Consider the following 281,244-nt stretch of genomic DNA (forward strand, 5'->3'; position numbering starts at 1 on the left):
TAGATTGAATCGATCTTTGATCTGAACTTTAAATAATTACAATGATATATTTTAATTTTAATGATTTATATTAGATAGATGATCTTATTCATTAAATGGGAACCGTGCAGCAAGGACCCCGGGCATCACAACCTCAAAATCCTACTACCATCAAATTGAGAAGCTTTTTTTTGCCCTTTAATGAACTAAAATATTTGAATCTCCCTGTCTTCCTGGTAGAAATATTACTCTAATTTGATGCATCAAAGTCTAAATTTCTTCGACGATCTAACAAGTTTTCACGAGGTCAGAATCTTCATGGTTTAACAATCTCGTCACTTCTCTCTGAGTCAGTTTCGAGGTGATCTAATATTAAATGAAAATAATAATGTTATGTTGGTTGAATGAAAGCATTTTATATGTCATCCGGCAGATATTAAGCAAGAGTTTGAAAGCAAATAACATTGGAAATTATATTTAAAAACAGTTTTTCATTTCTTAAAATAAAATAGTAATTTCATTGGCTATATAATCTTTTTCTTTAAAAGGATTTCGTTTGTGTTTTTGTTAAATTTTCCTTTCATATTTATTTATTTAATATTTAAAAAAATATAACTTCATTCAAATATGCTATATTTAAAATTACTTGAAACAATAAATAAATGAAAATATAAAAATAAAGATATTACTATTTCATAACTTTTTTAAAATTGAAAAATATTAAATCTTCAATATAATAAGGTCCTAAAAGTATAAAATAAAATTTGAAAAATACATCAAATCAACCTCTTAATTTCCCTTCTAAGTTACTTTAAAAAAAAAAAACAAGAAAAAAATTCTTCCAAGTTGATATGCACGGACAAATCCTTTAATATTTGATTTGATGCATCACAATACCTTTCACATCTCTCTCCATTTTTTCTCAATTATTTGAAAAATATCTCCTATACCATATAGTGTTCAATGGGATAATTCAATAATTATCAATATCGTATTCTATGGTGTTCTATGGTCAATTAGCAAAAGATGAAACACCTTCATTTTCTAAAAAAATAAGAAAAAAGGGAGGAAAAATAGAACACGAATGATCAACATGGAAACACCAAACACAAAAGAAAATGAAATTTTAAAAAATATGAAAAGAGGAAAAGATGATATAATTTAGAGATGGGGAGTCTTTTACTCATTTTTGGATTATCTAATTTTCTTGCCATTCGAAAGGTGGACCAAAAGAAAAACTGAAATTATCGTGAGTGTGAGATATATTATTTTGAAGACTTTAATTTAATTTTAAAAAATATCATATCTCAAAGAGAAAAATATATATTTTTAGAGTATTAATCAATTTTACAATAGTATTTGACGGGAGTTTTTTATGGTTGGCCAACGTAATGGGATGCAATTGCCTCCTGGTGCGTGGGTTCATATCATTCTTGTTGGGAAAAATATGTCAAATTTGCAATTCAGCCAATTCTTATTACAAAGTCTAACTAACATTTTTTTCCCTTCCTAGGTTACGAGTAAATCATAGTTAAAATAAATGCAATAAAGGAAATATGTGGAAATAAATAACATATGGATTTATACCGATTCATTCCAAGTTTGGACTATGTCCAGTCTTCTACGATGTACCGGATTTTACTATAATTGAAAATATTACAATGAACTTCAAAGACACTCTACGGAACTTTCTTTAAATGTTTCAAAAATAGCAATCTAGATTCTAAGCACTACAATAATAGATACTTAAGGAATACAAATAGTGAAACATCTCATTGAGACATGAGAATAGGTTGTCGTCAACGCACTGCAACTCGAGAAACTTGTTCTCTACTCTCTGCCCCAACAAAATTCTGCCACGCAAAAACCTAAAACCGTGAAAGTCAACTACTTAAATCATCGTTACAGTGCCATGACGCTATTTGATGCAAAAAAAACGTGTATCTGTATAGTGCCGTGATGCTGCCTCCTCAACCAAGATGGCGATCCTCTTCAACTCTCTTCATTCTTGCTTCGTCCCGATCCGTTCCAACATTGTTTTGGCTCCATATTTCAAACCGCTCGAATCTTTTTTAAAGGAGAATAATTTTATTCATTATTATAAAAAAAAAGGGCGAATAGAGCCAAGAGAATGCGAATCGTTTGGTTGCAGGAACGGGGGAAGAAGACGCTCCCGTAATAGAAACACACAAACTGAAAGGAAACCACTGGCTGTGGCCTCCGATTCCCTTTTCTCACAGATTACGTTTCCCCCAAACGAGTGGGTCTCCTACGCCCATTTATCTCCCTCCCTCTCTTCTAAATTTGTATTAATCGGAAACGACAATCGCCGATCACTCCACAATTGGTAACACCCAGCGAATTGGATTGGGATAGATTACGACACGTCGGAACACAACTCTCTCTCTCTTACTGCGCCCATGGCGCTGATTCTGAACACCGCCACCACCACTTTCGACCTTGGACGGCGCCATCATCCAATGGCTAACCGCCAACCCCGATTTTTTTTATTCCTTTTACTGACGTGGCATTATTATCCTACTTAATATTTATTGTTCACCTCTAATTATATTTATGGGGCCAGCCTCAGGGTGGACTTCATCAATTTCCTCTCTGTTTTCTACAACACCAAAACCAACTATCAAAATCAATATTATTTGATGAACCAGCTATGAATATGATAATGCAGTATCAAAACTTAATAATTCTTTTAATCTACTGAATGAAAGTGCCATTTTTGTTTTGTTTGTCTGTTTATTTAATAATCAGAAATTAGTTATTGGACTTCCATATGTCCATCCTCCCCGTTCTGTTATTCAAAGTCAAATATTTAACATACAATGGCCTTTTGCCAAACCTCTCATTAATGCCTCTGCTTAGCTGATTTCCAATACAAGGGATACACACATGGAATTTGGAATTAATATTATTATTGCATATTTTTCTTCCATTTGGCAAAAAGTTATATGCTGTATTTAAATTGAATAGTTGTGTCTATCCCCACTGATTTTAACTGGGTAGAATCATGAAAATTTGAATCCAATTTGACTACTACTTTGAAAAGAGAGAGAAGTAAAGGTGGTAGAAGTAGCAAAATTCACCAGTTGTTGGAAAAAGGGGACGAATTAGAGCAGGGGGGGAGTAAGTTTTTGAAGGCATTAAAAAATTGGAACATTCTTGGCTATTTATTGGGGCTCCCTCTGGTTGCGCCTCATGCCGCAAACACATCCACATTAGACACCCATTCCTTATAATACCCCAAACACAGCTCTACAATCACAACTACAAGAGAATTTTGACAAACAGAGCTTTTTAGCCTCTGTCTGTACTCTCAACTGTACGTCAACAAAACTCAGCTGCACTTCACTTCTAAGTTCTAACAAAACAATTTCCACATTACAACGCCTACTTTAGCTACCTCTTCTTCTCATTCTTCTTCTTCTTCGTGATGTGTCAATCGGACTCGCATTCTGGCCTCCTCCCCCCGCCATCGCCGTCGCCCCCGCCGCAACTCAACCTCTTTCTCGACCTTTTGTCATTGCCCGGGGCATTCCTCGAACACCCAAAACATGACCTCCCCCACAAACACTCCCCGCTCTTGTTCCCTTCCTCCGCCATTGAAGTCATCGCGGAAGCCAAGTCTCTGTTCTCTCTGGCCTTCCCTATTGCTCTGGCCGCCCTCATTCTCTACTCCCGCTCCATTCTGTCCATGATTTTTCTCGGGTATTTGGGCGATATGGAACTCGCGGCTGGCTCCTTGGCCATCGCCTTCGCCAACATCACGGGCTACTCTGTTTTATCAGGCCTGGCTCTGGGAATGGAGCCCCTCTGTTCCCAAGCCTTCGGAGCCCACCGTCCGAAGCTCCTCTCCTTGACCCTTCACCGCGCCGTCATCTTCCTCCTGGTTTCCTCCATCCCCATTTCCCTTCTCTGGCTCAACATCTCCCCAATCCTCGTCTTCCTCCACCAAGACCCAAACATCGCCAAATTAGCCCACACTTACTTAATCTTCTCCCTCCCTGATTTACTCTCCAATTCCTTCATCCACCCAATCCGCATTTACCTTCGCGCACAGGGCGTCACCCACCCCATCACTCTCGCTTCCCTCGTCGGCTCCTTCTTCCATCTCCCCATTAATTTCCTCCTCGTCTCCCACTTCCGCCTCGGCATCGCCGGAGTCGCCGCCGCCGCCGCCGCCACTAATTTCGTGGTCCTGATTTTTCTAATCTCGTACGTCTTGATTTCGGGAATCGCCGGGCCCACGTGGAGCCGGCCGAGCCGCGAGTGCCTGAGCGGGTGGGGCCCGCTGCTGAAGCTGGCCGCGCCCAGCTGCGTCTCGGTGTGCTTGGAGTGGTGGTGGTACGAGATCATGATTATTCTGTGCGGGCTTTTGGCCAACCCGAAAGCCAGCGTGGCGTCGATGGGCGTGCTGATCCAAACGACGTCGTTGATCTACATCTTCCCGTCGTCGCTCGGGTTCGCCGTGTCCACACGTGTGGGAAACGAACTCGGCGCGAATCGTCCCGCCAGGGCCAAATTATCCGCTGTGGTCGCCGTCTTTATAGCTGTCCTGATGGGCCTATCAGCGACTACCTTCGCAGTCGCAATGAGGAACACGTGGGCCCGCCTCTTCACCTACGACCTCCAAATCCTACGCCTCACGTCCCTCGCCCTCCCCATCCTAGGGCTGTGCGAGATCGGTAACTGCCCGCAGACGGTGGCCTGCGGCGTCCTCCGAGGCACCGCCCGCCCCTCCACGGCCGCCCGTATAAATCTCGGCGCGTTCTATCTGGTGGGCATGCCCGTGGCGGTTGGGCTCGGACTTTTCCTCGGAGTCGGGTTTTCGGGTCTTTGGCTGGGCCTGCTGTCGGCCCAAGTAAGCTGCGCGGGGCTGATGCTGTACGTAATCGGGAGCACCGATTGGGATTTACAAGCGGAGAGGTCGAAGGAGCTCACATCCGGATCCGGCGTCGTTTTGGACACGGCCACCGACGAAGACGTCGGAGAAAACGCTCCTCTGACTTCTGTAGTGGTGACATCAGTTCACCAACAAGCAGAGAGCAGAGAAACAAACCCCAACACCCAAAATTAAATTTTTTTGAAAAAATAACCAAAAAAGAAAAGAAAAAAAAACTTTATTTTTTCTATCCCCACGCCCAGCCGGTCCCTAAGTTTGTTTGGTTGTGAATTGTGATATTAATTATTTAATAACACTATATTTGTTATTACTTCACTTGGGTTGGTAAAATCGTGTGACATAATTCGTAAATGACCCATTTTTTGTAAGTTAGGGAAACGAGAGGCAAAGATTGAAATGGTGTGGCATATGGAGACAGAGATGTTGGGGGAAGGAGTGGTCATTTTCGCGGTAGAGAATATGACGGGTTTGCATTAAAGAGTATTGGAAATTAAAGTGCAAAAGAGAAGACGACACGTCGTCTGAGACCATCACATCATGATCACTTCATTGTGGAAAGAAACCAATTGATTAAATTTGCAGTGCAGAGGCAATACATTGGTTGGATTTCATGTTGGTTTTGGAACGTACTGGCCGCTCCCTACTTGGTCTGCTTTCTCACTCTTATCTTCTGCACTCATCGGTCCCACTAAATATCTACTCTATCTCCCATTTTCTTTTTCAACACTTCAATTCATCAACCAATTCAGACACAACATATAAATTCAACTTAAAATTTAAGTGTTTGTCTCCCCACTTTCAAAAAAAAGTTACAATACTATACTTTTCACTTGCTGTAAACCTTTCAGCAATACATTTTCAGCCATTATTAGTAAATGTTTATGTTGGTTCGCGGGACATAACTTGAAACGACATGACAATTAATGTAGGAGTTTGTCGCGAGTGTCTTACAAATTTTATCCTAGTATTCTTCCTATATTGCAAGAGAGCTATTGGCTTCTTTATTATTGTCTACCTAGTTTTGTCTTTGTTTCCTCGTTTTAAAAACGATAGTTTCTTTTACATTTCCTCTCTTTTCAAATGTAATCCATACAAACTTCCACGTTAATTATCACGTTAATATCAGATTCTGCCACATCAAATATCTATTCAAAATACTAATTTATGTTTGCTTAAAGAATATTTTTGAAACATTAATGAAAAAGATCAAGATTAAAGGAGTAGTATTGAAATATACTTTTGAAACACATGTCAAGCGTTAAGTGGTATGTTTTGTCCTACAAATAGGTTACTAAACCTTAAATCTTGTGCAAATTCTATTTACTAAGTTTTTTAACTTTCAATTTTGTGGCGGATGGATTCTACACTTACGAAACACTATTTAAAGTTCAAAAACCCGTTGATTACGCTCACGAAATTACTGAAAAAAATGACTTAGAGAAATTACTTGTAAATTTAAATTTAATTACTGGAATCTTTGTCCTAAGGTGACATGTCGTTTTGCCTCTGCTTCATACTCCATATACATGGTGTACCACGGCCTTAAAGTTGCACATCATTCTGCAGTTGTGTTTTTTGTCGACTGTGGTGGTGATCATAATTTGTTGGGGTACCTATGTCTGCCTTTAAGAAGCACCACTCAATCATATATACATATTTTGCAGATCAAAAACTGCATGCACGAGCGATATATACATATATATCAGCCTTTTCTTTCCATTTTTTTCTGTCATTTTCTGTAATTTTCTTCTCTTCTTTTGCCTACTATTCTTTCAAATGGGCCGATCTAAATTCAAATCAATCTTCCTGGTTTGCGATGTAATATAACAGTTGTCTAAATATAATATTTGACTAGTAATTAAATCAGATAAAGAGGTAACTTTTATATCCTTCAAAAATAATAATAATAAAGAACTTCAATTTTTGAATGGTGATTCAGACCGATTCGACAGTTACCAACCACCAAAATGTTTTCATGAAAAATAATTTAGTGGCAAATGACTGCCTTCAAAAAATTCCATACAGAAAAAGATAGGCTCAAAGTTCTGACCTTTCTTCATTATTGTATAAACAAATAATCTCTCTCTCTCTCTTTCTCTCTCATTTTCCAATATCACATTCTCTCTCATCTTATATCTTCAGCCCAGCTGTATATTTTACTTCTACCAGAATTAATGTTGCATGATATAATATGATATCCAGTGTAATTAGGGTTTCTTTGTAACTTTTATATAAATATATTAGACCTTGGTGAATCATAAATTTTGGCTAATTAACACGTGTCACGTTATAAATTTAAAATTATATTTATGACCAATTACAAATTTACACGTGTAAATTACTTTTAAAATCGACAAATCAAATTATGCCACTTATGTGTCTTTCATCCGAGGATAAGTTTCATAAAAAAAATCGATAAACTAATTAAGCCCTGGAGAATAAGTTTCATAAAAAAAAAAAAACCGAAAGGCATCTAGAAGAGGCGAGATTCAGAGTCAAGAGAATTCATAACCTTCTATAAACATTCGGAAGAAAGAATGCAGAAGACTCAGAAAGCATAAGAACAGTCTGCAAATACTCGAAGAATCGAAAACTACAAGACTTAAAAAATTGAATGGTTTCTTCGTCATCAATAAGCCAAAGATCTTCAACAAACTATAGGCCAATGACTTCGAAGACTCTTCATCATGCTGCAAATAGAAAACTTCATCAAGCTACAAAGCTGAAGATTTCATCAAGCTACAAGTCGAAGAATTCGTCAAATTACAAACCGAAGACTTCATTAAATTACTAGTCGAAGAACTTCATCAAGCTATAAAACGAATACTTCAATCAAGCTATAAAACGAATACTTCAATCAAGCTACAAGTCGAAGACCTCAAAGATATCCTAGAAGATCGAAGGCACCAATTTTTGTCATACGAGAACAAAGCCCATGAACTCTCAAATCAAGTTTATATTCGAAAGAAAGCATCAAATGATTACATATTATAGATTGTAGTACTTATATATAAATACAAATACAAATTCACTTATTTCGAGTTCCTCCCGACTAAAATTCCTCTTGAAGAGACATTACCAAAAATAGGTAACATATGTGGATATAATTGGATCCCAATCACTCGACACAAAAAAAAATTATTATTATTTATACTTCTTCATATTTGACTTTATTTATCTTGACATGTCTCAATGAACTCAACTAAGAGCTATTCTTAGCTTCTACATAAATTGGTGTTGACTTTTATTTCACTTGGCTACTTTCATCTCATTTTTCTTTTATTAATTGTTTAATATATTGATGGAAAAATGTCAACTTCTAATCAATTGGTACTCTGCATGTCAAGTTATGAGCTTTTTTTTTTCTAATATAGAAATATTTGCTTTTTTTGTAAATTATTCGAAATAATAATGACAAATCAACGAAAGAGGATCTAACTTTGTTAAATATCATTAATATATATAAAACAAATATTTTGACTGTTTCCACTTGTCAACCATCTAGAAGTCTTTGTTTAATTTGATTGGCAAAAATGTGTCAAAATCAAATCATCTTTAATTAACACACAACACGCAACATGTTGCTAATATATACAAGAAAATTCTTAATTTTTTTATTTAATTACTTCTTTAATTAAATATTATGGTAAAAAATGGATTTCTAGAAATTGTTGAGATACTGCATAAACTAATATATGACTAAAAATAATGGAATTTATATTGATTAAATCGTTATTTGGAATAAATTGGACGCAACCTTTTATTGATCAATCACATAATGCATATTCATTTCTTGCATTTTCAAATACAATTTGAAGAAATGGAAGCAGATTTATATAAAAAAGGAATATAAATAAAAAAAACAGAAAGGCATGCCCATTACGACAGATTATCATCATCTGAGCACGATGGGAATCTAATGGTTAATATCATTATTATTATTAGTTTCACAAAAATAAAGTTTTCAGTTTCCATTATGCACCTCAATTAAGATTTATATAGTACAATTGACTAATACTAATACTAATAAATACACGTCTCCTTTAATTAATGTCAACTAATACAAAAAGGAGAGGAAAAAAGAAAAAAAAAACAGAGGATGCTGTGTCATGTTACAAGATACTATTAATAAATAATAATGTCAACTTTAATTAAAAATATGAAGGTAAAGGGGTCAAATTTATCAAGGCGGCATCATCTTCATATCATATCCAAATAAAAACCCTTCAAATTTATTAAGGTCAAATTTCTTAGTAATGTTTATGTGGCGAATTAACAATGATATTTGTTTTTTTGCTTAAACTCCTAGGAATTGTCAAAATGGAATAAAATTTGGCACATAAGATATATATAAATTCAACCATATTCTAGAAGATTAGTTTTCTTTGGGGAAACTGTCGATTTGTTATGTTTTATTTTGGAACACTTCAACGTAGTGCGTGCGTTTGTTTCGTAGATCGTGGCCGTTAATATTATAATAAAATCAAAGGGTGTTATGTTTTTGGTCTTTTAGTTTTTAAAATTTGTTTAAAATTTTTCTTTTTAAAGTTTTATAGTGTATTTTGAAATATTCTAATAAATCTAAGGAACTAGAAGAGAAGGCCATAGTTTTTTAAATTTTGACTTGGATTTAAAGTCACATTTTAAAAAGATTATAAATAAACAAGTCTACTTTTTAAAAATGAAATGGTATTAAGTTTTAGATTTTTTGTATTTTATAGGTTTGGTGTAGGTGGCAATTTGAGTATTTGAAATTTTAAAACGAACGACCAAAATATTTTCAATCCAACATGTAGGGGTGGGGAATCGAATTCACAACATCTATATATCTTTGTTATCTTAGTTGGAGATATATGCCAATTACCATTGAGATATGCTAGCTTGAAAAGTTTAAGTGAACGGGTTGAGTAAATTTAATTTATTTATATAAATGCTCAACAAATCTACTCATCATAATCACGTTGTGTCATCACCAAGTTGTTTCTCATTGGATCTGGAAGTTCTAGATTTAAAGAACACCCGTCCATCTACTACAAGAAATGTTCCTCATCTAGATCACAATAAGGCAATTGTCGTTTTGAACGAGGAACGAGCTCAGGGACTTAATCGCCGAATCTAATCAACCTCAGTGACCATTTAAAATTATTCTTTAAATCTCGGTGATCAAGAATATTCCTTTTAAAACTTCGGGGACGACCAAAAGGGTATTTTACCAATTTTAAAATTATTTTCAACTGTTAAGAATATTGAAAAATATCATGCCTACAGCGGTACAGTTTTGTCTAGAAAGATGGATTGCTTGGTCCAACACGGGCCACATTTGGGCCTTGGTTGAAACAGGCCAATAGCCTAGTAACAGTTACTAATGGGGATACGGCTCAAAGCCCACTATACTAGGCCCAACAAAAGCGGTGTATATATTGCAGTTTAACAGAAAAGCAGACCACACGAAAATTTCCGTTGCAATTAAATCATATGAATAGGTAAAGAGATAGAAGTAGACCATGTTTGAGTTTGGAATCTGACATTTTTGTAACTATTTATTTATTTATCTATTTTCTTAGTACAACGTGTGAGAGTGAAGATTCAAAAACTCATGCTAAAAGATTGTTGCATTGACCCGTTGAACTAAACTCAGATTGGTTCATGGACAATTTCTTAAAGCTTTTATTAGAGGTAGAAAATACCATTTAACATTATTTATTATTGTTATTATTATTATTAGCGAGACATTATATTGATGAGGAATGAGAAAGTGAAAGAAAGAATATATTTGAAAGATTGGAATGGAAGTTGGCGACAAAAGAATGGGCATAAAATTTCAAAGGGGCAGTACAAATTGAAATGATTTCTCGTACTTGGCCGCCCATCCATCTCTCTGCAAATTTCATCATCACATATATCCTTCTACATACAAAACTCAAAAACTTCACCAAAACAACAACAATCAAACTTTTGATTCAATTTGGTATTGAAATTTCTCTTTTCCCCATTTGAAGTTTGAACCCATAAAGAGTGTGCAAGAAGAATGAGGCCTAAGGACACCCTTCTGGGGCAACCTACTCATTAGTTGAAAATTGAAATGCTCATTTAATTTAGCTTTGCTGAAATGGGGATAAAAAAGCAGCCTTTTTTAATGCAATAAGGTCCATTAAAAGGAGGGCCTGAGGGATGTAGATGTTGATGATGGGGTTTTAAGTGAGACGAAAATTGAGTTCTTGCTCAAATTAGAAGCTACGTGTTCCCAAAATTTCACCGAGGACAGCCTGGATAATCATGTCTCTAATTTCAATTTGGTATTCTAACATTTGCATATAAACTAACACCTTTTCTTTCATACTAATATAGCTCCTCCGTTGGTAGAGTTCCACATCTTGCAATTCGATCGTTACAATTACGGGTTGGATGCCTAATTGTCCAAGCGGTAATGATAGTATCTTGTACATGGACTGGTAGCTCACTTTTTCTAAGTAATGGGGAAGATGACCGAAACATATCATTAAAAGACTATACTGAGACAAAGATGAGCTATCAAGAACGTAGAGGAGGTAGGATGGGTAGTTGTCAAATCTAGTATGGATCGTACATAGATGATAGTTGGAGTTGGAGGCTCTCTTAGGGTTCCCTCATCTGGGATCCTTAGGGAAGAGGATCAATTTGGCCCTTGCGAGCAGCTTGATGCACTATCTCTCTTTTAACTCTCTAAGAGAAATGCAGCAAAATGAAGGAAAATTCCTGAACCAGCCCCATCGTTTCCATCCCATAGGAACTACGAGATTCCCCAAGGATGCCTTTGGTATATTCCAGGGTTCGCAGATCGACCATAGAACCATGTTCAATAAGTGGAATGCATTTAGTTGTCTGCTCTCCATTTGGACAGTAAGGGTTGGAGAAGGACAATCACTCATTCTTAAGACCAACATTCTTAAAATCAAAGATGCGGACAAAAAATGGGGAAAAACTCTCCATTCTTGATTTTACTGTGGATGAATTCTCTGAAACCATATCAGTTAATGTTACGATTCGAATAACTACATTACATATGTGGAAGGAAGATGCGATACACTAATGAGAGTAAAAGTGTTTTAATTATCTATTGTCTTTTCTTTTATCCTTCCTAAAAAAATCAAATTCAAATGTAAGGTAGTAGTGCGAAAATATTGAAGTGAACAAAATCTAAAACAATCTAATAATCGTCCTTGAATGATAAGGTTGGTGACCAGACAGAGTTAGACAATATATTTCCAAAGAAAATGCGTACATTTTCTTCCAGAGGCCACTGTTGTTAAATAGATAGAACTTAAAATATTAAATTATAAATTTATGAACTTTCAAAGGAAACAAATTTTAAACTTTAAAAAACGATGATAGGTCTTTAAATTTTTAATTCATCAAATTTTATTAGTTCAGTACTTTGACAGTGTATTGACTGTACTATTTAAAGAATATGTGGCTGTGAAATAAAATTGAATACTCCCGATAAAATTGATTTTGTCTAAAATTATGGTGGATTTAAAATTGAGATGGATTCTAGGTAAATTTTTTGAAATTTGAGCAAGTAGATTAGTGAAGGAAATTAGGGGTGAATTTAGGGCACATCCTCAAAAGCTTAGGGCTAGGTAATTGGTGAAAGGAAATTAAAAGTGAGCTTTAAGGGAGAAAAAATTCAAGACAGTGAGAAAGAAAAAAAGTAAGGTAACCAAAACAAAATTGAAAATTGGGGGGAGAGAAGTAGAAATAAAGGCGAAGGAAGTAAATCGTTTACTATAACAAATATTTTCCACCGTAAAACTTACTGAACATAAAATTAAAAAAAAAAAATTAAGAATTTGTTGGACACAATTTTAAAAGTTAAAAAAATCTCCTAAACACACCGACGAAAGTTGAAGAACTAAGTTTATAATTTTATTATTTCTTATTTGCGTAGAAGTTTCATTAGACGCTTCAAAATTAAACTATATGTTGAAAAATACACAATTTTCTATATTTATTAACTAAAATTATAATTTAAGGCATAAGAGGTAGGCAGAGAGATCATAAATTCCATTGGTAACCTTAACTAAAATATGATTTACAAACAAAAAAGAGGAAGAAGAAGGGTGAATTTAAAAAGATTCCCATTCCCAAAAATTGATAATAAATGTGATTTTGACACATAAAATGATAGAAAATGAAGAAACAACGTGGTTGTGTGTGAAAACATTGACTAATAAAGGGTACGGTTAATGAGGGAAGAAAGAAAATTGCATAATAATAATAATAGCGGTGTTTCCAATGAGAGCCATCAATTCAAAACCCAACATTATTCTCTATTACTTCTCCGAAGTCCAAACCAAACAACATAGTTTCCCGTGAAACATACGAATGAGAAGGAAAAAGAATTTATTGATATTTATTTACTTATTTATTTTGGACGTAATAATATATTAATTGAAAAAAAAGGGGGGGTTTTGAAAACGATGTAATTGAAATGACAAGGCTCTGGATAAAGTACATTCTTATTATCATCTTTAAACTGTCTTTTACAGTCTGCACACAAAAGAGGGCAAGGGATTGGGAAACGCCTCTTCTAAAAAATATACCAACCAATTTCACCAATTATTTATTTTACCCCAAATAACTATGCTTATTACAATTACTACACTGTTAAAAGTTTTAATTTGATCCCTCCACCTTTGAAACTTATTAAAATTGTTGTAATTAAACCCTTAAATATTCTTTGATTATATGATTTTTCTAATTAAGCTCAAAATTTTTACATCAACTTTTTGTTTTTTTAATTGAATGTTTGGCTCAGCATTGTCTGAAAACTTTTTTTTAAGGGAAGAAACCAAAAATTTTGATGGTTGATATTTTTGTTTTCAAACTTTTATGGAATTAAAAAAAACATAGGTTAAATTGGCTTGCCTATTTTAAATTATTGAAGGTTTTAATTGTAACCATGCATTAAGTACAATATATTTTTTTAGCTTCACCATTACTCTCCTTTAACAAATTTATTTACTTATAAATTACATCTCTTAAAAAATGTTTGTTATTTATTTATATATATATTTTTATGATGTAGTCTACTTTGGTAAGTTTAGCATGAAAAAAAAAAAGTTAACTAGTGAAATTCTTAAAATTGTGTTTATTTAGTCTAGAGTACTGAAATTAGACCCACGGGTACACGAAGTGGGTGTAGAGTTTTAGAGATATTTTTCTTAGGAAAAATCTCAAGCCTCATTAACTCGACACTAATCTACGTAGCATGCTTCCATTACCGATATAATCTTTGGAATAATAGTATGTAAACTTTTTTTTTAATAACACTTTCAAAATTACCGATATAATCTTCGGAATAATAGTATGTAAACTTTTTTTTAATAATACTTTCAAAATTATCCGTCAGGTAAACAAAATTTTCTAAATGTGAACTGTGAAGGGGAAGATTGGACACTATTGCACCACAATAAATTTTCCCACCTAATCCATGATTAACATATGACATATATCTATTTCAAAAGGAAAAGGAACAACACATTGGAAAAGAAAAACGTTTTTACTTTAAACAAATACGCAAATTTTAAAAATTCTATATTTTAATTTCTGAAATTTTGGCTAAAATAAAACAAAAAAAAAAACTTTTTTTTTTCAAAGTGGGAGAGGATAGCGCTTTTGACGCGAGCAACTTTTTGAAATAATCTATTAAGCACTTATTTTTAAAAATAATAAACATTAACCATTATACTTTTATTTTGAGATGGAGACCAACAAAAGTTCAAAAATACTTTTTTTTCTATTTTTCTTTCGTAAAGATATTTAAAAATACATTTTAAATGTCGAGAAAGAGTGTAGACTTAAACTCACCATCTTTTAACTTGAGATATATATCTTGACCAATTGAATTACATTTGGATGGATCAAGAAAAACTAAACTATTTCAAATATGTTAATATTGTAAAAATTTATAAAAACAATAATTAGAGAAATAGTAATTAGGAATTATGTATGTGCACGGACAGGACGGGAATAGAGAAGGCCTTCCTGTCCTCATCTACGTCCCTATTTAATTTCTCATCCCCGCAAAATTTCCAACGAATTTTTTGCGGGGATTCTGGCTAAGATTTTCCACATGAAATTCACGAGGATTGGGTTGCCTGCACAAAAATTTTCCTAATTTAGTTTTAAAAATTATTTATCAATTAAATATTTTCTAAATAAATTTATAATTAATTGCTTAATTTTCAATGACAAATTAATTTTATTATATGGTCTATATATATATTAAAAAAAAGTGAGGTAGGTTAGATAATGGAGAATGGGGACAGAAAACATATTTCTCACTCACATTTTCATTTATGTGATGAGAAAAAAAATACTTTTTTATCTCCCACCTCGTGGGGAATTTAAACGTGAATTTCCCGTCTCGTTTATGCAAGTCCTCTTAGAATCCATCCTCGTGAAAAGATGGACATCTCTAGTAATGATGTATTTAAATTAAGACTACTACGTGTAGATTGAAAGTTCGAATCTCCATCTGATTTGATTAAAAAATACTTAATTGGGCCTGAAGGCAAATGAATACATACATACGTAAACAACTTTGATCATTGGGTTGGAAAATCGAATTTGGATTTTATATTGTATGGCTGTAAATTAAAAAGTGGAACATTAAAAAAGAAAAAAAAAAAAGAGTTATCGAAAAGGGTGGGGTTGGAAAAGGAGGAATAAAAGAAAAACATACGAAAATGGAGGAAATTCACAAGACGACACCTCCCTCTCACTCTCAAGGCTTTGTCTTTGTAATTTTTCCTTTACAACGGCACGTCGCTCCATAAAGCGCAGAGAGAGAGAGAGAGAGAGAGAGAGAGAGAGAGAGAGAGAGAGAGAGAGAGAGAGATTTTACTGCCAAATCCATTGTTCTTTCGCTTTTAATACAAAAAAGCCCTCTGAAATTATTTCATATCGGACCAGACCAAGCCAAAATTCAACCCCATTTTCTAGTAAATTAATTTCTTAAATATTCACAATCTGATTCTTACATGTGTTTCCTTTACTTTCAAATCCGAATTACTGTTTGGATTTTCTACATCATCTCACTCACACTTGTCTTCCAAACTCAGATATTATATTCCCCTACCGTTACCATTTTCAAATATTAAGAAAACAAACCCACAAATATTCCCCTCGAGGTGTTCAATTTTGTTGGAAATATATATATATATATTAGAAACAAACAAAGATAATTTTCCCACAAATGTAAGCCTTTTTCTAATCTGCAGTATAACATGGCAAAGATCTTGATTTTTTCTAACACTCAACTCTCACTCTGCTCTACAGTTTTCTCCCGTGGTTTGTTTCTTTTTTTTTTTTATAGTCCACTCTGTTTTTGCTCTTCCTCTGTCCCCAAAACTCTCTTTCTTTGTGAGAGAAAATGGGGAGGGCGTCGAGGTGGCTCAAGAACTTGTTCGGGATTAAGAAAGAGAAAGCACCCACCAGAGAAAATTCCGTCGCCGGCGTCAGGAAAGAGAAGAATCCCACTTCCAATTTCGCCGGAAACTCCGAACTCTGCAACAATCCGGCCACAATCCCGCCGAATTTGTCGGCGGCCGAGGCCGCTTGGCTGAAGTCCTTTTACTCGGAAACAGAGAAGGAGCAGAGCAAACATGCGATTGCGGTGGCTGCAGCCACCGCGGCCGCCGCCGATGCCGCAGTTGCCGCAGCGCAAGCCGCCGTGGCGGTGGTCCGGCTCACCAGCCACGGCAGAGGCACTATGTTCGTCGGCGGCGGCCGGGAAAGATGGGCTTCTGTGAAGATTCAGACTTGTTTCAGAGGGTATCTGGTGAGTGAGTGATTTAATTTCTCCAATTCGCGAGTCTTTTTTGTGACAAAATTTCTTTAACATTTGGTGGGCGATTTTGGAGTTCTTAATTTAGGCCAGGAAAGCTCTGCGAGCTCTTAAAGGATTGGTGAAATTACAGGCCCTTGTGAGAGGGTATTTAGTTCGAAAACAGGCTACAGCAACTCTTCACAGTATGCAAGCTTTAATCAGAGCTCAAGCCACGGTTCGATCTCAGAGAAATCGCAGACTTGTAAACGACGAAATTATTAATAACAGACCTGAATTCCGAGCCCGGAAATCCACGGTGAACACCCAATTTTCAGATTCTGAAACTTCCACCAAACCTTTCGAATTCGTCGATTAAAATTCGACCCTTTTAATGTTGTGTTTTTTCTTTTCTTTTTTCAGGAGAGATTTGATGACACTAAAAGCGAACACACAGCTTCAGTACACAGCAGAAGGCTCTCTGCTACTTTAGACACAGCATTTACCGCGCTCGAAGAAAGCCCCAAAATCGTGGAAATGGACACCGGCCGGCCCAAGTCGTGGTCTCGCCGGACGAACACGTCGGCATCGGAATTGGGGGACGACCCATTTCACCAGGCGCTCTCCTCTCCACTCCCTTGCCGGACGCCGTCGCGTCTACAGATCCCAGATTGCCGGAATTTCCAGGATTCCGATTGGGGTCTCGCCGGCGACGAATGTCGATTGATCTCCACGGCGCAGAGCACTCCACGATTCATCAGCTCTGGCGGATCCAACGGTGTGGTGACGCCGGCGAAGAGTATGTGTGCGGACAATTTCTTCAGAGGGTACCTAAATTTCCCGAACTACATGGCGAATACGCAGTCGTTTAAGGCGAAATTGAGGTCCCACAGCGCTCCGAAACAGAGGCCGGAGCCGGGAACGAAGAAGAGGCTTTCGCTGAACGAATTGATGGAATCTCGGAGCAGCCTCAGCGGCGTTCGGATGCAGAGGTCGTGTTCTCAAGTTCAAGAAGCCATTAATTTCAAGAACGCAGTGATGAGCAAACTGGACAGGCCCTCAGAATGCCAATTGCAGAGAAGATTATGAAATTCCAAATTCCAAATTCCTCTCATTCCCAGTGTTTTCTTTTTCTCCTTTCTTTAATCGGAACTGTAATTTACATCATTGAATCAAGTGGAATGCAACTGATTAGATTAGATTAGATTAGATTCAATGGGCAAGCTTGTGTCTTTATCTTTCCCCTTTTCAAGTTCTTGAGATTCCTGCGACACCCATGTCTTGATTTTGTTAAAGAAGCAGAAAAACCAGAGGGGGGCTGAGCCAAAATGACGAAAAAGGCAAAAGCGGGACAGTCAAATCGAATCTGAGTTCGATTTTGGGGCAATTATTTGAGCAAAATTGGCGCGGAGGCTGATAATGATTAGGGTTTAGATTGAGAAAGAGGACGAACAAACAAGCAACACCAAGAGAATCTTCACTCCCAAAGATCACCAGACCAAAGAAAATCAGAAAAAACTTTTTTTCTTCTTCTTTTTGGGTTGAATATTTCGTAAGGCGTGAAGAAAGGGGAGATTTCAAACTCTACGGTGCCACTATCTTTGGATTTGGAATTGGGCAGCTCATTCATTTATATGTTTTATATTTGACTCTTCTGTTTCCTGGTTTTCATGAATTGGACCTCATAAAACCTGGGTTACCAAATATTAGTTTATAGTAGAACTTGTCCACTCAAATTGCTCAGTTGAAATGCACTAGGAATACAGAAGTGAAGAGCTTGCTGGAGTTTTTGGTATAAAGATTTAAGATTTGATGAATCAGAAGCTGTAATGAAAACTAACTTCATTATTTATGAATTGAATACCATAGATGTGAGGAAGAGGGAGGGAAAGAGTGAAAAGATGGGGCTGCCCAAACAGACCAAATCAGAGTTGGCAGTGTCAAATAAAACAAATTTCTGGAGAACTGGGAGCTGGAAATGGCTTCCATCTTCCCCGTGGTAGCCCCCACTTTCCTTTTTTTTTTTTTCAATTTTAATTTTACGTTTCTCATCTTCAACTTTCAAATGCGTATCACTCCAACGTATGTTGAATTATTTCGCCTACCACTGTTCAAAAAGCCAAAAGAAAATAATAAAAAAAAAAGTAAATAATCAACGTAATCTAAATTGGGGTTCGACTTAAATGAGTTTGTTGAATTTGTAAGGAGTGTCGATAAAGTTCCACATTTGTTAGAAAAGCAGGAGATCATTACTATATATGTAAGGATAAACATCTCTATTGATATGAGACATTTTGAGTTAAACCGAAAACAAAGTGGATAATGTCTTATCATTGTGCCTGTGGTCTTGAAATTATATAACAATGGAAACACCACCCTAGTTACCATCTCTATATCTGGTTTACTTGTAAGTTTTAAGCGTTGTCTTATAAACTATTTTTGGGCAACCCTCTCAACAACTAAGAGATCCATTTGACAAACACAGGGACTAGTTGAAGTAATGAGCATCACAATGGTTAATATAAAATACATTTTTTGTCTCTAAATTTTGAAGGTAGCTTTTTATTTAGTCCCTAAGTTTCAAAAAGTGACACTTTGGACTCTGACATTTAGAAAATAATTCTAAAAGATCCCTGGTGTAAACATTTCGTTAGTGACACTAACGGAATGCCGATGTGGCATTTATTAGTTTGATGAGGTATTTTGGATGAAATTCAAAACAAAACGGATAATATCTTATCATTGTGCCGTTGGTTAATACTTAATATCGTAATCGATTGAACTATATTTAAGTTTGAGCGGATAAATGTAGATAAAAAGAGTGAGAGAATGCAGTGGGGAAGGGTAGGTCCAGTGGGCCTGTGTTTCATGTTGAGACCCAATGAGAGGATGGGATGAAGGGATTTGTTTGGTTCTTCCATTTCAACTTCTCTTCCACAACATTTGGGCCAAGTTTAATATTTTATGGTGCAGCTCCTCTTTCAAGGTTGGAGGAAAAATAAATTCAAAAATACCTAAAACATTATAAATTAAATGATTTGTTTTACCTTTTATTTAAATATAAATCCTTATCCTACTTTGAAATGTTCTACTGAGTGTCTAGAAAAGAAAGAAAAGAAAAAACCATAGAAAAATTACTTGTTGAAAATTCTGAAATTTGTGAGGGCAGCACCAATTTGTCCAATTTGTCTTCTGTCTCTTCCTCAAACATTCAGATGCTCTCTCCAACAGGGTCAGACCACACCCATTTCTTTATGTTTCTTTTAATAATTTAACTTTTTGGGGGAGAGGCCATACCAAAGCTAATATTTGTAATTATCAAATTTCTAGGTAATCTTACAATTAAAAGATTAAGGCATTGGTGGACAGAGATTTTTTTTTATTATTATTATGTTTTTTATTTTGGCATATGTGAATGATGTTGACATCGGATCCAAGCTTGAGGTGACTTAACCGTGGTACTCGTATGGGTTGCGCTGTTGTGTCTAACACACTCTTATACTTAAATTAGTATTAGATTGAGGTGATTTTGAGTTGAGAGGGGTGATATTGTATATCTGAACGGGGGAGTTCAGATATTTAAATAGGACTCTAGGTACAATTCTACCATCTAGTAGTTTTGTACCTAGGTTTATGTAATATCTTGTAATTCTAGAAACATGTTAGCCAGATACCCATATGTTGTACATTGTACATTGTATTTAGAGATGAAGATGCACTAGTTTGATATATGTACACTGGCATGACTCAAGATAGGAGAGACTCCAAGACATTCTAATTGAGATGGGACATACCTCGCCTACGTAGTCGTGAGCTCCACTTTTTGCGCCAAGGTGCACCCGACCTTTATGGGTCGAGACGAGCTCCACATTAGTACCATATAATTGGATGAACACATTGATGATAATTATTCACTCGTAACCTAAAGTTTTCAAATCAAAATTTATTTCTTTTTATTATTAACAATAGTTAGTTAATAAATCTTTTTAAAGTTATTTTTCACTTAAATTATTCTCAAAACAATCATTAAATTTGAAAAGAATATTCAAATATTCTTCAAATGAGCAAAAAGATCTTTTTCTTTAAAAAAAAGAAAAAAGACTTCATAATTCATAAATATTATCACATATCTAACCAAAAACCTAAAAGTTGTAGGTAGATTCTATAATGAAGTGAGAGTACAAAGTTTCGGGTGTGGGCAAAAACGTCACTTTACTAACTTAAATACATGACAAAAAATTAATAATAAAAAAAAGAGAGAGAAAAAACAAAAAGACAATAATATATGATAAATGCATATATAATATTGTGAATATAATTTTATAGATTTATGAATAAAGTGAAATGATTTAAATACATAGGTAGCCGCTAACCCCATATGGTATTCCAATTTTCTCTAAATGATAAGTAAAATTCTCCCAAATGTGTATAAGAAAAAGAAAAAAAGGTTTATATTTTGATCCATTCAGAGCCATCAATGAAGCTAAGGGAAATAAAAGGCTTGGCCTCTTCATCAGTCAGCTCTCTGGACCATGAAACTCTGCCTGCATAGCTTGCTCCCTCTCCTGTACATTTGTATTGCCCATAAAACACAGTCCTGCCCCAAAAATCAATACCAATAATCAATTTCTAAATTACCCAAAACGCCACCGCCCAAAACCACCATCTCATGGCGGCGCCGCCGGCGGTGGTGGGTCACTCCCTGCTCTGTTTCTGCCGCCCTCACTGCATAAAATATTCATCTACTAAAACTAAAAAGTTTGCTCTGTTTTTCTTTATTTTTTTAGTTGCAGTGTTTTGTTTGGTGCATTCCACGTAGATTCGCTCTTTCTTCTCCGTGAGTTGGCTCTGAAACTGCTGACACTTTTTTCTTTCTCTTTTGAGTTTATCTAAATCGATAACTTTTTTGGATTGAGCGGTGATGTATTCATTTTATTAGCGGATTTATGTTATGGAAAATTACAAAAGCAGAAGAGATAGAGGGAGAGAAAAGGGTACATTTCGCGGTTGGGATCGCCCCAGTTGTACCAGCCTTTGGGAATGATGATGTTGTCCATATACGTATAAGCGAAGACGACCCTTGAGAAGGGGCCCCAAGCCCGGCCGAGGTAGAGCGCACCAGAGCCCGTGACCTTACAGTTTACGAATGAGAAACCTGTGTCCTCCAGCAGGCTGCTCCTCCCCTGCGCTGTCAACGCCCCTGTGTACTGCGCTATTGCGTGCACGTGACACCCCTACCACAACACAAACACCCCATCAAATCAAAATCATCAATTTCACCGTTTCAATTTTCCCATTACCACAGCCTTTAGTTTTACCTCGAACAGAGACAGCCCATTCCCGAATATGAAATCCACGGACCCTTCGATGTAGCAATCTTTGTAATAATGCCGACCCAGATGGTCGTACAGCGTGTCCTGAGCCCCGAGGAATTTGCAGCCGAAGAACGCCGCCGTGTCGGCGGATATTCGGAACGCCACCGCCTGCTTCCCGATTGCCCCTGGCGCCGGCACTGGGGTTGTGTTCTGCAGAGGGAGAAATTGAGGGATTTGTAGCATATGAAATTGAGGGGTTTTGGGGGGTTTAAAGTTTAATTACCTTGAAGGTGATGTTCTTGGCTATGAAGTAAGGGGAATTTACTGCGAATGTGGCGGAGTTGTAGGTCCCCATTGGCTGCCCCTTTGGGCCAGGCGTCTGTGCTGTGTCCCCCCATTGAACGATCGTTTTGTCTGCTCCTGCGCCTTCGATTGTTATGAATGATTTCAGCGGTGGTATGTTCACTTTTTCCCTGTGAAATTAAGCCCGGTTGAGAAACAAAATTCATGTCTACGGAGATCGAAAACAGTAGGAAAACGACACGAGAAAAGGGAACAAACAGAAAAGCAGAGTTGAAAACAGAGTCCCATCACAGTCCAAGTATTAGCCATAGCACTCACGTGTAAACACCTGCATGAACCTTGATCACGACTCTGACCAAATTGATGAAGGGGAGCGAATCCACGGCGTCTTGGATGGACGTGAAGTCGCCGGCGGCGGGATTCTTAGCCACGTGGAGCGTGTAAGAAGGGAAAATCTTGTTCTTGGCCGTCCGGAAAACAGAGTGCTTGAGGGTCCCCACGAATTTGACCCACTTCATGAATTGCTGTTCTGAGAATTGGGTGTTGGTCGAATTCTTCGGAAGAGCACTCCGGACCTCGTTCCGGGGCCTGATCCCCTTGGTGTGGCAGTGGCTCTGCGTGACACTCAAACTCAGACTCAGCAAAAGCAGAAGGAGAAGGGGCTGAAGTCTTGACATTTCAGATGAAGAATTTGGAAGGTGGAAGTGGAAGTGGAAGAGGGAATATAATTTGGAATTGTTATGGAAAAGGAAAACTGGAAATGGGTTTATATACAACACAGATCAGAGATTACAGAAACAGAGTAGAGGCAGCTTAATTGGAGAAATGTATTAGGTGGAAAGTGAAGGGTAATTAGAGAATGAGAATCAATGGAGTTAAAGGTCACGGGTGCTTCCACTGACATCCAAGTAGAGAGAGAGAGAGAGAGAGAGTGAATGTAAGCCACAGCCAGAAGCAGAGGCAGAAGACAGAGAAGTTCAACTTTTGGGTTATAAAAATGTGGGCTTTGTGGGTCAGTGGCAAAGAAAATTGAACAGTTGTTGTTGTTTGTTTGGAGTTTGGAGTTGCCCGTGAATGTTCTCTCTCTTTTCTTTTCGTCTTTCTCTCATTGTTTCTTAATATTTGTTTCTCTTCCAACAACCTTAGTGGTGGGCTCTTTAGTAAACTCACACCCATATTCTCTTTTTGGCCAAAATTGTGTCTTTAGACTTTACACTTTGAGCTTTGTTTTAAGCCTTCAACAATAAAAATATGTCTATTTAGTATTGTGTCTAATAAAATTTTAATCTTTGTATCTCCTAAGTCAATTAGACATAGAATGGAAAGTTGGTAGATTTATTAGATGTTTTGTAAAGTTCAAGAGCCTAATAGAAATTTATTAAACACATTTAAATTTTAGGGACTTATTATAGGCTTCTTAAAATTTAGGCACCTATTAGAAATTAAATTTATAATTTAACTTCATATTTACACAATTTCTCCCATTATTTTTATTTTCTATTTTTAAGCAAGATGTAGAACTTGTATAAGGTGAATGGAAAAGTCAATCAACATAGTAAATCAGAAAGGGAGAAAAATGGTTTTTTTTTATTTATTTTTATTTACAAGGGAAGATTAAAATGGCTAGAATATGACTTGAAGATAAAATAATGATTATTTAATACAGCTTAATAAGATTAAGTATCAAATTTTGTAATTCTGACTTGTGCACTTGTTTTTCCATCCATTATTTTATCAAAGAAAAAAAGAATAAAAAAAAGTACCAACCTCTGCATGACTTCCTTTTAACTAGATTATCCCATTTAACATGTATACATGAAAAGTTAATGAGCCTATTAAAAATAATTTTAAATGTAGCAACTAAATATAACACAATGTTAAAAATTCAAGTATCCATTAAAAAGATTAAGTGTTTTAGACTAAATAATCATATTTTTCAGAGATGAAAAAAAAAACTATTGATTTTTTTTAAATAGTTTTTTTAATTACATAAATTAAATATACATCATTTTAAAAGTTGACCAACTTATTAACAATTAAATAGATATTGTTATCAAAGTATAAGAACCGAAATTTATACTTTGATGGAGAATAAAATGGTTGTTTCCATTCGATCAATCAAACACGAGTCCAACCATATCGCTCATGTGCTAGCACGAACTCAATTTGGAGGGAGAGATTTCACAGGTTTGGGATTTATCTCTTTAATGTTATCTATTTTTCGTTTCGAAATGAAGAAAAGGAAAATCAAACTTACAATTTAATCTAAAATTTACATGTGACAGTATTAGTATTGGGTGCTGAGTTTGATCCAAAGCTGTGGGCATTACTGGATTAGGCTCTTCATTAGAACAACTTTTAAAAAAAAGTTAGTTAAATAAGCTAATTGGGCTGCCTAGAAGTATGCAGTTTCGTTATTAAATTAAATGCATACAGAATTATTGTTCTCTGATTTACCTGTTTTCAACAAATGAAACCTGCCATTTAAACTTTTAGGTGAAGTATCACATGGCAGTGATGTCAAGATTATTCTTTTTCAATTTGTAGTTTTCACTTTAGAATCAGTAATAATTATTCAACTTCAATTAATAATCGAAAAATATGTCTTAACCAGTTGAGTTATGTCAAAATATCAAAGACTCTATAGTCTAATTCATGTTTGTTTAAATATTATTTTAGTCTATGTACTTTTATTTTTTGTTCATGTATGTTATGAGTATCTATTTTGATCCTTATACTTTTAACTTTTATCTATTTTGGTCTCCATGCTTCCGAAATATTTATCTCGGTCCATGTAATTTTAAAAAGTGGTCTTTTTGGTTCTTTCTTTTATTTTTTAGATCACAATTTCAACACGACACTCTATTCCATAAATTTATTTAAATGCAGTCAGTGGTTTGTATTAAAGGATTTAATTGTGTATAGAATTTGAAAGAAGATACTAAGATTCTTTACTTCATGTTGAATAGAAATAAATGAAACCGAAACTCCTAAATATAACAAGAAATTTTCAAATTTCAACTTTAAAGGAGATTTCTTTTCTCCCATTAATCTCTATTAGTTTAACCACAATCATAATTTACTAACACACAAAGTTTCACTCTCATGTGACTGAGTAGATCCGATACCATATAACATTGGGAGACGTTTTTTGTTCCTGGAGAAAACAAAACAAATAGGAGATTTTACAATCTCCAACCCAAATTTGTCAAAAAATTTAGTGCATCTGCTTTGCTTTTACCAAGTAGGCCAACAAGGTCATTGAAATCATTGGATCAGAAATTAAGGAGAAAAAGAAACACAAAAAGAGAGAGAAAAATGAAACTAGAGGACACCAAAAAAGAAGCACTCTGTTATAAAGGAAGGCAAAAAACAGAGAGATAAGTTGTGGGATGGGACAAAGCATTCTTACCCAAATGGGATGAACTCAAAAAACATGTTGTGAATATAAAAACATAGAGATAAGATTACCATTTGGGTATGGGAATGACATTATCATCTGCAACTTTTCTTCTTTTTCTCATTAGTTACCATAAAAATAAAAAATATATATATATAAGGTTCAAATAGAATAAAGAAATTTATTTAAAATGAAGAACGCTCCTAAAACATGCATATAACAAAAAAAAAACACCATATGCTTCATAAAAGAGACACACTAGAACAACTCTAGTCATTTACAGTAATAAGTCCAAAGCACACTCTACCAATGATAACTAGAATAAATGTTAGCGCTCTAAGTAGTAGTATGAACATAAACAAAAGTTCTAAAAAAAATATGAAATAATAGAGCTGAACAAAAAGGAGCTCATGAATTTTGAAATTAAAGTCATTTTCAAATATAAAAAATAGAGTCGGCCCAAAATTTATTATTGTTATTATTATTATTATTTATTTTTGTTTACATCAATGCATATTTTTAACCAAAAAAGAAAAGAACAAACTTGTTAAGTTGTCGTAATCATGAAATGTTGGATTGTATGACTAGAAGAAAGTACCTAACTTACACACTACACTACCTTGGCTCCACCTTGAAGATGGCTCTGAAAAAGCACCAAAAACACAGTCACTTTCTTCTTTAATGGCTGAAACTGAAACTGAGACCGAAAGATCACCTTTTTCTCCTTCTTCTTCTTCCAAATAATTTCACAATTCAGACCACAATCGATTCTGGGTCACAGCTTTTCCGGCAAAACCACTAACCCAAATCCCCAAAACCAACTGAACAGACCTCCATTACTCCATGTTCAGAACCGCCGCCGCCGTTCTAACGATCGCCGCTTTCTCCTTCCTTCTCTATTCTTCGCCGTCAAAATCCTCCTACCACTCCCTCTTTATCTCTCTCGCCGACAATGTATCAACATCAAACCACCTTTATACCCTTACCCGTCGCCCCCACGTCGCCGGCTCCGAAGCCAACGCCGAGGCGGCGAATTACGTCTTCTCCATTTTCACTTCCTCTAAAATCGTATCCCGCATGGCCTCTTACGAGGTTCTATTGACATACCCACAATCGCGTTCGTTGACCCTAACTCCTCCGCCGCCGGAAGAACCAATCGTATTCGACCTCCGTCAAGAGATTTACGACGGCGATCCTTATGCGGATGTTGCAAACGAAGTAATACCCACATTCCACGCCTACGCGAAATCTGGCACCGTCGTCGGACCCGTCGTCTACGTGAACTACGGACGGCCGGAGGACTATGGGGTTCTCAAAGAAATGGGAATCAACGCGACGGGGAATATTGTACTTGCCAGATATGGGGAAATCTTCAGAGGGGATATTGTGCGGAACGCGCACGAGGCAGGGGCAATTGGAGCTTTGGTGTACACTGATAAGAAGGACTACGGCAGCGAGCGGTGGTTTCCGGATAGCAAGTGGATGCCCCCCACCGGAGTTCAGGTGGGAACGTTGTACAGCGGGCAAGGCGATCCTTCTACTCCTGGGTGGGCGAGTTCCGGCGAGTGTGAGAGGCTATCACAAGATGACATAGAGAAGAGGGGCGATGTTCCATTGATTCCTTCGCTGCCGATATCCGCCACAGACGGGGAGGCAATTCTGAGGACGATCGGCGGGCAGGTTGCCGGTGAAGATTGGCAGGGAAGAGAGGATGCTCCACTCTATAGAATTGGACCAGGACCTGGAATTGTCAATCTTAGTTACTCTGTAAGTTAGTGGTTCACTTCAGAGGGCACACTTTCATCTTCTTTGTTTCAAGCTGTTTATAGGGTCTATAGGCTTTTTAAGATGTGATAGAACTAGATGATGATATTGGGCCTTATTTCCAGGGAGAGAAAGTTATAAGGACAATTCAGAATGTCATTGGTCTGATTGAAGGAGAAGAAGAGCCTGATAGGTACCAACAGAAATTCTAGAATTAAAGCTGTCTTAGTGAACATGAACACTTCCTGAAACTTAAAAGTTATAAGAGATAATAGAATCTGATTATTGGGATTCAGTTCTGTGTTGTAAATTTGTCCAGACTTGTCCTTCTGGGTAACCATCGGGATGCATGGACATATGGGGCTGTTGATCCAAACAGTGGCACAGCAGTACTGCTAGAGGTAATTTCCATTTGTTCGGCCAATCTTTTTCAGCTAGATGGTGAGTATTAAGATCTCAGTATGAATATGATTACTAAGTAGGTTGCAGAACGCCTGCGGAAGCTGCAGGAGAAAGGATGGAAACCACGGCGGACAATTGTGTTCTGCAATTGGGATGCTGAAGAATACGGCTTGGTCTCTCTCACTTTCACTCTGTACATGTGTGTGTGCATCTGTTAATATGAAACTTATTGATCTTTACGGTATTATAGGTAGGTTCGACCGAGTGGGTCGAAGAGAACAGAGAGTTACTGGCTTCGAGGGCCGTAGCTTACATAAATGTTGACAGTGCAGTATATGAACCAGGAGGATTTGCTGCCTCTGCAACCCCACAGCTTGATGAGCTGCTCAAACAAGCTTCTCAAGTGGTATGGTCACTTCACCTTATACTGCATACTGTACTCTTCAGTCTTAGGTAGAAAGTAATTATGTGATTATACAAAAATTAACGTTCTTCTCATATCAACCTTATTCTATCTGATTCTCAAGGTTCCTGATCCTGACAACTCATCACAGACTGTCTATGATTCGTGGTTCGCCACCAGTAATTCCAAGGTAAAGAATCTTTCAAGAGCAGTCTTGCCACTTTAATGTGATGAGATTGCGAAACTGGCTCTGAAACTCATGATAGAATGTCTCTTTTGATCTCTTTTAACTGAAACCTTGTAGATTAAGATTGGAAGACTAGGAAGCGGACAATCAGATTTTGCAACTTTTCTGCAACATGCTGGTATTCCTGCAGTGGACATGTCATTTGGAGAAGGTAGGGAGGAAAAAGAACTTCTGTCTTCCCTTCAAATGTTACCTTAACTGAGGGAAGTGTGAATTTAGTACCAATCAGCAGATAATATCATAATTCAACTATAATAGTTTAAGACTAACCTGCCTACTTCAAGGAAATACTATACTAGATCGTCTTTTTCATGCCTAAGAGCGTCGATGGTCGTGGGTCTCAAGTATGGGTATTACAATGGACTAGAATTTTGAATATTTTTTATAATACAAGCAGTGTAAAGCAACATTGAAATGCGTTAAAAATACAACTTCCTATTATAAATGTCATATCTGAGGATGCTATGGGCTGGTTTTGTAGAATTTTACAGTGGATCTTGACTATTTTGACTTCAGGATACCCGGTTTATCACTCGATGTATGATGACTTTGTATGGATGAAAAAATACGGTGACCCACTCTTCCAAAGACATGTTGCAGGTCTGACAGCTCCTCATAACTGTGTTATAAACTAACCTATCTGTTTTTTCAAAACATTACCATATCAGAACTAAGACATTTATTAGAAATAATGAATTTTATGAGCAGTTGCAAGTATTTGGGGTCTCGTAGTTCTTCGGCTAGCAGATGAGGAGTTCTTGCCTTTCGATTATCTTTCTTATGCAAATGAGCTTCAGGTAGTTGAACATTTGAAAGGTTAATCATACAGCATATAGATTCCTGATGGAAATGTTCTAAATTATCTTGGAATAGAATTATGCAGAGGACTTGAGAGATGTCATCAGAGATAGAGAAATTGACCTCACTCCCTTGTTCAAGGCCATCAAGGAGTTTGAGAAAGCAGCTACCAAAATCAAAGACCAGATGAAGGTACTTTTATAAATCATTTGTAGATTCAAGTATGCACTCCAAATTATGTCACATAATTTGAAAATATGTTGTTTCTGGATTCTGAAAGGCATTAAAGGGAATCAAAAGATGGCTACCACAAATGTGGAAGAGAAGCTTCGCAGAGGTACGAGAACTCAACGACAGACTGATAATGGCAGAACGAGCATTTACAGATGATGATGGTCTATTTGGAAGATCATGGTATAAGCATTTGGTAAGCTTCCTCTCGGACAGGAATCTCTGTCAAAATCATTTCCATTCATAAATCAAGGGAAGCCTAAAGAATCTTAGCACGTTCAAAAAGATCAAATTGACCAATTTGGTTTTTCGGTATTACACAGATCTATGGGCCATCAAAGCACGATGATTACGGATCGGTATCCTTTCCCGGGATTTACGACACAATAGACGAGGCAGAACATAACAACAGTGCAAAGGCATGGCAGTTTGTACAACACCAAGTATGGAGAGTGGCTAGAGTTATCAGACATGCTTCATTAGTCCTAAATGGAGAGCTTACTTGAATTTGTACATTATGTTAATCACCACATTCCTCTTATAAATAAATCAAAATCCATAATCAAGAAACTAGCTAAAGACTGAAAGCACCAATAGACATGATATGAAATAAAACGTCACTGTTTCACTCTCTTTTAAATGATTACTGTTTTAGCATAATTGAGAATATTTACAGTGTGATAATTTTTATCTTTTTGCTGAAAGAAGTATAAACAGCAGGGGAGGATTTGAGCCATAATGGAATCTTTAGACTTCAAACATTAATAGTTTGTTCCTAAGAGAGACACTGATGATCATCACTTACTCAGCGTTTAGGGAAGCCTTTTTTTTTTCTTTAGAACTATTTTAAAATGCTATGGTTGCTGATTGGGAGATATGTATATAGTAAGATTATTGTTTTGTGCCCTCAAATTACTACAGCGGTGAAAACAAGCTAAAAGAAAATAACTTTTGAAAAAAAAATTAAATCCAGGAGTCTCAGAAGACAATCAGGAAGAAGAAGAAAGAGGGAGGGAGGGAAGAAAAAAACTGATGTAAAGCTATTAAATTTCCATCAGACATTTTTACTTTTACGTAAAAAGGGACTAAATATGAAAAATATATATTAACAAAATATAATAAAAAAAATAACTTAATCAAAATTGTAAAAGGCCTTTTTTTCCCTCAATATTTATGATTTTTTAAGAAATATTTATGACATCATAATTTTCATAGAAATCAGCATTTTCATCGACATCGTTACTTAAAACTTTTACACGTTTTTAAAATAATTAAAAAATTACAAATTCCAGCCCACACCTCGCATTAGTTTGTGTAGTCAAAGTTTATTTCTCCTATAGGACAATTTATTCCTCAAAAGTCGTTCAAAAACAAAAGCCATTAGACGTCAAAATATTCTTGTAGCGAGTGAGTGGCTCAAAATTCCAGAACTTGTTAAAAGGGTAAGATTCACTGCACTAACAATGAATTTAAACAATTGATATTACCTTTTATATTTTCTTTATGCTTAAACTGCAGATGCTATACAAAGAAGAAAAAGTGTATAATTTACTATATGCAAAAGGGACAATAAAACTCGCATATCTAGCTAAGAACTGAACATTTTAGCCTAAGAACATATGCAATTTATATTAGCAATGACCCTAAGTATGTACAGCAGATCGTAGAGTTTACTTGTCTTGTCTACTTCCAAACTTTAATGGCTCCATCCCTACTGCCTGATAACAACAGCCTCTGGTTCAACTTCACAGAAGCCAGAGACAAAATGGAGTCCCGATGGCAACCAGCAGAATCAGTTGCAGCAGCAGCAAGAACAGCCTTAGTCGTCAACTTTGTCGATAGTGGTCGTCTCCTAGTCTCCTGTTCGACACAAAATAGAAAACAATTACAGCATAAGAACTATAATTTGCATATAGTGTTTGCAGGAACTTAGAGAACAGCTAAAAACATGCAAAAGCATCTGTAAATGGAGCTCCAAGCTACTGAAAAACAAGACTATGTAAAGAAAATCTCTGTACGATGCTTTGATTTTGGTTCTGAAGGAGAAAACAATTCAATCAAACTAGCTTGAGGTTACTACCCGGAATATCCCTGATCAGAAGGCCATAAATTCCTCCAATTTAACCCTCATTTCCCTCCGACTCATCCATCCATGAGCCATAAACAATATCCAATTCCAAACGATCGTGCAGACATAACCCTACAATCACATCTATGATAGAACCCAAAATCAAGGATTTCTAGCTAATTTCAGTCACAAGAGAAGTGAAGGTGCAGAGATTCTTATCAAGTAAATAGCTGCTCGCCTAATCATTGATCCCCTCCCACCAATGACATTCCTCTGTCCCTCTCCCCACTCCACCTATGGTTTCCAGTTATTTCTCTAACTCATTCCCCTTTTGAACTACCCCTGCTTTTCCTTATCTGGTGTAGGTTTAACCTTGTCAGAGTCTATTCGTTGACCTATTACCTTCCCAGCAATCGTAAGACAGCAAAAAAATTTTGCTGTTAGGAAAATGGTTAGCAGTTTACACCCCCACGTTTGCTTAAAATAAGTTTAGCAAATATCAAAATTTCTGCTGCACCTAATTACAGCTTTAATTGATTTAATACAGGGGGGATGGAAACTTGGAACAAACACAAGCAAATACAATGGCAGCAGGATAAAGCAAAATGAAAATTTTTTGACTGGCTTTTCAAGAAAATTAAATCGTACGCTATTGGGATATATTCACAGAATAATCAAACAATCTAATCACCGAACTTTTGAGGCCAGTACAGAGATTGAACAAGAGAAGTTTGTTCCTCGAACATAACTTTGTAGGTATGAATATCGCACCACAAATTTTGAGGTAAGATCCAAGAAAAGCAAAAATACCTGCACAACTTGCACACCAAAACTAGATCTTGTCTCATAGAAATCGTCATTTCCAATTCCCTTCAAGTTTGGCCCACAGACGGAGTAAGTTCTGTCAGGACTGCAACAACAAAAAAAAAGGAGTGAATAAACTTCTCCATAACAAAGCAAATGAGAAAGGAAGTAAAACGAAAACCTGTAATGGTCCCATCGACGTATTCTCAAGTCAGTACCCCCAGTCAACAAATCACCGCCAGGTAAGGGAAGCAATGAGCGAATACCAGGAAGTCGAGGGGGAGGTTCATTCAATTCATCAACTTTGTACTTTGGATTAACATTGCGTCTTAGATCTTGTATAGGGTTTCCCTTACTTGATGGTCTAGCCAGGGCAGAAGGCAGGTCAGAGATTTCAGTTTCATTGTCATAACTTGCCACCCTCAATACCTATCCAAAAAAAAAAAGGTTAAACAATTTAAACGAACGATATTATGTTAAATTTAACAATACCATCCAATTATTGAAGATCTTGAACATTCAATATTAATCATCAATTTCTCATCAAACCTTTAAAGTTGTTATAGTAAAGATATTTATGTTCAATTGTATGTAAAGTAGAAGTATCACCTGTAAGACTTAGATAATAGAATATTTTAACCAAGAAAATGTAATGCTAAAAAATGAACTAAAAAGATGATGTGTATAATTTCTTGTTTAGATTATTTAAGTGTTTTATGTCCAATTCATTACACGTATATAAAACATTTTACACAGAAATTCACTATGTGTAAATTTCAGTCGTACAAAAATCAGATATAATTTCCATTCAACAGAAAGTAAGGACATTTGAAGATTTAGGAACTGCATGCTGTCTAAAATTTAGAATGCTCTAATATTTTTTTTTTATAAGGAATAGCACTTTCATTGAGATAAATGAATAAAATCTCAATGAATAAAGATTACAATAAGAGATAAATGAATAAAAGACTACAATAAGAGATAAATGAATAAAAGACTACAATAAGAGGGCATACAAAAAAAACAGCCCAGCAGAAGGAAACCTCTAAAGAAACGGGCTCCAATCCAAAAGTATGGCTCCTAACTAATAATTACAAAAAGCCTTAGTGACAGATCCCCATAGAGAAGTGTTAAATCTAATAAGATCCCACACATAATCCACAAATCTCTCCACTCCCCTAAAATTCTATTGTTTCTCTCCTGCCAAATACCCCATAGAGTAGGCAGAAAACACACTTGCCAAATAAAATGACCTTTGTCTCGAAACGGGGGAATAACAATACTTCCTCCATTATCGCCCTACAATCTCTAGAACGAGCCCAAACAATCCCAAAACATCTAAAGAAACGAAGCCATAACTCCTGCGCGAACTGACAAGACCACAACAAATGATCAAGATCCTCCGTAGCATTCCTACACAGAACACACCACTGCGGACCCAAACAAAGGGAGGACATCCAAGATATTAACTTTTCCAAGTAAGACTTGCCACCCAAAGAACTTCTTTGGAATTTTAATCTTCCAAAGCGAGGTGAACCAAGGGGTCAACAGGGACGGGGAAGAAGAATAGGAAGACGAGGAGTTCAGGACATGGAGAAAGGAGCTACAAGAAAACCTATCAAAGGATTGGGGTCCACACCCTCACATCATCCCTCCCAACAAATAAGGAAACTCTAGACAGCTGATCCAGTAATTCGGAAACCTCTGACGATTCCCGATCAGTCAAGGAACGGGTGAGCCCCAAAGAGATGGAAAAACCCTCTTCTCCATAACTTAAAACCTCGGCCACTGAAAGGAGTTTCTTATCAGATAGAAAGTAGATCCGAGGGAAAGCAAGACACAAGGGTTTGTCGCCTATCCAAGTATCCTCCCAGAAGTACGTATTAAGACCTTCCCCTACAAAGACACGTAAAGAATGAGAGAAAACAGGGAAACCCAAAGCAATAGCCTTCTAGGGATTGTAGTTGCTAACTCTAGCCCCACCTGCCTGAACCCAACCACACGGATGAAGCCCATACTTACTCACTATAATCTTTCGCCAGAAGGCATTAAGTTCGTGGAAGAACCGCCATAACCATTTAGCCAAGAAAGCCTCGTTTCTAATCCTCAAGTTCCCAATGCCCAGCTCTCCCTCCCCTTCAGAGGCTTAGAAACCTCTTTCCAGTTAACAAGATGAGCCCCACCCCTTCCTCCACACCTTCCCAAGAAAATCCCACATTAATTTCTCTAGCCCTTCACTCACAGTCATTGGGATTCTGAAGAGGGACAAAAAGTAGCTCGGAATGCCTCTGAGAACAGACTGAATTAAAGTGAGTCTCCCTCCTTTAGAGAAAAAAAGCTTCTTCCAACAGACTGAATTAAAGTGAGTCTCCCTCCTTTAGAGAAAAAAACCTTCTTCCAACTAGAGAGGCGCTTCTGAAACTTTTCCAATACCGACGCCCAAAAGGTAGCAGACTTTGGATTGTGACCTAACAAAAGACCAAGATAAGAGGTCGAAACTTACCAACTTCACACCCTACGAGAGTCGCCCACTCACTGACCTTGACGTCCTCACAATTAATTCCCAATAACAAACTCTTGCTCCTATTAATCTTCAAACCTGAAATGGCCTTGAAGAAACCGAGAAGGCAATTAAGGTTTTTAAATGCATTAGGATTGCCGGAACAGAAAAGGATGGTATCATCAACAAACTGAAGGTGAGAGAGACGGATTTTCTCCCTACCCACTTCAAAAGCTTCCAAAGCCCATTTCTCCACTCCAACAGAGATTAGTCTACTCAAGATATCCACCACCAGAATAAACGGGAAAGGGGACAAAGGATCACCTTGCCTGAGGCCTCTTGAGGCTAGGATTTTCCCCCTAGGTCTCCCATTCACCAAAATAGAGAAATTCACCGACCTAATGCAATTCCAAATCCACCCTCTCCATTTGTAACCAAAACCTTTCTTCCACGAAACCTTATCCAAAAAATCTCAATCTACATGATCATAGGCCTTTTCAAAATCAATCTTAAAAATCACACCCTCTTTTTTGCTCTTTCTATAATCCTCAGTCACCTCATTGACAATCAACACCTGATCCAAAATTTGTCTCCCTGCAATAAAAGCCCTTTGCATCTCTGAAATGGTAGTCGGCATAACCTTTCTAACCTGTCTGGCAAGTATTTTATAAAGGCTTGTAACCAGACTGATGGGTCTAAACTTCACTGCATTAACCTTCTTCGGAATGGAGACACACATACGTTTCATTCATAAAAGCATCAATCACCCCTCTTTCATGGAACTCCCGAAACACTTTCATCAAGTCCTCCTTAACTCCATCCCAGTTATCCTAAAAGAATCGCCATAGTGAAACCATCCGGGCCAGGGGACTTATCTCTATCAAAGCCAAACACAACCCTACGAACTTCTTCTAATGAGAAGGGAGCTTCAAGGTTTTCTTTCTCTACCACCGAAATGGGGATCCAATCCAAACCTTCCAAGAAAGGCCTGGAACACAGCGTCGGGGAGTATAAGTTCTTAAAGAACAAAATCACTTCCTCCTCAATTTTCAGATCCTCACGCAGCACCTCCCCAGACTCATTAACTAAGGAAGAAATAACATTCTTACTTCTTCTCCCATTAGCCAAACTATGGAAAAACCTGGAATTACAATCACCTTCTTTAGCCCATTTGAACTTAGCTTTTTGTCTCCAACTTTGATCCTCCTTACGAAGAATCTCACCAAACAGACCCTTCAACCTACACATTTCCACAAAATGCTCCGGCGAAAGATTACCATCCACTTCCAGAAAATCAAGGACCTTAAGCTTCTCAATAATCTTCACCTTTTCCACCCTAATATCTCCAAACGTCTCACCATTCCAAACTTTTAGGGAAGCTTTAAGTGCTCTTAGCTTCTTCATGAAACGGAAACCTTCCCATTTTCCTTGAACTTGCATTCCACCACCCTGGAAAAGAAGCTTTGAACGAAGGGTGAGAAAGCCACATATTTTCGAACCTAAAAAGGCAAGGCCCTCATTTCAAAACTCCTGAAACTAAACTCACAGGCCAATGATCAGAAGTTATCCTGGGGCCCAAAGACTGCATCACATTCACAAAGCTATCTAACCATCCCTTCGACAAAAGGAATCTATCCAGCCTGCAACCAATCCCTTGCCGAGACCACGTAAACCTCCCATTCACCAGGGGAGGGTCCACTGATCTGCAATCCTCAATAAGCTCATTAAAATCCTTCATAGACCTTAGAAATCTCCCAGCCGAGGATTTCTCAGAAGGAAATCTGACGACGTTAAAGTCTCCTGCTAAACACCAACGCTCTTCACAGAGACCAAAAAGGCTACCAATCTCTTCCCAAAAGACCTTACGACCTTTAGAAGATAGCGGGCCATAAACCCCAAAAAGCCAGCCTACCCCCACCAATGGGAAATCAAAGGCAAACGAAAGGGAATACGAGCCCCTCACCTCCTCCACAAACTTGAGAATCTTACTATTCCACAGCATAAGAATCCCTCTCGAAGCCCCCGAAGACCCTAACCCTGCACATTCCACATGCCAGAGGTTCCACACGCTTTTAACAAAATCTCTACAATAACTTTCCTTTTTCGTTTCTACCAAAATCAATAAATCGGGACATTCTAACCGGAGAAGCTCATTGACCAATCTTCTCTTCTCCTTACCCCCCAAAGCCCTCACATTCCAAGCCACCACCTTCATTGGACACCTTATTACCCCTGGCTTCTGAAGAAGCCGCCTTTCTATCATAATTGATCGAACACATCAGATTTTTCAACTCCCTCTTTCCTTTCGTAACCGAACCTGTCCCTAGTTTTCCACACAACTTCCTTCCCTTAGGAGGCACACCTACCAAAGCAGGATTTGGCTCCTCCATAGGAACAATCTGAAGACCCACACTTGAAAGGAGGAGTACCACCCAAACCACTCACTGAGAAGACGGGACTGGAAGTTGGAGGAGGAAGAGGCGTCATCAGGAACCCGACGCTTAAGTAGGTTTGAAGCAAAACAGTTATGACCTTTCTCCATTCTACTAATGTCAACAGCCAAAGGATTTAGATCCGGTAAAGGTTCACCCGAACAGCAAGGGACGGGCTCAGCAGTAACTAAATTACAACCCACCCCCAAAAGGCTATTGGAACAAGGGGGTAAAGAAGAAACACAAGACGAAAGACCCCCCACCCTTGTAGAAGAAGTAGCCTGAACTCCCGAGACACCACCTGCCACTCCCCCCCCCCCCCCCCCCCCAACTCGGAAGGCAAAGAACCCTCCCCGACAACTTCTTGGCAGACTCGGAAGATTAAGAAATAATGAAGAAGAAGAAGCACTAACCTGGGCTTCCTTACCTGGGGGGTCTTTTGCAAGAGCCGAGAGAGACGACTTTGTAGGAATATCTAACGAACCACCAACAAGCTTTGGTCTAGATGGAGAAGACTGCCCACCGTCCGTCTCAACTTCCTCCACACTGAAAAAATTGCCAATCAGCCCCTCCAACCCAAAATCGCACGAATTTCTCAGCACCGGCGACGACAAGGAGTCATCCTCCGAAAGACTTGCTAAAGAACGATCCAGCGACGACAATGAAAGCCCATGTTCGAACTGAGGAGAAAAGGAACCAGGGTCTTCCAGCTCTACGCGACAAACCAAACCTTCTCCCTTTCCTACCGGACTTCCACCCATTTCCACTGGCCCATCTTCCCCCATAAACAACGGTCCTTCTCTGTCTTTAACTTCTAACCCAAAAATAATAGAAGGATTCTCTCCACTTAAAAGGAGACTTGCATAACCCAGCTCTCCCTTCAGGCCCAAATGGATAAGAGAGGCCCAAAGACTCCAAGGGCCTTTTACCTTTAATAGCCAAATCCACCTCTGACGCCCTACCTTCACAATTTGAAACAATACCCAAATCGGCAAAAAGAGGAAGAGGCGAAGGAGCTGCCACGTCGCTCTCAATCCTCCTCTCGAAGTCTGTGCTACGGGCACACACGTTCTCCCGTAACCTCCCCGAGTCTTCTTCTCCGACGACGTCCACCGAAAACGCCGGCAAGAAACTAACATAGTACTTCACGTTTTCGCACATAAGAAAGGCGCCTTTTGGAGTGAACCCGTTCTCTTTTCCAGCAACCTTAACCCAAACGTCTTCGTCCCACGAACAGCCGAGCAAAATCCCCTCATTCTGATTTTCAAGGCCTCCGCAAAGTGAAGCGAGCTTTCTAGCAATTTCCAAGGTGTGAAGATAAGGAGGGATATCCCGAAGTTTTACCCACCCTTTGCTGAACTCTTGACATCTCTTCTCCGACACGATAACAGCACTCTACGGGAGAAAGCTTATCTCACAATCTTCGATCGAGCCTCGACCAAACTGTCTCATCTTCGAAAGTTTCACATTATCCTCACACAGAAACACCGCCAAGTTACAACAAAAAATATTAAGATGAACATTTCCGCTAACGAATTTCTTGACAGCACGCTCGATTTTAACCCAAGTGTCGGCCGCTCTTTCCCTGACCACCAACAAATACTTTGAGGTATCAAACAAGAAAGGGATATCTTCATCCAAAGAATCCAACGAACCGGCCTCCATCTTCCTACCCAAGACCGCTTGTGCAAACGAAGTGTTTTCTCTACAAACACTACTTAGAACTCCAACCTTACCCCCCCCCCCCCCCCCCCCCCGCTTTCTAATAGGACTGTTTTGAAAAAGAAACAAGCCCACCGAGTCTCTGAACGACCTCCAACCCTGACCTTCCCCACCTTCTGGGACGATCAACGTCGAGCGTTCCCCTTTTCTCTTCTCCAACACTATCACACAACATCTTCCTCTTGTGTTTTTTACCAGTTGGACCTAGATAAAGCCTACCGAAGAGTTCCACCTCCTGAAAAAACGTTCCACTTTCACCTTAGCCCCAATCGCCTCGAAACAATCTCGAACCCACGCTACGAGACCCAACAAGAGACTCAAAACCGACGTTCTCCCCCTGCTACCTTCCTCTATCACCACTTCCTTGCCATTCCCAGTTAAACGGAACGAGAAAATTTTCTTCTCCACCTTCACCAAGAAAGGAGAACCGCCACCGACACTTATGACCAAGCTTATTATGAGTGTGAATACCGTCTCTATTCAAAATGATCAAGAGTAAAATGCTCTCATATATACAAACTAGAACTTATAAAGAATGGTGGACAACGTGAATCACATTTTATCTTTATATGCTTCATTAAAGAAATCAATTAATGAAGTGCAGGCAAACATGCATCCATGTTGAACACAAGAATTAGATAAATTATTTTCAGGACGATCAAAGCTAAATGTATAACTTCACGCACTTAGAAGTTCCAAATAAATTGATGACATGTGCAATTGTGTGTTTAGCATAGGAATAAGTTTGAATAACTTCTTTATTCCTAATACAGATGTCAAGAGGCCTACAAGAGAAACTCGGATAACCTCATTTTTAATGTTCCATGATCCATCCAACAAAACGATTGCTCTAATCTTCTTTTTTTTCTTTGGGGGGGGGGGGGGGGTTGTTAATATTGCATCTAGCAAGTAATGAATAAAAGAAATAACCATGCACCTGGTGACAGCTCCAATTCTCTGCATTCCAGAGAGAAACTTCATTACAGCCAGCAGAGACATAAATGAGGGGCCTTGCAGCAGTAGCTACAGAAGTATTTGGAGGATGCACAAAAAGGCACATCCTTTCGATGGGGCACAGAACTGAATATTGCCATGAGTTCACAGGTACAAGGAACCTAAGATCCCAAAGTGTCAGCACACCCGTAGAAGATCCAGAGACAAACCAATTTCCACAAGGGCCTGCCAAAAGAGATGACACATAACCCTCCTCAGGAGTTGTTTTTAATGTAAAGACATTGACATTTGTTCTAGTGTCCCACAAATGTATTCCACAATTCTGGCTGCTATACATAACCATCTGACTGGTATCAATAGAGTAATTCAGCATACTAAGTATTGCACCTTCTCTGATGTCCTTCTTCTTAATATCAGCAATACCTGAACACTTTTCAGCAACATTGCCCATACCTTTGGAGAAATAATCAACTGAAAACATATGAATGAAACCATCACAAGAACCAACAACAACTTGAGCAGACCCTCGGAGCATAGCGGCACACAGTGCTCGGCTTCCCTCCAGATGATAAGTTAGCCTTGACCTAAATGAGATGTCTTTCTCTAGCTTTCTGGAATCCCATACCTTTACAGTGGAATCTTCGGATGCACTAACAAAAAAGCTATGATCAGTTGAAACAGAAATGTCATTAACAGCAGAACGATGCTCCTGCAAGTGTGCAACCAGAACACCACGGGGTCTCCAACCAGAATCTGCAACTGATGATGCTCTTGTAAAAGATGGTGATACTGTCAAATCATTAGATGAGGGAGCATCTTCTGTCATTGAAGAACTTCCTTTGAGTGTACTTGATGATCCAATCTCCTGAAATTTGCTACTTATATAGGACGCCTGATCATTTTCTCTGCCATCTGGCTCATGAACCACTCTGTAGAACTGTTTAGAGCCACTACCGATGCATAACGAGCCTGAAACAAGCTTAGGTGCTGGAGCTGAGCTAGCCAAATTAAATGATTTATTTACAGGGTCCATCCAAGGTATGGACGATGAATCCAATTCTAAAGAGTTCAATTCTAATGGAGAATCAGAAGCCACAGAATGAAATCCTGTTTCCCGCTTGTCCAAACTGAAGGAGTACAAAGGAATGCCTTCTGAAGTTTTATCAGGCATGAAACTACTGATGCCACTAACTTGTGGTGAGATAAAGCCTGAGAGTTGTAACTTCTCCGAGAATACTGGATCACTAACTTCAGCTTTGCTCAAGACATTGGATGCAGTGGTTTTAATCCCTCTCGACTTTTCTTCACCATCATCAGCATCATTTAGCTCTGGCGGGTGGAATAAACCATCAGCAGGGTCTTGACCATCAGAGCTTTGTTGTTTGCTAGACCAGTTCTTCATTAAATTTAATTCTCCCATTCCTTTTTTGAGTAAATCTATACTTTCCCAATTTATGGACTGAGGTGATGAGTTGTACCATATCTTCCTTTGCCTTTCCAGCATGTCTGAGCTCCTGGCATTTTCAAGAACTTCGTAATATGACTCTCTGGAGATTGGAGGCTTCAAGCAACAAAGTAGGGCTTTCTCAGAAGCTAAAGATGTTGGTTGTCTGCGAAGGAAGGGCCGTATAACTGGAGCAAGAAAAACGTAGGAATCAACTGCACCTAACCTCTCACTGCTAGCAGCAATAAAAGTAGCAGCCGACCTTCTTACCCATTTACTAGGATAACATAATAATGGAAAAGCATGCTCGATCATTTCGAGCAATATCCTCTTCCTCAAGAAACCTCTCTTACACAAAATAGCTAAGCAATCCAGTCCATTAACGATGACAGCCTCTACAGTATCATTTAAGGACTGTTCAATATATGGTAAAAGATATTCCTCCACACTCCTTTCGCCAACAAAGAAGCAAACATACACTATTTGCCCATAAAATACTGCTCTCAGTTGCTCATCTCGATCATTTAAAAAGGCAGGAAGGATAGGTAAGAGAAAATCATTACTCTGTCTCTGGCCAAAAAAACAGCAAAGATTGCCAATGTCCTTTAGGAGTGCTCTCCGGATGCTGGGAGTTTGCTTTGGACCCATAACAAGTTCTTGAACAACCTCTGCGATAGACTTTCTCAGTTGAGCAAGCTGGACATCACCATGTAGCTTCCCAAGTTGTCCAGATGTCTCACTGCTCGGAGCTGATGGCTTCTGTGGTATGCTTAATTTATCAAGGACCCCTGCCTCACTCAAGCTTATAGAGTGAATCAAGAATCCATAAGCAGTAAGTGCCAGCTTTGCAATATTGCTGGCATAACAGATCCTCACACTTTCCTCTGGATCATCAGGAATCATTGAAAGCATTGGAAGAATATACTCAGGAAATATTTTTGCATCACTTGGTGGAAAATCTCGTACTAAAGGCAAAATGTCACATAAAGTCTCAAGTGCGGCACAACGAGCAATTGCTGCAGAATCTGAAAGCATGGCAATAACATAGGGGAGCACTCGCTGTAAGCGATCTTCATCATCAATGTACAAAGCAGAAGACCTCAGCAGGAGTATAGCTGCCCTCCTCAAGTGTGGTAACTTGACATTGCGTATGCAGGAACAAAGCAGGCTGGCAATAAGAACCATGCCTTCACATCTCATGCTATCTTCAGGTAATGGTAAGAAAGGCATGCCAAATGTATCAGATTGACTATCATAGTTGGACATCAAAGAACTCAAATTGTTCATGGTAATCTTCTTCAGAAAAGGATGGTCATTTCTCCTGAATGCATTGGAGACACTTTGGAACAGCTCACCAGGAGACTGACCTCCACAAGTAGAAATATTTTGGGTGGCTGCATCATCCAGTGGCTGTTCAGGACCAGAACGATAATTATTCTGTTTTACATCCCTGAACAGAGTATCAACATCACCGAAAAGTTCAAATTGATCACCTGGTAGTCCTTTTTCTATGCTCTCTCTCTTTGCCAGATCTTCGTTTTGTTTTGCATTCATTTCTTGTGACCATCCACTCATGGTATTTGTGGGTGAGTCTATTTCAGTACTAGTCAACCCACTAGACCTACAACTTGTCATTAGCTCAAGAATCTTGGGAAAAACTTTCTGGCACAATGCAACCTGCAAGGTGGTGATGAATGTGTTATAAAAGATAACCAAAAAACAAATATTCAAATGCTGTATGATGAAGTATTACCCTTGTATCAGAGTGTAGAGGATTCCAACAGCAATAGAAGTTATGCAGAAATGAAGAGAAATATATGGGGAACACAACGTTTGAATAATCCTGCAGATAATTTTCAGCAGAAAGACGTGACTCTGGTTCCAGCTGGATCATATGAAGTATCATTTTGCGGATTCCAGAATCTGGGATCTGCACAATATGTACTTTACAAATTAAGAGAGAAATATCATTGAGTTCAAATAGAAAATGTCAAACATGAGGCCTCTTCTTCAGTGGCAATAGTTGTTATAACATATAACTTAGGACATATACATAAAAATGTACAACAATTCACAGCCCAATGTTACTTTGACACAAATAAAGGAAAAATGAGAAGGATTTCAACTTCCAATATTTAAGGTAACAGCAAGCATGACATACAGATTATCTGAACACGATCTTTTTTTAGAATAAAAAACAATTTCATTGATGAATGAAATTACAAAAGTGAACATCTTATTAATATTTAAAAAGGAAAGATCCATCTACATGAAAAGTCGGACCAGGATTGGTAAACTAGAACATATATGAATAAAAAGTTACCTTTTCAAGATGTTGGCTCGGATCATATTGTCCTCTACGATAAGCTAGAAGCTGAGAGAGTTCAAATAACGGTTGCCCCTCCAGAAAAAGCTCTGCAATTACACAGCTGAAACATATTGGGAGAACTTTAGTCCTTCTAAGGAAAGAATTAAAGATCATTCTCATTTCCATTAATCAATGAAAAATGATAGAAACATCCATCATTTTTCACGCAACAAAAGAAAATGAAGTTTATTCATTGCTATGTATGTTGTTTGCCGAGAGAATTTGAAAATAACTCTATTTCCTCTTTTTATCTTTACATTTGATAGTTTTTGAGCATGCATCTTGACATGGAAAATTCCATACATTGATACGCACGAAATTACTAAAAATGAAATCACTGGCAATAGACTAAAAAGCTAATACTAAAGATCACTCACCCTACAGCAAATATGTCCATAGATGGCCTTAAAGGTGCATCGTGAGCAACCTGCAACTCGCCTCCATTCTCATAAAATCTCTGAAGGTTGGGAAAGGATTGGAAACCGAAGACAAAATATTGTTAAATCTAAATACATAATTTGACTACAAGTTATTATACAGCCTTTTTTACAATGAAAATTAAAAGGGAACAACCACGCAAGAACTGCCCACAAGGATCCACAAGGCAGCATGAGAAAGCAGATAACAGAAGAGAGGTCAACATCTCAAGGTGTTAATGACGCTAAATTTCATAATGTTAGTTTATAATTTAAAGGAAACAGAGAAATGCAACCTAACAAGAAATAGAAAACACAAGACGCGTTTATTTGCTCAAATAATATAAAATTTGGCAGAACAGACGTTACTAGTAGGGTTGCAACTAGTAGGGTTGCAAGTGCGTATCGTTCTTAAGACACATACAACTAGTGTTCATAATTTCAAACACAGCACGAAAATTGGAAACCTTCATTATCTGCATTGGATAAATATTATATCGGAAAGCAACTTCTCAGATAATAAAATGACTCCAGAGGATGGTGCAATATGGAAGTCTTGAAAATTTCATATTCTACATTAAATGATGATGTGGTACATATCATTAAGTTTTCACGTATTGAACATACTTGCATAGGTTTTTTAAATTGTTTATTTATTACCAATTCTTCAAAATTATACATTAACTTCTTCAACTTCTTGTCAAACTTGGACCTACAATGCATCAGCCTATTGAAGGTCCACAAATAAGACCAAAACTACAATAGAATTGAACTATGTAATAGAAAAATACTACACCGTTTCATTTTCTTTAAAGATGCCTGTGTTCCAAAAACATGATTATGGAGGTAGAGGAATATATCATAAAATAAGATACATTTGAATAAACTTGTGGAGAAACTTTTCTAATTTCATCCCCACCATCTTTATCTCACTTTTCTTCCTTTCTCAAACTCTCTTTTCTTCATGTAGCAATACCGTTACTTTAATTCTCTACATGCTTTAGCAGTTATCTTAGCTCCACATGTCATAGAAGTGACTTTATAAAAGAATAAAATGGGTCCAAGAACTAAACCTCGGGTGCAAGATAACAGAGTCGTCTTCCACCAGTGTCAAAGAAGAATGAAAAATCCGAAGGGTCATCATAAGGAATGTAAGTGGGTTTGAATGACGCAAAGTCAGCAAGGTAGAGCCAATTCCAGGAGGTAACGAGCACATTCTCACACTTAATATCACCTACATAGATGCAAAAGAAGAAAATAAACCACCCAGTTGCAGTGATATCCAGAAAATAGCACGTATCATCCACACTACTGAGCTAACCATGACAAATTCCTTTCTCATGACTCTGTTTGACCGCAAGAAGTAACTGCAATCAACGAGAAAAATAAAGGAATGAGGGAAAATACACATTATTTTTTATTAAAGAAAACATACGCAATCTATATTTTCAATTAGAAGGAAAAAAGTAAAAATATGACCTGAAATGCTAGCCATTTCTTCTCAATGAGACTGAGGAAAGGTCGGGTACTTAAACGATCATGCAAATTGTTGAAGAAGTATTGCCTCAATAGATAGGCTGCCTTATCCGTTTCTTGCCAGAACTGCACATAACATTTCAAGAAGCATAAGACAAATCCAAACAGTAACGGTTTAACAAGCAAGCCCCCACACCCCAACTAACTACGACAACTCCATGTCTTTTCACAGCCTCCTCAACCCATACAGCTCTATTTGTATCATTCGCTGACACGAGAACACTAAAAACCTTCCGTCCGTCTGAAACAAGATAGTGGGTAACAGTCATCCCCACCACTACGGACTCCAGGAGCCTCTTTTGTAATAACATCTTCATCCAAAAAACATTAAGTCCTTACTCCGATGGTAATCCCAAAAATTTAAGCTACTATGCAAACCATGCTGAACTCGGCAGCACGATAAAATTAAGCTAAGCTTATATCTAGCAAGGCAAAATAGCCAATTTCACAAGCAGTTACAGTAAAACTCGGACCCCCAACCATGAAAAATCCATTAATTTTCAGAGGGTTCTGGAAAACGATACAAACGGAAGTAAATTCCAAGACAATGTAAGAAGTGGGGTATTGAATAAACCTGGAATGGCCAAACGTGAGGGTGGTTAAGGGCACGGAAAATCTCTTTGATCTGAGAGAGACGGCGCTCGTACTCTTTGAGATCGATGAAGTCGCCTCGCTTGAAGTAGACCTTAACGAGGACTAAGCCCTCGTCGTGCTTGCAGAGAATTGACTTGAAGAACCGGCCTCGCCCTAGAACCTCTTTCAAGACAAGATTGTAGCTGGAAGGAAGGTCGTGAAGGTAGTACTCCGAGGCGGAGACCTGGGTTGTGCGCGCAATCTTGTTGCCCATTCTATTGCCTGAAATTGTCGCCGGATTTTCTCATCGGGATTGCTTCTGCGTGCTTCCGAAGTCTCTGAAGATGAGACGACGGTGCACTGTAACTGATTTTGTACCACTTTCGCGGGGCAGGCTTTGAAATTCTTCACCCGGAATTTGTTAAGATACGTTTGCGTGCTTCATCATGATCGGAGTTTTTGGCTGCCGCAAAACTTAGTTTTGGGATTTCCCCATCTCCAGTTAGGGGTGACACATCCGTTTTTTCCCTCATTTTTTCCCCTTCTCTCTGGTTTATTGTTCCGAGAACTGAACCAATATCTTCGATTCGGGAGAAATTACTGAACCGTTTGGTCCGTTTTATCCGACTCGGTTCTTGTCATTTGGGTGGGTGCATCATTGACAAAGGGAAGCGAATGACGGGTGGCACAGGACGACGATCCGAGAGGAACTTGATATCTGTTGGTTCTCGATGGGAATCGTTAGCAAACATTTATGGATAATTTTATGGTATAGAGAACTAAGTGGGACTCGAGGACGTAGATGACTCACCAATCTCGCACACTTCGTGAACGTAAATTCCACCTCCAAAAATCATATTTTCATTGAATTTTGACTATTGATTGTTAAATAATCATAAACTCATATGATAAGTTCTTCCTACAATAAAGTCGTCGCTGACTCTACTCATTATATTGATCTCATGTGTTAGTCATATTTTTTCCTCTTTTTCCATAGTCACGAGTCACTGTTCCTACAACAAAGTTGAGAAAAAGAAAGAGAACAAAGTCTAAACTTTATTTTCCTAAAAGGAATTAAATGGGCATGAGGCACAGACCGAGTAATTTAAACAGTATTGGGGAACCGAGCATTATTGGTTTGGTTTGGCTTTTAGTCTTTAATTAAACCGATCCAGTTTGAAATGCGAAAGCAAATCGGTCTTCATTTACGGTTCGAACGGTTTCTGAACACCCGTGTTTTCGCAATCTGTGCCCCGGACTAAACCGGACGGCAATTTGGACCGCCAAATCGGCTCTTCTCAGTTTCGTAAATTGCAAGGCAGAATTTCCATAATTTGTCTTGAATATATATATATATATATATATATATATATATATATATATATATATTTTATCCACTTAAAACTAATCATTTCCATAATTTGTCTTGAATATATATGTGTGTATTTTATCACTTAAAACTAATCAAATATTTCTGATAGTAACAAATAAGAATGTGTTTCGTTCGTGATTTTAAAAAAGGAATTCAATAATTATATATTTTTAAATGTTTTCAGTGCTCGGAATAAATTTATAAATTAAATCTTAATTTAAAAAATAATTTGATGTATACCCATCATACATTTGTAAACAATGGTTGCTAACTAAAATAGTTTAATATTAAATAATATTAAATAATTTATCTATCCAACATATATTTACTAAATTAATCTTAGGAAAATCGAGAATAAAAATATAATTTAAAAACATATTTCAAATGGCTATACAATCTATATTTATATCTATACTATATTAAAAATGAAAAATATTGAAAAATATTTTTAGACTATTATACCCTTCCTTTAATTATAAATTTACAAAACATGCCATAGAAAATTAATGGTAAATAAATAAATTATCAATAATAAATATTTACTTAATTATCCATCCTGACAATTAAGTGGAATCCAAAAAGTTGGAACATGCAAGCTTAATTATTTTTACTGATAATAATAAATAATAGAATTTCAAAAGTGGTAGAATTCTAAAAGTTTTTTAACTTTTTCATCTAATACCTATGGGCATTTTCTTCCACCATTTTCTAGCAATACTCAAACTACATTTTTTTTCATTATTTTTATTACTTCCTCATTTTCTTACTTTCAAAATATCTATAATCTTGAAAGCAACTCATACATGATACGTTCAAGTCAGAACGAAATTTATATATTGAAGTTGTATCTTGATTGGTAAGTTTGTTTGGTTATAATTTTACTTTGACGAAATTAAATAATGATGTTTGTCTAATAAGATCAATATATCTTCAAGATGTACGTATTGATTTGATTTAACTTTTTTTTAGTTTTGTTACTATTTTTTTATTTTTGTTATTTTATAATTGCTATATCATTATTATTATGTATCTGTTGAATATTTTTTATAATTAGTATTATTATGTTATTTTATTTATAATTTGTGTGCATATATTATAAGAAATTTAGCATATTTATTAGAAATTGGAATTTATCATTTTATAATATTTTTTAATTTATAAATTTACCAAAACGTGTCATAGAAAAATAGTGGTAAATAGTAAATTAATTAATAAATTATGAATAATAAATATCAACCATTTCTTTTTTTTACTAAATCTCAATATGTCGTCTATTAAATAAACGATCATCATTATAGATATGATTTAGGAGACTACTTTATTAGGGATTTATTGGATTTATTACTTGATAACTGTTATGTTAGGTGGTTAGCATTTAGCAAATAGTGAGTATGGAAGTTAGTGTATTTTTCTTTGAGAGTTCTCTGAATGATTATTTGTCCACCTTTGCCAACTGTCTGACGATTTATTCTTCTATTTAACTCATACTTTTTTTTTCTTATTATGCAACAAATCATTTTTAAAATAATTATTATAATATTATGTTTACTTTTTTTGTACTTTTAAAAATATATTATAAAAAGTGATCATCGGATCCTTTAGTTATTTTTACTTTATTTATATTTCATCATAACGATAGTGTGATATTTAATCAAAGGTTTATGTGTATAAATTTTGCAAATCTAGATAAGATGCCATAAAGGAACTAAAATGAATAATATATAGGTCAAAATGAAAATATATTAAGTTTGCTAGAAAAAAAATTAATATATTAAGTAACAGAAAAAAGTAAAACAAATAAAATGAAGTTCTTTGGAGGTGATTTCTCAACATGCATGACGGCCTAGTTCGAAATCCCTCCCCACAAGACTGTCTGAAGTCTGGTAGGAAAGTTCACCTCAAAAAATAGATACCCCTACTCAAGTCGGAACTTAGCGGCAATCAGTTTGCAACTTTGTTTAAATAATGAGAAGGGGAGTGGGACCATTGAAAATGTTAACCAAACCAGCTTATATGTTTTGGGCCGAATAACTTACACCACAGATCCAAATGCTTATACACAACGCCCATAACTTGGTTGAACGGAAGTCAGACCGTGTTCCCCAAGTATAATAAAATCGTTTGATCAAAAATGGAATTCCTTCGTCGCCAAGCCTCCCAGATCCAAACCCACAGAGCGTAACTCTCACGAAACGCGATTCTCTATTATTTTCTTTATAACCATTACAAATCTTCCGTTCTGTCACAGCACAATCAGATCCAAACAAACCGAAATAAGCAGAGAATGAAACAGAATACTTGCAACATCAATTAGTGATCGTGTAATCAAAGACGAAAGTCGATTTGCAGATTTCTGAGGTATACGTACACGATTTCCCTCTGTTTTCATTTTTCTTCCACTCAAACACACGATCTAGCCACAAAATGAAACGCAGATCGACATTGCAATATCATTAAGCTGTACAAGCGTGATTTTATTGAAATAGAAAACCACGGATTACCGTCCATCAAGAATATTTACAAATCTCAGACTCGAAGTCGCAAATACGCCGTCGTGCGTTCTCAAACCGCCACCGCCTCTTTCGGATCTTCGAAGTTAGGGTCCTTCGCGTCCATAACTTCAGTCTGGAAGCCGATCTCGGCCGGAGAGTAACCGTCTCCCGCCCAGGTGAACTTGCCGCCGTGGCCTCCTTTCTTCGGCGATCCGCTCATCCCCGTGGCCGATTTCCGATCCTTCCTCGCGTCGGATTTTCCGCTTGGCTTGGAGCTCCTTTCTGACTTCTTCATCTCCTTATTGCCGCCGATTCCTTCCGTCTCTCTCAGCTAATAGTTGTGAGTGAGGATCGGAGTGAGGATCGGAGTGAGGTACGGCTTTATTTATATGGTTGTGAGTGAGATCCTCGCAATCTGTGGGTGTGCGTGTACGTGGTGCGCTCTGATTTGACGATTTCGGATGGATAAGAACGCCATGGTTTGCGGTAGAAAAATTCCTCTACTCGCAAGCGTGTGCTGCGATCCGTAGAACCGGATGACTTGACAGAAGTACAGTTCTAGCCCTTGATATTTATTCAGTGGTTTTATTACAAATTTACCCTCTCATATTTATTTAATTATTAAATTGCAAATTTAGCCTCTGATATTTATTTAATGTTTAAATTACAAATCTATGCCCTCGATTTCTAAATCATATCTATGGAGGGGCCTCGACATTTGTTTAATAGATTATTGAGCTCTAAAATATCTAATAAATTTTTTAAATTTTCAAAGTATAATAAATTATTGACTTATTACATACTTTGTAAGATTTATGAACTCAATTGACACAATATTGAAAGTCAAATTCTTATTTAAAAAAGAAGAATAATATTAGGATATTATTACACATAAAATTCAACTTTGTTTTCAATTTGATGGTTATATTTTTTTTATTTTTTTTTTTACACAATTATACTTATAGACTTATTTGTTCCCCGCATTTTGCTTTCAAATACGTTTTTAAGATCGGTTGTCCTAAAATTTTAGTTTTTTAGTATAACATCTTGAGGATATAGATGATCAAACCTCCAATATTTAGGGAATTAATACGTGCTAAACTATGTTCAGGTTTGCTAAAATTATAGTGAGGAGACTTATGTTAGGTTGGATTTTTCTTTTTTCTTTTTCTTTTTATAAATGTGGCTAATATTTAAATTTATTTGAAATGTTTTATTAATGCTAGTCCAAAATCAATTAAAAAAATAAAACTTTAAAAATTATTGTGCTCATTTCGTTTTTTCAACCAAGTCCTCTTTATACGGTAGAACTACTTATGTATATGGTTAAAGGTACATGCAGTTATTGGACAAATACCATTTTTAAACGGTATTCCTAGTCTAGCACAAGAGTGGTCACAACTATATCAACCTAAATGTCTTAAATTTAAATCTTAATATTTTCATAATTTTTTTACATTAGCATTATTTTGAAAATAAAATAAAAATTTGACAATATTAAAAAAAACTCATATTATGTTTTTCTAGTACAAATCAAATAGCTTAGAATTTTTAAGGGATTTTAAGTGTTGACGAATTTCAAATAAATTTAATTGTTTCTAATTAAATCAAATATAATAATTTGAATACTGCTTGATTTCAAAGGGTGTATTTACAAAAAAAAATTCTTATAATTAGATTGATCTGATTTTACAAAATTTCATAGATTTTTAAAGTGAATTATTATTTATGTTGTCATATTTGATTTTCTAATTAATAAATTACCGTTAAAAATCTATATTGATAAACCTTTCAAATTATTTTCTCATTCCAAAAAGATAAATAACTTAAAATTATTTTAAAACCTTTTATCTATTGGGTGGATAAAATTTTGAAATATTATTTTTGGAATAAGTTAATATTAGATTTGAAAATATTTTAAAAAGAAGTAAAAAAAAAAAAAAAAACTATCATGTGATTGTGAACTGTGGAACATAAAAAATGGAAATAAATCATTTGTCTAAAATAAAGAAAGAAAATAAGAAAATCCGTGGCAATTCCGCCTCCCTCCAGCGACCAAAGCGTTGAACTGGGATTGGGCTTTAGAATCCGAACTGCTCATCGAACAGATAGATTCATTTAAAAAAGAAAAAAAGGGAAAGAGAGAAATCTTTCTCAGCCCTAATACGCAGAGGAACATAGCGCAGTGGAATAGAAACGTAGAATAGCGGGCGGGGGGAATTACATATATATATATTAGATAGCAATGTTAGCGCTGTTACTAGCCCCAGTTTCGCCCGCTCCGCTGCTCTCTTTCAATCGATTCCCTCATATTTCTCCTCCCTCTTGCATTCCAGCTGCTGGTAAGCTCTCAGATTTCTCAGCTGCGTCATTTCTCATGGCGCCTGTTATTTAGTGATTTGTTAGTTTTTTTCGCTTTCTGTTTGATGCATAGCTCTCTCTCGACCTTAGAAGATGAAAATGGCGGGATGGAGGGTTGCTAAACACTCCAACTGCACTTGGATTCTGTGCTGCTTTTTTTTTTTTTTTACTGCGATTGATTTGCGTCTTTGATGGTTTACAAGTTCAATTTCAAGTCTTACATGTTTCCTTTTTCGTACTTGTAGTAATTCTTATTCTCAATCTGAAACTAGACAGACATACTCAGGGCGGCCTCTAGGCGACTCATTTCTGCCACGAAGACGGCTCAATCGGTATCAACAATGGCAACTGTAAGTTATATGGAGTATTTTGTTGCTTAGCTTCCTTCCGTATCTATCTAGTTTATTACAAGTAAGTTTGAGTTGTTTCTGAGACTAAATATGGACGTTCTGGCTCAGGATGATGAGAACGTGGGTAATATCAAGCGACAGTTAGCTAAAATATTTGAAGTATCCCTCAGAGCGACGGTCGCTGAGGAGACAGATGTTGAGCCTTTGGTGGCTGCTTGTACTGGAAAATTTGGCGACTATCAGTGGTATGAATCGTATGATATACGAGTTACTGAAACTCTAGTGAAAGATATTGTTAATTAGATTACTGTTGCTAAGTTGAGGTTTCTTATTTGGCGAAGCAATAATGCGATGGGCCTCTGGTCTAAAATAAAAGGAAAAGGAACTCCGTTCAGGGGCCCTCCTTCGGTTGGACAGGTATTTACGGTTTACTTTTCTGTGTTTCTATTTTTCATGAAGATTTCCTTTGATATTGGATCTATAGGATCATTATTTTTTATCATTTAGATAATAGAGAATTTGACAGAACTGCTCTCTCGATTTCTAGGCCATCATGAAAAACCTTCCTCCATCCGAAATTATAGAATCAAGTTCAGTGGCAGGCCCTGGTTTCGTGAATGTCGTGGTATCCAAGAATTGGATTGCTAAGGTAATGTCATTTTCTTGAAAATATTAGTTGGAATAACTCATATCCAGTGTTGTTGTTCTCTGTATAAAAAAACGTGATTTTTTATTTTACCTTTTTCTGATAAAAAACAAAGAGATATTCAAAAAATGAGGAAAGACAACCTAAGGGCTGGGTAGATAGAACCCCCGCCCAGAGAACTAAAAATTAACTATAAAAAACGTGGTTTATAATTTAGTTGTTAATTCTCCACGGTCTATAAAAAATGTACCACTTCGTTATAGTTGATGGATCTATGCGTGTTTAAAGTATGCTTATTATGCATTTTCTGCTGCAGACCATACAAAAAATGCTAATTGATGGTATTGAAACTTGGGCACCCCGGCTTCCAATTAAAAGAGCAGTAGTTGATTTCTCCTCGCCAAATATAGCAAAAGAAATGCATGTTGGCCACTTAAGATCTACGATCATTGGAGACACTCTAGCCCGAATGCTTGAATTTTCACATGTTGATGTTCTTCGAAGGAACCATGTTGGTGATTGGGGAACACAGGTACATCTTTGTCTTTTTCAGTGCCTTAAAACAGTTCCGTTTTCCAAGGATCTGATGTTAATTTATGGTGTTCCGTGTTGCGATGGAAAAGTGGCTTTTTCATGAACTGCTCGACCTGTTACTCTTTTGAAGTGTACAAGAAGACTGATTTTAATTTATAGTTTGCTGCTTTTGCCCCAGTCCTTTTTTTTCCATGTCCAGTCTACCTTCAAAATCAGTAGTCTTAATTTTGAGTCAGTAATCATAAAATGTTGCAAATGTCTAGATTCGCTAATCCTGATTACTGCCTCAAGCTTGTTTAAATGCCTATTTAGTTTTTAAGTATTTGAAACGATAAGAAACTTCCATAGAAAAGCAATGTGTCACAACGTATTCATCTTTTGCTTCGTGTTTGCAGTTTGGCATGTTGATCGAATTCCTTTTTGAAAGCTTTCCTAACTGGGAAGATGTTACTGAAACAGCTGTTGGAGATCTTCAGGTAAGGAGGGACATTTTAGAAGCTCCTTTGGTTATTAACATGTTTACCTTTTACAGTATACTGACAGAAGTTCCTTTATTGTAATTAAGAAGTTCAAATACTTTGGGTCTTACATAATGGACTTCACTCTTACGTGATACAAATGTGTTCCAATAAATTCAAAAAATGGATATAGAACTTAGTAGTGCCTATCTGCAATATCAAGTGGAGCTAACAAACTGTTATTTGGAATTTTGATTTAATAGACATTCTACAAGGCATCAAAGCAGAGATTTGATAGCGATGCTGCATTTAAGGAGAGGGCACAACAGGCAGTGGTTCTTCTTCAGGTGATTTTTCCGTGGCCAATATATACATACTTCCCTCCCTTATTCAATACTAATTTAATACTTTGGACCCTAAATCCTCAATCTTAAAACTGTCTTGAAATTTCTTTCAGTTGTCATTTACACGTTAATTTTATTTGTTCTCATAATTTTCCACAAGATGACATTGATTGCAAATTTTTTTTCTTCATGTTATTTTATTCATTATTATTTCTATTTCGTATAAATATGAAAAAATAAATAATAAATTAACAAAAGAAAGTTTGGGGTTTAACATGTGATGGAAGCGTTGAGAAGATTTTTTTCTTTTTTGTTGTTCGTGAGTGTTTGGGCCCACTTATGTTCAACTCGATTAATCTCACTGAAGAACTAAATGACCTTCCAACATTTCATTATCAAGATGTAGGATTTTAATATCTTTGACAGGTAGCCACCATGAGATTTAAGATTATTCCCCTAAAGTCTCTTTTACTTATGTGTTGTAATTGGGAGAGTAAAAAGTAGTTTACCCATAAATTTATTATTTAGTTTTTTGCAGCTCATTTATGATTTAAAGATTCCCTGCAACGGCATGATGGGGAATAGCAATCATTTGGAAGTTTCCTCTTATCTGATTTCTGTTCAAATACTCTTATTTTTATTTATTATTTATTTTTTTGCAGGGTGGGGAAGCTAAATATCGTAAGGCTTGGGCACAAATATGTGAAATCAGCAGGAGTGAATTTAATAGGGTGTATGAACGCCTCGGAGTTCAGTTAGAGGAGAAGGTACATTTTAGCTTTTCTTTATACTTAATACTTGGATTTTATGCTTAGGTAACTTTTTACTCCTAGTCTGCTGGTTTTTCTCGTCTCTTTCCTCTACTTACTTGTGTTGGGATTGGGTAATTCTTCCTTTTAATGTCAGAATCATGTTATATTGTTGTGCTGGCTTTTGATTTGTTGAGTTGAGGCTGAAATTTGTGATTGAATGAATGCCTAATCTAATAAGGTTTAATTGTATTTACCACCATATTTATTAGTTGGAAGTTGATTTATGGTTAATGACATCCACTATCAAACAGCATCAGCTTCTTGGACACGTTGAAGATCTTCTGTCCTATTGAGTATTGCCTTGTTCTTGGGGATGTTTATTTGCACTTTGCAGAGTCGTGAATCTGGCTCTTTTAATTTTAATATTGGTCTTAAGTACTGCCAACGATTCATTCTCAGTTCTCATTTGGTTAAGGTCTTTCTATCTCTGTCAGGGAGAGAGCTTTTACAACCCGTACATTCCTAATGTCTTAAAAGAATTGACTGATAAGGGCTTAGTGGAGGAAAGCCAGGGTGCTCGTGTAATCTTTATTGAAGGAATAAATATTCCTCTTATTGTAGTGAAGAGTGATGGTGGTTTCAATTATGCTTCAACTGATCTTGCAGCCCTCTGGTCAGTTTTTCTCTTCCTCAGATGCTTTTGAGCGGAATTATAGTCACTGGTTATGCATGATCATGACCCATCAATATTGTGTGCATTTTTGGACTCCATATGATTGATTGCATGACTTTCAAATTATGTGGAGCTGAAATATTCTATTTTGTGGTTTTGCTTGCACCAAACAGGTATCGTCTTAATGAAGAGAAAGCTGAATGGATTATATATGTCACTGATGTTGGTCAGCAGCAGCACTTTCACATGGTATTTCGGGTATGTGTCTTGAGCAATTCCTGCTCTGACATGATTTATTATCCTCGCATGTTTTTTCCATAAGTGGTTATTCTAGACTAGGTGGCTGGTCCTCTAAATTTTATTTAGCAATTATTTAATGGACTTGTTGTTGGCCTACATTTCCTCTCTTGTGTTTGCACATTGATTAATAATTACTTTAGACCTGGTCATCACTAATCTACTGAATTTTAGCTAACAATTCTTTCATGGATTGGTTATTGTATTAAATCGGTGAAGTGGATGCTTAAATTGGAAGTGCTTATGGCTCTGTTTCAGGCTTGTAAACGTGCCGGCTGGCTTCCACTTGAGGACAATAAGCATCCCAAAGCAACCCACGTCGGTTTTGGTTTGGTTCTTGGTGAAGATGGCAAGCGTTTTCGAACTCGCAATACTGAAGTGGTTCGTTTAGTCGATTTGCTTGATGAAGCCAAGAACCGTAGTAAAACTGCACTCATTGAAAGGGGTAATAATAATATTGATTATCAAGAACACTGTTTTTTATTTCATTGAAAAAAATTGTACACCTTGCTGCTTTAGACATTGTAAGATTCTGTGAAAGCAAAAGTGTTCAGTTTTTTTTGGTCGAAAATTTTTACAGTCAAACTTGCACATCTTATTATGTAGTTTGATTTTTTTGATATAAGATTTTTTTTGTTTTTTGACTTTTGTTAATCTACTGTAGAGAAAGCTGCACAATGGACTGAGGAGGAACTTGAACAAATTGCTGAAGCTGTTGGTTATGGTGCTGTTAAGTAAGTTACTGTTTTCATTACTGGCTAATCCTTTTTATTCCTCTTGCATGAATCCTAGAGGTTATACAGGATGCACCTTCCGATGAAAAGCCTCAATAAAGAAGTACTATTAATTGGTACCATCGGAGATGATTATCGTTGTCAAATAACAAATGGATCATGTATCTGTAGAGTTATGTAGTATTCCTAGCTCATAGGAGGACATAGGTTTTTAATAGGGCTGTGTCGTATATCTAACAACTAACTGTCATAGTGTAGCTATTCTATATTCAGGGATCATGACTAATTTTCTGGATCATTATCGTAAAGTTTGGATTTCACTACAGACTGAAGTATGTTAGAATTTCTTGATCTTCCCGTATTACCTGTAATTGAGTGGCTATTGACAATTTAGTCAAATTCACTTGATGTTACCTGGACCCATTGTGAAGAAAGAATCTCTGCAGCTTAAAGTTGCATGGAATCTTCTGATTTATGAATTTGAATGATGAAATGCCTGAAACCATACCTCTATCATTCAATTTTAGGAAGAAAGTTGTGGCTCGTCTGTTATGATAATTAAGTCTCCAACATTTCGACTGACGTCTGCTGCTTCTGTATTTTACCATTTTGTGGGATGTATCGTCAGTTTGGAATGATAAGATTTTTGGGAATTGTTTGGGAGCTACGAGAGAGATTATGACTTTATATAGCTTTGGAGCTTGGGCTGTCCTACATAGAATTAGCTTTTTCCATTTGTTTTACTTAAAGCTGTTGCTGTTCTATAATCTCCCTAACCATGGGCTCAGGTTGGGCCCTCTTTGTCTTCCTTCTTTTCTACGTGTCTTCCTGTCAATAAGTATTCTTATTATTTTAAAATTTTTGTCGCTCTTCGTGCAAATGTCCAGAATCGCTAATTAAGTCTATGTTCCCAAATTGTCTTCGCAGATATGCTGACCTCAAGAACAACAGGCTGACCAACTATACCTTTAATTTTGATCAGATGCTCAATGATAAGGTGCACTTTCTCATCTGGTTCTAAGCATAACGCATGATATACAGAAAACCAAGTCAAGAAGCTAAATGTAGTTTTATAAACATCCACCTCTACTGCCTATGAAAAAAAAAAAATCTCTATCGTCCACTCTCCTTACACACCCAAACTTGGTGATGAATAGGGCAATACTGCTGTGTATTTGCTGTATGCCCATGCTCGTATCTGTTCAATCATCAGGAAATCTGGTAAAAACATAGAGGAGTTGAAAAAAGTAAGTTTTCTTCCTAATTCCAGAACTAGTTCTATTCAGTTGGTCAGAGAAGCTCGTTTGCATTTATTTCTAAACTAGTCTACCACTATTTGATAGACGGGAACAATTGTGTTGGAGCACGAGGACGAGCGTGTCTTGGGGCTTCATTTGTTACAATTTGCTGAGGTAAAAAAAAACATAAATTTGAACTGGGTGACTCTGCCTTTACGTCTCAACCATTTTATATTTGGTACAATTTATTTCGTGTAATCACTTTTCTTCCCTTATCTCTACTTTAGGTTGTCGAGGAAGCTTGCACGAATCTATTGCCGAATGTGTTGTGTGAATACCTATACAACTTATCGGAAATATTTACGAAAAAATTCTACTCCAATTGCCAGGTATAGCATACTTCTCGAGACCAATATCTCATTCTTCATATAAAAAAAAAAAACATTATCCTCCCACTAGTTCATGTCGGATAATTTTTAAATCACTAGCTCTTGTCGGCTAATTATGCCTTGTTTATCAACTCATTACCTCTAGTGATCTAGAATTTAAAGTTCTCTTTGTCGATCATTTTGTTTGTTTATGCCATTTACATCAAGACGTTCTTCCACTTTTCCCATCCTATGCTATTAGCTGGAAAATGCTCATCAAATTTGTACCTTAAAAGTAACTAGATGCCGCCGACGTCTTCTTGCAAAAAGTTAAAAACAACTTTATTAATGTTGACGACTATGATGTATGAAAAAATTCGGGGTACATGTATCAATCAAATGAATTTCATAAGGATGGGGCTCATCAATTATGATGAAACAATTCATTGCATTGATCAAATCCAATATCAATAAACCATTTTACCTATACTCACTAGATAAATCCAATTTTTCTTTCCTGAATGAGCCACTATGTGGATAAGATATATTTATGTACATATCTTATTATAATTTATAATAATTATATACACTATACTCATCTGTCAGGTGGTTGGATCGGCTGAAGAAACCAGTAGACTCCTGCTTTGTGAAGCCACAGGCACAGTGATGAGGAAATGCTTCCATCTCCTCGGAATAGTACCTGTTTACAAGATATAACCTCCAAACAGTGAAATTTGCAGTGATTTGCGTCACTTCATTCTTCTTCACCATACTAATTAATTGCCTTGGTTTGCCGTTTTTGCAGAGGGAAAAAAGAAAAAGAAAAGAAAAAGTAGAATTCATACAGATTAAGTTTGGTTTAAGCTTAATCCTTTAATTAAATATTCTATTGTCCGTGTGAAGGTTATGCCTACTTTACTTCTCAGATTAGTCTCTCTAGTTTACTCTTCCCCCAATGTAATTTGCTTTGCCAAGTTGGTTGAATCGCTCAGAATTAGACAGCATTGAATCAAAGTGTTCTTGGGAGTGGAAGATTTGTAACTCACAGAGTCCAACTGCGTACTACTTTTGATTTGTTATTTTTAGGATTATTATGTATATGAACTAAGTTATTTCCTTCAATTTAATCTGTCAGATTTGATAGTAGATTATATGAGTATATATTTAGAGTTCGTTTGGTAAGGTTTTCGTTTATGTTTCTTTTTTTTTTTAATAAATAAAAAGAGAATTGAATGGCTTTCAACATTAAAAATGATAAAACAAAATCTTCATTTTTTGAACAAATTGAAAATAAAAAACAAAAAATTTGGTTTCGTTATTTTAAAAAATTTTATATAATTTTGAGATTGTTTAAAAAATCTAAATAGTTTGTCAATGATAAATAAGAAATAGGAAGATGGTCACTCTAAAATGATACTAATCTAACCCCTTTCTTTCTACTTTTTAATTAAAATAATAGGTAAAACTTGACTTTACTAATATGGCCAAGTCTTCACGTAATTTACTAAAATGTCTCATTATGGGCATTGGTTTCCCATATATTTAAACAACTCTCTGGTTTCAACGACAGAAACGTATTCTTAAAATGATAATTTAGTTGAACTAATTACTATTTATGGAATTGGTTATGGCAAGCCAAAAACTAATTCGATGTAACTAACCATTTAGCAAATTTAAGCACGTAAATATGGAAAGAAAATGATCAAGAATTGCAAAAGCTTTGATTAAGAGACTCACATGAAAAAAGGAATAACGTACAACTGGAGGTTAAAACTACAGGTTATGTCACAAAATTGAATAAAAAAGTGGGAAAATTAAGATGGGCTTGAATGAAAATTATCGAGTTTAATAAGGGTGTTAACTGTTAAGCAAATAATTAATCAGTTCCCATTGACAGAAATTGCAGACCTAGAACCAGAGAGCAAACTAGTTTTCCGTCTTGATCTTGAAGCTTTCTTGGCTATGGTGGCCCTTGGAATTATGGATTTATGTGCATCAAAACCTCCTCCAAAACTCTTACATGATTTCATCTTCTTTCTAATTGGAGACACCCTCTTAGCCAAATCCTCTAATCTCACCACACTTGCTAGAGATGTAAAGGACTCTGATTTCCCATCATAATACTTAGAAAGCCCTCTCCTGAAACAAATAAAACACAACAAAAAACCTCATTGGTTAGTAAAATTTAATTTCAATCAAAATGTGTATCAAAAGAAAAAATTAATCAAAAGGGTTTGTTTGGAATATCCCATTACTTACTTCATAGGAAGATGGGCCATCAGCTCTGATAATTCATAAAAAGGCCCATTAGAAGAAGAGGAAGATAATGAAGAATTTGAGGTTGGAGACAGGACATCTTCTTCTACCATGTCCAATGAAGAAGATGCATCAGAAATTTCAGAACTGAACTCCATGGAAGACTCCATTGATGCTTCAAAATCTTCTTCCATGATCGCTCTGCAACAACCATTCTGAGATCCAGGCTGATTTTCTTGCAATTTTCCCATGTGAATCAATTTATGAAGAAGAAGAAGAAGAAGAAGAAGAAGAAGAAAATTGGGGCAGAGGAGAGAAAAGAAATGAACTTTTTTGAAGTCTCTCTTTTATAGACTTTGAATAGAATATGGTGTACGATCTTCCAATTGTGCAGTATGTTTCAAGAAGCTATTTATCTATGTAGAAAAAGAGAGCATGGTTTCATATTTAAATGTTAAATTATAATAATTGATTTCTTTTTGGTTTTATCATGAGAGAGAGTTGGATAATATTCCTTTTTTTTTGGGGGGGGGGGGGGGGGGGGGGTTTGCTTTATCCAAAAACCTTTGTCATCAATTATCATCTTTTTTATATGATAAATTAAAGATAAAAATATATGGGGTCTGAATTATTTTGCTTTTTCCCATATTACTAGGAAAGAAGATAAGGTCTAAAGGTTGGAAAACATATCCACAAGTCACTGAATTATCATCCCTCTCTTCTCTCTCTATCATTGTCAAATATATGTATGAGATTGAGAATTGAAATTTGAGGTCAACATCTACCTTACTTTTGCTTCATAAAGCCATGACATTATTCCTATACTTTTATGTTCATGTATCATGAACCTTCCGTTGAGGAAGGATTGATTAAAAGATTAAAAAGGAGAAAAAAAAACGCTATTCTTTTGATGTTTAGAATTCTTTCTATGATATCTTCTTGTATCTACAAAGATTTTCTTATCCGAGTTTCAATGAAAAAGCGATGTAACGGTTAGACGAGGATAATAACAAAAATATTCTATTGGATGAAAGATGAAATCTTTTGTACTGTGTATATGTATTCTTTATGTGTTAATAATAAATGAAATATGAGATAAAGTATTTTGGTGTACGAAAAACGGATCTGAATTTGGTTTAAATTTTGAAACTACACACCATTAAAAAGATGTTGCTGTGACATGATGAAATGTTATTTGGTAATTTTTTTATTAGAAAATAATCAATAATTACTATTTGTAATTAAGTAATTGTTTTGTTCGCACATCTCTCATAAATGGAAAATCTTATGCCGTGGAAAGGGGATGAAGTAATTTATTGGTTATTTTCTTTTAAGATTGGTATAAGATACTCATAATCTACTGTGATTCAAAACTCATACTTCAATTTTTCCACTCAAAGTGAACAATGTTATGAAAACGATTGGTCCATTTTTTTTCCTTTTTCCTTTTTGAAATTGGTTGTGATTCGTCGAAATCACAATGTTTAGCATGTATACGGCAAAGGAATACAAATCCAACATTCAAAGTATACCGACAATATTTAGCACACGAGAAACTCAAGAGAAAATGAAATTGTAATTGGTAAGAAACGGAAGACTTCTATAATTTTAGAAAAAGATGGACAAAGAAAATAGTAATGAAAATTTTGAATAAAAACTTAAATTTTGAAGGAAGCTCTTCTGTCAGCTTTTCAGAAAAATTTAAAGAAATTAAGATAAATAAAAATCTTATTTTTGACGTAATTAAAAGTACTTAGGAGATCTTCTATTCAAACTCTTCGTATTTAAAAATTATTGATAAATACCTTTAAAAAGAAGTAAAAAAATTATAAATATTTTTATCAAGAAGCACATGAAAAGCAGTTTTGGGATGGTATAGATTCAAAGTGTGGTGGAGGAGATAAAGAAGAGAAGTAGAGTTTGGCACAAGTCACGATGTATGGAGCGATGGCTACTACAAACGGCCAAGGCCACTCCATCAATTTCTGTTTTCTAATCCTCCCTGTCCTTATCTTTGTTCTTATCCATCTTGTCGGGGAATTTCGGCCCACCAGGCCCATTTAAATGTAATGGGCACTCAGTAAGCCAGCCCACTGACAATTTCACTTGGGCTGTTGAATATGAACCAATTGGGCTCCGTGTTACATCAGGTTCAGTTCTTTTGGGATTACGTGAAGACTTTGATCGATTCCGTTGATGGTTTTCTTTCTTTCTCCTCCAACTAAGTCACGTCATCAGGTGGAGATTCTACGATTTATTTTAATCAACTCTTTAGAATTAATATTGTTGATGCTAGATGACATGTTTGCATGAGTATGATATGAATGTTTTGTCGTTCGGGATTAATATATGTGTGACAGAATCTAACATTAATGTGGTGTTTGATAAAATACACTAAAAAACTTAAGTTATAACTCAAGTTAGAAAGTAGAAGTAATGAACTAGAGGTTTATGTAAGAGATTGTGTGCATTTATTTGAGAAGGGTTTGACTCCATCTTGTATAAGAGGAGAACGTTGGAAAGCATGTTCAAATTGGCATAGAATAAGAGGATCTTTAGCTGGTCATAGGAATATATTAATAGTAGAATTGTCATTCTGCGGAATGTGAGCGGATATTTCGCGAGCAAATTCTGTCCAAGTAAGAGTCAAGCTAAGCTAAGCAGCTTAACTCAGCTCTTCCACCAATTACGATAGCATAATCGCACTTCCCTCATGTATGAGTGGATATTTCGTGACAAAACTCTACCCCAAGTAAGAGTTAAGCTGAAGTGAGTACTATTTGGCCAACACGGGCCTTTCCTCCTTAACTCGTTAAGGCAAGCTTCATCCAAGCCTTCGTATCCTATCAAAAGTGGTGCACATGTTAAAATATCTAATATTTTCACCTTATGATATAAAAATTAAATAAACTAATTTCATATAAATATAATTTTAAAAAATCTCAATATATACATATATAGTGACTACTTCAAATATTGTCATTTTTTTTATATGAGTTATACCGTAGTATTAGATCAAATATACCTTAGATTTCATTGATGGGTAAGTCTGAAATTTTAAAATATTTAGTAAAATATCTAGAGTTACATAATCATAAACCTTGAAAACAGAAGAAACGAGTTTTTTCCTTTCTAGAAAAAAAGAAAAAAACAAATCTTGAAACGGGACCGTTCGAGTGGCATGTAGTGAAACGAAACAGCATAATATATAAGTAGTGGAAAACAGACATGCTTGGCACCGGAATCGAGGATTCCCAATAAACAAAAATTCATAATTTCCTCTGAGGTCCGGTCCTGAATGCTGACACACTCCTTAGTAGTCCTTCCCCTGAGCCTCCGACAGTGCCATTTTTAAGCTAATTTTCCTCTGGTTTAACCCTTAACCATAATCTCGAGCTCTGTTAATTTTCTTTTATAGTGAAAGCGTGGCTTTTTAGACACCCAAAAGGAGCCGTTGCTGTACCAAACGAGAACGTTAAGAATCCCTCATTCTCAATTTCGCAGCAGAAACCGCAGCCGCGGGAGATTGAGAGAAAAGGGTGTAGCTTTCAGAAGACAAGGGAGGAGGAAAATGGGGGGAGGAGCTGAATTCAACCTCATTTTTGGGTTTTCACTGTTCCTTATACTTTTGGGTTCGTAGCTCTCTGTCTACCATTTCGTTTTGGGATCACATTCTACTTTACTTTCAGCAGTTTTTTCCGCTTTCCCTTGTTGGATCTTCCATTTCATAGGCCATTGTCGCCAATTTGTAACAACAGTCATTCTTTATCTGTTAATATGTTGAGGGTACTTTCTCCATTGGAGTTCTTCACTGTATAATCTCATTTTCCTTGTTTTTCTTTTAGTTCTTTCAATGTAGTAGAGCTTTTGTGACTGCTAGGATCAATAACAATCAGTTTGCTGACCCTTTAGAGTTTGGCATTTTTAAGAGTTCAGATTTGAACTTGTCTTAGTTGGTAAAGGTTATTTGCTTACTAGTAAGCTTCCCCCTTTTGATCTTGTCTTCAAAAGAACTATCTTCTCTAGCCAAATTGAACTAAGCTAATTTCTGTTCAACCTGTTTAGCAAGATATTTGTATGCTAAGACTGATTGAATAGAGAGTAAAAGATTAGGAGCTCATTTAAAGTGCAATGTGAGATAACTTGCACTTCGGCTTCCATATGAACAAAGTGAAGAAAGATTGAATTGAAACCTTTCGGCCGAGAGTGGGCTTTCGACCGTAGTTCAGTGTTTTGTGCGTGTTTTTCCATTGTAGGATTCACCATTGTCTTTTTTTTGGTTGCAGGCCATTGCCAGGGAAGTAATGTTGGAGTTTGCTATGGAAGAAACGCAGACGACCTCCCGACGCCTAATAAAGTGGCTCAGCTGGTCCAACTTCATAACATCAAATATCTTAGGCTTTATGATTCGAATATTCAGGTTCTCAAGGCCTTTGCCAACACTGGTGTTGAACTTATGATTGGGATTCCCAATTCGGATTTGTTGCCGTTTTCTCAGTTCCAATCTAATGTAGACACTTGGCTGAAGAATAGCATTCTTCCTTACTACCCCGCTGCAAAAATAACGTACATTACAGTCGGTGCCGAGGTTACTGAGAGCCCCAACAATGTGTCTGCCCTGGTGGTGCCTGCCATGAATAATGTACTCACTGGTCTCAAAAAGGCAGGTTTGCACAAGAAGATTAAAGTTTCTAGCACTCATTCTCTCGGAGTTTTGTCTCGGTCGTTTCCTCCCTCGGCTGGGGCTTTTAGTAGTAATTATGCATTTTTCTTGAAACCATTGTTGGAGTTTCTTGCTGAGAACCAGTCTCCCTTTATGATCAATATTTACCCTTATTATGCTTACAGAGAATCCCCTAGTAATGTGTCCTTGGACTATGCTCTTTTCGAGTCATCATCTGAAGTTATCGATCCAAACACCGGTCTGCTTTACACAAACATGTTTGATGCACAGATCGATGCTCTTTATTTTGCACTGATGGCCCTAAATTTTAGAACAATTAGAGTGATGGTCACGGAAACAGGTTGGCCATCCAAAGGGTCCCCAAAGGAGACAGCTGCAACTCCCGACAATGCTCAGACTTACAACACGAATCTTATCCACCATGTTATCAATAACACAGGCACCCCTGCAAGGCCAGGAGAGGAACTAGATGTGTATATCTTCTCTCTGTTCAATGAAAACAGGAAGCCGGGGTTGGACTCCGAAAGGAACTGGGGGTTATTCTATCCAGACCAGACCAGCGTCTACAACTTGGATTTTGCAGGAAGGGGTGCGGTGGACATGACTACACAGGCAAATGTTACCGGTTCTAATGGAACTGCCTGGTGCATTGCTTCGAGCAAGGCTTCCGATATGGACTTACAAAACGCGTTGGATTGGGCCTGTGGTCCGGGGAATGTCGATTGCACAGCCATTCAGCCGAGCCAGCCCTGTTTCGAGCCGGATACCCTCGTCTCTCATGCATCTTATGCATTTAACAGCTATTTCCAGCAGAATGGAGCTACTGATGTTGCTTGCGGATTTGGAGGGAATGGAGTTAAAGTTGACAAGGACCCAAGTAAGTTTTAGAGATAAACTCAGGTTTTTCTTGATGGTCTTTACGAGCAACCATATTTCCACAGCATGATTAATATATATCAGTGTTATATATCTGTTCTGCATCACTTTATATGCATAGTTTATGTTTTCGAAATCTTTGTTTTATGTTGTAACTATGAATTTAGCCACCTAATGCGTTTCTACTTCATTGTGATTAAATTTAGATTGTAGTATAACCCATGAATGCAAATCAATTCAATGTACAATCCCAAACACGATAATTGTTGTTTTATGGTCTCAACTAAGCTAATGTCTGGCTGGAGACGAAAATGTTGATACACTTAGCTGCTCGGTCCGGTTCAAACAAGCCTTCTTAAACTCGAATTTGTATTTGATTTTGCAGGCTATGATAACTGCTTGTACGAGACTACTGGGTAAGTTTCGGTTTCGGGTTTTATTTTTGAATTGAATTTCAGCGAACTTGATTGGAGTCCATAAATTTTGGTTTCAGTTTCTGACGTGTTCTTGGATTTTGCTGTTCTTTTGAATGGGTTATGCAGGAAGAACAAGACGATGCCTTCTAGCAATACAACAGCAATATCCTCAACATCTTCGTCGTCTTCTTCTACAGGAATTGAAGCTTCTGCGGGTCTACTAATGTTGGCTTTCATATCATATTTTTTGAAATTTTCTTGATGATGATGATGGGGGTTGAGCCAAATTTTCTGAAAAGAAAAATCCCAGATTTTGCTGCTACGAAGACATATTGGCTGGCTGGCTCTACCATTTTCCTTATTTTGTAATTGATTGGGAGGAATTGCAAATGATGTAACTAATTTGTACAACGCTCTGGAATCAGTCGGTGGTTGAGAATGGTATTAGAAAAATATTATTCATTTTTTAAAGCATAATTTGATTTTTTATTTTTATTTTTATATCTCCACGTCAATGTCATCAAATTGGTTAGCTCATTAATGCCGGAATAAAACATGTTTGAAAAGTAATTTATTATTATTAATTTTATTTTTAACTGGGAGTCTTATTTTATTTTTATAGACTTACGGAATTTTGTATAGAATATCTATATCAATACAAAAATTAGTAAATTTCTATCATTATTATGATATTCCACATAAATTATTTGTATTTTGTTAACCACATGAAACTTTTTCGTAGATTCCACTGTTAAAAAAAACGACATTTGAATGTAGGAGACATAAATTTTTTTTAGTATTAAACTCATTGAATGAAATACAAAGCAATTGGTAAACTTTATTTAGACTTATGAAATTTTGTATAGAATATCTATATCAAAACAAAACTTTGTAAATTTCTACCATTATTATTCCACAGAAGAAATTATTTGTATTTTTTTAACAACATTGAACTTTTTCATAAATTTCACCGTTAAAAAAAAAAAAGACATTTGAACTTGGGAGACAAAAACTTTTTGGTATTAAAAATAGTCTTTCTAATTAAGTTGCCAGTTTGAAAAGTGGATTTGATCTAATTAAAGTGCATGAGAACTTGATCTAAAAAATCATCCCAAAATCATTCTTAGCGTACCTAAGTGTGATCAGTGATCTTGCATTGTTGCTATCAGATTTCTTCTAATTTTGACTAAAATTTGTTTAAACAAATTTCTCAAATTTTAATCCAAAAACCCATGTCACCAACAGGGTTTCTATTTTCTCTACTGAAGTCGATAAACATATACTATTTATTCAGGGCTGCACAGAGAAAATTAGAGAGTCTAAACATAAAACAATATTTAAAACCCCTTAATCTCTAGTATTTCTAATCAGAAGAATTGGCCAAACTCGAGCACCTGCTGATTACTATTCATGAAATAAATGTAACATTCGTAAACACAAGGGCACCATTCATGAAATTAAACGAATATTCGCTTGCGATAAATCTTTCCGAACCGAACCGAACCGAACCTATCCCCCTCTCTTCATGTTGTTAGCAGGCACAATCTGAAAACTTCCAGTGTTGGAAATTTCTTTCTTACACAGAAGCAGGTTTAGTCATTAAGCCGATAAGCCCTCCCTCTGAAAGCTCCACTCGTACCCCTATCATCGGTAGGCTGCGCACGTTGAACTGGTGGAGCTCCAATCCTCCACCTTGAGACTAACCTATGACTGTAGAAATTGTTAAAGAAATGCTAGAAAAAACAAGACATAAACAATGCAAAAAACTACACAGATGGGTGAACATTGAACAATGGAAAAGTAAAGATAATCTGATGAATAACTGATTATATGCCACTGTGTAATTGACTTCTTTCTTTAGTTGGTGGGGAAGGAGACCGACATTCATCATACATTTTTTTTTTAAAAAACAGAGAAATAGACAAGAATAAGGCAGAATAAAGGTGCATAGAATCCATCTAATGATAATCTCAAATTGAGAAACCAAGGAAAATCTGTCATTAAAAAACCAAAAGAAGAAGGATACACCCAAAATGGAGTTCTTAATATGTTCTTTCCGCCAGCTAGTGGATGTAACACGGTCAAGAAGTAATACAGATGCCCTGCGAGGATTCCAAGTAGATCAGGTACAAGAGGTGAACCAAAAATGACATCAAGCGCTAGCATGGCCCATGGCAGATAAAATGCCTGCACAAGAAGCATTACATTGGTGTTGCAGATACCAGAAACTGAGAGACATTATCCTAGGGTGAAAAAGGTTCAATTTGGGCAAAACCTAAATCAATGCCGTTGGCCATACCTTAAGAGTCACGAGGCCATATAAGTTGATCTGTGCATTTGGAAATTCTCTACTCCAGACATAGAGAAGCATAAACACAAGTGATATCCCTAAGAATGGCGACCAGAAGATTGGGATAGCGGAAAGTACCTATTCAAGAGGAAGCATCCAAAAAAATATATAATTTCACATGTCGGCAAAAATATTCTACCTAAAATAAAGATTCAACAAGTCTCTTAGATGGGAGTATTTCAAAATTCCCAGAGGCACAGAGATACGAAAGAGTCAAAGCTGTCAGAAAATCTTCATCTACTAGTTGCTCAATGAAATATATTAAACATTATAAAAAATAATGACACGAAATACAGAACTTTTCAGGTGGCAACATTGTACTAACTAATGATTTTTTACTCAAACTGATGATATGCTTCATGAAACTGCAAATGAACGAGTACCAGCAAAATAATTGGAGCAAGGAAAAAAAAACATTTTAAAGTCCAGTTGCCTTTTCACACGATCTTTTCCGCAAACATTATTGTCGCGATTGAAACCACTGCAAAATCTACTATTTTTACAAATAGATAAAACTGAGAAGAACCACTGCAACTAAATGAATGATTTAATAAAGATCCTCACACACACCAATAATGTCAAGGCTCCAAATATCATCATCCACAGAAAATCTGCTGTTCGCCTTTGAAATGGTCCATTCTCAAGTTGAACCCCATATCTTGCTCTGTAAAGGCACAACCATGAAACTATTAGTGCATCATAGACCTTCTTGAGAGTTTGAACACAAAGCCTCCACTTTTCATGAAATAGTACTGCCAGTAGTTCATGCAAAAATTTGATCACACATGAAAACTTACATCATTAGCAAACGAATTCCAAAATTGATAGAAAATTTTCCAAGGAATAAGAAGTTTGTGAATAGCCTCCATACCTGAAAATAAAGGTGAACTTGTATAAATAAATTGTAATTGGAAAGAAAACGTTGGAATTCATATTAAAGAATTAGTGCACAGGGATAGGCATCAATCTCCAGGGATCATCATTTAAGAGTATTCAGTGCAAAGAATGTTCTAATTCATGACAACTTGACAGCAGTCACAGCACAGTCATTTTCACTGAATGATCAGATACTATTATACCTAAATTTCATAAATATAAGGAATTCAAACCACCAAAAGAAAAGAAATAAAGGGCCAAACTTACACCGTTCTCTCAATTTGTACAGAACCACTTTTCTTGCTTAATTAAGAAAAAAGATATGACAATTTCCTAGATAAAAAATGATAATTTCTTTTGGCAACTATGGATGAAAAACAATAATTGCTAATTCTTTTCTCCTTAGAATTTAAAATCCACAGCATAGGTTATAACTGGTTTCTGCACAGATTTTCCTAACTTGGGTTCCATGTAAAAATCCTTGTCCTTGTGTCTCTCCCCTTTCACTATTTTTACTTGCCTTGTTCTTGTGTTCTCCCCTTCACTATTTTTACTTGACTTGCCCTTGTGTTTCTCCCCTTTATTGTGTTGACTACATCTCCACACTCGGGCTACTTACACATTAAATTGGGTGCAACGATATCTCAATTTAAATAAAAAGTTCAAGGATGATGAAAACAGTAACTAGGATGAAGAGGAGCTCTTGAAGACACCATAACATTGAACTGGTAAACTAAGTTATGGTGGTCAAATTTCATTATCAGAATCTACTTAAAATAGTTCTAAATCTAATTCCAACCCTCTTGTTCGGAAATGGGCTTTCTAAAATTAAAATTTTTTGTAAGCTCCTTACTTTAGAAGTGTACAGAACAAGTATGGAAGGAAATATAAGCATTGGGGAGAGGAGATTTTACACAGTCTCAATTAATCTGATGGGATGATTGCCTTACCCTACAAAATTTTGACATAAAATTTTTTGTGTAAAATATCCTAAAAATCATGACCTTTTAGGAAAGCAAGGCAAGTTTCATAGATATGGAGAAAATTACAAAACTATCCAATACCAAAAGTTCCTAACAGAACAAGAACCCCTATTGGAGCTTACAAAAAAAAACCCACACCAATTACAATTAGATTAGTATTAGTTATATGATGAGCATAGACTACGTAGTTGCTAAAGTGATCCAAGGCTCGAAACATGTCCTCAAAAGTTACTGAAAGATGTTTACCATATTCCTTTCAACAATTTGACTAATAATATATTCCTGATCTGTCTAAATTCCTTGAGCTAAAATGAGATAAAATAAAAAAAGATTTTACACAATTTAGCTGAAAAAAATACTTTTTACCAAACTAAAAATAAACTGTAGACCCTACGAAAAGGAAAAGGAAACTTGTGTGCCATTTCGAAAATTTTAAACTAGGAGATTTTGATTATTTTCCAAAAAGTCAACCAAACAGGAAATTCTTAATTTCAGAGATTTCCATACCACTCATAGGTATTAAATTTTATACCCCTTGGAAAGAAAAAGAATGATTGGGAACAATGTGGAACAAACAGAATAAAAGCCCAAATTAAAGTAAGAGTTATCAGATGTTAAACAAAAATTATACAGACAAAAAGAAGCACTATCCTGACAATTAAAGTCAATACCTGAAAATGCTTGAATACGAGTCCGTGGATCAACGCAATATGGACGGGACCGTATAAGCCAAGTTGAAAGGCTGTAGTAGCCAGAAGGCACAGGGTTCCATATCCCTTACTTATAGGTGGAAGAGAGTTGTAATATCTGAATCGTGATTAAAAAACAAAAAATGGTCAGGATATAGATTAAAATCAGAGTAAAGAATAAAAGCAGACATTGAGCGTGAAAAAAAAAAGCAAGACGAGGCATAATTTCAAAACGGAACAGACCAATATAAAGCTAACAAAATTGAAGCATCGAAGAACAGAAAAACAAAATACAAAATTCGTAGATTGAAATTTAAACAGGAAAATGAATGGAGAAGCAGTAATACTCGGCAGGAGAAGACATTGTAGACGCAGAAATCAAAAAATCGAAGTAACTCCGGATATGGAGATCTCTCACTTAAGAAATTTCACCGCTTGGAGACGAACAAAACTTAGCAAACAAGAAATCAGAGGTAGGATAGGGGCGTTGGGGAAGAAAAAAATTAATCCAAATAAACCCAGAATGTTCCTCTTCCCAAGTTCCTTCCCTCTGGCACGTGCGGATTACTGGGCTGGGTAAAATGCACCGAGTTGGGTCCATATTAAGATATGGACTAGGCCCAAACAATCCTCCCTTTCTGATCCAAACTTTTTTTTTTTTTAATTTACGGGAAAAGGTTTTATTTTTTTCTCTCTCTTAATACGAAAACAACGAGTGACACGAAAAATTTACTTCTATCTTAACAAATAAGCTATACATAGGTTTGTCTTTAGGTAAAATAGTTTCTATCTAGGATTATAATATGATATTATTAAATATAGTTAGAAGTATAGAGACTCCATCCAACATTTTACAAATACTAAAATTAATTAAAATTGAAAGGAAAAGAACCAAAATAAACTAAAACTAAAATTAGAGACCAAAATAGTAAAATAACAGCAATTATCAAAACAACTACAATCATATAATTGACAGCCATCTAGTAAGTTTAATATCATAAATCAATAATGTTTTCCTTGAAGTGTCCTTAAATATAGGCGGCAAAACTGGGACTCCAATTAAAAAATTATATATATATATTAGCAGCCACATGCAAACGTACCCCGATCCCAATCATATCGTATTACTGCCAGGCCTATGGGTGGTGGGGCCAGGGAGGTGCCACGTGGGCACGTTATCGTGAATAGAAGTACGTGTGTCGTTGGTAAGTGAAGTGGGCCTATGGGTTGATTTTGGATCTGGACGTGGTTTCTGCATGTGGGCTGTCGCTCTCTGGGCCGCACCTAATCTGGTCCAATCTCTTTCGTCTTAATTTATTTTATTTCTCATTATCTAACTTCCCATAATAAAACTGTATATAAGTAATTGTCATACCTTAATTATTAAATTACTTTTTTTTTAAACAACATGTTAGGTGTGGAATCGAACTCACAACCTCTTAGTTGGAGACATATATCAATTACCGCTGAACTATACTCGCTTTGACAATTATTCAATTACCTTTGATATATATTATACTCATGTAATTATGTATCATTCGATTCGAACATAGTTTAATAGATAAAACATCTATTACTTATCTAAAAGTCGATAGTTTGATCACTATATTACATATGGATTAATTTACGGCTACGTGATTAATGATGTACTTATTAATCTTTTTTTTTTCTTTTACAACCGAATATTTAGAGGATGATTTTGAACCCACCATCTTTAAAGTTTGAAATATATATGTTTCAACGAGACTTATTTATCTAAGACCTGAAATCATGAGAGATTTTTAAGGTAATTTCACTATTTTAACTTATCTCCTGATATATTTATTATTGTGAAATTAAAGAAAAAACTTATTATCCCCTACTTATCAAGCATTTGCTCTGAAATTTTTGTCATGCTTGGGTTTTTTTGTCCCTACCAGCTTTTTTTTTAATTTCGAATTTAAAGAAAAAGACAAAATTGTTTATTTTCATATTATTTTAGATATGTTACATTACATAATATATCTAAGAATCTAAGATTGCAGTTGAAATCCCATTTCTGCCCCCTGCAGAGAGGAATATTACTAGGTGGTTCTAGGCTATTAGTACATTCTACGGGGGCACATATGTCAGAAATGTCACATTGGACAGTTCTAGAACTGGGAAGATTTATTTTTAATAACAGCAAATTGATGCAGTATTATCTATTTCTAATGATGTGTATTTTTTGAGATAAACGTAAAAGATTTTCTGGTAGTTTGATCCGACTTTTAAAACATCTAATAATTGAAAAACTTAAATGAATTTCTAATCAAGTTTGGGAAAAAAGTATAGACAAGCTTTCTCGTGTTTCTGATAATTTAACCTCTATATGCGACTTGATTTTGTTTTTTTCTAGGACAAGGATGAGATTTCTTCCCCTAACAATTATTTTATATACTTAAATATCATTGTTTGAATTTAAAGTAATTGATCGAAATGTCACCCAATTTTATATTTTATATAATACTGATGGATTGGATAAATTTAATTTATTTACTAACCAAATAAGAACTGACATAAAATTTGGTTCGGCCGCAGCGTTCAAGATCAATCTACTTCGCGAACAAGAACAATTTAAAATGTGATCAACTACATCATTCCCATTATTGGAAAATATCCGATCTGTTCTACGCCAACCACCACAAATCAAAATCGCCGGATCGGAGAATCAATTAACTCCATTAATAAATTAGAGTCAAATTAGCCAAAACACCATTAATCACTGTTAAAAATCAAAATCAACGACAAACCCATCCCTCTCATGGCGGCGACGAACTGAGCTCAGTCTCCGGCGTTTCCGCCAGCGTCCCACAAATCAGAGGCTTCACAACAGAAGGAATTCTGAAGCAATTCAAGCTCCCCCCAGGAATCACAGAGCACTCCGGATGAGGCCTCTGCATGTCCCTCCCAGAAACGCAATTTCCCGAGAAATCAAATCCCAGATTCCCAAGAAAGTGACGCGAACACTCCCCGCTGATCCCAGAAAAGAAATTGAAAGAAACCGTCAGATTCACGAGCCTCTTCAGCGAACAAACCAAATCCGGGAGAACCCCAGAGAGCCTGTTGTGCGCCAAATTCAGAATCTGAATTTCCCTCAAACAGGACAGCGTCTCCGGCAAATGACCCATCAACGAATTGAAACTCACATCCAGAACTTCCATTTCCGAGAAAAGCCCGATCCCCTCCGGAATACACCCCGTCAATTGGTTGTTCAGAAACAGAATTTCTCGAAGCGTGGAACCCACGAGCCCGAACCCAGTTGGGATGCTCCCGCTCAGTTTGTTATTCGCCAAATTGATCACAGAAGCAGGGGAATTCCCCAAATTCCGCGGGAGCTCGCCGTCGAAATGGTTGTTGTTGAGGAAAATCGCGTCGAGTTTCTTGTTGAAGAGATCTTCGGGGATGGGGCCGTGGAAATCGTTGAATCTGAGGTCTAAATACACGAGATTCGGGATGTATAATGTGGGAGTGGGGAAAGGGCCTGAGAGGAGATTGTTGCTGAGGTCCAATTCTTGGAGAGACGACATTTCTGCGAAGGAATCGGGGACGGCGCCGGAGAATCGGTTGCTGTTGAGGTGGAGGAGAGTGATTTCGGTGAGGAAAGAGAGCTGGCTGACGAGAGTACCTGAGAGATTGGCGTGATTGAGGTCGATTCCGGCGACAATGTCGACGGCGGACGACGTCGTTTCGTCCTCGACTTGTGCGCAGAAAACCCCTTTGTAAGAACACACGTTGGGTCCGACCCAGCTGGTTAAAATCCCTAGTGGGTCGTCGGTAATGGCGGATTTCCAGGCCTGGAGTGCGGTGTAAGCTCTGTTCAGCCTCGGGACCGGAGACCCAGATGGGATTCCGCCGATCCAGACACTGCCGGCGCCGTCGCCGATGGTGACGCCGACTCCGATTCCGCCATTGACGTCGACTCCGAAGCTTCCAGTTGCAGGAGGATTCGCGAGGAGGAAGAAGAAGATGAGAGAAGTGAAGAAGTTGCTCATTTGTTTTTGGTTTATTTGATTCGGGGAGTGGTCGAGAGGTTTTATTTGTCAAAATTAGGTAGCGGCCTCGGGGAGAGTAGCCATGGAAGTGAATTTCGCATAAACAGCTCTTTTTTTAAAAAAATATTTTTTAAATTCCATCTTCAATTATTAATCTTGTTTGTTTTAATTTGACTGATCATCTCGTGAACCATCTTGTTTTGGTTTTATAGGGGGCTATATCTTATTCTTATTTACGTTGGTCTAACCTAAGATCTACAATAATGATTACTCTTTTTCTTTTCTTTTCAACTTTACCCTGTTGGTAGATGTAAGTACAATAATTTTGTATATATATATAAATAGGAAAAATAGTTGTATAATGAGATGGTTTTTTAAATCTTTATAAAATGAAAACAGTTAAAATTCCTTCAATAAGATATTGCTTTACTATTTTTATAAATATTTAAAATAGCATGAAGAACTTAAAAAAATATATATGAATATAATTTAGTGAAATTGTATTGGGTAGCTAAACTTTTATACATATTTACAAAAATGTCAATCACTTTTGTATTTTGCAAATATGGCAAAATATTTGAATTTTTATTCTCGAAATTTTTATTATTTCAGTTTTACCCTGATATACATCTGATGTATATTTGATATACGTCCGATTGATGTATATTTGATATACTTCCGATATATGTCTGATATACTTCCAATCTACGTCTGATGTACATCTAATGTATCTCTGATATATATCAAATGTACATATCATACATTTAATATACATTTGATGTATCTCTAATTTATGATATACTAAATATATTTATAATGATATACCTATGTATATCTTATTTGATATATATCCAAAGTATCTTTAATGTATATCAATGTCATATTAAATATATTTGTAACTGATATCTGATATACATCCGTAGATATCAATAGATCACAGATGTATCAATGTTAGATATCAGTAGATATAATTGTTATATCAATAGTAAATTAGATACGTATTAAGGTGAGAGAAGTTGAAGTTGGGCCTGGGCATGGCTACAAGATCCGAAAACTTGAAGAGAGCCCAAAACAGAGTCCTCGAAGATCCCAGTTCATGTGCAGTACAGACACGACAAAAGCCAAGGCCATAATTTCACTAAATCTCCGACACGACAGCAAAATCACCACAGAACCGAAATTGGACAGATTATATAAATGGGATTTTTTTCATTTTAATTCACTGTTTGTAAAAAAGAAAAAAGAAAAAAAAAGAAAAAAAAAGAAAAAGGGAAAAAGAAAAAGATTATCGAGCTGTTAAATGAATATGGTTGCTCCACGATAATGGGGGAATAGGATAGGAGCCAAATATCTTCAATTATTGTTTCAGCCGTATCGCGCGCCACGGCCGTCTCGAGAAATAAAGCCTCACATTTTAAATGAACAGTTTGCGTATTCTCACGCATTTTGGGTAATGAATCAATAATTTCTTCACTCGTTTTCCCGGCACCTACTCTTCTCTATACTTTGTTCTCACTTGCCATTCAATTCCTTCCGTTTCTGTTTTATTATTTTATTTTCTCTCCTAACTATATTGTGTATTATTGTTCATCAGGTTTAATTCACGTTAGATATCCTATAGATGATTAAATTTATTATAATAATTCATCAACTTTAGTTTATAGATTTATTGGTGATTTGATTATGTCCAATACGATATCAGAACAGAAGGTCCTGTATTCGAACTCCTTCGTAGCTCAAACACACCAAGGACGAGGAGGAAATGTTCGTGTATTTGATAAAGTGGAGCTCAGCTTGACTCCGACGTGGGGGCACTCTGTCTGCCATTCGATGGGAGGTCAATTTGAGCTGTAAGAGAGGATCTCCCAATTGCCTATGGAAAATTCGTGGAATGACAACTACATTGTTGCAAGGCAGAGCCACACTTCCTGATGTCTCCCTTATTAATTTAAGGTTCACAATATACATGGTCGAGTATCACACCAATGCAAGATTTTGTTTCCAAATTAACAATGGAGTCTATTTAGAAATTATGTCTGATGTGTCAAGCGAGCTAGAATCATGCATTAAATAAATATATTAAATAGACATCGCTGGGTGATGCTATTCTTAAATACACCATTTTGATCATGAAAAAAGTAGGAGATTATGAGGAAAATTGCTCCTCAAAAGACCAATTTAAACCTAGCTCGGTAAATAAATAACAATTACTTTTCTTAAAGTTAAAAGTTCAATCTTACACCTCCATATTTGATGTCCTCTACAAAAGATTAGATTTTAAAATTTTCTCTCTAAAGTTACATTCCATGCATGCATATAACGAAAGTTTTATCCCGTTTAACAAAAAATTTATAACTTCAACACTTATTTTGACTGTCTAAAAGCATTTGCAACGTGTTAAACATTACATTATTGAATTTACATGAGCTTAAACCCAATAATTTTTAGTATATAATGCATAATGAGTTAGCTATATCACGGCGTAGGATGATACACACAACACCTAGTACCCATATGATAGACTATGGAAATAATTATTAGATATTTGATAGAGTTATTTAAATACTAATTTCACGTGTTATTTTATTTTTCATATATTTATTTTTTCTATCCTATTGAAAGTGTCTTCTCCAGTTTGGTCTTGAGCAAAAAAAAAATCTATTTAAAATTTTACATTTCTATTAAAAGAGTAAATACAACGTCAGATATATGGTGATTCTTAAATTTGATCACAGTTAATAAGCCCATGTGAATGAGACATTATTGTTTCTTTTTTTTCCCCTCAAACAAGATGGATTAATTAGCTAGGACACTCTGGAAATAAGCAATAAAAGAATTGGGGCTCACAAGAATATAAATGAACAAGAAAATGATATGCCTCAGCACCCAACAAGAAGTCAATAACCAATTAATGAGAATAATTGTGTTATTTTGAGAGTAAATATAGTCTATTGTGTCGGTAAAATTCTATCACCAGAGTTTAACTTTATATTTAATTCTTAGAGTGCATTCACATTCTCAATTTTGGGATCCGAGTGTTTAATTTGACTATTTATTCAAATTGAATTTGTTATCGTTTGACTGCTAAAGCAAGCATATTCGATGATAATTGATATATATCTCCAATTAAAACGTTGTGAGTTCGACCTCAGACCGACCCGTACAGATTTTACTCAACAAAAAAGGATGTGCTGCAGTTGGACTCACTTGATCAAATAAAGTTGTTTGATGAAAAGATTTTTGTTTGTTTTGATGGTAAGTGGGCAACAAGAACTAGAAGAGAAGTCAAAGGACAGCTGGATCATTATAATATAATCACTAATCGGTGAGGAAATGGAAGTGACAGACAGGTTCCCTGCCCATTGCGTACGTCACAAGTTTCCAAATCGGGTCGTTCATCTTGGGCCGGTCCGGGCTTGCCTTGTGGACTGAGATTCTGCCATTGGGCTTCTCAACACCCGCCTTCCCCTGTCTTTTTAAAATTACTTATTTAGCCTTATTTAGAAAGAAAGGAAAAAAACAAAAAACTAAACAAAAAGTTTAAGCTAATTACAAAACTAAACCATATCATAATCCATGAATAACACATTAATTTCTTTTTGGAAAGTGTGTATTTAACTAGGTACCAACCATCTCCTATAAAAAAAAGATTATTATCATCAACCCATACTATACTATTAGAAAGGATAGGTTTGAAACTCAAACCAGATACCAGACCCTCTCATCTTGCACGACGTTTGAACGTTTCGAAGATGAGGAAGAATTAGCCAACGAACTAAAAACTATAGCCAGTTAGCAACTCTAATTTGGGAAGATAATTTTGCCGGCAGAAGACTCTGGTGCTAGCCGGAAAAACTTCATTTTTGTTGATAGATGATCCACTGACAACCATCGATAGAATATCCACTGAATGATAAGTGCGATTACCATAATTGCAGGACATTTCCTAATGCTCTCTTTCAAAAGTAGTGTCTCACACCTTTTCAAACGTACACAATCTTTTTGCATTCAAATAACCTTGATTGCACACCAATGTCCACAACTTTTACTTCGAAGTATACGTGGTCGAGAGGGCATGCACCACACCAGTACAAGATTCTACTTATGGGTAATTGCTACTTAAATTCATGTCACAATCCACTACCTTGAATCGTTTGTTGGCATATGTATAGCCTCAGCCCCAATGCTACACCAAGCATAAATAATATCAAATTGACTATTTATACTTCATTAAACCGAATAATAATATATTATTTTTACATTTCACACGTTAAGATGGAAGCATAATATTTATATAATCACATAAATTCAATCTCCACAAAACCCACTCTTATATCATATATTAACCTTAACACATTGTAAATCTTCAAATGAAATATAAATTTCACAAATAAATGTAATTTCTATAACGCCCATTTACCCCCATAAAGCTAAACTAGCCAACGCCAATAGCACTGTGCATTAATTCTGTAAGTTAAAGTTGGTCTGAGTGGCCATGGCAACCTTTTTTGGGTTCCAATCAGACATAACATTCCCTTATCCATTCCATGTTTTCAAAACAGGCACTTCCAATTCTGCACATATTAATATATATATATGAATTTATATTAAGTTTGCTCAGAAGATGTACACTGTCCGAGTCCGACCACATTAAAGTACACTAATTATTGGAGGTTACGTACGAGAAGATTTAAGGATTAATTTTAAAAAAAGAAAAAAGAAAAAAGGAAAATTGGTGATTGGTGTGGTAATTTCCGGCACTTTTTCCATTAAAAAGTTTATTCTTGTCCTCTCCTTCTTTATTCCTCCACCATTTACACTTTAGAAGCTAAGCTACCACATGAAATTGCTCACCTTCTTCCTTTTTCTTTTACTTAGCTCGATTTCAGCTTTGTTTTGTGCATGTTTCCATTTGATCTTTATGGGAAAATAATATCTGCCTCTTAAATTTTACAAGTTTATTTTAATTAAGTTTGGCATAGTTTAAAATTCCATTTCCATAGAGTATAATTTTATGCAACATGCACGGTACCCGTTTCGCAGTTTACAATGGTAAGAAAAACATATAAGAGACTGTTATATATATTTGTATGGATAAGACAATGTCTTTAATAATTGTGTTTTAGGATTCTATTCTTTTTTTTTTTCTAGGAAAATTTAAACTTATTTATTGAAATTAGATTGCAAGATAAAAGAATAATTATGTTGGTCAACAACAATGTTTTAAAATAATCGTTAAGGAAAAAGACATTGGTCAAGAGATTCTTCTAAATATTTTAAAGTCCTCTTTTTTGTTGAAAATTTCAAATAATTAAATGTAATAAGTTAGTTCAAGAAAGCTTCAGAAAAAATTATAAAAACTTTCAAATATCCTATACTGTTTTTTAATACATCAGATATAATGATGGAGTATCGAACCTCCGACCGTAGAAGAATAAACAAGGTGCTTTAACCGTTGAGTCATATTCACATTTAGTATTTATATATAAAATTTGAGGGGAGGAGTGTACAATTATTCAAATCTCATCAACATATATATATATATATAATCCCATCTTTATAACTTTATCTTTCAAAAGAGAGACACTAAATGGAGACAAAAATTAAAATATAACAAGGAAAAAGGATGCTAATATTATTCTCTTTATCCTAGCTAGCTCCACTTTAATTTATTCTCCATTGTTACAAATTTAAATTTCCTCAATAAGGGGCTCATAACTAGAATATAATATTTACCCATATTCTTTCCTTTTAGGGTCACCTAAAAAAATACTATTTACTTTTTAAAAATTGTTTTGTAACCTGAGTCAAACTTTAAAAATTAAAAAGAAAAGCAATTTTATAAATCTTCTTTTTCTGTTATTAAAATTCAACCACAAAGATTTTAAGGTTATATTTAAAAAACCTAGAAACTAAAACATACAATTTATTAAATAAGAACCATTGGACTGTTCCCCCCCAAATTTAGGTTTTTAATTTGAAAAAAATCAAACTTGTTTTACCCACAATATTTTTTATTTTGTTCTTCATATATTTAACAATAGGTTTAAATACCAACTCATTTTCTTTATTTAACTTAAAAGAGTTTTTTTTTCTTATTTTTTTGGACGTGTCCATTTTGGTTATTTTACTTTCAACTTTAGTTCATTTTAGTTTTGGTACTTTCAAACGACCACTTTGATCTATAATTTATCTATATACTTTTAAAAGGTAACCATTTCAATATCTTCATTTTTTTCAATCAGTATCTTAGCACGATACTCACTCACTAAATTTCTTGAATTGTAGTAATAAATTAGTAATAATTTCTTTTATTGTGTATAAAATGTTGTAAAATTTTGCAAATAATAACAAAAATAGACGTTTTTAAAGTATAAGTATTAAAATGAACCAAAATTGGAAGTACAAAAACAAATTGAACGTTTTAAAACTAGATAATCTAAAAAATGAACCAAAATCAAAAGTACAAGGACCAAATTAGCATTTAAACCTTAATAACATTATCGTTAAATTTGTAACAAATTTTGAAAAAATGTAAATAAAATTATGGTTTTTAAACTTGTCTACAATTTTAAAGACAATTTAGAAAATATATTACATATAAAACTTCTTCTTTATTAACAAAATATTAACAGCTAAGACATCCACCAACCTTTTCAAAAAGTTAAATGTCAAATTCTCACCCCACAATTCTAATGTTATATTCTAAAAGCAAAACATTAGAACAAATCAAAATCAATATAAAAAGTTTCTGAACAATCTTACTTTTTTGAGTTCGGGCAGAGGTTAGAACCCATGCAAAGGAACTAAATAATCTCAATTTATTATATAAAAAAAAGAGACAAAAACAAAACCAAAATTTTAAGCATATGCAGTGATCATTGCGATAAAGTAGCTGTATGAGCCAACAAAATGAGAATGTTTTTTCTGCAATATAATTTTTTTTCCTGATCCAAATTTAACTCAATTAGTTAAAATACCTATTTTTACCAAATAAACGTGGTTTGAATATCCATCTCTAAATTTAACAACTTTCAGAACTTAAAAAGAAAAGAACAAGAGAGAGTGAGCCACCAGTATACAAATATATATAGATATAATTTTTTCGTTTAAGAGAAAAAATAAACCAATAAAGAGAATAGCAATAAAGATGGTGTGTAATCATATGAGTGACAACTTTAATTTCATGTAGCTATTCATGTATGTATGTGTATATATAAATATTATAATATATAATATATGCATAGTTTTACTTTCTCTCTCTTCTCTCTCTTATTCCATTCCCTCCCCTCTCTCTCCCTCTCCTATTTTTTCCCCTTTTTTTACTCTCTTGTGTGAAAGGATGATCAATATATATCCAATAGGGAGTGGAAGGAGAGAGCCGGGTTTGTCAGGATCCGAGAAGGGGGAAACGGGGCGATCCATGGGTTTTCGGTGGTTTTTTCCTTTGGCCCACGAGAAGAAATATATAAATAAATTCAGAGGTGGGGTTCGAAGTACCAATGATGAGGACGATGATTATGATATATCTGGTTTTCGGACTATCCGTGCCCGTGGATATTCGGGTTGTCTGGGTCTGGCCAGAACGAAGAATACTTCATCCATTCTGTCTCGCGGCTATTCATGGATGATTCCTGCTAAAAAAACCCACTTCTTTGTCAATGCAACTCAACACAATATTTGTATTAAAAAAAAAACTCAGCACAATATTCAAAATATACATCAAATTTTTTAACCATTAAACACAAAAGAAAGACAAAATTTTACATTCTAATATGTTAATTCTGAAAATTTAGGCTACTTTAAGTTTTATTCTACTGTATTCTAGTTCTTGTACGTAGGGATTTAATCTATTTTAGTTACGTAGTTTTAATTTTTTATACTAGTTGTGACTCAAATCTTTGAGACTATTTTTTAGGAGATTAAATCTGACCATTTAAAAATATAGAAACTAAAATATAAGAAAATTCTAGTCTATTTATTTGATACGACATATTTTTATTATTTAAAAAATTTTAGTGATTCAGTTTTTCATTAAATTCTTTTAAAATATGAAAAATACTTAGCTCAAAGAGCAAATCTTGCCAACCTCAAAAACTGACAATTTATTGTTCTTCAAAAAAAAATTTATGCTTTTACATTTATGTCTCTTGGTTGTTAAAGATTCCATGCTGGCAACCTAATATTAGGTAAGCTAGGTAAACAAGTATTTTCCTAAAAATATTCCAATAAAAATGCGCGACACTAGAGAGTCACAAAACTCCTCCTCATAGGCAAGTAGAGCTCGAAATAGTATTTATACCTAAAAAAGAGATGGTAGACGAAAGAGGAAAAGAAAAACTGAAGAAGAAAAAGTAGTAGAAGTTAACTCCAATTCCTTCCTTTTTCCTTTTTCTTTTCTTTCGGTTCTTTTAACACCTTTTTCTTTCAAGGTTCTTGTATGATAAACAAAAGAAAGAGAAGAAAAAAAAATGGTGGGGTTCATGGAATTCAGAGTCAAAAAGTAATAGAAAAAAGAGAGAGAAATGATATTGACAGTGGACTCACAGGTAGAGGTTGTTTGATGGAAGAATTAGAAGAAGTGCAGCCCATGATGAGTTCTTCCAAGCCTGACGCCGACCTTGCTCCCAATTTATGATGCTCAGCTTCAGCTGCTTCCTGCTTTTTAATTTCCCATTCCACGCAGTCAAATTTCCAAAACACAGACAATGAAATGATAATAATCATCGTCTTATAATAATCATATTCTGACAAGACACAACACTGCCCTTTCAATCTCAATGTTTGTTCTTTTGCTGCCTTTTTACCTAACACCTACATAGCTAGAGCTTCTTCTACCCACATAATTATTTCCCTTGCCAAACTCTTACTCAAACCCCTTTCTATCTCATCATCACTCATTTTTACTTTTCACTTTTGTTTTTAACTCTTGGCTTCTAACCCCATAATTACCAAAGCTTTTGTTTGGGTGTGCATGAGATTAGTAAGAATGAGTTAATTAAGTATCTTTGATCCATTTGGAACATTTTGGAGCGGTGGAAGCCAAATTAGAGATTTTTCTATAAAAGAAAAATTAGTTTTTACTTTCAACTTATTTAGTTATTGTATTTTCAAAATTGTCATCGTACTGGTTCTTGTACTTTTAATAGACCACCAATTTGGTCCTTGTTTGTAGATTTTCATACAAATTTTATACACAATTGAAACATTTTCATACAAATTTATGGCTACATTATTTCAAGAAATTTAGTAAATGCTAAAATATTAACTAAAAAAAGAGATAAAAATGATAATAATAGAACTATTTCTCTTAATTGAAGTTTCTTCTCCTAGTTCTCCTAGTCTCCTTCTTTTGTATGTTTCTCACCTACCCTTAACGAAATAATACCTCTTTTTTTAAAAAAAGAAAAAAGAAAAAAATACAGGACTAAATTAATTGGTTTTTAAACCTATAGTTTTTAACCTAAGAAAGTTCATGCATTTTAAATATGTCCAAGTTTTGAAGTGTTTAATTGTAATATAGGGTTAGTTTCTAATTTTCAAATTGATCATCTAATATTTCAGTGCCACCACCGTGGGGTTTTCTTTTGTTTAGTTTCTTCCCTAATATCCTTTTAAAAGAAGAAGGTAGTTGACCACAAAGTGATCGAATTTCCCTTTATCTTTTTATTATTCTTCTTTTTAACATGTTAACGCAAAAAGCTGTTCAAACCAACCATACATCTTACAAAGCTATTATTTCCAACTCCATGTATATGACCACATAACTGAAAACCTTCCAAATTCAATCTTTTTCGAGAAACCCACAGAAACCCCTCATGCAAAATCTAAAATTTCTCTTCTTTTAACATACAAAAGAACCAAAACCCCATTGGAAAACACAGAAGAATTATGAACAAATATATATTAAAAAAAAAGTACCTGAAAGTGTTGTTCGTTGTGGATGATGATCCGAGAATGATGGTCATGGTATGAATCGACGATGGAGGTGTGGTGGAGAAGAGGAGGAGGAGGAGGAGAGATGATGGTGGAGATTTGGTGGGTGACGTGGAAGCCTGTGGTTGGTAGGTGATGGTGAACAACTGAATGACGGTGATGGTCGTGGGCCACCATCAGGCTCTGATGATGATGATGCTGGTGATCCAATTCCACACCTGCTGCTGCTGCTCTACTGCTCTGCTCTCGCATCTCAAATTCAGCGTTGCTACTGCATGCGCCTGTCCCTGTTGGAGCCTTCGCCATTTTTCTTTCTGTTGAAGCCTCCTCCATCCCCATCTGCGACAAAACGGACTAAAATAAACAAAAGTTGAAGTTGAAAAAATAGTCACGGGAACGGTAGGAAGAAAAATGGAGAAATAAAATCGTAAAAAGTTTTAATTCATTCGCTAAATATTTGCTAATTTTAATAAGGATAAGACTTGGTTTTTATTGGTAAGTAAATATCTCTTGCTCGGAGAAACGACAATTAAAAAAATGAATACACAAAGGAAGAGAGAGAAAATAGAATAAATAGTTGTCGGAAGAGACACCATTTCATTGAAAAAGTATGTGAGAATCATACTAAGAAGTGACTACGTTAAAGTACTTCAATTAAGAAAAATGGTAGAAATACTGTAATTACAAAAAATATTGAATTTAGTTGTTAATTTTTTGACGGTGGTAAGTAGGAAGATATCTACATATAGATAAACACTTAAATTTTATCATTTTTACTAATTATATCAGGTCGAGTAAGTTTACCATCGCCACATCTAACATTTACTGTAACAAAAAGATAGAATTTGAAAATGTTAAAAATATGGGATTTAATTGAAACTTTTTGAAACAAGGGTAACTAACATATATTTGTAGCCTAATTTTGGCAATGTAGGTTATTTCATGAGTGAAGAATAATGAACGAAGTGAAAAAAATTGATGGAAGAATTGGGTATATAAACTAACCTCATCAAAGCTTGTTCTGAAAGGAGCAAATCCAAAATGGTCAGATTTGAGGTGGTGTTGAATATCCAACGAACTAAAGCTGGAAATTGAGGCTCCAACGCCGCCGGCCGGCGACAAAATCTCGTCCGTCGGAGCACTCGCCGTAGTACTCTCCCGTCTCCCCATATTAGGAACCTCGAAACTTCCCTCCGCCGCTGCGACGCTTCTCTCCGACCAGTTGCACTGTCGGGGCTGCGTCTGGTAAAATATCTTAGACACTACCAATTCTCCTTCCTTCTCCTCCTCATGCTGCCCCAAATGGTACTGGTGCATCACCCAGTTGGTTTTTTCGGGTTTTCGGTTTTTTCCAAAGTTCGTGTACAAGACTAGGATTTTCTTGCACCCCTTTTGCTTCCCGTTCGCCATCACCGGCCTCGTTTTCCCCGTCTTGTGCCACCGCGTTTCGCCGCCCTGCAAGTCACATTCCGTCTGGATCTTCCTTCGTTTTCGCGTCCCGGTCGTGTAAGCCTTCGATGGCCTATGGAAAAAATGCCTGCTCAATCCATCCCTCGAAACTCCTGATTCAATGCATACACAAATCATTCAAAAGAGGCCGAAACAACATGACCACACAGTATCGTCCTTTGATTTCGCACTGTTAATGACGGCCACGTTGAATAGTTTTTTTTCGTAAACAAAAAATAACCAAATAAATCTCCCAAAAATCAAAGTTAGGTTGACTTAGGTGCAACCAAACTGTCTTCTACCTGAAAACCTAACTACATTGAATAATGAAACCAAAAAAAAAAAAAAACAAGACAAAATAATAGAGAGAGAAATAAGAGACCAGGAAGTTTCTCAGGATGGGTATAGCAAATTCCATCTTCTCCTTCAATCGTGGGAATGAACTCATCAATCAACGGATGAGATTTCATGTCTTTGGCCTTAACTTTTGCTTCCAGGTGTTCGATCAATTCTTGATCTGTCGGATCAAATTTCACTCCTGCTGGTAGACCTACCCAATCCTGCAACCAACCAAAAAAAAACCCCCCTTTTCAAATTAAACCTAACAAAAATATAAACAATTTCTGGGTTCTTTTAATCAATCCTTTATGAACATGATCAATCAAATAATTCAGATGAACAAAAAAAAAAAAATCAGTACCGGCCTTCCTTCAAGCTTGTGTCCACAGCCAGGGCAGTGTTTAGATCCACACATCTGATGCTGTTCAAGCTTCGCATCTATTATGGAATCAGAGCCACTGATTGAACCAAATTTTGAACTATTTCTCATCTCTATCTTCTCTCTCTACACCACTTCTCGTTCATATCATGAAACAACTCCACCACCAACGACACCGTTTCACAGCAACAACAACAAAAAAAAAAGGCCCCAAAATCTTCAGTTGCTTTAACTGAAACAAGACAGAATTGAAGGAAGCCCAAAAAAAAGAAAAAAAAAAGAAGAAGAAAAAGGGGAGATTGTGCTCTTAATTCAACCTACGCACCGCACCGACCCCTTTAATCCTTTGCTGAATTAAAACAAAGGACAATTTTGTTCTTACAACAGCCGTTTTATTCAATAAAAAAAAAAACCCTTCAATTTGGGTTTTTTCTTTTCTCTCTCTCTCTCCACACCCTTTTCTTTGAGAGCCTTGACTACAAAAGCAAAAAAGGAAAGAAACGGCCTTCACACAGCTGTTGCTAAATTGCTATACCATATACTTATGGATATTATAATTTATATTCATATACTCGTAGCTCGTATAAGGTAAAGTATTTAATGTTTAAGTATTATTATATTGTAAAGCACACAACTTTATGGGTTGAACGAGCTAATTTTAATATCAGGACACAGAAACAAGGGATTTAAATGAAACCCCATATTAAATTGAAGCACTCTAAAGTAAATAGAATATACATACATGGCGCTTTAATAAAAAGTTATTCGAATTAAGACGTTGGGTGGGAAAAATGAATCAAAATCTAATGTAAACTATATACGAAGTGGAAAAAAAACATGAAATTGGGAATTAAAGATGGGAACTTTATTGTGTTTTCTCAATTATTTTTAGAGGGAGGAGAAGTTTTCATCTGTTGATGGGGTTTTGAGCTGTGGCCATGATGCCTTTTGGCCATGAATGATGAGAGAGAGAGAAGAAGAAGAGGAGAGAGAGAGAGATTGCTTGATAAGAAAGGGAAATGAGGAGTAGAGAGTGTAGTACTGGAATATGGACCACCACCAAGAGTTGTAATTAGAGCTGACTTAAAAACCCTAAAAAATTTTAAAGGGTCTACGGAGGGGAAACTTGGTCCACAAGCAGAGTGACCATTCAAGAAGCTGTTTTTATTTATTTTTTTAGGGTTGTGTTTGGTTTTCCAAATTAAGAGGGGTTGGATGTGTATAAACCCGAGCAGTTGTATTCTCTGTAATCAGAATAGCGAGTCTTTGGACCACTTATTTCTCCATTGTCCTTACTCTGCATCTGTATGAGAGTGTTTGCCTGACTTCTTCAATATCTCCATGGCGGTTTCTTACTAGAGTTGAAATTTCATTTCGGAATTTATCAACATATCTATTGAAATTTTTCCAATAGTAGAAATGTGCTATGGTGCAATGATTTTAGCTCTATTATTTTTTTGGTTCATTTGGTTGGAGAGAAACAATCGTCGCTTCTAAGAAGCTTTCAGATGCTTCAAAATTACTGCTAATTTCACTTGGTTTTCAAATTCGACGTTCTTTTGTAATTATAGTGCTTTTACTTAACATCCTCTATTTGTTGGGTCTGTAGGGTGATTGCAAACAAAGTCCACAATGACTAGGGAAATGAATGATCATGGGTATATAATAGAGGACAATTATCTCGGTATGAGGCTTTTTGGATGAAACCAAAAGCAAAGCCGTGAGATTATGCCCAAAACAAAAACGGACAATATCATACAATTGTGGAGATACGTAGATACTCGAGATACCGTTGTGTATTTCTTACATACTTTTGTGAATGAATGGTGTTTTTTCTTTTAAAAAAATTAAAAGGGGTTGGACTATTGTTACACTTCGGTGGGGTCCATTTGTAAGAGATCTTGTGTTCTGCTGCCTGGGAAAAAGTAATATATAAATAAATAAATATATATATATGAGAATGAGATCAGATGATGGCTAGGCTTCACGTTTTGTTCACATTCTCATTCAGTAATGTAGGAACCAAATGATGGATTGAGAAGGCTCCACTTTCCCACCAACCTTTTCTTCTTCTTCTTCTTCTTCTGCAATTTCCACATCCGTATGCTCCTAATTCTTTCCTATAAATATCAATCAAAATTAGGGCGGTGAAATGGGTTCGGACAGTTGAAAATAAACGTAAATCCAAAGATTTTTTAATAGCTCGAAATCCAAGAACACCCATGGCATGGCATATTATCTAAAAACCTCTTTTCTTACAATACTGACTCGTTCGTAAGATCTATGATTTAATAGTAGAGAAGAAAAATGTAGCTTTAAATGTAACTAGAATTGACATTTATGAATCTAAACATGGTTCGGTTGATAAAATAAAGATTATGATCATTTTTAAGATGAATAGTCCAATATTCTACCCTGAAATTTTGAACTAAAAAAAACTATAATTGAAAATTTGATTAATGTAGAATATATTAGGTTAAATTACAAATTTAGCTGTCCCAACCATTCAATTTTAATTTTGTATTTAGTAAATTTCTTAACTTTAAAAAGTGGAAGGTTCAATGACATATTAGTCGCTTAATTTTTAGAGACAAAAATTTAAAAGTTGATAAACTTATTAGATGCACTAAACTTATAAATTAGTCTATATGTTAATGAATTGACATCAAATATATTAGTCAATTAGTGATTTGTGATTGATTAGTGACATGTATTAATAAATAAAAGATTCATATTTTTTAAATCATAATAATTTCCTCAAAATTAAATTTGCCTTGGTTTATTTTTTCTTTACTTTGGACGAGCAAGACAAGCGACGACTGATCAGGTTTAATTTATGGATTTTTGCTAAAGAGACTTTTGGCTATATTATGATATTATCTTACTTATGATTAATGAACTATTTAAATTATTTACAAACAAAAAAAAAACTTAATGTTTGTTCCTCATACTTTTCCTGGCTTGTGATTGCAACATTTTTTTTTTTGCCAACTCTGTAAAATGGACTTTTGGGTGTGAATTTATTATTCACTCAAATATTTTAGCAAGTAAATATTTGATTTTTTTTTACATCCACCTAAGAAAATATGAAGTGGAATTCACTTGTATTTAGGAAGGGGGTTTTTATTAAACCCCAAAACCCACCCCGTGGTTTCTACAAAATATATATATATATATATATATATATATTTTTTTTTTTTTTAATCTTTTACGATTTATTAATGTATTTAATTTATGTTTTTAAAATATGTCTTTCATGAAAACGAAAAAAAAAAATCAATAAATATATAGTTTAAAAAAAAGGTTCAACTTAAAAAGTCAAAGATGAGATTGACAATTAGGTAGGAGAAAATGTAGCTCCCACCCCCTAGATTGATGTTTTTGTTTTTCTTTTCTTAATGAAAATGTTGTTTCCTATCAAAATTGGGAAAAATTTTCATTGTCTCCCACCTATAACTATAAGTAAGAGTATTAAATTTTTGTCGATACGTCAACATTTTCATATATGAATGAGTTCGATATTACACAAGAGGTCAATCAAAATTTTTATAAATAATATCGCAAAAAAAGTTGCCAAATACAAAAAAGAACTTTAATATAAGGTGGCTATTAAATTGATGACTTTAAGGACTGATTTGGTAAAATTTTTATTAATTTAATAATATTATAAGAAAGAAGGAAGAAGAGAGAAAGTTCAATTATATAAATATATATATATAAAAAATTAACAAATTTGGCCAAATCAACTACTCCAGCAAGCAATTTAAGAGTCCTATTATCTTAAAGTTAGTCAATTAATAGTTAAAAGTATTTTAGAAATTATTTAGAACTATTTTACAAATCTCCAAAAATTAGAAGTATCTAGTCAAAAATGGACACTTACATTTCAAACGTCAATGACTAAAGATGTGTTTATCCTAAAAAATATCAAAAATATCAATAAAATATCACTGACATAATACTAATAATAAAAAAGTTATAACTTATTGAAAAAAAAATCATGAAATACTTATTTATTATTTTAAATATATATATATATATATATATATATATATATATATATATATATATTATTTTTCTAGAAGTTTTGACATTTCCATCCCCATATTTAAACCTTGCCCATAAGAACTCCCACCTTTGTACTCCCAAGTTGCTACCCACCAAAATTTTTGCCATCCCTACTTTCTCCAACTTCCCCATACCCTTTTTCTACTATTTCTCTTTTTCAATTTTTTACTTTATTTTATTTTTAGTCATTCTATCACTTCCTATTTTTATCAATCATCTTTGTAACATGATTTTTAAATTCATATGACATTTATATAGGTAGTTACTTATATTTAGGATATAAATACCAAACATCATGATTTCATAGTTTATTTCATCAAGTATATATCGTATCAAATTTTCGTTGGTAAACAGATCAATTAGTAGCTTCTATAATGTTCAATTGTCTTTCTTTTTAATTTATAAAGAAAAAAACAACAAAGTCTTGCTTTTTTAATATGTATTTACTTCAACTAAATATAAGAGACCACATGTTTTGAATAAGATAGCTTTAAATTATTAACAACTATGATTTTAGGGTTTTTTTTTTTTTTGTTAACCTTACTAGCTATTTTCTTCATTTTTTCATTTTACTTTTCTTTTTTTTTAACCTTTCTATTTAATACTTGTTCAGAAAAAGTAATTAACAACTTACAAATAAAAATCGGAAGCCGATTACTAAAATAAATTAACAACCTAAAATTGGACATTGGATATTTGACTTTGACCAATGTAATATAATTGCTACATTTAATTTCTACCGTTTAAATGGTTGTCTTTAGTTGTAAGATTAACTCATACTCTTTGGCCTTTGCATTCAATGGGTCGGTTTTTGGACTTCATTATATAATTATTGTAAATTCACAAAATATCTATACGTAAAAAGGTATTTAATTTCAAAATTAATTAAGGGACTCATAGGTGGTGGCAACGACTACACACAATTTCTCATTTTTTATCATATTACAAAAAATTAGATATATAATCGATAAATTATATGCATTGGTTTTTTTATCTTCAAGAGTTATAATATGAGAAGAAAAAAAATCAGATAGAGAATCTAACTCAACAATTATTGAACTTTATATCTTCGAACAACAGTTATAATATGCTTCAAAATTATCATTTTAATCAACATGAACATAGTTCAATGATAAATCACATCAAATTCTTCCATTGAGATTAGAGGTTCAAATTTCCGTACTGTATTAAAAAGAAATTGTAAATTTAGATATTACGCAATGAATTTTTTAGTTGAGCTAAAAAATAGATAACTTACGTTCAACGGAAATGGTAAAGAGTAAAGAGTGAATAGTTACATTAAATGAAATGAAATCCTGTTTGTTGTGCTACTTTGGTGGCTTTAATTGTACCTAAAAAACAGCAAAATGAATTACCACACATATGTCATATTAAATAATTAATTTAAGATCTTTATAATGATTCTACGCATGTGGCATTAAATATGTAAATTTAATATACTAGTACAAATTATTTAATTTAATGAACCTTATAGCTTCTATACATAATTGAAGTGTTATTTAATTTTGGCTTTCTATGGGATGAAAAGTATTTGGTGCCAAAGTGATATGGATAAGGGACGAAAATATTCTGAAACATTACTCTAAAATGAAGTTTTTTTTTTTTTTTTTCTCTCTCCATATATATTGAAGCATCTTTTTTAGAAATTCTCCACCTTTAAACTAATACATAAAGATTGAATAACTCACTTTATGTGCCACATTATTCAGATTCTATTAAAATTATTAGGTAATGTAGCTTGCATCACCCAAAAAATTCACTGCAAATAATATCTTTGTTTGGTTTAAGGCATGTCTGTGAAGTTTTTTATTATGAGAAATTATTTCCTAAAATAGACTTTTTGTTTTGCTTTTAAATACCACGATTGAGTGCTTATGAAAGTTAAATATGTTATGGAAGATGAAGTTAGACCAGACATGCAAATTATATTATAAGTCCAGGGTCCAACCAGGTCCAAGGCATGATCAGGTTTCGACTGACTAGGTCTCGACCAATAAGATCTTGGCCAATCAGGTCTCGATCGATGAAGTTTTAGCAGTCGATCGACCAGCGTCCTGTCTGATTTTTGTGCTCTACTAATAAGTCCAATGATAGGTCAACTCCCATTCTCTTTTACCGTCCAACCGGTCCAAACTTTTTGAGAATAAAATATATCATGTCAACCGTATGGTTATGATATGGGTTTCCGAAGTGAAATATTCTAAAAAGAATTAAAAGAAGGAAAAAAAAACTAATTAAATACTTCATTTAATAATCTAGACAGGTATGTTTCAAAAAAAAAATAATAATCTAGACATGTAAGGTGATTTTCATACAATTGGGTTAGGATTTGATTTCTTAATTTACTTTTTTTTAGAGCTAAATACTTCCCAGTTCCCATTTTTCTCTGCTTAGATCAACCTTCTGCTAAGAATAAAAACATGAAAAACCCCAAAATTCCCAAAGCCATGCCATGGAACCTGATGCAACAAGTCTTCCATGGCCTTCAAATTTCAGTTCTAGGCATATGGCGCGGGGATTAAGAGCCATGAGGAACGATGGATGGGGAAGAGGATAAGAATATTTCCCACATGCCACCAAAAAATAGCAGCACGATCCGAGTGAAAAATGTTCGATATTCTTCTGATGAAAATGCCAGATAAAACCACGACATGCTTAATTATATGCAGCATATTCTCATTCTTTGATCCTAGTGGGAAGCTAGTTACGTACATATGGCTGCTTCCTTCTAGCCTATCAGGTGTTTGATAAAATGACTGAATCATTTTCAACGTAGTTCTTGCTCTGCCGATGCCATTCTATTCTTTCTTATATTCATATTCTTTTTCTTTTTTTTTTTTGGTTCTTTTTCTCGTGCATCATTGACCCATTTGGATATTCCAACATGTTTGAAAATATCTATATATATATATATATATATATATATATATATATGCAAAGAAGCTGGCTGCAACTGTACAGTGAATTCCAATGGAGGGATTAATTCAATTCTCTGGTTTCTGCTGTTTGCTTTCTTCAAAAGAAAGAACAATGCGCCTTCCCTTGACAAGAAGTTCAAGTTTCCAGAGTTGGCCAAAAGGTAATATTTATCAAATATGCAAGATCACTTGAAATTGTAGTGCTATTGACATTTCCTAGAAAGATTTTCTCTAACTTATGACTTTTTTCCTCCTATATTCTTTGTTCTTTTTTTGAAGGTGGGGTTGGGTCACAATTACTACTTACAAATAATCATTCCTTCATTCCTTTAACTCTTAAAGAAAAGAAAGTAATTTTCCTTCTTTCATGTGACTTTCCTATAATCTAGGTGTCGTGTACAAGGATGGTCTACCAGAAACTTCAAGTACTAGAAAACTAATTCCCGTCAATGGTAATATTGGACCCAAAAGAAGTGCACTTGATGTTTTGTCTCCTGACATTTCTACACCAAACATGGCCGTGGAACTTCTAGATCATTTGAATGATGAATATGAAGGGGTCATCATTAATGCACAGAGCCTACCCTCTTCTGCAAACGCCTTTGCATCTGCTCTCCGGGAATCTCTCTTCCAATGGAGGATCAAGGTCTGGAAAAAGTAGTAAAGTTTCCTTTTCTTTATCGAAGCACGGTTTCTCTTAAAGAGTGCGAATTTTAACTCTTTTTCCATGCAGGGGAAAAAGGGGGTGTGGCTCAAATTACAAACAGAGCAGGCTGGACTTGTTCCTATCGCTATTAATGTGAGATATTAACTGATATTCTGATTTCACATTTCAATCACTGCAATAAAAATGGCATCAGATTCTCCAATATGTTCTTCCATGGCCATTATTAGCTATTTTGGAGTTGTAATTTTCAGGAGGGGTTTAACTATCATTATGCTGAAGCAGGATATGTCATGCTCACTTACTGGATTCCTGATCTGCCATGCATGCTCCCTTCTGGCCCCTCACATCATATTGGCGTTGCAGGATTCCTCATCAATGACAACAAGGAGGTTACCAGTTTTCTACTTTACATCTTTTTTTTCTCTCTCTGGTTAAAAGAATGAGATCCTTTCTATGTTCCATGTTGATATGATATCATGTATTTCAGATCGGAATCATTTGGTTCACGAGTTTGATATAGTTCACTTTAGATTAGAAGCATTTGGTTCATGATTTTGAGAAACTTGAATTTGGAAGTGGAAAGCTTTAAATTGTCTAGCATATGTTTGGAAGGTACAAAAGTGTGAATTTCATAAGCCTCAAATTATGTAATATGCATTTGGTTATATAATTGGTAGGATCAGCAGAATTGTAGCATAAAATAAACAAACTCGCATATGCCCTCTTCCAAACCTGTAACTTGTAACTTGCAAAGATATACGACTCTCCGAGGACTTACAAGTGAGTTTGGGATGACTTTTGAAAAGAATACATTTAAATGAAAACACTTCTTCTATAAGCATTCTTTGGATAAGCACTCATTAAATGCCCGCATTTAAGTTTTTTTATGCACCTTTAGAATTTAAAAATCACATTTGATTATCTAACCTAACATTATGAAAATTTTGAAAAGTATGGTTTTAATTAAAAACACTTTTCACCCATGACTAAATTTTCTTTTGAATGTTACCCGAAAAAAAATTTCTCTTATTTATAAATCCACGATCTTTATACTTTGTTTACATCATTAATACTTTCTGAGGATACTTAAAACTATAATCCAGGTGCTTGTGGTGAAAGAGAAATGTTCTTGTACTTGCTTGGGCGTGTGGAAGTTGCCAACTGGTTATATAAACAAGGTGATAGAACACTTGATATTTTGGAGTCTATTTTATTAAAATTGATACCATGTTCTGCATCACTTGTTTAATGTGGTATTTGAATAATTAAATTACATTTATCCTCTGTTTGGTCAGTCGGAGGATTTATTCTCGGGAGTTGTCAGAGAAGTCAAAGAAGAAACTGGAGTAAGCATGTGTATTAATATAACAACCTTTACAATATTCTAAATGCATTTGCTGCTTTATGTCATTTTGTCTGTTCACTTTAAACAACTTCTGAATTTTCAGATTGATTCAACGTTCTTGGAAATGGTTGCTTTCAGGTATGGCTTCCCAAATTGTTGCCAAATTCTGTTCTATTAAAAGGAAGAACCTCAAATTATCAGTCAGAAATTAAAAAAGAAAAAGGAAAAACAGAATTTGGTCTGATTAATTCTGTCTGTCGAGTGTGTGTGTGTTTTTTTTTCTCTGTTTCAGACATTGCCACCTTGTGGTCTCTGAGAAGTCGGATTTGCTATTTATCTGCATGCTTAAGCCATTGTCCTTCCAAATCACAATCGACGACAAGGAAATTGAAGCAGCAAAGGTATATTACGAACACTGAACAGCCCCCACTTTCCTATTTTCTTTAACATTTTTATCATATTACAAACATGATTGTGATTTTAATATGATCTAAATCCTTGAATTTTCATCAATTAACTTTGATCTTAGCCTTCAACTTTCATTGAACTTCATATATTACATCTAAATTACCACTTTGATGATAAGACCTACTAACATCATTAATTTTTCCTACATTATATCTAAGTCAGTATTTTGATGATAATACCTAAATGTAGACTCTAATATGAGCATATAGCTTAATGATTAATACATAAGGACCCTTTTGGTAACACTTTCATTTTCTGTTTCTTTGTTATTTTTTCATTTTTTAAGAAACAGACATGTTTGGTAACTAATTTATTTATAAAAAATAAGCTAAATTTTGGAAAATTTAAAAAGTAATTTTTCCTGTTTTCGTTTCTGATACATATTAAACATTGCACTAAAAGAATAATTTTTTTTTTTAGTTCAAGCACTAAAAGAATCATAATAGAGCATTTGCTTTGTTGGTAAGGTGGGCATTTATGTAGTCCTATCATCCCCAAGTTAATGGTTCAAATCTCATGGTAAATAAATCTTTTTCTAAAAAAATTAGAACAAAAAACAAGAAATAAGAAACGGAAAATAAGAAACAAGAACGTTACCAAAATGTTAAAGATTTAAATTCCCACCTGACCAAACAATTGTAATATGTCAAAAAAAGAAGGTACTCTCGTGAAAATTAATGATGATACCGAACCAAAATAGACTTTATAAATTATCAAGTTTGAAAATTTAAAACCATAACATAACCAATAAATCATCTAAAAATATGATACTCTGAAAGAAAAATGGAATATTATGGATGATTAAAATGTCAAAGCGAGCATAACTTAGTAATAATTGGTACATCTCAATTCCAACTCTCATATATATGTCAATTACCGCTGAGTTACGGTAAAAAAATTAAAAACGGATGATTAAGAGAAAATAAAAGAAAGAAACTGATGAATTTATGGGCGTTTGCAAAAGCAGTGGATGGGCGTTGATGAATTTATGAGCCAGCGGTTTTACGAAGAAGACCAGATGTCGAAAAGGGTGGTCCAGATCTGCATGGCCGCCCATGAGGGCCACTACACTGGATTCTTGGCCCATCAGCTCCACTCCAAGTTTGACGCCACAATTTCTTCTCTCTATTTTGACCTCTCTAAACTTATTTAATTCCACTGCACTACTCTAAATCAAATCAAATCAAATTATATGATACAATATAGTCCTCCATTTGTAATTTGTAGACTTCCTTTTTTTGCCTGAAAATCAATAACCTAGTTTCGAGATTCTATATTGTTTTATTCTCACCAATTTTATTAGGTTTACAATCATGCAAAGCTTGTTTAAAGAGTACGTGTATAATCATAAAACTGTAGTTAGTAGTCAACATGAGTTTAACAGCGGTAAATGTCATCCACTCTCTTTCTTAAGGTCGGGAGTTCGATTCTTCATATATCCATTTGATTGACATCATCCACCACGGAGGTTCAAAATAAGTTATATAGATTTCTTTAGTTAAAAAAAAAAAAGAGAAAAATTATCATTCAAATTAAACAAAGATCACTATGATAATACAATTTTTTTTTATCCCTTTGGACTAATGTCAAGTATCCACATGGGATCATGTCTTCTTACCGCTATTTCGGATGTACAATTCAATTGTAACATTTCATTTCAATTTTATAAAATGCAATTAGACTTTTGGGGTACTCGATGTCATAAACACATACAGAATCATGTGAAAGGTCATATTCAATAAAAGTAGTATGTATGTTCGGCCTTACAGCTCAAGCACAAAGACGCAATTACCATGAGCATCTTCCATTCATATCAACTTTAATTTGATTTGACCTCCCCCCTATAACATGGGTATAAAAGTAAAAGTGAAAATTAGAAATGGAATAAAACCCAACAACTTTCCAACTCTCGGAAGTCTCATAATCAAGAGTCGAAAAAAAAAATGCTGAGATGAATGTTTGGAAATTTGTAAATTTTTGAAATAATTATACTATAAAGTTATAAACATATGTGTATGAGTATATGTTAGGTAGAGGAGACGTCATTTTTAACATAATTAAGTGAATGAAACCAAACAAACCGTACACCGCATCAGAATTAATGCTTCCCTTGATTTTAATTAAAAGACGAATCCACGTCATCCGATTCGACTGCCAACACACACTGTTTTCTTTTTCTTTTGAAAAAAAAAATAAAAAATATGCTGTTTCAAGAAACAGACAAAAAATAAAGATTAAAACTTTAAAAGTAAAAAACAACACAAGTCCTACGTAATAGGCTAATGTCCACGGGTCCCCCGTGTCATCCGGCCTCCTAATGCTCCATTTCTCTCCTCCACTCATACTCTGACACGTGGACAGTGACCTAAGCTTCCCAAATTACTCACAGAAATAATATCTACACTTTTTCTCATTGGTCCTTTCACAAAGTGGTTTTTGGATTTTCTTTCTTTAACTTGGATTCTTTTTTATTAATTATTTATATTCACCGGATCTTATTCTCCTAAATCAAATATTACTTTATGCTAACTTCAACATAAGGTAGTTGATCTAAATATTAGTGATTTTTGTTCTCATTTATCGATTTAGATTGTAATTCTTATATAAAAAAATTGATTTTAAACATGTACTTCACATCATGTAATATTCTTATTTTTAACCATCTTATTATTAGTTTTTCTCTAATACAACAAATGTAAAGTAGAAATTGATAAAATCTTGACGGGGAAGTATGAGTCTTTAACTACAAAATCATTTTCAGTCGTTTTATGATCTTCAAACATTTTAACGGGATGCTTCATATTTTTGTTATTGCATGCAAAGTAAATAAATAACACCTTTAAAAGATCGAGTGCTACTACCGGGAAAATCATGTTTATCTTTTAAAACAAAAATTAGATATTTGGACTTCTTTTGTTTTATAATTTTCTCATAAATATCACATCTCAAAATAATAATAGTACACTGAAAACTATGTTTATCTTTTAAAACAAAAATTAAATATTTGGATGATGGTTTCTTTTGTTTTATAATTTTCTCATAAATATCACCCCTCAAAATAATAGTGATGATGAAATCTTCAAGGGTAAAAAAAGGAAAAAAAAACTCAATTTTTACTCCAAAGTATGTCAAAATATGTTTCAAAATTTATTTTAAACTTTAGATTTGATTGAATTAATTTGGATAATTGTGGCAAGATTTACTTTGAATAAATAATTGCAATTTTTACTTCATGATAACCTTCCATTTTAAGAGTCATTAGAGAAAAAAAAAAATTATATGTTGGGACTTCAAAAAAAAATTGGACATTAGTGTTGAATTTTTGTAGAAACTTATGAGTTTATGATATTTATTTCGATTTTGTGATATTTGATCTTTATTGAAACTAGTAAAATTTTAGAGAATTTTAGTTTTCTTTTTATTATAGAAAATTAATTGGAGAATTCAGCGGAAGTGGAGCAAAAGTCAAGTTTCGGCTGCAAATTTTCAAAATAAAAAATGGGGTCCTTAAGTTATTTATTAATTAATAATATAAAATAAAGTTAGAATTATAAAGTTATTCTCAAAAACAAATTTTGAAAAATGTCCATTCTTCTTTCTCTTTCCGCCGACAATTTGACATCGTTTTGCTCGTATTCGTTATTTGCCGACTTCTAATTTTTCATTATGAAAACCTTCTGAGCCTAACATCACCCAATTGTAGCCCAACATAACTTAAAGCAAATATATTCGGACAATTTAAATTTTCATCTCAACAATATATCAAGGTATGGAATTCGAACCTTCCACCTCAAAAGAATGTGTAGATGTTAGTTAATTATGTTCATGTTCACATCGCACACAATGTTGCACTTCAAAGAAAAAAGAAAAAAAAAATCATTGAATTATAGAAATTTGACGATAACATTTTATTATTTGAGAAAATATCAATTATTATATTTTATCATAGACTTTCAATTTCATACAATTATACCTTAAAATTAATTGAGTGCGTCAATATTAATCTTAACCTTTAAATATTATTGATCTTTTTATTATATTTTTTTATTGATTCTCGTCTGAATAATAGTCATTGAGAAAAACATTATCGTATGTGTTCAATAAGTTGTATAACTCATGATTGGTATGAATTTGTTAGGATTAAGACCACAAAGACGAAGTTAGAGTTATTTTTACAAAGTTTGTAAATTTTGGTGGAGTTATTTTGTGCATTAATTAGACTTATTTTTTCCAAGTTTAATTAGTTTTTGAATTTTTTTGCATTATATATATGTTTTAAATTAAAATGAGTGGATGTATTAAAAAAAAAAAAGTAGAAAGCAAAAAGTGATTGCACTATGTAAGCTGAAGGTCTAATTTAATGAAATGAAAATATGTTAAAGAGAAAATAGGTATTTTCATTTCCTTAGGAAAGATATTGAGTATGGCAACAAGATAGTAATTAGCACCTAATTATGTAGACCTTAAAAAATGTTTTTTTTTTTAATACAACATGTTGGGGAGGGGATTCGAACTCACAACTTCTTGGTTGGAAGAATCTGCCAATTACACTGAGCTATGCTCGCTTTTCCCTCCTCAAGAAAAAGTTTGAGGTGATTTTAACCGACTTTAATCAATCTATTTACCCCTTAATTCAAATATCAAGTTGGCGACTTGCAAAATATTCTAATCATATTGAACCTTAATGTTATATTAAATTAAACTATCAAATGACAATGGACATGGATGACTTTTGTGGAAGAATATTTAACAACCTACTTTACTTTCCATGAATGTTCCTTCTTCGATTTCTTCTATTCATAGTCATATCAATGGTCAATTCAATTGGAAATCGAGTCTAAAACTATTAGTAGTTATAATACAATGAATAACATATTTGAAAATTAAGGACCCGTTTGTATTGTTTATGTTTCTTATCTCTCATTCTTAACAGAAATATGGTACGATTTATTGTTTCTTCTTTTCTGAACTTTTAAATTGAAAAAAAAATAAATTAAATATTTAAAATTTTATGCTAGGTTTACTTTTTAATATTTATTATATATTTTATGGGTCAATAATGATAAAATAATACTTTTATTTTAAAGTTACAATAGGAATAAAAACTAAAAAGACTGTTGTTTCCAAAATATCTACACGATTCAAAAATGAGTAACGATAAACAAATCTATCTACCCAAACGCTTATGTTTTTCAAAAACCTAGAAATTAGAAACTAGAAATAAGAAATGGACATCTAATCAAATGGGTCGTAAATGATCAATATATAGAAATGTAAATTATAGGAGTATTTCTGGGTAGGTTGAATTGAGTTAAAAAAAAACTGAACCAATCTAACATGAGCATAGTTCAACAATAATTAACACTTGCTCATTTGTTTGAGGTCGAAGATTCAAATCCCCGTACCCCTAATTTATTGTACTAAAAAAATTTGAGCTCAATCAAATTGTTGATCAAGTAGTAAATTCATCCTATTAATATATCTACAATAAAAATTTAAAATTAACAGCTCAATGTCAAATCATATTTCATGAAAATTATGCTTAAAGTAATTGGGAAATTATTTTTTAAGAATTATAAAAACTATATTGTTCCCTAAAAAGAAAAATTAATTTTTTTGAATATCGTTGACAATTTAAAAAAGAATTGTAAAATAAAATGAGACTAAAATAGGTGAGGTTATGATGTTACACTTTTTATTTTATATTTTTGCAAAATTATGTTTATGTTACTTTGTTAAAAATAAAAAAGATATCCATTTAGTACAATAATTGTTGGATATGAGAACTTACCTCCAAAAGAAGAGGTCAGATAGATATCTGTACTGTGGAACTATGTTTTTCTTGTCATAAAATATATATTTATTTTATTAATAATAAAATTAATGTTAAATTATACTTTTTTCCATAAAGTTTTGAGTTATTGCCTATTTACTCCCCAGAAAAACTTTAGTATATGAGGTTTGGGAAAATGGTTCTCTAATAACAATTAAAAAGTATGAAATGGCATAAGTGTCATTTTAGAATGAGTTGCCATTTTTGAATGATTTGCCTAAAAATAACTTTACACATATATTCTTTTGGAAAAACCTTCCCTTCTCCATTCCTCTTAATTACTGTCTGCTCCATTGATATAGATAAGTGGACTAGGTAAGGGTGTTCATGGGTTGGGTTGGGTCGGATTGGGTTGTCGGATTTTTTTTTTTTAAAAATTGATTAATTAATTTACTTTTGGTTTGTTTGTAACATTGACCAAATAAATATAGAAAAATCAAAAGCTTAATTTATACACAAATTCAAATCCTAATTGAAACCAACATGTAAGTCCTAATTTAATACAAATTTTAAAATTGAAACCAATATGTAAGTTCTAATTCAACAATATTAAAAGTTTATATAGAGAGAGATGGGGAGGAGGATCAGGATCAGATTGAAAATGTTAGAAAAGAGAGAGAATCAAATATTCAAAATGGAGAGGATTTAATTGAAACTTATAATCAGTTGAGATTTAATGAAATGGATGGATGTGATTGAATATAAAAAATAAGATTTTAATTAATAATTATTAATTTATTATATATATGTAATATTAGATTATTAGTAAAAAAAATTATAATCTCGGATCGGGTCAGGTTGACCCGGGATTTTCAAGGGTCAACCCGAGACCCGACCCAATCTAGTCGGGTTCGTCAGGTTGTTTGGTTTCTTGAACATCTCTAAGACCAGGTAGGAATTATGTAAAATAAAAAAAATAATAAATACTTGTTTATATATTATTAGACCAGGAATTTAGGAGGAATTCCTCCGGATCTTTAAAAGTGAATTTTTTAAAGAAAAAGAAAGAATGAATTTTTTCCTATTCTTATTCTTTTTATGTTTCACCTCGCCCTTTTTATCTCTTCCCTCAATTTTTATTTCTCATTCTCATCCTCTAACAGACTCATAGTGGTGTCGCTGCCATGCCATCGTGGCTGCACAAGAAATAACTTTTACAAGGGAACAATTTTGATATAATTAAATTAGTTCAATTTAATCTAAATCAACTTTAGAAAAACTCAGTAGTTAAAATAAACAATGATTTTGAGAGAATTATAAAAACAGTATATTATTTATATATATATGTATATTATATTTCGCAAATCATCCTCAAATTTATAAAAATAACATACTCAATAACGACACTTAAGACTTTATATTTGTATCTTCATAAAAGTAGCTCTCCAAATATAAATTTAGTATTATTTTAGTATGTTACTGAGTAAAATTTTGTAACAATTTTATTTTTAGTAGGGAGAAAGAGAGAAGAGAAATAGAAACAAATAAAATGACGCATCTGAAATCACTACAAAAATGTCATAAATTAACTAAAAAAATTAATATGGAGATATCAAATCAACAAAAATTAATAACAATCCCCCGTAAAAGAAGCAAAATCAACATCAACATAACTCAAATGATATCTACTCTTCATCCTAATATGAGAGATTTAAATTACCATACTTCTTTCATTGAGGTATAAAGTTCAAATTTCATACTCTACATCTGTTGTACTTAGAGTATTAAATTTTCATTGACAATGTCAACATTTCGACAAATCCATGTCCATGAGTTCAATATCTACATATGACATTTTCATAATATGGAAAGAAATCAACAGGTAAAAAAAATATTGACAAAATATCACTAATTTAAACATAAAATTGATAATAATAAATTGTAACTTATTTAAAATTAGAAAAAGATTTATTTATTAATTTAAATATTTGTTAATTAATTTTTTTAATTGTTATAAATTTTCTAAAAATATATATCAACATCCACATTTTATCGATATTTTCATCCATATTTCCCAGAAAACGAGATTTCAGTATTTCACATCGACATCTTAAATTTTGGTTGTACTAAAAAACTAGAAAAAAAAAACAAAAATGAGAAGGGAATGAAATTTATCTGACCTCTTGTCATGAACAAATGTCTCATGTAACATTCCGTGGAGACATAATTCATTTAGAAGGAGCTAACACCCTTAAGGTACGACATTACAAAAAGTGAAAATGATTCTTTTACTCTATCTTAAAATTTTTCTTATTGAATCGAAGTGAGTAGTTATAGTAGATCCATAAATCATAAAATAAAATAAATAAAGTGGATACGCTCCTGCATGGACCACGATTGTGGTCCAACGTGTTGATTAGCCACCATCCTCCATGAACATTTTTTATTTATAACAAACTCAATCAAATGAAAAGAATATGCACAACCATAGGTTGTTTCTCATAATTCATAGATGAAGGGTGAAATAACTCTCTCGCCCTAAAAAAGATACATAAATAGATAGTTAAGCTTGAATATCAAAGTTGACATTATAATAAGCAAATATTCACTATAAACTATCCATTTATCCACTCTCATTTACACATGAAAAAAAAATCTAAATTATTAATACAATACGCGCCAATAAGAGAATCCCTATCATATCATATTCCCTTATAATTTTATTCCTTTTTTTTTTGGGTGAATCTGAAAAAGGAAAAAAAAAAAAAAAGTGAATACTCATACCCTTTTGGAGGCATTTCATTAAAATTTATTAAATCAGTTCCGTCGGTCGATCTGAGTTTCAAATTTCCATAACGAAAATGATTTACGAATCTCCAAAACTTTTTGTCTGAATTTCTATTTTAATTTCTTCGTGTTTGATTGTGTGAATTGCCTCTTTGGAGACGTCTCCCTCTGTATGGTATATTTTTATTTTCTTCCCAATAATTATAATCATACAAATATGGCAGAAGAAAGTGGTCGCAGTTCCTCCAGTTTTCAGCCACCAGTTTTCTCTCGATCCGATTCGGAAAATACCAGAGTCTTTTCAGCCCCAGCGAACCCCAGAAAGCAATTTTAGCGTCCGTGATTTCTACTTTTGCGGGTCATCTTTCACTATTTGGTCAACAGGGGCCACCTATATAACATTTTCGCTCTGCGGTTCCTGTGTTCAAACGAAATCAGATTGGTAGTTTTGCCTCGTTAATTCTCGCTCGTTCCCCCCATCGGATTTATTGTTCGAAGTTCGAAGTTGTGAATCGTTTCGGATCGCGATGGCTGCGTCTGTTAATAACATTGACAGTACCAAGGTGAAGATCGTCCATGGCGACGCTGGTTATGTTCTGGAAGATGTTCCCCACATGTCCGACTATATTCCCGATCTGCCTGTACGTTTTTCCCCCAATCCCATCTGATATTTTACTTCTTTGTTTCCTCAGAGTTACGATTGAAAGGGGTTTACTCTGTGATCTTATCAAGTGGGTGTGTTTGTTTTAATCACTTTTTTGATTTCTAATGAGAAGTGCTTCTCTTTAAATTGGTGGGCACAAAAAAATCGGGCAATCCCCACCTGTTTTATTAATTTGGTGGAGCCGGTGGTTGTTGGCTTCTGATGCTGATGTTGATGCTGATGCTGATGATGATGCTTTGTTTTGGTTGCAGACGTATTCCAATCCATTACAAGACAATCCTGCGTATTCTGTAGTCAAGTTGGTGCTTCTTCTTTTCTGCTTTTTTCTAAATCTGATTTGTGTTTTCTGATGGCATATAACGTTGGGTAATTTCATTACGTGATTGGTGAAGTAATCTGTGTTTTTCAGGCAGTATTTTGTGCATGTTGATGATTCCGTTCCTCAGAAGGTTAGCCTTTTCTTGGATCTGACTTCAGTTTTGAGGGAGTTCGCTTGTTTATATTTTATGATGTGTAAAGTTAATGAATCTTAAGATTTGGATTTGTGTTAACAATATGCATTAGGAGGTTGTGTATAAAGATGATCTGATAGATGATACATCTCCTGGTTTATTGGGATGGAAATGTACCCAACTATAAATTTATCAAAAAGCTGGACTTAATGAGGAAATAGCTTCAAATTGCATCTTCTCTGACCACCTAGTAGCAAGATTTATGAAGCATTGATAAATGAAGATTATTACTCTCTCAGGTAGCTAGTTGAATCGCTGTTATTTTCTTTTGCAGGTTGTTGCTCATAAGAATAGTCCAAGAGGAGTACATTTTAGGCGTGCTGGTCCTCGCCAACGGGTAAGTCTCTCTCCATTCCTCTCGCTCTATCTGTATATGTATGATTTCTAATTTCATCCCTTAGTTATTGAATTGCAATGGATTGTTGTTCAGGTATACTTTCAATCAGACGAGGTTCATGCTTGTATTGTGACATGTGGCGGTCTTTGCCCCGGTCTCAACACCGTGATCAGGGAACTAGTTTGTGGATTATACAATATGTATGGTGTCAAGAAGGTTCTAGGAATTGAAGTAAGTGATTTCCTTAATCTCTGGTCTTACCTACAAAATGGATGCTTTTACCCCTAGGAATGTAGCTTCTCAAGTTCAGTGATTCACTAATACTTTTCTCTGAGTTTTTGTTTTTATTGTAATTTAATTCCGAAGGTTTTGATTTAAAAAAGATTAATGTTGTATCTTCATGAATTAATTAAGTTAAAGTGATTTGCAGGGAGGATATAGGGGTTTTTACTCGAAGAATACCATTCATTTAACTCCAAAGTTTGTGAATGATATCCATAAACGCGGTGGAACCGTCATTGGGACTTCAAGAGGTGGCCATGATACCTCGAAGATTGTTGACAGCATTCAAGATCGCGGCATCAATCAGGTGTGAATATTATTATTATTTGTTTATTTTCCAATTTTGATGGAAACATAGATTCTTAGATATATTACTACAATGTACATACCGGACTACACTTGCAAATTCTTGGATTTTAGTTTATTGCTCTCCATTCCACAGGTTTACATAATTGGTGGAGATGGAACTCAGAAGGGAGCAGCTGCTATATATGAGGTAATTTTGTGAAAGATGCAAGTAATAGAACTCGCTGTCTTAATGTTCCATTTTCTCGTTTCTATTTTTGCTTGATGTCAGATACAAATCGTGTTGGTTTCATGTGGCTTATCCACTTTTTGTTGTGTTGATTCTCACAAAAAATGTTCTTATTTTTTCTTCAGGAAGTCAGAAGGAGAGGGCTCAAAGTTGCTGTTGTCGGCATTCCAAAAACCATTGATAATGACATTCCGGTACATTTTCATGTTCCAAACTTGATGACTAGCAGGAAATTAGATTGTTTCTGGATCTAAGTGGGTTCTCTGTCTTTTGCTGATGCAGGTGATTGACAAATCTTTTGGCTTTGACACTGCTGTTGAGGAGGCTCAGCGTGCTATAAATGCAGCCCATGTTGAAGCTGAAAGTATGGAGAATGGTATAGGGCTCGTGAAGTTGATGGGTCGCTATTGTGGTAAGAAACAATTTTGCCATTCATTAGCTACTTTGTTCTCTTTTACATTCTGCTATCTTGCTTCGTATGGCTTTGGATACAACCTAGCCAGGTCATATAGCATTTATGATCAATTTAACTTCTATACTTGAAGAACTTCTTCTAACTTTGTTAAGCATCTAGCAACTATGTGATTTTATGTTTATTTTTAGTAAATTAGCTATGGGGATTTCACTGTCTATCCAACATTATACACTCTCGTCTGGGTTCTCTTGTGCAGGGTTTATAGCAATGTATGCAACTCTCGCGAGCAGGGATGTGGACTGTTGTTTAATTCCAGAGTCGCCTTTCTATCTTGAAGGACCCGGTGGACTTTACGAGTATATAGCAAGATGTCTCAAAGACAACGGTCACATGGTAATTGTCATTGCAGAAGGAGCTGGGCAGGAGCTGCTTTCTGGAAGCATGAATTCTACAGATAAGCAAGATGCTTCTGGAAATAAGCTTCTTCAAGATGTTGGGCTCTGGATATCACAGAAAATCAAGGTTTGGCTTTCAGTGTGCTCTATATTATACCAAAATAATAAAATCACCCTAGTTCGTGCCTGCCTTTTTTTATCGACATTCTGCCAGTTCATAGAGACAATTAGTTAGACGAGATCACGTCGTATGTGAACCAACTATGATAACATTAACCTTGACTTTGGAATGAAAATCTCATGCTTCTACACCTTAAATGTTAGATTCTTACAGATTATACAGTTGAACATTTGAATCAAATCATAGTTTGCTGAGCACATTTCATTTCTATTTCTGCAGGATCATTTCACCAAAGAGCATAAGATGACCATAAACCTCAAATATATAGGTATGCTTTAAGCAATATTATTGCCATAATAAAGGCTTGATCAGACCATGTCTCAGACAAACTATATTACTTTTCTTGCAGATCCGACTTATATGATCCGAGCTATTCCGAGTAATGCCTCTGACAATGTTTACTGCACTCTGCTTGCTCAAAGTGCTATACATGGAGCAATGGCTGGCTATACTGGCTACACTAGTGGGCTTGTTAACGGAAGACAGACATACATTCCCTTCTACGTAAGACACCGACACCGACCCCAACCCCAATCCTTGCATATGATCATTAAATAACTACAATAGATGCATGCATAACATACATTTGGTGCATTTATTTGAAGGTCTGTCGAGTTTAGAACAACGATTGATTATAAAAATTCATTCATCCATTCATTCATTAAGGTCTGCGATGAATGTTACTGACTGTGATATGGATATGGTGAATGTGCAGCGAATTACGGATAAGCAGAACAAGGTGGTAATAACTGACAGAATGTGGGCGAGGCTTCTATCGTCGACGAATCAACCAAGCTTTTTGACTCCGAAAGACGTAGTGGAGGAAAAGAAAGAGGAAGAGATGATCACCCAGTTGTTGTTAAACAATAACACGGAGGACGACACGGTGAGCAATCCTAGTGTAACTGTAAAGTAGTTCCAAGTTCCAACTGAATTGTGTCAAAAATTTGAAAGATGAGTGTTGTTGTAAGTTAAGCTAAGGCAGTTATTTTTGGGCCTTTCAGTTCTTCTCTCTAGCAATTGCTGAAGTCCTAAACCACTTGTGAAGAAGCTAAGCTGTGTTTATGGAGTTCTTTTATTTATCCTCAGTCTCAGTCTGTTGTAGTCTAATTATAGGGTGGAGGTCTAAATCCAAGCAGGATCTTCCCATGGTCCTCGAATCTTAGGATATATCGTTTCTTTAACTATTCATAAGAGTAGTTGGGATGAAAGACTGCTGTATGCAATTTTTTTAATATAAATACTTCATTTTTGTCCACTTTCAAATTACTATTTTATCACAAAATACTCATTTTACCATGCATTCCGTTGATCAACTAAAAACAGAAATTTAAAAACAAAAACAAAAACAAAATGGGTTTATAAATCTCAATTTAAAAAATTATCGGCACTTTTTAGTAATATATTTGTAAACTATTCCATCACCGTCACGCCTGCTCCGTGATGCCATCGCACTGGGTTGAATTCTGGACTGTGACACTTCGCACCATTTTTAATTGTAAGATGACAGAGAGATTTGTTTTTCTCCTTTTTATTATAATATCATTATAAACAAAACATATTCTAAAACTAAATCATTAGTGTCACTCCAACATAAGAATAATTAAAACAATGAATATACAATATTAATTTCTGTTACTGTTGCTAACAAAATAATGATAATAATAACGGCATGAATCATAAAATTTTGAAATTAAACAGAATTATTTATATATCCCTCCTTATGAGGATTAGTAAAAAGGAAAAATAATACTCTTATTAAATTGGTGAAGGCACTGTACAAAAGTATATATACAACCTTATATTTCTCAAAGAAAAAAATGAAAGAAAATTATGTGTACAACCTTATGCAACAAACTAGTAACATCTTCTATTAAGCAATTAAATAGGCATATAAACTAATCTAACTAATTTGAACAATAAATCAACTACATAGTCAGTTTTGTTTGTTGTTTTTTTTTTTTTAAGAAATAATACTATAACATTTAAAGAACTTACAAATTATATAACGAGTGAAGAAAAAATTAGCACGAAAGGAGAAGGGGGAGACTCTTGGAGAAAAAAAAAACTTTTATTAAGAAAAATACAAGATTGAGAGAAGATTTTCTCACCTTCTCTAATTTCTCCTTCCCCTCCTTCCTCACTTCTCATTTTCCAAACTTATTTTCAACTTACCTTTCAAAAAAAAAAAAAAATCTTGAGACACATCCCATTTATAGGTAAAGGATCCTTCTGACCCAAACATATTTGTTTATTTTTAAATCTAATTCATATCTTTAGAGAACTTTTTAAAAGTTTTTGGAGCCCAAAATATATAATTGAGGATGAGATATTTTTTACATCATTTTCTTAAAATATTTTTTTACCATATTCAGGATAAATCTAGAGAGAATTAAATAATATAACAGTTAAAATATTTGTGTAGTTACTCCAAGAAGTTTCTAGATATAATTAGTGTTACATTTTTGCAAATGGTTATCTTAATCACTTTTAGAACATAATATTATAAATGATGAAATAAGTTCCAGACATTCAATAAGAGAGATTACTAGTTTTTTAATTAGTTAAAATATACTTAAATTAACATCATCAAACGTTTATCTAATAGGTATCTCAAGCCTTTAAAAGATATACATGAGCTCAGATTGCGGAGTCTAGATGAGGAATCTCTTCGTTTTGACAATGCCTTTCTGGGTTTCTACGTCCAATGTGTGTGTTTTTTGGGAGCGCAAAGAACTTGTTTGTGAAAATGTCTAAGAGAGAAGGAATATATTGGATGCAGAGATTTGAGAAGGAGAAGGACGTAAAAGTAGAGCATGAAATTTTGAACGAAGATAACGTTTGAAAAGGTGAGCACGAGAGAAAGAAAAAGATGAGGAAACTGACTAAAAAACATGTCACATAAATTTAAAAATATATATAATTAATAAATATTGACACATCATTTAAAAATTACTAATCTAACGATCTGATGTCACAGGTAGCTAACAGTAAATTATTTTTTCAAAGGGGGAGAACTAACCTGAAAAATTGGCATGGATAACCTAAAAACGTTTGTTGTTTGCTCAACTGACCTCAATTAAAAAATTTGACTCAACTAACCCAATTTAATATTTTGAATAGAATATTGAAGGATTAAATTACTATTTTAGCCTCAATCTGGAATGCAAGTGAAGTCGCTAACGAATTAACAGGAAAAGAAATTAATGGGCAGGTTCGACCGTGGTTTTGACCGTGGTTATTGTTAGTTTGACCTTGGTTAGTAGAAAAGTAACACGAATTTTTTGCTTCACCACGGCCGTGAACTATAGGACCCCGGTCATGGTGTTAATGAAAGGCAACTAATGGGCTAGGTTGGACCGTGGTTAAAATGAATGTTTGACCACGACCGTGAAAACTAGTTCCACGACCGTGGTGTTCATGAAAGACAACTAATGGGCTGGGTTGGACCGTGGTTAAATTGTTTGCTTGACCACGACCATGAAAAAGAGTACCACAGTCGCTAATTTAATGACCATTATACCCCTCAGTTCAAATTCAAACTGTTCGTATCTCTCATTCCATCTTCTTTTCTGTTCTTCCGTTTTCGTTTTCGTTTTCGCCCATTCGATTTACACTCCCTCAATTTCCTCTGTTTCACTCTCTACTAGTCAATATCGTACTTCGAATCGCTTCCCATATCTAAAACTTCGAGGTTAGAACATTTTATTTCGTATCTGCGTCTCTTTTATGGCAAGAAAATAAGTCTTTTTTTACTTATATTTGCGATTTTTTTCGTTATTCGTCCATTAATTCCTTCCATGGCAGCCTATTTAGTATTTTCGATACTTGTAGGGCTCGAAATCGGCGTTTTTTGTTTATGATTTGCGTTTGTGGTTGAAATTTTGATTTAGGGCTTCGGGGTTTCTGTTTTCGGTTGTGTTTGCGTGGGTTTGTGTGGGCTGAACGTTTTCTGCTGCGTTTGTTATCGTTGTGTGGGTTTTCTAGAGTGGAAGAAGGAGGGTTTAATGGGCGCGTTAACGGCCATGGTTCAACGCAAATTTCATGGGCGTGGTTTTTGGCCGTGGTGAAAATGATTGCTTGACCACGACCATGAAAAAGAGTACCACGGCATTGGTTCTGTCCAAATTCACGGTCGTACCACGGCCATGGTCGTGACCTTGAAGTTTGACAGAATCAATATCCTTCTTGAATTTGCACTACCTAGGCCATGTTAAGCCCATGAATTTGGACAGATTATGTTGTTTTTGGGTTTTCATCTGTTCCTTTCTATGTTTGAGTTTTCATCCATTCCTTTCATCTGTTCCTTTCTTTGTTTGCGTTCTGGCTTGCTGAATAATGTATTTGTATTTTAGGTTTATAAAATGGAGATGGTACCTAAGATTCCTCCCTCTAGCTATTGTTAATAATGTCTTTAGGTCTGTAGTGGTGGCTTACATCCTCCAGATTGGACTTCACTAACTGACCAACCACCCAACTCCGAGCTTGCCTGTGGTCATGGTTCAGTACTTCACGTTTGCACTTGTGAACATCGTTAAACTTCGAAAGGATGAATGAGTCACCACCTTGGATACTCTTTGCACGCAAACCCCATTTGCAACCTTGCTCAGTACATCCAACAGTGAACAATGTCTTCGTCGATTTTTTAACTTTAAATTCGAAATTCAACTTCATAGCTACCACAGACAGTTTGAAGCGTAGTTCTTCCTTCGAACGGAAAATACCCTTAACAGCAATTTCACCTATGAAGTCGGACCCATTGCCAGTTATGATATTCTACATCGGACGTGAAACAACTTCTTCAACTGTTTGATAAGGTGCATTCCCACTCACTGTATGCGACTCATGAACATGTTGACCTTCATTCTCATAATGTTCGTCAAGCACATCCTCGGTATGATATTCATCCTCCTCCCCATTGTCATATCCATTCCCACCATCGCCCTCAACCCCATCCTCGGTACGATATTCGTCATAATCATACTTATCATCACTCTGAAATTCGTACTCAACCTCGTTCTCGTACAGTTGACCATAATATGGAGATTCGTCGTCGTCTAGGTTACATGGGATAACGTTATCGGCTAATGGTGTAATCTGTGGGACAAATGAGGGAAGACGGACATCATCCAGAGGAGAGACAATAGAAATAGAACGGCCAAAACATGGATCATTCTGCCTTGGGTAGTATGGGAATGAAGACGATATTTGGGTTTCGAAAAAATTATTTCCTCTCCTGCTCCCACTACCATATGATGCTTTAGGTACGACGGTTACGTACAAGGGTACTTGTGACGGATCAGGAGGGCCGTTCAAATAGAATCTCAAACTGCTGTCATCAAATATTAGATAGTTCGGGACTTCATACCGAAAATCAAATCTATATACACACTGTACAATAAGATCAAATTGGTCAAGATCAATTCTAGTAAGCATGTGCAAGACACTTACTAGGTTGACATATGTTATTGTTTCATCAACATCTAGCCCGCCCATGACGCCACCTTCGTACACCGTACCAGCCTCGTTCCACTTGCCACCATATATCACAAATAGTCGACGCATCCTACATGGAGAATAATAATAACACACAAGTAATAAGTAATCAAAGTTACCACGATCGTGTTAGTTTCAGACACGACCATAATATAAAGCACAAACACGAGTGGGGGCACATAATCGAACATTAGAGGACCACGGCCGAGGGAAAATACAACCATGGCCCTTAATCGAACATTAGAGGACCACGACCCCGGGAACATGTCACAACGGCCATTAATCAAATAATAATAAAGGTCGTGAATCACAACCATGAATTTGCAACCACGGTCGTGAATCAAATAATAAAGGACCATGGCGAAGGAACATGCTACCAAGGCCATTAATCACACAACCATGGCCGAGGAAATTTGCAACCATGGCCATGAATCAAACAATTAAGAACCACGGCCGAGGTAACATGTAACCACGACCATTAATCACACAACCACGCCCGTGGTCATAAACACCCCGGTCACGAATCGACAAAATGGACCATGGTTGTGAGCTGATCAAGGTTATGTATATGCAATCGACCTAAAACCACGGCCGTTAATCATAAAACCATTGACCACGGCCATTAAACGAATAAACACGGCCATGAATAATTGACTTACATAACTTCTTTTACCCACAAAAATACTGAAAAATTCAGAAATTTCATTTACTCCAACTAAATACATCATATTCTAGACGAATCGAAAACAATATTATGAACCAATAAAAAACTAACCTCGTTCAAGGTGTCAGAGATGAAAAATTGACTTCTTTTAATGGATTCAAGATGTGAAAAATGTTAGAAAAGGTATGAAAGTTCTTCAAAACCACGTGAAAGATGTGCTTCTGAACAATACAGACTGAAACATACTTTTATTCTCTGCACTCGGTGAGAACGTGTGGGTATATAATAAATGATAGTACAAAAATTTGGTGGGGAATTATTAAGTTGGTGGTACTTTAATAAATTCATGGCCATGAATCAAGTGGAACTCGCCCATGGTTTTAATTACACCAACATACGTGATTCAACGGCAGATTTGTTGTAGTTCAATTCACTTGGGGGTATATTCGTAATTACAGACTCTCTGAAATGTCAGAAAAGTTAAAATTGGGTCAGTTGAGTCAATTTTATAATTTAAGTCATTTGAGCAAAATAGAAACTTTTTCAGGTCAATTGAGTCAATTTCTCAACTAACCTGTTACTTTCCAAGATTTAAAGACCAATTTGAAAGGTAGGGCTATTTTACTCTTATTATTATTATTTATTTTGGAAAAAAAAACCCTTCCCGAGGTTTCTTCCTCTTCGCGATCGATTTAGAATTCTCTGTTCTGTGTGCGTTTGTTGAGTTGGTGGAAGGCAGAATGGGGATCAGATTCATTCTCATGGTGAACAAGCAGGGCCAAACCCGCCTCGCTCAGTATTACGAATATCTCACTCTCGAAGAACGTCGAGCTTTAGAAGGTGAAATCGTTCGGAAATGCCTCGCTCGAAACGAACAACAGGTATCTCTTTTACCCTTGCCGATCGTACCTGGATCTCGTTCATATGCTTTCGAATTTCCCTTCCATGTCGTGAATCGTTGAATTCTATTGCATTGCTGTTGATCTTTAAATTCAATTCAATTATGGAAAAATACGCTGGGATTTGCCCTAGGTAGCTATGTAGCCTGTATCATCCGTAAAAATCATCATTCACTGTTGTGAGCTAAGTTCAACTCTAATTGGAAGTGCGAGCTAGGATTGGGCAGGAGTTGACTCTCGATTGCTGATCTAGATGATCTTGCACTAAAAGCCTGTGAAGGCGATTTGTAACATATGAAACCATTTAATTCGCGTCTCTTTTCATAGTGCTTTATCGGATCAATCATATGCTTCTTTAGAATTGGGATTGGGATTGGTTGGGGTATACGTGACTGGTTTGGACAGTTTTGCTATTTTAACACATGATGAGTGGTTAGTTTGCACTCCATCTTTCCTTATGATAGTGATGATGCTACATGAGTCTACTGTATGATCTTCATTTACGCAAATGCATGCCTGGGAGTTTCATAAGCCAATGACCGCCAGATGCTTTGATGTCTAATCAGTCCATGGCTTGCCCTGGAATGAAATGTATCACAGGAAGCAATGTTAAACAAAGAAATCGATAAAATAACTCAACATAGTGTGTTTCCCTGGTTATCCATTTCTCTTCTTCCTTGGTTACAAGCAATAGGCAGATGATTCTTATGCTGACCACGTGTTCTTTAAATTTTTGTACCATCCCAGTTATCTAGTGATAATCTATTTTGCTTCTCTATCTGAAAGGTGTACGCTGCTGCTCTTTCCTTGCTTTGGTTTAAAAGATTAATCTTGCACAATATTTAAGATGGTTAGCATATGAATATTAGTGCTGTCCATATATTTTCTTGGAATCTTAACACATGTTCTGCTTTTTAATTCTCTCCGAGGGACCAATTTTAGTGTAATTAGAGGTTTTTGATTGCATCTAGCATCTATCTTCACTTATTATATTTTCTTTGTGAACAGTGTTCCTTTGTCGAGCATCGCAACTATAAGATTGTATATAGGCGGTATGCATCTTTATTTTTTCTGGTTGGAGTTGACAATGATGAAGTAAGTTACTTTATCCTCTCTACTATTTATAATTAATTTAAGCACTGATAGTTTTCTTTTGTTTGCAAAAGATTAGTATACTTTCTGATAGGAACCCAATAGCCTACCTTCAATATATTTCAATAATCACCCCAGAAACGGGACAAAACACAAAATTCCTTAGCAGTTGAGTGGCCAAGAACTCTCCTTCTCAAGGATTATCTCTTTAAGCCTAAACCACCTAAATAATTGTCTACCTTCATCCCTTCCCCCTCATTCTATTTATAACAACTCTCCCTAACAACTTCATATCTAATTACTAACATACTCCTACTATTCTATTAATAACGCTAAATACGACATTCCTAACACTTTCTTTCTTAGAACTTGATATCCTCCATTTACCAGAAGAGTTTATCATGGCCCGTTTTGTGGAATTAATCATATATGCTATACACATCTCTGATATGCATGTGCTTATTTTCAAAAAAGCTTGATGAGAAAGCTTGTAGAAGTCAGTATCAGACCTCGATTATGGCTCGTATATTAACACCTGCCTCTAAGAAAATGCTTAGGTCGCTTAGGCGATAGATCACCACATTATAGAACAAGTTAGGAGTAGTCCTCAAGGATTTGGCTCAGATTGAAGCTGTCAGTTTTCTTCTGAATCCACTAAAATATTTCCTTTACCTTTCTTATTTTCTCAATGTTTCAGAATGAGCTAGCAATTTTGGAATTCATTCACCTGTTGGTTGAAACCATGGACCGTCATTTTGGGAATGTTGTAAGTCCTCATGTTCAATCTTTAGACCATGTCTTCCTTCTGAACGATGTTTCCCTCATCTGTTTCACTGAATATTATTGTGATTGATTTGCAGTGTGAGCTAGATATAATGTTCCATCTAGAGAAAGCACATTTCATGCTGGAGGAAATGGTCATGAATGGGTGTATTGTAGAAACAAGCAAGTCTAACATTCTGTCCCCAATTCAACTGATGGAGAAATCATCATGAAAATTTTATGAGTTGTCTTTTGTGTAACATCTTAGCTCTTCTGCCTCTTTATACAAATACTCCATTGAGGTACCGAATTGATGTTAATGTTTACGAATTTATATGATGGTGCCCTGTTCTGCCACGTGCCAAAATGCAAGCAATTCATTAAGATACAGTTAATTTGACAAATCATACCATCTCTTGTACGTTGCAAAATGCAAGATTTTTTATTTTATTTTATTTTTTAAATAATACGTTATTATGATATCACTTTCTGAAATAATTTTAATTTACCCCCTTGGTTGGGAAACAAAGAAGACTGGACTAAAAAGAAACAGGACTATTAAAAGTCACATTGGAAGAGTGGTGACCATGTGTCACTGTCATAATTCACGAAGGAAAATAAATGTTTCAAATGATAGAAAAACGATTGGAAATGGCACACTTGGTCAATAACTAGACTTAATCCACTAAACATTTTTTCAGATTCCGAAACGGTGTTCGAATTGATTGTCTTCCACTTCTGTCGAGATCTTCAGGGGAGGAGAGGAGAGCAGGCTGCTAGCGACCCCACCTCCCTATGGCTCTAACTCCTCTTGAAATACTGAGTTTTTTTCGGGGAGAAAACCTCTTGGTGGGAGGTCCTTGAATAATTAAATTTTCTTGTTAAAAGAGTATAGCTCATAATTAAGAATGATTCTACCTTTTTCTTTTGTACTTATTAGAATTTCTTTTCAAGATTTTGCTTCTGTTTTCATAGGTTGGATTAGATATTTCTAAATAAAATAGAAAAAATTTTGCATAAAACAAAAACTAAAATCATTGTAAAATAAAACAAAAACCTAAATTATAATCGAACAAACTGCTGTATTTTGTTGATGCTAGCTTCATTTATTTGATCCTAAGGCTTAATTCTCACCGAGTCAGAGAATTGAACTTGTATCTTATATGCAATTAAAAAAAAAAATTTAGAGCAACAATTCAAAATATCAACAAGCCCCTCGAATGGGGATAGATTAAGCAACATTCAAGCACAACCTCTTCTTTTATTTTAATATAACAAATGTGTAGATGAAAGACTAAACTTCATATGCCTCAATCGTTAAGGTGGGGCATTATTGACTTTCAAACTCGAACCAACCATGCCTTGAACAACAAAATATCATATGGGAATGTCAATCTAATTACATTCTCCAACAAGACACGCCAAGAATTGGAAGCATATAACAAGAACGAAAAAAACCATATTTCATTAATTGTAACACCATTATTCTACAGAAGTAATTCAATTTCATCATTTTTGAAGGTAACTTTTTTCCATTACATTTCGGAGGGAAAAGAAGAAAAAAAAAACTCATTGAATGTGACAATGGACAATACAAGATAATGAGCACATTTATCCAAACAGGTCATCGGTCACCGGCTGGCAGTAGCATTCTCCTCCAATTATCTTGGAAAATAAGGTCACCATCTGAGTTTCTCCGGGAAGTACTGCAAACCCCAAAAATTTACAGCATTTAGTTACCAAAATATATCGTGAAAAACATGTAAATTAATAAATAAAAGGCACAGGATTTACCTTGTTAATAAGGGACATATAGTATGGTTTAACTTTTTCTACGTCAATTCTTTCTTTGCTCTTACTGTAGAGATCATACTTGCTGAAATTTCATAAACAAACAGTGAGTTAATCCAATTATTTTGCACAATAATAGTAATTTTAATTAACAAAATAATCATCAATTACTTGAATATATGAAGCCACTTCAAATTCTGGGCATCCTCCTCGTTCATTAGGTGTTTGTATGCTCCCGATTTATGTAAAGCTGCCAATTTTTTTTTTTTTTCTGTTTAAGATTCTATTCTATACCCAAAACTCAAAATTATAAATTCTCTTTTTTTTTTCACTTACGATAAAAAGAATGGTAACGGATTATGAACAATCCAGCTGAAGGCAAAGTCGACCCATTTTCTTTAGCTACCTGCAAAAATTACCACAGAGATTAATGTTAAAAAACAGAGCTTTTATCCAAAAAAAAAAGGGTACAAAAAAAGATTATATTTCATACCAAATACATATAGTCATCGTGGCCCCACGATATCATAACGTTATCTAGTCCACAGCCTTCAGAGTAAATGCCATTTTTGGTATTATAAGCTGGATTCTCGGAGTCAGAATTTTCCTTGAAATACTGAAATCATAATCCAAAATCAAAACTTTTTGTAAGCTGAAATTCCCAATTTGGCGATTCAAATTCTCCCATACTTAAAAACCAATCCCAATTCTCAATTCGACCTTGTGGTGAACAATGGATTCGTCAAAAGCGCAGCCAAGAGGGTGTGTATCCCCTGCAAAACCAAATCACCCCATTCAATTAACGGGCCAAAAAAAAACTCAAGAATCCCAGAAATTTGTTGTTGTTGGTTCTTAATTCTTACCCACAACAGCCCATTGGGGAAGCCCTCCAAAACTTGGCAGAAGAAGCACTTTTCCAAGATCTGAAAACAGAGCAAAATCGTTAAGAAAAGAAAAAACAGAGGAAAACAGAGGGCACTCTGTTTTGTGTAAATGAATTGTACCATGAATGAGAGCAGTCAAATGCAGCCAATCTTGATCTGGGTAATCTTTTCGAATGGCTTCGGCGGTTTGCAGCAAATGCTGAATCTGGGGTTCGTCCAAATCAGGATCGCTGTCATCAACGACGTCGTTTAGGAGCTCACAGCATTCCCATATGCTCATTTCCACGCGATCCATTTTGCCGTATTGTTCCCTCATTTTCTTCACGAAATCGTACGTCTGGTGAATGTGGTTCATTCGGTAGAATTCCTCTACGCTCTTCTGCCTATCGCTCTCCGCCGCGTAGTCTCTGAAACTTTGGCCGAACGAATTAATTTCCGGCGCCACGAAACCTTCCGCCGCCGCCGCCGCCGCCGTTTGATTATCGGGTATCACGAATCCTCCGTCCAACGCCAATTCCTTCATCTCTGAAATCGCCCCCTTCTTCTCTTCCACTTCTGCAATCAAAACAAACGCAAAATTAGAAACCCCATATTGGAATTAAAATTCATGGTTCCATGCGAGAAAAGAATTTAGAAGGTACCAATTAGGTGAGGGTGGTCGATGAGGATCGTCATGTCGGCGGGAGAAAGAAAAAGAAAGCGAAAAAAGAATGAAAGAATTATTAGAAGAAATTAAGGGAATGGTGTGAAGAGAGAGGAAGGCGGAGAGGGTTTTTATAGTCTCCCGAAAGTGTCCTTTGCATGAGAATTTGAAACATTTGGAGTCCTTAACGGAAAACAAAACTTTCTTTTTCCACTTCTTTATTTCCAAATATATTTTTTTCATATTATTATTATTCTGTTCAATTTCCAAATCGCTCCGAAAGATACGTTCCAATTCCAAACCTGGCCAATAACACTTCCAAACCACTGTCCAATCACAAAATGCCATGTGTCTCTAAAAAATCTACAACCCAAAGGCTGTGGGGGAAAATTGTGGTTGGTATGCCACCAAATTTATCATACGTCACAATTTTGCTAAGTACTGTTTAATAAGTAGGAGAGAAAGGTGAAAGAAAAAAGATATAATTTTTTTTTTTCGAACTGTAAAATTTTTATGGATGGTTGTGGTTGTTGATAGCAAGTATTGTTGTATACAAATCTCAGATTTTTCTCTTCCAAATTAAAAATTTTAGGCACTATTTATATTTCAAAATTATTTGATAAATTTTGACTATGGTTTAAACTCTTTCAAAAAAAATAATAAAAAATGAGAGTAAGAAGAAAAAATCTATATAAGAAAATTATTCTGACCCTTAAATTTCCACATTTAAAATATGTTATTCTACCCCTACCTACTACCATGGTAAAATAGAGAGAATTTTAAGAAAACTTTAAATCTAATCTAAACTGACTCGGGATATGTTTTTGTGTGATTTTAGCAGGTAAAATCAAAATTTATATATTTAATTTTGTTTATTTCCTCTAATATTTTTCTAATGATTATCTCTGGAAATTTTTAGTTCTCATCTCTTTCTTAAATTTATTCCCTCTATAATGATTATCTCTTGAAATTTTTTGTTAAAAAAAGTATAATCAAAAGTTAAAATAACTATATAAACATCACTCCCACAAAATCAATTATCATTAAATCTCGTTAAAATCGCTCATTCAAAGCATCATTCTCAGAGCCGTCTTTAACTGGGTCGGTCCTTGTTTGTAAATAAGTTGAGAAAACTGTAGATATTTGATAAAAGGAAAAGAATGTCCTGAACTGCAAAAAGAGGAAATTGAAAGGGAAAGGATGAGTCAGCAATGCGTGGATATTTATCTTGTTTTGAGAGAAAACAGTAATAACAACTAGACGCGTTGACGCAGCATCTACTCATCGCTGAGTAATTTCCTTTGACTTTTTTTTCTTTTTTTTTTTTAATTTATTTTCGTTTGGCGGATTTCGCGTTCACGCCTGAGCTGTATTCTGCAATTTGGGAAGCCTTCCTCGCCGTCCAACCTGAAAATCGAATGGACGTCAAAGATTATAAAATCTGCATTACGTTGTTGTTCTTTATTTTTTAAACTGCACTGTGTAACATAAAATTAATATATATTATTAAAAATTAAAATTACAATTCATAACAAAAATCTTTTATGGATTTCAAAATATGTCACATGTTCTATTAAATTTTTAAATATAATATTAATATATTAGATGTATATTATATACCTATTGCATAAACACTCATATCACTAGTATAATAAATGTATATCTCGAACATATTATAGGTATATCAAATACTCATATCTGTAGTATATTAGATATATATATATATATATCAGTAGTCATATATATTACATAAATATTACAGATGCATATTATTTGAATAAAATTGTCATTTTAAAATTGGATCTCCATTTTTTAAAAAGAGAAATTAAATATGGTTGTTGTTTTTACCAATTATACTAAATATTTTTGTCATATTTGTAACTATCCCTATTAAAAAGATATAAATTTTCATGGCTTTTAAATATGATATAAATGTGACTTTTTTTAAGTATGTTTTAGGTTACCATTAAGTTTGAGATTATTTAGATAATAATATTTCTTTCCCTTTTCTTTTGTGAAGTTTTGGAAATTTTGCTTTATTTAAAAGACATGTTTATTTTACACTTTTTTTTCCTCTTTTTTTTATTTTTTTATTTTGATTTTCTTTTATCAACTTGTAGTATGTCAATGCTGGAAGGTGGAAATTTATAGGGAGAAATATCAACCGACGTCGTGATTCTGACAACTGCCAGGCCATTACGTCCTCATGTATGAAATTTGTTTTCCTATCTTTTTAATATTAAATAAGTATTCTTCAAAATTTGTATATTGTGAATAATTCTTTTAGTTTTTTTAAATTATATTTCAATAGTCTCTAGATTTTATTTTATTTTATTCGGATGACTATTCAACCAATGATTATACATATTCAAGACTCTATATAGAACAGTTGTTTAAATTATTTTTAGAAATAGTGACCATAATGTCAAGATTATTAAAACTAATTATTCTCTTGAGTAGTGTACTAGTAAAGATAAATTCAGAAAAATATGATTTGAAAATTAATTAAACAAACATATTTCTACTAAAATTTTATCATAAACGATTAAAACAATAAGGGCTTAGGCCTTGCAACCAAATGACAAAAAAAAAAAAATTAAGTCAATTTTTTTTTGTTGGAATATTGAAGTAATTGTTACTTTTATTGTATACATTTATTAACAATTTTTGGATTTAAAAACATTTATTCTTCAAACACATTTCTTTTTAGATAAATGAAAATTCTGACTACACATTTTAAAATATTCGCCATTTTGAAAATAAAATTTCGGCCATTATCATAAAATAATATCACATTTCATTTGAATTTAAAAGTAGGGAAAACTATAGCTATGATAAAAGAGAAAATTAATCTTTGATAAGGTAAAACAATTATATTTAGATGTAAAATAGTAAGTCGAAAGATAAGAGATCAATATTTATCAGTGAGAATATGCTGTGAGAATATATATGTACGGAGGAAAGTTGGAGGTGGGGTATTTACTAGGTACGTTGTCTATTCAATTTTGTTAATCCGGTTCAACATCGATTGTGAAATGTTAGAATCCATATAAATGAATTAAATTTACTCAATCCATCGGTTTAATTTTTTGGATGGAGCGGTAGTTTGTTCATTCTTAATTAAGATGAAACAACCTTTAACTTTGAAGAAGTGAAACATAATACCTTCCGTTTCACCCATCTAACCTAAAAATTTAAGTGCGAATAGAGTAAATTTAATTTTGTATTAGATATCTTAACAGATTAGTATTCAAGCCTTCGATTGACTTCACACTCTAGTTAGGAAAGGTTCCATTTAATTTTGTATTTTGTATTTTGCTTCAAATGAGGAAAAAAAAAGAAAGAAAAAAGACAATGTACAATTGTTAGATCGCTAATGAGCATCATTAAATGGAATGTGAAAGAAATGTTCGGAAATTGTCAAATTAGCAGGAGGAAATTAAACGCGGTCCCACTTTTTTATACAACATATGGGGGTAGAGAGTCGAACTCACAACCTCTTGATTGTATTTCAATTACCACTTATGAGCTATGATTGCTTTGGCAAATGGGGCTTTACTTTGAGCCAAAGAACTTAAAATTTTGCTTGTCCGTGAAAAAGTTCATGGCTCTACAAACGCATTTTTAAATTCCAAAGACAATATTATTTGATAGTGTCACTTACATCCGAAAACATCGAAATCACCTGCTAAATGTAAGATTAATTTTTCATACTAACAAAAACCCTTTTATCTTTCAAACACAAAAAATTATTTATTAAATTTGGCATATTAAGTTCATACTTTAAAGTTGCTGCTTCGTTGAGTTGTATCATATTAAAGGTATTGTCGTTACCAAACAACGTGCTTTGAAAGAGAGAAAATGAAAATCATATTTTCTATTCATCAAAGCATACATGGTATTAGAGCCACCAGAACATAAACTCTCAACTAGTTAAGATATCTACTTTAGATCAAAAGGTTGTGAGTATGTCTGACTCGATAGGAAATATATATATTTATCAGTAATGCTCACAACTTCCCTCTAGACTTAGCTGCTGTTGAAGTTCCATTGATGCGAAGTAATGAATTGGGTTCGTATAGGCATTTTAGATATTGTCCGCTTTGGGCATAACCCTCACGGCTTTGACACAATGGTATCGTTTTGGGTATAACCCTCACGGATTTGTTTTTGGTTTCACCCAAAAGGCCTCACACCAGTGGAGATAATTGTCCTATCTTATATACCAATGATTATTCCCTATCTTATCTTATAAATCCATGATCATTTCCTTTCCTAGCCAATGTGGGACTTTGTTCACAATCACCTTACAAATCTGGACTCAATCCCATTTTTCTTGACCAGGAATAGGGAGAGATCCTTGGACTTGGTGGAAGTCCTGACCAACCTTCTTTAAATTATTTGAATATTCGTAAGGGTATTTTTGGAACCTTATACCTATTCAAAGGTTAGAGCTTAAAATTTTACCCCTCCATAAAAAACTTCATGGCTCCGCCTTGACTATCAAACACATTTTCAAATTCCAAAGAAAAACATTATTTGATATGGGCACTAACATTTGAAAACTTCAGATCACCTACTAAATGTAAGATTAACTTTTCATACTAAAAAAACCTTATATTTTTCAAACACAAAACTTTATTGATTAAATTTTGCATATTAAGTTCATATTTCAAAGCTGCTACTTTATTGAGTCATATCATATTGGCCTCACCAAAGAACGACATTTAAAGAGAGAAAATTAAAATCATCTTTCCTATTGAGTTAAGCAAATATGTCATTGGAGCCAACCTGAACATAACTTAAATAGTTAAGGTATCTAATTTCGATAAAAAAATCGTCAGTTCGAATTTATATTCTCACGTGTTGTACCAAATTTTTTTTTTTTTTTAATGTGGTTGACATTAAAGAGGAGGATTAAAAAAAAAACATATATGTCAATTTGCCAACGCAAGGAATGACGAGGGAGATTAGGATTGCAGCCTGCAGGTAGAGATAAAATACAACTTTCAGGTGGACTTTAAAATCTTTATTTTATAAATATAAATCTTTAAATCTAAGAAGGGTGAAACCCTCTGTTTTCTTAATGTTTGTTCAGTAATTAAACCCAACTTATTTTACTTTAAGGATAGAGATTTGAACTCACGACCTTGTGATTGAATATAAGTGTCTTAAATCTCATTTTGATAATTTATTTTTTGTTTTCTATTTATGTTTATTTTTAAAAATTGATCTTATTAGAAACATTACTCTGTTTTGTTAAATAATTTTATAAACATTCTCAAAACGTGTGCCAAATTTTGAAACCAAGAAAAATATGGTCAATTTTTGGTAATATTTTGATTGTTTTCAAAATTTTTATTCAATTTTCAGAGTTTTCTAAAAATGAGAAACAACAAATATAAATGGTGTCAAATATTTAGAATTTTTTAATAAATTTAAAAATGATAAATAAGAAACACGAAATGTTATCAAATGAACCTAGAGTTTTCAAAATCTTGCTTTTGTTTTTGAAATTTTCCTGAAAATTCAAATCTGTTTAAAAAAAGATGAAAATCTTTTTAATGAAATTGCACAAAAATAAACATAATTTTAAAATATATATATATATCAAACTACAACTAAGTTGAATAAATAATAGGAAGAGTTTAATTTTTACCCCCCTGTTAAGTCAGTTGATTAAGTTTCTCTCTCTCTTTTTGACCATTTGTAATTAGAAATTGGCCATCAGAATACGAGATTATTTATGCTAGTATTGGTAATGTAGGATTAGATTTGAATATTTTCATAATTGAGTTGAAGCATGATGTGATATCGAGCCCGACAACTCAGCAGCCAAAAAGTTTGGGATTTGTGGTTGGATCAGGGTGTGGTTCTTCAATTTCAATTGACTAATCTGAAATTTCTTGTTAGTTAAATTTTATATAACTATTCATAACGCGTGTGATGTAGGTGAAATTTTTAGTTCTATTTACTGTATAGAAAATAAAGTTTAATGAATTTAATTAATAGTCAAGATTAAAACATCTCATTAAAATTAATATATGATTTAATTATATATTTTTATGTATTAAATAGATAAAAATTAATGAAATAATTTCATACATTGTTAAAAAGTCTTGCAATGAAAAATCTAAAATACTACTTAAAAAAATTGCCACCATGCGAGATGCAAACTTATTCCTGAAACAACCAAAAAAGTCATAACTTGATCGGAAAGCTCAGACGAAAATGATTAACGAACAAAGGGATCTACAAAAGAGAGTAACAATTCCGACGTTCAATTAGTCCTTATCTGATCTATTGCTTGAGAGAGAATAGTTTCGCATAATTGAGAAGCGAAGTAGGGTTCTCTATTTATAAAAGTAAGCTTCCGATAGGACCTCCAGCACTATTACGACAGCTTTTGGACAGTGCCGAGAATCATAACATGTTGTCTGAAATTCGGTCGAAGGTAAGTGCTTCCAGATTCTCTCAAAGGTCAGCTCTTCCTTAAGAAAGGTCGATCAGCTGATGTAGATGATATGGGTCGGCTCAACATCGTTTGTCCTCGCTAGTCTTCTAAGTTTAATTGGAAGAGTTTGAACCAATTAAATGGGAAAGATAACGTTGAGATACTAAAAAACAGAAAAGAAGGAATTTAGATGTGGAGAGAGAATTTGGATTGAATTTGACTATAATAGATTTCATTTGATTTAATCAACTTAATTTGGTTTTTCTAGAAATGGTGACTAAAACAACATTAATTATAAATAAGTAAAAAATAACTATCTCAAAAAGAAAAAATCAACATTAATTTTAAATCAAGTAAAAAAAAATAAATGCCTACCGTGGGTTTGAACCCACAACGACGAGGTTAATAGCTTTGCACTATACAACTGAGCTAGACGGGCAAGTTTCTGCTCAGATTCAGCTATAAATTTAAATGAAGCTGTTCCTGATTTTCTATTAACAGAAATTACAATTATCAACTCCGAGAATGTGGTACGTTCAGATCAACTTATCCTAAAATCTCACTGATGCCTATGATCTTTTATTAAAGTGATCAGCATATGTATTATAAAGTGCACTATACTGAAATTAAAATGATGATTAAACTCAAGCATCTACTGTTACCAAATACTACAGAAATGATACAGCATTGGGCTAGCCATCCAACTAAACTGAAATTAAAACAAAGATATTAGAGACGTGAGATAAACAAAAATTATAAGCAAAAAGACCGGAAAAGTTCAACATCTGTTGGAGGGTAAAAAAAAAACACCTTTTTGGATCCTAACAAAACTTGGTATTTTGGACAAACAAGCACATGAGTGTGTTGACAATTACAAAACAACATTTTGCAAATTATTGGTGGAGGGCAGAGCAAGAGAGAGTAGAGTTGTATGATTAAATTATTATTTTATTAACACGGCAGGTGCATGCTATTTTCAAATATGCCACCTGAAAGAAATGGATTTGTTAATAGATAAATCTCGTGTGCATGAGTGACATAAATGTTCAAATATTATATTAATAAGATAATAATTTAATAATAAATCAATTTTTTTTTACAAGATATGTAATTGAAAGATCAAGAGTTGGAATGAACAATTGTACCACTCTATGACAAATTCTGGCTCCAAGTTCGAAATGACATCGTTCTTTCTCTGCATGCACAAAACTCTAATAGGTCTAATAATTCTTCCATCTTCGACGAGGTGATGGTTGAAATATGATGGACTAATTAAACATGGCATCCATTAAAAATGTAAGGAGCTTTTGAGAGGATTACCAATTCACATTTACGCGGGCTGATCATTGTAAACTCAGGCTCCAATTTCTCAGCCATAAACAATAAACTCAGGCTCCAATTTCTCAGCCATAAACAATAACTCCGTATTTCTCCATCACGAAAAAACCTGAGCAAAACAATTGCCTTTTCTACCTAGAGAAGAAGAGGTGAAAAAGAACGCTTCAGCACAATAAAGATTGTGAAATTTAAATGCTATTGGAATACTGTGGATTTATAATAATAGTAATAAAAAAAAGTTCAACTTTATATTTATATTACGCCCACCGTGGGGTTCGAACCCACGACCACAAGGTTAAGAGCCTTGCGCTCTACCAACTGAGCTAGACGGGCAGTTATGAAGAAAGAATTACATTCCCTTATTCTAGTTCCTTACCAGTAAATGCTCAATCAATCCAAAATGAATTTGTATCCGTGTTTAAAGTTCAAAGTTTCAAGTAAAAGGAAGTACAACATGTAAGAGGGAAGTAACAAGCTTGATGAAACTGATACCACCATTTACCAAATGTCACCACAATATGACGAGAAGAGCTTGGTGCGGCCGTAAACACCGTAATCCTTCCTAAGCAACATCTGCATCATGACTCATGTTTGATAAACAATGCATCCTTGTATGCAGGAATATAACCCTAATATTTTGGAGAGATAAATTGCACCCGTGAAAATGTTAACTTGTTATGTCACAAATTCACCACCTGCCACGACATCATGAAACCTTTAATCTACAAAAAAGGATATAAAAGCATAAGAAAATATTAGCTTTCCACAAGGATCTAAAAGCATATCGGTGTGATCAAACCAACGCCATATAGGACATTTCTCCAAGGACGATACTCCTCTCTAATCCCGTCTAGATAATCTCCACGAACAGATTTTAATACAAACGACTTCGTAATGGTGGAGTATGTGATGGATCCAAGGACGATCCAGCTCTGCTTTGCACTTTAAAGAGGAAGAAAACCATATGATGATTCAATTTACAAAATTATTTCTTCAAATTCTTTTAAATTGAGAGAATTAATTACTTCTTATTCCACCACCTAAAGAAAATAAACATTAAAGACATGTTTCTTAATTTAAAATCATGCTTTGCCCCCTAGTTCCATAACGTGCGATGGCTAATCTTCAGAAGAAGGGTAAGTTAGTTAACCATTTAAAACAGGTTTGAAACAAGCTGTCCCAGAAAAATGACTGCCCCTTGTCAAGAAAATCAACACAGTACATCCATTAAATACAAAACAGCAACATAATTGTAGTCCCTCTAAGAACAACTACAAAAAGAGGCAGGTTTGAAAAGAAGAAATTTGAGATGGAAGAAGAGGGAGGTAAGTGAATGAACAAGCCTTTTCGTCAAGAACTTTGTTCATCATTTCCATGTCTTCAAAGAGTTCCTACATTTCCTTAATTTCCAACCAACTGATGAACAGTACATTAGATAGCAATATATGGACTCAGAAATTATTTTTTTGAACAAAAAAACCATAAAATTTTATTGAAAACTTTGATTCCGACGATGTTAGGTTTAGAAGCGTAGTGAATTTACATGAACGAGAAGCATTCCTGGCCGGTGTTACGAACTTTAGCAAGAGCGTTCTCACGCTGTCTACGGCGTGCAATCAGATTCCAACGCCGGAGAGCCGAGTTTCTAATTGTCGCCAACCGCAAAACAGAACTGTACAGTGGAAGAAGCGAAGGCGACTGAGAACTGAGAAGAAGATCACTCTCAGACTAAGACTGAGATTGAGATTGCTAGGAAGAAGATGAAATGAAGAAACAATTTCGAACGAAACGAACAGAGAAACTACGCCCCAAATAAAGAGTCTGGTAGTTTATATAGGGAAGTTCTGCCTTTACTTTACGCGATGCCAGCCTGTCAACATTTGACCTGGTCAAAGAAAAAAATTACAGCCCGATGACAGCGTGTCACAAAATTTGACCTGGTCCAACGGCAAGTAGTAATAATAATAAATAAATAAACAAATTAATTTAAATTCGTTTATAGATTTACTTATACTAGGCACCAATTAAATTTTTACTAAATAAATACGTTTCAGTGTGCTTCAAAAAATATATATATATATATTTCAGTGTGTACCCCCTCTATCAATAACATAATAAAATTTTCCCAGAAGTAAAATGATCAGAATATGTGAACTGGAATGGACGGTCCGAAACAGAATTAAGAAAGGTAAGGCAAGGCAAGGCAAGGTGAAATGACTGAATCATATTGCCAACCTGAGTTGAGCTGGTATTGGCCCTCCAACTAAAAAACAAAACAAAAGGACTGAATCATATTAACCCCCTCTACTAGATACTAGAGAAATTAAAAAAAAGCATAAAAACAACAATATTAGAGCCTTTTATCAGCAAAAAGTACGAAGTTTTACCTGCTGAAAGTTCTCCAAAATCCCGATTCAACAGAGCCAACTTTCTTCTATCCTTTCTATCCTCATTTCAGCAAACCTATCAACAGAATGTCTCCCCACAGATACCTCAATAAAATAACTGCAGCAGGATGGAGCATGGAAGAATTAAAGATAAGTAATTAAAATTGTCTATATGTCGCTCCATCTTAATCAATAAAGTAGTATTACCTAGGCCTTATCTAGAAAAAAATGTATTACCTATGGCTTAAGTTTGAGAATGTTGTCTTCGCTCCTCTTTGAGTTGCTGTGTCATAACAGGAACAGGAATACTATTTCCCATCATTTCAATAAAGTATTATTTAACCACTTTGCCATTAAAACTGTCTTTCTTTTTTGCCTTGTATTATTCGTTACCCTAAAGGCCTAAAGGCCTAAACCCAAAACCATAAATTATAAAACACCTCGTGCAAAAGTTCATCGTCTCAATTCTCCACCACCCCTTTGCCCTTGAAGCTTTCTTTCTTTGCCTTCAGTTCCGAAATTTCTTTTGTTCAATGCTTCACTCCTTGAGCATCCCCTTCTAGCTTTATATTTTCCTTAATCCATGCAAACTTCTTTTAAAGTGATTGTTTCCTTTCAGAGAACTCCTTTGAACAAGCTTCTCTACCCAACTAGAAAACTTCACTTGTTTCATCCTCTCTTCTTCCTCAACATTCAAACTGTTCATCTTATTCACCAAAAATATCTTCTTTTGATCTTTTGATCTTCAATAACCACTAAAGCTTCTGTTACTAAATATCCCAGATTTTGATCATTAAATGTAAAACATTTGATTCATCCCCTTGTACCAAACATTTGCCTAGAAGCACATGATCAGCACACGTGAATATTGGAACAGATGCCATGCAAAATAGAATTATGGAAAGGTCTCATTTCCTTGAACATTCATCTATTTGTATATTTTTATTATATCAAAATGAAAGGTCTCATGACACGAATTACAGAAATAAGACATAATACAAAATGACTAAACTCAATCACCTACCATCCACAAAATTCTAGAGAAATGATGAGACATTTGGGCAATTCAAGAAAACACAGCAAACTGATATTAAAACAACAATTGCTAGGCGCTAAAAAATCCACATTCAACCAGGCTAACTTTTTTTTTCCTCTCCTTTCTAGTCTCATATTAGAACTATTAAGCAAACCTGGTCAATTTTTCCACATGTAAATTGATAAAATAGCTTTAGTATTAACCATGTTTCACCGGTTAATTCCATAAAGTGCAATGAGACAACCATCAAAAGAGACAATTACAAACAACATTTTAAAAATTATTGCAAGATGTCAGCAAGAGTAAGTAGGAGATACATCGGCATATAACAAAATCTCTCAACTGTATCATTAATTAGATATAAAGAAATTCATCAACTTCGCAAATATTGGTTGCTTACCTCAATTAAAATGGTCATACCAAGAAAAATCCAAGTAGAATTAGCGAATGAATAAGCCTTTTCGTTAAGAATGGTTTCTACATTTCCTTTACAACCTACGGGTGAACAGTAGGTTAGACAGCAATATATGGAATCAGAAATAATTTTTTTAACTAAACAAAAAACCCTAAAATTTTATTGAAAACTTAGATTCCGATGATGTTAGGGTTAGAAGCCGAGTGAACTTACATGATTGAGAAGCAATCCCTGGGCGGCGTTACAACCTTTAGCCTGGGCGTTCTCACGCTGTGTACGGCGTGCAATCAAAGTCCGACGCCGGAGAGCCGAGTTTCTCATCGTCGCCAACCGCGAAACAGGAGTAAGTAGCGAAGGCGACTGAGAAGAAGATCACTCTCAGACTGCTAGGAAGAAGATGTGATGGAGAAACAATTTCCGACGAAACGAACAGAGAAATTACTTACGCCACAAGTAAAGATACTCGTGAGGAGTGGAGTCTGGTACTGGTAGTTTAAATAGGGAAGTTCTGCTTTTACTTTACGCGATGCCAGCCTGTCAATATTTGACCTGGTCAAAGAGAAACAATGACAGCCTGGTGCTATCGTGTCAAAATTTGACCTGGTCCAATGGCAAATAATAATAATAATAAATAAATAAACAAATTAGTTTTTTTTTTTTTTGACAAAATACATGATTTGAGATAGGTGTGTATTTAGTGAACATTTTTTGTTTCTTAGAATTTGAGCTAAGTGTCTAATTGATCCCTCAAGTAGATGTTTGAACACTCAAAAAAAAAAAAGTCTTCAAAAATTAAGAATCAAATTGAGAATTAAGTGGTATATTTAAGCTGATAATAACTTAATTGTTTTATTTTTTATAATTATAATATCTAAAAACTGATTATTTATATAATTTTAAAATTTTGTTTATTTATTACCAACTCTGGTAAATAGAGCCATTGGACAAAATCATTTACACCGCCCACTGTGGGGCTCAAACCCACGACCACAAGGTTAAGAGTCTTTCGCTCTACCAACTGAGCTAGACGGGCAGATCCATGTTGATAATTAGCTTGGATTAAAAGTAACATCACATCCATGTTTTCAAAATTATATTCTCCAACGTAAACTATAATGTACTCTAGCAATGTAGATGTGTTATGTTCAAATCAACTTATCTTAAAATCTCAAAGACGTGTGTGATCATTTATTTAAAGTGATTGACATAAATTGTGTACATTGAATTGGACAAAAAAAAGAATCTACATCTTTTCAACACTATACCATAAGCAAAATGAAATTTCCAAAATCACCGAACATTTGTTTAGAAGTAGAACGATCAGTATATGTGAGAATTGGAATGTAAAGAGTATAACACAATATTAAGAAAAGTGTTAATAGATAAGTAATAAAACTAGATTCAACAAAGTCAATTTTATTTTTTCCTTTCTATGATCATTTCAGTAAACCTATCAACAGAATGTGAGTTCCTCCACAGACAACTTGGAGCATGGAAGAATCAAAGATAAGTAATTAAAATTGTCTATACTAAATGTAGCTCCATCTTTCTTTACCTTTCGAACTTTAAAACTCAAGGACACAATTGTACAATCTATAGAACAAATCCTGTTCAAATAAGGTCGGTAGCTTCTCTGCCCAACTAGAAAACTTTACTTGTTTCACCTTCACCAAAAACATCTTTTTTAATCTTTTCATCTTCAATAACCAGTAAAGCTTCTGTCACTAAATCTCCCGTCATTCAAATGTAGAACATTCTATTTATCCCCCTTCTACTAATTCTCACTATAAATTGTAAAGTCTACCATGTTGCTAAATGTAAGGCATCGGTAGGGAGTGGAGTTGACTCCTTTGCTAGAAAAAGTGGGAGTTTCCACAGACCCCCTTGCCTGAATCTTCTTTTTTGAAGAACTAGTGACTTTCTCGTCTCTTCTAATTAAATCAAATAACCCTTCAGCTCTCTTACTAAACTAATGAAGAAAGATTTGCCATGCACACTGCCATTATATAACCTCTAATAATATATCACGAATATAAAACCACTCAAACCCTACCTTTGGCGAATATTAGCATTCTGAATATTTTCTGCATTACAAAATCGAAAAGGAATATGAAACAACCATAGTAATATACCAATGCAGTAAGGACAGGAAATAAAAATAAAAAGCAACTCACAAGTACTAATTGGAAGTGTTCAGATTTATCGAGATAATTAAAGTATGACGATATATTGTATTTATAGGTCCATATGCAATGACAAATAGGGTATCCATTGCCAAAATAAAAAGCAACTTAATACATACCTTCAAAGGTCGCCCTCTTAGCAACTTATTACATAACCTTCTAAGGTCGCCCTATTTTAACTTGGCACCGTCAATTACAGTGATGCTTTGATCCCTTAAAGAACTTGATTTTTCAATGTCTCAGAACCTCTAAACGCACACAGTTAAAGTTGACATGTACTACCTCTTCAAGGGCTGCTACCTCGTTGAAGCTAGATACTTCAATATCACAAGATAAAAAAACTTCTAGAACTTAAAGGTAATAGAGATGATACATCTATGATCAAGATTTCTAAACGGTAAAATTTTGTTCAGAAAAACAAGGAATAAATGCTAGGTGCTACCATTTCTCCAAAGAACAAGTTTGACAGGCAACACACCGTGAAATACAATATAACCCTTTATATTTTGGGACCTGTTATCTGTGAATTATTGGTACTTAATTCACCATCTCCCACCAAGTGAATCTAATTTTACACACAAGGGCATTGCCTATCCTATCTTACCATATAGGCAATATGTATCTTTTTCTTTAAAATGAAAGGGAGGTTAACATTAACAACGCTGCACCATTGTAAGACCAACATATTGCATGATTATCAGGAAATATTTTGTAGTGTAGGCCAAGAAAGAAATAAAACCAAGCAAAATTTATGACAAGGAAAAATTAAACATGATCATGTAATGGTCCTTTTCTATCTTTGTACTAACAAATTGTAAAAAATAATAAGTAGATAAAATAAATAAAATTGTTTATTTTAAAATATCTATTTATGTAAAATACACGTCTTTCAGTTTACATTATGGCTTAAAGCGCTAGGGATTTAATCAAAAGAGAAGATCCAGTCATTGATGTTTCTATTCAGGGGAAATTTCAACTTGTTATAAAGAAGAAGAGATTTCCAATTTTCAACAAGGGACAGAGAGAAACCATGAGAAAAGGTAGGAATATGGTGACACTATTTATGGGGGGAAAAGATAGTTGCAATTTGTAAGATAAGAAAAATTCACATTCTTAGGGAATGACTTGAAGTTACAAAGAATCGAATTCATTTTCATTTTTTAAAATTTTTGTAAATCATAAAATGACTTGAAGTTACCTAGAAAGACAGCTGCACTTTATAAAAGTAAACTATGAAAACTAGTTAGTCATATGGATAAGATATACCGATAACAAGCCGGCTAGCCGGCTAGGGTTTCGTTAGAGTCACGGCGACCGACGGAGGCCAATAACTCCCAAAGACCGAGCACTCCAATTGACGATTCGGCTTTCAGTTTCCCATTGCAGAGTATTGTGGAAGTAGCGGAAGCGACTGATCTCAGAGTGAGACTGTGACCGGTGGGAAGAAGATGATAACACGCTCCAGCACAAGAAAGATAGTTAAACGAAATCAGGAAAACAATGAATAGAAAAAATATATAAATCGCCCACCATGGGGCTCGAACCCACGACCACAAGGTTAAGAGCCTTACGCTCTACCAACTGAGCTAGACGGGCACATGTGCTAAACAATTCAGCTAATCTAATTAACTACAACCATCATCCTTTATTTTAGTGCAATAATGAGAATCCGACCTGTTTGGTCGAAGACTTCTCGTTAATTGCTCCCAAAAGTTCTCTAACAAAATTATAATCATCAACTCTGAAATATGTTACGCTCAAATCAACTTGATTAACATAAATTTTATAACGTGGATTTGGATACAAAAAAAATAGACCATCAAAAACTACACTACCCTAGAAGCAGTATGATCAGTGATTCAGTATACGTGAAAATTATAATAGCTGCAGTCCAGACATAATTATGAAAAGTGTTGGAGATAAAGTCGTATGTGAAATAAAGGCAAAATGACTAAACTCAGTCATCTACCGTCCACCAAATACTAAAGAAATGATAAAGCATGTGAGATAAACAATAACCATCAGCAAAAAGTATGAAGTTTTACCTAGTGCAAATTCTCAAAAATCCTGATTCAACAAAACTAATTTTTATTTTTCCTTACTAGCCTCATATTATAACCATTAAGTTAAACTCATACTGGCAATTTCAAATAGATAAATTAGTGAAACCACATATCCCAATTAAGAGTGTTTTCTTGGCTCCTCTTTTAAACTTCACAGCCTGATGCTTTCAATGATTTTTCTTTTCTTTCACCGGTTTGAGAGTTTCTGCCTTTCTTCAGGCTTCCTCTTTGTATTTATACCAAATGTCATCGAATTCTATAAGAGTTATTTTCTCAACACTTGCCACTAAATCCTACTCTCTTTGCCTTACCTTAAGTTACAACCACCCAAACACCCATTTTCAATGGCCAATGACACCACCTTCCAATTAAGAGTGTTTTATTGGCGCCTATCTCAGCTTCATTGATTAATGCTTTTAATAACTTTTCTTTACGTCCTCTTCAATTTGCTCTGTGTCATACCAGGAATACCATGTACGAACTTATACCAATGTTGATCATTTCTATAAACGTACTACTCAACCACTTTGTCCTTACAGCTAAGGCTTCCTAAACTACAGCAATACTAAATCCTAAACCCATAAATCTTAAAACCCTAGAACACCTTATGCCATAGTTTCCATAAGAGTTTTCCACAAATCTATTGCCCTTAAAACTTTATTTCTTTTGCCTAAAATATTTTTTGTAGCACGGCAAATATGGAATATGAGAATTCAAACCTTCAAACCTTCAAATTCAATGGGAATAGATGTCATTTACTGCTCAGCTAGGTTCGTGATTGCTCTTCTTTGCCTAAAATATTCTTACCCTCCTGATCTCTAAGACACCTAATATGCCAAAATTGAACGGATTCAATAAGAATTAAGCAGGCAGGCAGTCACTTTTCAAAGGCTGCCTGCTCCAATCACCCCAGATCCTACAAGACGTCACGGGATAAAAGCTTTTAAAACTTAAAGGTAATAAAGATGATTAAATTTAGTTGAGCGAGTTACCTAACCAGGAAATTTTTATTTGGCAAGCAACATAGTTATGAAAAAATAGGTTTTAAATTCACCACCTCCCACCAACGAGTGATTCCAATTTTTCGAATAAGGGCATTGCTGAATCTTTTAATAAGCTGCCCAGGCGCTAGTGGTTCATCTGATCTCCCCCGCTAGGTATGACCTTTCCCACATAGTTAATAAGATTTTTCTTTTTATTTCGAAAACATTAATTCGTTCACCCTATTATTGACAAGGCAACAATGAATTTTCTGTTAGAAAAAAAGGAAGGAAATGGAAAAAACGGGACTACGAGGAATAATAAGTATGGACCTCTATCACACCATCTCGATCATGACCAGTCCATATGCAGTAACAGTGCAATGCTTGACACATCACCGTCATCGTGCATTACTTTTGTGAATTGGACCATCCAAATGCTCGCTTCTGCAAAGGAGATCCATAAAACTTAATCCACATACAAAATAAAAGAAGAATTGTGGTTTGCGGAAAGAGATATATACCGATGGCAAGCGGACTAGGGTCTCGTCGGAGACGCGGTGACCGACGGGGGCCAATAACTCCCGAAGACCGAACACTCCCATTTTTAATTCTCTTGACCTCGACGCTTCTGCCTTCAATTTCTCATTGCCGCCAACTGCCAAACAGAAGTATTATGGAAGTAGCGAAGGGCAAAGGCGACTGATGAAAAGATCACGCTCAGACTGAGACAAAGGCAACTCTTAAAAAAAATATGTATGTAATATATTTATACATTTTATATATTACATACATATTTTTTTTAAGGAACTTACAACTTAATTAAACATGGCATCCAGACAAGACAGCTTCAGCACAGGAAAGATTATTCCAACTCAAATGCTACTGGAATAATATGGATTGGTTTTATTATCAATCTACATTATAAAAAGCCAATAAAAAAGGGCTTAATAGAAAAATTTAATACAATATTAAGAGCCTTGCGCTCTACCAAGTGAGCTAGACGGGCAATTGCATTTTGTAAAAGTTGATAATTCTCTTTGACTTCTTAAAAATTGCCCTGGACGTTCTCTAATATAAATTATACTTTCTTAAACCTCAGAGACACCTATGATTTTTGTTAAAGTCATCAACATATGGATTGGATACTAGAAAATCAAAAAACTATCAAATACTATGCTATAGGCAAAACAAACTTCCCAAAATCTCCTTATACTAACTTAGTATATGAAACAATTCATAACAATATTTACCAACACAGCAAGGACAGGATATAGAAGATGACATTGGCAACAGAAACAACCGGAATTTCAAATATATATGACTTGTGAATTGGATAATTGGAGAGAATATTCATTTTATGGTTTACAAATTGATCGTTCATAGAGTTGTTTTTTGAAAAGGCAACTCATGAATGATCAATTTACCTTCAGATTTATTGAGCTAGTTAAAGCATGACAATATACCATTTATAGGTTCCATAGGCAGTGACAATTAGGGCAATTAGGGCAGCCATTGCCAAAAGCAAAAGCAACATATTACATACCCATGAGAAGTTGTTGCCAAGATCACGCTCCCTCTTCTACCTTGGTACCATCAATTATAATAACGCATCCAATCCCTACAAGATGACATGGGATAAAAGCTTTAGAACTGAATGGTAATAAAGATAATTAAATTTAGTTGATCAAGCTTTCTAAACAGGAAAGTTTTGTTTGGAAAATGAAGGAACAAGAACTTTTATATACAATATAACCCTTCTGACCAAAATTCTATAATCACATCATCTGACCATGAACTTAACATATCGCATGATTATTGGGGGGACACATTTATATTATTGTAGTCTAGCCAAAGAAATACAACAGCACAAATTTATGAAAAGGAAAAATTAAAAAGGAGTATTTAATGGTCCTTTTTCTCTCTTTGTACTGATTAATAGCAAAGAATAACAAGTTAAAATAGGTGACAAGATTTATGGGAAGTTGATCACCTTCGGGGCGATTTTCAACTATTGGTAGGAAGAAGATAACTTGTGGAAGTGATTTCAAATCGTCAGCAAGGGAAAGAGAGAAACCATGAGAAAAGGTAGAGAATTTGGTGACAAGATGTATGGGAAAAAAGATAAGACAACAGCACTTTGTGAAACAAGGATAATCATGTTCTAAGAAAATAATACATAAGTTATTTTGTAATACATTTGGAAAGCGTTCAAATTTCATTTGTTAAGAATTTAGCAAAACATAGTTTTGAGTCCTATAACCAAGTTTGGTTCATGGTTGTTTTGGAAAATCATCTAAAGCACATGCAAACAAGCACGTCAATATTAACAACAACAATTTACAAGTTATTGCAAAAGATCGCCCAGTGTTGGTAGAAGATACATCGGCCTAAATAAGATATCTCACAAGTAACAACTGAATCTTTAGACATAAGAAACTCATCAACTTAAATAACCAATATGTAGCAAATATATTATAATCACGAATATTTGTTGCTTACCTCTATTAAAACGGTTGCAACAGTAGAATCCAAGTACATCAATTCCCTTTTAAGCAGACCTCCTAAGATGTCCGGCTCAAAGAGAACATATGAATGAATAAGCCTTCTAAAGAATTTTGTTCATCATTTCCATATCTTATAAGAGTTCCCACATATGATAAATTTACAACCAACCGGCCAAAAGTTAACATTAACCAAAAGTTACACACCACCCCACAAGTTCAACTAAAAAACAAACAGATAAATTTGAAGTGTATTTAAGTATGAAAACAAAGGGAGGGAGAGTATTGACAGGGCAAATGGAAGTAACTTTCTATTACAAATAGATGGAAAAAAATAAGTATGGACCTCAATAACAGGATCCTGATCATGGCGACCATATGCAGTTACAGTGCAAGACTTGACACATTACTCCGTTGTTTAACCTACGAAGAAAGCTCGGCCAAGTCACTCGCAACAAGACACAATAAGTTAAGTTGCGGGTTCGTTAATAACCATACGAGAGGCTCAGTCCTAAAGATAAAAATTTACCGAGTCGGCAAAAGAAACAAGTGAATGGCCATTTCTCTTTGTTCATCGCGATAATCCAAAGGCTCGCATCTACAAAGGAGAACATAAAACTCAATTCACGTGAAATAAGAATTGCAGAGCTATGAATAGAGTTGTGGTTTGAAAATAAAAAGAGATATATACCGATGGCAAGCCGACTAGGGTTTCGACGGAGACACGGCGACCGACGGGGGCCAATAACTCCCGAAGACCGAACACTCCCATTTAAAATTATCTTGGCCTCTACCCTTCTGCTTTCAGTTCCTCATTGCAGCCAGTTGCCAAACAGCAGTATTGTAAAAGTAATGAAGGGCCATGGCGTCTGATAACAAAGGAGCACGCTCAGACTGCGACTGCGACAGCGATGTCTAGGAAGAAGATGATGAGATGGAGAGACGATTTCGGAGGATTAAACGAACATAAAAATAAAGCTCGAAACAGAGACAGAATTTGGCAAGAACACTCGGTGAGGAGTGTTAGTTAAATAGGGAACTTCCGCTTCTAATTTACGCAATGACAGCCTGTCAAACTTTGACCTGGTCAAAGAATAAAGTGACAGTCTAATGCCACCATGTCAAAATTTGGCCTGGTCAAATAAAAAACAATGAATGAATAAAAATTCGCCCACCGTGGGGCTCGAACCCACGACCACAAGGTTAAGAGCCTTGCGCTCTACCAACTGAGCTAGACGGGCAGATCCATAAATTATTAGAAATTAAAAATTGATAACTTGAGACTTATCAAAAAATTGTTATAAATTATAATCCTGCAGTCCGTTATGCTCAAATCCACTTATGTTAAAACCTCATAGCAATACCTATGTTTTTTTTATTAAAGTGATTCACATAAATTTTATAACATAGACGAGATACTATCAAATACCATGCTATAAACAAAATAAACTTTCAAAAATCTCCTTAATACCAAAGTTGTTTGGTTTTTATAACAGCTCTCTTCAACCATTTTGCCATTTCTTTATTTACTTTAGAACATATCACGCTAAACCACTAAACATTTTATACACAAGATAATCACTTTTAATAAAAACTTCCTTTTCATATATCATTGAAAAGTTATTTCTTGTTCCAAAATAAAAGCTATCGTAAATTACGGTGCTTGTAGTCTAATGCATCTTTGTCTAATAATATACATATTGTTATGTCATCCAAGTCTAAACCTTAAAATACCGTAAAAAATCATACGCCTACCCTAAAACTTGAACCATAAACTACTTTATACCAAACTTGATTGGTTCATGTAGGAGTTCTCCTTAACCATTATGTCCCAAAAGTTTTATTTCTTTGCATACTAGAATGCCCTCTTGCTAGTTATTTATCTTTCTTAAGGTGGTGGTTCCACATCAAACAACTTCCTTGAACGAGCTACTCTGCTCCCATTATTATTCAACTCTTTTCCACCCCAAAAAATCCATAATCGAGCCTTGCACTACTGAAGAACTTTTCCATTGAAGAAGGCTCTACGTATGTTTGTTCTTGCGAAAGAAACTAATCTCCCAACAAAATCGAATATAGAAGAAAGAAGATTTTCTGTTATATTCTAATTTTACCATAGGAACCCTTCAGCTCCCCTACTAAATTAATGAAGTAAGATCTGCCTTGCACACTGCAACTAATAACCCCCATAACAAAACAACCTTTTGCTAATAATATATTACATATATAAACCATTCAAATCTCATTCTGGATCTTTTTCTGAATTAAAAAGTTTACAACAATAACTAAAAGGAATATGAAACAATCCTAGTAATATTTACCAATGCAGCAAGGACAAGATGTTGAAGATGGCAATGGCAAGAGGAAAAAAGAAACAGAAATTTCAATTGTATATATGACATATGATATATCAGAATTCGAGGGATTGTTCATTTTATTGTGTTGACAAGTTTTGAAAAGGCAACTCATAAACACAATTTGGAAGAGCTTAGTATTTCATACCCATGAAGTTGTTGCCAAGATCGTCCCCTTTGACCTCGATACCATCAGTTATAGCAATGCAAAGAACTAAAATTTTCAATGTTTCAAAACCTGTAGGCCCGCACTTCAGCAGGCATATCTATACTTGCTTTCTCAAGGGGCTACCTGCTCCATTCACCCGGATCCTACAATATCACGGGATAAAAGCTGTTAGGTAATAAAGATGATTAAATTTAGCTGAGCAAGTTTTCTCAACTGTAAAATTTTGTTCCCAAAAACAAGGAACAAAAGCTAGGTGCTACACATTTTTCCAAAGAACAATGTTGGACTAGCAACATACCGTTATATACAATGAACCCTTATATTTTGGGGAGTGTAATTCATACCTGTGAAAATATTGGAATTGAATTCACCAACGAGTGATTCCAATTTTCCAAATAAGGTCATTGCCTATCTTATCATACATTTGCAACATATACATATACTTATTCATTAATACGAAAGAGAGTTAACATGTGTCACACTATTGTAAGACCAATATTCTACTCTACAACATGAATTAAACATATTGCACGATTATCGGGGGCATACATTCATATTCTTGTAGTCTAGGCAAAATACAACCACGCAATGTTTATAACAATGAAAAATTAAAACAGATCGGTCCTTTTCTCTCTTTATGCTAATAAATGGTAAAAAATAATATTAAGATAAGACAAACACATCTGTCCAATATTTTAGTCAAGAGCTTGGGGATTGAGAGACTCCAATCATTGATCATTTTAGTCAAGGGTATGAAAGATGCTGGGAACTTGATCGAAGGTGACTTTTAGAAGAGATTTCCCAAAAGACATGTCTCAATGGCTTTGTAAGAATAACTTCTACTAATGGAAGACAAATTATCACTAAAAAGGAAAACTGGTGCGTGTGTGCATGTGCCTCCATTTGCGTTTTGAGAAACTGGTCTAACCTATAAACAATGTCAACTTCGTTACAATGTTAGATACAGTCAATAAAACTCAATCTTGCAATATTTCAAATCCTTTTGACAAGTGACCATGCATGAATAAATAAACAACATCTTCAAACATAATGACCACAAAATTGTTCATCTCATGAGTAAATTTATTTACATAAGAATTAAAATCAGCAAAAAACTATCATTAAGAAAAATGATAGTGGAATGAGCATGCAGACCTCAAGGAAGGGGCAACGAAAGACAACCCTGAAGACGATCCTTGAAACAAATGTCTGGTGTATATTCCATATTTCAATTCAGCAATCAGATTGTCCAAAATGATAATAATTTAAAGAATTATTTGTAAAACCAATCCAAGCACCCAGCCGATCACAATATATACAAAACTCGCAAGAATTAAGGAAAATAAGGGCTTGCTTGTACAGAATAGTCGTATGGATAATAATAGTATATTGTGTAAACCAATAAGTCAAAGATGCAAGCTAGCTTCTCAAAAAAAAAAAAAAAAAAGATGCAAGCTAGAAAACTTATCAGACAAAAATATATATGAATTTTAATTCCAATGGGGCAAGTAATGAATGAACCGATATCCAACTAAGCCTGAGTAAGAAGCGACTCCATTAGTTTAGTTCTGTTCACTCCAAAACTGATCGTATTTCTTCTGACTGTCAGCAAGCAATATAATGCAGATCATACAATGCATTTGATCCAATAACATTGGTAATAAAAACACGTCACACATATCACATGCAACATTAAACACCCATGAAAATGAAAGAATGCATTTTACTTTCTAATAATTATTACAACTAGAAAGAAAATATAGCATGAGATTCCAAATAAATCCTGAAAGGACCATGAAATGTAAACACCGAGAGCTTGAACGAACAGAAAAAACTTGGAAAAAAATGCCGATATTACTAAACGAACAATCTAAGGCATAGTCAAGAAGACAACCTCGACCTCAAAAAGAGAGAGAGGAAGAAAAACATGGAAGATTTCATGCAGAGTTATGTGGAAGATCATATAGGTCAGTTCAATTGGAATAACTTCCGTATCCTAAGCATCACATCCTTCCAACTCCAAGCCAGCAAGACCAGTGGAAGTAGCTCAAGAAGCCCATGTTTACGTGTCAAATATTCCATGTAAATAAATAGACTACACAACACAGCAGTATCATATTTCATTGGAGTTGTCTTAACACATTCTATTCTGCCAGGGAGTTCTTTTGCTACTATATGTTCGGTTGGCAAATATGGTTATAGAGTAAATTGTATAATAACTTCAACTTATTACTTGATGGCCGATCTATCATCTTTAAGACATGCGTGGAACCATCACTGAAATAAAAGATTCAAGAAGAACTGCAAAAGTTAGTTTCCCTGTATTATCATCAAATAACTACATTTGTAGAGTCATCATAGATACACAAAGGGGCATTATATGATCTGTCTGTTGTACACCATTCACAGAGAGAAACGACAGAAGACAACATATACCACATTGTTTACTCAAAGGCTAGCTAGTTCGTTCTATGATATCTTATTTTATCCAAGGCAGAAATGGAAAAAGACAAAATCTACATCTTCATCTTCATCTAATCACAGCTTTTGTCCTACAGTGTGAACTTTGACCTTCAAGTTTAACAAAATCTCTATATCACTATCAAGCAACCAAAAAAGACCCTTGACTGGTGATATGTCAGTAGAAAGTATAATAGCAAAAGAAAGAAGAATAATATGTGCAACATAGATTTTCTCTCATCTCTTGACTCTTAGCATCCTAATTACATTAATAAATAATAGAAAGATTCATAAATAAATAATTGAACAGAATAAATAGAAACAATCAGTGATTCAGAGAAGTATTTCACCGTACCACCTTTAAAATCTGTATCCCTATTTGCATATAGTTCTCTCCTTCAATTGACGTGTTAGGTTAAGTCACCCACACCAGGATTGATGTTCCAACAATTGAATCTATCATGCGAAAAAACAAGATTATATAGAACCAAATAAGAAACCTGTAAAATTTTCTTCATTTGCAATTTATTCTGGCTAGTGTTTATTCTGTGTTTTAGTACTTCTTTGGGATTTGAGTGTTTATGGATTGTATCTGAACTGGAGGGGTTGGTTTGATTGGTTTCTGACATACCTTTTGTGTTACAAAGAGTTTCGGTTGATATAACCTTTCCATTCGGTATGAAGTGTCGTTTTGTGGTTATAGATTTAAGGTGAAGTCTCTGCTTCTATTTTTTAAAACAGCTGCTGCACTTTTCATAGGTTATTTGTGCTTTTCTTATACAGATCAAGAGTTGAATTTGTGGTGATTTTTTCCAAGGATTCTGATCATGTTTGACCAAAGAGATTCAAAGCTAGAGTAAGTTCATTCATAAAGGAAGAACACCAAATGGAACTAATTTTATCTCTAGATAATGTGATTTACAAATGGAAGAACACCAAATAAAGGAATCAAGAGAAACCTGAAGAGAAGTAATGCTATGTCTCTTTGAACCCAATGGAGTAGCAGATTCGGTAAGTGGTTGAAGATTGCGACTTGACACAAGTTATAACTGAAATAGTTGAGTGGCAGTGGCAGGGGCATTGATAGGACAGAAGGTTGAAGAAAGGAGAATTCATGGGCACGTTGTTCGAGCTTTTTACAACAGATTCAAAGTTACTAAGCTGTATCATAAAGGGTCATTCAATTGTTTCCGACAATTCTAAGATTTAAAATTTAAATATTTAAATATAGCAAATGAAAAAGTAAAAACTGAAGGAAATTACATAAATAGCAAAATAAAAATATGTATTTTTAATTTTAATAATTATTTTAAAAGTTTAAACAAACAGCATAACTTGATTTGGATTTAAACAAACAAGCAAGAAAAGAAAACTAACAGAAAATAAAATTCAAGAGCTTTTAAAAAGTTAAAAAAGTACTAACTAACATTATCGAGATTTTATTAGTTTTAACCACTTTGATTGTGTTTTAATTGGATAGTTAATCAAAATCTAAAATTATTTCGCCCACCGTGGGGCTCGAACCCACGACCACAAGGTTAAGAGCCTTGCGCTCTACCAACTGAGCTAGACGAGCCAATTTGAAACCGTAATTAGCTTATTTAATACAAAGACAATAAGTGATCACATTGAAAGTAAAATTCGATAACTTGTCAAGGGCTTCTTGAAAATTGTTTCCTCCACTCCGTTATGTTCCTATAAACCAGCAAGGCCTAGAAAATTTACAACTATCAAATACCATGCTATAAGCAAAACGAACTTTCCAAAATAACCTTATACCAAAGTTGATTGGTTTCTATAATATATTATACTAAACTCAAAAACACTTTATAGAACAATTAATAAATTTCTATAAAAGCTCTCTTCCACCACTATGCCTTTAGTGTATTGTTTCTTTGCCTAACATATTATTGATATGTCACCTAACTCTAAACCTGAAAACACCCTAAAGCCTTCCTAAAAAAAAAAAAAACCACTAAAATACCATTATGCTAAACCCTAAATCCTAAGGCTACCCTAAACTACTTCACACCAGAGTTGATTGGCTAATGTAAGAGTTCTCCGTAATCAATATGTCCATAAAGCTTTGTTTCTTTGCATCCTTGAATTTCCTCTTGCTAGGATTTTTTATCTTTCTTAATCCATGTAAACTTTTTTAAGGTGGTTGTTCCACTTCAAACAACTCCCTTGAACGAGCTTCTCTGCCCAACTAAAAAAAACTTCGGTTCATCTAATTCACTAAAAATTTATTCTTTGATCTTTCATCTTCAGCAATGTTGAACTTCCACAAACTCCCATTATTATTCAACTCTTTTCCACGCCCAAAAGATCCATAAGTAAACCTTGCATTTCAGAAGAAGAAACTAATCATAATGAAATCTAATATATAAGAAGATTTTCTGTTCTATTCTAATTTTATCAGAGGCACTCTTCAGCTCTCCTACTAAATTAAGTAAGATTTGCCCTGCACACTGCAACTAATAACCTCCATTGAAAACAACCTTTTATTAAATAATATATTACCATATATATAAATCATTCATACCCTACCTTTTGCTAATATTTAGCTTTCCAAATCTTTTTCTGAATAAAAAATTTTACAGTAGTAAATAAAAGGAATATGAAACAATCCTAGTTATATTTACAGATGCAGCAAGGATAAGATGTAGAAGATGGCAATGGTAAGAGAAAAAAACAGGAGTTTAAAATATATATATATATATATATGATACATGAATTGCAGAATTCGAGGGATTGTTCATTTCATTATTGACAAATTTATTTTTCAAAAAGTTGTTTTGAAAAAAGCAAGTCGTAAATACTAAATACAAATTGAAAGTGCTGAGTAATCCATACCCATGAGAAGTTGTTGCCAAGATTGCCCCCTTTGACCTCGATACCATCAGTTGTAGCCAAGATTTTGCCAAAAGCTCCTTTCTCTTTTTGGATGGTTGACGGCTTTACCTACCAATTTATCGATGCTTCTGGACTATACCCTAACCGGTCACCCCTTCAAAAAGAAGAAACTTTGCCTATGGCTTCATTTTGTTCGGCATTTCTTTGGACAATTTGGTTGGAAAGAAATCTAAGAATCTCTCAAGATAAGGAGCCTCCCCCACATCTCTTATTCGATTCTATAGTTTTTTGGTGATATCTTGGTGTAAATGCTCCCCTCTATTTCATCACTATAGTTACGCCTCTCTCTTATCTGATTGGAGAGCTTTTTTGTAGCTTTTGTTATCATATTTCATATATCAATGAAATAGTTTCTTGTTAAAAAAAAAAGGTTGTAGCGGTACTACCAATCCATCAGTTGTAGCAAAAAAAGACAACCCTGAAGACCATAGTAAATGACATATGTCATATGAGCTAGAATTAGATATCGATCTTTGAAACAAATGTCTGATGTATATTCCATATTTCAATTAGCAATCAGATTGTCTCAAATTATTATAATTTAAAGAATTATTTGTAAAACCAATCCAAGCACCAAAGCCAATCAATATATACCATAACTTGCAAGAATTAAGGAAAATGAGGGCTTGCTCGTACAAATAGTAATATGGAAAATAATAACAAAAAATTGTGAAAACCAATAATTAAAAACTGCAAGCTAGAAAAATTACCAGATTCTAAAATATATATGAATTTTAGTTCACAAGTCATGAATGAACTGATGGCCAACTAAGCCCGAGTAAGAAGTGACTCCATTAGTTATTTTCACTCCAAAGGGAATTGATTGTCTCTCTTCTTGCGAGCAAGCAATATAATACAAATCACACATGCATTTGATCCAACAAAATTGGTAATAAAAAAATGTCACATATTCACACATGCAACAATAAACACCCATGAAGTAATGCATTTTACTTTCTAATTATTATAATTAGATAGAAATATAGCATAAGATTCCAAATAAATTAAGAGTGAGGAAGATGATAACCTATAGGAAAATTAAGGCAACAATGCTGCGAAAACTTGAGCTATATATCTTCCCTAGTCAAACCTGAACACCACAATGTGCCAAATGTCTGCAGTTATATTATTGTCATGAGAATCTAATTTGAACTCCAGCATTCTACCATCAATCCTGAAAGGACCAAGAAATGTAAACACCAAGAGCTTGAACGAACAGGAAAAACTTGGAAAAAAATGCAGATATTACTAAACGAACAATCTAAGTAATATTCCAGAAGACAACCTCGACCTCAAAAAGGAGAGAAAGAAAAACATGTAAGATATCATGCAAACTTGCAAAATTATGTGGAAGATAGAGGTATCGGTATAGGTATAGGCCACTTCAATTGGTATAACTTCTGTATCCTAAGCATCATATCCTTTCAACTGCAAGCCAGCAAGACCAGTGGCAGTAGCTCAAGAAAAAGCAATGTATTACATACCCGTGAAGTTGTTGCCAAAGGTCGCCCTCTTCTACCTTGGTACTGCCAATTATGGTGATGCTGCCAATCCCTCAAAGAACTAGACTTTTTAATGTCTAAGAAGTTGTAGGCCTGAAGTTAAGCAGGCATATACTCGCTGCTTCAAGCCCCATCACCCCGTATCCTACAATATCACAGAATAAAGCTTTTACATTTTAGAACTTAAAAGTAATAGAAATCATTAAATTTAGTTGAGCAACTTCTATAAATGATAAATTTCTGTTCGGAAAAACATGGAACAATTGCTAGAAGTTACCATTTCTCCAAAGAACAAGTTTGACACGCAACACACTGTTACATACAATATAACCCCCCTTATATTTCGGGAAGTGTACTTTCTACTGTGGAAATATTGGCATTGAATTCACCACCTCCAACCAACGAGTGGTTCCAATTTCCAAATAACAATATTGCCTATCTTACCATATATGCAATTTATCTTTTTCTCTAACGTGAAAAAGAGGTTAGCATTAAAAAAGTTGAGGGTTGTAAGACCAGGACTGTATAATCACATCATATGACCATGATTCAACATATTACACAATTATGAATTTAACATATTGCATGATTATCGGGAGACATTCATATTTTTGTAGTCTAGGCTAAGAAATAAAACCAAGCAAAATTTACGACAAGGAAAAATTAGACGAGATCACTAAGTGGTCCTTTTCTCTCTTTGTACAAAATAATAAGAAGATAAAATAAATAAAATAATTTCTTTTAAAATTTCTATTTATGTAAAATCCACGCCATTCGGTTTACATTATGGCTTGAAGGGCTAGGGATTTTATCAAAAGAGAAAATCCGGTCATTAATCTCTCAGTTATGTGCATGAAAGATGCTGGGAAGTTGATCGCGTTTGGAGGAAATTTCAACTTCTAGGTAGCGAGAGGATGTCTATTAGAGGAGATTTCCAATCGTCAACAAGGGAAAGAGAGAAACCATGAGAAAATGTAGAAATATAATGACACTACAGAAGTGGATGTCAATCTTTGAAGCAATTGTCTGAAATATACTTCATTCTTAAATTTGGCAATCGGATTGCTCCAAACGATCTCGTTGACTATAATATTATGAGGATAAACTGTGAAAACCAATTGATAATATATACCGATGATAAGCCGGCTAGGGTTTCGACGAGGTTACGGCGACCAACGGGGGCCAATAACCCCCCAATGACCGAGCACTTCCATTGACGCTTCGGCTTTCAGTTTCTCATTGCTGCCAACAGCCAAACAGGGTACTGTTGAAGTAGCGAAGGCGACTGATGAGAAGATCATGCTCAGACCGAGACTACTGCGAATGCTAGGAAGAAGACGATGAGATGGAGAAACAATTTCGGAAGAAGATGAGATGGAGAAACAATTTTGGAGGATGAAACGAACAGAGAACTGAAATTAAATCGAAATAGATAGAACAGAGAACACCTGAGAGGAGTCTGTTAGTTAAATAGGGAACTTCTGCTTTTAATTTACGCGATGCCAGCCTGTCAAATTTGACCTGGTCAAACCAAAAAGTGACAGCTCGGCGCCAGCCTGTCCAAATTTGACCTGGTCAAATAACAAAAATGACAGCAAAATACCCGCAGTAATTGGCACTTGATTTTGACAGGTCAAGACTTCAAATTCTACTGCCCTAAAAAAACAAATTACATGCCAGTAAGGGGAAAAAAAAAAAAAGAGAAAAAAAATATCAAAAAGGATAGATATATAATTAGGCTCTCTCTCTCTCTCTCTCTGAGTAATTTAGCCCTTAATTTTGTTAAAATTCTTAGATTTTATCCTCAATGTGTAAAAATTATCAACTAAATTCTTCCGTAGAACGCTGTGTAAATTAAATGAAATCTATCTTCCTTCTAATTATGTAGATAAAAAGGGAAGAATATAGTGCTATTTGACCTGTCCCTTGCATCCAATAACCTGAATCTGGTACTAAATGTAACCTCAAATTTTCAAAAGCATAGCTTTACTGGCATTCACTAATCAGTGTGTAGATGATATTATTCCAAGAAGAAAAATTATGGAGATGATATTAAGTTCATACTCTAAAATTTATTCTCTTTCAATTGTGTCCATGGTACCGATTCTGCAATATCAAATAAATAAAAGAGTGCTGACTTTTTATTTTTAAACTAGTAGGCGAATTTAACACTAATTTTGGCTTAAAAAAAAACAGTTGCACAAACCTAATTGTCTTCAGTTATATGAGTCGATATTAACAATGTTTACATATAACTGATATGAACATGACATCCATTCAAAATTAAGTAGAGGATTTACCAATTCACATTTTGCAAGTTGTGAATGCTGTCTACTTCAATCTTGAACAATCCAGTACTAGAAACAAATAAATGAAATTAGAACAATATGCACTTTAACAAATTTAAAAAGATCTAAAAAAATAAAAGCAAATTATAATTTATCTTTTCTCGCCCACCGTGGGGCTCGAACCCACGACCACAAGGTTAAGAGCCTTTGCGCTCTACCAACTGAGCTAGACGGGCATATGTACTTTACGGTTTAGCTTTTTCAAATAAATAAAGTCATCACATCCAATATATAATTTAAATCTTGTTCTTCAACTTCTTATAAATTCTCTAACATATAATTATAATCATCAACTCAAGCAAAATGTTACAAATCAACTTGATCAACATAAACTTTATAACGTGAATTGGATTAAAAAAATTCTACGACTGCCAAACGGCAAACACTATGCTACAGGCAAAATAAAGTTTCCAAATCATCAAACATCTTCCTAGAAGCAGCATGATCAGTATACTTGAAAATCAGAATAGTCGCAGTCTGAAACAGAATTATGAAAAGTGTTGGAGATAAAAGTATTATGAAAATAAACAGTATTATGCACACAAGCAAAATCATTAAACTCAGTCCTTATCGTCCACCAAATTACAGAGAAATGCTAAAGCGTTGGGGCAATTCAAGTAAACTGATAATAACACAACGATATTAGAGATGTGAGATAACAAAAATCATAAGAAATAATGATGAAGTTTCACTTGATGGAAGTTATAAAAATCCTGATTCAACAAATCTAACTTTGCTTTTTTCCTTTCTAACCTCATATTTATAACTATTCAGCAAATCTATCAACAAAATGTCAATTCTTCCCCATGTAACTAAATAAAATAACCGCAGCAGGATGGAGCATGCAAGAATTAATGTAAGCATTTAAAATCCTCTTCATGTGCTTCACCATATATGTATCTCAGTATATCGAGTATTACCTATTGACCAATGGCTTTGCAAGATTCTTTATCTGATCCAACGCAAAACATTGGCAATACATCTCAATTGTTGGAGCGCTGAATTGAACTATACGATAAAGAAGCCCGTGGTCCGCTGCAGAATACCTTGACCCCTGTGGTTCATATCTATAGGTTCAATACAAAATAATTGATGCAACATCATTCTGCTTAATAAAAAACAACATATCAAATTGATAGTGATGAAATAAAAATGATGCACCCTATTGTTAGTTTTCCCCATTTTGGTAAAATCGACCAAAAGTACACTTAACATACAAATGAAAAAATAGGTTAAGTAATTAACCACATAAAACAGGTCAGGGCTGTGAACATGTTGTCCCAGGAAAAGTACTGCACCTTATCAGAAAAATAAACATAGTACATCAATTAAATACAAGACAGCAGTGAGTATACTTGTGGTTCATATAAAAACAATAACAACCGTGGGCAGTCTTGAAGAAGAATAGAAGTTTAAGATGGAAGAGAGAGGTTATTGTTTTAATATTCAAATGAAAAATAGAAGTTCTAGAAGTAATATTCAAATGAAAAGAGAAAAACAAGCCCATCCATTATTTCAGGATAGAAGTTTTCGGGTGCAAATCCTCTAATCCTCAAACTCAAATCAGCATCTCAGTGGTGCGTACATGTATTAAAAAAACAAAATACATTCGCAGAACATAAAAACTTAGAAAAGTCAAAATAGAGAAATGAGTTTCATCATTATTTGGTAAAAAATAGGGATAAACAAATTCTCCATAATCATACTCTGGTACAAATGGAAGCTTCTTTTCTTACTGTGAAAAAAATAATTATCTGTAATTACTATTTAACCATTAAACAAAAACATGGAAATGCACCTCTCGTGAAGTGATAAACAAAGTGTGACATATCTATCAACCTCAAATACACACCCGAGGAAAATGCTTGGCCCAGGACTACTTTCAACATCGGGCCAGTTTAAAAAAATCCATGGGATTCTTTTCCTGAAACATATGTCATATTTTTTCTTAAATAAAACACACCTCACAAGATAAAGGGCTGTTACATAAATATATATAATGCAGATGAAATTTGCAAGCAGTTCCCAATTTCTCTCGTCAATATTGGCACACATTGCAATTTACTGTCACAGTTAAATAGCATTTGCCACAAGGAATTAGTAGCCCATGAAGTAAAGACAAAACCTACATGATCTGAAAAGAAGTAATGAGTTAACAAGTATTCTGTATTCATGGAGAACTTCTAACTGCAACGATGGTCTGAAAACATCTATGAATTGGAATTCTACATTCATTTCCTACTTCCCAGGGATGTGTGACAATAGGATTGTCGAAGAAGGATTTATTAATGAGAGAACTACTAACAACAATGATAGTCGAGAAACATCTAAATAGGTCTTTAAATTTATTTTTATTCCTGTCTCTGTTATCTCATAATTGATATTTACTACATAATGAACGATTAATAGATTAATTGTAAAATTAATAAGCTGCCTGCCTCTAGTGGTTCATCTCTTCTCTACTAACATCAATTTGTGCTCCCTATTATTGACAGGGTAGTAAGGAAGTAACTTTTATATTAAAAAGGAAGGGAAAAAATAACACACAAATAGGAGGAGTAATAATTTTGGACCTCTATCACGCGATCCTGGTCATGGCAACCACATGCAGTTGCAGTGCAATACTTGACACTTCACTCCTTTGTTGAACCTAAGGATAAAGCTCGGCCAAGTCACTCGCAAGTCGCAAACACAAATCATTCATAAGCTGAAAGCAACCAGACATAATAAGCCGCGGATTTGTTAATAAACATACGGGGCTTAGTCCGCAAGAATGGACGCTTACCAATTCGGCGAAAGAAACCAAGTAAATGAGCGTTTCTCCTCTTTCGCCACGCATTGCCATTACGAATTGTACCATCCAAATACTCGCCTCTTCAAAGGAGAACATAAAACTTCATCCACATAAAGTATAAAAAATAATTGCAGAGCTATGCATAGAACTGTGATTTGAAAAGAGAAAGATATATATACCGATGACGAGCCGGCTAGGGTTTCGACGGAGACACGGCGATCAACGGGGCCAATGACTCCCAAAAGACCGAGCACTCCCATTGACGCTTCGGATTTGAGTTTCTCATTGCCGCCAACTGCGAAGGCCATTTATAAGAAGATCGCGCTCAGACTGACACTGAAACTGATAGGAAGAAGATGATGAGACGGAGAAACAATTTCTGAAGAAGATGTTGAGACGGAGAAACAATTTCTAAAGAAGATGATGAGATGGAGAAACAATTTTGGAGTTCATGGTCAAACCAACGAGTCATGAAGATGACGAAAAGAGAAACTACACTCCAAACAGAATATCGCTATAGTTCTAACAGTCAATGAGGAGTCCGGTGTACTTAAATAGGGAAGTTCTGCTTTCAATTTACATGATGCCAGCCTGTTACGTTTGACCCGGTCAAAGAAAAAATGACAGTGCCAGCTGTCAAAAAATGACAGCCCAACATTAGTCCGATTTATTGGGCCCAATTGGTTAGAAAGGCCCAAAGCCCATATTTAATTGGGCTCTCACCTAGCCCGTATTCTAAAACCTGTCTATATAAATCTCCTCGGAAACCCTAATTTGTTTGCGACCTTCGATCTCCATCCAAGTGCCTTGTTTAGTCGGACGTTAATCACAGCACCGGAGAGTACCGAAGCAAGCAATCTGCCATGGGTGAGCAAAACCCTAAATCTTGAGTTCGCGACCTTCGATCTCTTATAGTGCATTTAGTTTTTTTCGATGAGTCTCTGTTCTTTCGTCTTTCTGAATTTGCTTTTTGTGTTTCCAGGGAAGGTTCACGGATCTCTGGCTCGTGCCGGGAAGGTTAGAGGTCAAACTCCGAAAGTAGCAAAGCAAGACAAGAAGAAGAAGCCCCGTGGACGCGCGCACAAGCGTATGCAATACAACCGCAGATTCGTCACTGCTGGTAACTATAGTCATTAACTTCATCTAGTTTTTCGATACACTTGCGGTTTAAAATTGATGCTTTAGGTTTTTTTTAGCATTGCATTCAACTACTACCTTTTCAATTTTGGTAATTGTTTTATTTGTCAAATTACATGTATCTATGTTGATGATATTTTTTTTACGAAATTAAGATTTGCGAACGAGAATTTGAGAGTGTCATTCTAACGGGCGATTTTTATTTGTTTGATCGTTGCAGTGGTCGGATTTGGAAAGAAGAGGGGACCCAACTCCTCCGAGAAGTAAGCAAACGGCAAATTCAATGGGAGCTTGTGCCGTAGAGGCATAGTTTTGTGCGTTATTAAGCTTTTCTCTTATTTCTCATAGATGTTTCAGTTTATTTAAGGTTTTGACCGTGTAAAAGATAATGGTTTTGGCAGTATATTAGAAGTAATGTGATTCTGTTCTGAATTATTCTTTTGGTTTCGCTTTTTATTCTTGATTTTTCGTATTGTGTTTTTGCTGGTTTTGAAGCTCTATGCTGTTGCACACCTAGAACGTAGAATTGAAGTTCGTTTCAAAAGTTCTCAATGTCTTTTTTACATCTTTATTTCGAGTTATGTCTAGTGATACGGAAATGATAGCGATGTGGGAAGAAGACCAATTGGAGGATCATATAATACTACAGAAGAGGAAATGATTTGGGTCGGTAAATTGTGAAGTACTCATGATGAAGCTACAAGTAGAGGCTTAATTTGCAGAAGTTTGGCACTAGTGCATTGTTATATTTGCAACTGGTCTTAGCTAACCAGATGTGAAGCGGGTGTGGGGGGCTCTAAAGGAGTTGGTGCTTTAACAAATGAATTTTCCTGATAAAATAATAATTAACAAATGAATTTTCCTGATAAAATAATAAGGACTTTCTCAATGAAGTTAATCTGGGTTAGTTTTTCTCTGAAAAAGATATCTTTTACCAATTATTGTGTCTAAAATGCTGCTCATAAAGCATGAAACTGCATTCATAATCATAAGAAAGTCTAATTTCTGACTCCCATGATTTGTTCCTAATTTCTAACTCTCGTAATTTATGAAGCCCTTGTATTTAAATTGACAATTGCATTTATTCAAAATGTTGCCTCATTGTATGTTTAATTACAAATACACCTTATAATTCAATATATTTGTTAAATAGGCTTAGATAATTCAATATATTTGTTAAATAAGTAGGCTTAGATATTAGTTAGCCGACTTTTAAGCTCTATAGATTTAATCTCTCCTTAGCTTATGTGGTAAGTTTTCATGCATTTGAATAATATTTTGGTGCATTCTTTAAAAGGCTGGAGAAGAGGTGAGGTAGTAGTTTGTACTAAATGCAGTTCAAGGTTTCATTTGAAAATTTTCATTAATTTGCACTTCTTCTTTAGAAATTTCCATACCTTTTACACTTTCACTTCAGTGAAGCCTTACCAATGATAGTGAGCTGCGGCATCATATCTGATCTTCTCATAATTATACAGGTAAAAGAGCAGTTTTAACGATGATCCTGATTACAATAAGGTTCTGATTTTGGCAGGATGGTATACATATGAAATATTTCCAAGGAAAGGTAAACCAGAAAACTAGTAACCTATTCAATTCATGAAAAATTATAAAGTATAAAAATGATGTTTGCAGCAGTCGTTTTTGGCCTTGCAATGATTTATGATTGTTCTAGTTTTAATTAAAGTTGAACACACTTTTTTCTTAAGTACTTTTAATAGAAAATTGACTGATAGAAGTGCCTTCTTCTATTTTCATATTTTTATCATCAAACTACTTTTGATTATAAAAAATTTAACAATTATCTTCTAATTAGTTGAAAATACTCTTTAAATTTTTAATTTAAATATATATGACTTTTTAACACCGCCTCCATAAGCTTTTTAAAATCCGAACCAAACAAAGAGGTCTTCAAATTTAAAGAGGTATCCCTGAATTTCAGAAGCTCAAAGTTCAAGGGAAAAGAAATAAGGTTTTTGGAACAAAGAGGCCTTTTCTCCTATTCAATTTCAGAAACTGATTTCAGAAACTGGAGAACAGTGATAAGCTGAAGTCAGGTGACAACAAGTTTGACCTTTATCCACTTGGACGTAAGAGATTTAAGTATAATTTGATTTTCTAAAATCATTATCCAAGCGATATCTTGAAAATCAATTTAAAAAGTGATTTTAAACTTTCCTTAAAATCAATTTTTTTAATTTACCAAACATGATCAATTGAAAGGAAAGTAATTTTGACAATGACAAAAACGTATCAAAATCAGTCCAAACACAAAAGAATTTATTTGGCCCGAGGGTGCTGAGAATTTCTTTTTGGGAGGCATAGTAATTTTTTGTTCAAGGTTGTTAGTCTTGTTAATAAGGAAGACGTCAAAACATGGTCCCTATGGTTTTACAGGAGTCTTTTTGACTTGTATTGTTAACGTAAGCCCCAACCGGAACCTTCAACAGCCTGATTTCGAAGAAGTCCAATGCTTGGTTCATGACTTTCATAGCCAAAGATATCACCAAGAGTTAAAAAGGTAATCTCTTCAACTATTTCTTAAGGGTCTTCATTGAAGGAAAGACATCGTTAATACTATTTGATTGCGGATGAGACACTTGACATGGTTGAGTGGTCGTTTCTTGACAAGGTTCTAAGCAAGAATTGCTTTAACAGATGATGGAGGAGATGAAATAAGGGGTATGTCTTATGCCAAATAGTCAAATTACAACATTTTCACATATGCTTCAGTCACACCTGTCAACATATCAAATGGCGTATTGCTAAAATTACATCTGGGAAACTTTTAACACATTCCCAGATATGATTATGAGGGTGGCTGATACACTTGTACAGAAGTATATAGAACAAGTTGAGATGATAATCACATAAAAGAGTGGCTTCAAATAGAGCCATTGCTTGGATGACCCTATGAGGCTACAGATCTTTAAAGCTCATCATGAGAGTTTCCTTTAATTAAAGTAGATTTGGGCAGAAGGTACCTTGTGGCAATTGAAGCATGCAATGCTGCACCGTAAGGAAGCACGTCTTCGTTTACGATATAATAAGGTGAATGTCCTGATTCGAACATCCCAAGAGTTTCATTCTTCATCCCAACAAAGAAGAAGAATCCTGGTATAACTTCTCCATAAAATGCAAAGTCTTCTGTTCCCATTATAGGTTGCATATCAAGAATGTTCTTGGTACCGAGCATGTCTCCAGCGACCGAATGAAAATGCTTGTAAAGATCTGGGTCATTTAGTGTAACTGGAAAGAAAGGCTTCTCTTCATTGAACTGGACAGTGGCATTGCACCTCTGAACGTTGGCTTGTCGTGTGATAACCTGGCATGTTTTTCCAAGAAGAAAGTATTTATGGAACTATTTTTGGAAATGAATTTTGACTTGAAGAAGCAGCATATTTCTAGAAATCTACCTCTACAATTCTCTGTTTAAGTTGGATGAAGCTTTCGTCTGAAAATGCCCTGAAAGTACCGCCAATTGTAACAGAATCTGGAATGACATTGAATGCCCCACCGCCCTGAAATTTTGCCACTGTGACGACCTGCAAGATTTTGCTTCCATGTTTGTGAAATGCTACCATTGACATAACTAAGGTGCTGCCCCCTTCTCATAATTATATAGACAAGAGTGTTTAATTTTAACCAAAATAGAAAAGTGAACAATCACAGTAGTTCTTTGTCAAACTAGAAATCAGGAAAAAAAAAGCAAAAATGGGATGATTTTTGAATTTTTTTTTTCAGTAAAACGCTTCTTTTATAAGCACCTTGATTGATTTTTAAGTATTTTCAGAATTTCTAGAATCACTTTTGATTATTTAACCAAACATTATAAAAAATTTAAAAAGTGATATTAATTGGTTAAAAGTAGTTTTTACCACTTTCAAAATCATGAACTCTTAATCCATTTTCTGAAATCTCAGTGTGTCCTGAGTCTTGAAAACTCCCATCACGCAAAGCTACTGGAAGAAGAATTAGATATTTATATGAAACCCCAAAATGAATCACAAAAAACAAACTTAAATCTCATTAAATGTGATGAAAGTTGAATCCCCAGAATTTCGAACTGATGCAAATACTAAACCTTGCGACAAATTAAGGAATTAAGCTTTGAAAAAGACAGTACTTGAGATTTTCCATTGGACTCCACACCTAAAATTGGCATTGGAAGAGTTTAAAGAAATCAACTATAATTTCCCCCCCAATGTAAATGATGTTTTCTCAACAGTTGCAGTGACTATAAGCCTGAGGAGAAATCTTTAGAGAGATATAGAACCTGTGAATCCAAAGGATCAGCTTCGCGCGAGATGAGATGTTGCAAACTGATAATTATGTTGGAAGCTGCTAAAATTGGGTCAATTGTGTGCTGGGGTAGAGCAGCATGACCTCCCTTACCGCTAATAACTGCCTCAAAGAAACCACTTGCAGCCAGAATAGGGCCGGGCTTGGAAGCCACCCTACCAATAGGACACTTGCCAGTTAAATGCAATCCAAAGATGGCCTCAACATTATCCAGTACTCCAGACTCTAACATTTTCTTTGCTCCCCCACCTCCTTCCTCAGCTGGTTGAAAAACAAGAACTACTGTTCCCTGTTAAAATCAGGACTCTCAGCAGCATAAATTTAGCATAGCAGTATGAACAATATCTGGCCTGTCACAAGCATCAATATAAATCTTGTTTTGGTAAAGAAAAGGCCTCTATATTCTATTTGTTCACCTTATAGAACTCAATGACAAAGCAGTACAACCTATAGAACAGATTTTGTTCAAGTAAGCTCGTCTATCTGTTCACCTTATATAAAGAAAAAAGTGTCTATGTTGGCAATGAATTAGTCTTTGTGCTTAATAAACAGTGTTTAATAAACACTAACACTGATTCAATTGAGCAAAGCAACTGAATGAGGTGGGGTCAGATTTGTCTTTGCCTTATTCTCTGACTTGAGGGAATTAATGCAAATTTGGGAGTCCCCAGAGGAGAAAAAAAGCCTATAAAGCTCTATATTTGAATGGATCGAGTTTCCTGTGGCAGGGTACTCGCCAGCCCTTTCTAGTATCTTAGTGATACAAACTTAGAAGAGATAAGGAACCCATAAGGGGCAGTGTTAGGTAATGTATTCTTATCCTGCAATTAAAATAAAGCCATAAAGGACAAATTCTTCAACGTCCCCATATGAATCTAGGATTACCAATCCTGTTTGGGGTGAGACCTGGTTTACATAAAGAAAGTTAGCATCGTTATATGGAAATGCAGTTGACCATGCCTCTTAATATTTAATAATGTACTTGTTCAATTCAACTAGGACTAATGTTTTTGTCAATTATTTAGTTCCTAAAGACTCACGACTCGTGTACTAATAATGATGGGTAGAAATATGCCACAATTAGAAAGAATTGAACAATATAGGAATTTCGAAACAAGAAGAATAATACGTATATGAAAACTCTACAAACTCCTATGTTAGAATGAGAAAGCAATCTAAAATGTAATCTCCATGGCACTATTCAACCCATTTAACTTGGAAGATGATAAACCACTATGTAAATTTTCCATCGACAGCAAAATCACACGGTAAAAAGGCAAATTGTGATGCCAACCACCCAAGTTCCAAGTGGAAGTACCTGTATTAGGCGGCGGTGTTCTTGAAGTATCTTTGCAGCCCCAAGAAGCATGGCAACGTGAGCATCATGCCCGCATGCGTGCATCTTTCCAGGAACTTTGCTTTTGTGTTCCCATTCTACGCCCTCCTATAACCACCAAAACCCCCCATTATATTTTGAGAATTGTCCTCCCAAAGTTTCATAGCATGCCAGTTAGATATGATCAATGTACAACAATGGGCGAAATCCAGTGGCAAGTACATCGGTTGAAGAAATCCTACAAGTTTCAAAATCCTCCATATAATTATATAATTTCGGCCCAAAACTCATCTTCTTGATCGAGGTCATGTGATCATCAGTGCGTGTCCGGTCTACTCTACAACATTGAAATCCCAATGGCTACTAGGCGAGTTCATAAGCAATTTCATAATTACATTAAACCAAAATAAACAGGAAGGATGGGATTAAAATTTTCTGGCTATGAAGCATACCTGCAGGGCCAGAGCGTCCATATCTGCCCGAATTGCAACAAAAGGTGGGTTTCCAGTCCCTATGAAACCAACTACGCCGGTAATTGCAACTGGATATTTATAAGAAATGTCTAAACGATCGAGCTCCGCTCTGATAAGCTTACTGGTCTCGAATTCCTCGAAACCCAGTTCAGGGTTCTCGTGTATTTGCCGTCTGATATCAACCATCCAATTAAAAACCTCGGGATTTTTAGCATATTGAAGGAAATTCAAAGGGATTTGAGACAGCTCTTCAGGACTCGGAGAAGAACTCGAAGGGATTAGCAATGGCAGAAGCGCATTGAAAATGAAAATCAAATTCGACCATCTGCGTGGACGCATTGATTTCGCAGTAATTTGGTAGGAGAAAGGATTTGAAACTATGGAAATTAAGATTTAATAATGAAGTTGAGTAGTTGTAGAACTGAAGTCGAGTGATCAAGAGCTGGAGGGGCGGAAAAACAGAGCAGAACCAAATTCTCCTCTCACCTCTCGGCACGTGCCAGTGCAGAAGCAGAAGGAAGATAAGGTGAATTTGTTTTTCTTTTTTTTTTAAAGGACAAGTTAATTACCTATTAATTATTTATCATTGAAAGTTGGTAAAATAACTTTAAATATTGTATTTATTTATTACTATTATTATTATTATTTTGAGTATGGAAAATAGTTATCAATTTATTTTCATTGCATAGTTATTTCATTTAGGAAAATTATAACGTTTTTTTTTTGTCTAGGTCTGGAAATTATAACTTTCATCGTTGTAATTTTATAGTGTCGACAGTATACTATATACATCATAAATTTCCTAATTTAATTTCAATTAAAAAATACATTTAGTGGCTGAGTGGTTTTCAAACTTCCCCACTTGGTTGGTTACCTTAGTTCAGTTGGTTGTATATTACTATCTTCCAACAAAAAAAAAAAAAAAGAACAGCAATGATGAATTATGCAGTAATTTATATAAAAGTTGATATCAAGAATTAAAGTATTTAATTTACAATTTAAAATAAATGAGATATTCAAAAAACAAAATAATTCTTGATATTTAAAATAATGGTTTTATTAATGGTTGAGAGACGGGGATTAATAAATTGACAAAATATTAGAGTGTTTCTAAACCAATAGGTATATTATTTCCCTCAAAAAATATATAAATATATAGGCATAATATTAAAATTTGAAACTTGTGGTGAATACAGGCGTGAAACACAATAATGAAAATCGAAACCGATTTAATATTTTGATTTGATATATTTAATCAATTGGCTTTTCTATATAATTCTTAAAAATGTACTTTTTTCTATTATTTGATTTTCAAATAATTATTTTACCTAGAACTGAAATAGTATAGTATTTTTAAGAAATAATTTTATTAGCTTCAAAACATTTACAGCTACTCACTTATTTGACAATTAAGAAATAAAAATGTAAAAAAATTAATAAAAAATAATAAAAGCTTTTTAAAATAATAATAATGAAGCATCGATATTTTAATTATGACGACACACGCCACTTAAATAATTCAATAAATTACTTGAGTTACACATAGGCATACAGGAAGTCGATATCAGAAAATTTCTTATGGTTAACATGCTTGAAGATTGGAAACTTATCTCCGTCAATCACGATAGTTTCGCATAATTGTACAAACAAAAAATGGTAACATTCTAACATAAATATTACCACTCCTAAACTCAATTAAAGCTAGGGTCTGCAAGAGAAGAGAGTTTGTTATAATCTGAGCTATTCGCCCTCGAGCCAAGCAATTTAAGAATTCAATGTACATAATATTTGGTAAAAGCATTATTGATTAAAAAAATTTCAGGCAGGTAACTAAAGCAAAAATTATCAACCCATAGCAAGCAATTCAAATAAGAAAAAACTTCCATGTTAAACTAAGAACCACAAATTGCAAAATAAACAAAATAGCAATACTAAATTCTAAAACATACTAAAATAATGACCATAAAATGCCAACAAAGCTCAACGTTAATTGACATATATCTCAAATCAAGAGATTGTGAGTTCGATCCACCACTCTCATAGGTACATTGTACTAAAATAAATAAATAAATAATCATAAAAAATTATCACCAATAAAATAAGAAAGAGAACCTGAGCGAGAACCTGAGCCCAAATGAAGCCGCAGAATGCAAGCTAGTATAGAAGTCATTTTCGTCCAAGTGACCGATGTTATTGAATTGAGTTGGGTTGCTCTATGACTGAATTTACGTACCACATCATAGTATGAAAATTTTTACAGTTCAAAGGCAAATGGAAGAAAATAACAACAAATGTTTTTCCTCCATCTGTATTTTGGCTTCAACTACCTACATAAAAAAATCTAAAGAAAACCATGCTTTGATAAGGAAATATAGTGCATTAAGATAACGTCATGAAGTCATGAAGAATTTATATAGTGTGAGAGACGTCATCAGTTATACGTGGGAGACAACATAATATCACATAGTCACCGGATCATTTTCTCGTATTTCTAGAATTTGTGTATGGCAAAACAATCAAAATTTCCTTAATAATTTAAAGCATTAGATCAAAGACAACATGCACAAATAGTAAATTCAAGCCTGTTAAATTATAGTTTATTTTATTTTAAAGGTTTCCTATTTTATTTAGGTTGGTTTTATTGTCCTAAGTATTTCCTTATTAATAGGTAAGTATTTCCTTATCCTAATAGACAAGAATTTCTTTTTAGTTTCTTTTTTGTGACTGCTATTTATATAGCCTTGTATCAATCATTTGGAGTAATTAAGGAAGAATTATTTTCTTTTCTTATTATTAACACCTGTAATGGTGTAGTAGTAGAAGGGTTAGATGGTCCTGGTAAGGTGTCTAAGGGTGGTGGTAAAGGATTTGATATAGGAAATGTGAGGTTGGGAATTGGCAAATCCTTATCTTCCAATAATAGTTCCTCCCCCTGAAGATAAGATGAGGTAAAGAAGCTGGTGTCTTCATAAAAGGTAACATCAACAGAGATGAAGAATCTTTTTGAAGGAGGATGATAGCATTTATATCCCTTTTGAGTGTTCGAGTATCTGACAAAAATACACTTGAGTGCTCGTGGATCAAGTTTACCTCGCTGATGACTGTGAACATGAACAAAGGCTACACAACCAAATACTCGAGGATGGTAACCGATTGATTAAATAAGTGGATGTTAACACAGCTTCCCCCAGAAGGATTTAGGAACATTTCTTTGAAAAAGAATGGCACGTGTCACATAAAGGATGTGACCAATTTTTCTTTCGGCCACTCCATTCTATTGAGGAGTGTCCACACAAGACGACTCATGGATGACTCCATGTTTTTGAAAGAAGGAGGTTAAGTTTTGATTGAAGTAATCTCGAGCATTGTCAGAACGGAAGCGTTTGGGTTTGATTCCGAATTGGTTTTCTATCATATGAAAGAATGTTTGAATGGTAGAACCAACATCAGATTTTTGTTTTAAAAGATAAACCCATGAGACTCGAGTACAGTCATCAATGAATACAATAAACCAACGAAATTTCGAAACATTTGGAACATTGGAGGGACCCCACACATCAGTATGAATAAGAGAGAAGGGAACTGATATTCGTTTATTATTATTAGGGAATGGTACACGCTTGTGTTTAGCGAATTCACAAACTTCACAGTGAAGTGACTCAGGATTAAGATTTTGGAATAAATCGGGAAACAATAGTTTAAGAGTTCGAAATGAAGGATGTCCTAGTCTATAATGATTCAACAAAAGCTTACTTGAAGGATGATGAGTTTGTGAGGTGAAGGAGACTGGAACACTAGTCTGACCGACAAGTTCATTAAGATAATAAAGTCCATCTTTTTCATTAGCAAGTCCAATAATCTTCCCACTGCCCTGGTCCTGTAAAATACAAGAAGAATCAGAAAAAGTTACTCTACAGCCTAAATCTTTGATCAAATTCTTTACCGATATCAAATTAACAGTTAAACGTGGTATATGAAGCACATTCTTTAAAGTAATGTTTGAATTTATCTTGATGTCTCATTGACCAGCTACTGTTACCAAGGTACCATCTGCTGTAGAAATTTTCTTATTGCTCGGGCAAATACTGTAAGAGATAAAATGACAGCTACTAGTCGTCATATGGTCTGTTGCACCAGAATCAATAATCCAGGTACACAGTTTAGGCTGGGAAGTTGTACTCGTCAAAGTTACTGAACATGTACCTTGACTAGGAGCATTATCCAAAGTTTTTAAGAAGCTCCTTAATTGTTTGATCTCATTTATGTCCAAGTTTTTTTTTAATTTTGGATGACTGTGACATTGATACCAAGACTAAACTGCAACTCAAAAATGGAGATCCAAAACTGAAAAAACAGTACTGTACTGAACCGAAAGAGGGCTGAACTGAATCAAAAACAGTTGAATCGAACCAAATCTGACTGAAACGAACTGAAACCTGTCGAAACGATCCGACAATGAACTGAACTCGACTGAAAAACGCTGAACCAGTCCAACAACGATTTGAACCGAGCCTAAAGGAGCCAAACTGGCTGGACCGAACCAAGTGAACCGAACCAGTTGAACCAGACTATCTGAACCGAACTGGACGAGCCTGGTTGACTGGACCGGACGTAACAGCAAAGGATGACGGCGGCAACGGTTGCGGCGACGAATAACAGCGGTGATGGTGACCGTTGTCGGTGACGAAGAACGGCGAGACGAAACCCACGAACAGCACTCGAAAAACAGCAGTGCTGGCGAATCAGCAAACGACGACGGTGGTCGGCAGCGGTCGGCGGTGGCCGTGAGTTGAGCGACGGTAGTAATAAACAAAATCTTAATGGACAAAAAACTCTAATGGGCATCAAAACCCTAATGGACACAAAACCTTAATGGACATAAAAACTAAATTAAAATTTTTTTTTGAAGAAACCTAAAGCTCTGATACCATGTTAATAATAAGAAAAGAAAATAATTCTTCCTTAATTACTCCAAATGATTGATACAAGGCTATATAAATAACAGTCACACAGAAGAAACTAAAAAGAAATTCTTGCCTAAATAGGATAAGAAAATACTTACCTATTAGGGCAATAAAACCCTAACCTAAATAAAATAGGAAACTTTTAAAATAAAATAAACTATAATTTAACACTCCCCCTCAAGCTGGTGAATGAATATTAATAGTAAAGACTACTCACTCGAATCTCTACGATCAATCGTCCTCTGATTTCTTGTTTTCTTTCAACGCACTGCGTGAGAGATTTTAGACCAATAAGCCTCTTAATTTCAATCTACAAGGTGCTAGAAAGAGTCAGAAGGTCATGTCATCCACCATTCTTTATAAATCAAAGTGCCTTTATTGAAGGCAAATACTCGATCCCGTTCTTATTGCCAATGAATTAGAGGAATACAAATGGCTAAAGAATCGAGGTTGGATCTTCAAACTTGACCTCGAAAAGGCATTTGACATGGTGGATTGAGACCTTGAAATTGTCCTAAAACATAATAGGTTAGGAAAAAGATGGATTAACTGGATCATGGGTTGTGTGAAGGGAACCAAATTCTCCATCTTTATAAATGGGAGACCACGAGGAAGAATTTCAGCCTCAAGAGGCTTAAAAGCAAGGAGATCCTCTTTCTAGTTTCTTTTCCTCGTGGTGAGCAATGTCTTGAGTAGTTTGTTGAAAAATGTTCTTCTAAAGGCCCTGTCGAAGGCTTCATTATAGGGCAACAGAAAGTGCACATCTCTCATCTTCAATTTGCAGACGACACGTTGCTACTTTGTAAAGATGATGATAGTTAGTTGAATTATTTTCAAAACTCTATCGGTTTATTTGAATGGCTTTCAGGTCTAAAAGTGAATTGGGATAAATCCTCTAATTGTGGAATGAACATTGATCAACAAAGGATAAGTCAACTAACGTCTAGGCTTGAGTGCAAAGCAATATGTTAGGATCCCAAATATAAGAACCTAACGAGATAACTATATTGCAATCTCAAATAGAAACTACAATATCGATAGCCTTTCGAGAGGGCTATCTCTCTCCCAAAGAACTCTCTCAAGTTCCCCACACAATACTATTCTCCAAGATACCCTCCTCCTCCACTACTACCTTTATTTATAACCAACTTACCCTAACTAATTACCATATTGCCCCTTCCCTGACGTACTAACTATACTCCCTATACACCCCTATTGGGACTCTCACACAATATCTCTTCCCTTCTCCTATCTATGTTTGCCACTTGGAAGGAACCCAAAGTCCCCCATGTGAAATTGGCAAATTGGAGTCGTTTTGAGCTTTCAAGAAGTGGAAGATTAAATATCTGCCATTCGGATCTAGCCAACATTTCAATGTACTTTAAAATCCTCTCATAGGTTAGTAAGGAACTTGAGCGAACTTTTTCTGGAAAGTAAACTCCAATGGCAAGCTAAAGCATCTATTGCGTTGCGATGTGACTTCCCTTCGTCTATTTGAAGACGGTTTGGGCTTTGGAAATTCTAAGCAGAAAAATCATGCCCTTCTTGCTAAATGGGGCTGGAGATTTACACAAGAAGTTAATTCTTTATGGTGTACTGTGATTGCAAGCATATATGGCTGGGATACTTTCAGCTGGCATTCTTTGTAGAGGAAGAACAATTGTTCAAGATGCCCTTGGACCAATAACTCTAAGCATTTGAGAAGGGTTCAGCACTTAAAGTTGGCAATGGTAGCAGAATCAACTTTTGGTTGGACATTTGGCTTTTAAGGACCATTTCCCGCATCTCTTTATGTTGGTAAAGTTTCCCTTAAGTTCTGTTAAGTAAAACTGGGATGCTAATTCAAAATCTTGGGTCATTGAAACTAAAAGATTCTAAGACTGAAGACTTCATTTCACTATTATCTATTCTGAATTCAGTGTCGGTTACAGCGGGGGACGATAAATTTTTACGGAATCTTGAAGCTTCAAAGGTAATTTCTGTTAAATCTTTATACTCGTCTCTTGTTAATAAGACTCCTATGCCAAATGGTTTCTTCTCGAGTCTCTGGAAGTCGTTTGGTACTAAAAAAGTCAGAGCATTCTATTGTGGATTATCTTGAATAGGGATTTGAACACTTCAGAAACATTGCAAAGAATTCTTGCCAAGTTTTCTCTTTAACCTTCCTTTTGTTTGCTTATCAAGCAGTGAGAATCAAGATCATATATTCTTTCATTGCCCATATGCTTTGAGCTGCTGGTAGTCTTTATTCAAAGTGTTCAAGCCATCTTGTGTTTTCTACTCTGATGTCAAAAGCAACATTCAGCAGCTTCTCTTTTATTCATTCTCTCTTCCGAAGGCCTAGACTTTATGGGTTAATGCCATCAAAGCCATTGTTTCAAAACTATGGTTTGAATGGAACCAGCGTATATTCCAAGAATAGAAAAAGGATTGCTCAGAATGTTTCAAGCTTGCTAAATTTAAAGTTTCCCAATGGTGTGCCTTATCAGATCTCTTTTTGGGTTACTCTTCCAGCTTCATATATGGGAATTGGGAACCTCTTGTTCCACTTTAATTCAATGTTCTTTAATTTATTATGACCCTCTTTCACCCCTTTTTAGGGTTTGTTTATTTGAACACTAGTGTTTTTTCCATTCATCTTCTTGTTCTGAAAAAAAGGGTGGGCCTTCTGAAGGAGCAATCCCAAAAATTTGTAGTTGGAGACCACATCTCTGAAACCCATGCCAATTTGTTGGTGGATAAAGCGAAGAGAACTGGAAAAGCCATAGCACAGGAAGGGATTTGTACCCAAGCATCATGCCAGAAGGAGATGCTACTGCCTTTACCAATTTTGCAAAAGGCTTCTGTCTTGATGCAATCAGCATGGACATAATGGCTCTCCATGGGCCTTTGTACTTGCTGGAAATTTAAGGGCCATAAATCCAAAATAAATAATCTGTATTTAGTAATAATAATTCTCCTCCAGATATGATTTTTTTTTCAGTAAGGTACCTCAAAGTCTATTTGGATAGCAAAGATTTATTCCTTAACTTGATGTCACCTATGCCAAGGCCTCCGAAAGTAAATGAGTGCTGAACTTTTTGCCAATTAAAAAGGTGGGCTTTCCCACTGTTTTTTGGACCTTGCCAAAAGAAATTATGGGTCAAACTTTTCAATCAGATTTGCTGCCGCACCAGAAATTTAAAAAGGAGACATAAATAATAAATGGGCAGATTAGAGAGAACCGATTGGATGATATAAAGTCTACCACCCTTCGAGATCAAAAGGTGATTCTATCTTGCAAGCTTGCACTCAATTCTCTCAATTAGGAGCCAAAAAGATTTTCTTCAGTAATTTCCATTGAAAGGAAGGCCCCTAAATAGATAGCTGGCCAAGTGCCTATCTTCCAACCAAAGGCTTTAGCAATATCACATAGGGTGTTGTGCTGCAAGTTGACTCCCATAATTTCTGATCTGTCATAGTTGATATTCAGGCCATATGCCATTTTAGAGATCCTGATGATATTAAAGAGGTTTCGAAGGCTAGAAGGATCCTTTTTATAGAAAATCAAAATGTCATCCACAAAAAGTATATGACTCGTGCAAAGGGAAATTTTTCTTGAGGGGTACCCTTTGATGAGATCTTTTCCATCACCTTATTTGAATAAGATAACTCAAACAATCTGCAACAATGATGAAAGGAAGGGAGATATGGGATCCCCATGTCTAAGGCCCCTGGTAGCCTTGATTTTAACCTATTGGTTTTCCATTTATGAGGATAGAAAAGCTGGTAGTGGAGATGCAAGCAGGTATCCAATTCCGCTATTTTTGCTCAAAACCTTCTTATTTTAACATAGCATCTAGGAAGTCCAAGTCATCTTTGTCAAAGGCCTTCTCTAGGTCAAGATTGATAACCAAATCATTCAGTTTCCATACTTTCTAATCGTCAATAAGCTCAATTGTCGTGGGAGAGGCATCTAAAATCTACCTACCTTCGACAAAAGCCAATTGATGTTCTAAGATGGTGTGAGGTAGCACGGATTTTAGCCTTTCAAATAGAACTCTAGCCAGAATTTTTTCTTTAGGCTGATAATCATGTAGTGCTTTCGTCTATTTTTTCTTTAGGATGATGCACATATAAATTTCATTGAGGCTAGCATTGATGATACCATTTTTTAAAAAGATCGTGGAACACCATCAAGATACCATTTTAGTTTGCATTTTTACCACCAATAAATTTCTTCCTTAGCTGCCATATCTAAGAGTTGCACCTTTATGTAAGTCCTCATTCTGAATGCTGAGGACAGAGGGGCTATACTTTCTGCATCATCAATTTCCTTAAGCATCGACTGTAGGCTGTTTCTTTTTGTGAGTGAATACATCCAAGAGTATCTTGAATTTCAAGGATTTAAGCTTCATCGTCAATCCATGCCCTAGCGATCCTTGGAGAGGATTGCTTATCCACCAAGAATCAAGAAAGGGATGGAAAGAAGGACGAAGCATCCACATGTTCTTGAATCTGAAGGGAGCCTAAAATCCAATTTAATTGGGAAGTGATCCGAGGTTACTCTGTCAATCTGTTGAAGATTATTCTATCGAAGCAACCAATATTTGGGGACAACAACATATTGTGGCAACCATTGGTTCTCTATTATGAGGCAACTAATATTTAGGGACAACCGACATATCAAGACAACAATTTGTCATTTATTTCGAAGAAACCAATAGTTAGGGACAACCGAAATATTGATACAACCATAGATCCTTCATTTTAAGGCAACTATAGGTCCTTTATTTTGAGTCAACCAACACTTAAGGACAACCGACATGTCGAGACAATTATTAATCTTATATTTAGAGGCAACAAATATCAAGGGAAATCGACATATTGAGGCAGCCACTTATTCTCTTATTTCAAGACAACCAATATTTTGAGACATCTGACATACTGAGGCAACTATTGGTTTCTCATTTTGAAGCAACTAATATTGAAGGACAACCGACATATCGAGGCAGCTATTGGTCCTATATTGAGACAAACGACATAACGTGCAACCATTTGTCCTGTATTTCAAGTCAACCAGCGTTTAGGGACAACCGAAATATTGTGGCAATCATTGGTCCTTTATTTCTGGACAAGCAATATTTAGGGACAATTGAAAAATGAAGGCAATCTCCTATATTTAGAGGCAATCAATATTTAGGGACAACCGGCATAATGAAGCATCCGTTGGTCCTATATTTCAAGTCACCAAATTTAGGGACAACTGGCATATTTTGTGGCAATCATCGGTCCACTATTTCAAGACAACAAATATTTAGATACAGCTCACAAATCAAGGTAACTATTGGTCCTATATCTAAAGGCATCAAATAAATAGGACAACTGACATATCAGTCAATGTTAAGACTTGAAAGAGAATCTCATGCATGCTCTTAAAGAAAAATAGATGAAAACTTGAAATATTTAGATACAGCTCACAAATCAAGGTAACTATTGGTCCTATATCTAAAGGCATCAAATAAATAGGACAACTGACATATCAGTCAATGTTAAGACTTGAAAGAGAATCTCATGCATGCTCTTAAAGAAAAATAGATGAAAAAATAATCAAAGGCACTCACCCATTACCCGTGATTTATGAACATGTACCTAGAAACCTGGTTTTCAACCGAATCAATTAGCTCGGTTCTTCTACTCATCTGAAACATAATCATACAACCATTAAACTTGAAGAAAAAATATAGGAATTCAGAAAGAGTACCCGAAGTCAACAGAGAGATGGAAGGATTGCAACTTTTCTTTTCAACCTCTGTACGCATTTTGTTTTCCATCTCTACAAAATTCATTTTTATTAGAGGAAGAGAAAGAGTGAGCAGAGAGACAAAAACAAATCTTGATCACTTTCCAACCACACCCTCCCTACCATAGCCGTTTTAGGTGAGTTCGAAGTCTTGAAAAAATCACATAAAATGACTTTCAAATCATGACATCATCATTCAATGTTTTACCGAAAGACCTGAAAGAGAATCACATGTATGTTCTTTATAAAAATGGAGAAAAAAATAATGCAACGCACTCACCCGTTACCCTTGATTTATAAACAGGTACCAGGGAACTGGATTCCAAGCGAATCAATTAGCTCGATTCTTACACTTACCTAAAACATAGTCATACAAGCATTAAATTTGGAAAAAAGAGATAGGAATTGAGAAAGAGTACCTGAAATTGAGAGGAGATAGAAGAATTACTACTTTTCTTTTCAACTTCTGAATGTATTCTGTTTTTCAAAACTACAGAATGCATTTTTATTAGGTATAGGGAGAGAAAAAGTGCGTGGAAAGAGAAAAACAAACCTTGATGTCTTCCCTACCAAACCCTCCCTTCCATAGCCATTTTGGGTGAGTCCGAAGTCTTGAAAAGATCACATAAAATTAGTTCTCAAGTCATGGCATCATTAGTCAATGTTTGACCAAAAAACCTGAAAAAGAATCTTATGCATGTTCTTCAAGAAAAATGGAGCAAAAAACAATGCAATGCACTTACCGATTACCCTTTTTATAAGCATGTACCATGAAAACTGGTTTTCAAACGAATCATTGAGATCAATTCTTCTATTCACCTGAGACATAATCATACAACCATTACGATTGAATAAAAGAGATTCAGATTGAGAAAGAGTACTTGAAGTCGAGAGAGACGGAGGATTACAACTTTTCATTTCAACTCTGTACTTATTCTGTTTTCCACCTCTACAAAGTGCATTTTTATTAGTTAGAAAAAAGAGAGTGAATGGAAATAGAGAAACAAAGCTTTGACGTATTTCCTACCAAATTCTTTCTTCCATATCCAATTTGGGAGAGTCTGAAGTTTTGAAAAAATCACATAAAAATTGCTCTTTCAAGACATGGCATCATCAGTCAATATTTGATTCAAATATCTGAAAGGGAATTAAATGAATGTTCTTTAAGAAAAATGAAGCAAAAAATAATGCAATGTACTAACCTATTACCCTTGATTTATAAGCATGTGCCATAAAATTGGTTTTCAAACGAATCAGTGAGCTCGATTCTTCTATTTACCTGAAACATAATCATAAAACCATTACAATTGAAGAAAAGAGCGGATTGAGGAAGAGTACTTGAATTTGAGAGAGATGGAAGGATTACAACTTTATTATCAACTATGTACGTATTCTGTTTTTCACCTCTACAAAATGCATTTCTATTAGTTAGAAAAGAGAAAGAGTGAGTGGAGTTAGAAAAACAAACCTTGATGTCTATCTTACCAAACCCTCTCTTCCATATCCATTTTGGGTGAGTCCAAAGATTGAAAAAATCACAAAAAAAAGGCTTTTTCAAGTCATGGCTTCATCAGTCAATATTTGACCCAAAGAGCTGAAAGAGATCAAATGCATGTTCTTCAAGAAAAGACACTCACACATTGTCCGTGATTTATAAGGATGTACTTGGAAAACTGGTTTTCAACCGAATCAATCAGCTCGATTCTTCTACTCACCTAAAACATAATCAATACAACCATTAAACTTGAAGAAAAAAATTACCTGAATTCAACCGCGAAATTGATTGAGTACAACCTTAGTTTTCCACTTATGTACACATTCTGTTTTCCATCTCCATAAAATGCATTTTTATTAGAGGGAGAGAAAAAGTGAGCTGAGAGACAAAAACAAACCTTGATCACTTTCCTACCAGACCCTCCCTACCATAGCCATTTTAGGCAAGTTTGAAGTCTTGAAAAAATCATATAAAAATGAATCTTTCAAGTCATGGCATCATCCGTCAATGTTTGACCAAAAAACCTAAAAGAGAATCACATGCATGTTCGTCAAGAAAAATGGAGCAAAAAATAATGCAATGACTCACCCATTACCCTTGATTTATAAGCATGTACAAGGAAACTTGTTTTCAACTGGAATCAAAAAAGCTTGGGTTATTCTATTTACCCTGCAACATAATCATAAATTATTTAACTTGAAGAAAAGAGTTAGGGTTTTAAAAAGATTACCTGAAGTCGCCAAAGAGATTGAAGGATTACAACACTGTACTTATCAACTTCTGTACGTATACTATTTTCTTTGTTTAAGCTATTTTTATTTTCATTAGCTAACTGGTGGTCCTTTATGTGGATCCTTGCAGGTAAAGGTAGAAGACATCTTAAAAACAGCTTTTATGATGCAGTTTGGACTGGTAAATGCCCACTCAACCTTCCAATTTTTTTATGACATTCTGATTTACAGAAAAGCCTTAAAAAGGAGGTCATTTGAGGCATGTATTATCAACCCTCCTTGTCGACAAAAATGTAACTTTCAAGGGTGTCCATGCAAACCCAACTAAGATACAATCAATGGTGACCTAACCTACGCCAAAGTCTATTTGTGAGCTCCATGGTCTCTTAAGACTCGCAATATATGATCGAAAATTTGTCGCACCCCTTACTGATCGGTTAAAGAAAGATAACTTCCGTTAGGGACTTTTGGCTGACCAGGCTGGCAAATTAAAGGATGCCATGACCACGGAACCCATCCTCACACTACCTGATTTTTCAAAGGAGTTTATGGTTGAAACATATGCTTCGGGGTAATGTAGAGATCATAAGCCCATTTTCTACTATAGAAAAGTCCTTAACAACCGAGCCTGACAAAAATCAGTATATGAAAAGGAGTTGAGGTCAATTGTTTTTGCCATCCAAAAGTAGCAACCATATATGCTGGGAAGACAGTTCGCCATCGAAACTGATAAGAAAAGCCTAATGTTTCTTATCGAAAAACAGTTAATCAGCATGGAACACCAACAGTGGTTCACAAAACTCCTCACGTATGACTTCGAAATCCATTAATGTCCCAGGTTGGAAAACAAAGTTGTATCCCAAGTCAGCTCTCTAGTTGTTCTCACAGCCCTCTTTATGATCAAAGATGACTATTTAGAGGTGATCTAAAAAGCAGTGCTGCAAGACTCTTTTCTCGAAAAGGTATTCCAATCGATCGTAGCGGGCGAGTCAACATTGCCCCATTTTTTCAATTGAAAGAGAAGAACTAATGTTTTAAAGGTCGATTTACACCAGAAATAGTTGAGACATTGTTGAAGGAGAACAATGACAGCCCCATTTGGGGCATACGAGGAACTTAAGACCTAAAGGTTGGCAGCTGATGTGTATTGGAAGGGGATTAAGAAGACCATTAAGAATTTTGTGGCCAAATGCGTTGTGTGCCAACACAACAAATACGAGGCACTCTCTCTCGCTGAGTTATTTCTACCCCTACCAATTCCATAACTTCCTAGGATGATATATCCATGGACTTTGTGGAAGGCCTCCCTAAATCCGAAAGGAAGGTACTCTTCTCGTGCTGGTCGATCAACTTTACAAGTATCCCATTTCATTTTCTTAAAACATATATTCCCTACCTCTATGGTTGCTGATTTGTTTGTTAAGAAGATTGTGAAGTTACATGGCGTACCGTCCTCCATTATCTCGGGGCGAAAGAAGATTTTTATGAGCTTATTCTGGCCAGAGTTGTTCAAACGATAAGGAACTACCCTCAATAAGAGCACCACCTATAATATTCAGATGGACGGATAGACCATAGTGGTTAACAAGGGACCTTCTTCTTCTTCTTTTGGATGAAAACAACAAAGAAATTAAAAGCAAATGGGGGATTCACCTACAACAGAATCTGGGAACCCCTTATACTCGTGCAAAAGACCTTCAAGATCTCCTCGGGCTTCTTCATGCCAAATTTAAGCAAAATCATTTTTCACTACAAGCTCGGCCACTTTGTGGGGGACGAAATTGCACTCTCTTCGTCATGGCTGAAAGATATGGTCTTTAAGCGGTGAATCAGAAAATGAATTTCACTAACAATCATATCCACCATCTGAGCTATCGTCTTTCCTTGACTAAATCAACAAGTAAATCCATAGAGTCAGTTTCAACCAAAAGATCATCAAGCCCTGCTTCGATTGCGATACATAGGCTATCACAAATCGCTAAAGACTCAACCATGTCCACCTCGAAAGAGCTCTAGATTGCTTTTAAGAAGCTCGTGATTCTAAACCACGGCTCCCATCCCTATTCTCTCATCGCCTTGTTTAATCGCGACATCAATGTTCATAATGGGTGCAAGGGAGGGACTTCAGTACTGACGTGGTAAGATATCACTCCCTTCTCCCATTTGATTTGTTTCTTTATACCGTTGAACATAATTTTGAGCCCAATTTCGTATCACTGCGTCAATCATAGGTTGCCTCCTTTCTCCACATCCTTAAAAATACAAAATTATTCCTCTTATTCCACATTGCCCATGTCATAATCAAGGAGAATTCGAAATTGGTTTTATTGAGATCGTCTCTAAACTACCACAAAAGGTCAAAAAAGAAGTGATTGTTCAAAGCCAATTCCCTTAGTAGAAAGTTGTTTCTTTCCAAAGACTCTTACTCCGTTTGCACCTCCACAAAGCATGGATCAAATTTTCTATAAAATGGACACATCTTCCACACTGCTCATCGTTCGAGATTCTCTTTCTCATTAAATTTTCTCCTGAAAGCTCTCCACCCAAAAACCTTAACCTTGGTTGGGATGTTTGAATGCCACAAGGTCTTCCACCACTTGGTCATGTCTTCCGATTCTGATTGTTCATGTCTTCCTTTTTGGAAGAAACTCAAATGATATCCACTTATTAGATTACATCCTTGGTCACATAGGAACATCTTCTATATTAGTTTTTGGAAGTGGACTTTGGAGGATCTTTTCCACATCTAGCCAGAGGAAAGATTGTTGTAGTAATTGCTCATTCCACCCTCCAAAAGGGGCTATGAAAGACTGAACCTGCCTATCCGCCTCATTATTGATAGGGAAAATCAGCTTTAATGAGGGAATAAAGGGAACCCAATTATGCACACCAATTTGGACACTAAGACCTTTTTTATCATCCACCCAACCCTCTTTCTAACAACTCCTTCCCCGAAAGAATACTCTTCCATACGCAAGAGGCATTCCTCTTTTTCTTCGCTTCAAGGAAGGATGTATACCTAAGTATCACCCTTGTTTTGCTAAAAGGGCTTGATTAGAACATTCTAGATTCTGAAATCCCAGTCCCCCTCTAGATTTAGGTTCACAAATGTCCTCCCATTTACACCAATGGACTTTCCTCCGATTCTCATCTCCTCCCCACATAAATTTGGAAATTAAACGGTTTTATTCTACTATGATTCTTTTTGGAAGTTAAATCATGACATGGAATAACTAGGAATAGTTTGTATCACCACGTTTATTAAAACTCCCTTTCCTCCATTAGGGAAAAAAATTTCCTTTCCACAATTGGAGATATTTCCATATTCTATCATTGACGTCAAACATAGACTTAATCTTTTTATGGGAAAAAGAAGGTAGTCCAAAGTACCATTCATGGAGCGCCACTTGCTTGATCTTCAAAATTTTCTAACTTCTGTCTTGGTGTTGGGGCTGAAACATACCTCAGATTTTTGTAAGTTTATCTCCTGGCCAGTGATGTTAGAGTATTTCACAAGAATTTGGTCAATTGCCTCAGCTTCCTCCCGTAAACAGTAAGCCGTCATCAGCAAAGAAAAGATGGGAGATAGGTGGACCTGAACGAGCTATTTTAATACTAATACCGCTTATCAAACTCTACATAGCTTATCAACCTCATCCTCTCCAAACCTTGAAAAATAACGTCGAAAGGCCCTCTGCGCAAAGAAAAAATAGGGTCTCTTCGTCGAATGCTCCAGTGCGGATACAAAATTTCTTTTTTTCTAAGTTACACATTGCATAATAAGATCAATAAAATTACAATTAAAACCGAGGGCAATCATAATTTTTTGGGAAAAAAATTCACCTTATAATACGCCTTGCTCACGTTGAGTTCTAATGACATCCAGCCCATCTTTCCCATTCGTTTAGTCTCCAACCGATGAACACACCCATAACCTAGAATCACATGGTCTGCAATTACCCAGCCGGCCACAAAGGCACTTTGATTGAGCGAGATGATGTCGAACAAAACCAGTTTGAATCTATTAGCAATGGACTTAGAAAAAATTTTGTAAATGATATAGGCCTAAAATCTGGCACTGTTTCAATCTATTAGCAGTGGATTTAGAGACAATTTTGTAAATGATATAGGCCTAAAATCTGGCACTGTTTCAATCTATTAGCAGTGGATTTAGAGACAATTTTGTAAATGATATAGGCCTAAAATCTGTCATTCTTCTGCCGCCCCTTTCTTAGGGATGAGGAAAACAACCATGATTAATCGTGCCCACCTCTGGCTCGTTATTTAGAATCTCCAAACATGCCGCAGTAGTATGTCTTCCCACAATGTGCCAATACTTTTGAAAGAAACGGGTTGGGAGCCCATCCACTCTGGGAGCCTTTGATGGGTGCATTTAGCCAAGTGCCTTGTGAATTTCCTCTTCTGTGAACTCCGCATTTACCATCTCATTCATCTCTATGCTTATTCTTGACTTAACTTCTCCTAGAAAATGGTTCATGTCTACACTATTCTCCAAATTTTTAGATGAGAACAGATTTGAGGAAGAATCCAATACTATGCTGGCCATGCCTTGGTCAGTTGTAATACAATCCCCCGGCATTAAAAAGGCCCTCATTTCTATTCTTTTTCCGTCTTCGCGTAGCTTTTCAATGGAACCACAATGTATTTTTATCACCCCATATGAGCCAGTTAAGTCTTGCTGGTTTCTTCCAAAAACTTTCCTCCTCCTGTAAGAGATTTTCCACTCATTTAACCGCTTCCAAAATTCCATTATTGCTGTCAATAGCACTCTGAAAGTTCTTGGCTAATGAAATTTTCTCCTTATACTTGCCCATTTTATCTTTCCCCCATGTTTGCAGCCTTCTAGTACAGTAGGCCACTCGATGGACAAGATGATCATCCATATTGGTCATATTTCTTTGGGTGGTATCTGTGGATTACTTTCTCAAACTCCTCTTGTTGAAGCCACGCTTCCTCGAGTCTGAAAATTCTTAATTTTGGATCCCTTCTTCATAATACATTTTTCCGAATTGCGATTTCAATGGGACAGTGGTCCGAGCCCGTTTATCTACATTTGCAATCCTTTCCTGAAACAAGCATATCAACGTGATACATGTTATAGGATTGGATCAACAAAATCATGTCTCCCTCCCGAAACAAACCCAATCCCCTGCTAGCACTCTTACTGCCTAATGCAATCCAATAGTCAAGTCTCAGCTCAACTGTTTGCAGCGTGCTTCTTCCATCTTCGTTTATGCCTCTCTTGCACCAAAATTGTGCAAGATTTGGAGGAATGCTCGTTGACTTCCCAATCCACGAGCATTCTAACCGAGGATTTTTATAATGTTCAATGCTCTTGAGTCAGGGGTCGCCATTGTATGTTCTGTCACAGAAATAGCATCAATACGGAGTTGGCTTAACCTTCTTGGCCTTTTGGACTTTACCGACTTCTTCCTCCACAATACCCTTTTTCCATTAGTACACACCAACTCATTTGCTGGGGAGATCTGGGACTCCCATGCCACTCTTCCCAACGTTTCAGATGAGGATTTTCCATAATGGGCTTACTTACTGGTGTACCATTTTCAGAGGGCAACATGTTTGAGGCTTGACCTTTTTTCTATGAGAAACGAATATTTCATTAATAAGATGAAATATATATAGAAACAATTAATAATAAAGAGGGACCTTGAACGTACATCATGCCACCTAATGCACCACACCCAAGATAGCAACCAACCGATGCTGCAATCAACGACGAACCCCGTCGTATTTCATGCAACTTGGGCTTCTATTCTAAGATTGTCGCACACCCTTTCGCTAGAAAAGGATTGATGAGATGCAACACATCCTGAGATGCAACACATCATTCACGCTAGGTAACCGATGCAAGAACTTATCCATTGTTGCCACTCATATTGCTTTGACGCACGTCCAATCAATCGAATCACCACTCATGCACCGTACGCCACAACGAACCCAATCAATGCTCAACTATTCGCGCCCCCCTACAAGCAAGGAAAGGATGTCGCCAGGCAAAGTCGAGCTCGCAATGTTGTGTGTGATCCAACAACCAACAAACATCTTTCCAAAACCATCTCTTTCTTATTGATGGGTGAGCCCTTTCATCGAGCACAAGAGATCTTGTCTCATTTGAGCCAAGCATGTTGTGACTTAGAAAGCTAGGTCGTTTATTATCATCGAAAGCCAACAAACAAAACAACCATGTGCAAGCATAGTCAAAGCTCGCCCGCTCTGAGTTCGACTCGACAACCCACTATCTCCCCTCGCTCAATACAAGGGCATGGGTGTACATTCGACCTAACTATCCCATGGGAGGTGTTGAGTGGCTAAGCAACCATTAGTCATATATTTCAAGGTGACATCAGGGCAACCAATTATTTTAAGGGACAACCGAGATATTGAGGCAATCATTGGTTCTACATTTTGAGGAAACCAATTTTTAGGATAACCTACCTATCGAGACAACCAATTTTTAGGGACAATCAACGTACCATATAAAGACAAACAATCTTTAGGGACACAACCAACATACTGATGCAATAAATTTTTAGGGACAACCTATATTTCGAGGCAAACATTGGTCCTACATTTCAAGATAACCAATTTTTAAGGACAAACCGACATAACGGCAACCATTGGTCTTATATTTTGAGTCAACCAATACTTAGGGACAACCGACATACCCAAGAGAGCATCGTCGTGCGCGGTCTAACAACCACCGACACCTTTCTGAAATCTTCTTTCTTTACGATGGACAAGCTCTTTGGGGGAGTGATCGAAGGCAATCTCGTCTTGCTTGACGCAAGCACGCTATGACTATGCAACCTTGGTCCTTAATCAATGCAACGAACTAATCAATCGCCACCACTCAAATTACTTTGAGTAAAGTCCAATTGATGAGGAGGTGTAGGCACCAAAAGTTCAACCCACACAGTCGAATCACCACTCATGCGCCGTACGTCCAACAAACTTGATCGACGCTCGACTATTTGCACCCATGCAACAAGTCAGGGGGTGCGCGGTCTAACAATCAACCAACAAGTTTTTGAAATCTCCATTCTTTATGATTGACAAGCTCTTTGGGGGAGTGATCGCGAGCGATCTCGTCTTGCTTGAGGCAACACGCTATGACTATGCAATCTTGGTCTTTAACAATGCAACGAACTAATCAATCGCGACCACTCAAATTACTTTGAGTAAATTCCAATTGATGAGGAGGTGTAGGCACCAAAAGTTCAACCCACACAGTCAAATCACCACTCATGCGTCGTACGTCCAACAAACTTGATCGACGCTCGACTATTTGCACCCATGCAACAAGTCAGGGTGAAAAATCATCAAGCGAAGCCAAGCTCGAAACGTCGTGCGCGGTCTAACAACCAACCAACAAGTTTTTGAAATCTCCTTTCTTTATAATTGACAAGCTGTTTGGGGGAGTGATCGCGGGCGATCTCGTCTTGCTCGAGGCAAGCACGCTATGACTACGCAACCTTGGTCCTTAATCAATGCAACGAACTAATCGATCACAACCACTCAAATTACTTTGAGTAAAGTCCAATTGAGGAAGAGGTGTATGCACCAAAAGTTCAACCCACACAGTCGAATCACCACTCATGCGCCGTACGTCCAACAAACTTGATTGATGCTCGATTATTTGCACCCATGCAACAAGTCAGGATGCAAAATCATCAGGCGAAGCCAAGCTCGCAACGTCGTGCGCGGTCTACCAACCAACCAACAAGTTTTTGAAATCTCCATTCCTTATGATTGACACGCTCTTTGGGGGAGTGATTACGGGCGATATCGTCTTGCTTGAGGCAAGCACGCTATCACTCTGCAACCTTGGTCCTTGACAATGCAACGAACTAATCAATCGCCACCACTCAAATTACTTTGAGTAAAGTCCAATTGATGAGGAGGTGTAGGCACCAAAAGTTCAACCCACACAGCCAAATCACCACTCATGCGTCGTACGTCCAACAAACTTGATCGACGCTCGACTATTTGCACCCATGCAACAAGTCACGGTGCAAAATCATCGGGCGAAGCCAAGCTCACAACGTCGTGCGCGATCTAACTATCAACCAACAAGTTTTTGAAATCTTCATTCCTTATGATTGACAGGCTCTTTGGGGGAGTGATTGCGGGCGATCTCGTCTTGCTTGAGGCAAGCACGCTATGACTATGCAATCTTGGTCCTTAACAATGCAACGAACTAATCAATCGCCACCACTCAAATTACTTTGAGTAAAGTCCAATTGATAAGGAGGTGTAGGCACCAAAAGTTCAACCCACACAACCGAATCACCACTCATGCGCCGTACGTCCAACAAACTTGATCGACGCCCGACTATTTGCACCCATGCAACAAGTTAGGGTGAAAAATCATCGGACGAAGTCAAGCTCGAAACGTCGTGCGTGGTCTAACAACCAACCAACAAGTTTTTGAAATCTCCTTTCTTTATGATTGACAAGCTCTTTGGGGGAGTGATCGCGGGCGATCTCGTCTTGCTCGAGGCAAGCACGCTATGACTATACAACCTTGGTCCTTAATCAATGCAACGATCTAATCAATCGCCACCACTCAAATTACTTTGAGTAAGTCCAATTGAGAAGGAGGTGTAGGCACCAAAAGTTCAACCCAAATCACCACTCATGCGACGTACGTCCAACAAACTTGATCGACGCTCGACTATTTGCACCCATGCAACAAGTCAAGGTGCAAAATCATCGGGCGAAGCCAAGCTCGCAACGTCGTGCGCGGTCTAACAACCAACCAACAAGTTTTTGAAATCTCCAATCTTTATGATTGACAAGCTCTTTGGGGGAGTGATCGCGAGCGATCTCGTCTTGCTTGAGGCAAGCACGCTATGACTATGCCAACCTTGGTTGTTTCTTATAATTTAAAGCCAACAAACGAAACAACTAGGTGCAAGCATCGTCAATGCAATCCTACCTCGAGTACGACATGACAGCCAACTCTTCTCCCCGGCTCGATGGAGGTGCATGGGTGTAAATATGATCAAGGGGTATTTGGTGACTAAGCAACCATTAATTGTATATTTTGAGGCAACCAATTTATAGGGACAACCGACATATCGAGGCAACCAATTTATAGGGACAACCGACATATCGAGGCAACCAATTTATAGGGACAACCGACATATCGAGGCAACCAATTTATAGGGACAACCGACATATCGAGGCAACCAATTTATAGGGACAACCGACATATCGAGGCAACAAATTTTAGGGACAACCAACATATCGAGGCAACATATTTTTAGGGACAACCGACACATTGAACCAACTATTGGTCCTATATTTAAAGGCAACCAACTTTTAGGGAACCCCGAGCATTGATTTTATATTTCAAGTCAACCAATTTTAAGGGACAACGAACATATCGATGAAACTATTGGCCATATATTTCGACCGAACCAATTTTTAGGAAAAACTGACATACTGGAGCAAAAAAAGAAATAGCAGCAGCCAACATATTTCGAGGCAACCAATGATCTTTATTTGAGCCCACAAATATTAAGGGACAACCAACGTATAGGACAACTTTTCTAAGAAGCAAATAATATTTCATGAAAACCAACATGTTTGAGACAAAATAAGAGTCTTGATTCTTTTATTAAAAAAAAAATAAAGATAAACATAGGAAAGTAAAATTAAACAAAAATGATGAGAAGTATTAATTGAAATAGTTAAACAAAAATTTAACAAGACGGGAATGAATGTAACAACAGAGAGATGATGCTTTTATATCAAAATGAAAAATAACAGTCTTTAAACTCTTAAAAACTTTGTAAATCAGAAAACAAACGAGTCAAAAGAATCAAAATTAAAAAGGAATGAAGGAAAATAATGAAATACCTATTAAATTAGACTACCACAAAACTAGTATTAAAGATACTTTAGATACAAAAACATCTAAAAGAGAAGCAACAAAGAAGCAATGAGATGATACCTAACCTGATTGCCATATGCCCCAACCTTCAGAGTTTGGTAATGAATGAATGAGCATTCGTCATCACCCAAAATAATATTTTCGTGGATGGTCTTCACAAAAAGTGAAGCTTTCTGGCTCCCAGCCCTATCTGCTACCTTAATGATCTCAACTCCAATGTTTTTATGTCACCCTCATCTAGTAGAATGTTTCCTACACGTTTAGTCAAGATTATGAATGAATTTTGCTTCCTAACTGAACATGTAATAAAAAAATGAATGTTGTTATGCAACTATTATTTACCTGAAATGTGGTTGTAGAAACTTTCAATAACAGAGACAACAACGCTATTGATGGAACCAACTGTTACCAGCAATAAGGATTGTTTTCTCTGGGCAGACTGCCCCAATGCCCTGTAGAGTAAAGAGAACAATCAACTAAATTTTACAGCAAAACTTGAAGAATATACCCTACCAGCTTCATATGCATGGGAAAGAAATCGACGAATATAACTTAAGTTGAGAGGTAGATTCAGCCAATAATCATTTATTCTTTTCTATTTTTAACGCATGCAAAGGCAAAGGCATATAAATAAACCGTTGAAATTAATTTTTTTAAACAAGATACGAACTTTTCATTATTAATGAGAAGGAACAAAATTGTAACAGAAAAACTTTTAAATTATTATTTTCTAATAATAAAATTATGTTTAATACATTTAATTAACTAGTTTTACTATTATAAAAAAGTTAACATATTTAGATAAAAAAACAAAACAAAACTAACATTATATGCTATGGAAAAAGAATGTTTGATAAGAGTTCGAAAAAAATTAAAACATGACAAAAAAATAAAATTTATAAACATTAGAACAGAAAATCTTAAAGTTAAAGTTGTATCAAATTGTTATTCTAAATATTTAGTTTCAAACAAGTGAAAAGTCATTAGTGATTTTTAAAATTAAATGAGTACCTATATCTTCCCTTCTTCCTTTTTCGCCGTATTCGAACACCGCTTTTATCCAAAAAGTGAAATCGATAGACGACAAGTACATTGCTCTCACCCATGGAGGATTTGCCATTCTTCCTTTTTCGCCGTATTGTGATAATTGACCAAAGTTACCTCAACACGTGTCTCTTTCTCTCTCTCTATCGGAGACGGATTGATTGTCTTCTCTTCTCGAACTCGACTAATAAGCCCTAAATTCACAGATTGCCAGGGCAAACCCATCTTCTGGATATTTGGCGGACGGGTTTAAATATAAATCGGATGAATTAGTTTCTTGACCGATAAAAGATAATTGAACAAACAGACCCGAGATACCTAACCTGAACAGGTAATCCGCAGGCTCCGATGTCTCTGGAAATTTACGGCGATGATTCAAATCAAAATTTAACCTGTACCGCAACAATGCGCCATTAGACCATAGGAAATCTGGACAATGAATGGCACTGGATTGCTCCGTGGATGCAAGAAGAGAAGGTCGTGGAATGTTTGGGTTCCCGCTATGGTAGTGTGACTGAGCCATGGTTATCTGGTATGAGAATCTCTTCCTTTATAGCCGCAGATGTGGTGGTCAAGATATATTTAGGGTTTCGAAGAAGGAGATATATTTAGGGTTCCGAAGAATGAGAGTTATTTAGGGCTTCGAAGAAGGAGAGAGATTTAGGGTTTCGAAGCAGGCGACCTGATGAACGGAGAGAGACGCGGGAACTGGAAGTCGATCTTTGGCGGGACTTGGGAGCGTCGTAATAAACTGTCGAAGAATACAAAGGCAAGAAAAGGTTTCGTGGTCAATACGAAGAGTCGAAGACTAACTAATTTATAAATGAAATAGATTAATTCAAATGAGTTTCAACGTTACGCTGACCTGGTCAAATTTGGGCTTTTTCCGTCCATGGCCCATTTGAGTCTGCAAGCCCAACCCAGACAAATAAATAAATGACAAACATTATAATGAAATTAAATTTTAAAAAAATTATTTAACTATTCTTTTTAATATAAATTTTCTTGTAACATCTTTTTTTAGTGAATGCAATTGTCATATGTTTGATCATGATTATGATTCTAGAGGTAACAAGGTGAATTGGTTTTTAATTCCTAAATTTAAATTAAATAACCAATAGCATTCATATTCTCATTATCTCATTTCCATTGATTTTCATTATAATTAATTGTTGCAAGGAAGGTAAACCTATATACAAATTTGTAGGGACAATTACATCAAAGTACAAAATTTCACAAATTATTGGACTTCATATCCTAACTTTTTTCGGAGCTAGTATAAGTTTTACTTTTTTTTAATATATTTTTACATTATTTGATTTTGATTCTGTTTTCTAAATGTCAAATTATCCGTTATATTAAAAATATATATTATGTACTTCAACTTTATACTAGTTTGAGTATAGTTGAGGATTGAGGTAACTTTCTCTTTATTTTAGAGAGATTCATATTATCCCCTTAAACACATTTTAATTTTATATACTTTAGATTTTCCAAATTATGATTTCATAAAACAAATAATAAAAATAAATGTAACTGGTTAAAATCATTCAAAAGCGAGTCAGCGTTAATAACTTATACGTAAATATTGTGAGTTCGATCCTCACCCCACATAGCGAGGAAAAAGAAAAAAACTTATACGCAATAAATAATCATTATTTATATTAAAGTTAGTTGGGATTAAAGACTCATAAATATTAATTATTTGTAGATTTTTAGATACAATCTTTATTTAGGACAAAATATACTCTTTTATAAATATATATATACAAAAAGTTTGAGTGGATTGTTTATTTAGTTTAATATGTCTTATAATATATACTTTTAAGAATGATTATTAAATGGTTCGCGAGTTGATTGACAGTTAATCAACTAACAATGTGCCCATTGTTGGCTGATTTTGAAGGGTTATTTTGCATCAAAATGAATACCTTTTGTTTATCGGCAAATGAAGCTGCTTATTATTCTTTTGGATTATTTTCTTTCATACTTCATTTTTTTTTTTAGAAAAAACGTGACTCCTTAAAATTAAGGAGAACCCTCTCCCTAACACTATCAAATATTTGACAACTAAGATAGATAAATGTAAAAATAAAAATAAAATAAATAGGAAAGAACGAAATTGATCAAATGAGACGTCTGTCATGTGAGATCTCTCCTTGTTTGGTTTAAGTTTAGTTGATGGATTGATTTTGAATGTTGTCATTTTAATTTATTTTTAGACTAATTTATTGTCTACATATATGAATAGATTACAATATTTGTACTGTTTTCAACATACAATCAAAGGATTTTTATTGTTTTTATATTATGTGTTAAAATTTTTAAAGTAAAAAAGCACACGGAGATAAAGCAAAGGTACATCTGATTCCTATAAGTTTAAAATCAAAGTAGATATTAAACTATTTATTTACTTTTGCTTTTTTCAAGAGCTTAAAATCAAAATAGATATTAAACAAATTGTTTACTTTATTATTTTTTAGGTTTAATTATTTAAATTTTATATTTTGGTTATTTTAATTTCAGCTTTCTTTTGTCTATTATGATTCCTATATTTTTAAAACGTCAATTTAATCATTGTACTTTTAAAAACGGATCACTGAAGGATCATGACACATTCTATACACAATTAAAATCCTTACAAAATTTATAGCAATACTTTAAACAAATTTACAAGTTTAATTGTTAAGGATCCTACATTCAAAAAATAAATGGGCCTAACAAGATTTATAAGACACATCGACTATATTTTTCATTACCAATTGATTTTAAGATAGAACTGTATAAATTTATGGTAGTAATTGTGAGTCCAAAAGAGCTACTTTTAAGATAAAAGAGAAACACATATCAAAAATAAGATATAATGTGAATAAAATAAATAAATAATATAGAGAGGGTCAAATGAGAAACCGTGTAAAATTCCATAATGGGTAAAAAAAATAGTAACAAAATTCAGAACCATTTCGTATTTACGCCTTGAATATGCAACCATTTTTTGACAGCAGGAGCATGCCGTCTCCATGCTCTCCCGCATGTGCATCCTCACTTTGACTACTCCCCCATTCTCCCAACGCCAACCCAAAATTAAATAATAAATAAATGCCATTTTTAAAAATATATCATTATCTTTTATCATTTTTCAAAATATGACAAAAGTAAATTTTAATTAGTCTCTACGTGATTGTATAAATCCATTTATACTATCTTCCTAAATTTTAAATTTCTTTTAATACAGTAATTAAGATGGAGCTTCGGACTATATCAAATTTTAATTACCGATGAATTAAGTTCATCTTATCGTAAATTTTAAATTCCTTTCGTGCTATTTTAAATTCTATTGAACAAGTAAAAAAAAAAAAGACACTTTTTAAAAATATTTATTATATACTCGCACCAACAAAGTAGAAACGCATAACCTTTCTCCCATTTCCATGGTGGCCGTGCCCTCTCTCTCTGATATCTCTCTCTGTTTTTTCAGTCATCGCCATGGGAAGAGCTCCTTGCTGTGATAAAGCTACTGTGAAGAGAGGGCCATGGTCTCCTCAAGAGGACGCCACTCTCAAAAACTACATCCACAAACATGGCACTGGTGGCAACTGGATTGCTCTGCCTCGTAAAGCTGGTTCACTTCTCTCTCTCGCTCTCGATCATATGATCTGATTATGGATATTTCAGTTCATATTTTTTTGTTTTTTCCATCTCTTTAGGCCTTAATCGCTGTGGCAAGAGTTGTCGTCTGAGGTGGCTGAATTATCTTCGACCAGACATCAAACATGGAAGTTTCACGGAGGAAGAAGATAGCGTTATTTGCACTCTCTATTCATCCATTGGTAGTAGGCAAGTTCGGCTTCCTATTAAAATTATTAAATTTACCAAAAATTTACCTTTAGGCTTTAATTATTAATTTATTGTTGAAACAACTTAATTTTGGTCTTTTATTTGATTGGAAGTTCAAAATTCACGAGAAAGGAGAAGAATTGTCTAGTGGAGTTTTTGTATAATTTAGAAAACTTAGTGGGTATAATTATATTTATATGTTAATTTCAAAATTCCCGAGTAAGTGGAAGCCGGTGGAGCAAGCTGGGACTGAATTAAATTTATGGTAACTATTATTCACATCAATTTTGTAGTTTAATGGTGATTCAGTGTTTTTTTCTGACTATTGATTTTTATTTTTATATATATAAAATATATATTTGTTGGTTTAAATCAGGTGGGCTGTAATTGCATCACAATTGCCTGGGAGAACCGATAATGATGTCAAGAACCACTGGAACACCAAGTTGAAGAAGAAGTTCAATTCAGTTTCCGAAACGCCAAATCCCACGGTTGCCGCCGCCGCCGCCGCCGCCGCCGACGGCCACCACAATGCCACTACCGACATCACATTTCCGGCCAACACGCCGCTGTTTCCCAACGCCAACATTCTGTTTTCCACTCCTCTGAATTTCGACCCACAAGAATTTCCCACGATGGACCGGTTTCCGACGACAGAGCAAACCCAGATCCCATTTTCCGGCAATGGCGGCGGCTCCGACGACGGCGAAATTCTACTAAGCTATGGGTTTTATCAGTACCCTTATGAAGATCATCTTGCGGAAGGATTATTTGACGTAAGTTATTATATGGGGTAAATTAAGGTTTAAGGAATAATTAATTAATTAATTAATTATAGTAATTGGAGTGGGGAATTTAGGACTTGGTCAAAAAAGAGAGAGAGAGAGGGGCATTTTGTGTTGGTAGAGTTTGTTTGAGTTTGATGATTCATTTGTGTAAGGAGATGAAGTCAGCCAAGACTTTGTTTGTTTCTGACTGGTCAGTGGTCACAAACCTCGTGTTTGTTTTATCCATTCCCACAACAAAGAAATTTCCTCTTTAAATTTGACTACTAGCTCAAAATGTCATGTTTCCCTTTTGAACTACTACAAAAAAAAAACGCTCCCCTTTTTCTCCACTATGATATTAATGTTATTAAGTGTGGCACCAAAGTCTTGTATATTTCGCTATAAATATATATATAACCATACATTCTAGAAGGGGAAACGGGACTTAACTTAAAATTTCACCATATTAGTTGATTCCGACTTGATTGCATGACAAGTGACAGATTATTTAATCGACAAAATGTATTTTTAGTCTTTATTGATTTAGTGGTAAATAAGGGTTCTCATGATGTGACCTAATGGTCAATAAGAATCAATGTAATAGCAAATCGTCAAAACGAACATAGCTCAACAGTAATTGGCATATACCTCAAACCAAAAGGTTGTGAGTTCGATCCCCATCCAACATGTTGTACAAAAAATAAATGTAAATTGAAAAGAACTGTGAGGGAATAAGTTCAAATCATGGTGGCCATCAACCCATAATTTAATATCCTACGAATTACGTAGACAATGTATCGTATCATTTTCCATCGTTGTAAATTATTAACTTGTTCTATGATTTTTTTTTTCTGGAGAGTGTTTTACATTAAAACTGCGTCTTTTTTAAAATTGTTTTTGTACTTTTTCTTTAGTCTACGTCAATGTGGAGGTGTGAACAGTTTGTTATGAGCCAACAATTTCAATACTTACTCAACAATATCTGAATTTAAAATTTAAAATTGATTGAGAGTCATTTTTCTCATTGGATTGGTAATTAGGAAATGGACACTATTTTAATTTTTTCAAGGAATTTTCCATCGCTTTTACACAAGGAAAGCAAAGATGTGTGATTAAATTGTCTGTTGTGGACAACTGTAGGTCCCACATGAAACAAGAAAAATGATAAAATAATGAAATAATGAAAACTTTGGTCTAAAAGTACTTTAATTGAACAAATATATACCACAATTGAAAAGCAGCTAGCTTTTCAACGTTGTGGCTTCATTACCGACTAACAACGGCATTATATACAATACAAACACATTGACTTTTGGGCCTAATGATATTGACCAAAACGATTAGACTTATGCTTATGCGCTAATTACGTAATTAGAGTTTACATTTTTTGTCTTAAAATTCAGTTTACACTGTTATATTTTATTTTGATATCTACCCATAATATTTACGAAAGTTATTTTATTTTAGTTTGTTAACGAAGATTCGTTTACAGTACTGTTACTTTATGAGATTTAAACCAATTGATTGGGCTGATTTATCTAATCACAATATTGGTTTTGATTAGGAAGATCATTGGTTACTTTTTGTTTGAGTTCAATAAATGAGGTGAAAATTTTTGAACACTTAACCTCTGGATCAAGATATATGACTTAACTATATTTATGTTGGCAAGTAACATAAAATGAAATTGTTGAACGTGAAGGTTGAACATATGGCATGTCATACTCGAAGGGTGACAACTAGTTGTAGGGACCACTAACTGAATGAGGGGAACAATTAAGGGAGCACGTGGCCTGGGCACCTGCAGTGTGGCACCAGAGATGCAGCGCATCATGCAACTAGCAATCTGTAGAGGGATAGGGTTGCAGGCAACGGTACGTCACATCCAGTAATATCTCCCAATTGTCTATCAGAATCTCGTACAACGATGAGCCATGCTATGCCACATACAAAACGTCATTTGTGGTCGGCCATGAATACCTATAAAAAGGGAGAACCACCACGACCATAAGATAAGTGAAAAATCAATCACAAATTTCATAAGATGCTCTCTACTATTTTGTTATCTGATTATTAATTTGATCGTCGAAAAATATTAGGTTGGACACTGTACTAATGTCGATAATCGTTATTACAGGCTAATTTATTCGACGACTACCCATTCTTAAGCATACACGAATCTCTCTAAATTTTAGAATCGATAGAAGTAATAACATTTTAAAAGTTTCACTTGACTGCATATCTATAAATATCTTCCCAACGCAAAAATTAAACATATATTACAGTCTAGTGAATTTTTTCAATTTAGTTTCTTACTATTGCGAACATTTAGATAGATAGGGGAAGAGAGAACATTTTCTAATTCAAATTTATCAAATGTTTATTTCTTTTCTTTTTTCCGAAACAGAAATTCATCAAATGTTGTACTATATAAGTTATATCGGTCAATTTCAGTATTCACAAAATTGAAAATACATCAGGATTAAGGTTTCTTTAAACGTAATAAAGTAATAATGATAATAATTGTACTTCTTAGTTAGAAAAATTAATAACTGTATTTTATCGGAGCGGATTGAGCGAACAAGTAAAGTAACTTTCCCGCCTTGCAGAATGCCGTACACTCCCCCCGCACTCCTCTGAGTCTTCTCGGACACTCTTAGTCTGGGTTTGGGAACGCTCTCGTCTACTACTTCTTCGACAAACAGCGAGGATCAATGGTAACGATTATCCTCAAACCCTAATTTACGAATTCTGTATCACCTTTAATTGCCGTATATTTCTTCTGATTAAGTCCGTTTGTTACTTATTTTTACACCCGTTCACGTGGAATAGTTGTGATTTTCTGTATACTCGAAAAATCGATGAATTGATGTATTAGATCGCGGTCTAGGAAAATATTCCGTCGCGCTTGAATTGTGTTAATTTCCGCTCATAATGTGCGAAAAACTTCCATCGAGTGTGGTCCTTTTCTAGTGTGTGTTGACAGATTCATTTTTCTTTACCCCATACCTTGGCGTGGAAGATTAGCGTTGGACAATTTTAGTTGCTCTGATGATTCTTAGTTTGAGCATTTAATGTGTAAAATCTGAGGTGTTATCTAAATGTGTTCTGTATGTTTGATAACGAGCATTTTGCCAGACGGATCCTTCATTATTAAGATGGATTTTTCCTAATAAAATTTAGGGATTTACTAGGTTTAATACGGATCACTCGTTTTAGCTAAAATGAGGGGTTACTACTCTTCGTCTGATGACTTCGACAAATATCAATTCTGGATACCGAGTTCGTAATCTAACATTTACGCAATTATTGGAATTTAATTTGAGAAACAGTCTAAGAAAAGAGGTCTTTCCCTGGAAGAGAAGCGTGAGAAGATGCTTCAGATATTTTATGATTCTCAAGACTTTTTCCTCGTGAGTACACTTGCATTTTTATTATTGAGTTTTGGAAGTCCTGCAATTTCATTTTCCATTCCTTTTTTATTTGAAGGTTTCATATTTTCTGGACACTATAAGAGGCTTCATTCTCATTTCAGCTTAAGGAGCTTGAAAAGTTGGGTCCCCGAAAAGGTGTGATTTCTCAGTCAGTGAAAGATGTTGTGCAAAGTTTAGTGGATGATGACCTTGTTTTTAAAGAGAAGATTGGGACTTCAGTGAGTAATAGTTTTGAGATGAAACTTTCAGTCATCCATTCCTTTGTTTCTCCTACTGGCACCATGACATTATTGTTTGCATATGTGTCACTATGCGTTGTGATTGTGATTTTCAATTTACTATATGTTTGTGTATGGTTTTGTAACTTCAGGTCTATTTTTGGAGTCTACCAAGTTGTGCTGGTAATCAGGTGAAGTCTACATTATTTGTTTTTGTTATTTGTTCTACTCATTTCAAAAGCTTGACTATCTATGATGTTCAAGCTCACTATAGTTAAATCATCTGAATGTTCATTGATTTTTGACTTCCAATATACATCATGGCTTTATCCTGAGCAGCTGCGGAATGTATATCGTAAACTTGAATCTGATCTCCAGACTGGTAAGAATAGACTGGAAGAACTTACCGAGCAGTGTGATGCATTAAAGAAGGGAAGAGAGGAATCTGTGAGTAGTTGCGTCTAAAGCGAATGGTAATTTAAATTTATGAAAATCCCATCTTACTTTGGTCAGGAATGCTTTCTTTCATGCCAGGAAGAACGAAAGGAAGCCCTTGCCGAATTAAAAGCCATTGAACTGAAGTATAACGAGCTAAAGGTTCTGCTTGCATTCTTGATTTTATTATTTTTTGAAGAAAAAAACCAATCACTATAATCTTTTCAGTTTTCACCCTAGTTTGACAATCTAGTCACTACCAGGTTGAGATGGTACAATATGCAGATAATGATCCAGCTGCCTTTGAAGCAATGAGTTAAGTTTTTTTAGCATCTTTTAGATTTCGACGACAGAAAAAGGGTATCAACTGCTTAGTTCTTGAAATAGCTGTGTGCTAAATTAGGAGATCTTATGGTTGTGAATTTGACAGAAAATGCAATTGAAGATGCTCACGCCGCAGCCAACCGATGGACAGGCATGCATTCTGCTCATAAGCTGCCAACTAATTTTCCATTCTTTCCATCATACTTGCCCACTTGTAATGTTATGTTAACTTTGGTTAAATGCATGCAGACAACATTTTCACTTTGCGACAATGGTGTTCAAACAACTTTCCACAGGCCAAAGAACAACTAGAGAACATGTACAAGGAGGTAAACCATATTTCTTTGGCAAAAATGCCGTCTGCTAGAATTAGAGATATGATAATATAGCACGCACGTCATTTCATCAAGTTCCTTGGTCTTCAAATTTTTTAAATCTTGCTTTCCATTATTTTGAAAGCAGGACAAGAAATTAATTTATGCTTCCCAAAAATGAGCACTCACACATCTCTCCCCTAGTAAAAAGAGAGAAAAAAAAAACAAAAGAAAAGCAAAGGTTTCAATGTCTTTGGTTAAGAGTTATCTGAGTTATCCATGAAATGCAGGTGGGCATAACGGATGATTTTGATTATTTGGAGTTGTCGCCAGTTCCTCTGAGTTCAGTTGGCGATTAAGTGGGCAGAAGCTTCATGCTCACATAACCGCATGCTTTATAATGTCAAAGTGATTCTAAGACAACTACTGTAGAACATGGGCGGCTTGTTACCTGTTCATCATTACTGTAAATAAGAAACGTATCAACTCTTGAATCAGTTTAGTCAACAGATGTTTCATAAAACTGCAGTTTGTTATTTGTTTGCTTCTCTTAGGCGCTATAAGCAGTGGACAAAATAAATGTGATATATGAATTGGAACGAATTGCTGTGTTCCGAGTCGGGCAGCAGAGGTTTAACAGAATTTCAAGAAATTTATGGAGGACAGGATGCACTTATTTTCAGATAACCAACTCAAACTTGACACATTGCATTTGAGTAATTGAGGCACTTACAAATTAACTCCATATTAGGCCAACGCGAAACCATAGTAGTGGTATATTAATTTACATGGTATACAGGACCTAAGATTGAATTCGGATTATTATCTGGTATTATCACAAAGAAACCTGTTCATCAGGTTTCGCTGAACTTAGCAAAAAATGTTCAAATCTTTGTTACAACCTCAGGCCAATTCTTCACATAGCCTCTCGCTTCCAATATTCATCAGGCAATGCGACCTGAAAAGTTCCATAAAAGTATCTTAGTCTTGACAGCTTTAGGTACAATGCGCAAAGTGTTTTCAAGCATCATACGATCTATAAACATTTCATAGGCAAATGACACTAACAAATGGAAAGAATTCATCACAAGATAAGCCCAAGCACCTGCTTGAAAACCATGAAGGATATCAACTCAAAGTGCCATCTCAGCCTGCAGAGCTGCCAGCTCATCTTCTTCAGCAGTTCGTTTCTGTGGAGCAGGTCGAGCAGGTTGTTTGCCCGCTGGGACAGGAATTGGGGCAGCAGGAGCAGTTGTTGCAGGTTGAAGAAGTTGCTCCTCCAACTCAGCACCTTCTAGCTCTTCAAGCTCTGCTTCCAGTTCATCCTGTGCGTACAAAGAGGTTTAGTGAATGAAAAAAACTTCACAAACTCGCAGGGCAAACGGAAAAAACACACTGAAAGTGAATAAAAACCTCATCAAAATCAGCTGAGGCACCAATTGGATTTGATAATGCTTCTTGGATCTGTTTCATGTTCTCAGTTTGTTCATTGATCTCGTCCATCGTCTTATCCACATCATCGATATTCCTGCAAAAGAAGTATTTCAACCAATCAGGTTGATATTTGTACAAAAAATGATTCTTAGTTCATTTCTGTAATCCTTATAAAGCACTAAACATGCAATATCGTAGATATTATGGAAAAATTCAGGTTTCATGCATCATTATGCTCCCCAGCACATTATTCACAAGATTCAGTCCTCTGGGTAGGAGAAGAGAACTGAAAAATATGAACGGATTGAAAACGGTCATAAAGAGCAAATCATGAAATTACACCCAAACAATGTGTTACTCACGTTGCTTTCTGCATTGCTTTCATTGCAGCTGCCCCGGTCCTCAATGCATCTACAGTCTCAGTTGTGGCTTTTGCACCTTCTAATAATATCATCTGCAACACGAATATTTATGACTCACAAAGTTAAATAAACACACAGCAAAGCAAATATGGATACGTTTTACAAGTCTGATATCAGATATGACATCAAAGATCACCTGATCATGGATCCGCAATTGGAAGTTGCCAAGCTGCTCTATCTGCTGTTCATATAGCCTCTTCCTCTTCAAACATTGTATAGCAGCTATAAAATAAAAATAGTTAATTTTGACGCAACATTGCCAACTATAGTTTGAATCTCACACCATAAAATAGCTGATGCTCAACTGAGCGAGATTAAAATTGCAAATGAAATGTGGGAAAGATCCAATGTCATAAATATCTCCTCCAAAACACACAAGTACTTGAAACAGAAGAAGTTAACGATGAGGATTCTAGAAATTGTGATGGGAGATGTGAGAAATGAAAATGAACAAGTATAAGCAAATTATTATCTTTCACCAACAGTGAAAATGAACCGCAACGCCAATTTGGGCATGTAACAAACACAACTAGCAAAGCCAAAAATCCAAATAGAAGCATAAGTTACTTCCTTCGACCTGGAACATGGATAGTTAAAACCTGACAGTAACCAAATAAGGTACTTCCTTTGACCTAGAAATCCCCCAACTTTATAGGCACAATTTTAAATGCTAAAATGCTAACTGTGGCTGAACTTGCTAACCAAATTAATAAGTTACTTCCTTTGAACCCACACTGTTTTAATTGCTATGCCACTCTTGACGTTAATTATCAACAGTTAGCAAGTTCAGTCGCATCATTCTATATAATAAACAAGTACTTTAACGCCAAAATGTTTTGCTCAATAGTAAACTGCTAGTACTTTCTTACAATCATACCCCGCTTGTTTTTTGCTCTGGTATAATCTTTGGCCTTCTCAACCTCTGTGGCCGCCTTTTTCAAAAGTACTTTCTCCTTCTTCTCCAGCATTTCCAGTGTCTGAAAAACACAGAGCATAAAAGAATTCATTTCAGCATAAAGAATTCATAATATCAAAGGACAGAAATTAGTGATGTTCACATCGCTCAAAAGCAAAAAATCGATCGCGTCACTAATTCTAAAAGATCTTTCACTCCACCTCTCGACCTAGCCAAATTAGTGGTTCAAAAAACACTCCAGAATCCATTCAAAGACAAAAGAGAAGCGGAATTCAACTGGAAAGATACTCAGCACGCCACGATACCTCGTTTAATTTATCAAGCGTCGCCAGAGCCGTAGACTCCTGCTTAGGTTTACCAAAAAGCTTATTGAACATGGTGGATTGTCTGCGAATTCGAACCCACCCCCGAACTTCTGCATCAATAGCAAGAAAATAATCACTCGTGTCTCGTCTGAGCAGAAATCAATTGTCGAAATTCTACCAGAATCAGGATTGAAAACGGACGGTCAATTACCAAACTAAAAATACAAAAATTTGATGAATACATGTGTGTACCTGAGAACTGAAGAGAGGAAATCCAAGAGCGATCGGTGTCGCAAAACAGGATTAAAGAACAAGGGAAGATCTGCAAGAGAGGTGAATTTGATTCGGGTTTTGCTTAGGCGTGTTGTTGTAGTGTGGAATGGGAGAAAGAGGAAGGTTCATTGCCTTTTCTTCACGGCGTTGACAGGGTCGTTGGATTCCACGTCGATCAGAGCTGATTGGTCCCACGAAACACAGCACAAACTACAGCTACATCCGATTTTGAGACGGTGAAAGTATGACTCCAGTTGCCGTCTCTAGTATTGGGCTTAGATTATTAGTGAAAATGGGCCGAGCAAGTCGCGAGCTTATCTTTAGATGGGCCGACCGAGTTAACGTTTAAGTATTGGGCTTGGCTGATGGATGAAGAGATGGGCCTACGAGTTGCCGTTTTCAATGTTGGGCTTAGCTGATTGATGAAGGGATGGTCGCTGGATAGAATAGATGGATTTTAAATTCCACAGTAATTTTTTTAAATTAATTTATAGAAGGGTGTTTGCTCTTTATTGTTTCTTGTTATTCTTATTTCATTTAAAATAATCTACGAGCAAACTAGTGAAGTAGACGTGGAAATACGGGTGGTGTGTTATTTAGAAGTAGTTGGATAACTCCAAAGTAAAGTTTATAATTTTGATACAACGACTATAGATTAACTATGGATTAAAAAGTTTAATACAAAATCAATTTTTGAGAAATAAAATACTTTTGTTTCACAAAATTATCTTAAACTTACTAGTTTTCATGCAAGTCAATATTTATGGCAAATTGTGGCTAATAAAAACATTAAATTGACGACCAAGTAATACATTTCAAAATTCATAAATTTCAATAATATCTGACTTTATTAATAAATTCCAAATTTGTGTCATTTAACAGGAAAAATAACTGGGTAAAAAATTTAATATTTATCTATATTTGAGATATAATTTAATGAAGGACAAAGTTTATGGTAGAAAGTATCATTTCTTAAAATAAAAATAAAAAAGTGATATACTTATTGTTAAGGTTTGATAACTTTTCATTTTTTTGTGCATCTTTTGTATTTTTTTTTAGTACATCTATTGTATTTACAGATTAATTAAATTAATAAAGTTCCATTTGTTTTCATAATTAGCATTAATTGGCAAATCAACAATTTGAAAAGCCGGATGGTCAAAGAGTTTGACCGGATTTTGGGAGTTTTATTAATTAAGTCTAATTTTACAGCTTGGATACCACGCCACTTCTTTTTCCTATAAAACGCATGGTTCGACGCTTTCTTCTTCTTCTAACGAAATCGACTCTCTTGAACTCAGTTCTTCTACAGATCTCAAAGTTTCTTCAGATGCTGCTTCGCCTCCATCTCTCGTCGTCGTCATCGCCTTCCAGTTCGAGGCTTCGGATTTTAGAAATGTTTCGATAAAACTCATCAACATAAATGCTTTCACTGCACTTGTCTTCTATCGATCGGCGGTGGAGATGAACGTAATCACACTACTTGCCGTCTTCATTTGCTTAAATTTGGTTTCTGGTGCAAATCGAAACCCTAACCCTAACTGTTTTCATAGTGGTTTCACGTTTCGTGCCATGCAACGCCGTCGTTGGGGAACTATCTACTCTGCAAGGGATGAATGAGGCGTAGGGAGAGGCATAAGGTTATGAAGCGTGGTCATATTCCGATTGTAGTGTTTTGATGGTAGTGTGTGTGAGCGTTCTTCTTTTCACGTTTATTATTGTGTTGATTCTTTCTGATGGTAGTGTTCTGATACCTCTCTCAAAATGTTGCTGCAGATGGCGACGTTTCTGCAAAACAATGGTGAAAGCAGTATTTGTTAGGAACCGTTAGCGGTAGCCGTCATATGCCGTTTGTTCTCAAGCCCTCGTTCTTTCTGGCTTGCAACTAAGCGCCATGTAGGTGACAATGATCTATTTGCACTTTCTTTTCAAAGTTTTGTTTTCTTTATTATATTTCCCTCTCATCAGGTTTTTTCAGTAGTTGCAGGCTGCCTTTAGTTCGGTTGGATGTTATTCGTTCCTCCGGTATTGTTTCTGTAAGACATCAGTTCTCATCCTTACCCTCTTCAACCAATGTGAGTCGAGTTACTCTTTAATCAATGTTATAATGTAATTTTAGTTGTCTGCATCTCTTCAAATACTGATGTTTTCTACTTGCTTTCGTTTATTTGTGTTGTGGAGGTTTCCTCGCAAATCACAGAATTTGAGGTGTTGGCTAAAAACAGATTTTTCTCAACGTTAAGAAAGTTTTAAGTTTCTACTTAAGACCATTACAAACTGAGCGTGGGCTGTAAGCCAAAGAAAAAAATGCAAAAGAAGATGAGAGAGAATAGCAAAATCCTGCTAGCTGCTTGAGTAAGTAAAGAAAACTGTAGTTCTTGCTAATTTATTTTCTTCATATGAATACGTGTAATGGGAAGATAATTTTAAATTGTCTGATGTTCTATCAGCTTGTTGGGGAATACATCTTGATTGGAAGTTTTCCAGAAAATGTCGACGAGAAAAAAAACTGGAACCTACAAAGTAAGTGTAATCTTTCAAACGTATATTCTTTCTACGAGATACGAGAATATGTTATATATAATGTTATCCTGGTATCAACCATGAGGTGTCATGATGATTAATTAAATGTTCTTAAAGAAAAGAAAAGAAACTCAAATATAAAACTTTTATAAATAGAATGACTTGATTTCCTTTTGAAGATTTTTAGTTATAAATTTTTAAAGATGAAAGAAAAAGTTACTGAATATTCGAGGTAGATTCTACTGAAAAGTTTTGAATGCCCAACTTTCAAGTTAAAAGTTAATACTATTTTGTGGAGTTTGTAACTAAATAGACTTGTGACCGACCAATAAACCAATAAGGTGAACTTATTATACTAAATTCTTTTTTGGTTTACTTTTGGAAATAAACAGAACAGGTGCCTAAGATTATATTTGAGCCTGAGATGTACTCAAGAGATGCATGCTAAAGAACTGGTTATGTTATTAGGCTATTTTGGTAAGTTGAATTTTGCACCTTGTTTCAAAGTTGGTGTATTAATGAAGTTATTAAAACTGATGTTTGCTTAGGATGTAATAAAATACCTTAGTTTTCTTTCAAGTCACTAAAGGTTGGTGATACGAGCTCTTGACTTTGTGAACTACTATGTTCTATTTGAGTCTATGCATATGTATTGTTTTCTTCAAAACATGGGTAGATTTACTTACTCAAATTGAGGAGAATTAAGTCATAAAAAACTCCTGGAAGACCATTTATTCTTTTGCCGAAATTAAATATTTGACTGCAAATCTGCTAACAATTGATCCGCAGGAGACCTAGTGCCCCAAGATGTAATGAACTTTAAGTGCAATTGACGCATGAAGAGAGGACCTGTAGTATAATTTGGATAATCTAGGCCATCTCCGACTCATACCTTAGCATATCCATGTAACTTTGGCAATGCAGGCTTCTCTGGTATCATGGTTTATGTACATAGAGTAGAATTTTGAATTTGGTTTTAAGGAACTAGGAACAGTTTTGTGGCGTGTTTCTTTTTTCATAATTTTCTTGAGAACTTCAATGATTTGGCCGTTGTGCACCCATCACATCTGGCTTATTCCTCTCCTTCTCTCCCTCGTTGCAGTCAGCTGTCTATTTCTGAACTCTTTGGCACAGTCAAAAGTATCCCCTTCATGTGGAGCTAGAAGACAAGGCTTTGCGTGCCCTCCCAAGAACTCCAGGTATCTACGTTTGCAAGTAAAATTGGTGATTGCCTTTCATTTTGTTTTGGACTTTTGAAGGTTAGACTTAGATTGTTTTACCAGCCAAATGTACTGCATCCATGTTAGAAGCATACCACTTGATGAAATTCTAGAGGCCTAGCCCAAGTAGGAGAATCTGCTTTTCTTGAGCATTATTCATCAATGACTATATTTCTCAATATGTCAATTTTCAAGCTTTACTTTTCCTATCCTTTACTTTTATTCCTTCCAATGAGCAATTTGTTCTTAAGTATGTTACTGCGAAAATAAGTATTTTGTCAACCATTATTTTGATGTTGATTCATTAATCTGCCTAATCTGCTGTCTTCCAATTGTATTCATAATTGACAGAAAATAATCTTGTTATAACTGTAAACGCTTAACTTGTTCTCTCCTAGGAGTTGGAAAAGTCTATGCTCTAAAACGTTTTGGTGTCATGGTGGAGGTTTATTGTTGCTTTTCATGCCTCCAATTTAGCTGAACGCGTAATATTTAATTTGTAAGGGAAAACGATAATGTTCGGTTGTTTCTGTGTGTAAGTTGCGCTCATATCTAGTTCAACTTTGTAGGCTATGGATGGAAATTTTTATGGAGCTCTTGGTGATGGCCAGGATGATTACTTAGATGAGACCGTAAATATGGTATTATTTATACTTCATGACAAAGGAGTTGTATCCTAGTAATTTTAATATGAATTGCCCATTCATTTAATGCTATACGTCCATGCCAGTGATGATCCAAAATCTTTCACGTCATTCCATTCATTTCATGGATCTCATTCCTCTTAGGTGATGCTCCTCAGCCTAATAATTGTCTAGCTATTTTAAATTTTTAATGTTCTATTTTAAGTTGTAAAGGGAAATTGAACGAGGAATATGATTCAGCTTCTATGTGTTATTGATAAAATTGAAGCTCTTGGTGAATAATGGTATGCCAATATTATTTCTTCTAGTGATATTTCAACTCTCTCCCTTCAAAATTCATTGTATGATATTCTATATTTTTTTTAACTCTCTGTTTATTCTTTTGTTTTCGAAGTACATATATAGGTAAATTTCAGTCGGTCTTTGCTTGATTTAGACACTCACCGGCAGTTGGACTAGATCAGATCAAATGATCTCACTTGGAGGAAAGAGAATTCGGGGTAAAAAAAATCTAACTAAACTCTATTTCACGAATACAATCCCGCTGTCACGTCATTTACTATTTTTCAAGTCCTTTCGTTGAATTTTGTTGCTTGGTCACCAGTTCTTGATCTATTATGCTGGTTGTAGTGAATTTAGATGGTCGAACATGGATATAACGTCCAATTTTCTATTCTAGCCTCCACTCAATCTTCACAAACACTTGCTTCTTTTACTTGCAATCTAAACATTATTATTTTATACCAAGACTTCATAAATCTTTTACTTAAACTGTAGGATTAATCCCCGCTCAGGATGTTGAATCCGCACCTTATTGAGTGTGCTAAATATCATTTAGACTATATTTATGTGCACACATTATTTTCCAAAATCCATCACATTAATGGATGTATGTGATGTATTAATATATACATATATATAATGTTGCTCATAATCTTGCATTGGTTTAGGAGACTAAGATAATCTCAATCTTCTTGTATCGTCTATTCACTTGAGCCCATTGATTCTCCCATTTTTGTGCAAAAATTTGGCAGGACGAAGGTTATTGCCCCTACATCTTCTCAATGGTGGTGAGCTTGTATGACCTCAATCTTGCAACTGCTTGGCTGCAGAATTATTCAATCAACCTATTTGGCATATATTATATTAACGTATACAGATTTGAAATAATGGCATCCATCTATGATCTATATAAGAATTTTTTATTTATTTTTATTTTTTGTTTATTTTTAAAGCAATCGTTGCTACTTAAACCCAATATTAACTAACTACTTTTTATTACAATTTTATAAACAAATAATGGACTCATCTTATAAAACTTCTTACAACTCTATTGAATTTTAACGTTCCTTGATTTTTTTGTTTCTTTGGTTTGCCGTTAACTTAAGCTTTTTCTCTCTTTTTCCCTTTATTTCTTTATTTTTACTATTCTTGATTTCTAGTTTTTGTTAAAATACAACATTAACTATCCAAAAATATAACACTAACTATCTAGAAGCTTCTTAGAATTTCTACACATTTCTCTTACGGGTAATAGCTAGTCATTCTAAACAAGATGGTAAATAAATATTTAAAGAAAAGAATCTAGAAATATCTTAGACATTTCCCTTAGGTTCCAAGGAATTCTAGAAAATTCCTATGGATAAGGATAGATTAATTAGATGTGTCTAGAATATGTAAGATCCAAAAAGGGCCTAGAAAAATCTATCAACTTGGGCTCCAAGGATCCATCTCCTATTTTGATAGATGTTTCCCGAAGAAGGTGAGAAAGTGTGAGAGTTTCAGTGTCCATCTTTCTACTTTCCTAATAAAAATATCTTTCTTCAAGTGGTTGTCTCTTTCCTTTTGTGCTAATTTAATCAACAAGTGGTATCTGTCCATCTTTCTACTTTCCTAATAAAAATATCTTTCTTCAAGTGGTTGTCTCTTTCTTTTTGTGCTAATTTAATCAACAAGTGGTATCTGTTGGAGAAATGAATGAATGGAGTCAAAACAAATACTAATCAAAAGGAAGGAATTGGGCCAAAATATAAATTAAAGCCCAATTTACCTCACTTGTCTTTAGGTTTTGTTTTATAACGAAACTTTTTTTTTGTTGCTAGGCGTCTACCTAAATTTTGGTCGTGGGAATTGAAGGTTTTGTGTTGGTGGACAAACGTGGCAATGGCAGCAAGTAGAGTTGGCAGAGAACAAAACGAGAACTTGATCTATAATGCGTTGTCAGCAGCCTATTCTCGTGAGGTTTTTCATTATGTATTCCTAAATAGCTATCGTTGTAGTGCTTAGAAGCTATGTGATCATTGTTGTGGCACCTAGAGAGAGCTTTGTAGAGCGTTTGTGAGACCCATTGTATTTATCCCAAAATTATAGTAAAATCCGTTGTTGCGATAGACAGGACGTAGTCCATAATTGGGGTGAACCAGTATAAATTGGTTGTGTCGTTTTCTGTGCTTCCCTAGTATGACTTAGTTTTCACTAAAGAACTGTGGAATGGTAAAATATTATTGAAACCATTTTTTACAAACGAACATGAAAAGAAAATGGAAGAAAATCGTTCTTAAATATATGCATATTCTGTTGGTGGTATAACTATAGTGCATTTATTTTTATTAGTTATATGATTATATATATTAGTACCGATTTTACTTTATTTACCAGGCTTATTCATGTCCATAATTCATTCTAATTATTTTTAATTATTCTTGAAGAGTCGGATTTTATAAACAAATTATTCAGTATTTTTTTTAATAATATTTGATACTTTACTTTTAATTTATTATTAACTTATAACATTAATGTTTGACATGGAATCATGTAATGACTTAAAATTTTAATTGTTTTTTAACCGATTACTTTTTTTAGTACAATAGGTGGAGGTTAGAATTCAAACCAACAACCTTTTGATTGAGTTATATATGTCTTACCTAATTGAGCTATATTTAGGCTGAATGTCTTTACTGGAACTTTCATGCATTTCATTTATTCTTAAAATTTTCTTCTTTTTGTATAATGGTGTAATTAATTAAACCGGAAATTAATTTTTCCCCTTTTCTAAATAAATTAATTTGTTATTCTTCGATAGTGAAATTTGTGTAAATATGCGGTTCATATGTGTCGATGAAATTAACTCACTTTTGCCTCTTTTTTTTTTTAATTATTCTTTTAATCTCAATATTAATTAAATCTTGGCATATATGTCTAGTTCTACTCTAATCTCTCTTCCATTTGCACCTCTAGTGACTAATCTATTCTTTGTAGCACTGGACAAATTATGTCACATTTTAAATTATTGATTTTATATTTATCTAAAAAAATTTTGGTTGAGTTTTTCGTTGATATTTGGATGGGAAAAGCCGTGACTACTCACCAACCAACTTTATGAACAATCGTTGGGAAAAGTTCATTCACTACAACACCGTACTTTTTTTTTTTTTTTGAATAAAGACCATAACAAAAGAAAACCCAAACACTCCGCAGCAAGCCGTTGCGAAACCTCCAGCGGCCATTCCTCGATGCAGAACACGAATTCTTGATTCTGTAAAGCTCTTCGTGCTAAAATGTGAGCGACGTCATTTCCATCTCTCTTTGTGAACCTGTAAGTAGCATGCAAACTTCCCTGAAAAAGAAAGAATCTGACAAATTAAAGACACTCAAAGAATGGGTCTCTAACTGAACCGGATAAATCCCAGCATCCATCGCCAAACGGAGCCCTTCCAACACAGCGAAAGCGAAAGCCTCTGCTTCATTCACAGATGCAATAATACCCAAGCCTGCTGAAAGTTCATTTGGGGAAAACGACGCATCTGTTTTGACTTTGAAGGTACCTTCTACTGGGGTTGCCAATTTGGAGAATTTATTTGCTGATTTCTTAGCCTGACATATTGTGAACTGTTGACATTTTAGGAATTATTGCTTGCATGATCTAAATCTGGTGTAGGAAGGTTGGCTGTTCTGTATGCAGAAATATATGAAACCACCCATTCTGCTAGCTCCCGGTTCAACTTGCTATCAGTGTTGAACACTCTTGCATTTCTCTGATTCCAAACCGCCCCACAAAAAGACCACCCATTCTTCAAAATCTGCCCAACTGAGCAAGTCTCTGTGATGCATCAAGTTATATAAAATATTAATCGAAATTAAAAATAAAATATCGATAATAATTTTTAGAACAAAACGAGTTTAGAAAGAAGCAACTCGACTGCCTTCACTTATTGGCGTTTCGACAGCCCACTAATATTTATTAAATGTTTTGTTCTTTCCAGCAAACAAAACAAAAGGTCTCTTTGGTTGTAAACTCGGATTTTGTTTTTTGTTTTCAGATCCATGGATCCAGCGAATACGAGTTTGAGAGGATTTTAGATATTTATTTTTTAAAACTGTTTTCGGATTCTGTAATTCAAACAATAGAAATTCTGAAAACGATTGTTTTCAGATTTAGAATTTGAAATTTTGAAGATGCAGAATTATATTAAAAATGATAAAAATTTTGATAAATATATTACTTTCATATTATAAACTTTTGTTAAAATAAAATATAATGTTTTCTAAATTATATAACCTTGTAAAATAATAATTATACAAAATTCATAAAAAAAATTTTAATAAATTAATTAATATAAGTTTAGATTAAACTAAAATTTAGTTTGCAAACTACTCAAGTTTACAAATATATTACTAAACAATTTTTTAAATTGAGATTCAATTACCAAATCTGCTAGCACACATCAACAAATATATTACTAAACAAATATATTACTAAACACATATTGAACAAATTATATCCAAGAATACAATTTTAATTTTTATAATTTCTGTTTTCTGACCATACGCAGCACACCTAAGTTATCCCAAAAAAAAAAAAGAACGAAGAAATTTTAATCTTTTATTCAAACGTCTGGAACAGAGGGTCTTCTAATTTATTCTTTATATAATTTTAAATTACCAAACGCACTTCATTATTTATTTATTCCATTATTTTTTAAGAAACCAAATAATGTTTATGTTTTAAAGTTATAATTATAATTACTTGATGAAGATGTTCCTCAACCGACAATTAAATTTTTAAACAGTGAAAATGTGAAAATGTAGGCCAGAACTACCTTCCCAAATCAGCTAACATATAAAACAAAAGCAAACACGGGTCTAGAAACACACCTAAATAGTTCAGCAGTAATTTACATATACTGTCAGGGAGAATTCGAATTTACATAGACTGCCACGAATTCTTCCAACATGTTTGTACTTAAAAAAAACCACACCTAAACAAGAATTTCTAAACTAAGATTGACTGTGCTCAAGTTTCGCAATATATTAATTCTGTCGCAGATTATTTTTCCAACCACTGAAAAACCATGTCCCTCATTGCTCTCTGATATCTCTATCATTAGATTTATCAAATAAAAGTCAAAGATGGACAGAAAAATCAAACATCTACAGCTGGCCCACCATCTCAATTAAAAAGTCATTAGCCAAAACCAAACCCACTAATACGGCACCTTACCTATTGTAAAAAAAATAATCACACTACTAAGATGACATTACCTTAAATTTTTAAATAATAAAATCCAATGTCAAATATATTACCAAACTTCATTTCTTAAGTGCTTAAAACAATTTTGAAAGCATTACAAGTCCACAGTCTTATCTCCTCAGATATTTTACACATTTCCACCAAAATTTAAGAGGCTACAATAAAGGTCCACATAAAGAACTACCTCAATTTTGTCCCATATTTTAATTCCCCTTTTCCACCACACCTCAATCCAAGTTAGAAGCCAACTTTATAAGTTCTTCAAATCTTATTCCTGCAGGACCGACTTAAAAAAGTTTTGTCCAAATCAAATACTTGAGAGAAAAGCAACAAAAGATAATCATATTTCTAATATGTTCATGAATACTCAACCCAAAAGGATATGGTCTAACAAGATTAGTCAGCAAACTGCACAGTTCACTCAATCAAAACAATATTGAAGTCAATATCCCTATCAGCACACTCAGTGTGCATCAATCAATAAAAATCTGCTGCCCATAATCTTTGGTCAACAATTTAAATCTAAGTTCATCCATATGATTGCATTAGAAACAAGATTAACTTACAATATAATCACAATGATCAAAGTAGAGAACTATTAGAAGCCATGATCCAGAGGATCTACAGTCACTAAATTACCTATACATCAAGTCAGACGGATTTCTCTTCTCCTCCATCAAAATCTAGTTTCTAAATTTTTTTCCCAACTCAAAATCTAACAGCCATATGTACAGATATTTAAGGCTTACACAACTAAAAATTCAATCCTATCTCTTTCAGGTTTAGCTGCCTCCCATAGTGTATTTACACATGAAACAAAAGGCATGGCTTAAGCTAATTTTTTTTCCTTAAAATTAGAATTGAATGATGATTAGAGAAAACCCATTTGAACCAACCAAAAGTCTAATTTGCAGACTCACTTCACGAGCTCTGAGACCCACTCAACATCCGGTGCGCAGACTGAAGGACTTGAATCAACCAAGTCCAGAGAATTTTCCTTGCTCAGCTTCTCCAGCATCTTCGCTCTAAGCTCCCTTCCTGATTCGACTCGCTCCATCGCCGGTTCCTCCTCAAATCCATGGTCCAAGAAGTCTAGAAGCCCAATTCCATGACCAGTCGGAGCCCGAGTTGGTGTTGTTGGAAGGCTACAAAATCCGGGTCGGATTCGAGAATGGTAACTGGGAGATCCAACTTGGGCATTCCATGAGGAGGGCAGAGACTTGACCTTGCTCAGATGCAAGTTCCGGAGCGATGCGACCATTTCATTGATGTTGCTCGAGCCAAGAGAGCGGCCGAGCGACCTAGTCATCGGCGACAACGGCGGCGAGTCCACTGGAGTCGCCGATGGTGAAACAGACACCGGAGAAGACAAAAACGGCAGCGATTTAGCACAGGATCCATCCAAAGACTGCCGCAGAGGAGATTCATCATACGAATCGGGCGAGTTCGCGCTTCTCGGGCTCTGCTGAGGCAAAACCCTAAGTTGCTCAGGAGTGTGAGCGAAGAAACAGACCCTCCTTCTGCAGTTGGTCCCGTCCTTACAGGGCTGAGTCCGATAACGAGCAGGATGGAGCCAGCACTCAAACACACCATGCGCAAACTCGCACGAATCCCCCTTCTTACAGCTTCCTTTTCTGAAGTCAGGGCACGCCGTACCAGAGTAATTATACTTCCTCGGATCTCTCCGGCGAGCCTTCTCGCCGGGATGAGCGTACGGACACTCCGTCCAATCATGAGACCTCCCACGCGTGCACTTCCTCACCTTGAACTCGAATATACGAAAATGATCGCAAGAGTAAGCATCCACCGGAACATCCGATTCCCGAGCCAACATCTCGGAATCGGATTCAATCTCCGACTCGTTCGCCGGCGGCAGATAACGCTGTAGCGCCGCTAGGGCTTCCTGCAGATAATAGGGAGAATAGTCGCCGCCTCCATTGACATTGCCATCGGGACTCACCGAGATTCCGCTCAGAGGGAAAGGAAACCGCGTCTCGTTCGCAGGTTCCTCCGGTATCATCAACGGAGTTATGTGGACCACCGCCGCAGGGCGGTGGCGTTCGCCGAGCATCATTTCGTCAGCCGAAGAAGACGTTGGCGGTTTCGGTTGCAGACAAACACGCCTTGCCTAAACCACCGCCATACCCCAAGGCGTTTATAAACTACTTGGGGAGCAAACCTTCAACCAGGGTTGGGTTAACCCAACCATGGTTAGGTTAAATTAACTTAACTTCGTTCCAATTTTTACGCCTCAGTTAAAAAAAAAATTAAATGGCGACGGAGACGGGGATTCTCTGGCTACCGTCAGATCAAAAACAGCGGTTCCAGAGGCTTCCACGACCCAGATATTCCGTAACCTCAACCACCACGTGGCATGATCTCGTACCACTGTTACTCATCATACGATCACCGCGCTGTCTGATGAATTTCCCATTTCACATAATAAATAACACCATTTATATCCACCTTACGTAACCATTGGAAAATAAAAACAACTCTTTACTGCCTCCCAGAAATAAATAAATACAGCTGACCGATCGACATATCGGGCGATCATTTACATTTTAGTAAGTAAGCCGTATTGTCAAATAAGTAACCTTGTCGTTTTGGAAGAAAACGACAGTAAAAAGTACAGTAAAATCATAATAAATAATTGGGAAACAGAACTTCGTGACTTGTATCAATTTGAACCGTAAAGTTTTAATTGTTACGTAATTGCAACTATTCACGAAAGTACAGTAATAGTTTTTTTTTTTTTTAAATGAACAAGATATTTTACCCTGGCAAAGTATAATAATATGGTTAAATGGATTGAACAAGAAAAATCAAGTCTAAAACAAAATGTAAAACTTAGGTCGTTACTAATAACTAATAAATGTATATTTTCTGACTTGCCACAATTAAAAAGATTTGAGAACTATTTATTCTTCAATTTTCTATAAATCATCTTTTTTAGTTGCCATCTTTTTAAATGGGACAAGTATAATATGTTGTAAATATTTGATAAGTATCTTATCTTTTCAACGTGGAATATTTCAGATTGTAACTATTTCGATTAATCAATCTCAATCGAATTCCTTTTTTAATCAAATATTCTGTTTGAATTTATTCGTACTCCGATACTATATTTAGATTCATGAAATTACATCTCAAAATTTATTAACGGATGAAAGCAATGGACGGAAAAGAGTGGGAATAAAGAAAGGCTAAGAGGATGAGATGTTGGTAGTGATGGAGCAGGGACACATGGCGGCCGCAAGGGAGGGGGTGGTTGCCCTTTATTGCGGCACGTAAGTGCTTTGGCCCATGCCCATCCCTGCCCCACAACAACTGTCCTCTCTCTCACTATTTCCACTACATTCTGCACCATCTTCTATTTACCACTCCATTTACGCAAAACTTTTTTTGTTTTTAATGTTGTATCATTCGATTTTTATTTTATTTTTATTTGATTAGATGGATATTTTAGCTTGTTGAAATATAATGGAGTAGCAAAATATAACTGTAGTCGTTAAAATTAGACGGTGGTTGATGTAGAAATTTAACCTCCTCAGGTTTCGTCAAATTCGTATCAATCTTCAACAATGAAAGGATCGAAACCTGCAAAACATAATAGTATTGACACACAGACTCTCATACTAATTAAATCAAAATCGAAATAATTGAATATAAAGTGCAGGTGTTGTGAGCATACGTTTATGATTTAATTTACTCTCCTACTTATAGAAGTTGAATCTTAATCCATTTATATGAGTTAATCTTATTCTTTTAGGATTTACATAAGTTAAATCCTAATGCACTAAAAGATCTAGACGAAGTGGGTCTCATGCTTGCTTCAGGTCCGTTCGTTTCATTGCGGCCTTAAGGTCGAATTGAGAGTTGAAATAGGATGGCTCGGGTCGTCAGATACCGACCTCCTTTCGTGGTTCGTGCCCATTTCTTAGTTTTCTTTTGATCTCCTATCGTCTAGCTGTAAGTCACCCTTATTTTCCTACAATAATAGTATATTTTTAGTTCATAAGGTTAAGTGAAATATAATTTCACACGGACTATATCTTAATATTTATATTATATTTGATTTGAGCATAATCTAGTAGTTAAAGATATTTTTCTGCTTTTTATTTCGTGGTAATGTTTTAAAGAGGAAAGACAAATTACAGTCATGCAAAAATCGATTCTCTTGAAAAAAAGGTATGTACATGACCAAACTAAATTAGCTGTTCAGATCAAATCAAACTCATTAAAATTTTATTCGATTTGATTTTCTTTTTCTCTCTATGTCCAAATCAAACCAGTTTTTCCCCTTTTTTCCATTATCCCTTTAAGTAGCAAACGGTTCATCATTGGTCAAGATAATAAAAGTGGAAAATGAATACCAAACAAAAATAAATCAACAAATAAATTTATTTCCTTAAGACACTTACCTTGAAGGATTATAATAAATTTAATTATTTATTTATGAAATCTAACCTTTGGAGATTTTCCAAATTTGTATCAATTTTCAAGAATAAAAAAATTCAACAACTAGTTAGGTTATACACGAGTATGGTTCTAGCCATATACACCATGCTTGAATCAGAACGGAGTTTAATGCATGTGAATCATAACAAATAGGTACATATTTTAATGGTGAGGTTTCTCCCTTTATTCAGAGATATGAGAACTCTCGGGTTGACGTGATATCTTATATTCTCAAATATAGCTTAGGTTTTGGTGATAGTATCATCGCAGGTCGTATTATTGGACTTATCAGAGAAGTACAAAAATCAGACACGGATGCTAGCAGGTCGACTACCAAGCTCGATCGGCTATGACCTGATCAGCCAAGACTTGATCAATCGAGAACGGGATGACCATAATTTTATTGGGCTTTAAGTTTGATTGTGCCTTGAACTTGATCATACCTTAGACCTGATTAGACCATAGACGTATGATATCATTTGCCTGTCAAATCTAGCTTCATCCTCCCCATAATAATTTATATTCTACCAAAATGGGGCAATTATTATAGAACCCGCTTATTTGTGGTAAGAGGATGAAATGACATAGACATTAACAAAATAATAAATAACAATAGCTAAACAGTATTAAATAATAAATTTGGTAACAATTTATTTCTCAAATTTTAGTAGTTAATAATTTACTCTCTATAATTTAAATTAATTTGTAACAATTTAGTTTCAAATTAAGGGTAATCACCAAAATTAAGCGTCAATTTATCTTATATTATAAAGTGGCACTTAAAATGATTTTTATTCTCAATGTATCCTGCGGTGGTGAGGATTTTGAGCTATCCAAGAGAAATTTTAATTAAAACCAGCTATTACTATTTTCTACTTCTATGGGTTAAATGTAAATAAACCATACTATAAATAAAAATAGACTAAATCCATCGGATAATTTATAATTTTCCGTTTTTTTTTCTCTTCTTTCAATTTTAGTATTACAAATTCTAGATTAAGTTATTTTGTAAAATTGAGACGCTCATCCAATTATTATTTAGTAACACAATAAGAAATGTAGATATACAACTTGAACCTGCTATTTTTTTTAAAGTAACTTATCTGACTTTTTATATTAACTAATTATAAATGTTTTCTAAGAATATCTTTTGAAATAATTTAAAAGATGATGAGTATAATTGAAAGATAAAGACAATTTAAAAATAAATATCCCAATATTTTCCATAATTTAGCATTCTAGAAACCAAGACAAGGAACCTTCCATTCTTCAGCCACTTCAGTATTTTGTTTAGGGATAATTGTTTATAAAATCAAATTTAATTAGACATGGAGCACAAAAAAATACAAATTATTTCATTGAAATTCTAAACTGATCACTTTAGTGTGTAGTGGATTTGGTCAAATACAATGTCAGAGAGCATAGTATTAAGCAATTTTGATGCATGATGACAAATAATTATTCTTAAGGTTAAAAAAGAAACTTCAAGTAAAAGCAATCCTTTTTTTTTTTTTTGCAAAGGGAAAAAAACGCAAGAATTCTGTTCGTTCGTAAATGGCAAAGCATGGCTGCTTGACCATGGGACAGGGGTTGTGGGGCCCACTGCGATGTAATAATATTTTCCTATACGACATGCTCAATAACAGTGGACCATGAATTATATGACCATCAACGTGGCGTGCTTCTTGCAACGCTCATGAATTTCCTGTATTATTATTATTAAATATTATACATTCAATTCCAACATAATTCAGTAAATAAATTACTATTTTAAAAATGGGTGGTTCGATATTATGAAACTTAAAAAACTATTAAATACTAGACCTTCTTCTTTTTTCTTTTCTTTTTATTTTTATTTCTTTCAGATACTCATTTCATGCGGTAACTTTTTAATGGTATTCGTGGCACTGTTCTGTGAAAGTTTCACCAATATAGTTAAGGCCTAGGGTTCGGTCTTAAAGTATATTTATATATTTTACTAAAATTTCAAATCAAAACGAAAATTAAATTAAAAAAAACGGCTGACGGCAACACCTCCAAAATATAACTGTATAACTTGATCAGTAAGTTAAGCTAAGTTAATGTGGATTTTGACTATAAATTCCATCTAAGCTAAACAATATTTTCTTATTGTTGATTGGGCAGCATGAATCATCCTATAATTATTAACTATTTTGTTTTTTTTATTTTTTAATTAAATTAAAAAAATACATATTTTTATTTTATTTTGTCACATCTAGCTTTAGCTTTTTAATCAATAGGCTATCTCCAATTACTAACGGCGGGTTTAAGCCTCTAAAATTTAAATAGTATAAAAAAAAACGAGTTAAGATTTACAATTTTTTTTTTCTTTTCTATTTCCTGATAACTAAGATTAAAAGTAAAAACATATATTCTATTAAAAAGAGCAATTGGGTTAATTACCGCAGGGGTACCATTTTTCGAGACAATGTAACATATTTTAATGTAAAAAACTATATATATGTATATTTAATTTTCCAAAAAAGTGAGTCTACATTCTACAGCAAACCAAACGTCGATTATGAGAATATAATAGGATGACGTGGCATGTCACGTGCACAGTGGGCGAACAGCGGGATTAAGAAGGTGACACATGGCGCAAATCCTCAGTAATGCCGACAAAACAGAACCCCCATAATCAAACGAGACGACGGCAAGGAAAAAAAAGAAAAAAGAAATCCTCGTCCGTACACGTGTCGAGTTCACGCGCAAGATAAATTATTCTGCGGTAAACTTGATCCACGCGTCGGATAGGGCCTGTTTTGACCGTAAACGTGTCCTTATCAAACTGAGAGCTAAGCGACAGCGAGGCCCTACGCCCGAGTTCGCCCCCCAAACGTGGCCTTATCTGGACACTCCTTCGCCCTCGAGATTGCCGTGAATACACTCATCTTTTTAACTTATTATCAACAATAACAATCTATACAAAAGTATTAATAATAATAATAATAATAATAATAAAACAAATATTAAATATCTTTCTAAATATATCGTATTAATTGATATTTCTATAATATTGTAAAAAACGATAAAATATAAAAATAAAACAACAAAATTTAACTAATATTAATATTAATTATTTAAAATTTATTTAAAAATAATAAAACGATAATTTATTTATTTAAATATTTTTTTCAAATTTTTTATTTTTATAATTTTTTTAAAAATATCCGTTGACATTTTTATTTTTTTGATATTTTGATTTTTATGGAAACTATTAATCAGATCATTTAAGTTTATTGGACAATAATTTCAGTCTTTTAATTTAAAATTATTCTTACGATAATTTTTAAAGATCTTTAAATACAGTCATTATATTATTGATATAGTTTATTAATTACAGTGACTAGTGTCTAAGGATGCTGGTACACTACAAGAATTTTTTATTTATTTATTTTTATTTTTGCTGACGACTTAATTTCTTACATAAATTCTCTAAATGTACTTCAATAATCTAACTTTACTGGTTGCATCACACCAAAATGAGATATATCCAACCAACTTTTTGAAACTTAATAGTGTGGTTTTAGGTTGGATTTACAAACATAGTTCGTAAAAGAAAATAATGTATATTTGATATATAAAGTAGATGTGATGATGTTATTATAAGGTTTTTGAGACTAAAATAAAATCAAATCTATAAAAATTTAGATTCAAAGTGAAAAATATCATATTATTTGATGGTGACATGCTCATTAATTTTGTGTAGGTGTACTGTGTGATAAGTCAAGGGTATTACTTTACTTTTGGATACATATTTGAAAACATAGGAAATGATTTAATTTAGTAGCAAATTGATTATAAAGTAGAGGCCACGTGGAACTTTATGTCACTGAGAAGCAGAGCATCGAATCACATCCCATTAAAAAAAGAAAAAAATATCACTTCCTTATTAGTGAGATAACATTAGTGGGAAAAATATATCTATATTTAAAGTGGTTTAATAAATAAGAAAAAGAAAAAAGGTTAGTGGGAGAGATGGGGTATGAAGTTCTCTTATCTTAATCACGGCAATAGACTTTTTTCCAAAAAACAAACTCGTGGCGAGGCAAAGCGATTTCATAGTGATAACGAGAGATACACGAGAAATATTAACCTCACTCGTGACAAGGCAACTGCACAAGAAAGTGGCCAATCAAATTCTTTGACTGTGACCGGTGGCAAACCAATTCGGGTAATGTTTAGGGTTGTTCTTTATGAAAGCGGGTGACTTTAATATCTATCGCGGGGTTGTCGTTGTTGTCCAGATCTAGAAAATCTTGTAACTTGCTACTTCGATGGCGAAAGTATTCCCTTTTCTATCGGTCATGTCGCTTGCCATTTTTTTTCAATACAAATAAATGTGATATTAAGATGAATAATTTATTGTCAATTATCGTTGAACTGAGTTCAATATGATTCTTAAATTATATCATCTAAGTTTGTAATTTATGAGAGAATATTATTTTTTACCTCTAGTTTAGCAATAAGCCAAATTACATCTCATCATAATTTATTCAACTAATTAAGACATCAATGTAGATGGTTGAATTCCTCCAATTTGAATAGCCAACGTATCCATCACGATTCCAAATCTTTGTCATTAGGCTATTTTTCATAAGATGATTAATATTTATTTTGATCATATCCATTTTACATTTTGAAAGGTGTGATTTTTTGGTCCATTTGTTAAAAGAAAAAGGATGGGATACAGTTTGTAAACGTCCGGTTTTGTTTTGTGTTGATATAACTTGATATGACACGGTTTGTCGGTAAAATAAAGATGATGGTCAACAGTGGAGCTAAATCAAAATCGTAAAAAGACAATTAACCGCGCGGCAATCGAAGATGTTACAGCAGCGGATCTCATCCAAAACAGATTTTTAGTTTACCTTTGCAGCAGGGAAAAAAAAAAACAAGATTTTTAGTCTAGGAGGAGGCCCACTACGAGTTTTACTTCGATTTTAAATAATGCTGAGGGCGAAACATAAACTCTCACTCAATTTACTAATTTAACCGGGGAAGAACTTAAGCAAGACACCGGTGTCGAGATCTGTTGTTGCACAAATTGACTTGTTCGAGGGCCCTATTGAAAGTCATGTTGACCAACTGAATTTCAAAATCAACAAATAATTTCTATTTACTTTGTTTGAAGTGATAATCTAATTGTAATAAATTTATTGTCTTAACTAGTTAAACTATTTTATAAATATTTTTAAAATTAAAGCAAAATTTTGAGGAAAAAATAGCTTTAAAAAATTTGACATAAATTAAAATATCTCTGAGGTAAGAGCCTACATATTGTAAAGCACAAGCATAATCTTTAAAAATATAAAACTAAAAATAAAATGATTATAAAAGCATATTAATTATTTTGGTTTAGATCTTATTATATAAGTTTTAACATTATGATCTAATTATCTTATTTTGTACTTTCTAAATATTTATTTTAATTCATAAATTTTAAAAAATAATTATTTTAATCCTTAAATTTATTTTACTTTGAATAGGTTGATAATATACGGTCTCAAATGTGTACTAACATATTAATATAAACATGTATTGCAATGAAATTGACTAAAGGAGTATTGATCGTCATCTTTGAAAGTTCATACACAGTATAATGCTTTAACTTCTAAGAAAGTAAATAATACTTAATATAATGCTTCAACTTCTAAGAAAGTAAATAATACTTAAAATTCCATGTCTCGTAATATTTATCAAAGTTTCTCCAATATATTCAAAATCTTCAGATTAATGTTATTTTTCTTAGTGCAGGGGTTGAACTTCTAACATCTTGAGAAGGAGCAAATTGGCTCCAATTAGTGTTGTTAACATGATCAACATTTTTTAAGTATCTTGTTTAGGTGAAGTTAAAAAAGTATATATTATAAAGACAAAATTTTACATTATAACCATTTCCACATAAATATATATTTTTATTATAAAATTATTGGAAAATTAGAGTGAAACAATAACCTAAGGGGACAAAGTAAGAGAGTAATTATCTTATACTTTATTACTTCTAATTTTAATAAGTGCAGAACAAGGTAAATATTTAACATTAAAAGGATTTTGCTTATACAAATATAAAACAATAAAAAACGGAATAACGGTGGGTGGGGTTAACGGAGTCTTTTAACCGTTAAACCAAAAAAAAAAAAAACCGACAAGATGGGCATAATTTATAGTATACAGTGCTGTTAGGCAGGGATATGTGGTCCAGATAAGGATGTTTTATAAATTAAATATCATGATCTATAAACCTTTGTCCATCATTACTTTAAGATAAAAACCTATATAATACTAAGTTTATTAACATGAAAGCAATGATGCAATTCTTGGTGTTCGAGTCCATTAATGTAATAAAGTTGCCTTACTTCCCAAGATTGGACTGTGAAAAAGTAGATATCAAACTTTACCTAACATTGATACTCATTATTTTTACTTTTATCAATCCGATCGCAACCATATAAAAAAAGAAGTTATGCTATTTTAGGAATTTATTAAAGATACATATAGTATAGGATTGTAAGGTAAAGTAACAACTTATGGATATGAATTGGGCCTCCATCAGGTTCTAAACGTATCTCACACACATTTAGAGCTTTGCTCTCCAACGACACGAACCTGTCTCACACATTTAGAGCTTTGCTCTCCAAGGACACCAGCACCCACCCCAAAATCGAGAAATCTAGACTCGAGAGACAATTAGGTTCGATATTGAGACTGGTTGTGACCAAAAGACCTTAAGTCCGTCTTGATCGATATACGTTTTAGTTCTATTTGTCTGCATTAATAATTGACATTATTTACGAAGTACAAAACCTACTATGTGATTAAATTTTAATTTGATCAAACTTTTATTCTTAATTCGTTGATCAAAATAACATCAACAGACATAAAAGCTGAATCTAACTTATGATCTTTTTCCAAATACTTAAAGACAATATTTTGATGTTTAATACCAAAAGCTTTTTCTTCGGTCAAAACTATCCTTTACCCGTACATATTTTGATAGAATTACAGGTGCGAATTCTTTTGGACACGAGGAAGTTCTAAACTGGAGGAAGTTTTTAAGGAACACAAAATTTCCCAATTAAATCAAGGAAATGCTGGAGGGCAACACCTATAGCAATCGAGAAGGGAGGGAAGAATGGATTTGGGACCAAGAATATATTTTAAACTTTCCTAAGTTCAACGCTAGAAAAACTCCTCTCTCTAAAGGGAGTCAAAGCATTATCCCAGTGTACCAGGAAATCAAATGCTGTCCCCCAGCAGTTTTCAAGGTCAAATTGAATACAGATGCAGGATTGAAAATAAAACCAACAGTATTGTCACTATTTTCAGAAACAATGGAGGGGAAGCAACGTATACCTTCTTGAAGATCTTCCCATGTATTATTGATGTCAATTTTGTTTAAGTGTTGGCCCATTCACGCGGGTATACATGTCGCGATGAATTCGAGCTTCACCTTTATGGGAGTAGAGACTGATTCTACAAGAGTCTTCGATCTGATTACATCAAGGAAAAGGGATGAATTAGAAGTGAGTTTGATGTTAATTGAAATCATCATAGGGATGCAAATATGCAAAAATGACAGTAAGCCTCCAAATCAAGGATTGCGGGACGGAGGATGTCGTCCCTGATTGTAAAGAAAAAACAAGAAAAAGAAACAATTACCGTTCTGTTTTTCTTTTTTTCACAAGAAACTGAAAATAAGAAACAAAAAGTAATGTTACCAAGCAAGCTATAAATAAATACAAAGAATTAGAAAATGTTGAATCTATGAACTAGCTTGAGAAGAAAACTGAAGGGTCCGAGTGTGCAACCAATTACCAATCTATTCACGATTATACATCCTTAGACAAATTATTATGCTCATTATATCAAAAGTCCACTTCAAGGTTTCAGCCGAAACTACCCCAAATGTGGAATAAATGATGATGAACAATTAATTAAGAAATACTTTTCTCGAAAATCAGAAATTAATACCAGTAACTAAACAAACAAGGATGAAGGAAAAATGCCGGCAAAGTCCTTTTCATCATGGCAAATACCGTGTCTATCAGAACTAGTTCCAATTGGTTGGACCATCATATAGAAGAATTGATGTCTGCAATAAGGGAAATGAAAATTTTAAAACCATATAAAAAGAAAAGAGTACCGTGTCCCAACCATTTTTCTAAAACTTAGTCAATTCACTGCTACATTTTTGGACACTTGTTAGCGAGATAAGAACATGATTTGTTTTGTTGTATGAGCAACTCAAAGAAATTGTACAACATCCCACACAAAAAAGTGAACAGTTAAAAATCTGAGCACAAGGGACAACAACCAAAACACGATATTGCATAATGAAGCACTGATTGTTGATTGATAATGGAATTAGGATAGCTTCATGTGAACAACAAAAAAAACCAATAATCTGTTTTAATATAAATTGAAAATTAAAATAGAGAATTGTGATACGAAAGAGAAGTCTTTCTTTCGAGTTATGAAATTATGAAATCACTTTAGTTACAAAAAGATATTAAAGTAATTGCGTCAAAGTACACACTTTCATGACATTACCATTCAGCTGAGAAACTGTTACGGTATGAGGAATCTAGCAGATAAATTGTGCATTATTAAGAACCTTCAATCTTATAAATTCGAGCACGATGAACTAAGTCCCAAAAGGAATTCAAGGATCAGTGAGAAACTGAGTTCAAAATGCGAACAGTGGACAGTCATTTTACATCACACAATTTGAGGTTAGTGATTCTCCTCTAAAAGCAAGAATTCCAGGAAGGGATAATGGGGTATAAAGCAGTCCACCTGCAATATTGAGTGTTTTTAAGCTTGAATAACTTGAAATGAAAAAATCAAACTTAGAATTGGATAGTATATAGATTCAGGATACATAATACTCACTTCACTTCCTAAGCTACATACTAATTTTGTATTGATCATAACCTCACCAATCTCAACATGGAAGCAAAAAACAAAACTAACAATTGGTTTTTAGAACTGCAAAAGGAATCATTGATTTTTGTCAATCATGGTGTAACTACAAAACAACACCAGGTCAAGTCATGATCAACTAAGATATTGACAAAATTCGAATATGAAATCAAAAGTATCCAACTTCCACAAATTGATTAGATTCCAACTTAGGATCTACAATCCTCCTGAAAATAAATTTGGTAGCAAGTGAGGGAGAATGACCTTAGAGATAAATTTGTCTGTCTTCATCATTCAGTATCTGTTGTGCCACTGCTTACGAATCACCAACATGATTCTAAAGAACTGCAAATGGAATCTGTAAGTAAGGTTCTTTGTTGTAATTAAAAATCCACGCATACTCACTCTTTAGTAGAAGAGATCTATAGAGTAGGGGAAAAAAGAAAAAGGCACTTCACCAAATAAAAGAAATACCCGATAGGACAAAATTCGCAACAACTAAAATTTTCAAAGAATTACAAATTAAAAATAACTCAAACTGAAACGGTTTTTCTGTACGAGGAAATTAAGGGAAAACAGTCCCACTGATGTATCTTCTCAACAGGTACCTACCAAGAGCATGGGCTTGCATAGAATCCTTGCATTAGAAACAAGGACCTACAACACATATTAAGGATATATCTTTGCAATGGATGGAGGGTGCAGAATAAAAACTAAAACTATAGAATTACAAATTCGAGAATTCAAATCTGGAAGAATAATTGATAACCAAAGGTACAACATTCAAAATTATGTTAGAAGAAAAGTATTCAAGATCCATTCCAAATGTTTTGTTCTCAATGAAATTTGTACACTACTAAAGTTAAGGGGAATAGTGGATGGAAAATGCATGGAAATATAACCAACCTTGAAGCTAATAACACAAACTCAAACGAGGAAACTGTTGCAACAGCAGGCCATCTTCTTAAGAACCCACCAACATTTTCACTCATTGAGAAATGTGAAAAAAAAACACTAAATTATAACATTTATACTCAACTTCTTAATTTGTTTCATATATGTTGGGATGGGACTGACGGGGCTCGAACCTGCAACTTCCACCTTAACAAGGTAGCGCTCTGACCAATTGAACTACAATCCCAATAGAAGAAAAATAAGGCAGTCTAAACTAATTATTATTTATCATTGAATTTTTTTCAAACAATTTGGTTTCACAGCACAAGAGGGAGCAGTGATTGAGAAATAGGGGATTGTCTTATTGTGATATGCAAGTGTTATTCTTCAAAATAACAATATAAATATTGTTGACTACATTGCTGGCAAAAAGCAAGGGCAAAATAACCCATAGTAATGTAAATATATAAATTCAATTCCAACGAAAAAAGAAAAGCATACATTTTCATTATTTATAATGAAGACAGCTTAATAATAATAGTAATCATAACAAATGCTAGAATATCTTTCCACAAAAGCAGGAAATGGAGTTCAAAACTGCTAGCTTGCATACATTATTATCATGCAAGAACGTATTTACTTTACATTAAAAAAATAATAATAAAAAAAAATTCAAGACAAAGTTTTAGTTTTCATTTCTTTTGTACCTGCTTCAACCAGCAAGGGAGGCCGCCTCCCTAAGCCAGGTCCTGCAAAGTGCAAAGATAATACATGTCCACGAAGGTTAGATGCTTCCAATTATCTAAGGCATGATTTCAGCCATCCACTTACCCCCAAAAGGCACGATTCCAACTTCCATCCTTTTTTACAGTAACCGCATACGGTAAAATGTATAAACAAAATTTCTTCGATGATGGCATCTATATTTTTCTCAAAAAATGAGAGGAAAGTAAATTATTATCAACTGTTATTTGATTACTTAATCTTCTAGGGCTAGAAGTTCTTGAAAAGAGAAGTAAAGAAATATTGTGAGTTGTGGTTTTCGATCTCCAGCACGAAGTATACAACCTACGGTGGAAGAGCGAATGACCTAAAGCAAAACTTGTTACCGAGTTGGAGCCTTACTATTGGACAAAGTTCAGTGAAGAAGTGTAAAGCAATAAGAGTGAAGCTCTGGATTTATAACTAAGCCAACCTAAAACAATTTGCAGTAATGTACCCTCGAAATTCTTGCCTTCGATCCTCAAACTTCCCAAGGGTTCGTGTATTTGAATTTCTTCTGAAATTGAAGATTGTCGCCTTCCTCTGTCTCTCAGTTCAGCAGAATGTCATCCAACTTAGGGCCAATCTTTCATTCCACTGGTGCCATCCGCAACACCACCACCAAAATAATGATCATGTTAGGGTTAGGGCTTTAAAGTTAGGTTTTTTTCGTTGCTTCCCTTACCAATTCGTTCCCTGTGATTGATCCATCAACAGCAACATCTCATTTATGGCCGCCCAAGTCGCCTAATTCCCATCAAATTCTGGTAATGTAAGAAACAGATGCAGTAAGAAGAAAACCCTAAAATCGAATAGAATAGAGAGTTGAGGAACACGATAACGGAGGAAATGAAGCAGCCCCGACTAGAAAGAAACTCGTACCACACAAGAGAGTAAAGAAGATGAAGTAGGCAGCAATGAATTTATAGGAGAACGGATTGCTTGACAACTAGGCAACCTCGATCGCGGACATTTTACGCTTCAGATGTTATGGTCTTCGATTAGTAAAGCCCTATTTGTTAAGTTTTTCGGTTCATTGAGCCCAATAATGATTCTTTTAAGCCCACTACAAAAGTAGAGCAATGTTAAAAATATTTTTAAATCGAGCATAATTTTTAAAAATAAAAAATAAAATTAATAAAATTGCTATCAAAAGACACCGTAGCCATTAAAAATTTATTTTATTTTTTAAATTTAGCTAAAAATTCAAATATATTTGTAAAAATCTTTAAATTATACAAAAACAGGTATAATTTTTAAAATAAAAAACTAAAATAATTCCTAATTTTGGCATTTTTATAGTTTTTTTATTGCAATTAAAAGTTAGTAGGTTGAACTGCTAACCGTCACTAAATTCATGCGCTCCATGCATTCTAAAACACATATATCAAGTCTTTAAGTATTAGCTAAGTTTTTATTGACTAACCAAAATGAAAAAGAAAAAGTGAACATCATTAAACCAAATAGTTATAAAAGTTTTAAATTCAATCCTAACATATGAAATGATAAAACAAAAAATTAAGAATAAATTTGGTAACTATTTTAGTTCCTCATTACTCATTTATAAATTACATTTTAGAGATTGTGAAAAGAATTATGAGAGTAAAAATATCAATTTTTTAAATTTCTTATTCATGATCCTATTTTTTTTTCCAAAATAAAAATAAAAGCACTCTTGACTTATAAAATGAATAATAAAACGTTCTAGTAAAAAATTTAAATATTTAATTAAAAAATAATTTTCATATAAAACTTTTTGTAAATTAAAATTGTCACGAACCAAAAACAAAAAAATAGTTACAAAACATATTCGTTTCATTTTTCAATTAAAAGGGATGTAAATAATAAAACGTTTTATTATCCTTTATTGATAAAAAAAAATAAGAAGAGAAAAAATATAAGAAACCAGAAACAACAATTTAGAAAAGGTTGGATCAATAAACTGGAAACCAGCTAGATGTAACATGAGAGAGCTAGATGTAGTGTCAATCTATCCAAAATTAGTTCCCTCCACATTGTCTACAAAAATAATTAAGAAGCACTTTTCAAATATATGGTTAAACTCTCACCGCAAAGCACAGAATATAGTTAGGGTTCTCCTTTCCTCTCCGATCTGTACCCATAGTATCGACAAGTTGTAGTAACGATTGTTTGGTTCGAAACAACCAAGCCATTTCTCTGCAAAACTTGCACAGAACTGAGCAAGAAAACAAAGACAAAAAGCAAATGTTAAATCAACTACTGCCCATCAAATTCCAATAATGAATGAGCAAGAAGTAAACCATAAAAGGGAGAGCTTAGCACGGTTTAGAATTGGCAAAAACTTGTTTTTCAAATGGAAACAGCAAGTTTTTTAATAAACAACTTTCCGAAGTCATTGTATTAGTAAATAGCCAAAGCAAGCATCTCAACAGTAATTAAGATACATCCCCAACCAATAAGGTGTGAATTCGATCTCCCACCCTCATATGTACTAAGAAAAACTAAAAAATAACATTCATATGAATAAGATATAAAAATTTGAAGGCCGAGGTAAGACTTAAACTAATACAAATTAATAATATGAAAATGACTAACTTGTAATAAAAACCAAAAAAAAATATAATATAATAAAAACGTGAAGTGTGAATGGTTGCACCATCGCCAGCTAGGGTTGAGGATGAGGGAGTATAAATGCCCTCAAAACCTCGACAAATAAATTCAGGTAATGAAAGAAACAACCATCAACCTAGGGATCAATAAAGACCAATGTAAATAGCAAACAGCTTAGAGGAAATGGGTTCAAACCATGGTGGCCACCTACCTAGGATTTAATATCCTAGGTGTTACCTTGGCAACCAAAGAAGAAACAGTTCAGCAAGAAAAAACCCTTACAAACAAAGGTTTATAAGGAAACTTTTACCAGAGGAAAGGATGCAAATCACAACTAGAAGAAAACTTTCTTTCTACCCACACACACCCACACATGCACACACGAATTCTTTGCGACAGTTTATTTATCCAGTCACTTTAAATCATTCGCTACCCTAAGTCACAATCACATAATATAGGAAAGAACGCATGACTTTCGAATAAGCAAAAGTAAATTAAGAAGCGGAAAACAGATAACAGAATTACTTACCTAACATTTTCTCCCTCATGCATTGATAATGAATTATGATCGGCCCAGCCTTCCTTGACTTAACTAGTTCCTTAGCAACTACCTGAAATAATTATCACAAATGTATGACTCACGCATTAAAAAAGAAACAAATTCCATTATTTTGAATAACAAAGCATCTCCGCCGATTTATAATTTAGAAAAGCGCTTTTTTGCTAAATTCTCACCCATATCACTTTAAATTAGATTGACGATCTCCCCCTTACCAAATACTGGTTTTTATATTAAAACGTTAGCTTTCTTGAAACATTCGTTGGTTGAAGAAGAATGTATTTCATTAGAGTTTAGGATTGATAAGTTAAAAGAAAAGGACCCGTATGGGAAACACGGAGCAAGAGTTACAAAGGGAAGAACGGAGCAAGCAGAAAGTTCAAAGATGTTTTCGGTGGAGAGTGACAGATAACATTGGAGTGGAGGATGATAATTTTAATTTAATGAAATGGACTTGTCGTGGAAAATTAGGGAAAGGTGAAGAATGATTTCTACTGAGACATATAATGGTAGACCCTTCTCTCAATGAAACATTCTCACAAACCAAGGAAAGCGACAAATTGTTAAAAAAGATTGTTCCAAATATAGATAAAAAACGTTTCGATGCCGGTAGTTCACGTAATACAACAAGAAATTCACATTATACAACATATTCACACACGTAATACAACAAGAAATTCACATTATACAACATATTCACGCATACAAATAGTGCTTGAAAGATTAAACATACCTAGCAGGTTCTAAGGTAGCAGAAATTAGTTCCATATAGCCGCAGCTTCTGACTAAAAAGTAACAGTTTATGAAGTGATTGTGTTTTCTAAAAATCAAGTAGTAAATAACGTAAGAAATTGATGTATTCAGTCGTACAAATTAAGTAGTAATAAATTGATAATTAAGAGAGAGAATTTAGATTTTAAACAATGTTACAAGGGCTCTAATTAATTTTAGATGAAATTGAGCTACCTTAACATTAGGGGAAACCTCTCTTGCCCTCTTGCTCCATTTGATTGTACTGATAAGTCCGAAATGGCTGTGAAAATGAGAAGGTGATTGTACACTACATTTAAATTTTGGAATTTCTTCCATTCTCTGCAAATAGGTCCAATCCTGATCAGAGATGATTCTTTTTTTTTCTTTTTTCTTTTTTAATGAACTTCCAGAGTTGATTTAAACCAGTGTAGTAGAGTTTCAAACTCTACCAATGTTTGTCCCTTAATTCGACGGAATATGTAATACGTTAATGACATGGTGGTTATACTTACCTAAAAGTTCATTGCCGATTACATTCGTGTCAATTCAAACGGCGACACCCTTCCCATTTTGTGATGGTAGCCGAGCGTCACTAGGAAATCGATCCATTGACACTTCGATTCTTATAGCCTGCCACAAATTCAAATTGTCGACGATATAGATACATTAGTGTTAGCACATTGTATTAACTTTATAAAACGTCAAAATATTTCAGCGCTGCGGCCACTTCAGTTTTCCGCCATTATCTGATTCATAAAATTGTTGCCGCTATGCCATGGCCCTCTGGTTCACACACACTTCGATTCTTCTTCAACGAAAACCACGGCCGCTCTCGTTTCTCTTCACTGCGACGAAGAGAGCCTCTGTTTCTCAGTTCAGAAGAATTTTCCGAAAGGACATTCAAAGTAATAATCGAGTTAGGGTTAGGGTTAGGGTTTTACAGTGAGGATTTTCCTTTGTTTTTGCTTGAGGCTTGGCCATTTGATCTCATCTCCTCTGATACGAAACTTGAAATCTTCCATTCCAGGTCGACGAACAATTGATGGGAAGAAAAAAAAATAATCGAAAATTGCATTAGGTACTGCACTGTACAACTGCAGAAAACCCTAAAAAATAGAGATCTGAGAGAGTGGATAAAGGAACACATAACGGAGTAAAGTACGCAGCTACGATTGTACGAAACTCTCGCAGCAAAGCGCGGAAAATCGTGAAGAAGACGAAATGGGCGGTAACGTATTTATAGCGAACAGGTTAGCTTGCGAAATACGCGAACCCGATTGCGGATTTTTTACGCTTCAAAAAGTTATGGGCTTTTTCCAAATAAAAGCCCAAATTGGTGACTTTAGCGGCCCATTAAGTCCAATACTAATCCAACCTCCACTAATACTAAATTATTTCTGTGTTTTATAATCACATGAATAATGTAGTTGGAAAAGTATTTACACAAATATGGTAGGGAAATTGCTGGCTAGGATTGCATATAAAATGTATCCAATAACAATGATACAAAATTGCGGCCATTAACCGTGATTTAACGTGAAGTCACATCCATACTACGACTTCATGTCACATGGTCCAATAAGATCGTCGGAGCCACAGGTGGATAGGAGGAAAATCGTAGACATTAGCATATTTTTTCGTTCTTTTTTTTTACTTTTATTTTAAAAGTTTTCTCTTTAAAGTAATGTGTTTTTTTCAAAATGTCCTAAGTTAGCAGTAAGACTAAGTTATCTTGGTGTGCTCTAATTTGAATTCTTTGAAATAATGTTGAACTAAATTTAGATAGGTTTGACGTAATTGCTGCATGGTGGATGTTCCACGTAAGATGAAGCAACTCAAATTCCATCTTAAAAATAACCTCTGATTGATTGAAAAAATAGTAATATATTATGATTTTTTTTTTACAACATGTGGGGTGGGGGTTCGAACTCATGACTTTTTTTGTCAGAGATATATGCCTTAACCACTTGACCTATGCTCGGTTTGACATATATATTATGATATTTTTGTAAAATATAAAGGAATATCGAATATTCTATAATGGTAGGTAAGGGTATGTATAATATAACCTGCTCTTTTAATGGTTTCTAATGTATTAATTAATTAATGTATACATGAGAATGTACCGTATATTGTTATTTAACATATCTATACTTCTATACTATATATAAATGGGGTTATGGAGGAGAATTTTTGCCTTCCATTTTTGTCCCTCATTTTTTAATATATACATATTTTACTGTTGAAATTCCTATGAGACACGACTATTCGAAGATGTCTGTTGAGATAAATTAATCTAAAAGAGATGCGACTGTTGTATTAAGCGACGATGCATCTATTCGCTTATAGGTGTGATTGCAAATCACCTATAAAAGAAAACCAACCCATGTATTTTTTTTTATTTTACCAAAAACTCATGTTCGAGACATTGTAAAACTTCATTGTGAATTGTGTGGCTAGGTGAAAACAAGTGGTGTAGGTGATTCATAATGATGAAAGAAAATGAAAGTAACGAAAGTTGTGAAAATTGGAGACCTCCATCAGCAACGATCAAGATAACGTTGGCATCATATATCTGTGATTGAAGGTTTGTTTTTTTTTATACGGACACGATTATTCGAAGATGTCTATTGAGATAAATTAATCTAAAAGATATGTGATTGTTGAATTAAGCGACGATGCATCTATTCGCTTATAGGTGTGATTGCAAACCACCTATAAAAGAAAAGAAACCCATGTATTTTTTTATTTTACCAAAAACTCATGTTCGAGACACTATAAAACTTCACTGTGAATTGTGTGGTTGGGTGAAAACAAGTGGTGTAGGCGGTTGATAATCATGAAAGAAAATGAAAGTAATTTGTGAAAATTAGAGACCTCCATCAGCAACGATCAAGACAACGTTGGCGTCATAGGTTTGTTTTTTTTATACTATATGAGGAGGATTTTTATACTATATGAGGAGGATCTTTACCTCCCCATTTTGCCCCGAACTTTTTAAGATATATCAAGTTTACCCTTCATCTATATTATATATTATTCTATATACCTTTTCTATGTGATGCTATTATTTGAAAAGGGGTGTCTGTTAGAGAAATAGTACGTTGAAAAGGTATGACTATTATTCCTTTACAAACTATTTATAGAAGCAGTCCGTTGATGAGGTATGACTGTTCTGGAAATAGTGTAAATTAAAAACTCATATCTTCATTCCCATAAAATGTCTACAAAAATCTTTCTTTTACCAAAGAACTCATACATTTACAAAAGGATTGAAAATTAAAAGTTTTTGTTTTTCGTAGGGGAAACGAAGCATGCCAAAATCAAGATTTGTGAATATAAAAATTAATTTTAGCGAGATAAAGTATAAAAATTGATGTGAATTAGGAGGGTTATGTTTTATAAATTTATGTAAATTATTGTATTGTTATCATATTTTGAGTAGTTTTTTTATAAACAGATAATTGTTGTTTTCTCTTTAATTATTTGTTTTTGATCACTATAAAATTATATTTAATATTTGTATTTCGTCTGCTGAAAAAACATCCATCTTCATCGAATGCTGAGATTTAAAAAATATATATATTGTATTTATTAATTTTAATTTTTGGATTTTTAAATTGATGTTAAATTTGTATTGAGTATCTATTTCCTAGACTGATGTAGGTAGTTACTATTATCTTAATTACTTTTAGATTATGTGTTTATATTTTTTAATTTTGTACTATTTGAATTCCAAAATCTATTTAATCTAGGCAGAGTATAAAAGTATGCATTCATGTTAGGATTTAACTTTTAGTTTTTTTTAGATTATTTTAATCTTTTTATGTAGATTATTTTCAATTATATATATTCATGATACCTTCGTGTTTTAATATTTGGTTAATGTTCTTTTCAAGTTTAATTTAATATTTAGTTATTCTTTTTTCAAACTTTAAAATATATTCATGTTATATTTTAGTATTATTTTTCATATTTATCTTAATATGTTTTGTTCCTATTTTATTTTTATCCCATATTTTTTTAATGATTTCATGGTAGTATGCATTATTCAGTTTCTTTCTAAAATTTCAATTATTTAATTTCTCTTATTTGAGATTTTATTTTTATATTTTAAAGGTACAATATCACTTATATTTATCATTTTAAAAATAAAAAAAATGATATTTGATTTGTCAATTTTCAATTTTAAAAAGTAGTTTAAGAGTGATAAACGGTCAATTTTATTTCTTCCTATTATAATTTTGACTATCTGACAAATAATTTCATTGTTTGGATATTTAGTTACATAATTTGATTTAATTTATCATGTCTTAGATTTACTTATTTTTAAAATTATAAAAATATTTTTAATTAAAAGTTGATAACCACATTTATTATTTCAAATTTAGATCATATTAAATGTTTTCTACCCATCTTATTTTATTGTCTTATTTTTTAGCTGGAATACTGTATTTTTTATAGAAAATATCAACCAATACTAACATATTTTATTTGAAAAACTAAATATTAGTACCATTTAAAAATTCGGTTTAGTTGTCATTCTATATGTTAAATATTAGAAATATTATATTAAAATATTTAAAATCACGTGCAATACACGTGCGTGATATTAACTAGTAGATATATGTGTGTGTTAAATCATCGTTGGGCTATGCGTTTGACATAACCACACTATATATGATATATACTGTATAACTCATTAGTTTGGTATATAATATACAATGTATATTCTATAACGCATAGAAGAAATCAGTTACATAAGAAAAACAAAATGAGAAGAATAAATTATGGCAAATTGCAAAAACCACTATGAACTATAATAGTTGTCACAATAACACCCCTCTGAACTTTCAATTTAAATTAAAACTTCGAACTTTTAAAAATGAAAAAATTAGACCCTGAAATTTTACAAGTAAAAATCAAACTCTTAAACTTTCACAAATTAGAAAATTACACCCTGAATTTTTGTAAAAATTAAACCCTCAAAATTAAAAGAATTGAATCTATTTGAAAATTCCAAAACAACTTGTACGATTTGACTACATCAGTACGATGGAGAGCTTTTGTTCAATCTCTAAATCTAGCCAGGGATTCAATTTCCCTCACCATCACCAAGATTGATGTCGACTTCAACAACTTCTCTGACGGTAGAATTTGTCGAGTTGAAATTTGTACAAGGAAGTGGAAGAAGATGAAGAATATGAAGACGCTGAGAAAGAATTGAGGTTGCAATCAATATCTAGAGCTAAATCAACCGGTAATCCACCTTCAATCGACGATGTAAAGGCCAATTATGCCTCTTCTTCCCCTTCTCAGTTACCTAATTCCAAGAACGATGTTAAATTTTTCCTTCATGTCGGAGGAAACACCTCAGAATTCTGGTTTCGACGGAAATGCAATTCAAGATCTTTGACGTGTCGATTTTGTAGACAAAGGCGCGTGGAGCTTTAAAATTTCTGAGCCATGAGCACTACCAGAATTTTGTGGCAGACTTCCAATACTGTTTATCTGAGATGTCCGCAAATTTAAATTTACCTTCAAAGTTTGAAAAACTCTCCCGCGACCCAACTTAATTTTGGGCCTCCTAGGGGCCCATATGAAAATGGGGCAAAACCAGACGAACGCCTAGTTGGGCTCCTTGATGAAGTCTCATTTGACTGGTCAAACAAGACAACGACGTCGTTTTCAGTTGCTGACAGTAGTCGAAATACCGTTACAACTCTCCCCATTCTCTCTCATGACTGATCTAGGGTTGCTGCCATAATCAGACTGAAATCGAGCATATGGTGGAATTAACGGACGATCGATCGGTCGATCGGAAACCCTAACCTTGATGGCTTGATGGTTCAATCTTCAATTACAGAACCCTAATTCATACTATCCGGCGTTGTTCCGCTCCCAATTGTTGTTCTTCGTTCTCTCCTTCCGTTCAAAGGTTCAATATGGCGATCAAGAGGTTTACTAGAATATGGACGAAATCTCGGGAAGATGTGTTGTCTCTTCCCACTCGGGATGATCCGTTCAGCGACGATTCCCGTCCCATCGACAGCCAAGGTAATCTCTCATCGGAATTTAATTCGCATACGTTGACGATTCTCGTCCAGTTACTGAAATTTGATCGTAGGCTCGAATGCTCTCAACCTAATTCGGTTTTTGATTTACAGAACAAGAGGAGATGGTTCGTTCGTTCGAAAGGGCAAACGCACAACAGAGTTTTTTTTGGCGGGTATGGTACGGCTGAATATTCTCCAGCGGTTTTGTCCTAATTTCTCTTCATTCTAAGAAAATTATGGAATCTCGTTTCTGATTGCTCTTCTCTGTGCTCGATTGTTCGTCAGACTGTGTTTGTAGCATTTCTCTTTTGCTTCGCGGCTTTTCTTCTTTACTCCATCGTCGAGCAGGTTTCATCCCCATGGGAACTGGTATGCTAGTTTTCCTGAGAATCTTATCCATCCATGTTGTTGCTCTTGAATGCATTATTTTGAGATATTAAGATGGTGTTTATATTTTAAAGAAGTATGAAAGCAAGTCTTCTTGTTGAATTAAATTCTTATCACGAAATTGAAACTTCTTCGAAGAGCTTCACTCCAATTTCATTGTTTTACTTCTATATGCTTTAGTTATAGACACAGTATTGTAAAGGATGCATTGAGTTTATGCTCTTGGTTCCATCGTTTGCATTCTACAGATGCACTACCTTTTATTTTGTTTTTTTTTTCCACTGCAGCGTTATCATGCTTACTTCATGGAGGAGGTCGACTCAAGGATGATTATAGCTGCAGGTTTGTCTTACAAATTTCTACATTGGTTTCAACTCGTTTTTTCATGTTTGATTCTCACCACTTCAATGAAGTACAAAAAGGCGCCATCCATATCCAAACACTCCAAGGGCCAAGTTCATTTCAGAGTTCTATTGCTGGCTGTGAAATGTGTTGAACTGTAGCCATGCCATGTCTTTAAGTTATATGCTTTCACGCTCTGTTGGAATCTTGCTAATACTAAGAATTGAAATTCTACAGATTGGGTTGCTATTTTAGCGTGTTCATTTTCGATCATTGGGATTATTAGTAAGTCAAATTACCACCGGCGATGGCTGTGGTGCTCATTCTTAATTGGCATCCCACTCTCTGTTTTCTGGTTACATTTTATGATGAGGTATTGTAGGAAAACTCTCATAGTCTTTTTTGTCTATTGATTGTGTCTGTTACTTGGTGAGTTTTATTCCAGTGTAATTCTTCGATATTTAACCATTTTGTCAAAGTTATGCTACTTAATGAAGATGTATAGTGTATGGCTTTTACTTGTCATCTATAATCCTTTTCGTTTTCCTAATCTGTTGTCAGTTGTTTTGGTTCTTTTACTCATTTTCCTATAGAGCAGAATGTTGTGAACAGTGATCTATTCCGATTTCATGTGTCTAGTTCATATATGTATGTAAGTACATATGTATAAGTATATCTTCTAGTAGGAAAGAGGGGTCTTCCAACACCATGTCAGTTGAGCAACAAACTTAGAATCGGACTGGTAAATAATAGAAGAGATATATTAAGCAAAGAAAAATCTAGACATAATGTGCGAAAATAACAGAATAAAAGTATCTATCATATGTCTCTTCCAATGAATTTTTCTTTTCGGTCACTTTGTGATAACTGTTGGTGTCACTTAATAAGGGCGATCTGAATCGATGAATTTACAGTTTGCAATGTTTCATTTTTGTTGCAGTTTGCCTAAGTTTCGATGGGATGTTATCTGGCTTCCTTTTGGTCCTCTCTGGTAGTTCCTGAAAAATGATATGGTTCTCTCACATTTTTCGTTTACGTTTATGTACTTTGGAACTCACTTCATGCTTACGCTTGTGTTTATTGCAGTGGGGCAGGAATATGTTTGTATGTAGATCATTTGCTAGCTGAATCATCAGAGGAGATAAGAAAACTTAGAGGCTACATGTATTCTTATAAAGCTAACTGAAAACTGGCCTGACCTCAGTTTAAACGTTACAGTCCTGTGTATTATGTGGTGGCAGGGATTTTTTTGTTTTTCATATCTACTTGTAAGTTAGAACTTAGAACTACGTCAACTATCTTTTCTTTAGTTTTTCACTTTTTACAAGTGCTTCTAAAATCTTTTTTTAACTCTCAAGGAAAAAAAGGGAATTTGATTTTAGTTGTTCCATTCTAGATATGATTCAAAATTAATTTTGAAAATGGATTAGATAACAATTAAAAAAATTATAAATAGGCATAACTTTATAAACTAAATGTTATTGATCGATCATGTCCTGTAAAACTGTTTCAGGTCACTGACATGTTTGTTTCTTATGTTGATGGCCTAATTTATAAAACCAGCTTAATACATGTATAAACATGATGTGAAACCTGAAAGTTACCTCCAAGGTAAAGTATATCCTCCTTTATTTTTGTAATGGTAGAATCGTGCTGTTTTGTTCTCGGAAGGAGAGGAAAAGTGTGTAAAGAGCAAAATAAGAAAAGTATGTAGGGTAAAATACATTTTTGGTCTATGAGTTTGAGGATAGGTTTCGATTTGGTCTCTAAATTTCAAAAAGTGATATCTGAAGTTAAAATTGAATGTTGATGTGGCAATGGTGAGTTTGATATTTTATAAATTTCGTATGATTTTTATTTGTATGAAATTTTTTTATACAGTAAATATCAATCCATGACTTCTATTTGTAAATTTTAAGTTGATTTCAATTCGTATTGATCCACTTACATATAATAACTTATAAAATGGCAAAATGATTCACTGTTAATTTGTCGTCATCAACCCTAAAGTCCTTTCCAAGTTAACTCTTCACTTCACAAACCATAAAAAATTGATGAGTCCTTTCCAAGTTAACTCTTCACTTCACAAACCATAAAAAATTGATGAGTAAGTTGAATGATAGAGAAGTTTCCAAGTATAGTTTGAATATTGAACCTTAGAAGTCGTGTAGAGACGAGAAGAAAAGAGGAAGTTGGTTTTCAAGCAGTAAACATCTCTGAAGTTGGTTTTCATGGAAAGATATTTTGTAAAGGGAGGAGAGACTGGGGGAGGGAAAACGATCGGAGAGAAGAAGGGGGAAGAGAGAGAAAGAGGAAATGGTCATCAATGACCTTCGTTAGCATTTCGTTGGTCCACGATAAGCCCCAGACTGAATGTATGAAGAAACCATATAAGTGGTGTGTGTTAACGACTAAACTCAAGTTTGATTGTGATTTATATTCAATAAATGATGAAATTAGTTAAATCTGCAATAGTAAGTGAAAATAAGTGTTAAATAATAAACAAGTTCATTAATGGAAGGTGAAATTGATGCCAATAATCAAGTGTAACAGAAAAAACACTCAAGTCAAAACACGATTAAGCAAACACTAACATAACTAAAAAGAGCTTCTTCCACTGGGATTGAAAGTAAAATAAACAAGTGCACCGATCGGAGGACAATGACAGATAACTCTCAAAGAAATTTAGGACAAAAATTTGCCAAAAGCTTCAAATACCAGAGAAACAAGAAGGCAAATGGTATGAGATCAATCTTCTTCATCAATGACCTTCGTCCCTAATCCTTTCAAACCTTCTGCTGGGATTTCTGCAACAGTAACAAGAGAATACAATTCTTCCTTTGCATCCTCATCATCGTTCCTCTTGCGTGCAATGCGAACTCTAATTCTCCTCGGAACACTTCGAATTCCTCTGCTCCAGATGTGCTTGTTCAATTTCACGTCCACCCTGACGTCCTTCGTTCCCATTGCTTTCTCTGCAAACTTTCTGATTTCCTTAATGGCATTGGGAGCCTTCTTCTTGAAGGTACTGTCATTTAGAATTCCAGTAATGCATGAGAACTACAGAATTGGAACGTTCGCGAAATACGTAATTTTGTATTCGAAATTGGTACAAACAAAAAATTCTTCCAGTTGTAAATGAAAATAATGATGGAAAGAAATTAGGGGGAAAACTACAGATGTAAAGATGTTAAACTAATAACACAACATGGATGGTGAGAGAAGAAACAACACATAAAACATCCCACCAGCCAAGTTTTTCTTTCTTTTTCTTCTGATAACGGAAGTCGCAGCTTTGCTCCCTTGTACCCAAGGGCACCCACACCCGCCTCAAGGCCTAGACTCACGAGACATCAAAGATTTTTGATATTAAGCTCAACGGATGACTCGAACTTGAGACCTCTAAACAAGTATAACCAATAGACCCCAAGCCTACCAACCGTGCTGCCCCTGGGGGCCTCCAGCCAGTTTCTGCTATTATTACACAACACATACAGTACAGACATCTAATATTTCTTCCTCCGATGGGAACCAAGTGAAAGTTACTAGTACCCAATACCCAATAGCAAACTATCTTTCTATTAATCTTCCATTGTATAAATTTATTTAACAATTCTCCAACATTTTGCTATCATCTCTCTTCTGGATCTCATATCCATCTTCAATAATCTCCACGGCCAATTCACTACCAGTACGCTCTATTATTCCATGATCAGCTGATATGCGTTCTTAAAGCTCCTCTTATATAAATTCCACAATGAACACAAAAATAAGCACATTGACATACCATGTACCAGTTGACAATTCCCTAATTTATAACTAAAATCGCGAGAAAAAAGTATCAGATTGGAGATATTAGTTTCAAAACATAAGCAACTGAGATCTCTGGCCATAATACGCAACTAACAATGATTACTAGCGAGGAATGAGTGAAAAAAAAAATTAGCCGCGGCATGAATTTGTTCTATTTATGTAGGGTGTCATAATCAGAGTGGAATCCAGCATTGAAATCGATAACAATATGAATTGAGACCAGGAAGAAAAAGTAAGAATGAGTAGGTACCATCCATGCAAACGCTTGTGTAGATTGATGGTGTACTCTCTCGAAACCACCTCCTCCTTCCTTCCCTTCGTTTTCTCAACCATATCTGCAGTCTGCTTCTTCAATCAAACCTGAAATCAGTTGATAGAAATCATGAATAATAAGAACAATAATACAACAAATTTCCAGGGATTGACCTCGGGAACGAAAACAAAATATAAGCAAGACGAACAAGGACGGTAGATCGAGAGATACTTGCTAGGGTTTGAGGCGATGCAGCAGTCGATGCAGCAACAAGCAGCAAAACCCTAGCTTTGGCGAGAATTTATACTCTTTTTTATCCATTGGGCTTTATATGCGGTCTGGGCGGCAGAGTGGAAATGTAAGCCCAAACTCCACGAATAAAATTTGAAAATTATTATTTCCCACTTAATTCATAATAGAAAAACAAATTGTAATGACTTGATTAAAATATCTCTCTCCCCATATATAATATGGGTTTATAATTTTTTTTATGCAAAATTTTATGGTAATTTTTTTATAATATGAATTTATTAATATATTATTTTAAATATATTGCAAATATTCCATTATTTTGTTATGTAAATTTGGTTTTATTGTTTTTTATTTTGAAAAACCTGTTTAAAACGTAAGCCACTGTTAATTGTTAATGATATTCGCTAGGTAATGTATGTATTTAAAAAAACATTTATTTTGTAGCAATATTTTATGTATTTCAAAAAATATCACCAGCTTTTCAAAAATTTTAAATATAACAAAATATTGAATTTTTATTTTTACAATTTTACCCTTATGATATATATATATATATATATATATATATATATATATATATATATCTATCTGATATACATCTAATTTATATATGATGTATATCATACATCAAATCTATATGTGATGTAAATTTGTATATGATACACATCAAAACTATATATAATATACATTCGATGTAACTCTGATATACTTCCGACATATATTCGATGTACCCCTAATATACAGTATCAGATGTACCATGATTTACATTATCATATATACCATTCATATACATCAAATGTACGTATTATACATATAATATATATATTATATATATATATATATATGATGTACTTTTAATTTATGATATACTAAATATATTTCCAACTGATAAATTAAATATAAGGTATATCAAATATTTAATTTTTAGTTGTATATCAGCTGTTTAAATTATAGCTTATCATTTCAATATCAAATGTTTAATTTTTAGTGGTATATCAGATGTTTAAATTATAGTTTATCATTTCAATCTGTTGATTAACATACTAATATTATCACTACTATTTATTCAATATTAATATTAATTAGATTCTAAATATAAGGGATATCAACTGTTTAAATTTATAAAGTATATCAAAATTTTAACTTGTCTTTTTAGACATGCATGGTCCACGTAAAAAATAAAAAATAAAAAATCTTGCACCATTGTTTTCATCTGAAAAAAAATATTGGATATAATAGTATGATATCAACACAAATATATCATAATTATATTAGTAGATATAATGGTTATATCAGATGTATATAAATGGTAAATTAGAAGCATATTAAGTATATATCAGAGTTATATTAGTGGTAAATCATATAAACATATAAGAAGTCATATCAGTAGATCCCATAGTAATATCAGTGGTATATCAATGGTAAATTAGAGACATATCAAATATATATCACATATATATATATGTGTTGTATAAGCGTGGTAAATTAATGATTATCATACGTATATCAGTTGTGAGACATGTTAGAAGTTGAGTAGATATTATGGTTATACCAAAAGTAAATTAATTGTATATATATTAAATGGTGAATTTGTAGTTTTACCATTGGACCTCCATTTTTTCTAATGTTATATTTGAAAAAACGGAATCTGGTTACTATTTTACTTGTTTTACTAAAATTATTTCTCATATTTACAAGTTTGATATTTTAATATCACAATTATTTGTATTATGGAACACTTTTTTTTATATTTTAAATTAAACAAATAAATATATAGGTGGTGTTATCATGTTTTAGTGTATTTTAAATATCAATACAAATTTGTTTTTCAGATCATTATTATCTACTTAAAAATAAGATTATTATTTTTTATAGCGACTTATTATATATATATTTCCACATATATGAAATTGTTTAAAATTTATTTTACGTGGATAAATTACTACGTTTATGAAATAAATATTAAAACAAGTTAAATAAACTGTAATTTTGAAACAGCCATGGAGGGAGTTAAAATTAGTAAAGCCTACTTAATATAATAAAATCATAAATTTGCAATTCTATGGTAAAAATATAGTTTTTTTTGTACTACATATGGGGTGGACATCTATTTGGTTGGAGATATATCTCAAAAATTTTATTGGGACTATTTTTCTTAAAATATTTAATATTTTAACTCTGACTTTCACTTAATATTTATTATTCCTTTTTTATTTCCAATATTTGTACACTTTATGGCTTTTGTAATTAATTTTAATTATTATTGCAATTTTTGGGTATTTCTTAAATGCTTATCATTTTGCAGTTGTTGTTAATATAAAACATCTTTTACGTATTGGACTTAACGGGCCGCAAAAGTCACCAATTTGGGCTTTTATTTGGAAAAAGCCCATAACTTTTTGAAGCGTAAAAAATCCGCAATCGGGTTCGCGTATTTCGCAAGCTAACCTGTTGGCTATAAATATGTTACCGCCCATTTCGTCGTCTTCACCATTTTCCGAGCTTTGCTGTGAGAGTTCGTACATTCGTGGCTGCGTTCTTTCCTCCGTTAAGTGTTCCTTTATCCACTTTCTCAGCTCTCTATTTTCTAGGGTTTTCTATCGTACCTAATGCAATTTCCTATTCTTTTATTTTTCTTCCCATCAATTGTACGTCGACTCAGAATGGAAGATTTCAAGTTTCGTATTAGGGGAGATGAGATCAAATGGCTAAGCCTTGAGCGAAAAGAAAGAAAATCCTCACTGTAAAACCCTAACCCTAACCCTAATCCTAACCCTAACTTGATATTATTCTGAATGTCATTTCGGAAAAATATTCTGAACTGAGAAACAGAGGCTCTTTTCGTCGCAGTGAAGAGAGACGAGAGTGGCTGTGGTCTTCGTTGAAGGAGAATCGAAGTGTGTGTGAGCCGGAGGGCCACGACGTAGCGGTAAAAATTCTACGAATCAGATAATGGAGGAAAACTTGAGTGGCCACAACGGTGCAATATTTTGACAAGTATGTTTTATCAAATTAATATAATGCTGGATTCTTTTTGTTAACACTAATATATCTATATCGTTGGCAATTTGAATTTGTGGCCGCACTTACAAGAATTGAAGTGTTCGACGGATCGATTTCCTAGGGTACGCTAGGTTACCATCACAAAATGGGAAGGGCGTCGGCAAATTGAAGCTTACTACACTGGTTTAAATCATCTCTGGAAGTTCATTGAAAAAGGAAAAAAGAAAAAATGAAAAAAAGAAAAATAATCATCTGTGATCAAGGGTGGACCCATTTGCAGAGAATGGAAGAAATTATCAATTTCAAATGGAGTGTACAATAGTCTCTCTCATTCTCGTAACCATTTTCGACTCATCTGCACAATCAAATGGAGCAAGAGGGCAAGAGAGGTTTACCATAATGTAAGGTATCTCAATTTCAGAATCATTGGGTGGGTAAAGGTCGGAACCGTTGTTTTTATGGAAGTTAATTATTGTTGAGCGTATTCGAGGTAATTACAAGTTGTGTTGTTATGGTGGTTTTTAGTCTGTCGATTATGCTTCAACTCTATTTCAAATAAAATGTGTTTTAACATGTGGTCTCAAATATCAATTTTCTGGTTAATCTAAAATTAGAATAATCTGAACATCATGAGGAAACTACTGTTCTAATTTTGCTATAATTTTGTGTTATGTTTGAATACGACTGTTATGGGATTTAGAAGACATAGAAGAGGGAACAGAACTAGGACTTGCTCCCAGATGCTGTGAGGAAAGAGAGGATGAAGATTCCTTCTCAAAGAGCAAGCACTTCTCATGGGGTAAGCTTTATTTTGTAGGAAGAGCTATGAACTTGTAGAGTCATGATTTAGTTCTCAACAGTGAGATTGCAGATGTCGCTATGATCAATTTCAAGTTAGTATGTAGCTTGAGAAGTGAGAACTTATGTATGTTAAATATATATACTAGCCAATTCTAAGTTTTATTTTTCAATTTGAAGTTATTCAAGCTTAAAATCACTAAAAAAAAGTTTCTCCTTATTTTAGTTGGACCGCTTTACATCCAATTATCCCTTCCTTGAATTGTCGCTTCTAGAGGGTCGTCTCTAACCTTTCTTAAATTGTGTGATGTTAAATGAATTTCTATTGTTCATAGCTGATTCTTAATTCTCTGTTTACAACTTAGGCCATCATGCTCGATAATACAAGATTGAGGATTCTCAACGAGATTATCTCCTCATACTTGTCATCAAGTGTCATTCGCATCCTAATTATTATTTGTGAATACTGTAACTATTTGATGTATATCGAGTTTATTCAGTTGAACTATCTTCCCTGTGAAGATGATTTGATTTTGAACATGCCAATTTTTATTTTTATTTTTTGAAATCTTATAATGCGGTTCCCTTTGTTCCTTTGCGGTTTACCAGCAATAATGGTAATGTCATGAAAGTGCTTACTTTGCTGCCAATACTTTTGGTGCATATACACAAATTTTAATTTATTTTTTAATTAGAACTCTTTATTATAATTTTCAAATATATTGAAACAGCCAAGTAATTAGAACTTTTTTTTTTTTTTTTTTTGCATGAAGCTATCTTAATTCCGTTATCAATCATCCGTCACTGCTCTATTCTACTATGACGTGCTTGGGTTGTTGTCCCTTGTGCTCTTATTATGCTACTTTTTTTTTGTGTTGCATGTCAAACAAGTGAACAGATCATCCAGATGAATTGATACTATGTTTTTATGATGACGGTCCTTTCAAAATCACTTATAACTTTTGACTTGTTTGCAATGAATATGTTTGCGACAAGGTATATTTGTTTATTATTTATCTATTATTATTTTTATTTGTCTGCAAGAGAATAGTATTGAAATTTTAATTTCCATTACTGCAGGCATCAGTTCTTCTATACGGTGGTCCAACCAATTGGAACTAGTTCTGATGTTTCTATATTTGCCATGATGGAAAGAGGACCTGCAGGTATTCTTCCTTCATCCTCCTTTGTTTAGTTACTGGTATTAATTTTTCTTTATTTTTATTTTTGAGAAAAGTATTTCTTAATTATTTCTGGAACATGAGAACCTTGCTCTTGTGGATAAAGTAGTTTGTATAGACTGTGACGGGAAGTTTTGATATAATTGCAGTATAAATTGGATGTTTTCTTAAGATTGGAGCATGATATTGATTGTGTATGGTTTGGTAATTACTTACACACATGGGCCCTTCAGTTTTATTCTCAGGATAGCTCTCTCATGTTACAGCTAGCTGGTTTCAAGTTTATTGATCTTACTTTTCCTAATTTTTTTGTATTTATTTAGAAGTAATGCTGTGGTTTCTTATACTCTTTTTTTTTATTTCTTTTTTTTTTCTACAAAGAATAATAGAATGGAAACTGTTTTTTTTTCTTTCATCTTTTTTAATTGAAAAATTAAACAAATATGTTTGTAACCATTTCTTGTTTCTTGTTTTTTTTACCATTTTTAATTACAAAAAGTTTTATATAAAAATTAGTTTTTAATTAAATATTTAAAATTTTTGTTAGAAATATATATTATGTATTCTTTAAGTCAAGAAGGTTTTTTTTTTAAAAAAAAAAAATTGGGAAGAGGAACCAGGAACAAAATAATTGATGTTTTTGTTCCCATAATTTCTTCACAATTGTATTTTAAAAATGAGTAAGGAGAAACATAATAGTTATCAAATGAATTCTTAATTTTTTGTTTTATCCTTTCATATATTGGGATTGATTTTAAAGCTTTATAACTATTTGGTTTAATGATGATGGTTTAACTTTTTCTGTTAAGTTTTTATTTGCTAATACTTAATTAAGACTTTGATTAACAATGATTCTTCCAGATTTGAAATCTCCAACTTACATATGTATGGTTTGAATTATGCACCATCCGTCCATTGCAAAAGGTGTCCCCTTAATATATGTGTTGGAGGTCCTTGTTTTTAATATTTTAACTCCAATTGTTCATCTAATATCTATTTATTGGATTTTTCATATTTTTATACTTACAAGTCTTCTTTTTTTTTTTTTTTTTTAATTTTTAGTCAATGTTACGCAGTTTTTTGGGCATTTTACAAATATGTATAGTTTTGCCTTTTGTGTTTTAACTGTTAGTAAATATTTGTTTTATATTTTGAACGAATATGTGAATCATAATTTAATAAGTTTTGTTAACATAATCATTTTTAATAATGAACTTATGGAATCATATGTGAAATATATATTCTTTTCATTGAAAGTTGTTTATTAATAAACTTGTTGTTATACCTTCCGAAAACAATTTTCATTGAACTTTTAGTGATGTATGACCATGCCATTTACGTATCACATCTATGGATATGAATCGAGGGATAAACATTGGTGAGACTTCTTCTCTCAATTTCATCTAAAAGGATTTTAGTAACTAATTAAACCCCCTTGTAACTTTGTTTAAAATCTTATGTATCTCTTACTTAATTTGGTTCTTCTTTAATGTTCTCTTTGATCTGTGGTAAAGTAATTTTAGTACATCTTCTGAGAAATGATTCAGGTACATGCTATGGAATTTGTAAGGTCGAGGAAGTTCGGGGCCAAACACAAAGCGTTTGTAACTTTGAATAATCTGAGACTTAGCTCTCTCAAATCTCGGACGAGAGCGTAGATCGGATGTGGATGACTGAAGAATGGAGTTTGCCGGGTGGAGAGCCAGGTCCGATTCCATTGTTTCAATGGTAAAAGGAAGGAAATTTGAGTAATGGTAAAATATATCTAATTTTTATGATTCAAGGATTCATTTCTACGATATAAAAATTCATATTTAATGTTCAGGACTCTAATGTTTCACTGTTTCACTTATAAGAGTTCGAATGTTTAATTTTTACTATTGAAAGGGGTGCAATAGACCAATTTATCCACCTTTAATTAATGTTAAAGCAGTTTTTTTAATTACTTTATAGATATGTATACTTTTGATTTTTATCTTTTAAATGTTAGTAAATATTTATTTATTATTTATTATTTAGAATGAATATATGAATTATATTTTAACAATTTCTTTTAACATAAATCATAATTTAATCATAAACCTGTGAATCATGCGAAATACCTATTTTAGTCGAAAATTGTTTATTAACGAACTTGCCATTTGAAAACTACTTTCCGTTACATCCCTCCCCCAACAAGATGGTAAAAAAGGGAATGTTTGGTTCCAGTTTTCAAAAGGGAATGTTTCATTGTTTTATAAATTCGGGTTTGCTGTAGTAAATACTATTTATTCTATTTACTCCTCCGGTGGTTGCAGTAATTTATTCCTACTTTCAAGTTACTATATTATATATTTTATCTTTATTCTCTGTTCTAAGATGTATTATTTATTAATTAAATATATTAAATAAATGAAGAAATTAATTAATTATAAATAAACAAATCAATTTTATTAAAATTACATGTAATAAATAATTAATTTGATAATTTTTCTATAGTTTTTTTTTTCTAAATGATCCAAGAAAAATCTAATTTTTTTTGTTATTGGTATCTATTTTCATCTATTTTTTATTTTATATAGTTGTTCATTTTGTTTCTATCATTTTTATTTTACTTTTTTTTATCACAAAAGATGTTATAATATTGTATAATTATTTATTCTAATTTTATATCTTCTTTTTCATCGATGAAGTTAATAGTTTTTAAACAAACATTATTTAAAATAATTAAATAATCAAATTTACTTAAAATAATAAATTATAATATTATTTTAAATTTTATTTAGGAGTAACGTGGATGATAATTAAGTAATCTATCTTTTAAAAAATAATTTAGTAATCAAATTTACTTAAAAGATTGTAAGTAGCGAAAAATTAAATAAATCGTTGATCAACATGGAGTGGGGAAGTATTGGTCTTAATGGGCCGAGAACTCACCAAGTATAGCCCATGATGTTTGAAGCGTAAAAGATCAGCAACCGGGGTCAGCGTGTTTAGCAAGCAGTCTGTTTTCTATAAGTTGGTTACCACGCACATCACTGGCCTATTCTTCACTGTCGTTCTTCTTGGCGGAGACTTCCCTCCGGTTAGGTTTCTTTATCGTCTTTCTCGGCTCTCTGTTCTATAGTTGCTGCATTTTCATTCACTATCGGAATTCAATATCAAGTTTTGCTGCATTTTCATTCATTATCGTCTTTCTCAGCTCTTTATTCAAAGGCTGTTTCGAATCAAACGATCGTTACTGAAAGTTGTCGATACTGTGGGTACAGATTGGAGTGGAAACGAGAACCCTAAGTTTAAACCCTAACTTGAATTCTCGACTTATCTTTAATTTTTTTTTCCTTTCGCCGGCTGCTCTAATTTTCGCCTATTTTCTATTTTTGAAATGAATTTGGTCGCTTGTTTTGCAAACAATTCTCAGTTTCCTACACGATTCTTGCCCGCTGGCGTATATACTTATTGATGGAATCTCCTGACCAAGTCGGTTTAATTTCCCAGAATCATTGCATGAGCATTTCTACTTCCGGATCTTCAACCCAAGCCCGCGGCCGTGCAGAAGTGGCCACTCTAATGTCTTGATCAGTGAGTCTTTTGCGACCCTGGCATTTCGGTGCACTGTAGTAGGGACGTTGAAAAAAACTGGACAAATATAATTTATTGACCTGCAAACAAGTTAAAAATTTTCAAAGGATTTAATTGGTTTGTAGGAATTAAATAGTTGAGGAGTTAAGAAGGATGGTAATAACTTAGTTATATATGAATTAAAAATTTTCGTTTAAATTTTATCTTGTTTTATATTTCCATATGTTATGTTTGAGCTTCAAGTTGTTATCGATATCTGTGTTGATCATGATCGGTAAATTATTTTTTGTTTGAACTTTTTATTTTCTATTGCATAGACTTCTGGTGTATTTTCTAATGCATAGACTTATGTGATCCGAATAAGTAATGCACAAAGTTCCTTTTAGGAAATTTTGATGCGTTTGTTATTTTTTAAAGTTATGTTTGCTGACTAACGTATTCTTCTTCTTCTTTGTTTGTTTGAGTATAACTCTTGAGAAAACACAAGGACATACAAGCATCAAGTGACGCGCCGTTTCTTTTGGGTCAAGTTTTTTAGCTCACCTTTATTTCAGTACTCTTAATAAAACAAAGGGGTGCACTAAAATGTTCACCCAGAATGTTCCTGTTGGACAATTACATAAGCATTAATAATTCCTACTACTTGCAAATCCTCCTTATCGATCAGCCATGTTGCTTTTGTAACTAAAATAGCGGCTGAAACTACACTATAAAACAGTTGGGGAGAAATTAAAGAATGGTCAACGGGAGTTTCTTCTGAATCCTTCATCATGAAGTACCAAATGAATGATAGGCGATTCATTTGACCATTTTCTTAAATATTTTATTCATCGTTGACTTGAGATAACGTTTAATTTATTTTCATGTTCTAAGAGTTGATAGCTGTTGTGGGTACATTATGACTCTTGGTTATACTGACTTGGAAGTCAAGTTCAAATCTTCTGGTGAGATTAATATCAAAAGCTCTTGATGTATTTCGGGTCTGAGCCTTGGGACGAGATCGAGTGTTCTTGAGCATAGGAGAGCAAATTAAAGTTCTAACTCCCGGTTCTCAAAAAAGAAAAACAAAGAAAAGACGTACCAGTGAATGTTTGGCCTTCCTAATTTCGGTTTGAGTTGTAATTCTTTGAAAATTTTAATTGTTATGTATCTCCATTGGTTTTTCTTTTATTAGACGAAGTACCGTTTTCCCTTTTCCCTCCACTATAGATCAGTACAACAAAGAACCTTATTTACACATTCCATTTGCAGTTCTTTAGAATCATATCCGGAAGCAGTGCACCACATATACTGAATGATGAAGACAGACAAATCTCTAAGGTCCTCATTTTCCCTCACTTGCTACCAACTTTATTTTCAGGAATATTGTAACTTGAAATTTAATCAATTTTTGTGGAAGTTGGACATTTTTGCTTTCATGGTGGAATTTTGTTTATCTTTTAGTTGATCATGACTTGACCTGGCTTTGTAGTTACACCAATGGTTGACAAACCAATGATTCCTTTTTCAGTTCTAAAGACCAATTGTTAGTTTTGATTTTTGCTTACATGTTGAGATCTGTATGTGTTATTGTGAATTCGGCTGACAGCCACCCTTACTGCTCTTTAATCTTCTGATTCCTTCTTAATGTTTGCTTTCTGATAGCCACGGTTTCCTACAGCCTTAATCTTTTTGTAGACTTTAAGCTGTATGATTTTTTATTTGTTAAGATAATAACTTTTTGAATTTGTGAAATCTCTTGTTGGAAGGATGAGTTATCGTTTCATTTCCACAGAATGGAGTAGTAAATCGAAGGTCAAGTATAACTATGTAATTTTTGTATCACATAAGCAGATATGAATCAAGGGATGTGCATTGCTGAGTTTAAAAAGTAAATAAATGATCATCTTTGATCAGGGGCGGAATCATTTGCTGAGCATGGAAGAAATTCCTGCCTTCGACGTCGAAGCCTAACCACTACGGTTTTTGCATATTCATTTTGGACTCATCATTAGTACAATCAAATGAAAGGTATCTCAATTTCTCAAAAATAATCATTTTTTAAAAATTATGTCTTGTTAATGTTCTGGTTTCCTGTTTTAATTATTCTTAAGAAATTTAAGCATTTTGCAACTATATTTATTGTTTTTCATTTTTTGAGATCATGTTCAAAATTGTATAGAAATTTCAGAAACAACTAAAACAAGTTTTTTCTTTTTTCTTTTTATTTTTTATTTGTTCCAAGACATAAATAAAAAGATTGTTTGATCATATTTTAATATATGAATTTATTAATGTTGGGGCTATATCATTCATTTTTCTTTATTTTATAGAAATTTTGGAAACAATCCAAATAAATTTCTTTTTTGTTCTCATTTTTCATTTGTTCTAAAACATTAGTAAAAAGATTGGTTGATCATATTTTAATTCATAGATAATGGAGTCATGTAATTTGTTTTTCTTTATTAAAAAAAACAGAAACAACAAACAACAACAACGAGTTCTACATAAACTTTATTTTAAAGATTATTTTTAATTCATTTATTTGATATTTATCATTATAACTGCACATGTAAATATAAAATATGATGTATGTATTTAGTTAATTTTTTTATTAAAGAAACATTTTAACTTATAAATTTTATTTAATATTAATAATTTATTATTGGCTTATTAATATGGTTACGCTATTGGTCTTTTGTTATTTATTTATTTTTTTTAACAATGTAGCTTTTGGTATTTTCTAAGTGCGTATAACTTTGATTTTCTTTAACGTTTGCAAATACTTATTATAAATGTAGAATCACTTTATGAATTACATTTTAATTCTCAACTTATTGATTCATGTGAAGAATTTCAGTATACCGGAAAATTTTTTATTCCTCCCGTGGTATGGAGAATTTTCATAGTCTTCTCATTTAATGTATGCTATATATAAAGTGTCTATTATTATTCAAATAAAAAAATAATATACTTTGTAAATGGGTCCACATATTTAAAAATAAAATAATCTACAGATTTCTACCTTTCTCACCGTTGTAACTGAAAATTCTCTCTCATTAATCACATGTGACTATTTAACTTTCTTATTTATTTTTATTTAAAATTTATTCAAATATCTTACTTATATCTTCCTCCATTTTCTTGATAGAAAAAAAAAACAAATCGTCCATTTTCATTTGTGTTTCTTCAAATCAATTTTTTTTTCTTTTAAATCTTTTATTAACTTTTAATTAAATAACTAGTCTTACATACTAATAAGTTATACACAAACTTTTAACTATTTTAATCCTGCTAACTATGAATTAAAAAAACATCTTCAAATTGATGAATTAGATATTCATCAAACAAATTTTTAAAAAACAAGATAAATGTCTTAAACCTTCCTTATTCATAGTAATAAAGCAGCAAGATCAATCCTTCGTTTGCTCTCTAAAATCTAAAAATTTGATTTTACTTTACAGAAGTTTTTATGAAGTAAAATCAAAATTTCAGATTTTGATTTATGCTAAGTTTATTAAAAAAAAATAATGATGAATTTTATTATCTGACATAAAAATGTAACTATGGAATATAGAAGTTTTGAAATGTAAACAAAATTAAAGTAAAAGACTTTAAATTTTAAAAATTAGAATACAATATTTTAAACATTAATTAATAAACAAAATAAATAAAAAGGTAAAAAAGTTGCTATTTAACCAAATTTTAAATTTACACAACCTCGTCTTTTAGTTAATTTTTAAAGTAATTTGGTTAATTTTTAAAGTAATTTGTTTAGTTAAGTAAGACAACATTTTTGCAACTAAGTTCTAACAAGATAAATGGTCGTATTTAACCATTAATTAGATAAAAACGTACTATTAAAAAAAAAGAGAAGCAAACCATGGTAGATAATTTTTACTTTCAAATAAGTGGCAACTTTTTCTTTTAAACATGTGATCTAAATTTTAAAATATATTTTTTTTGTATAATAATAGGAAAAAAATTAAATGAGAAGGGAAAAAGAAGAATGAAATAACTAAATAAGTAAGTGAATTAAAAAAATAACAATTAATAAAGAAAAAAAATAGTTAAATCACATTTAGTAAATAGCCAGAGATAGCATTTATCATTAAAAAGAAGATAGAATATAGCTGGTAATTAATTAGATAGAGAATTTACTGGAGGTAGAAATATGTGGATTGTTTTATTTTTAAATATGTAGACCCCACTTATAAAAATATGATATTTTTCTAGTTGTATAATAATAGACATTTTACACTCAGTAGTGTGGAAATTTTCCAGAGTATATGAGTTTAATAGTAATTGGCATGTGTTATTTTAGACATTTTTTTTAGTACAACATGTGAGGTTGAGAATCGAACTTGCAACTGAATTAGGTTAATTTTGGCAGTTATATTTTGGACAAAATAAGACAATTTAAAAAATATTTAATATAACCTTGCTTTAATTTGATAGTGGGCTATTTAGGATTAGTATTGGGCTTATTGGGCTGCAAAGGCCACCAGTTAGGGCTTTAGTTTTAGAAGCCCATTTAAAGCTTAAAAGATCCGCAACCAAGGTCGCGTATTCAACAAGCAATCCGTTTCCTTTAAATTCATTACCGCCCGTTATCATCCTCTCCACTACCATTCTTCTGCTCTGCCGTGAAAGTTTCCTTGCAGTCTGGTTGTGTACTTCTCTCCGACGAGGGTTGCCTTTATCGTCTTCCTCAGGTTTAATTTCTAGTGTTTTCTTTTTGCTTAATCACAGTGTTGTTTCTTTTCGGATTGGAATGTGGCAGCTTAAAGTTTAAAACTGCTGCGCTGGCGTTTTTTCTTCTCGCGAGGAAGTAGCCTGATTGTTGCGACAGATTTGAGAGCGTAAGTCAAGAACCAGATCAAACGCTGTCGATATTTGTAACATTTTTCAAACGTAACTGATCCTTAAGTTTTTCTGTTCTTGATTGATCATTATTTCGCCTATTCGTGTTTAAATAGGTACATTTCAGAGAGGAAAAGGGACTAACTTGAAACCCTAACTTAAAATCGACTTATCTTTTATTTCGTTCTTTTGTCGGCTGCTCTATTCTAATTGCGGTCGCTTACTTTTTTTTTAATTTCTGAAAAGGTTGGGGTGGCTCATTTTGCAAGCAACTCAGTTATCTTCAAATTCATTCTCCCGCTCGCCCATTTCTTTATTGACTCGATCTCCTGTGTCCTGACCAAGTCAGTTTGCTTCTATTGCGGTGGCTCTGAAACCAGGACGGCTGCAAAACGCCAGAAAAGCGTGAATCTCGGTGGTGGGTAATGTTTCGAACTGCAATTCCCAACGAACTTCCGCCAGACGTTGCAGGAACTTACCGGCCTGAGATTTGGTTACTCGCAGGTCCAGATGGTGCTCATACAAAATGAAGTTCACTAATGTTAAGCGTATTCGAGGTAGGGATGAATTGTATGGTTGTGTGGTTTTTAAGTCGGTCAATTATGCTTGCACTCTGTTTTTTTGTTTTGTTTTTGATAAGAAATCGAACTCTGTTTATAAAATGTGTTTTAACATGAGGTCTCAAATATCAAATTTTCTGGTGGTGTCATTGAGATTAAAACTTATTAAGTTGAATTAACGCAGTCCTACTTGATCTTGTATTTCAATTTTCTGGTCAATATAAAATTAGAATAATCTGAATATGCTTTGATTAGTTTTTGTTCTTGAAATTTTTGGCAGCGTGATCTGGCTTTTTTGATTAGTCAAAATGTGATACTTGATAACTTTATGTGTGAAACTTGCTGAACATCATCGGGACACTAGTATTCTAACAAGGTGCTCTTCAAACTAGGACTGACTTTCCTTAGAGGATGAAGATTCTTTCTCAAAGAGCAATCACTTTTAATGGGGTAAGCTTTATTTTGTGGCATTGGTAAATACAAGCAACAACTCAACTTTTATACTTTTTAAGAAGAGCTATGAACTTGAAGAGTCAAGGTTTCCTTATGTCCTGATTGGTCTTTTTTACCATGTGTGAGGACATATTTTAATTAATAGGTAATAAAGAGTTTCAAAACTCTCATACCTTGGGTTAAAGAGGGACAACAACAGATTTAGTCATTTTTGTAGGGAAAATAGTTCTAGTAGTTTGTTTTTTAATATATAGAAGATGAAGTTTGTATTTGATGGTTAAGGTTATGATCAATACAAGTTAGTACGTAGTTTCATAAGTGAGAAATTATGCATCCTAAATCTATATAATAGCCACATCTAAGTTTGATTTTTTAATTTCAAATTATTCAAGCTTATAAACGCACAAATAGTTTCTCCTCATTGCAGGTGGGCCGCTGTACGCCCAATTATCCCTTTCTTGAATTCTTGCACCTTCCTTGATTAAATTGTGTGATGTAAAATGAATTTCTAATGTTCATTTATTGAAGTCAGTTTTTTTTTTGATTATTGAGTTTCTGTTTAAGACTTAGGCCATCATGTTCGATACTACAAGATTGAGGATTTTCAATTGTGCATGGTCAATTTATCTGCTAGATTACGCCCTCATAATACTGTAACTTTTTTATGTATATCTAGTTTATTAATTTGAACTTTTTTTGCCCATTATGATTATTTGATGATGAACATGTCGATTTTTGTTCGAAATTTTATAAAGTGGCTGCAATTACTTTTTAAGCATACACACAAATTTTAATTTTCAGTTTATTGAAACAGATTATTTGTTTTTTCCGTTATTTGCATGAAGCTATCCTAATTCCATTATGAATCATCACTCTATCAAACAACAAAACTGATTATGTTTTGTTTTTCTTAATAAGAATCCCAGACAGTGTGTTTACGATGTTTTATGAAAACGGTCCTTTAAAATTTGTTAATAACTTGGGAATATGGTTGGGAGGGACAAGGTATATTTGTTTATTATTTTATCTATTCTTTTTTCTTATTATTATATATATGGTCTTATAATGTTCATTTCCCTAACCGCAGGCATCAATTCTTCTATATGATGGTCCTACCTATTGGAACTAGTTATGATAGACCTGATATTTGTCAGTATAGCAGGGTGAGATTTGAACCTACAACATTTTTTTGTCGGAAAGATTTGTTTAACTAGTTGATTTATTCTTAACTATATATAATTATTTTTAGTACAATATGTGAGCCTCTTGATTGGAGGCTAATATCTTTTTGTTGTTGCTGCTTTCCAATGTTTGGAATTGAATTTAATGTGAAGCTTTTATAAAAACTTGACTTGATATATGTCATTTAAAACGCATGCGTTTGAATTTTAGTAACGCTTGCAATTTATCTTTATCTATATGATAGTTTTATAGTAACTTTTTCTTTGGTGGGCCCTTCCATACAAAAATCAAGAAAACGATGGTTACGGAGGGCGTCTTAGATAAGTAATTTAGGGTAAAACAAGCAATTTAGATTTTTCTTTTCGAATTTGCTGATGATTTAGGGAATATAAAGTTTATATCTGATAAATTTGTTTCTTTAAAACTATTTCAAGAGTTTTCAAGTGTACTGCTTATTCATGTTTTATATATTTAGTTGAAAATACTTTTTAAACAATACATTGATGTTATTTTTATAATTTCTTAGTATTTTAACTTTGATTTTTTTTCCACTTAATTACTTATTAATTTTGTAATATGTTTACACTTTCAGTCTTTTGTTTTTTCTATAATTAAAATACTATTTTTTTGTATTTTTTAAATACGTACAACTTAATTTTTTTTTTCCAAATTGTAGAAAAAAATATTTATTTTAAATTTATGAACCAATATAATATATGAATTATATATTGAGTAGTGCGAAATACACTTTTTACTCATTATTTATTTATAATAATAATAAATAAAAAAAACTCTCTCCCGTTGTTTCTCGAATAACTCACAACACATAAAGAAAAGAGAGATGAATTTTCATATCTCTATATCTTTAATTTCTTAGTGGGCCGAAAAGGAATTGTACTGGAACTAAGGAGCCCAAAAACACAACTACCGAGTTCGTCTAGTTGGCAAGCAATCGGTTCTCCTATAAACTTCGTTGCTGCCAACTTCATCTTCTTCACTTCAAAACCCTAGCCGTAACCCTAACCCTAACCTTACTTCATCCGCAACCACACCATCAATTTGATAGTGTGGTTGCGGATGGCGCCATTGGAATGAAAGACTGAGAAGAAACTCAAATACACAGCGGTGCAAGTCTAGAGTGGTGCTGGGAGATAAGAATGTCTAGAGTGGCGCCATCGGCATGGTCTTAGCTGTATCGAATCGAAGGTAAGAATGTCGAGGGTTGCCACAGCGCTGGTTTGATTATTCCATTTCAAGACAGTCTCTCCCGCTTGCAGGTTGACCGCTTTACACCCAATTATCTCTTCCTTTAATTCTTGCTTTTAAAGGACAAGCACTAACCTCCTTAAATTGGTTGATGTGACATAAATTTCTACCGTTCATATATTGAAGTCAGTTTCTCTCTGAGACTTGGGCCATCATGCTCGACTCTACAAGACTGAGTATTCTCAATAGTGCATGTTCAGTTTATCTGCTAGATTATATGTTCTCATACTTTTTAAGTATTATTTGTGAATATTGTAACTATTTGGTGTATATCTAGTTTATCCTAACCCCATTATCAATCATTGCTCTGTTCTGGGCCCTGCTTGGGGTTGTTGTCCCTTGTGCTCAGATTTCTACATTTTCTTTGATTTGGTCAAACAACAAAACATATCATGTTCTTATATGGTTAACAAGAGTCCCAAAACGCAATCTCTTTCCCCGTCATCTTCATATTTCCTGAACAAGAGTCCCATAATCCAGCGGTGAATTGACTATGTTTTATGCATGTGGTCCTTTAAAAATCACTAATAACTAACTTGTCGGTTGTTTGCAATGAATATGGTTGGGACAAGGTATATTTGTTTATTATTTTATCTATTCCCTTTTTTTTAATATGGTTTTGTTCTCAATTTGATTGATTTGGAATTTTTTTGTCTGCAAGCGAAGTGTTTTTAAAATTTTAATTTCTCTTATTGCAGGCATCAATTCTTCTATATGATGATGGTCCAACCAATTTGGAAATGATCTGATAGACATGATACTTCGCATGATGAAAAAGAGTTTGCAGGTATTTTTCATTCATCCCTGTTTGTTGAGTTACTGGTGTTACTTTTTTTTATTTTCGAGTAAAGTATTTCTTAATTGTTCATCATCATTGATTCCACATTTGGGGTAGCTTCGGGTGAAAGGGAACTTCTGACTTTTTTTTTCTTTGGACGAAAATCTGTAAAGGGATTTGTTTTTTAATAAATATAATGACTATAATAATTTGTATGTCTTTCTAAGAATGGTGTATTATTGTGTATGTAGTGGTAATTGCTCACGAGACATCGGCCGTTCAGTCTTTTCAAGCTAGCTCTCTCATGTTATGTTGGGATTGAATTTGAAGCTTCTATAAATATTTGTTTTGATGATGATTGGTTACCATTTTTTCTTTTTTTTTTTTGTTATTCAATAGAAATCTGTAAGTTTTGATGTGATTTAGAATGTATGCACGTTTGAATTTTATTAATGGTTGCAATTTAACCTTCTAACTAAATTTTCTAATGTTTTTCATTAATTAATTATTTGATAATTCTCATGTCTTAAAAATTCTAATTCAGTTATAGGTAGTGTTGGTGATAGATGAGTGGAAGGCTTCGCTCCACTTGGCCTTGGCAAATGGCTGATAGTAGGCTCTTTGTTCTCAAATCCAAATATTTAAGACGATATGCTCAGTGGCAGCTTAGCATCGGTGGATCGGGCGACTGAGAACAATTCTGGAGTAGCTTGTAAAACTAGCTGCCGACTGAGAACAATTCTGGAGTAGCTTGTAAAACTAGCTGCCGACTGAGAACAATTCTGGAGTAGCTTGTAAAACTAGCTGTTGGAGAACTGTGTCGATGTAGTGATTGACTATGAGATTACAGCTCAGAAACCAATCGACAAGCATTGATCAGATTTGCGAAGTTGTGACTTCCACCCACCATAGTTAATTAATTTTGTACCTAATTAACTTCAATCCGTAATTTGTCAAAAGGTAATTATGGATTGTAGTTAATTAGGTAAAAAGTTAATTAACTATGGTTGGTGGGGTTTGTCCATCTTGTGAGAACAACTTGGCAAATCTGATCAATGCTTGTTTATTGGTTTTTGGAATGTAATCGTCATCTGCCTCCACCCACACGCTTCTCCAATAGTCTCTCTTGCCCCTTTTCCACACTCTCCACATTCAATAATACACCTTCGGTGAATCAATGGCATCTTTATTTTCCGTCTTTCAATTATAAAAAGTAAGATGTTCGCACATGCTAACTCATGCTAATTTGATGTGGCCTGATACTTCTTACTTCTTCCATTCTTTATTACTGCAAAATATAAACAAATAACAATATTTTAAAACTAACATAAAATGATGTCACTTGTGCATATTCACATCATGTTGGGCATAATTAATTGTTAAAATATAGTGGTTATTGTTCAATTTGATTCTCTTTGTATGGCAATGTTTTAGGAATTTTAAATGAAAAAACCTAATGGATCAAGGCTGCTGGTGAGCATAAACTTCAAAGACTACATATATTTATTTGTTATTGAACGGTGAAGAAATCATAAATTAAAAAAGCATCTAAATTAGTATATTAATTGAACTTGGAACTATTGGTAAACATTATTAGGAAAATTTGAGAAATTTTGTCAAAGTGATCAATCATATGGAAAAGGAATTACTTTTCATAGCTAATGGTTGTACTTTTATGTGCGTGTGGAAAATAGTGGTGATTGTTCATGTTGAAAAACCCATAATTAAAATGGCTTCAAATAATTGTTTAAAAAAAAAAAGGCTTCAAGAAATGCCAAAATTCTAAAGATATAAAATTGATCCATTACAAGAGCACTGCCTAAGTAGGGAAGACACTTTTCTACGAGGTTGGGACAAGGAATACATTTTTTACCTACTTCACTATCTAATTTCTAAAAATAACATCTATTTAAATTATAGGTAAGAAAAACATTAAATTAAATGTTTTTAAGAATTAGTTATTTAAATTAGTAGATAATATAAATACTAATATTTTATATACAAAAATTATAAATTAAATTTATCTATTATTTTTAATTTCAGGATAGATATTGAACTATGAATTTTATATGTGCAATTTTTTCGATCTCAACTTTTATTCTCCAAATTATAAAAATAAATTTTTTTTATATATAAGAGTTATCTAAATTAGTAAATAAACATGGATTTTAGTAAATTAAGTGAAGTTGCGAATTCAAACTCATGACCTCTTGGTCAGAAATAATGTCTATTATCTCTGATTTAAGTTCAGTGGGATAGTTTTTCATAATTATCTTTTCCAAGCCCCATTACTTTTGTATGTGCCTCTATTTGTAATGTACTTGACAATATTTTCTTGTTTTTTCAACAATTATTATTATTTTTGTTATTTCTAAGAGGACTCAACTAAGAAAAATTATTTGGGTTAATTTAGGAGTTTTCGAAACCATTGAACTAGACCAACTAATTTATTGAGCTCCCTTAATCAAAATTTCCTACAGCTATGTTTCTGATGTTATTTTTCTAACCGGGTATAACTTATTAATAATTTTGTTTGGGGATGAAAATACCCTGGACACGTGGAGGACCCCTATTGGTACTCCAAGATGGCCCATGAGTCATGCCCAGCTTGGATAGCCGAGATGGCTGCCACCAACGCCGACGAAAGCTAAGTATGAGGGCCGAGGTGAACCTGGCCCAGGTCTGACCTACCGGGGAGCTCGGTAGGGGCCGATGTGAGCAACTGTCTGCGGCGTGATTATCGGGCGTAACCGTCGGTCCCGAGATCACCGGGTGTAACCGACGGTCCCGAGATTACCGAATGTAACCGTCGCGAGATTAGCGGGACCACCACCCATAAGTAGAGGACCTCACTCCCCGATCAGGTACGATGATTGCTGGCTTCGAACTAAACTTGGAATCCGACCTATACTGACTTGATCGTCGGAGTGCTCACCTTTTTGTGCAGGTCCGCCCAAATGTTCAGGTCGGTACGGAGGCCGAGTTTGAGCTACAATCAGGAACACACTGTTGTGCACATCTTTGCATAAACATTTGGCGCCGTCTGTGGGGAACGACTGACAATCTATGTCATCCCAATTCCTTTAAACCAACACGCGAGCGAACATGGTTCAACCAGCGAATTCGACCAATACGACGGATCGAAGGACTCTAGCTGCCAGCGATGCCCACCAGAGGGAGGTCGGAGCAGCGGCGGTAGAGGGGCAAGGTCACGACGGCCTAGCAACGGAACCTCTCCGCAGGTTGGCACGGATCACCGCGCCTGCCCTACCGCCTGCGCACCCGAGGACGTCCAGGGCCACCCGTGGCCGAGGTGGGACCTCTAAGAAGGGCGCCCGGGGTCCAGCCCCGGCTCCAACAAGCGAGAACTTTGATGCGCTCCAGAGAGAGATGGAGGCAATGCGCACACAAATGCGCTCCATGGAGGCAATGTATAACGAAATGGTGCTGGCTGCAGGCGCAGGGTCCCGATCTGAAAATCGAGTGACGCGCATGGACGTACGCGAGCAAAGGGGTTCCCACCTCGGCCCAGCCGAGGAAGAACGTCCCGAAGACAACGAGAGTGAGGGGTACACTCGCCAGAGGGGAGACCACCGTGAGCATCTTAACAGAAAGAGAGGCTCGTCTCTCAGAAAAGGGCAGTCACCATCCCGCTCCCACAGGAGCTCCAACCAGCAGGCTCAATCCTCTCACAATCCCGCAGGGATAATCACAAGGGAGGAGTTCGACCAGCTGAGGGGGGAGGTCGATGCTCAGGTGGAGGTCTTAAGGGCCAAATGTGAGCAGAAAGACGATTCACTGAACGACGGCGACTTGGGAGAATCTCCTTTCACCTCGGACGTTTTGGAAGCACCAATCCCTCTGAAGTTCAAAGCTCCTACCGTGAAGCCTTATGACGGGACGAAGGACCCCAAGGACTATGTTGAGGTCTTTGAAGGCCTCATGGACTTCCAAGCGGCATCAGACGCAATCAAATGCCGCGCCTTTCAGATTGCGCTTACTGGCAGCGCGCGATTATGGTACCGGAGACTGCCAGCCAGGTCGATCTCGACCTACTCTCAGCTGAGAAGGGAGTTCCTCGCCCAGTTCTCTTCTCGACACTATGACAAAAAGACAGCGACCCATCTAGCCACCATCAGGCAGAAGGAGGGTGAGACGCTGCGGGAGTATGTCACCAGATTCCAGGAGGAACAGTTGAAGGTTGCACACTGCTCTGATGACTCGGCCATGTGCTATTTCCTCACCGGTCTAGCCGACGAAGCCCTCACGGTGAAGCTTGGAGAGGAGGCCCCGGCCACCTTCGCCGAGGTACTCCAGAAGGCGAAGAAAGTCATCGACGGACAGGAGCTCCTCCGAACCAAAACCGGCCGACCTGAACGAAAGATCGGCCGGGGCAGAAGTGGAAAAGATGAAAGGGCAGATCCCAAGTCCAAGGACAAGGGATCCTTCTCCAGTGGCCGACCTGAGTATCGAAGGGTGGAGAACGGACCTACCAGGAGCCGACCTTACGAGCGCTTCACCCCAACCACGATTCTAATTTCCGAGATCCTAACGAACATCGAGGATTCTGGAATGGAAAAACTACTCAAGCGTCCGGAGAAACTTCGGGGAGCCCCGGAGAGGCGCAGCAAGGACAAGTATTGCCGCTTCCATCGGGAGCACGACCACAACACGTCGGACTGCTGGGAATTGAAGCGCCAAATTGAGGATCTAATTAAAGACGACTACTTCAAGAAGTTCGTGGGAAAGCCCAGGACCAGCTGAGCAGAGAAAAAGGAAGAGCGAAAGCGTTCAAGGACGCCACCCAGGCGCACCGACCGACCTGCGGTCATCACTACCATTTTTGGAGGGCCAAGCGGGGGTCAATCCGGACATAAAAGAAAGGAGTTAGCCCGTGCAGCCAGGCGCGAGGTGTGCATCATCAGGGAGCAGGGGCCGACCTGCCCAATCACCTTCGACGGTGCAGACTTGGAGGAGGTCCATCTGCCCCACAATGATGCCCTTGTGATTGCTCCCTTGATTGATCATGTGGTGGTCAGGAGAGTGCTGGTAGACGGGGGCGCATCCGCTAACATCCTGTCCTTACCGACCTACCTCGCCTTGGGCTGGACGAGGTCGCAATTGAAGAGAAGCCCGACGCCGCTGGTTGGGTTCTCTGGAGAATCGGTCATCCCAGAGGGTTGCATCGACTTGCCGGTCACGCTGGGGCAGGACCAAACTCGGGTTACTCAAATGGCCGAGTTCGTGGTAGTTGACGGTAGATCGGCCTATAACGCCATCTTTGGGAGACCCATCATCCACTCATTTCGGGCCATTCCCTCAACACTTCATCAAGTTTTGAAGTATTCCACCCCCAATGGCGTGGGCACGGTCCGAGGAGAACAGACCGCTTCGAGGGAGTGCTATGCCGCCGCACTCAAAGGCTCATCGGTCTGCGCCATCGAAACTCTCAGGGATGGGACGCTCGAGTTCGAGGCCGACCTGCCGAGGAAGGAGTTTGCCGCACCCACTGAGGAGCTCGAGCTTGTTCCTCTGCTTAGTCCCGAGAAGCAGGTAAGCATAGGAACCAAGCTGGGGGCCACCGACAGAGAGGAGCTAATCCACTTCCTCAGATCCAACTCGGACGTCTTTGCGTGGTCCCATGAGAACATGCCTGGCATTGACCTGCGAATTATGACGCATCGCCTCAGCATAGATCCATCATTCCGACCTGTGAAACAAAAGAGAAGACCTATAAACAAGGAGAGAAGTGATGTAATTGTTGAGGAAGTTAACAAACTTTTGAAAGCTGAATACATAAGAGAAATTTCGTATCCCGAGTGGCTCTCCAATGTTGTATTAGTTAAAAAATCTAACGGCAAGTGGAGAATGTGCGTAGATTTTACGAACTTAAATAAGGCATGTCCGAAAGATTGCTTCCCACTGCCGAGGATTGATCAGCTCGTGGACGCCACAGTCGGGCACGAACTGCTCACCTTCATGGACGCCTACTCTGGGTACAACCAAATCAAGATGCATGTCCCGGATGAAGGTCATACCGCTTTCATAACAGACCAAGGTCTGTACTGCTACAAGGTCATGCCCTTTAGGTTAAAGAACGCAAGAGCGACCTACCAGAGAATGGTGAACAAAACGTTCGCCAAGCAGATCGGCCGGAATATGGAAGTGTATGTGGACGACATGCTTGTCAAGAGCAAGCAGTCTAAGTCGCATCTCTCCGACCTGGTCGAAGCCTTCGAGGTTCTGAGGGCATATCAAATGAAGCTCAACCCTGCTAAATGTGCCTTTGGAGTCACCTCGGGAAAATTCCTTGGCTTTATGGTAAACAACCGGGGAATCGAGGCCAACCCCGAAAAGATTAAAGCCGTGATCGAGATGGAGGCACCTAAAACGCTGAAGCAGCTTCAGTGCCTCAATGGCAGGATTGCGGCCCTGAACCGGTTTGTTTCAAGGTCGACAGATAAGTGCCTCCCTTTCTTCAAGGTCTTACGAAAGAAAGGGCCGTTCGAATGGACAGCGGAGTGCGAGCAAGCGTTTCAGCAATTGAAGAGCTACCTCTGTTCGGCACCCTTGCTTCCCAAGCCCATGCCGGGGGACAAGCTCCAATTGTACCTAACAGTGTCTGACAGTGCCGTCAGCTCGGCCCTAATCAGGCAAGAGGAAGCGCGGCAAAACCCGGTCTACTACACAAGCAAGGCTATGACCGAAGCCGAGACTAGATACCCTCAGATGGAGAAGTTGGCTCTCGCTTTGGTCACCTCGGCCCGACGACTTAGACCATACTTCCAAGCCCATACGGTGGTGGTGCTCACTAACTTGCCCCTAAAAAGCATCTTCCATAAGCCAGAAGCTTCTGGTCGCCTAATGAAGTGGGCAATGGAGCTAAGTGAGTACGACATCCAGTTCGAACCCAGAACTGCGTTGAAAGGACAAGCAGCGGCAGATTTCATAGCCGAGCTCACACCACCTTCCGAGCTGAGCGAGTCCGACCTACCGTGGACAGTCTAAGTCGACGGATCCTCCAATGAGAAGGGGTGCGGAGCCGGGGTCCTCTTGCTCGGACCAGGGGGTGAGCGATTTGAGTATGCCTTGCGGTTCAGCTTCCGGACTTCTAACAACGAGGCAGAGTATGAAGCATTTATTGCCGGCCTGCGAATCGCTCGAGCATTGGGGGCCTCTTGTGTTAAGGTCTTCAGTGACTCCCAGCTGGTTGTGAGCCAGATCAAGGACGAATACCAAGCCAAAGACACCCGAATGGAGAAGTATTTGGGCAAGGTCAGATTATACCTCGCCCAGTTTCGGACTTACGAGGTAAGCCGGATTCCGCGAGCAGAAAATTCTAATGCTGACGCCTTGGCCAAGTTAGCATCGGCGTACGAGCGAGGTCCCCGTCGAGATCCTAGATAATTCCTCGATCTTAGAGCCAGATCTGATGGAGATTGGCGCTCCAGAATCCTCATGGATGGACCCGATCACGGACTTCATTAGGGGTAACTCACCACAAGATCCCAAGGAGCGCAGAAAGTTGGCAAGGCGGGCAGCTCGGTTCGTGGTCCGAGATGGTGCATTGTACCGACGTGGCTTTTCCCTGCCTCTATTGAAATGCCTAACCCCTGAAGAGGGCTTGTACGTCCTCAGAGAGATCCACGAAGGAGTGTGCGGCAATCACTCAGGCGCCCGGTCGCTGTCAGCCAAAGTGATCCGGCAAGGATATTATTGGCCGACCCTCAGCCAGGACGCCAAGAAATTCGTTACAACTTGCGACAATTGCCAACGCTACGGGGCCATAATCCACCAACCTCCCGAGCTACTCACCCTCATCTCGGCCCCATGGCCATTCGCGCAGTGGGGGGTAGATATCATTGGTCCTTTCCCTTTGGGCAAGGGCCAGACCAAGTTCGCTGTGGTTACTGTGGATTACTTCACCAAGTGGGCCGAGGCCGAGGCGCTCTCCCACATAACGGAATCCAGGGTCACGTCCTTCGTATGGACGAATATCATATGTCGCTTTGGTATACCGCAGGCCATAGTGACAGACAATGGGAAGCAGTTTGACAACGCCAAGTTCAAAGACTTTTGCAGCAAACTTGGCATAAGTCATCTTAGCTCGTCCCCCACACATCCGCAAGCAAATGGGCAGGTGGAGGCGGTCAACAAGATCATCAAGCGAGGCATCAAACTTGGACTGGACTCCAAGAAAGGCAGGTGGGCCGAGGAGCTACCAGAGGTTCTATGGTCGTACCGGACCACCCAACGAGAGTCGACGGGTGAGACCCCGTTCTCCCTGGCCTTCGGCTCCGAAGCTATAGTCCCGGTTGAGATCGGCATGCCATCTGACAGAATAGACCATTATGAGCCTACGGCGAATGAGGATGGGCTGCTCCTCAACCTCGACTTGTTGGAAGAAAGAAGAGCAATGGCCCAGCTACGCCTGGCGGAATATCAGGGCAGAATGGCCAGACATTACAATGCCCGCGTCCGACCTCGGGCCTTTCAGGTCGGACATCTGGTCTTAAGGAGGGTCCAAACGCATGTGGGTGCCCTTGACCCGGCCTGGGAGGGCCCGTTTGAGATCAAGGGCATAGTTCGACCTGGGACGTACATATTGGCCAATCTGAAAGGAGACGTCCTCGCGCACCCGTGGAACGCGGAGCACCTGAAGCGTTATTATCCTTGAAATGACAAAAGGATTTTCAATGCATCTGTAAAGACTGTTCCAAAAGAATTATGATCGGAATAAGTGTGATGATTTAATTTCATGCTTCCGAGTTCGACAAGAAATTAAATGGGAGACACGGACTCCCACGCGATCGCATTCCAGCAGTTGGTTCAAATTCAATCCTTCAAAGCCTAAGGGTACGAGGTGCGATGCCAAAACCACTGACGAACTTAAAATTCAAACCTTCAAGGCAAAGGGGGCGATGTGGAAAGTTCAAAATGATCAAGCCTCCGAACTTGGGGGTACGAGGAACGATATGAAGAATAGCTACGGACTTAGGATTTTAGCCTTTTTACCTTTTTAAGTTAAGGGTGAAATGTTAAAAATCCAGAGTTGCTGCAATGTATTGAACATTAAGAGATTCAAACTCAAACTTTCAAATTATGTTAATTAAAGGCGCGACCTCAAAAGTAAGCGGTGCGAGGTGACGTTAGCTGCAGTTCAAAGGAAAAGCAAAGAAAAGCGGTTGCCAAAAACAAAGTAGAAGCAAATGGGAGTCTCTTTATTGAATGAAGAGCAGAGCCAAGGCTTATAGACCTTGCAGCTCTGCCCTGACACTTGCAAGCAAAAAAGAAAGGGGAGGGAGAACAGCGAAAAGCCTCGTGAAGGGTGGTCGCCTAAGAGCCTGCTGGGGGAGCGCCCTCCTGAGTGGAGCCGACCTGGTCCTCTTCGGGATCGGAGTAGTCAGAGTCCAGATCCCTGACATACTGATCCACCAATGCTTGGGGGTCAGGGCTGCCGCCAGGACCAGACGCCCACTTCTCGGCATACCTCCTTTTCAGATCGCTGAGATCGATCTGAAGGTCGGGCATGTCGGAAGCAATGCCCTTCATGAGGAACTTGAAGCCCGCGTCGGAAAAATCTTTGGCAAATCCATCGAAGTCAGGATGTTGCCTAAACGATTCCTCCAGTAGGACTCCATTGCTGAGGCGCTCCTTCGCCGTCTCCAGCTCGGCAGTCGCATGCTCCAGCTCCTTATCTTTCGCTTCGAGCGCCTGGAGCATGTCGTCCTTTTCCTTCAAGAGCTGGAACTTCTCCCTCTCCAGGCCCCTGGTAATAGCGTGGGCAGCTCGGAGTTGGGCCTTGCGCCTGTCCTCTTCCTTCTTCAGCAGCTCGGCCTGAGACTCCACCTCGGCCTTCAAAGTCTCCACCTCAGAGTGAGCCTTCAGCAGCTCATCCTTCATGGTGGAAGAAGCAGCCTCCAAGGCAGCGGAGAACTCCTCTTTCTCCCTCGCTGCCAGAACTTCCCTCCCATCCAGCTCGGCCTTGACAGCCAGAGCCGATTGAATGGAAGCAACGAACGCCTGCGAAATGGTACAAGGGAAAAGTTAGATCGAACTACCTGTTGGGCGAAATCAAGCAAAAATGGGGCACTAGACTTACCTCGGCGGCGTAGTCGATGGTCCTCTACAGAACGGACCCAGGGTCGCTCACAAATTTGGACGCCCTCCTCAGGCAGCGGTCCAAACTTGCAGCTGAGATGCGGGACACCTGGTCCCTCACCCCGGAACTTGACGGCTCAATTCTGAACCGTGCCGTCACGTCGGACGTCCCGCCCATCCTGGCCGCAGGATCGTCCACCCGATCTGCAAAACTTGCGGGCCAGACCCTGCAAGCTCCGACCTCCGAGGGGGAGATCGCCTTCTTTTTCTTCCTTCTTCGCTTCGGAGGGGCTTCCTCCCTCGCCTCCTCGCCCAAAGGCGGGGCGTCCACCGCCTCGGTCTGGGCGTCCACCGCCTCGGTCTGATCCCTGGGGCGCTTCTCCCTCGAGGGACCCCCAGAAGACTCCAGCTCGATCACCGGGGCTGGATCTTCCGAGGCAGGCCCTACCACGACAGGGGTGGCAGGTTTCGAACTCTGGGCAGCCTCAAGAGCATGGGCTCGGCCCTTAGACTTGCGCTTCACGCCGCTTGCAAATTCGCAAACCATGGCTGCGAAATAAAAACAAGGGTCAACACAAGGTTAGAGGAAAAAGGGGGGAGGCAAGCTCGGCATACCAAGTTCAGAGTTCGGTCTTGAGGATTCAATGAGACGAACTGTAGGGTTGTAATCTAGCAGTCCGGACTCAAGCGGCAGTTCGTAAGTCACCAGGGTTCCGACCTTCCTACCCCTCGGAAAGCGCTCCTTGTAGTATTTCAGCGTATCGAAGGAGGCTTGCCTAAGCTCGGGAACTGGTCGGATTGAAACTGCACGAGGACAAAATCCGAGTTAGACCTGAATGACAGAAGAAAATTACGAAAAGTAAGAACTATTCCGTACCTAGGTTCCCAAACCTAGTGGGGACGTCAAAGAAGGAACGACCTGACTCGTCCTTTGCGAGCCATTCCCCGGAAGCGTAGAACCACTTCCTCACCCATCCCTTGATGGAGGTCGGTCCCTTAACTATACCGCCTGCGCCTTTCCTTGCGCACATATAGAACCGACCAGGCTTCTTAGCTATCCTTTTCGCCTCGAAGCACGCGAGGAGCTGGTCTACGTCCAACAGCTCGGCCTCCTCACTATCCCGAGCTCGTAGCCAAAAGAGGATGGCCAAAGCGAAAATGACACCCCACCCATTGGGGGCCACTTGAGCCGGAGCCAACCCAGTCCGGAAGAGAAATTCTTGGACAAAAGGGTGAAGGGGAAGTCTGAGGCCGTACTCAAACATTTTGAAGTAGAGAGTGACCCATCCCTCTGGAGGATTGTCAGCCCTCTCCCCCTCCTCCGGAAGCCTGAGGAGGACGTTCTCAGGGATAGCGAACCCCCTACGAAGGGATCTGAGGTAGTGCTCAGGTATCTTAGAAGGGTATTCCAAGCCCTGACCTGAAGTGGAGGCGTCACTATCCTCCCCGTCATCGGAGATTCTAAAGTTTTCTATCTCCTCGAGCTCGGACTCTAACCTACGAGCTAAATCGGATCCTAGGTTGCTACTAATAGAGGACGACATGGCAATTACGTTCGAAAGAGAGAGTGAAGAGACCGACCTACCAAGGGTTCGAGCTGCCTTCAGATCGAACTCCAAGAATTCAAGGAACGTAAGGTATGAACTGAAGGATTGGGGGCATTTATAGCCTGTCGGAAGAATTTCCCCACCGTACACGTGTAATCAGCGAGCGGCTAGGATCCTATCTGAGATCCGAAGCGTCGGAATATTTGAATATTCCGACGATAAATCTTCCGCGACGGTTGTATTTTCCCACGAATAGGAAGTCGCCACGTGTCCAAAGCAAGTCGAATGAACTTCTCTGCCAGGTCGAGATCGGACCAGACAGAGAGGGGGCCAATGTTTGGGGATGAAAATACCCTGGACACGTGGAGGACCCTTATTGGTACTCCAAGATGGCCCATGAGTCATGCCCAGCTCGGATAGCCGAGATGGCTGCCACCAACGCCGACGAAAGCTAAGTATGAGGGCCGAGGTGAACCTGGCCCAGGTCTGACCTACCGGGGAGCTCGGTAGGGGCCGATGTGAGCAACTGTCTGCGGCGTGATTATCGGGCGTAACCGTTGGTCCCGAGATCACCGGGTGTAACCGACGGTCCCGAGATTACCGAATGTAACCGTCGCGAGATTAGCGGGACCACCACCCATAAGTAGAGGACCTCACTCCCCGATCAGGTACGATGATTGCTGGCTTCGAACTAAACTTGGAATCCGACCTATACTGACTTGATCGTCGGAGTGCTCACCTTTTTGTGCAGGTCCGCCCAAATGTTCAGGTCGGTACGGAGGCCGAGTTTGAGCTACAATCGGGAACACACTGTTGTGCACATCTTTGCATAAACAAATTTTACCACATATGCTAAAGCGAGTATAACTCAGCGATAATTATCATATATGTCTTATCAAAAGATTGTGAGTTCGATACTTCATCTCCACATGTTATACTAAGAAATTTTTTTTACCACACATCTTATTTGATAGATTTTATTTTATAATGTTAGATTTTGGAGGTGATTTTTAAAAGCGTCACATGAAACGAACTATGGATTGAAAAGTATCGAGTTATTATAATGATGTAAGTTGAAGGCCAAGCTCTTTGAAGCAAAATAAAGAGCTCGACTACCTTCTTTGGTCGACCCAAAATTTTTAAAAGGCTGAGCGGACTAGCAAAGATTTCAACGGCCGACCTTTGTAAAGGACGAGTCAATGATCAAAGCATTTCGTGTCGCTGATTTTATGCGTTTTTCCGACAACACACCACGATTTATAGGATGGTCGTAACCATTTGAAAAGCGATGACAGTGGGCCAAAACCTAAAATATAGGGATCCAGTTCATTTTTCGGGTACATGATACTATTCTCTCTAAGTAAGAGATCGATTTTGACTAAAGTAAGTGTTTGTTGACCACTTGAGTCCGAGCTTCGCAAGGTTGGTCATTTTTATGATAAAGCATTAATTATATAATTAGGTATACTTGTACTACTACTGCTTTTAGAATATTTTAATGGACATATGACCTCTAAAATGTTATGTATAATGGAACTAAAAAAGGCTTAAATTTTATGTCAATTTAAGCATAGTTCGAGTGATTAAGACATATATTTTTAATCAAAAGATCGTGAGTTCGAATACCCATCCTCAATATTGTTATACTAAAAAAAGATGTTATATATATGCTAGTCAATATTCTATCATTTCAAATGTTTGAATATTAAAGTTTACTTAGTATCGTGATTGTCGCATTATTTTAGATTCTATTAGAGCAAGTATCACGTATGTTTGTTGAAATATTTTTAAAACCTTTATAAAAGTGAAAGATAATATTGAAATTTGATTGGAGTGTTTTTTAAACAAATAGCAAAGTTTTAGGGTACATTTTGTAATTTAGGCTTATTTTCATTTATCTGTTCCAGATTCTGAGCCTCCATCAACACACCAAGCGTGATAAAGCGATAGCAGAACTAGAAATTGGATAGACAAATCGGGCAGCATCGCTTCCAGTTCCAGGTTAATTTCGAGTTCATTCCAACTTCAATTCAATTCAATTCCTTTCCAGTTTCCCATACCATTTGATCTTCAATTTCTATGGTTGCAGGCTCTCCCAAGTTCCACCATCGCTTCGATACAACGAAATGGTTGTCTTGCAATTGCAACTACAGGACTGCGCTCTCACGCTACGCCCAATCGACGCTAAAATTTCTCGCCATCCCATCCGTTCGACTCCATCTTCGGCCGGTAGAGTTGCTTTCCCGAACTTTTATCGGCTCGAAGTGAGCCAATGCGTGACCAGAGCCAGCCGCGACCGGAATTCGGAAGTCCAGAATATTCACTCGAGCGCAATCGAGGTGGTGGTAGATGACGAAGGCGAAGATTACGATGGAGTCGATGGAGTTTTGAGCGAGAGTGGGTTTAGAGGAAGAGAAGGGGAAAAGGACTACGATCGAGACCCAGAGTTCGCTGAAATTATCGGAACTTCCCTTGATGATCCTGACAAAGCTCGGTTCAAAGTATAGTTTCTTAAATCTTTCTTGTGAATCGTTTATTTGAGCATATTGCATTCCTTTGTGAGATTCATATTTATCTAGACATCTTATACTTAAAATTCATGTTGCTTATTGGTTATTCTTCTTTTTGGGTGATTTGTTTGTGTATTTGGGTTCGTCTAGGAGTCGAAATATGATCGCCTAACATAAAATGCCTAGATAAATACGTAGAAGCATTTTTCATTTTCAGCATTTGGTGTTTAACTCGTCTAAATTTCAGATGGAGGAGAGGTTGAGGAAGAAAAGGAACAAGATACTGCAGCCAAAGACGGGATCAGCTGTTCCATTAAAAATTACATTCAACAAGTAAGTTTAAATCTGTAGCTATCTAATGTTACATGTCATATTTTTAATAACTGGGAATTATATGGCTTTGTGTATAGCTAAGCCAAACTGTATGAACCACGTCAATACATACATATTTCCTAGTTATATTTCCATGCATGTTCCATCCACTGTCTCAGAATTGTAGCAGGAATTTTGCTGAGAATGAAAGATTTTGCAACTTTCCTCATTTGGATCAGTTTTTTTCCTATAATTTATGGAAACTTTCTGTTGAATGCTTTTCTTGTAGCATAGTTGTGCATGTTATTCTCCCAATTTTGATTACATATGTTGTCTCTTTGGTTTGGAATTGGACGTATGAGTTGTCAATGCTTCTTCCAGGTTCGATTTCTCAAACTCGTATATATGGTTTGAATTCTACAACACTCCATTGGCAAAAGATATCACCTTAATTTGTGATGTAAGTTCTTGTTTCTGCTATGTTAGTTTCTGTCTAAAAAAACTTCAGTGAAAATTAGATTTATCTTTGTTCACAGACCATAAGATCATGGCACATCATTGGACGTCTTGGTGGATGTAATTCCATGAATATGCAGGTAAATTTCGATATCACTCTTTAGAATTTGAGCATTTACGTCCGTTAGCTATGCCCTGTTTCAAGTTGTTGAAAGGATTGCATGGTGTTTTACATGGAAAATCAGTGAACTTCAAATCACATACATCACCATTCGCTTGTTGCTCATATAAGTTAATTCTGCAGCTCTCTCAATCTCCTTTGGATAATCGACCAAGTTATGATGCTATTGAGGGAGCCAATGTTACTCCAACCACGTTTTATAACATCGGGGATTTTGAGGTTCAGGACAACTTGGCTCGTATATGGTATCAAGTCTCAATCGAATGTTTCTTGATGTTTCTCTTCCGTTTCAAGTTTCAAACTACCAGTTCTTTTTTCTCACGTACCAACTTATCTTATGCACAGGGTTGATATCGGGACGAGCGAACCGTTGCTTCTAGATATTCTGATAAATGCACTAACCCAAATAAGCTCCGAGTAAGTTTCGACTACACTTGTAACCAACATTTACTTGCCCAAACCTAGTTTCCATGCAGTACTTTTACTCTTCCAATTGTCTGCTCCCAGTCAACTATGTTATAGATTCATGTTCTGGTAACAAAACAATATTGCTTATATTTGCGCTCTCTTGTACACAAATCAGCTCTTTTTGGGTTTTGGTTTTGCATTATTTTTCCATAACGTTTACGTTAACTAATACTCTTTATGTACCTCTAAAATCTTCGCAAATCAGCTATGTCGGAATGAAGCAATTGGTTTTTGGTGGATCCGAGTTTGAGAATTGGAAAGAGGATCTGACATCAGAAGACGCAGGTTGCAGTACTCACAAAATATAGTCAACTTGCTTCCCATCGGCCTCCATTGTTTCAACTACAATATGGAAGATTGAAACAGATGTTGAAGGAACAATGTGATGAATAAGCTGATATTATATGGGAATTTTATGCCTCTTATCTGGGAACATTGTTTGTTAGCCATAGTCTCTAGGAGAAAAAATAATATGTAGAGATCAAATTCTTTTTGAATTTATGTAAGAATTGATTTCCAAACAAGCCAGTTTCAAAATTTTACTACATATAATACACATCAAAATGAATATACATCTAAATGTTAATTTGTCTCTCATAAAGAAAATGCTCGATGTTCTTACTGAAAAGATTGCCGGCAGAAAAGAACAGGAAAAAATCAATAGCAGAGAGAATCATAAAACTAAGCCTCGAGGGCTTTCTTTTTCACAAATGAAAAGAGGATCATAATGATAATTTAAAATGCAAAGAAATAATTGTTCTCAGAATTATCAAATAATTTGAGAAACCTACAGTAAAAAAGCAGAGATAACTGGCGAAATAACACTTGTACAAATTTTTTCCTAGAAGGTTGGTTAGAACTCAAGGATACAGTTGTACAACTTATAGGATAGATTCGGTTCGAGTAAGTTCGTTGTTGTCGGGATTTGTGAACAATTTATGTACACAACGGGTAACCTAATCCTTCAAATTTTCAAATGCTACCTTTTCTTTTTCATCGAACAACTCAAGTACAGAGAGCATATTGCATTTTATCAACATTAAAGCTCAGTTCATTCTTTCCTAAGTCAGAGTTAGAAGCAGCCATTTCCAAGATGAAATAACATGTCTTACGTGGAAAACTCTTCTACCATATGAATGTCTACCTCAAAGTAAAATCTTAGTTTCCAAGTGTGAGAAAAAAAATATAAACGATTAAATATGAGAGAAAATATAACTCTTGTTATGAACTCAAACTAAAAAACATTAGTCAAAGTGTGAGAAAATAGTATACATTAAACTGCTCACCTAATGTATCCTTCAGAGGTATGACGCATGAACAAGAACTATATAACAAAAAAACCATGGCCAATTTGAAATAATAAATAAAAAAATAAGTATGTGCATGTATAATCAATGCTAAGGAACTGGATTTACTTGTAATTCTGTCGGAGTGAACGGAAGTGTGCTGCAAAGTCGTCGTAATCAGGAAGCTTTGGGTGAACATGACTAGCTTTCTGAACTGCTTTCATCTTCTCCCTTTTTGAACTCTCGGAGTCGCCTTGTGTTTCTACTTCCGGGGAAGGATTGGATGGTAGTTCCTTTGTAGAAGATGTTAATCTTTCTTCATGGAAAGACCTTTTACTTTCAGGAATTGGTTTGGAAGGTTTCGTCGATTGAGTCGGCTGCTCAGAGTTTGCCAAGTAATGAGAGTTTCTTGTTTGAGCCCAAGTCTTCACTGAAGCTGTAGTCGTCTCCCTTGCAGAAGAAAACTTTGAACTCTCAGAATTTCCTTGCCTATCTAACTCTGGAGGATAATTGGATTGCTGTTCCTTTGCAGAAGATTTCAACCTTTCCTCATTCAAGGGCATCTTAGTTTCAGGAGTTTGCTTGAAAGGTTTAGATGATTGGGGCTGCTCTGAACTTTCTAAGCGACTGGAGGTTCTTGTTCCAGTCTTCGCCTTCAATGGAGCTGGGGATGAATAGTAACTCCTTGAAGCTTTCTGCTCGGTTACGTCGTCATGACTCGTGGGTGTCCCATATGAGTCCTCCACATACGAACTCGGAGTTTTAGGAGATGCTGTGGTCCGTCTAGAAAGTCCAATAAGTCGATGAGGACTATTTTTCACATTTTGTGTATGTGAATCTTCCTCAGAATCATCATCATCGTGGAAACCAGGATACTTAACTGCAACTCTTGTTGGGATTGGCTTCTTAGATATTTCATTGCGCATTTTGTCACTGTATGACTCTTCATCGCTTCTAAGAGTATAATCAGAGGACCTGTCCTTAGACTCTTCAAGATTGGAATAATTGCTATTAAGCTTGGCCTGTGAGCCCTTCTCTTCATCTGGTTTTTCTTCTACACTTCTACCATATGTCCCTTCACTGGAAGCATTTGATCTAAACGAAGTCCTAGCTGTAGAAGAAGGAATTGAGGTAGACTGCTCAGTTCTTGCGTCATCGTTTCCACATGTTTGTTTGGATGGTAAATCACTTGTTGATGAATTGATTGCATATGGAGGCCTATTACTCTTTTGATTTCTTAGGCCACCCTTCAGTTTCCCAAAACTCAAGGGACTGTAGACTTCTGAAGTTGATTCTTCTAGTATTTTAGTATCTTGTATGATATCAGGAGAGCTTGGTGGGCTGGCTTTCTCCTTGGATCCATGGACAAGGGGAATGTCGGAAGAGAGGCGATGAGATGGCATGCTTTTGTTCTCCTCATCTGAAGATCCCAATGATACATGGCTAATGTCCTGAATCCATTCTGGTTTTTCAGAGTACAAATTCTGTTTCTTAGAAAATTCGATAGAGTCTTCTTTACCAATGATCCCAGATTCTTTCACCTCTTCCTCACTTTCAGAACTAGGTCCATCTGAATGGTCAAAAGTTGCCGGCAACAAGTCATCAGAATGGGAAGGATCTTCAAAACTTCTTGAATTTCCAGCAAACAAAGAAGTACGCTCATCAGAAATTTGCGAGTGTGAAACAGACTTCTCAGGAGGATCATTCTTGTTTTGCTTGAAGATCCAAGTATCATCTGTCGCTGATGAGTTTATCGGCACCGTTCCCTCAGGGGATGAAAGCTCCAGAATAGATTCTCTTATCTGGTAATCATAGTCTGGGACATAATCATCATCTGGACCATAATCATCAAAGACCACACTGGCATGATCATTAAAACTTGTATCAACAGTCTCACTATCATTAGGTTTATCCATGGCAAAAGGGTTGTCATAAGTATCCATCATTGGCTTCTCGTAGGAAGGCACTCTATTTGAATCATTTCCAATCCTCACATCCTCATAGTAACTAGTTCTTTCAGAACCTGTACCAGATGGCCGATCACTAACATATTCTACATCAAAGTTTCTGGGTTGTTTCTCCATACTGGCACTACTATGGGAGTCACCAAACCCAGGTTCAGATGAATTCTTGAAAGAGTATCTATCTGATGCATTGAAATTAGTTACATATGTGTTAGAATCATAGTCTTTGGGTTGTTTCTCCACAGTTGCACTATGAAGAGAGTCGCTAAACCCAGGTTCGGATGAATTCTTGAAAGAGTATCTATCTGATGCATTGAAATTATTTACAGATGTGCTAGCATCAAATTTTCTGGGTTGTTTCTCCACACTTGCACTACTACCAAGAGAGTCGTTAAACCCAGATTCGGATGAATTCTTGAAAGAGTATCTATCTGATGCATTGAAATTAGTTCCAGATGCGTTAGCATCAATATTACTAGCACCCGAAGACGGATAACGTAACTTCTTGTCATCGTCCCCCATAAATCTTCTTGCATCATTCTCTCTCCTATTATCATCCATGATAGAACTTCTATGAGGGGCACTGACAACTTGGTCTTTAGGAAGTTGTTGATCTTGCAAATTTAAGTTAGCATATTCTTGAGGTCCTTCAGCCCTTAAATTATAAGATGAAGATTTTTGAAACCCTGAAGAGGACGATTGGGATATGTTTCCACGACTAGAAAGTTCTGCAGCAGCTCGGGCAGCAAGGCTAGCTAATTCTGCAGATTCAGCAGCTGCCTTAGCCGCAGATGTAGCATCCTTGAAATCCATATTCCAATGCTGCCTGCCTGAAGAGTAATTATTCTGATCACCAGAATTTGTGTGCCTATGCGTCCCCTCTGCATTCATTTCTGCATATCAGAGCATCAATATATATCTGATTGTTACAAATCCAAGCCAAAGTAATGATCTTCTATATAGAGAGAGGGAAAAAATGAAGATTATCAAATCCAAAGTATTTTTCACGCACCAGAAGATCTTGTTTCTGGAATACGATGGCCAGTGATGTTGCTTTGATTGGTATAGTCATTAGTAAAGTTGGATTTCTGGGAATGAAGCGTTGGTCTCAAATTGTGCTCAGGGGACTTTTCAGGTATTCGATGCCCCTCATCTGATTTAGATGGAACTTGAACACTAGCAGATCCCCTGTTATTGTGATCAAGTGAGGGTTGGCCACCAATAGGCTCCCCCCTCTGTATTTGACTGGCTTGTCCAAAAGTATTTGGTCCATTCTGCTCGGTAAAGTTCATAACTCGTATTAATAAAATGGAAATTCAACATTCAAATAAAATAACTCAGGCAAATTCTCACTACGATAAAAATTCACCTTGAACAGTAAAGGAAATCATTTATTAAAAAAATTGATAACGATAAATTTTACCAACAAGTCAGCTGGAGGGTTGCTGCTATCACAAAATGTTTTGGGGTCCCATTTGATTTTATGTTCCTCGGCAATTGCAGTCAAGATTTTAAGTTTGGTCTGTCCATCTGGTGCTTTAGCAGACATTTTTTCAACCAACTGGAAAGTTGTAATAAAATGAAAAGGGAAGTCAATGGGACTGAAATGTTTTCATAGATAGAATTCACAATCCCCAAACTCATGAACGGCAAAACAGCTAACACATTTACCATGCGATTCGCTCCACATTCTGGGCGTAGCTCCACTGCTGCTGAGACGAATTCTTTTCCATATTTTGCTTTGAAGTGTTTTCGAACATCCATAAGCTCTGGAATATCCGCACATCTGGGCGATGCAAATATAACACTCGCGATTGCTTCCTTCAAGTCTATCGGGCAATTTCTGGACGTGTTAACATAGATGGAATTAACAAATTTACACATAAGGATAAGTCATAGTCATTCTTCGAAATTACTGTTTCTTAATGCAAATCAGAAGTTAATATAAACATCACTGGTGGGGGTGGGGTGGGGGAATCAGAATTCATATGGAATTGACATACAAATTCATATTCTGAAACTAAAGTACACAATTATTGAGAAATCGAAAAAAATTATTTCTAAAAAAAGTTGACATACTTTTGGGACTCGATCATTGGCATGCGTGCCACAATTAGTTCACAGAATATTTCAATGAGTTCATAAGCTGCCTTTGATTTCTCTTCTCTAACAACGTGTTCAACCTGAAACAAAGACGGAAACATATATTCTTCAGAAAATGGGAGTTCGAGCAGAATTCATCAAGTTGACGCGTGAATCATACAGAGGACAGAGTTCATCTTCCGATATGACATTAGGTCTCTAAGACAGTGATGGCTTGATAAAGACACAAGCAAATCCAAGAACATATTCATACAATCAATTTCAGAGATGAAGAATAACAATACAATACCCGAATTCTAGCAGTCTGGTCCTGTCCAGCCTCGAGCAACTTCGCCAATTCTCCCCTCAGCTGCCTGACCTGGACTTCTTTCTTATTCCTCAAAAGCTTAATCCGCGAAACCGCTAACTTCAACGATGTCTTGCTGCACCGAGCCAATTCAACATAATTCAAATGAAAAACGAATTTCCCTCAAATTCGATTGATTGATCGAACAGTTAAGTCAAACAATCCAATAACGACGCTGAAATTAAATCCAAAGAGACAAAAATCCACGGAATTCCTAGACCATCTCGTTCGCAATCACCCGCAGAACAAAAAATCGACAACGAGTCGATTTTTTGCAGAAACCAAAAAGTATCAGACACTTAAAACGCGTTCGAAGAAGGAACCATACCATTTTGCAGGCTTGAAGCTCTTGTGCAGCATCGTTGTAGGAATCCAAAACCAGATCTCAACGCGGGAAAATCTTCAACTAGCGGGACAATTATCCGCCAAAAAAACCATCAAAAAGAAAAATCCTCCCTCCGAGAGACGAAGAATAGGAATTTGAATTATGTTGAGAAATAAAAATCAAGTTATACGATCGAAGAAGAGATGGTAATGGAGAGAAAGTGAAAGGACGGAGGACGACAAGGAATCGCGACGGAGCTCCGGCCGAAGAAAGAGCCTCTGAAAGGGACTTTGTTTTTCGTGTACTGATCAAACTTTAAGCGTGGCAGATCGGCAAGACCTAGGTGCGGGAAGGTTCAAGGTAACCCACCCATCATGGCTCGCTGACTTTTATATTGACCAAATCACCCTTCTCAATTTCCTTTAGGAATTCAATTGCAAATTCCACGTAGTAAATTATATTCCTATATTAAAATATATATTTTCTAGATTCTTTGGATTTTTTTTTTACCATATTACTCCTTTCTAATTTCATCCATCCACCTTTATTATAAGACAAAATATTCCTACATTTACTAAAGATTTTATATTATTACTCATTAATTCAATATTCTTTCGATATTTTAATATTTTCTTTCCTCTATTATTTCTTTTCCACTTTTAGTTTCAATAGATATTTTTATATATAGTAAACATATACTCTCTAAAATGTTATAGGATAGATATTTTTATTAGTATATTCCAACATATATTCCATAATAATTCTTCAGTAAAATAGATATAATTTATATATACTCTCTTTTGTTTATTAAAGTCTATAAATAACATAAATTATTTACTAAATTGATAATTTTCTTTGTAAAAAAATATTCGAAAAATGAGGTGGAGATGCGGAATAAAATATTTTGTAGGACCAAGATGGGAAGGTATCTCGACTCTCACAGTGTTGTTAGAAATAAAAAAAATATTTATCAAATATGATTTTTGTTTTACAGAAACAGAAAATCGAATAACTATAAAACCGGCCTTTACTAATTTTATAATTATTTATTTCATCCAATTTGGTCTCAATCTTGATTAGATCCCAACAGTTTTTGATAAATCGCATGAGACAAGAAGGAAAGTTCAGGCAAACAACTTTCTGCCTCTTTTTTCACCCTTTTTAAATTAGTTTTCCTTTTCGAATAAAAAATAATCATTTTCTTTTTAACTCGTGGGAAAGTGACACATGTAAATAATTATTTTAAGATAAATGAAATGATAAAATTAAAAAGTCATTATATCATTTTTTTTCCCGAAATTTTTTAGTTAAAATTTAGGGAATAAAAGATTAAAAAAATGATCCAATTACATCTTAAAAGATGGGTCTAGTGGCGAAATAAACATAAAATAATAATAATAATAATAATAATAATAATAATAATAATAAATTGAGATTACATGCCAAATTGAATGATTATGCATTAATACTAGAAATCATCTCCTCTCTAAAAAGTTGGCATTAAAAGATTGAATTATTGATATCTTTTGAATTCTGATATCTTTAAGATATTTTTAATTTTTTTAAAACACATAAAGATTATGAGTTTTCCCGGCTAGTTGGGATGAGGGGGATGAAGAAGGTTTCTTCGTCCCGTCCCATTTAATTTTCCATCTTCATGAAATTTTGGGATCAATTATTGTAAGGAATATTCATTAATATTACTTTTTAAATAATTTATAATTAAATACTTAATTGTCATGTACAATTAAATCTTCTTCATTTGAGGAAAAGTTCTGAAAAGAAAAGTTCTGAAAACCATCCATCAATCTCATTTGAGGGACGTATTATACATCCTTGTCTCGGAAAATAAAATATCTCTTATCTCTCTCACACGGAATTCTAATAGAGGCAAGCCTCCACAAGTTCATCTCTATACGAAAAAATGAAGTACCCTAGTAGAGATTAAAAAAAGAAAGAAAAAAGAAAGTTTGAGAAATTAGAAAATTAAAAAAATTATATATATATATATATTTTTAAAGGAAAATTCGAAAATAAAATATTAAGGATCCATGTGTATGAGAGGAGGAGCGGGGTATGGAAGTATTTTCCATTTGCCAGGTGGCAGTCAAAGCTACCGAAGTCGTGCATCAGTGGCACTGTGGCAGTTTCTCTACGCGCTAATAAGATAAGTTGACCTGCACCAATTATCATTATATAAATATTCATTTGTTATTTTTATCTTATTCTTATATTCGTCTTTTAACATTTAAAATTATGATAATTTAATCATGGTAATATTTTTACCAAGTCTCTAGAACTTTTTACGTTTTTTAAATAAACTTTTATAATTATATCTATTTTATTTATAATTATATCTACTTAGTCATTGTATTTTTAAAAAATTATAATGAGTCCA

General features: G+C 35.1%; 25 protein-coding genes, 4 long non-coding RNA genes, 6 other non-coding genes and 1 pseudogene across 181 annotated transcripts; 15 read left to right on the forward strand and 21 right to left on the reverse strand.

Moving 5' to 3' along the window:
• Window positions 1-3,010: 3,010 nt before the first annotated feature.
• Window positions 3,011-5,212, forward strand: LOC148210595 (protein DETOXIFICATION 51 pseudogene; annotated as a pseudogene).
• A 10,900-nt stretch (window positions 5,213-16,112) lies between these two features.
• LOC111014524 (protein IQ-domain 26) lies at window positions 16,113-17,915 on the forward strand. Its single transcript, XM_088125015.1, has 3 exons — window positions 16,113-16,721; window positions 16,816-17,025; window positions 17,130-17,915. Exons 1-3 carry the CDS (start codon window positions 16,314-16,316, stop codon window positions 17,793-17,795), a joined length of 1,284 nt encoding a protein of 427 aa, XP_087981141.1. The 5' UTR covers window positions 16,113-16,313; the 3' UTR covers window positions 17,796-17,915.
• A 3,075-nt stretch (window positions 17,916-20,990) lies between these two features.
• Window positions 20,991-23,495, reverse strand: LOC111014609 (Pectin lyase-like superfamily protein). 2 transcript variants are annotated; one of them, XM_088125016.1, is made up of 5 exons: window positions 22,643-23,495; window positions 22,305-22,494; window positions 22,025-22,231; window positions 21,705-21,940; window positions 20,991-21,271 (listed from the first exon to the last, which is right to left on the reverse strand). In XM_088125016.1, the coding sequence occupies exons 1-5, from the start codon at window positions 22,999-23,001 to the stop codon at window positions 21,220-21,222; spliced, it is 1,044 nt and encodes a 347-aa protein (XP_087981142.1). In that variant the 5' UTR covers window positions 23,002-23,495; the 3' UTR covers window positions 20,991-21,219. The 2 variants fall into 2 exon arrangements, with proteins under 2 accessions (XP_087981142.1, XP_022145102.1); XM_022289410.2 differs by having other exon boundaries at window positions 20,991-21,303; window positions 22,643-23,490.
• Window positions 23,496-26,340: 2,845 nt separating this feature from the next.
• LOC111014512 (Peptidase M28 family protein) lies at window positions 26,341-30,209 on the forward strand. Its single transcript, XM_022289278.2, has 12 exons — window positions 26,341-27,491; window positions 27,614-27,681; window positions 27,808-27,889; window positions 27,971-28,063; window positions 28,141-28,296; window positions 28,418-28,483; window positions 28,598-28,691; window positions 29,057-29,140; window positions 29,249-29,337; window positions 29,414-29,530; window positions 29,619-29,765; window positions 29,893-30,209. Exons 1-12 carry the CDS (start codon window positions 26,568-26,570, stop codon window positions 30,073-30,075), a joined length of 2,103 nt encoding a protein of 700 aa, XP_022144970.1. The 5' UTR covers window positions 26,341-26,567; the 3' UTR covers window positions 30,076-30,209.
• An 824-nt stretch (window positions 30,210-31,033) lies between these two features.
• VPS15 (protein kinase family protein / WD-40 repeat family protein) lies at window positions 31,034-46,925 on the reverse strand. Of its 2 annotated transcripts, XM_088126172.1 has the most exons (11): window positions 46,388-46,920; window positions 45,757-45,879; window positions 45,599-45,644; window positions 45,351-45,511; window positions 44,239-44,318; window positions 43,817-43,922; window positions 43,247-43,423; window positions 40,033-43,170; window positions 32,623-32,870; window positions 32,448-32,547; window positions 31,034-31,429 (listed from the first exon to the last, which is right to left on the reverse strand). In XM_088126172.1, exons 1-11 carry the CDS (start codon window positions 46,658-46,660, stop codon window positions 31,253-31,255), a joined length of 4,629 nt encoding a protein of 1,542 aa, XP_087982298.1. In that variant the 5' UTR covers window positions 46,661-46,920; the 3' UTR covers window positions 31,034-31,252. The 2 variants fall into 2 exon arrangements, with proteins under 2 accessions (XP_087982298.1, XP_087982299.1); XM_088126173.1 differs by lacking the exons at window positions 31,034-31,429; window positions 32,448-32,547; window positions 32,623-32,870 and adding an exon at window positions 38,015-39,571 and having other exon boundaries at window positions 46,388-46,925.
• Window positions 46,926-49,826: 2,901 nt separating this feature from the next.
• Window positions 49,827-60,151, forward strand: EMB1027 (Arginyl-tRNA synthetase, class Ic). 10 transcript variants are annotated; one of them, XM_022289402.2, is made up of 18 exons: window positions 49,827-50,800; window positions 52,857-52,961; window positions 53,070-53,206; window positions 53,303-53,378; window positions 53,509-53,610; window positions 53,924-54,139; window positions 54,537-54,617; window positions 54,863-54,946; window positions 55,606-55,710; window positions 56,190-56,368; window positions 56,542-56,626; window positions 56,924-57,110; window positions 57,330-57,399; window positions 58,327-58,396; window positions 58,557-58,646; window positions 58,743-58,811; window positions 58,925-59,026; window positions 59,612-60,151. In XM_022289402.2, exons 2-18 carry the CDS (start codon window positions 52,953-52,955, stop codon window positions 59,720-59,722), a joined length of 1,773 nt encoding a protein of 590 aa, XP_022145094.1. In that variant the 5' UTR covers window positions 49,827-50,800; window positions 52,857-52,952; the 3' UTR covers window positions 59,723-60,151. The 10 variants fall into 10 exon arrangements, with proteins under 10 accessions (XP_022145094.1, XP_087981159.1, XP_087981160.1 ...); XM_088125033.1 differs by having other exon boundaries at window positions 52,884-52,961; XM_088125034.1 differs by having other exon boundaries at window positions 52,888-52,961.
• Window positions 60,152-60,704: 553 nt separating this feature from the next.
• On the reverse strand, window positions 60,705-61,716 carry LOC111014601 (uncharacterized). Its single transcript, XM_022289403.2, has 2 exons — window positions 61,265-61,716; window positions 60,705-61,144 (listed from the first exon to the last, which is right to left on the reverse strand). Exons 1-2 carry the CDS (start codon window positions 61,510-61,512, stop codon window positions 60,886-60,888), a joined length of 507 nt encoding a protein of 168 aa, XP_022145095.1. The 5' UTR covers window positions 61,513-61,716; the 3' UTR covers window positions 60,705-60,885.
• A 2,852-nt stretch (window positions 61,717-64,568) lies between these two features.
• LOC111014572 (glucan endo-1,3-beta-glucosidase 13) lies at window positions 64,569-67,738 on the forward strand. Its single transcript, XM_022289363.2, has 4 exons — window positions 64,569-64,893; window positions 65,548-66,822; window positions 67,207-67,237; window positions 67,364-67,738. Exons 1-4 carry the CDS (start codon window positions 64,833-64,835, stop codon window positions 67,497-67,499), a joined length of 1,503 nt encoding a protein of 500 aa, XP_022145055.1. The 5' UTR covers window positions 64,569-64,832; the 3' UTR covers window positions 67,500-67,738.
• Window positions 67,739-68,505: 767 nt separating this feature from the next.
• On the reverse strand, window positions 68,506-72,641 carry DER1 (DERLIN-1). The gene is made up of 7 exons (XM_022289397.2): window positions 72,483-72,641; window positions 72,118-72,253; window positions 70,385-70,458; window positions 70,158-70,251; window positions 69,537-69,665; window positions 69,264-69,424; window positions 68,506-68,947 (listed from the first exon to the last, which is right to left on the reverse strand). Exons 1-7 carry the CDS (start codon window positions 72,497-72,499, stop codon window positions 68,830-68,832), a joined length of 729 nt encoding a protein of 242 aa, XP_022145089.1. The 5' UTR covers window positions 72,500-72,641; the 3' UTR covers window positions 68,506-68,829.
• A 2,175-nt stretch (window positions 72,642-74,816) lies between these two features.
• LOC148210596 (leucine-rich repeat extensin-like protein 7) lies at window positions 74,817-76,258 on the reverse strand. The gene has a single exon (XM_088124886.1). The coding sequence runs from the start codon at window positions 76,146-76,148 to the stop codon at window positions 74,916-74,918; it is 1,233 nt and encodes a 410-aa protein (XP_087981012.1). The 5' UTR covers window positions 76,149-76,258; the 3' UTR covers window positions 74,817-74,915.
• A 6,969-nt stretch (window positions 76,259-83,227) lies between these two features.
• Window positions 83,228-89,372, reverse strand: LOC111014435 (NAC domain-containing protein 75). Of its 6 annotated transcripts, none has more exons than XM_022289158.2 (6): window positions 88,234-89,372; window positions 87,916-88,093; window positions 87,090-87,646; window positions 86,070-86,438; window positions 84,696-84,809; window positions 83,228-83,785 (listed from the first exon to the last, which is right to left on the reverse strand). In XM_022289158.2, exons 1-6 carry the CDS (start codon window positions 88,360-88,362, stop codon window positions 83,690-83,692), a joined length of 1,443 nt encoding a protein of 480 aa, XP_022144850.1. In that variant the 5' UTR covers window positions 88,363-89,372; the 3' UTR covers window positions 83,228-83,689. The 6 variants fall into 6 exon arrangements, with proteins under 6 accessions (XP_022144850.1, XP_022144851.1, XP_087982135.1 ...); XM_022289159.2 differs by having other exon boundaries at window positions 83,228-83,782; window positions 88,234-89,365; XM_088126009.1 differs by having other exon boundaries at window positions 83,228-83,782; window positions 86,070-86,423; window positions 88,234-89,364.
• A 4,943-nt stretch (window positions 89,373-94,315) lies between these two features.
• LOC111014531 (nudix hydrolase 8-like) lies at window positions 94,316-98,966 on the forward strand. 2 transcript variants are annotated; one of them, XM_022289310.2, is made up of 10 exons: window positions 94,316-95,080; window positions 95,281-95,419; window positions 95,648-95,904; window positions 95,992-96,057; window positions 96,177-96,314; window positions 97,029-97,103; window positions 97,221-97,271; window positions 97,374-97,408; window positions 97,563-97,671; window positions 98,706-98,966. In XM_022289310.2, exons 2-10 carry the CDS (start codon window positions 95,311-95,313, stop codon window positions 98,889-98,891), a joined length of 1,026 nt encoding a protein of 341 aa, XP_022145002.2. In that variant the 5' UTR covers window positions 94,316-95,080; window positions 95,281-95,310; the 3' UTR covers window positions 98,892-98,966. The 2 variants fall into 2 exon arrangements, with proteins under 2 accessions (XP_022145002.2, XP_087981568.1); XM_088125442.1 differs by having other exon boundaries at window positions 95,284-95,419.
• Window positions 98,967-106,350: 7,384 nt separating this feature from the next.
• Window positions 106,351-110,877, forward strand: LOC111014520 (ATP-dependent 6-phosphofructokinase 3). Its single transcript, XM_022289296.2, has 13 exons — window positions 106,351-106,939; window positions 107,214-107,260; window positions 107,372-107,411; window positions 107,749-107,811; window positions 107,905-108,042; window positions 108,242-108,400; window positions 108,536-108,589; window positions 108,754-108,822; window positions 108,911-109,040; window positions 109,300-109,565; window positions 109,839-109,887; window positions 109,969-110,123; window positions 110,335-110,877. Exons 1-13 carry the CDS (start codon window positions 106,826-106,828, stop codon window positions 110,533-110,535), a joined length of 1,485 nt encoding a protein of 494 aa, XP_022144988.1. The 5' UTR covers window positions 106,351-106,825; the 3' UTR covers window positions 110,536-110,877.
• A 5,533-nt stretch (window positions 110,878-116,410) lies between these two features.
• Window positions 116,411-118,889, forward strand: LOC111014402 (SNARE-like superfamily protein). The gene is made up of 4 exons (XM_022289116.2): window positions 116,411-116,660; window positions 117,687-117,773; window positions 118,468-118,536; window positions 118,631-118,889. The coding sequence occupies exons 1-4, from the start codon at window positions 116,520-116,522 to the stop codon at window positions 118,763-118,765; spliced, it is 432 nt and encodes a 143-aa protein (XP_022144808.1). The 5' UTR covers window positions 116,411-116,519; the 3' UTR covers window positions 118,766-118,889.
• Window positions 118,890-119,971: 1,082 nt separating this feature from the next.
• Window positions 119,972-122,006, reverse strand: LOC111014416 (inositol oxygenase 4). Its single transcript, XM_022289133.2, has 9 exons — window positions 121,849-122,006; window positions 121,328-121,762; window positions 121,187-121,246; window positions 121,044-121,096; window positions 120,817-120,939; window positions 120,660-120,729; window positions 120,495-120,573; window positions 120,327-120,408; window positions 119,972-120,238 (listed from the first exon to the last, which is right to left on the reverse strand). Exons 1-9 carry the CDS (start codon window positions 121,880-121,882, stop codon window positions 120,212-120,214), a joined length of 963 nt encoding a protein of 320 aa, XP_022144825.1. The 5' UTR covers window positions 121,883-122,006; the 3' UTR covers window positions 119,972-120,211.
• Window positions 122,007-129,902: 7,896 nt separating this feature from the next.
• TRNAK-CUU (transfer RNA lysine (anticodon CUU)) lies at window positions 129,903-129,975 on the reverse strand. Its single transcript has one exon. It is a non-coding gene; the product is annotated as a tRNA-Lys (tRNA).
• On the reverse strand, window positions 129,976-142,218 carry LOC111014603 (uncharacterized). Of its 16 annotated transcripts, none has more exons than XR_015791231.1 (11): window positions 141,902-142,218; window positions 141,740-141,808; window positions 141,557-141,633; window positions 140,253-140,327; window positions 139,522-139,588; window positions 139,231-139,364; window positions 133,927-139,153; window positions 133,694-133,840; window positions 132,267-133,560; window positions 132,030-132,147; window positions 129,976-131,527 (listed from the first exon to the last, which is right to left on the reverse strand). It is a non-coding gene; the product is annotated as an uncharacterized LOC111014603 (long non-coding RNA). The 16 variants fall into 16 exon arrangements; XR_015791230.1 differs by having other exon boundaries at window positions 139,522-139,591; XR_015791229.1 differs by having other exon boundaries at window positions 139,522-139,623.
• TRNAK-CUU (transfer RNA lysine (anticodon CUU)) lies at window positions 134,441-134,513 on the reverse strand. Its single transcript has one exon. It is a non-coding gene; the product is annotated as a tRNA-Lys (tRNA).
• Window positions 137,187-137,259, reverse strand: TRNAK-CUU (transfer RNA lysine (anticodon CUU)). Its single transcript has one exon. It is a non-coding gene; the product is annotated as a tRNA-Lys (tRNA).
• A 160-nt stretch (window positions 142,219-142,378) lies between the features above and the next one.
• On the reverse strand, window positions 142,379-142,451 carry TRNAK-CUU (transfer RNA lysine (anticodon CUU)). Its single transcript has one exon. It is a non-coding gene; the product is annotated as a tRNA-Lys (tRNA).
• Window positions 142,452-143,580: 1,129 nt separating this feature from the next.
• LOC111014604 (uncharacterized) lies at window positions 143,581-156,266 on the reverse strand. Of its 12 annotated transcripts, none has more exons than XR_015791204.1 (9): window positions 155,933-156,266; window positions 155,745-155,833; window positions 155,533-155,666; window positions 153,880-154,013; window positions 152,912-152,968; window positions 151,744-152,182; window positions 150,594-150,756; window positions 150,137-150,283; window positions 143,581-149,527 (listed from the first exon to the last, which is right to left on the reverse strand). It is a non-coding gene; the product is annotated as an uncharacterized LOC111014604 (long non-coding RNA). The 12 variants fall into 12 exon arrangements; XR_015791207.1 differs by having other exon boundaries at window positions 143,581-147,325; window positions 149,050-150,283; XR_015791206.1 differs by having other exon boundaries at window positions 143,581-147,354; window positions 149,050-150,283.
• Window positions 147,697-147,769, reverse strand: TRNAK-CUU (transfer RNA lysine (anticodon CUU)). The gene has a single exon. It is a non-coding gene; the product is annotated as a tRNA-Lys (tRNA).
• Window positions 153,062-153,135, reverse strand: TRNAK-CUU (transfer RNA lysine (anticodon CUU)). The gene has a single exon. It is a non-coding gene; the product is annotated as a tRNA-Lys (tRNA).
• A 196-nt stretch (window positions 156,267-156,462) lies between the features above and the next one.
• Window positions 156,463-157,325, forward strand: LOC111014431 (small ribosomal subunit protein eS30z/eS30y/eS30x). Its single transcript, XM_022289153.2, has 3 exons — window positions 156,463-156,620; window positions 156,736-156,873; window positions 157,111-157,325. The coding sequence occupies exons 1-3, from the start codon at window positions 156,617-156,619 to the stop codon at window positions 157,155-157,157; spliced, it is 189 nt and encodes a 62-aa protein (XP_022144845.1). The 5' UTR covers window positions 156,463-156,616; the 3' UTR covers window positions 157,158-157,325.
• Window positions 157,326-159,561: 2,236 nt separating this feature from the next.
• Window positions 159,562-163,500, reverse strand: LOC111014558 (IAA-amino acid hydrolase ILR1-like 4). The gene is made up of 5 exons (XM_022289343.1): window positions 162,981-163,500; window positions 162,511-162,636; window positions 161,167-161,481; window positions 160,307-160,435; window positions 159,562-160,215 (listed from the first exon to the last, which is right to left on the reverse strand). The coding sequence occupies exons 1-5, from the start codon at window positions 163,338-163,340 to the stop codon at window positions 159,820-159,822; spliced, it is 1,326 nt and encodes a 441-aa protein (XP_022145035.1). The 5' UTR covers window positions 163,341-163,500; the 3' UTR covers window positions 159,562-159,819.
• A 26,879-nt stretch (window positions 163,501-190,379) lies between these two features.
• LOC111014545 (transcription factor RAX2) lies at window positions 190,380-191,921 on the forward strand. Its single transcript, XM_022289325.2, has 3 exons — window positions 190,380-190,579; window positions 190,665-190,794; window positions 191,171-191,921. The coding sequence occupies exons 1-3, from the start codon at window positions 190,444-190,446 to the stop codon at window positions 191,589-191,591; spliced, it is 687 nt and encodes a 228-aa protein (XP_022145017.1). The 5' UTR covers window positions 190,380-190,443; the 3' UTR covers window positions 191,592-191,921.
• A 2,197-nt stretch (window positions 191,922-194,118) lies between these two features.
• ATMND1 (Mnd1 family protein) lies at window positions 194,119-196,928 on the forward strand. Of its 2 annotated transcripts, XM_022289253.2 has the most exons (10): window positions 194,119-194,278; window positions 194,894-194,974; window positions 195,097-195,213; window positions 195,366-195,404; window positions 195,553-195,660; window positions 195,748-195,810; window positions 195,912-195,963; window positions 196,079-196,123; window positions 196,222-196,301; window positions 196,577-196,928. In XM_022289253.2, the coding sequence occupies exons 1-10, from the start codon at window positions 194,276-194,278 to the stop codon at window positions 196,643-196,645; spliced, it is 657 nt and encodes a 218-aa protein (XP_022144945.1). In that variant the 5' UTR covers window positions 194,119-194,275; the 3' UTR covers window positions 196,646-196,928. The 2 variants fall into 2 exon arrangements, with proteins under 2 accessions (XP_022144945.1, XP_087982011.1); XM_088125885.1 differs by lacking the exon at window positions 194,894-194,974 and having other exon boundaries at window positions 194,122-194,278.
• Window positions 196,929-196,959: 31 nt separating this feature from the next.
• On the reverse strand, window positions 196,960-199,786 carry LOC111014495 (vacuolar protein sorting-associated protein 32 homolog 2). 3 transcript variants are annotated; one of them, XM_022289255.2, is made up of 8 exons: window positions 199,616-199,786; window positions 199,364-199,470; window positions 199,020-199,119; window positions 198,279-198,364; window positions 198,083-198,174; window positions 197,700-197,814; window positions 197,392-197,611; window positions 196,960-197,244 (listed from the first exon to the last, which is right to left on the reverse strand). In XM_022289255.2, the coding sequence occupies exons 2-7, from the start codon at window positions 199,433-199,435 to the stop codon at window positions 197,420-197,422; spliced, it is 657 nt and encodes a 218-aa protein (XP_022144947.1). In that variant the 5' UTR covers window positions 199,436-199,470; window positions 199,616-199,786; the 3' UTR covers window positions 196,960-197,244; window positions 197,392-197,419. The 3 variants fall into 3 exon arrangements, with proteins under 3 accessions (XP_022144947.1, XP_022144946.1, XP_087982010.1); XM_022289254.2 differs by having other exon boundaries at window positions 199,364-199,473; window positions 199,616-199,783; XM_088125884.1 differs by lacking the exon at window positions 199,616-199,786 and having other exon boundaries at window positions 199,364-199,492.
• A 1,108-nt stretch (window positions 199,787-200,894) lies between these two features.
• LOC111014498 (uncharacterized) lies at window positions 200,895-206,477 on the forward strand. 21 transcript variants are annotated; one of them, XR_002601848.2, is made up of 12 exons: window positions 200,896-201,106; window positions 201,190-201,317; window positions 201,413-201,532; window positions 201,615-201,711; window positions 201,818-201,991; window positions 202,087-202,159; window positions 202,552-202,636; window positions 203,262-203,358; window positions 203,949-204,307; window positions 204,418-204,523; window positions 205,058-205,101; window positions 206,126-206,477. It is a non-coding gene; the product is annotated as an uncharacterized LOC111014498 (long non-coding RNA). The 21 variants fall into 21 exon arrangements; XR_002601844.2 differs by having other exon boundaries at window positions 200,895-201,106; window positions 204,418-205,101; XR_002601849.2 differs by adding an exon at window positions 202,949-203,092 and having other exon boundaries at window positions 200,895-201,106; window positions 204,418-206,413.
• Window positions 206,478-210,068: 3,591 nt separating this feature from the next.
• LOC111014526 (zinc finger CCCH domain-containing protein 49) lies at window positions 210,069-211,697 on the reverse strand. Its single transcript, XM_022289305.2, has one exon. It carries the CDS (start codon window positions 211,625-211,627, stop codon window positions 210,470-210,472), a length of 1,158 nt encoding a protein of 385 aa, XP_022144997.1. The 5' UTR covers window positions 211,628-211,697; the 3' UTR covers window positions 210,069-210,469.
• A 9,494-nt stretch (window positions 211,698-221,191) lies between these two features.
• Window positions 221,192-229,740, reverse strand: LOC111014567 (uncharacterized). Of its 29 annotated transcripts, none has more exons than XR_015791494.1 (12): window positions 229,462-229,734; window positions 229,033-229,365; window positions 228,734-228,800; window positions 228,501-228,587; window positions 227,738-227,819; window positions 226,686-226,813; window positions 225,499-225,682; window positions 224,562-225,380; window positions 223,225-224,091; window positions 222,010-222,130; window positions 221,698-221,726; window positions 221,192-221,528 (listed from the first exon to the last, which is right to left on the reverse strand). XR_015791494.1 is itself a non-coding variant. In XM_088125122.1 (12 exons), the coding sequence occupies exons 3-6, from the start codon at window positions 228,854-228,856 to the stop codon at window positions 225,345-225,347; spliced, it is 369 nt and encodes a 122-aa protein (XP_087981248.1). In that variant the 5' UTR covers window positions 228,857-228,859; window positions 229,033-229,365; window positions 229,462-229,737; the 3' UTR covers window positions 221,192-221,528; window positions 221,698-221,726; window positions 222,010-222,130; window positions 223,225-223,305; window positions 223,573-223,617; window positions 224,562-224,603; window positions 225,074-225,344. The 29 variants fall into 29 exon arrangements, 21 of the variants coding, with proteins under 21 accessions (XP_087981248.1, XP_087981243.1, XP_087981254.1 ...); XR_015791493.1 differs by having other exon boundaries at window positions 228,501-228,548; window positions 228,734-228,859; XR_002601889.2 differs by having other exon boundaries at window positions 228,501-228,552; window positions 228,734-228,859.
• A 4,509-nt stretch (window positions 229,741-234,249) lies between these two features.
• Window positions 234,250-236,632, forward strand: LOC111014409 (histone-lysine N-methyltransferase). The gene is made up of 7 exons (XM_022289125.2): window positions 234,250-234,577; window positions 234,688-234,749; window positions 234,862-234,945; window positions 235,251-235,305; window positions 235,543-235,678; window positions 236,246-236,296; window positions 236,392-236,632. The coding sequence occupies exons 1-7, from the start codon at window positions 234,466-234,468 to the stop codon at window positions 236,489-236,491; spliced, it is 600 nt and encodes a 199-aa protein (XP_022144817.1). The 5' UTR covers window positions 234,250-234,465; the 3' UTR covers window positions 236,492-236,632.
• Window positions 236,633-237,812: 1,180 nt separating this feature from the next.
• On the reverse strand, window positions 237,813-239,735 carry LOC111014586 (large ribosomal subunit protein eL31). Of its 3 annotated transcripts, none has more exons than XM_022289377.2 (3): window positions 239,603-239,735; window positions 239,369-239,478; window positions 237,813-238,333 (listed from the first exon to the last, which is right to left on the reverse strand). In XM_022289377.2, the coding sequence occupies exons 2-3, from the start codon at window positions 239,449-239,451 to the stop codon at window positions 238,054-238,056; spliced, it is 363 nt and encodes a 120-aa protein (XP_022145069.1). In that variant the 5' UTR covers window positions 239,452-239,478; window positions 239,603-239,735; the 3' UTR covers window positions 237,813-238,053. The 3 variants fall into 3 exon arrangements, with proteins under 3 accessions (XP_022145069.1, XP_022145071.1, XP_022145070.1); XM_022289379.2 differs by having other exon boundaries at window positions 239,607-239,641; XM_022289378.2 differs by having other exon boundaries at window positions 239,580-239,603.
• Window positions 239,736-242,095: 2,360 nt separating this feature from the next.
• Window positions 242,096-258,425, forward strand: LOC111014497 (uncharacterized). Of its 50 annotated transcripts, none has more exons than XR_015791377.1 (18): window positions 242,096-242,366; window positions 242,474-242,620; window positions 242,717-243,032; window positions 243,327-243,425; window positions 244,316-244,420; window positions 244,505-244,590; window positions 246,153-247,669; window positions 247,787-248,166; window positions 249,418-249,960; window positions 250,063-250,176; window positions 252,898-253,007; window positions 253,255-253,430; window positions 253,513-253,565; window positions 253,849-254,018; window positions 255,109-255,184; window positions 256,081-256,480; window positions 257,168-257,256; window positions 257,792-258,425. It is a non-coding gene; the product is annotated as an uncharacterized LOC111014497 (long non-coding RNA). The 50 variants fall into 50 exon arrangements; XR_015791381.1 differs by having other exon boundaries at window positions 253,961-254,018; XR_015791375.1 differs by having other exon boundaries at window positions 253,255-253,426.
• Window positions 258,426-270,739: 12,314 nt separating this feature from the next.
• Window positions 270,740-273,394, forward strand: LOC111025658 (oxidoreductase/transition metal ion-binding protein (DUF3531)). Its single transcript, XM_022303549.2, has 8 exons — window positions 270,740-270,896; window positions 270,985-271,396; window positions 271,653-271,738; window positions 272,099-272,177; window positions 272,254-272,313; window positions 272,478-272,599; window positions 272,700-272,771; window positions 273,028-273,394. Exons 2-8 carry the CDS (start codon window positions 271,022-271,024, stop codon window positions 273,128-273,130), a joined length of 897 nt encoding a protein of 298 aa, XP_022159241.1. The 5' UTR covers window positions 270,740-270,896; window positions 270,985-271,021; the 3' UTR covers window positions 273,131-273,394.
• LOC111025657 (Regulator of Vps4 activity in the MVB pathway protein) lies at window positions 272,773-279,192 on the reverse strand. 2 transcript variants are annotated; one of them, XM_022303548.2, is made up of 8 exons: window positions 278,850-279,192; window positions 278,465-278,597; window positions 278,152-278,255; window positions 277,744-277,915; window positions 277,496-277,633; window positions 277,085-277,346; window positions 274,238-276,965; window positions 272,773-273,164 (listed from the first exon to the last, which is right to left on the reverse strand). In XM_022303548.2, the coding sequence occupies exons 1-8, from the start codon at window positions 278,879-278,881 to the stop codon at window positions 273,161-273,163; spliced, it is 3,573 nt and encodes a 1,190-aa protein (XP_022159240.1). In that variant the 5' UTR covers window positions 278,882-279,192; the 3' UTR covers window positions 272,773-273,160. The 2 variants fall into 2 exon arrangements, with proteins under 2 accessions (XP_022159240.1, XP_022159239.1); XM_022303547.2 differs by having other exon boundaries at window positions 274,109-276,965.
• Between the last annotated feature and the right edge of the window lie 2,052 nt (window positions 279,193-281,244).

The sequence above is a fragment of the Momordica charantia genome (genome assembly GCF_013281855.1).
Source record: "Momordica charantia cultivar OHB3-1 chromosome 6 unlocalized genomic scaffold, Mcharantia_2.0 BLBB01000006.1, whole genome shotgun sequence".
NCBI lineage: Eukaryota > Viridiplantae > Streptophyta > Magnoliopsida > Cucurbitales > Cucurbitaceae > Momordica > Momordica charantia.

What these genes read in the sequence shown, in the direction of transcription:
- LOC111014524 (XM_088125015.1), top strand. Translation starts at nt 16,314, where the DNA reads ATGGGGAGGGCGTCGAGGTGGCTCAAGAACTTGTTCGGGATTAAGAAA. An exon ending in CTTGTTTCAGAGGGTATCTG is followed by an intron (nt 16,722 to 16,815) that starts GTGAGTGAGTGA and finishes TTCTTAATTTAG; the next exon opens with GCCAGGAAAGCTCTGCGAGC. An exon ending in TCCGAGCCCGGAAATCCACG is followed by an intron (nt 17,026 to 17,129) that starts GTGAACACCCAA and finishes TTCTTTTTTCAG; the next exon opens with GAGAGATTTGATGACACTAA.
- LOC111014609 (XM_022289410.2), bottom strand. Translation starts at nt 23,001, where the DNA reads ATGTCAAGACTTCAGCCCCTTCTCCTTCTGCTTTTGCTGAGTCTGAGT. An exon ending in CCAAGAACATCACCTTCAAG is followed by an intron (nt 22,232 to 22,304) that starts GTAATTAAACTT and finishes CTCCCTCTGCAG; the next exon opens with AACACAACCCCAGTGCCGGC. An exon ending in GGCGATCCCAACCGCGAAAT is followed by an intron (nt 21,304 to 21,704) that starts GTACCCTTTTCT and finishes TTTTTGGGGCAG; the next exon opens with GACTGTGTTTTATGGGCAAT.
- LOC111014512 (XM_022289278.2), top strand. Translation starts at nt 26,568, where the DNA reads ATGTTCAGAACCGCCGCCGCCGTTCTAACGATCGCCGCTTTCTCCTTC. An exon ending in ATGCTGAAGAATACGGCTTG is followed by an intron (nt 28,064 to 28,140) that starts GTCTCTCTCACT and finishes ACGGTATTATAG; the next exon opens with GTAGGTTCGACCGAGTGGGT. An exon ending in CTTATGCAAATGAGCTTCAG is followed by an intron (nt 29,338 to 29,413) that starts GTAGTTGAACAT and finishes ATCTTGGAATAG; the next exon opens with AATTATGCAGAGGACTTGAG.
- VPS15 (XM_088126172.1), bottom strand. Translation starts at nt 46,660, where the DNA reads ATGGGCAACAAGATTGCGCGCACAACCCAGGTCTCCGCCTCGGAGTAC. An exon ending in CTCACGTTTGGCCATTCCAG is followed by an intron (nt 45,880 to 46,387) that starts GTTTATTCAATA and finishes TGTTATGTGCAG; the next exon opens with TTCTGGCAAGAAACGGATAA. An exon ending in AGAAATGGCTAGCATTTCAG is followed by an intron (nt 45,645 to 45,756) that starts GTCATATTTTTA and finishes CGTTGATTGCAG; the next exon opens with TTACTTCTTGCGGTCAAACA.
- EMB1027 (XM_022289399.2), top strand. Translation starts at nt 52,496, where the DNA reads ATGTTAGCGCTGTTACTAGCCCCAGTTTCGCCCGCTCCGCTGCTCTCT. An exon ending in AACTGCACTCATTGAAAGGG is followed by an intron (nt 57,111 to 57,329) that starts GTAATAATAATA and finishes AATCTACTGTAG; the next exon opens with AGAAAGCTGCACAATGGACT. An exon ending in ACATAGAGGAGTTGAAAAAA is followed by an intron (nt 58,647 to 58,742) that starts GTAAGTTTTCTT and finishes ACTATTTGATAG; the next exon opens with ACGGGAACAATTGTGTTGGA.
- LOC111014601 (XM_022289403.2), bottom strand. Translation starts at nt 61,512, where the DNA reads ATGGGAAAATTGCAAGAAAATCAGCCTGGATCTCAGAATGGTTGTTGC. An exon ending in ATGGCCCATCTTCCTATGAA is followed by an intron (nt 61,145 to 61,264) that starts GTAAGTAATGGG and finishes TATTTGTTTCAG; the next exon opens with GAGAGGGCTTTCTAAGTATT.
- LOC111014572 (XM_022289363.2), top strand. Translation starts at nt 64,833, where the DNA reads ATGGGGGGAGGAGCTGAATTCAACCTCATTTTTGGGTTTTCACTGTTC. An exon ending in ACTGTTCCTTATACTTTTGG is followed by an intron (nt 64,894 to 65,547) that starts GTTCGTAGCTCT and finishes TTTTGGTTGCAG; the next exon opens with GCCATTGCCAGGGAAGTAAT. An exon ending in TGCTTGTACGAGACTACTGG is followed by an intron (nt 67,238 to 67,363) that starts GTAAGTTTCGGT and finishes TGGGTTATGCAG; the next exon opens with GAAGAACAAGACGATGCCTT.
- DER1 (XM_022289397.2), bottom strand. An exon ending in TCGTATTCAAGCATTTTCAG is followed by an intron (nt 70,459 to 72,117) that starts GTATTGACTTTA and finishes CTTTATTTTCAG; the next exon opens with GTATGGAGGCTATTCACAAA. An exon ending in TTGGAGCCTTGACATTATTG is followed by an intron (nt 69,666 to 70,157) that starts GTGTGTGTGAGG and finishes CCTCTTGAATAG; the next exon opens with GTACTTTCCGCTATCCCAAT.
- LOC148210596 (XM_088124886.1), bottom strand. Translation starts at nt 76,148, where the DNA reads ATGAGCAACTTCTTCACTTCTCTCATCTTCTTCTTCCTCCTCGCGAAT.
- LOC111014435 (XM_022289158.2), bottom strand. Translation starts at nt 88,362, where the DNA reads ATGAGAAATAGTTCAAAATTTGGTTCAATCAGTGGCTCTGATTCCATA. An exon ending in TCAGAACAAGCTTTGATGAG is followed by an intron (nt 86,439 to 87,089) that starts GTTAGTTTATAT and finishes TGTTTATTTTAG; the next exon opens with TCCGTTTTGTCGCAGATGGG. An exon ending in ACAACGAACAACACTTTCAG is followed by an intron (nt 84,810 to 86,069) that starts GTACTTTTTTTT and finishes GAAATTAAAAAG; the next exon opens with CAGGAAGCAGCTGAAGCTGA.
- LOC111014531 (XM_022289310.2), top strand. Translation starts at nt 95,311, where the DNA reads ATGGAGGGATTAATTCAATTCTCTGGTTTCTGCTGTTTGCTTTCTTCA. An exon ending in CAACTGGTTATATAAACAAG is followed by an intron (nt 97,104 to 97,220) that starts GTGATAGAACAC and finishes CTGTTTGGTCAG; the next exon opens with TCGGAGGATTTATTCTCGGG. An exon ending in TTGGAAATGGTTGCTTTCAG is followed by an intron (nt 97,409 to 97,562) that starts GTATGGCTTCCC and finishes TCTCTGTTTCAG; the next exon opens with ACATTGCCACCTTGTGGTCT.
- LOC111014520 (XM_022289296.2), top strand. Translation starts at nt 106,826, where the DNA reads ATGGCTGCGTCTGTTAATAACATTGACAGTACCAAGGTGAAGATCGTC. An exon ending in CCTGCGTATTCTGTAGTCAA is followed by an intron (nt 107,261 to 107,371) that starts GTTGGTGCTTCT and finishes TGTGTTTTTCAG; the next exon opens with GCAGTATTTTGTGCATGTTG. An exon ending in AGAAGGTTCTAGGAATTGAA is followed by an intron (nt 108,043 to 108,241) that starts GTAAGTGATTTC and finishes AGTGATTTGCAG; the next exon opens with GGAGGATATAGGGGTTTTTA.
- LOC111014402 (XM_022289116.2), top strand. Translation starts at nt 116,520, where the DNA reads ATGGGGATCAGATTCATTCTCATGGTGAACAAGCAGGGCCAAACCCGC. An exon ending in TCGCTCGAAACGAACAACAG is followed by an intron (nt 116,661 to 117,686) that starts GTATCTCTTTTA and finishes CTTTGTGAACAG; the next exon opens with TGTTCCTTTGTCGAGCATCG. An exon ending in TTGGAGTTGACAATGATGAA is followed by an intron (nt 117,774 to 118,467) that starts GTAAGTTACTTT and finishes TCAATGTTTCAG; the next exon opens with AATGAGCTAGCAATTTTGGA.
- LOC111014416 (XM_022289133.2), bottom strand. Translation starts at nt 121,882, where the DNA reads ATGACGATCCTCATCGACCACCCTCACCTAATTG. An exon ending in CGACCACCCTCACCTAATTG is followed by an intron (nt 121,763 to 121,848) that starts GTACCTTCTAAA and finishes TTTTGATTGCAG; the next exon opens with AAGTGGAAGAGAAGAAGGGG. An exon ending in ACGATGACTATATGTATTTG is followed by an intron (nt 120,730 to 120,816) that starts GTATGAAATATA and finishes TAATTTTTGCAG; the next exon opens with GTAGCTAAAGAAAATGGGTC.
- LOC111014431 (XM_022289153.2), top strand. An exon ending in CCGCAGATTCGTCACTGCTG is followed by an intron (nt 156,874 to 157,110) that starts GTAACTATAGTC and finishes TGATCGTTGCAG; the next exon opens with TGGTCGGATTTGGAAAGAAG.
- LOC111014558 (XM_022289343.1), bottom strand. Translation starts at nt 163,340, where the DNA reads ATGCGTCCACGCAGATGGTCGAATTTGATTTTCATTTTCAATGCGCTT. An exon ending in TGGACGCTCTGGCCCTGCAG is followed by an intron (nt 162,637 to 162,980) that starts GTATGCTTCATA and finishes TGGTGGTTATAG; the next exon opens with GAGGGCGTAGAATGGGAACA. An exon ending in TTAAACAGAGAATTGTAGAG is followed by an intron (nt 160,216 to 160,306) that starts GTAGATTTCTAG and finishes AAAACATGCCAG; the next exon opens with GTTATCACACGACAAGCCAA.
- LOC111014545 (XM_022289325.2), top strand. Translation starts at nt 190,444, where the DNA reads ATGGGAAGAGCTCCTTGCTGTGATAAAGCTACTGTGAAGAGAGGGCCA. An exon ending in TGCTCTGCCTCGTAAAGCTG is followed by an intron (nt 190,580 to 190,664) that starts GTTCACTTCTCT and finishes CCATCTCTTTAG; the next exon opens with GCCTTAATCGCTGTGGCAAG. An exon ending in TATTCATCCATTGGTAGTAG is followed by an intron (nt 190,795 to 191,170) that starts GCAAGTTCGGCT and finishes GGTTTAAATCAG; the next exon opens with GTGGGCTGTAATTGCATCAC.
- ATMND1 (XM_022289253.2), top strand. An exon ending in ATTCTCAAGACTTTTTCCTC is followed by an intron (nt 194,975 to 195,096) that starts GTGAGTACACTT and finishes TTCTCATTTCAG; the next exon opens with CTTAAGGAGCTTGAAAAGTT. An exon ending in CGCAGCCAACCGATGGACAG is followed by an intron (nt 196,124 to 196,221) that starts GCATGCATTCTG and finishes AAATGCATGCAG; the next exon opens with ACAACATTTTCACTTTGCGA.
- LOC111014495 (XM_022289255.2), bottom strand. Translation starts at nt 199,435, where the DNA reads ATGTTCAATAAGCTTTTTGGTAAACCTAAGCAGGAGTCTACGGCTCTG. An exon ending in CGCTTGATAAATTAAACGAG is followed by an intron (nt 199,120 to 199,363) that starts GTATCGTGGCGT and finishes TGTGTTTTTCAG; the next exon opens with ACACTGGAAATGCTGGAGAA. An exon ending in AATTGCGGATCCATGATCAG is followed by an intron (nt 198,175 to 198,278) that starts GTGATCTTTGAT and finishes TTCGTGTTGCAG; the next exon opens with ATGATATTATTAGAAGGTGC.
- LOC111014526 (XM_022289305.2), bottom strand. Translation starts at nt 211,627, where the DNA reads ATGATGCTCGGCGAACGCCACCGCCCTGCGGCGGTGGTCCACATAACT.
- LOC111014567 (XM_088125109.1), bottom strand. Translation starts at nt 228,856, where the DNA reads ATGGAAGAAATTCCAAAATTTAAATGTAGTGTACAATCACCTTCTCAT. An exon ending in CATGAGGGAGAAAATGTTAG is followed by an intron (nt 226,814 to 227,737) that starts GTAAGTAATTCT and finishes TTTCTTGCTCAG; the next exon opens with TTCTGTGCAAGTTTTGCAGA. An exon ending in ACTATATTCTGTGCTTTGCG is followed by an intron (nt 225,381 to 226,685) that starts GTGAGAGTTTAA and finishes TTACATTACCAG; the next exon opens with AATTTGATGGGAATTAGGCG.
- LOC111014409 (XM_022289125.2), top strand. Translation starts at nt 234,466, where the DNA reads ATGGCGATCAAGAGGTTTACTAGAATATGGACGAAATCTCGGGAAGAT. An exon ending in TTTCATCCCCATGGGAACTG is followed by an intron (nt 234,946 to 235,250) that starts GTATGCTAGTTT and finishes TTTCCACTGCAG; the next exon opens with CGTTATCATGCTTACTTCAT. An exon ending in CTTCCTTTTGGTCCTCTCTG is followed by an intron (nt 236,297 to 236,391) that starts GTAGTTCCTGAA and finishes TGTTTATTGCAG; the next exon opens with TGGGGCAGGAATATGTTTGT.
- LOC111014586 (XM_022289377.2), bottom strand. Translation starts at nt 239,451, where the DNA reads ATGGTTGAGAAAACGAAGGGAAGGAAGGAGGAGGTGGTTTCGAGAGAG. An exon ending in CACAAGCGTTTGCATGGATG is followed by an intron (nt 238,334 to 239,368) that starts GTACCTACTCAT and finishes TCTAAATGACAG; the next exon opens with TACCTTCAAGAAGAAGGCTC.
- LOC111025658 (XM_022303549.2), top strand. Translation starts at nt 271,022, where the DNA reads ATGGTTGTCTTGCAATTGCAACTACAGGACTGCGCTCTCACGCTACGC. An exon ending in ATATCACCTTAATTTGTGAT is followed by an intron (nt 272,178 to 272,253) that starts GTAAGTTCTTGT and finishes CTTTGTTCACAG; the next exon opens with ACCATAAGATCATGGCACAT. An exon ending in GTAATTCCATGAATATGCAG is followed by an intron (nt 272,314 to 272,477) that starts GTAAATTTCGAT and finishes TTAATTCTGCAG; the next exon opens with CTCTCTCAATCTCCTTTGGA.
- LOC111025657 (XM_022303548.2), bottom strand. Translation starts at nt 278,881, where the DNA reads ATGCTGCACAAGAGCTTCAAGCCTGCAAAATG. An exon ending in CCAATGATCGAGTCCCAAAA is followed by an intron (nt 277,916 to 278,151) that starts GTATGTCAACTT and finishes TAACACGTCCAG; the next exon opens with AAATTGCCCGATAGACTTGA. An exon ending in TCCAGAAACAAGATCTTCTG is followed by an intron (nt 276,966 to 277,084) that starts GTGCGTGAAAAA and finishes TCTGATATGCAG; the next exon opens with AAATGAATGCAGAGGGGACG.